The sequence below is a fragment of the Myotis yumanensis genome, unplaced genomic scaffold (assembly GCF_028538775.1).
Source record: "Myotis yumanensis isolate MYYU_CA2020_CCGP unplaced genomic scaffold, mMyoYum1.0.hap1 SCAF_15, whole genome shotgun sequence".
NCBI lineage: Eukaryota > Metazoa > Chordata > Mammalia > Chiroptera > Vespertilionidae > Myotis > Myotis yumanensis.
The window spans coordinates 19,793,678-20,082,035 of record NW_027223766.1 but is presented as its reverse complement, the minus strand read 5'-3'; the positions used below and the strand labels follow the sequence as shown (position 1 = coordinate 20,082,035).

At 40.6% G+C, this 288,358-nt stretch overlaps 3 protein-coding genes, 1 non-coding gene and 2 pseudogenes across 10 annotated transcripts; 4 read left to right on the top strand and 2 right to left on the bottom strand.

Moving 5' to 3' along the window:
- The first annotated feature begins 583 nt into the window (after positions 1–583).
- LOC138993486 (phosphatidylinositol-glycan biosynthesis class F protein pseudogene) lies at positions 584–1,233 on the top strand (annotated as a pseudogene).
- Positions 1,234–30,121: 28,888 nt separating this feature from the next.
- On the top strand, positions 30,122–30,479 carry LOC138993058 (large ribosomal subunit protein eL31-like; annotated as a pseudogene).
- An 8,230-nt stretch (positions 30,480–38,709) lies between these two features.
- On the bottom strand, positions 38,710–63,189 carry ARMC1 (armadillo repeat containing 1). 2 transcript variants are annotated; one of them, XM_070391954.1, is made up of 8 exons: positions 63,005–63,189; positions 61,683–61,774; positions 58,018–58,238; positions 56,249–56,340; positions 48,034–48,223; positions 43,369–43,485; positions 43,210–43,284; positions 38,710–40,840 (listed from the first exon to the last, which is right to left on the bottom strand). In XM_070391954.1, exons 3-8 carry the CDS (start codon positions 58,198–58,200, stop codon positions 40,649–40,651), a joined length of 849 nt encoding a protein of 282 aa, XP_070248055.1. In that variant the 5' UTR covers positions 58,201–58,238; positions 61,683–61,774; positions 63,005–63,189; the 3' UTR covers positions 38,710–40,648. The 2 variants fall into 2 exon arrangements, with proteins under 2 accessions (XP_070248055.1, XP_070248056.1); XM_070391955.1 differs by lacking the exon at positions 61,683–61,774.
- A 12,567-nt stretch (positions 63,190–75,756) lies between these two features.
- On the top strand, positions 75,757–131,922 carry MTFR1 (mitochondrial fission regulator 1). Of its 3 annotated transcripts, none has more exons than XM_070392762.1 (9): positions 75,757–75,817; positions 96,068–96,184; positions 97,855–97,997; positions 105,611–105,709; positions 115,003–115,118; positions 126,740–126,972; positions 128,593–128,833; positions 129,333–129,501; positions 130,492–131,922. In XM_070392762.1, the coding sequence occupies exons 3-9, from the start codon at positions 97,932–97,934 to the stop codon at positions 130,558–130,560; spliced, it is 993 nt and encodes a 330-aa protein (XP_070248863.1). In that variant the 5' UTR covers positions 75,757–75,817; positions 96,068–96,184; positions 97,855–97,931; the 3' UTR covers positions 130,561–131,922. The 3 variants fall into 3 exon arrangements, with proteins under 3 accessions (XP_070248863.1, XP_070248865.1, XP_070248864.1); XM_070392763.1 differs by having other exon boundaries at positions 75,765–75,817; positions 96,071–96,184; XM_070392764.1 differs by lacking the exon at positions 96,068–96,184 and having other exon boundaries at positions 75,762–75,817.
- Positions 124,603–233,345, bottom strand: PDE7A (phosphodiesterase 7A). 4 transcript variants are annotated; one of them, XR_011468276.1, is made up of 19 exons: positions 233,106–233,345; positions 186,296–186,356; positions 182,970–183,053; positions 166,343–166,494; positions 164,567–164,630; positions 155,235–155,330; positions 152,703–152,803; positions 149,628–149,759; positions 149,342–149,433; positions 146,674–146,818; positions 146,049–146,145; positions 145,132–145,212; positions 139,742–140,851; positions 137,614–137,657; positions 132,522–132,665; positions 131,020–131,112; positions 129,421–129,598; positions 126,820–126,944; positions 124,603–125,164 (listed from the first exon to the last, which is right to left on the bottom strand). XR_011468276.1 is itself a non-coding variant. In XM_070392760.1 (13 exons), exons 1-13 carry the CDS (start codon positions 233,241–233,243, stop codon positions 140,673–140,675), a joined length of 1,422 nt encoding a protein of 473 aa, XP_070248861.1. In that variant the 5' UTR covers positions 233,244–233,345; the 3' UTR covers positions 139,102–140,672. The 4 variants fall into 4 exon arrangements, 2 of the variants coding, with proteins under 2 accessions (XP_070248861.1, XP_070248862.1); XR_011468277.1 differs by lacking the exon at positions 155,235–155,330; XM_070392760.1 differs by lacking the exons at positions 124,603–125,164; positions 126,820–126,944; positions 129,421–129,598; ... (1 more) ...; positions 132,522–132,665; positions 137,614–137,657 and having other exon boundaries at positions 139,102–140,851.
- An 8,113-nt stretch (positions 233,346–241,458) lies between these two features.
- LOC138993561 (U1 spliceosomal RNA) lies at positions 241,459–241,621 on the top strand. Its single transcript, XR_011468288.1, has one exon. It is a non-coding gene; the product is annotated as a U1 spliceosomal RNA (small nuclear RNA).
- Positions 241,622–288,358: the final 46,737 nt, after the last annotated feature.

Here is a 288,358-nt window from a genome sequence, read left to right as displayed (position 1 = left end):
CTCTCTATCCACTGAGCCAAACCAGCCAGAGTCAGAATGGATTTTTTAAGGATCCAATTATGTGTTTTCTACAAGAGACTCACTTTAGATCCAAAGACACAAATAAGTAAAAAATAAAAGGATGGAAAAAGATATACCATGTGAACAGGTATCAAAAGAGAGCTGGAGTGACTATGTTAGTATCAGACAAAACAGACTTAAGACAAAAATTGTTACAAAAGAAAAATGGCATTTTATATTGTTAAAAAAAAGTCAATCCTGCTTGAGGCAGTCAAGGGCACATGCCCACGTTGCAGGCTCAGTCCCCAGTGGGGGGCGTGCAGGAGGCAGCCGATCATCATTGATGTTTCTATCTCTCTCTCCATCTCCCTTCCTCTCTGAAATCAATAAAAAAATATTTTTTTTTTTTTAAAAAAAAGTCAATCCAGTTGCCAATTTGATATTGCCACTAGATGCTTAGCTCCAAAATGAGCTCCTGATAGTTTCCCCAAAACAACTTCTAAAGTTTTCCACATCTCATTTAAAGCAACTATATCCTTCCAATCACTCTAGGCAAAAATCTTAACTCCTGCAGTTAGCCACTCAAGGAAACACCATGAAAAATACCAATAACAAGAGACTACTGTATACCCATCTTTTATGCATATTCTCAATTATCCTAAGCATCTTCATTCCATCATTCTTCTTGGAGAACTTCTCAATATTGGAAACTCACTTGACGTGGTTGTGCATCTGTTCTGTTTTTGTAACTGCCGTCAATCTAGTATTATATTTAGTGGTGAAGTTCATTATCATACAAGGTAACCAGATTTTTGAAATGCTGTTTCTACTTTCTTAATGTCTTGTTTCGTCTTTCATGTAATTTTTGTTCTAAATGGAGTACCATTAATAGAACTGGTGTTGGAAACATTTTTATTTGCAGTGATCTTGTCTACCTTTACTACTGTACCTTGTTTGTGTTTGTTAGGACCAAACGTCAAAGCATGGCTAAGAGTTTTCAGTAGAAACGGAGTTACATCTGTTTGGGAGAATAGTCTCCAGATCACCACAATTTCTAGTTTTCTAGGAACATGGCGTGGAGCCTTTCCTATTCTACTCGATTGGGAAAGGCCATGGCAGGTGCGGCCCATCTCCTGCATGCTTGGAGCGACCTTTGGCTATGCGGCTGGCCTCGTTATTTCACCACTCTGGATATACTGGAATAGAAAGCAACTTACATACAAGAACAAGTAATTGGAACAAAGGAAAATTTTTTTGTGTGCGCAGATTCCATAAAGACTGTGCAGAAATGTATATGGTCTAAGCCAGGCAGTCCCATTTACAGCACTGTTTTTTTATGTAGTTACATGATGTGATTGTAGCTTTTTAAACTATGAAACCCCTGAGAGATTGTGCCTTCTAGTTGAAATAAAGTATTTATAATAGAAAAAAAAATCTTAACTCCTTCTTTCACCTCCTACCTCTGGTGCCCCAGCAAATTCTATCAGCATTATCTTCAAAATATATCAAGAAGTTAAGCACTTATCATCATCTTTACTATCAGCACCTTCCTTTCTAGATTACTTCAGTAACCTCTTAATTAAGCTGCCTTCATTTTTTTTCAAGTTACCCCAGGATTTTAAGGGGCATAATTACTGAAAAGCACACTGTAATTAGCATCAATAATTAGATAGAAATAAGAAAATATAGAAAAAATGTAGAGCAAATTTGGCAAATAACTTTTAAAACTGTTCCAAATAAAGCTACAGATAACTTCCAATAATTATGCATCTCCAAGAAAGCTTCAGTGTAATAAAGTTTGTTTTTATCACCTAAACGTTATTTTATAACTGTGTTTTACAAGTATTTCACAACAAATAATTTTGTCCAACAAATATTCCCCCCTCATCCTTGTCCATTTAACAGTTGCCCTCCACAAGAAGTTGCCTCATTGGATGTTCCTGGTATTTGCATGCCAGAGAAGTGAAATGAGGCTGCTGAACTGCTGGAACCAAACCCTTTATATCTCCAGTGGTCTGATGGCAAGCAGCATTTTCCCTTTCATCACACTCCTATTCCTGTACCCATAATAGTTTTTAATTTTTAAAAATATTTTTAATTGATTTCAGAGAGGAAGGGAATCAACAAAAATACGTTTAAAAATAAATAAATAACTTACAAATTATTTATTAAGTCTATACACATTCATTCAGAAAAAGACACTGGGAGAGGGTGTTGTCTGCATGATACTAATGTGCAGTGCAGTGCGCCCTACTCAGCAGGTCACGTGATGCAGCCCTTCAACGCAAACACTTGGTCCGCCGGCTTAGGTCCCATTCCGGTTCCTGTGTGCATGAGCTGTGCAACTCAAGTAAGATACCAAACCTCCAAGCTTCAGCTCTACCCACTGTAAAATGAAGGGCAAGAGCAGTACTTACTTCATGTAACATTTGTAAAAATTAAATGCAATAAATGAATCTTTGACACTAAGTTCTGTGCCTGGCACAAAGTAAAATAACTAATACTTAGTATTATTTTCGTGTAACAGGAAGAAAAACAACAGCAATAAGGAAAAGTAATCATCACCCCTGAACGGAGGAAAATAAAATTTTAACTGTACTCCTTCACTAACAAGCTGTGTGTGGGAAAAACTCTGCCTGAGAATTTGATGTTTTCCACCCAAAGTCAGTTTTTACCAGTTTTTTGTATCATGTATCCTAAGGGCCAGGAAAATTCCCTTTTTGTACAGGATAACCCAATTATGGCTGCCCAGGAGCCCTGGAAACGGAAAAGAGAGGTGATGAGCTCTCAAACTATGAAGAAAAACCAGTAATATTTAAAGAGTTTAGGGCCCTTCAGTGGACTATGGCCAATAAAAGCTGGCCCTGTAATGTGAAGGAGTCATCACTATGTCTGATGTTGAATTTGAAGTTGTTTCTTGTTCTGAGCTATTAGCCCATTTATCCTTAAAACTTTCCTAAGAGTGTGGTGTTCATAGTACCTTATCAGTGGTGATTTCGGCAATAAAGGACTAAGGATTGGGCCGAAAGTAGAGTACTGTGGAATGAGGAAAGGACAGGAGCCAAAGAAGAGAAGATTGGTCAGAGGAAAATGAAACTGAAGAGCAAATCTAGATTAGAGCTAGAAAGTCAGGAGACAATGTAAGTGCTACCAGGAATCCTTGAAAATATTGGGGAGAGCACTGGGCCTCCAACATTAAATGTGATGAAGGCGTTAGTTGCTCTGTTTACTAGAATAAATGTTAAACAAGATATAAAAACTGGTGGACTTGGAGCTACTCTGGCTACATTTAGTAATTCACATATCTAATATTAAAATTTTACATAATTCTACCCTTATATATTTGGACCAATCCAAAGTTAGGAAGAAACCAAGATTAGGAAGCTAAAATTAAGCGATAGTCTATTTAAAATATGAAAAAATGGTGACTTTTTAAATCAAAGTTCTTACATTTAAATGCCAAAATATCAATCATAACTAAAAACGTGTCATATAACATACTGAAAGCAACAATGACACAGGAGTCAGCCTAAGTAAGTGCAGATTCTAGACTTGCTTCTACTGTGTGAGCAGGAACATTCACTCTCAAGTTCTCCATGTTTCATGAGCTTTGTCTGTCAGTTTGAGCTAAGGGACTCAGCTCTGTTAGACTAGATATCTACAATCCTCATGCCTCCACCTCACCATTCATTCATAAGTGGGCTTCCTCCATTCCTGATGCTATCTGTTCCTCTGGCCTTCTTGGGTTTTTTTGTTTGTTTGTTTGTTTTTTAATATATTTTATTGATTTTTTACAGAGAGGAAGGGAGAGGGATAGAGAGTTAGAAACATCAATGAGAGAGAAACATCGATCAGCTGCCTCCTGCACATCTCCCACTGGGGATGTGCCCGCAACCCAGGTACATGCCCTTGACCGGAATCGAACCTGGGACCCTTCAGTCCGCAGGTCGACGCTCTATCCACTGAGCCAAACCGTTCTTGGGTTTTGAGGACCCACTAAAGTCCCCAGTTTACTTTTCTGGACTTCAGGATACCTTAGGCATTGGACTTGATCCATTCATTCCTTCACTCTGCCCCTTCTTATTGCCTTTGATCAGACTTTCTTCTCCATCCACCAACTCTGCCACTGCTCCTATTCATGCCCCAGTCCAACCTCTAAGACAGTGGTTCTCAACCTTCCTAATGCCGCGGCCCTTTAATACAGTTCCTCATGTTGTGGTGACCCCCAATTTCATTGTTACAAATTGAACATAATTAAAGCATAGTGATTAATCACAAAAACAATATGTAATTATATATGTGTTTTCCAATGGTCTTAGGTGACCCCTGTGAAAGGGTCGTTCGACCCTCAAAGGGGTCGTGACCCACAGGTTGAGAACCACTGCTCTAAGAAGTAGTAGAGATTTGGGCAATAATAACACCCACTGCTTGGTGCCCATGATAATAAAATGACACTATCTCTACAAAAGCTCTGTATAAAAATAAGGCATTAGAACATGACTTTGTATAAATAGTCACAGAAAGATGTCTATGCGATGGTATTAAACTCTGTCCAGCTTGGATTTTTTAATCAATGTTATGCTAATCTATATACTGTGCTTCCAATAGCTATTTCTATTGTGAAAACATTGGGATTTGCCCCAAATGAGCAGGCAAAAACAATGCTTTTCTTTTTTTTTTTTTTTTTTTACAAATCTGCCTGTAGAAGCAAATAGGTGCCACTGTAAGATCAGCACACTTAAAAATGTCTCTACTAGTAGGGAGTACTACAGATGTTTAAGATTTGAAAAACCGACTCACACAGTTGAGGATCAACACCCAAAGTGCATCTATGAGTTATCTCAAATTCCTTCCATAATACACAGCAATATGTAGACTTGGCTCCACACAGCTTCCAGGGGAGCGCATGCGAATTCTCTCCCTGGAATCCCATTGGCCCTCCTTACACAGGCTGTAGTCTCCTCCTAAGGGGAAGGCAGGGCAATTCAAAGGCCCAGATGGATGACTTTGCCTCAGCTACCTTTGTCTTCCGAAGGCTGCACTGACCTATGCAGCATTCATTTCCCTGCTCTTTCTTTTTCTAACCTCCACTTCACCTTTTTTTTTTGTAGCTATTCTCAACAGAAACCTCTTTAACTAAGCTGTTAGTACCTTAGCCCAGGACATAAGTTCTGTTAGATAGTTCCAGGTGCCAACTAGTCTGGCTGTAACTGAACAAAGTTGATGTACTGAGACACTGCAAATAAGAAACAGTTCTGCCGATCATTAAAAGTTAAAATCATTATTTAAATGACAGGAAATTTAGCATTAAATTTATTACTGGAATAAAAGTCAACATAGCAATTACAGAGGGAAATTGCAAGCACTATGTTAAGTCTATTCTCTGAACTCGAGGTAGCCAGTTTCTTTAACGCTGTCTTTCATAGCCAAACGTGATCCTGTCCGTCACTTGCCGTCACTTACCGGCTCAGTCACAAAAGCTCCCTGTCATCTCTGGCTAGGAGTCTGACCGCTTCCAGAGCATCAGTTCTGTCACTAACACTTATTTCTTTTCAACCTATGTAAGATTATATTAATTGAACCAGGCTAGAGACATTCTTATTCTGTTAAGATCAACCTTGAGGCCAGACCTGTCCTCACTTGGCGTTTTTCTGCAGGGTCCATTTCGAGGGCTCTCCCTCCAGATGCCTCTCAGTTGCCTTTAGTCAGTGACTGTTTGTGGTGGCCACGCTCAAGATCAAAGAAATGTTTCCCTCAGTTGACACCCCATTAACTTTGGAGGTGAATTACCTTAGAGGTGTGCTTCTGCTAAATTATAACTGGCACATTCAGGTCAATTATCCCCCCCCCCCTCTACCCATCCCGACTTATTTCTCTCTCAGGCAATAAGAATAGCCACCTGCCTCTCAGAACACCTGCTTCTCAGAGAACGCCTCAGACAGGTGACTGCCCAGGTGAATGCTTGGACTGCCGAGGGGGGAGGAGCATTCTAAGCCATCTCTGCGAAGAAGTCCACACTCTTTGCTTTGCTTTCATGCATTTCTCACAGACATCATAAAAACTCAAACAACACTGAAAGTGTCTCATGGTTATTTTGCACACACAGGATACTATAGGGCTTTTTGTTGATTTATGAAGAAATGGCACTATCGTGTATGTGTGAGTATTTGCGGTCTGCTTTTGCTAACATGACTACAAGAGAAAAGTAAATGGGAATAAAATACAGGTGGCCAGTATAGCCATTGCTTTCCCACGCTCTCCCCTACTGTTTTTCTTCTTCTGCCTCCCAGAGTCCAACCCACTCACACTCTCAAAAGTTCTCACTAGGCTGATGTATTAGTCATACTGACGGTAAGCCACTTACCATAGAGACTCCCAAACACAGTAACATGGAAAACTAGTGGCTCGGTGCATGAATTCATGCACATGGAAAGGAAATTAATTAGAAGAAACATTTTATTATCGCTATTCGCCCTTTCTCTATAATAGAAGTGTCAACCAAATTCACAATCAACGACAGATTGAAACACACACGTGCGATTGACACCAGCAAGTGCTTTATATGTATCGCGCATGTGCGAGTCAGCTTAGTCTTTTATAGATATAGAATAAACTTGCTTAATTAGACCTGCTTTCTGATGTAGCTAAACTTTTTACAGCCCAGTGAAGCACCCCAACTTCTCTTTCAGGTAACTGTCAGCAATACAGCAGTAAATATCAACACGAAGCAGCTTATTATTATAGATCACACAGGGAGAACAAAGGGTAAAATATTTCTTTTTTTTTAAGGGTAAAATATTGCAGCAGTGTTTGACTATATTCTGCGCAGTGAGAAAACCTGAAGTCATTTTCAAGGTCCACCATTTCTTACTTCTTTTCAGTCGGGTGAAGTTTCTAAGCTTTCTAAATCTTCGTTTTCCAGATAATGTAAAGAAAAAAGGATTCCACCAAGTCTTTTATCTACCTACTCTAGGACTTCTATGAGGATCAAATGAGATGGGGCACAGGAAAACACTTCACAGACATTTGGTTAAAGTGTGAAATGTTTGCACCTGTCTATAAGGCAAGTCATGTTCCTGAGCTAAAGAAACTGCAAGGAGGTGAGTTGTCCCTAGGGAGAGGAAGCTGGACGTTGCTACGTGACATCATTACCTGGCACCCACAGCCACTTTTTCCGGGCTGGGCTGGGCTGGGCTGTGGACTGCATTTTGTGCCATGGGGTCTCGGCAGTGTCGGCTGTGATTTGGTGGGCTTTCGTTCTGGGGTTGTAGCGGGGCCTATGTCCCACTTGGGGGAAGCCAAGTGTTGCTTTGTGAGTGCCAGGTCCACAGTACCGTTTCTCTGTAAATGACCAGTGAGCGTCTGCCCTGTGGTGGTCATTGCGAATCATAACTACCAGTCAGATGGACACTTAGCATATTAGCCTTTTATATATAGAAGATAGTTTCCTCTCCCCATAGCAGCCAGAGATGATAGAGACTCCTGAAGTTGGTAGCTCTGCCCCATGAAATCATGCAGGGACCCACATTCCTTCTATATTCTTGTCTCTCTATTTCCAAGGTGTTACTCTCATTCCCATCTTCAGAGCTGATTAACTACACCACAGTCTGGAAGAAGGAGAAAGTAGAGTAGCACCTGTGATTTCTGCTCACATCCCATAGCCAGAGAAGAGGAAACTTCCCTACATCACCACCTAACTTCAAAAATAAATGTTACCAAAAATTAAAAATAAATAAATAAATAAATATTACCATTATTTAAAAAAAAAAAAAGTCAGCACTAAGGTATTTTAGGCTCTCATTGGAAATGTAATGGTTTCAACTAAAAAAGACTTAGATTCCAAATTAATATTATATAAATGCAATTATTCTCAAGATGTCCTATTTGGATCATTACATTTTGTGCAACAATGCCAGCCACGCAGTTACTGGAACCCTTTCACCACCAACAATGGCCAGGTATCAAGTATAATAGGACCAGACACAGCAAACAAATTAAAATGTGTGTCTTTGTGTAATGATACTATTTCGAAGAGTGTAAATGACATAGCAATTAATGTCTATGAACAGCTGGATTTAAAGATTAAAGAACATGATTATTTCACCCTGCCAATGGACAGATCCACCTAAATGTGCACAGATGTTGGCATTTATAGGTACATTTCTGTGAACTAGTATGGCTAAGAACATGCTGTTTAGAAATTTTTGATCCAGTCATACCACATGAGAAGGCCATTTTGAAGTATTTAATTTATTTTATTTTTTAAATTTGAATTCTTTATTGTTTAAGGTGTTATATATGTTTCCTTTTTCCCCCATTGACCTATCCTTGGCCACTCCCACCCCCCAGCACATGCCCTCACCCCCCTACTGTCTGTGTCCATTGGTTATGCTTATACGCATACATTTTGAAGTATTTTAAGAGGCAAACCAGAATTGCAATATGTAAACCAGGGATTTTTTATTGCTCTTTATATGGTCTGAGTCGAATCACAGATTTATCAAAGTAGGAAATCATGTTATTACAAAGAATGATTCAGATTCTTTCTGGATGTGCTTCTTCCTGAATAGTAGTTCCTATAATATTGGGTCTTTAAAGGAGAGAGAGAGAGAGAGAGAGAGAGAGAGAGAGAGAGAGAGAGAGAAACATTGATTTGTTGTTTCACTTACTTATGCATTCATTGGTTGTTTCCTGTATGTGTCCTGATTGGGATCAAACCTGCAACCTTAGTGTACTTGGACAATACTCTAACCAACTGAGCTACCTGGCCAGGACTATCATCAGTTTTAAACAGGAATATTCCTCAGAATGGATGTATATGATCAGGAAGTTCCAAGGTCATGAGTACAAAGTATGGCCAAAGCCCAAGTATCAATTTCTCTTTGAGTCAAAATGTCTCCATTACCAAATTGGCACGGTGAGTTCTAGTGACCAAACCCAGCACAGCCTTGACATCCCGAAGAGATGTGTCCTGTGACCTTCCAGATCTTAAGAACATTCTGGAACAGTTAAACAGAACTGGCAATGGACTGTGTTTTGAAGGATAATTTCACAAAGAAATAAAACTCATCACTCCAAGAGATTTACTCCTTGGGAAATGAGGCCAATTCATTCACATAGCAAATATTTATTGAGGTATTTTCTTTCATAGCTCACTCACCTTCAAATTACAGTTTCATAATGTCCTGGACTCTCATTCACACTTCAGCAAATCTACAAGTTGAGTTGGCCACATAATTCACATAAAAAATGTTAAATCTGCCAATGTAAATAGTATACTTTATCTTATACACACACATCTATAGAAGATTTTTTTAAAGAGGTGATGATGTACTCTAAACTTTCCTGAATCTATTTTCTTATCTGGGAAAATATGACAAATATATTGCCCTGGGGTCAATCAAGACCTAGTTTCAGACAGTGTACCTGACCTTAAACAACTCCCTTTCTTACCAGGACAGCTCCTTTATTATTTTGTTAAAATAAATAACCTTTGTTTCTCCTCTTTATACAGACGTGCTTATCCCTGTATCTTGGGGGCCCAATAATAAACCTGTTCTCACACAGAAACCTTATTTTTTTAAATCTGGCCTTTTATTTTTATTTTTCCCTTTGACTCAAATTGGCCCAACCTAGTGCCATGATTTGCCCACCCCCCTCTCCCTTGGTCAATCATCAATCCCTCAGGACAATGAGATTCTGGTCATCATCCAGCAGTCTTAGAAAAAAGGGTCTGAGTTTACTAACTATTGAGACAGTTTTCAATCAAACTAAGCACAATACCTTGGCCTTAGTTGTGTTTTAGCTCCAGACCTAGGAAAGCAGAACACTCCCACAGAACAAATCCTTGTGAAATTGGACAGAACAACTCCATGACTGACATCAGGACCAAATGCAATGATCAAGTATCCCCTACCTATCAATCAAGCACCAATCAATCAGTAGCAACCACAACTCTAACTCTATTAGTCACCACAATTAATAATTTTTCCCTGTATAACCCATCCTCTAGAAGACAGTTAGGAAGATGAAGGTGGTCATAGTGGAGGTATAAAGAGGTAAAAGTGAAGGTATCTGAAGATAGGGTTCCTGAATGGACTGAATATGGGGTAAGAATAATGGTGGAATCATGTATAACTGCTATTTTTCCCATTTAAGTAATCAGAGGCATGTGATTCCTTTTACTCTGATATGGATGTTTAAAAAGAAAACAAAGCTATTAAGGAAACCTTCTCATAAAGGTATTATTGACGGGATATGTAAATAAGAAAAGGTATGTCAAGTGTCAAATATTAGAGCTGCACCAGTCTCCAGATGGATGGATATAAACATTTGGGGCTTAATCTATTGGCTTTTTGAGCATTCAAGTGCAAGTATTAGGGGTTTAATGGGCGGGGAGAGAGTGAAGCTTACAGCTTGAAGCTGAGTAGATTCTTTGATATGCAAGACAGAAAAAAATTGCAAAATATTTACCTATCACCAAGTAGCTTATTTAGCACTGACACACCACATACCTCTGACAGTGAAGAGTCTAGGCAGGGATGTTCTTTACCACCTTAGTGCCACAGGCAAGACTCAAAGGCAAACGGAAATGGGGGGATGGAATTAAATGACTTCCCTGTAATAAGTGAGGCTGAATGGCAAAGTCAAATCTTGTTCCACAAACTCATTAAACAAAAAATCTTTATTTACAATAATGGTCTCTGTTATTATTGCATGAATTGCAATAATATACCTTAATCCTTACTTAGAAACATTCAGTTGTGAACTATATTGATGGTGCCCAGAAGTAGCTAATCTATACTGCAGGGATTCTTTCTGACGTGGAAAATCAGAACTTGGCAGATAAATGGACTTTCTGTCTTGGCTCTCAAATCAATAGGTCAATTGGTTCTAGCTCCAAGTATTCAATATCTATTTAACCTAAAAATAACAGATTCCCTTTACCCTGTTCTATAAATCTCTCTCTATTAAGAAGCTATCTATAAGTTATTAGGAAAAGACTAAAAAATAATTGACAGGATAATTCAAGAGTGAAAAGGCAGGGAATCACTTTCATACAGAATCTAGGGACATCTCTCTTCATTTTTTTCTATAAGTCTTATGGATTCTGCCCCTTTAATAGCTCTGATATCTTTCCCCTTCTCTCTTACCCATACCCACTGTCATTCTCTGACCCTTTAATGTAACAGTCCCAAACTTCCAATGCTCTTTCATTAATTCATTCACTATGTATTAATTGAACAGATATTTATGCAGCAGACACTATTCTAGGTACTTGGGACCCAAACACAGAAGCCTCTGTCCTTAAGGAGGTTACATTCTACTGGGAAAATATACAAACAAAAAACACAATTAAGTAAATTATATAGTATGGTAGCAGATGATAAGTTACACACACACACACACACACACACACACACACACAAAACAGAAAGAAAAGCTAAAGTAAGTTAAGGAGGATGGATAGGGTACAGTGGAAAGGTATGTCACAGGATTGGATAACCTGGTCAGGAATCCTCATGGAGAAGGTAAAACCTGAACAAAGACTTGGTGGAGGAAAAGGAGTTGACAGAGCACATACCTGTGGGGAAAGCATTCCAGGTAGAAGAAACAGCCAGAGCAAGAACCCAAAGCCAGGAATGCAAGGATGACCTTGGTGGCTAAATGAGTGAGTGAGGGGTAGAGTAGAAAGGAGGTCAGTTCTTGTCCTTGTCCCACAACAGGACTGAAGTCAGAAATGAAGGAGTGACCACAGACTTCTCCCACCACCACCCATTCTACCTGTATATCCTGTTGACGTTCCCTCATCAATACCCTGCTAATATCTTTTCTGACTTATTTTATACTCTGATCATTTCTTATAGAGATTGCTGAAGTAGATCTTATCTAGACCCCAATCCATTGGTTTTCAAACTGTTCCTATGAATTTCCGGAATTCTTCAGAAGTGACCCAGGAGTTAGTGACCATGAGAATTGAGGAAGACCCATTTATCACCCTGATGATAAATATATATCAAAGAATGTTTTTCAAAATGCTAATTGGGGTTGTCTATGAGTGACAGGATTTCACATGATCTTTACTTCCTTTCAGAACTTTTTGCTTACTTTTGCTTCAGAAAAGTGTGTGTTACATTTATAATAATATAATAATTTTATAATAAAAAGTTAATAATAAGCTCTTTCATTTGCAAGGGGAGCCTTCTACTACTTAGTTATTGACATTGGGAAATACATTGTTGAGTAAAAATCCATCTATAAAATGATACTGTGTCTCTGTCTTTACAGAAGAGAGACTACAAGATACACACCAACATGTTAATGATGGTTTTCTCTGGACACAGTGATATGTGAATTTCCCTTTGTGTGTCTCTATACTGTCGCATGTTTTATGCATTGAATAAATATATACACATATATTACTTTTATGATGAATATATACACATATGTTACTTTTATAATAAATATATACATATATTACTTTTATAATAAATATATACATATATATTACTTTGATAATTTTTTAAGGAGAGCAATGTTGTTTTTATATGTTCCATACATTTTAGAAAAACTAGTACTAAAAAACTTAAAAGTATCACATATTTACATAAACTGCTTTCGTTAATACTAATTAAATCTCCCATTCTCACCTCTTGATATGTACTGATACTGACTTACTGGCCACATCCGGAAAACCCAGGAAAAGAAAACATCCCTGCAATCGTTTATTTTTGTGCAGCCCTTCAAATAAGCAAAAGTGACTGACAAAACCTCATTGGGGAGACGACTGCACAGGAAAAGCCTGCCATTCTTCTAAATATAACCTTATGTGGATAAGGACTATAAACATCACGTTGAAATTCTCATCACATTTTTGTTCAGATTCCCAGTAAAAATAATATTGTCTACTTGTCTCAGCCATTTAATACTTGCCCTTTAATTTCTATTTCTCAGACCGGTAAGCGTGTTACATTGAAATAGCTGCATTATCATTTCATTCTCTCCCCTTCGGAGCTGCATTCCCTTGTTCACATCCTGATCCGAAAGGGTTAAATCATGAACCTTACCTTCCACTGTTCCTAGAAATCCTGACTAGAAAAGCTCTCCTCAGTGAGCCCTTGGTGTCTTTATTTTATATCTAAGCCATCTTCCCAGTCAATGAACCTCCCTAAAAGATTAATGTAGTTTGAACTTTTATAGAGGAATATCATTTGTGCGCTGTCATATTTAGCACAAATGGTGCTTCAGTCACAGCTCAGTAATATTCCAGCATATTATTTCCAAGGCATTTGAGAGTTTAAAGAATTATTGAAGGGCACGCTGTACTCATTTGGTAATAAGGCAGAGAGCACTGCCGTCTACATATGATTTCAACAAATGGAATCACCACTAATTTCATTGCACGTAGCAAAATAGTTGTGATAATAACCCAGGTAAAATATCCCACTGGAGGAAATAGATGACAAAGAGTCTTTTATAAGACCTCCAAGAAGTATTGAAGAGGAAGTCCTAGAAGCTGAGGGCAAGATGCTGAGAAATCATCTTCCCGCATTGAATACGTACCCTTGACACCGTGGTTTTGCCAGCTCTGTGTGTAAGACCACAGCCCTCACTTGGCCATTATTTTTCTACAGAAGCTGCCAAGCTGCACAGGCAACATGTAGCATGAGGGGGATGTGAAAGCCACTGAAGAGGAATGACAGAGTTAATGGCATTTAGGGGGAAACTGTAGCCACACCAAAGCTCAGGTATTTGGTGAGAAGATCCCAGATTATCACAGCTTTGTAGAGCATAGATGAGACTAATTTGACCTTTTATTAAAAAAAAATAATAAATTTGAGCCGAAACCGGTTTGGCTCAGTGGATAGAGCGTCAGCCTGCGGAATGAAAGGTCCCAGGTTCGATTCCGGTCAAGGGCATGTACCTGGGTTGCGGGCACATTCTCAGTGGGAGATGTGCAGGAGGCAACTGATCGATGTTTCTAACTCTCTATCTCTCTCCCTTCCTCTCTGTAAAAAATCAATAAAATATATTAAAAATAAATAAATAAAAAATAAATTTGAGTTGACAGATATTTTAGAGCAGTGGTTCTCAATCTTGGCTGCACATTAGAATCACCTGGGAATCTTTTTAAAATCCTGATTTTTGGGCCTCATCCTCCAGAAATTCTGTTTCATTGTTACTAATGTTGTGGCCTCACCCCATAACAAAGAAACAGAATTTCTGGAGGATGAGGCCCAGAAATCAGGATTTTAAAAAGATTCCCAGGTGATTCTAATGTGCAGCCAAGGTTGAGAACCACTGTTTTAGAGGAAGGAAAGGTCTTGCTCATTGTCAGGTATCACCAAACAGTAGTTAAAGGTTTCTGGATATAGGCTAATCAGAAAGACAGAGAGACACCTGCTGTCATGAACGGTCCTTTTCAAGTATATGGCTCCCACTCTATTTCAGATATTGACTTTTTTTATTGAATTATCCATTCTCAGCAATGATAGTATTTAAGCTTCAAGTTAGGAGAATCCTGAAAGCAGAGATGGGTCTCATCTTTTGTTTCTAGATTAAGAAAGGCTTGATTTTCCCACTTGGGGAACTAGCTTATTCAAAACACATGACAGTTTCTTCTGGCTGCTCACAGTTATTCTCTGCTATTGAACTGACTTAGTGAGAGATTTTGAGAATACGGCTATTTGTATTAGTTGGAAAAAATCCAACCCTTAAATGTAGACAAAAATGGCTCCACCTCCAGTTTTCTCCAATTTCTTCCCAACACTCTACCTGCTATATTTCTGTTTAGAGTGACGAGAGGAGTTTCAGCCTTTTAGGAGAATGCTCCTGGAGTACGTTGTGGGCAGTGTTTACATGTTGCCTATGAAGGAAATGTAAAATTATTTCAGCAATATTTGGTACTTCTCCATTCAGAAAAAAAATAGTCAAATGTATAGGTAGCACATAATACTCCTTAAAATTTTAGACTAGATATAAAGTTGATAAAAACCATGAAAAGTATACAAATGTCAATAAATGGTTCATTCAAATACAGCTAAAGAGATTATATGCCAAAATCCTTAAAAGTATAAAAAGATTCTTTTATAGCTTTTCTTTTTTTATTGATTTCAGAAAGTAAGGGACAGGGAGAGATAGACAGAAACATCAATGATGAGGGAGAATCAGTGATAGGCTGCTTCCTGCATGCCCCACACTGGGGATAGAGCCCGCAACCCAGGCATGTGCCCTGCCCAGGAATCAAACCGTGATCTGCAGGTTCATAGGTCGATGCTCAAGCATTGAGCCATGCCAGCCAGGCTATAGGCTTTCTTAAAATACAGGAATTGTATCGTATGGTACTTGTCATCTTGTATACACGTAATACCAAGATTTATTTTCTGATATTGCTCCTTCCCAGGTATCCCACATTGACTTCAACCCACTAACACATTGTTTCCCAGGCTACAATATTGTTCATGTGTGGCCATGGTCCTTAACAACATCCAGTAAACACGAAATTCAGAATATTGGTCTAGACATGTTCTTTCTCCCACTAAATATAAATGATAACCCCACAGGGCACTGAGAATTATTGGAAGTCACCTTGTAACCACTAGGGGGAGTCAAACTTGGGATAAAGTTGACACCTTAGAAGGCAAAGTCGGGAGAGAGGGAAACAAAATGAACAAAATAGGGCCCTTCATAGCATAATTGAGCTCTAAATCAAGCCCCAAAGCCTGGCTTAGCTTTGGGTTTTTCAGTGACATAAAAAAAATGTAAGTACCGCTTTTAATTTTAAGTCAGTTTGACATAGGTTTTCAGTTATTTGCAACAACACAAAAGTACTGATAGATGGGGGAGGATTGAATTATATCTATTTTTAAATCTAAATCAAGAAGGACCATGTCAAAGACTAAATAAGCACTTCTAACATACACTTGTATACAATGCTCATCGCCAGGCCACCCGGGTGCTGTGACAAATGAGCAGGTGTGATGTTAGAACAGGATGCTGTACCATTCCTCAGGTTCTGCCTGCCAAAGACCTTTGCTGTTTTTTATGCTTTTTTTATTTTTTTGTCTCTGAACCAAACTGGAACTGAGGATTAGATACCATTTTCTTTTTCATTCAAGGCCCAGATGGCAGGCGGCAAAAAGTTAATTTCTGGTCTCTTGGTAGAAACTGGAGGACTGTCAGCTCTTAAGATTTTAAGTAATTCAGTCGAGTGACTATAGGCACTGTAGATTTGGGAATTGTCTGTCTTCAGTTTTGTTGTTGTTTTGTTTTGTCCTTAATAATTGTAACATCTTAATATTCATCGTCAGACTCAGAGAAAATCAGCAGGGTGTCCCCCTGTGTCTGACAACATAGATTGTTTACAGGCCAAGGATCCCCAAGGATTGAGCTTTGAGCAGCTGGAGCTTCTGAGGACTGGTGTGATGGAACTCAGTCAGCATTTGGGCACATTTGGGGATTATTCCATGAGATGCTGCCTTGGGGGAAGGTTGACAATAGGAGAACAATGACACGCGAGAGAGGCAGACCGGGACGAAAAGGAATCTGTGTTGTCCACTGTATTCTACAAAAGGCGTTTAAAGCTCACAAATTTGACTCATTCTACAGTTTCAGGGAGGGGTGCAATGTAGGCAGGACTCGAAGATGGTCCCCAATATGTCCCACCTCCTCCCCTCACTCCCATAAGCGCCCAGCATAGTCCTCCCTACTGTGAATCTGCTGGCTTTTTCTCCCCTGATTAGATGATGTTAGTGGCAAGGTGACTTTCAGAAAGAAAGATTACTGAGATGTAGGTACATCCGCTAATGGCCTGACACTGTTCGAAGCTTGCAGTTATCTGCGGCTGGTAGCAAATGAGGACACCAGAGACTGGAGCAGGAGAGGATTCAACTCACCGTCGCTGGCCTGGGGTTGGAGAGGCCACGTGGCAGGGCACGCGGGGGGCATCTAGCTGCTGAGAGCAGGCCCAGGTGACAAGCAGTAAGGAGGCGCAAATCTTAGTCCTGCGGCTGCAAATACAGTCACGCTGCACATAACAATGTTTCGGTAGCCAACCGCATGTACCACGGTGGCCCCATAAGATTACAATGGATTAAAAGCAGAAAGTTTGTCTGCTATGTTGAAAGAAAAGGCCGGGCCTGACTACGAGGTCGAATGCACAGCAAGCTCCAGGGAATTTAAATATTAGGTGAGGAGGCTCAGCACTCTACCTGCTGTGGGGCTGGGGCCTCCATTGGTGAGCCAGAGGAGCAGGCTGGCGCGCAGGGGAGCCTGCCCCACGCCCTGCACGCGCACGCGCACGCACACATGCACACGTTCACGCGCGCGCACGCACACATTCATGCACACACACTTCCCGCCCTCTTCCCTCTCCCTCCTCCTCCCCTCTCCTTCTTTCCTCCCCCTTTCTCTTTTCCTTCCCTTCTTTCTCTCTCTCCCTTCTTCCCTCCTCCTGACATCTGTGCTACTTCCCAGGGCACCTCCCTCCACAGCCCTCCCCCTGCTCCTGCAATGCACATGCCCACATGCATCCACTTTATCTTTTTTAAAAAATATATATATTATTGATTTTATACAGAGAGATAGAGTTAGAAACATCGATGAGAGAGAAACATCGATCACCTGCCTCGTGCACATCTCCCACTGGGGATGTGCCCACAACCCAGGTACATGCCCTTAACCGGAATCGAACCTGGGACCCTTCAGTCCGCAGGCCGAGGCTCTATCCACTGAGCCAAACCAGTTTTGGCCACTTTATCTTTTATACCATATTATATATATATATATATATATATATATATATATATATATATATATATTAGAGAGAGGAAGGGAGAGGGATTGAGAAATAGAAACGTCAATGATGAGAGAGAAACAGTATCAATCAGCTCCTTTCTGCACACCCCCTCCTGGGGATGGAGCCTACAATCCCGGCATGTGCCTTGAGCAGGAATGGACCCAGGGACCTCTTGGTTCATGGGTCAACGCTCAACTGTTGAGCGACACCGGCTGGGCTAAAATGGTAATGATAATATGTGGAGTAGCTCTAAAATGGAAGATAAAGAAAGCCTGCAGAGTATGTGGGAAGCAGTGAGCACTCAGTGGATGAACACCCATCCTCCCACCCATGATCAATATGGAGATGACCATCTGGATAGAAGTTTTGTGATTCTGTCGCTCTTAAAGCATACACTTTTAATGGGCATACACTCCCTGGGTTATAAAATACTGTAACCTTTGTTTTTCCTGTGAATTTATGATAATTGCAGAGCTCTCCACTCTTCATCTGGTACCTTCTAAATAAGGCAAATACTATCACTACCTCCATTTTTCCAGTTCCGTGTTTTCTCAGTGTGCCCTGGGGAGCCCTCATTGCACTGCATATTTAATTAGTGTTACATGATGAGGCAGTTCAATGATCAAATACGTTTGGAGAATATGGGTTAAGCAGTAATAAACAGACTCTTTTAATCTAGAATACCTCCGAGCTTTTAACGTGTAAATGGCCATCATCAACCTCCAAAAATGTACTAGGGATTGTTTTCCAAAGTTCGTGCAACTGATGTTGGCGTGTTACCCTAGGTCAGTGATGGCAAACCTATGACACGCGTGTCAGAGGTAACATGCCAACTCATTTTTTGGTTGATTTTTCTTTGTTAAATGGCATTTAAATATATAAAATAAATATCAAAAATATAAGTCTTTGTTTTACTCTGGTTGCAAATATCAAAAAATTTCTATATGTGACATGGCACCAGAGTTAAGTTAGGGTTTTTCAAAATGCTGACACGCCGAGCTCAAAAGGTTCGCCATCACTGCCCTAGGTTCTAAAGAATACATGCTTGAAAATGCTGTTCACAGTATGAACACTAGCAAACCGTGTTATCAGTTTAGAACAAAGTAGTCTTAATTACCAACAGGTAGCATGTTTGACACTTTGGGACACCACAGATCCAAGACTCTTTCAAACATAGTATTCCGTCTGACTGGCGTGGCTCAGTGGTTGAGCATCAACCTGTGAACCAGGAGGTCACGGTTCAATTCTGTGGCCAGGACATATGCCCAGGTTGCAGGCTCAATCCCCAGTGTGGGGTGTGCAGGAGGCAGCCGATCAATTATTCTCACTCATCATTGATGTTTCTATCTCTCTCTCCCTCTCCCTTCCTCTCTGAAATCAATACAATATATATATATTTTAAAAAACACATGGATTCCCAGGCCCTATCCCAGACAAACCAAGTCAAAATCTTGAAGGGTGAGGCACTAGCATCGGTATTTTCAAAAAACTCCATCAAAGGGTTTGATGCCAAGCCAAAATTGAGAACAGTTGTGTAGAAAGTTCACATGGATCCTGAAGACATGTGGTTTGACATACCAACTCCCACTTCACAGTAAATCAAGCCACATTCAGTCGCCATGAGGCCCTACACACTTACTAGTTCATAGATGACGATAAGATCCAGTTCCCTCTAAGCAACAGGAAATCGCCATTGAGACCCATGAGGTCTGTCATGGGGACTGAATGGCCCAGCATCTGGCATACTGCCTAGCATTTATTTGACAGTCAATGTAAGTCTTTTGAATGAATGGCATTTTTAAACTTAGTGGATTAGTAGACAACTCCAATCCATCGTATATATTACTGGAATTCTGACAGCAAGGACATTATAATTAACAAGATAATCTCTATGCTTCCTTCCCACTTAATCATTTTGTACTACTAGAAGTAGTATTGTCTGGAATCTAACTGATAAATACCTCTGATTAGATATGCACTTAACAACTCCACTGGATGGTCTTTGAAACTTATTAAAAGGGGCTACCAACTCCATTAGTTTTCTATTGCTATAGTAGCAAATGACCGAAAACTAAGCTGCTTAAAACAACACCAATTTATTCTCTTTCAGTTTTGGAGGTCAGGAATCTAAAATCAAGGTGGAGCCCTAACCGGTTTGGCTCAATGGATAGAGTGTCGGCTTGCAGACTGGAAGGTTCCAGGTTCGATTCCGGTCAAGGGCATGTACCTTGGTTGCGGGCACATCCCCAGTAGGAGGTGTGCAGGAGGCAGCTGATTGATGTTTCTCTCTCATCGATGTTTCTAACTCTCTATCTCTCTCCCTTCCTCTCTGTAAAAAATCAATAAAATATATTTTAAAAAATAAATAAAATAAAATCAAGGTGAAGACAGAGCTGCATTCCTTCAGGGAAATTTTTATTGACTTTTACAGCTTCTGGAAACTCCTGAATTCCTTGGCTTGTGGCCCCTTCTTCATGTCACTCCAACATCTTTCTTCCATCATCATATCTCCTACTACTGGCTCTGATCCTCTTGCCTCCCTCTTACAAAACACCTTGAGATGACATCAGCCCACCCAGACAATGCAGGGTAAGCTCCCTCTCTCAAAATCCCGAATTTAACCACTTCTGCAAAGTCCCCTTTACTATCTGAGCCAAATGCAGGAAATTAAGTAGGACACTAAATTCAGAAAGTGCCAAAACTTAAGGTTGTCATGGTAACATGAATGCAGCAACATAACAAAACCTGTTCCTCAAAAGGATACACTAACCAGCTTTGCACAGTTATGATCTGCTTAAAGAACAGCTTCCATTCAATGATCCAGAACCCTTTACAACTACAGATTACCCCTTGTTCTGTGCCTATAAGACAAGAAATGGCTTGCCTAACCAAATTCAACTTTACAAATATTAAGGTGTCATCTACTACATGTAAGATGTGGAGCTAAGTTCTCAGAGGATACAAATATGAATAAGAACTAAGTCCTAATCCCAAAGAACTTTTCTTCCAGAGCTAAGCTTGCAAATGATGAGAAAGAAACTTCACGAAGCAAAAAGAGTGCTAAGGGAAGTCAAAGAGATGAGAAGGTTAAGACTTCTGGGAGTGACAAAAGTCTCCTGGCTCAGGTGGCATTTGAAATGGATGTGATATTTGCAAGAAGGTGGGAACACCCCAATAAAGCTCAAAGCTAGAAAGAGCTGAGTGTCAGTGTGACTGATATAAAGATTACATGAGCCCTAGTCGGTTTGGCTCAGTGGATAGAGCGTTGGCCTGTCAACTGAGGGGTTTCAGGTTCGATTCCCGTCAAGGGCACATGCCTGGGTTGCGGCTCCATCCCCAGTAGAGGGTGTGCAGGAGACAGCCGATCAATGATTCTCTCTCATCATTGATGTTTCTATCTCTTTCTCCCTCTCTCTTTCTCTCTGAAATCATTAAAGATATATTTTTTTAAAAAGATTACATGAAAGGGTCTTGTAAAGTCAGAGTCCAAAATCATAGGCAATAATGCAATTAGCAGATGTCAGTGTTTTACATAAGGATATTATACAAATTTAAAAGGTCAAAGGTCTCTTCCTATCTCTACCTTACCTGACTCTCCTACTGTAAACATGTCCTTTCAGAAAAGCCCTTATCTGATTTTTTCAAACTCATTAGGTGAGCTCATTAGGAAGTCTCCCCCTCCCTAATGAGCTCACCCATTCTGCACTTTAAGCCCCTCTTCTGCTTCTCCATTTATTTATTTATTTAGTTAGTTAGTTAGTTAGTTAGTTAATCCTCACCCGAGGATATTTTTCCATTGATTTTTAGAGACCGTGAGAGGGAGGGATGGAGAGGAGGAGAGGAGAGAGAGAGAGAGAGAGAGAGAGAGAGAGAGAGAGAGAGAGAAAGGGAGAAAGATCAATTGGTTGCCTCCCTCACGTGCCCCAACAGGGGCCATAGATCAAACCTGCAACCCAGGTACACGCCCTTGACCAGGAATCAGACCTGGAACCCTTCAATGCATGGGCCAGTGCTCTAACCACTGAACAACACAGGCCAGGGCAGCTTCTCCATTTAAATCATTTCAGAAACCCTCTCCCTTCCATGGAGTCTTATTAATTAGGTAGATCCCATACTATCTGGAAACCCTGTCAGCATGACCCTCAAAATGCATGCAGCATCTCCATGCCCACTGCTTCTGCCCAGGTGGGCCACCATCCCAAGATTGCAGCAACCACCTCTGCAAGTCTCCGTGCCTGCCACACTCCATCTGTTCTCAACACAGCAGCTCCATCGGTCCTTTAAAAGTCTAACCAACTCACTTCCCTTCTCTGCTTAAAATCCTAAATGGCTTCCAATTACTCCTAAGAAAGGCTAGTCCTGCATGGCCTACAAAGGGCCATGAAGTCCCACCTCTGTCCTCTCTGACCTCCCATCACTCTCTCCCTTGCCCAGTGCTCTCCAACCACACCCTGGCAAGGCAATGTGCTCTCTTGGAGTCCTGGCATTTGCTATCCCTCCTACTCGGAGGGATAAATCTCCCCATTTATCTACTCCTTCAAGTCACTGTTCAAAGGTCATCTTATTCATCTTAGGGGCATGGCCTACTCTGAGTGCCCCACTTAAAAATGCAACACATTCCCTTTCTCAGCTCTTCTTGCTTGGCATTGATCCCCATCTAAAAGGCTAAGATTGATTTATTTGCTTATTATTTGTCTCTACCCAGTGAAAACCCAATATCCCGAGGTCAAGAATTTGTGTCTATTCCCCCCCCGCCCCCCCCCCGCCCCCCCGCCGCCACAAAACAGTAACAAGAAGAGTGCCTGGCACAATGCAAATTGATAGAATGAATTAAAAACCAAGGTATGAATGGACTGCAAGTTTATATTTTGCTCTTGTTACTATTAAAACTTGATTGAGCCCGGCGGGTGTGGCTTAGTGGTTGAGGTCAACCCATGAACCAAGAGGTCACCGGTTTGATTCCTGGCCAGGGCACATGCCCGGGTTGTGGGCTCACTCCCCAGTAGTGGTTGTGCAGGAGGCAGCCAATAGATAGTCCTCTCTCATCAATGTTTCTACCTCTCTATCCCTCTCCCTTCCCCTCTCTCTAAAATCAATAAAAACATTTTCTAAAAAACTTCATAGAGATACAGAACACATAAAATGCAGTTTGTACTGTATAGAAGTACACATTCGATAGTTTTACCTTTTGATATTCATAAGCGATTCATATTTTGCTTGTAAAGTCACAAATAACAAAGCATTCAGTGCTTTCAGAACCTAAAAGGGGCCTCTGAGGCACAAGACATGCAGCTAGGAGTCCCAACTAGGACATAGACACAGCTCAAAGGTGGAACAAGAAGGTAAGTTACTGTGTAAGAATAATGAAAAGATACATACAGTACTCAGAAAAGGTTGTTTCTAATGGTCTCACTTACAAATCTTAGGACTTTATAAGGTGTCAGATCTTTTTCTCCAGTTCATACAATGTGTGTGTGCGGGGGGGGGGGGGGGGGGGGGGGGGGGGGGCGCACCAGATTCTCAGCTTATATAACCAGTGAGATGTAAGATTCAATAAATAACAAAATAATCATGGGCTTGAAAAAGATTTCTGAAACCCTTTGTTGTCTTGGATTTTAACTTCTGCCATTTGTATAAAATGTTTATCATCCGTCACATGGAATAAATAAGAGCCTGAGTCCTCTGGCTGGAGAGCCCTATTATAAAACCATTCTTTGCCAGCATCAGCCCCTCCATGTGAAGCGGCAAAGATGATAAGAGGATGCTGCTGCTACCCCGGCTCAGGCTCGTGGGTGAGGGGAGCCGCCATAAGGCGGCCACTCAGAAACATGCTCCAGTAAACAGATGGGTCTGCACAGTGCCCTGAAGGCAAACAGACCGGGCTCTGCAGGACCACGGGAGGGAGCGCATTCCAGGGCCCTGTGTCCCTCCTTGAGAATACCCTGCCCCTGAGTTCCCAGACTTCAAACCTCCAGCGCCTTGATCTGCGCCCCACCGTGGAAGAATCACAGAAAGCAGGCTCCCCGGGGAGAGCACGTCTCAGTGCCGCCTGGCTGTCTGATAAAGGCCTGCACCGGAACCTGCTGGGCCCCGTGCACCTGAGCCTGCACTGTCAGAGCGGCCTGGGTGTCAAGACGTGGCCAGGAAAGAGGGGGGCTTTTCCATCACTGCTCTGCTATACTGTGTCCCACTTGAGAAAGCATGTCTTCTGCCCTTTGCTGCCATGGTTCAAGGTCAGGCTTCCCCCTAATGCTTTAAAAAGAGACTGTGTCAATATGTTCTTCTGCTTAATGTACAGGCTCTGCCTACTCTGGCTACCAGGCGATTGTAGGACTTTATTAGTAATTTCACTGGTAGGTGTTCCAGTTTTGAAATGTTCTTTGGTGGAAAGTTTGGATTTTAAGTACACGGGGACAAACATACAAAATTGTTTGGAGCAGCATTGTCCTTATAGCAACAAAAAGTAACCTGGAAAACAGCATCCATCAATAGAAGTAGTTAAAGAAATTGTGGCACATACGGAGGAATAACACACAGCTTATAAAAATTAGACAGGGAAAGATGTCCATGATAGAGTAAATGTAAACCTTATGTCTGACCTCATTTCACTAAAAATGTAAATGTTTGTCTTTACATAGAGAAATAGTTAGCTAGATATTAACCAACTGCTTCAGGGAAGTATGGGGGACTTCATTTATTATTTCATATATTCCTATAAGATCTAAAAGGTTGTGATAAGCATCTACTATTCCTATAAACAAAAACCATGTCCATATGTGTGTGTGCAAGCATCCATTCTCCAGGCTCAGGGCAAAATGCAATCCAAAATAATAAATGGCACAGAGTAACAATAATTAATTTTTCATTAATTATATCTATAGAACAAATTTATGCCTTTTATCACTTCATAAGGAATATGGAATCCTGAAATTAGAAAACTGAGGTGGTTCACAGAAACACAATTTCTTTTCTTTTGACTCAAAAGCACCTGCAGCCCTGGCTGGCGTGGGGCAGCTGGTCGGAGCTTCATACTGTGCACCAAAGGGTCTCAGGTTCAGTACATGGTCGGGGCACATGCCCGGGGTTGTGGCTTTGATCCCCGGTCAGGGTGCGTATGGAAAGCAATCAACCCATGTCTTTCTCTCTCTCTCTTCCTCTCTCTCTCTCTCTCTCTCTCTCTCTCTCCCTCTCTCTTTCTCTTTCCTTTCTTCTCTTTCTACAATCAATAAAAAATATATCCTTGGGTGAGGGTTTATAAGTAAAAAAATAAAAGCAGCATCTGCAACTATCTATTGTTAAATCTAATAACAAATAAGTGAACACAAAGCCAATACTTTTAATATGATACAAGTTTAAGTGAAAACTGCAGTCTCCATGGAAATATCCCTCTTGCCCTGCACCCCCTCTCTTCTGACCCTACCCACCGTCAGTCCCCCAGATAAGCTCAGGCTTCCAGACCTGAGGACACTTTCACTTTCTTGCTTGTTCCTAGTGATGGCGAATCACCGCACAGAACACACTAAGATTCCAAAGTGTATTGTTCCCAGATTTGCTAAGATCACTTACGAGAATGCTAACTGTGACAGAAACAGGTAGACTGGCCTGCACATCGCATCACAGTTAGTCCTGACTCTCATTGCAAAATGTGGTCAGCGAGGAAAACAACTTGAAGATGGATAAAGACAATAAAATCCTCACTACCTCTCTCATAAAAGACCTGAGAAATCATTTGAAAGCTCTCGCTGACTACTCGATGCTTATAAAGGCCCAAATTACAAAGATGATACTATTTTTTGTTAAAGTGTGCTTCTAACAACCTCTCTGTGGATGATAAATTTAAATGAACATTTCTCTGCTGCCATCTCGTGGATTATCTAGGTAACGTAGTCAAAGCTCGGGAGCAGGCGAATCTAGACCTCCCCCCCAAAATTAAGCAGGATAGGAAAAGACCAGTGGGTTCCTTAAAGCCATTTATTTGACAAAACAAAATATAACTTAATGTATATGACATTCTACTTCTAACATTAAACCTCTGACTAAGAATTAGGTTTATTTTTAAGTTTAAGGTCTTAACTTTTAACTGTTACCTTGGTAAACAAAATACTTTTGCCACTGCTTAGGCAATAATTACATAAAAGATGTTATAAAATCCTATGTTAAAGCAATGGTCACTGACAAAAAACCTAGCTTTTCATGCACACTGTTGGCCTTATCTCTGCCACCAGATACTAACATTTAGAAAAGACAGTTAAAATGCCCTACCTAAACGATAATATATATGGCATTTCAGCCTAACTCCAGGCCCAGTCCCTCCAAACCCACATCCCTCTGGGAAATGACTCCAAAATACATAGCAAGAATTATTTTGTGGTCTTAGACAAGAGGGGGTCAGGGGAAAGACGGGCACCACCACCCCCTCCATAGCCTGGGCTCTGCCCAAGCACCCTTCCCCAACATCTGCGAACACTAGTCATTTCCAAAGCATGACCCCCTGGGGAGGACATGTGAACTCACCTGGTGATATGACTGCAATTGGGATCGGAACACCCACCAAAAGTATCGTGGGCAGCCTGGTTTCTGCTGGGTGAACTAGGAGTGTGATATCTTCAGACCCGTCCCCCTCCTTAAAGATTGGGAAGGGTGGGGGCAGGGAGAGCCAGCATTGTAATAGTGTGATTTATAAAAGGCACTAGCTATTTAAATCCTTGGAGTTTCCTAATGGAGAGCATAAAGCTGTCTTTTGTTATATTAATGAGGTGATTTTTTTGGAAAACACCTAGGGCGGTGGGGTAGTTGCTGAAGAGGCCAATCGTGGGATTGGAGGGTTGGAACTCTCTGTGAGAGGGGCTGGCGGTTGAATCCATCTCCAACAACCAATGGTTGAATCAGTCGTGCCTAGGTAATGAAGCCTCCTTAAAACCCCAAAAGGACAGGGTCAGAGAGCTCCCGGGTTGGTGAATGAGTGGAGGTGCGGGGAGAATGGGGGTCCTGGCGAGGGTTGGAACCTCTGCACCCTTCCCCCCATGTTGTCCTGGGCATCTCCTCCCCCTGACTCTTCCTGAGTTACATATCCTTTTATAGTAAACGGGTAAGCTAGGAAGTAAACTGTTTCTCTGAGCTCTGTCAGCAGCTCTACCAAATTAATCAGACCCAATAAAGTGGTCCTTAAAACCGCCAGGCTATAGCTAGCTAGTAGTCAGAAGCACAAGTGACAACCTGGCTTGCACTGGCATCTGAAGGCAGGGTGGGCAGTCTTTTGGGACTGAATCCTTAACCTGTGGAGCCTGATGCTAGCTCCAGATGGTATTGGAATTGAGTTGAATTGTAGGACAGCCAGCTGGTGTCAGAGAATTGCTTGGTGGTGTTGGAAAACACATCGGAATTGGTGTCAGAATCCTAAGTATCCTCATCCCTGCTCAGATGCTGAATGTGGTCCTAGTAGGCGAATGCTACTGTGAAATGCGGGGATCTGTTTAATATATGGCTGCCAAACCCACTGTCAAGTGCAATGACTAACTCTTCCTCACTTCCTATACCATTTCTGGACTTACAGGCATTCTGTGCAGTACCCAAGTTTTAGGGTCAGTAATAAACTCAGAAAGGGACGCAGGGGAAAAAATAGTAATTCTTATTAGTCATAATGTATGTATTGGAGAACTGAAGAAGAAACTGGGGCGGGGGGGTCTGCTTCCTACTCCCCTCCTATGTCCCCAGTAAATATGAGAAAGTAGAGAGTTTTCCCACTTGAGAAGGACTTCGAAGGATGTATTAGGAGAATCTTTATGAGACCCTATATTTGTTCTTCAGAATCCCATGAACAAGACTCGAATTTCCACAGTCATGGCCAGACCGGTATCTTTCAGCAGCTCCTACTGTATATAGTTAATCAGTTTTAAAGAAAGGTGGGGAAGCAGGCTACTAATACGTGATCTCAGTTGGATATATTTTGGCCTCTGGTTGTAATTTAGTTGGTTCTATGGGAAGAGAGGGGCACTGACCTCATAGATCATATCTTCTGAGTCAGATCCTGGCCTGGAAAATGCCACCTCTCCATTAGGTTCTGTAGAACCTAAGTTTGGGGCTTTTGAGATAGATTGACCAGGAGGCAGGAAAGAAAGGTGGGAGTCATCTTTTATATTAGAAAATGGACTAATATTGTCTAAATTTGATACATCAAGAAACAGATAAATGAGAATATTATTTGGTCTGGAGGTAGCCACCTTTAGAATTAAAACTAGAACAGTCAAGAAGTGACTAACTGTGGAGAGGTACTAAGAATAGAGTAGGAGATTTTTACTTTTTATTTAAAACCATTTTATATCAGCTAATTTTTAACGAAGTGTAAATATTACTTTAATAATAACTTTAAAAGTATAATTTTCTCTTCAGGACACGCATAGTTTCTAAATCACATATTCTGGGATTAACCCAAGAAGCAATATACTGAAGTCCAAAAAGCTGTTATTAATCTCGCACTGCCCCATAGCTAAGTGGTCATCTAGTAACACTCAGAGGTGCTTAACACAGCTTGAGTTGTTTAAAACAAACCATTGTTTCAAAAGTAAACTTGCCTGGACTTTTTTATGTTCTAATAATACAACTCTTACAAGGATTTATTTCAGAAGTTAAGAATTTCCTTAACTTCCCACAAATTCACACTCCCTTTCTTTGAAGAATTGTTTTTTGTATTTCACAAGCATCATCAAATGCAATTGTAAAGAAAAACTTTTAGGGAAAGATTATATTCTTAAATTTGTGGTGCTAGGAGCTATTGACCATTTTAGGACCCTAATAAGAAGCTTCCAGAAATAGAAACTAGTTTCTTGCAGAAAACTAATGAAAGTGTATCACCCCACAGACATTTCCTTGTCTGATGTGTCTTTAAAATTCACCTGGAGGGAAGATGACTGGGTGGGAGTAGACAGGATGCTTACATAGAGCAGCCTTGCTTGCTGGGCCTTGTCCTGAGAGAACCGAATTAGCACCAACAAGAAAGCAGAAGCCAGAGCAACAAGAATGCTTTCTAATAATCAGAGCTGTCTGAAAACCAAAAAGGCTGCCTCGAAAGGGCTAAGGTGATGGCCATTATAGCAATCGGGTGACAAAGCAGAACTGAATTACTACCATTCCTTTCAACTCCATTTTTATAAATGTTTCCCACTGAGTGGCTGTTGCCTCCAAAATTTATGCTGGAAAAGTAAACACGTGGGAAATACTTTTGATACAATATTTGAGCCTTGATGAATGGTGGAAATTACCCATACTGTCAGACAAAGCAGAGGAGAACCGAGTTTCCTAGCAAGTGCTTTAGGACCCTGGGATCAAGCTGCCACTAAGTCCCAAGTAGATTTAACCATCTAGAGCAGAGCTTCTCAACCTTCCTAATGCCGAGACCCTTTAATACAGTTCCTCATGTTGTGGTGACCCCCAATTTCATTGTTAAAAATTGAACATAATTAAAGCATAGTGATTAATCACAAAAACAATATGTAATTATATATGTGTTTTCCGATAGTCTTAGGCGACCCCTGTGAAAGAGTCATTCGACCCCCAAAGGGGTCGCAACCCACAGGTTGAGAAACGCTGATCTAGAGACTAGTTGCTTTTACTTGGGCTTCTTTATGGATTGTGAGCCTGTCACATTTCACTTGTTTCATGAGCATCATCTACAAGCCACACTAAAAATTAATTAGCAAGATGGAAGCATTCCTGCGATTACAGGACACAGAGAGTTGAGAATCAGGAATGCAATGCTTGCCACAGGACTACCTGGCTAGGCCAGAAAGACAGGAGCGCCTGACCATCGGGAGGATTAATGAAAGTTCCCCAGCCACTCTTCTGTGGTCAGCCCACAGTACAGGAAGTACCACACCTTAAAGCGCAGCTCCAAACAACTCGATAAAACTGTAGAAACGCACCTGACCAATTTGGCTCAGTGGCTAGAGCCTCGGCCTGTGGACTGAAGAGTCCCAGGTTCAATTCCGGTCAAGGGCATGTACCTTGGTTGCGGGCACATCCCCAGTAGGGGGTGTGCAGGAGACAGCTGATCGATGTTTCTCTCTCATGGATGTTTCTAACTTTCTATCCCTCTCCCGTCCTCTCTGTAAAAAAATCAATAAAATATATATATTTTTAAAAACTGTAGATACACGGGTAGAGAGGCCAGTCTGATACATCAATCAGAAAGAGAGCAGCTAATTTGAAACCCATGAAGATTTTATAGGCTAAGGAGCTTCATCTGCAGACATGGACAGGATCTAAAAACCCCAGGTGATTCCCAACTAAAGGACACTGAGGTAGCTTTTCCAGCTCAGGCCCTGCATAATGGCTCCCATAAAGAAGGGTAGTGAGAAGAGAGGCTGGTCTGCCATCAACGAGGTAGTGACCAGAGGATACACTATCAACATTCACAAGGGCATCCAGGGAGTGGGTTTCAAGAAGGGTGTCCCCCAAGCACTCAGAGACCCGGACATTTGCCAGGAAGGAGATGGGAACTCCGGATATGTGCACTGACACCAGGCTCGACAAAGGAATAAGGAATGTCCCATACCGTCCCCAGGTGTGGCTGTCCCGAGGACGTAATGAGGATGAAGATTCACCAAACAAGCTCCATGTGTTGGTTACCTATGTGCCTGTCACCACTTTCAAAAATCTGCAAACAGTTCATGTGGATGAGGACTGACTGCTGATTGTCAAGTAGTTATGAAAGTGCCAAAGAAAGAAAGAAAGAAAAGGGAGACTAAGGTAGTCACAACAGGGCAGCTGCCAATGATCGCCCAAGGTCTTGGTTGTGCTACTTGCTTTTCACTGCTTTAGGGTAACAGATCTTGCCTCTCCCTGGGCCCAGAAATGGCACATGGCTGGGTAACTCACTGGATGAATATCTGCTTAAGTATTTCTCTATGCACCTCTTTCACTAAATATACCATTTGGCAAAAATTTATAATAGCCCTGACTTTGTATGGGTTATCTATAACTATATGTAAACTTTTTAAATATTTGCTCAAAACCTTGCTTTATATTCAGATCATTAGTTTACCTCCTTTAATGAAAAGGTTAAAAAAAAAGATCTCCATACACCTTGGGAGATAAAGAACTGTTGCAGACATCTGTTATCTGGTAACAAAAGAAAATTGGAAGAATACAGCATTTACTTCAGTGGAGTTGCATTTCATACAGAGATGTATACACAGGAAAAAAAAAAAACCTCATGGGAGTCAAAATTATGCTTGGAAATCTAAGTCACCTTTAAAATACAGTATACAACATTTACAGACCATGTTGGAAGCAGACTCTCAATACGCCCAACACAGCCAATTTTTCCTGAGTGTTCAAACAGATGGCTCATTCTTTGGGTGAGCACCAGATGAAGTAGTTGGCTTGCATTTGAGGCCATCTTGTATATATATATTTTTAAAAGTACTTATCTTTAAACACTAGAATCACACTCCGCACAGTGAGAAGCTCACACTACACGGCACAAAGAATCTAGGATCAGTTGAAGGATTAATGTCTCCCATTTAACACCTAGTCGGGGGAATACTCAAGAGAAATGGTAGGAAGACTTAAGTTCTCTCTCTCTCCCCCAGCACACAGTGTTGGAGTCATGAAAGACTGTGCCTCTGGTGGGACTTCCCTATATTCATGAAGATATTGATATTGAAATAAAAGTCCTAAAATAGTGGTCCTATCTCACTCCTGGTACCAATTTGTTATTGCTCGGTCAGGTTACAAATAAAAAGCATGCCCAGGTAAACAAACGTAAAGGAAAAAGATTTAAAGATACATCAGATTCACTAATGGCACTAGTACTTCGGCATTATCTCTGTTTATGCCATGGCTTTCTTTTTAAAAATATATTTTTATTGATTTCAGAGCGAAAGGGAGAGGAGGAGAAATAGAAACATCAATGATGAGAGAGTATCATTGATCAGCCGTCTCCCACATGCTCCTACTGGGGGTTGAGCCCGCAACCTGGGCACGTGCCCTCACCAGGAATCGAACCATGACCTCCTGATTCAGAGGTCCACACTCAACCACTGAGCAACACTGGCCAGGCTGTCAGAGCTTTTTAACTCCAAATAATCCAAGCTGAAAGCTGGCTGGGTCATTTCATCACCACCTACCTCTGATCCCTGAAGTTATGGCCATAAAAAATGCAAACACTCCTATTCCACACAGACAACGTTGCGGTGGGCTACTTTCCTCTGACAAAGGCAACTTCATGGGCCCATCCTTATTTAGTACAGACACCTTCCAAATAATCACAAGGACAAGGTAAAACAGTCTGTGACCTGAGTAGCAGCCAGAACATACACATTTTACACCTTTAGCAACAGGCATTATAGGGTTAGTGAAAACTGGGAATGCCATCTATCCCTATCCTGCTAAAGGAAGATGGCGAAGCTTAAAAGGTTTTGTTCCTAGTAAAACTGCCTTTCCCTTCACATATTACTTCTCTAACTAAAGCAAAAAGGTCAAGTAAACAATCTGAGTTTTACTTTTCCTATTTGTGCATTAAAAAAAAAAAATCAGAACCATAAGGAAGGAAGCTTAAGGTTATTGAAAGAGCCCTAGTTGATTTGGCTCAGTGGATAGAGTGTCAGCCTGCAGACTGGAGGGTCCTGGGTTTGATTCCAGTCAAGGGCACATGCCCGGCTTGTGGGCGTGCAGGAGGCAGCCAATCAATGATTCTCTCTCATCACTGATGTTTCTATTTCTCTCTCCCTCTCCCTTCCTCTCTGAAATCAATAAAAATATTTTTTTAAAAAAAGATTGTTGAGAGAAATGGATAGTTTAAAATTTTCAAAATTTAAGGAATTGGTTATATTTACTCAAATCATTTTTTTAACTCAGTTTAATAAAATGTAATTGTTCCTTACATTTAGTGCTTGTGAGGATTTTTAGACTGACCAAGCCACCTTGCATTAGAGCATCTGCAATGATTAAAGAAGCATCTCCCCATTAGTGATTTAGGACTTCATGGTTTCCTAATGACTACCATTCTTTTCCTTTGAGATTTAATGAATATATAACACAAATACCTTCTGTCCCAATTTGTTTTAAAACCTGAGCCCAGCCCTAGCCAGTTTGGCTCAGTGGACAGTGTCAGCCCCAGGACTTAAGGGTCCCAGGTTCGATTCTGGTCAAAGGGCATGTACCTCACTTGCAGGCAAACAGTCAATGTTTCTCTCTGTCTCTCCCCCTCTCTTGAACTCTCTCTCTCTCTCTCTCTCTCTAAAAAAAAAAAAAAAAAAAATCAATGGAAAAATATCCTCAGGTGAAGATTAAGAAAAAAAAAAAAAAAAATCTGAGCCAAATTCAGCTCCAGACCATGGTTTTGCTCAAAGAACTTCTAGATAATTCTTCCATAGCCTCTGAGGCCTGTGGCAACCTAGAACAGGTGGCAGTTACCAACCCCGCTATCTGACACTCCACACCAAGGTCCCTTCAAACTCTGTGGGCACAGGCTACTCTGTAGATTTCTCACCTTTGTTCATTTAAAGAAGGGTTCTGGCCCTAGCTGGTCTGGCTCAGTGAATAGAGTGTTGGCCTATGGACTGAAGGGTCCCAGGTTCGATTACAGTCAAGGGCTCATGCCCCAGTGCAGGCTCAATCCCCAGTGCAGGCTCAATCCCCAGTGTGGGGCATGTAGAAGGCAGCAAATCAATGATTCTCTATCACCATTGATGTTTCTATCTCTCTCTCCCTCTCCCTTTCTCTCTGAAATCAATAAAAATATATGTTAAAAAAGACACCACAAATGTGAATCTGAAATTTAAAGGGTACAGAATCACTCTCCTTTAATATTTTTTCTTCAGTGGTTCATTTGCCAGAAAAGGGGGTTGGGAGGATAGTTTCATAAAAAAAACAACAACTTTCACATCTTCAGTTGAAATCAAAATGACTCCTTAGAGAGCATACAGGTACAGAATCTGCTTTATAGTGTCTATTGAAAATAAACCAAATATCCATTACATTTGTGTATTTTATACTTACAAATTGTAATATACACACTAGATCCCTGCATCTGCATACACACATAAACTGGCTATATTTAGTTTAATAATGAGATTGCCTCTCTAAACGGTACAATAAATGTTCAACTATTTTGAATGGCTGCTATTTCTATTTTATGGTCAGTGATATGTCTTCATTGTTTTAAAAATGTAGACAACTGAAATTAAATAGTCAATACCATTCCTCTACAGTAAGCACTAATAGGTATGTTAGACATAAACATAAACACTTATAAAACATCCTAGGCATTCCTTAGAAACGGGTGAATAAAAATAACAGTCATAGCCCTAGCTTGTTTGGCTCAGTGGATAGAGCGTCAGCCTGCAGGCTTAAGGGTCCCGAGTTTGATTCCAGTCAAGGGCACATGCCTGGGTTGCGGGTTTGATCCCCAGTAGGGGGCATGCAGGAAGCAGCCAATCAATGATTCTCTCTCATCATTGATATTTCTCTCTCTCTCTACCTCCCCCTTCCTCTCTAAAATCAATAAAAATATATCTTTTAAAAAAAATAAGTTATAGCTACAAAGTTGTGTAAAATAGTGTTTTACCAATGATATTTTTGCTTCTAGACTTTTGGATTAATATTTTTAATTTGGAGAATTTATAAATATACAGGAAATGTGTTACATCCATTGAACAAGACCCAGAGACAAACATAATTCCATGTTTATGTAATTGCAGGAGCTGTAATTTATAACAGATACCCAATAGAAGTGCAAGCTTATTACAACTATCAAAGGCTTCTTCATTCTAAAACATTTATGCTTAAATAGGGTTTAGCTCTAAAATTTTTATAATCATTTTAATTATTCAATTGCTTATATTTAAGCTTTTGCTCAGAGTGCCTTCAGAAAGTTTTGAACTATATTCTTGCCCTTTTGGTATCTTTTTCCTTTGATCATGGTCTATAATCTTTTTTAAAATTTTGATTGATTTTGAGAGAAACATAGATTTGTTGTTCCACTTATTTATGCAATCATTGGTGGATTCTTGTATGTGCTGTGATGGAGGATCAAACCCACACAGCCTTGGCATATCGGGACAATGTTCTAGCCAATGAACTACCCTACTAAGGAGATCATGGTCTATATTCTTGATACCTGGAGAATACAAACATTCTGGGGTATACATGTTATCAAAGTATTTTAGAATAGGTATATTATTGGGAGCTAAAATAAAGGAGAATTTCAAGGTTAATAAAGAATATCGGCCATCAAAGAGGTGGCACCATGCCCAATGCTATTTAGTTGAGACCCACTGAATTAGATGCCAAGGGTCACATGAAAGATTAGAGAAAGTAGAGGGTAATCTTGGAATCTGATAGTCACTCGTGAAAATAAACTCATCTGTGGGGAAGCACGGGACTTGGTTGGAAGGTCTGTAAGGAGGATTCTTTGAAAGGCCCAGGGCCTCTGAAGGGGACCTTGCTGAAGGCAGCAGCCCCTATCTTGACTTTTCCAAACAATTCCGATCCCCGGGGTGTTTTGCTAGAATCTCTCTGTTTAGTCTTTAAAGACTCGACCTTGTAGAACAGGGGTCCTCAAACTATGGCCCGCGGGCCACATGCAAATACAAATATTGTATTTGTTCCCGTTTTGTTTTTTTACTTCAAAATAAGATATGTGCAGTGTCCATAGGAATTTGTTCATAGTTTTTTTTTAAACTATAGTCCGGCCCTCCAACGGTCTGAGGGACAGTGAACTTGCCCCCTGTTTAAAAAGTTTGAGGACCCCTGTTGTAGAAACACATACTTTCTCAAGGATACTTACCCTGCTGATTGTATCTAGAGGTTAATTTTAGTTCAAGCTGTTGTAAGAATAAAAGCCTAAGAAGGCAGGCAAACAGGACTGCTTTTTATTTCTAAAGTAAAACAGTCCCTTAGCCCTCTCTTTCACAGAAATGTGTATCAGAGCAATCTGTTCATCTGTTGCTCAGGGTCTGCTGGTCAGCCCTGGCACTCATCCATGCTAATATAAAAAAATGTGAGTGGATAACTTACTAAGACTGTGCAAAAAAAAAAAAAAAAAGACTGCACATTCTCTGTTTAATTTTAAATAGCCTTAACATAAAACTTATTCAACTTGCCTTCTTAATCCACTAGACTTAAAGAACAGTAATATAGGAAATTCTGTAACGGGTCAATCTAACAAGTCTTCATTCAGCCTTAAGGAAGGACCCAGAAGAATTCATCTATCAAAGGTTAGTCCTTCCACCCCTATTCTGGATTCCACTTACTTCTGAACCTCATTCTATATTAAATGTTTGTTACCTTATCTCTCACCTGGATCCATCGACTAACATTTAAACATTTCTGTCTCCTCCATCTTAAAATACCCAACCCTGGACCCCACATCAACGTCCTTGCCCACAATCCTATTTTCCAATGTCCCCTAGCTCAGTGTCCAACAAGTCCTTCAGTGCAGCTGCTAAGAATCCTGGGAGTCTCCCCTCAGAACGAACCACCAAGTTCTTCTGTGATACTGCCTAAAATACCATCTCCAACATGTCACCTCTCTCCATGCCCAATGCTACTTACCCGAGTCCAAGCCACACTGCCCCTATATTACAAGCATGGTTGAGCCTAGCACATAACCTGGCATCCTCAGATCCACTTTCCTCCTCTCAAGTCCACTCTTCACATTGTAGCCTACATAATAGCACCTTAGGCAAATTACTAAACCCATGCTCCAGTATTTTATATGTAAAGTCCACCTTTTCTTTTTTACAGATTGTTGTAAAAATACTAGACAAAAGTAATTAGCAGCTGCGAAGCATAACAAATGGTAGCTATCATCAGTTTATTAATGTACAGATACTTAACAGCGATTGAACTACTTATATTAGGAGAGGATGTACTATTCAGGGACTTAAATCAAAGGACCTATGGAGTCTTATCTGGACTTCACCAACTTTCCAGTCTTCTCTTAGACTCAACACAGCCTCACTCTTACATGAGCCTTCACAAAGCTATTATTCCCTTTGCGTGGACTATTCCCCTTGTCCCACTTGGCCAACTAACTCCTGCTCATCATTCAAGTTCTAGTTTAATCTTTAATTTCTCCAAGAAGCCTACCCTGACTCCCCGAATCCCTGGTTCCCAACCAACATCAGTTCTCCCAAACCTACTGTACTATTTCCTGGTATATCACATTAGTAATTATCTGTTCCAAGATCTTCCTTCCCACTAGGCTGAGTCCCATGGAGGGTTATGTCTATAATTCCACCAATTAGCACCATGACTGGGACAACATAGTTTTTTAATTTTTAATTTATTAATTTTTTTGAGAGAGAAACATCATTTAGTAATTGACTTTAATGATGTAACTGAAAAATACCTTTAAGCACTACACTCTGATAAGAAACCTGTGACTCTCAGCATGAGTTGGTAATGTTGGCATTTCTCTATCACTTTGTCCCCCTTGAGTTTCACCAACTAGATATGGTATAACATAAAGAGTAAGGAAAATACCTTCATTTTTTAAATTTCTAATATAACTTTTCTAATATAAAAGTACTATGTCTAGCATAACTTTTGTGCAGGTGACAAAACATCTGCCTGGTGTAGTTTGCTGCTATATCACTAAATCATATACTGAAGGAAGGAGGCTGCTCTGTTTACCATCCTGGATTATAACTGACTAGAGGCCTGATGCACAAAATTCGTGCAAGAGTAGGCCCTTGCAGCCCCAGCTTTGTCCGGAAGGTCGTCCAGACGGTTGTTCCACTGTTTGATCGATTTGCATATTATGCTTTATTATATATAGCTCAGTGACTGGGATCTTAATTTAGAATATATTTTTCGTTAAGTCATTAACATATGCTAGCTTACTCTTGCTACTACCTAATCACAGGGTGAGAAAAGATTCCCAAAGATTGTCATCTCCAAGAATTTTGCTACAACCACTTCCAGAAAAAGTTAAGATTATAGTCCTTATATCAAGCACTATAAATATCTTCACCCAGAAGTGTCTTTATACATTGTTTATCATCCTTATGCTAGTTTTTTACTGAATTTAATTATTTAAACTAATCTCCCCATTTCAGTAGGACCAGAAACACTCGGTTTTGTTCCCATTCGGTTTGTCTTGCTTTATTTCCTTAAGTATCATGTGACTCTAATTTTTTAAAACAGACCTTATATTGCATGGAAGAACTTGATACATTAAAAAAGTCAAAGCTAAAAGTATAAATGCCTATGTAAATAAAGCTTGTTTTACAAAGCTTTATTTTTACATATAAATTGTCTTAAAGCAGGATACTTTTTCTCTGAATTTCTGCCTTGAAGTAATAATTCCCTATATATACTATACTATTCTATCACAATTCTATTGTAAAAATCAGGATATTATAAGTTAATCTTAACTTCATCCAATAGAGCAAGTATTATAACTCTGCCACTTTTAAAAAAATAAAAACCAAATGACAAAATAAATGAAAAGGCAATAAATTGAATAAATCAGAAATAAACATTCCCAGAAAAAAATAGTACAATCTGGCATTTTCCCCATGTGCCTGTTTTATTAATTAGTACCTTCTACTTATTTTCAGTAATTAAAAACAAATTCTTCATTCATTCTCCTAAAAATATATCTGAGTGCTTGCTACTAGCCAGGCACAGTTACAGACTCTCTTGGTTCTCAAAGAGCTAAGAAGGGGAGAGACACTAGAAAATATAAATTCAATCTAATGTGATAAATGCTATGATGAATATAGGTAAAGAGGCAACTGATCCAAAGCCAGAGGGAGGCAGGTGTGGTGCTGGGAAGAAGACAAATAGAATATGCATGGGAATTAGTCGGGTATTGCACCTGCAGGGAGCTAGGAGAAGGTGCCAGGCAGTGTGGATACAAACAAGCTTAAGAGTAATCAATAATGCTTATATCACAAAAAGGCAATATCCATTCAATTTTAATTGTTACCTTTTATTATTTTACAATATATTTCAAAAAATGCTGTTACAGTTGCCTTAACTGCTCTATATAAGACCTGGAAACAAAAGAACACTTAGAATTAGAACACAGGAACACCAAGCTATAACCACTTGTATTGAACCATTGCTACCAAAGGGATGTAGTTTTTTAAATAAGCAGATGTGTGGCAATGCAAAATAAAACACAAGCTTGTTAAAACAGAACAGTAAACTTTGTTTTAATGGCTATTGAAAGGAGGTGATTTTTTTTCAACATGTCTGGTTCTGGCAGCAAGTCGTATTATGCATTTAAAGCAATGCATGTCCTGAAAGCTTATCTTTTCATTTGTGCGTGTCACCTGACTCAGAGCCCAGACATCTGAAAACTATCTTTCTCAGCACCCTCAATACCCCTCCCTCCAGAAGGTCACAATGTTCAAGATTCTTGTTGGTGAATCATTTTACAATAATTTTTCTCTAGTAACACTGGATGCTTTTAATTTTCTCTAAAAGAGAAGCGATGAAAATGCAAGAAACCCCTCCAGGGTCCAATTTTCACTTCACATTCTCCATGCGATAAAATAGCAGCTCTACATGTAGATGAAGAAGAATTTCACTTTCTCCCTATTAGTTTTTAATCGTATTGGCATTAAAATTTATCTGGATTTAGTTAGATTTCCAAAAGGAAAATTTTAGTTGCCAAATATTTCAGAAATGCAATAAAGCATTACATATATGTAATTAGCTCTTATCTAGAAAAAATATATATGTATACATATTTTATACTTATTTTTCTTACCTTCACTGAAGTTCTTTTTTTTCTGGCTGGACATAAGAAACAAAATCAAGTGGACCAATGCTGGCTTTATTTCTTTATAAGCATTAATTTTTGAGGTTTTTTTTCATTCAATATGACTGCAAGTTCATAATAAATTCACAAAAGGCAATACAAGAAAATACCTACTGAATAGGCACCTACCAAGCATCTCACGTGTTAAGGTTAGACTCTACCAAATGGCACTGCGGCATTATAGGCATCCAATTTTTGTTTTCTTTTTCAAGTTGTCAGTTCTTTACTGTTTTATTTTTCTAGCAGGAAATAGTGTGTAATCACAAAATAAGGCCCAGAGACCATTGACAGTTGCTCCCAATACGTATTATGGTGGATATTAACTCTCAAGAGCTGATATAAACCAAACAGAATAGCAATCAACTACATTTGGTCACTTTCAATCTCAATAGCACTTTGCTGATATACACGTTTCCCTCTTCTCGAATGATTGTGTATTAATCGTATTAAAATGATAACAAGATTGCAAAGTTTTTGTAGAATTGTATTTTTAGGGGACTGCTACATTCAAATGAATACATTTTAATTCACAAAATGTCATTAGTAATGACCTTTCTATAAACATGGTTGGCAAAATTTTAAAAAGGCACAAAAGGGGAGTAATGAGAAACATTTCAACTCTCATAGAGTACCAAAACAAGTTATCTTTCCTGAAGAAAAACAGTAATTCATGCACAACTTGAGCTTAATAGTTTCTCTTCAGATAGGTACTGAGACCTGAGGAGAAAATGAGTTTTCCTAATCAGGTGTTTCATGTAAAATAAAATGTAAAGCTGCACATATAACATGTTGGTTTAATTGTGGACCCATGTTTTTTAAAATGTGAGGCAATTAAACAAAGGAAAACAAAACCAAAATACCTTCATAAACAAAGCAACTCCCCTTGTAGCCTCTGTCCTTTTTACCACTTAGTGGGGCAAAATGTCCAATAAAATGTAAAACGCAGCATACGCAATCATGTAATCTAAAAATTTTCCATGATAACTTATTGCAAATTGCACTTGACAGTTCACCACAACAATGGAAAACTGGCCCCTTGTTCATTCACACAGTCCTTGCACCCCAAATTGAAGTCACCAGTAAAATGATCTGGATAGAAAGTTTGCAGCTGTGCTCAGCCAGCTAGCCCCACCCTCCGGGTGGGAGCCCACCCGGGACACTGCTTTGTCCTGCTCCTTCGTGGGGCTCTCATCCTCGGGCAGGTAGTCGGGCAGTTCTGTGTTCTGTTCTACTTCCACAACCATGTCCTGGAATGGGACCAGCATCTGACACAGAGAACATGTGAAGAGTTATTGCAAAATCAACATAATTGATAGACATGTATCAGAAGTGAAAGGTCAACTTTCTCTTCATTCTAATCACCACAGTATTTATTTTCAGGGGCTACAATCTTTTGAAAATGTTTCTCTTACATGAAGGTAGACCCATTTGCTGAGCACTGTGTAAGCACAGAAAGGCAGAACTACACAGGAATAAATGTGTAACCTTTGTCTACTTCAAGATGACAGGGTTAGGAGGAAAAGGGGGAAGGGAAAGAAGTATAAACTTCCAGTTACAAAATAAGTCACTGGGAGATAATGTATAGCATAGGGAATAGAGTCAATAATTTCATAATAACTATGTATGGTAACAGTTATTAGACTTATTGTGAGGATCATTTTGTAAAGTATATTAATGTTGAATCACTGTGCTATACATCTAACACTAATAGAATATTGTATGTCAACTATAATTTTTAAAAAATTAAAAATAAATAAACAAGACAAAAGCAGGCTGGCAGATGTGGCTCAGTGGTTGAGCATCGACCTATGAACCAGAAGATCACAGTTCAATTCCTGGTCAGGGCACATGCTCTGGTTGGGGGTTTGATCCCCAGCAGGAGGTGTGTAGGAGGCAGCCAAACAATAATTCTTTCTCATCATTGATGTTTCTATCTCTTTCTCCCTCTCCCTTCTTCTCTGAAATCAATCCTATATAATGAAAGGGTAATATGCAAATTGACCCTAACAGCAGAATGACTGGGAATGACTGGTCACTATGACACACACTCAGATGCTCAATCCAGGACCTGCCTCCTGGTGGTCAGTGCACTCCCACAGGGGGAGCTCTCCTCAGCCACAAGCCAGGCTGACAGCTGCCAGCACAGTGGTGGTGGCAAGAGCCTCTCCCGTCTCCTTAGCAGCACTAAGGATGTCCGACTGCAGCTTAGGCCTGCTCCCTGCTGGCAAGTGGACATCCCCTGAGAGCTCCCGGGCTGCCAGAGGGATGTCTGACTGCCAGCTTAGGTCCAATCCCCCCGGGGGAGTGGGCCTAAACCAGCAGGTGGACATCCCCCGAGGGGCCTCAGACTGCGAGAGGGCAGAGGCCGGCTGAGGGACCCCCCCCCCCCCCAAGCCCAGTGCATACATTTTTGTGCACTGAGCCTCTAGTAAAAATATATTTTTAAAAAAGACAAAAGCAAGCAGCTGGCCCCCGTCAGTTTTGCTCAGTGGTTAAGAGTGTTGGCCCACAGACTAAAGGATCTCAGGTTCAATTTCTGGTCAAGGGCATGTAACTGGGTTGCAGCTTTGATCCACGCCCCAGTCAGGGCTCGTGCAGGAGGCAAACAATTGATGTGTGTCTCTCTCACATTGATGTTTCTCTCTCTCTCTCTCCCCCTCACCCCCTTCCTCTAAAAATCATTGAAAAATATCCTTAGGTGGGGATTAACAACAACAAAAAAAGCAAGCCATCTGGCTACTGTGTGGGCCTCTGGAGAGCCACTGAACCTCCTTTCTATGGCACTTCAAATGAGCTGAAGCCATATAGATTCATTTCCCTACCACACAGTTAGTGGAAAGAGCAAGAGGCAAAGCTTTTCACTATGTATATTTGCCTAAGGGTGGGACTGGAGTTTTATTTTTGGGACTGGCAAAACTAATTAAGGTTAGAAAGGTATTTAAAGACCAATGCATATTAGCATAATCAATGAACAGACACTGGGGCGGGGGGGGCGGGGGGGAAAGCTTGCCCAGGGTGGGAATGGCTTGTGGGGGGGGGGGGTCGGTCTACTGGGGAAAAAGAAGACATATGCAAAACTTTAGACAATTAAAAAAAAAAAAAAAAAAAGACCAATGCAGCCCTAAGCCAGTTTTGCTCAGTGGACAGCGTTGGCCTGCAAACTGAAGGATCCCGGGTTCGATTCCGGTCAGGGGCACATGCCCGGGTTGCAGGCTCGATCCCAGTAGGGGGCGTGCAGGAGGCAGCCGATCAGTGATTCTCTCTCATCATTGATGTTTCTATCTCTCTCCCTCTCTGAAATCAATAAAAATATATTTTAAAAATAAATAAAATAAATAAATAAAGACCAATGCAAGGAAACCACATCTCCTTTATTTCCATATAATATCAGCAAGACATCTCCACTGAAATAAAGAAGAGTCTGAAATTCACAAAATATAAGATATAAAAACAGGCTGAAATCCACAAAAGATCTTTCTATACCTCTAAAAGAGTTGTTAACCAAGAAACACTGAGATAATCTGGCCCAATCACATTGCTATATCCTTGGCAACTATTGGTTTAAAAACAATCTGCTAGCCATAGAGAACAATCGGGAGTCAGAGTTAGGTATAAAAGTCTGTGAAGCTTTTACCTCTTCTCCACTTTCACTTTTCACAACTTGCTGAGCCTTCATAACCTTGGTTGATGCTATCGCTGATGCCAAAGCCTAGGCCAAGATAAAAAAGGGACAAATTTGAACACTGATTTGTTTCCTAGGATCTTGAGCATATTCAGCATTTAAAATACTAACCTCTGCTTTCAAATCTGACCGGATTCGCACCACACATCTTTGAACAGCCATTTGAAAAGTAAAGCTAATGACACCTTTAATTTTTAACAAAGCTTCTTCACATAGATTTCTCCGAGACTGAAAAAGTAAAAGCAAATTGTTATCAAAATTGGCAAAATAATAAAAGGGAATAAATCAATTGAAACCACACTAAACTAGTCATTAGATTTGGGGGGTGGAGGGGGGAAGGAGTAGCATCATGGGGAACAAATGTCCCTATTTCAGTTCCACCATCTCCTATGTGAGGGCATGGGGAGATTGGTGCTTAGTCAAGTTTATTACATGTTATAAGATCAACAGAATAGTATTCTCTGCTAGATTTTTTTCAAGCTCATTACTAATATTTAGTTTTGATAACTTTACCAAGAAATCAGCCAATGTCAATTTAAATCTTAAAGCAAAAAGAAAAAGTGCTGCCGAACCGGTTTGGCTCAGTGGATAGAGCGTTGGCCTGCGGACTGAGGAGTCCCAAGGTTCGATTCCGGTCAAGGGCATGTACCTTGGTTGCGGGCACATCCCCAGTGGGGGGTGTGCAGGAGGCAGCTGATAGATCTCTCTCATCGATGTTTCCAACTCTCTATCCCTCTCCCTTCTTCTCTGTAAAAAATCAATAAAATTTATATTTAAAAAAAAGTACTTTGTTTATAAAAAAAAAAAAAAAAGAAAGAAAGAAAGAAAAAGTGCTGAAAAGTAGACATACCTTTTGCTCAAGGATGGGCAAACTCTAGTCTGCCAGTTGTTTTCGTAAATAAAGTTCCAGCCCTAGCCAGTTTGGCTCAGTGGATAGAGTATTGGCCTGCGGACTGAAGGGGCCCCAGTTTGATTCTAGTCAAGGGCACATGCCTGGGTTGCAGGCTCAGTCCCCACTGGGGGGCATGCAGGAGGCAGCTGATCATTCATTGATGTTTCTATCTCTCTCTCCCTTTCCCTTTCTCTCTGAAATCAATAAAAATATATTTTTAAAAATAAAGTTTTACTGGAACACACCTGCACCTATGTGTTTACAGAATGCCTGAAGCTAGTTTCATTCTACAACACAGTTAGTACTTGGAGACCATATGCCCTGAAAAACCTTAAATATTTACTATGTGGCCCTTTAAAGAAAAGGTTTGCTGACCTCTGCTGTAGCTTAAATATCTCTAGGGATAAATTATAATAAAGTTAGAATTAGTGAGCATTCATTGTTTGACTATTTTTTAAAGCACTTGGTATTTATAACCATCACTACATCCTTCATAAATGGCATTCTCAATAGGTACCCACTTCATTTTCTAGGATTATCAATATCCTCTTTTTGGTTCTCATTTTGCTCTTAAAGTACAATATCACCTCTCAATGCTTCTTCAACTCCTAATACACTACCCTGGTCTTCCACTTACACCACAATTATTCCATCTCTGTGTCATCTTATCTCCATGGTCCAGTGTCTAAAGCTAAGGGATTTTCTTTTTACTTCACCCCTCAGTAGACTATTATCATTTCCACGTAGAAACACAGACATATTCCAGTATGATTTTATTTTCATTTGTCTTCAGATATATCCACTTAGATATCAAGTAAGTAGTTATCTCAATCACAAGATCCAAAGAGAAAATGAATTAAAAAGTAGTTTCTCCTCATTCCATCTTCCTCCACATCTAAATTTTCTCATTTCTGTTCTGACTATACTGAGACTAGGTTCTAATTCCATACTTCTTTTTTTTTTTTTTTTAAGGTAGGATTTCCACCACTGTCTTATTTTTTTTTTAAATATATTTTTATCGGGGTAGGGGCATGTGCTGGGGGGTGGGAGTGGGCGGGGAGAGGTCAATGGGGGGGAAAACATATGTAAAACTTTCAACAATAAAGAATCTTAAAAATATACATATCTATATCTATCTAGGTAGATAGATAGATAGATATAGATATATATTTATTGATTTCAGAGAGAGGGAGAGAGAAATAAAACATCAATGATGAGAGAGAATCATTGATCAGCTGTCTCCTGCCCACCTCTTCCCGGGGATTGAGCCCACAACCCAGGCATGTACCCTTGACTGGAATCGAACCTGGGACCCTTCAGTCTGCAGGCCAACGCTCTATCCACTGAGCCAAAACGGCTAGTGCTGATTTGGTACTTCTGAAGGGACAGGAATCTACAACTAACTCCAAGTCTCTGGATCACACCCTGAGAAGCACTGCCTTCAAATTACCCAATTCATTCTTCTCTTTTATGAAATAAAATCAGCCTTCACATTTATTCCCACATCCTTCCAAACAACTCACATTCTTGCTATCTCCCTATTTAAACCGATTTTTCACTACTCCCTACTCCCGACTACATTTCAATACTCCCCAGGCAAGGATCTGGGATAGTGGGCGTGGCGGTGCACAGATCCGCAGGGGCTCATCGAGTGCACTGCCTGTGGACTCTGCTCTGCTGAGTCCTAAGTTCTGTCAGTCTCTTTAGAAGAGACTAACTTTTTAAAAATCATAGAGACAGAAAGTAGAGTAGTGGTGGGCTGCAGGGAAGGAAGACAAGGAAGTGATTGTTTAATGGATACAGAATTCCAGTTTTATAAGATAAAAAATTGTACATACATAGATGTATGGTGGAGATGATGGCACAACATTATGAATGTATTTAATACCACTGCAAGCTATACTTAAAAATGGTAGAAGTGGTAAATTTTATGCTATATATTTCACAATAAAAAATTGAAAAGAGCCCTGACTGGTTTGGCTCAGTGGATGGAGCATCGGCCTGCGAACTCAAGGGTCCCGGGTTCGATTCCAGTCAGGGGCATGTGCCTTGGTTGTGGGCACATCCCCAGTGGGGGGTGTGCAGGAGGCAGCTGATCGATGTTTCTCTCTCATCGATGTTTCTAGATCTCTGTCTCTCTCCCTTCCTCTCTGTAGAAAATCAATAAAATATATTAAAAAAAAAAAAATTGAAAAGAATTTTGCCCAGGCAGCTTAGTTGGTTAGAACATGGTCCCAACATGCTAAGGTTACAGGTTCAATCTCCAGTCAGGGCACATACAAAAATCAACCAGTGAATGCATAAGTATGTGGAACAACAAATCAATGTTTTTCTCTCTCTCAAATCACTAAATTTAAAAATATTTTGAAAAACATTTTTTTAAATATATTTTATTGATTTTTTACAGAGAAGAAGGGAGAGAGATAGAGAGTTAGAAACATTGATGAGAGAGATCAATCAGCTGCCTCCTGCACTCCCCCCACTGGGGATGTGCCCGCAACCAGGGTACATGCCCTTGACCGGAATCGAACCCGGGACCCTTGAGTCCGCAGGCCGACGCTCTATCCACTGAGCCAAACCGGTTTGGCTTGAAAATTTTTTAAAAAATATTTAATGTAATAGCAATGTATTTGGAGGCTTATAACATATGCAGAAATAAAACATATGATAACAATAGCACAAAGGCAGAGATAAAGGAAATGGAAGTACAGTGTTATGTCTTACACGATGCATAAAGTGATAGAGTAGCCCCCACTTATCCACAATTTTGCTTTCTGTGGTTTCAGTTACCTGCAGTCAACTGTGGTCCAAAAATATTAAATGGAAAACCCCAGAAATAAACAATCCGTAAGTTTTAAATTGCACACCATTCTGGGTAATGTGATGCAATTTCATGCAATCCCTCCTCCACACACACAAATAATTCATCCCTTTGTCCAGCGTTTCCATGCTGTAAACACTATCTGCCTCTTAGTTCCTTAGCAGTCCTCCTGGTTATCAGATCAACTGTTATGGTATCATAGCACCTGTGTTCAAGTAACTCAATAATGGCCCAAAGCACAAGAGCAACGATGCTGGCAAAATATGCCAACGATAAGCCATAAAGTGCTTCCTTCCTTTAAGTGAAAAGGCATGTATGTATAGGAAAAAACACAGCATATATAGAATTGGGTACTATCCGTGGTTTCAGACATCCACTGGGGTTCTTGGAACTTATACCCGTGGATAAGGAAGAACTACTGCAATAGTAAGTGAAGCTACACTGTGATAGTTAAAGATATATAAAATAAACCCTAGCGGGGGGTGGGGGGGGAGGGCAATGGGGGGATAAGGACACATATGTAATACCTTAATCAATAAAGAAGAAAATTAAATAAATAAAAAATAAAAATAAATAAACCCTAAATCAACAAATAAGAAGGAAAAAGGGAGGCGATCTTGGCAAATGTTCCACATGCACTTGAAAAGAATAAATATTATCTTGCTGTTGGGTGGGGTATTCTATAACTATCAATTAGGTTAAGTTGGTTATTAGAGTTGAGTCTTCCATACACTTACTGATTTTCTGTAGAGTTGTTCTATTAACTGAGAGAGTGGTATTCAGACCTCTAGCTCTAACTGTAGATGTATCTATTTCTCTTTGAATCTGTCAGTTTTTGCTTCATGTATTTTGAAGTTCTAGTTATTAGGGTATAAATGCTTACAACTGTGATGTCCTGTGATTAACTAGCCTCTTGGGCACAAAATGCTCCCCTTTATCAGTATAAAATACTAACATTGGGACTTACTCTTCAAGACTGTTAGCAGGTGACACTGAGGAAACTATTTAGTTAACATGATTTCTCTTTCCCATCTTATGAACCACGTGTTTATAAAAGTCTTACCGTATCATCAAGACCATCTATATGTAAAACCACCGTTTTGGCACGTTTGTTTGTAGTTCCCAAAAAAAATTGCGCTTTCCTTCGACGTGAATTCATTTCATTGAAACTATCACCATCTGCCATATTGGAAGATTGAAGAATGTCATAGATTTCAGAGGCCAGCAGTTTTGTTTCTCCCGGAGTTGTAGTCCTTGAAAAGAAATATATAAATTAGTACTGTCACTTCTATTGACTCTATAATTTTATTCCTCAAGTTTGCAAAGTCTTGCTTTCTTCATTCTGGTTTGTTCAATTTAAAATACCAGTGAATCCTAAACTAATCAGTAATGTAGAAAAAGCATCTAGTCCCGTGGTCGGCAAACTGCGGCTCGCGAGCCACATGCGGCTCTTTGGCCCCTTGAGTGTGGCTCTTCCTAAGCCTTAGGAGTACCCTAATTAAGTTAATAACAATGTACCTACCTATATGGTTTAAGTTTAAAAAATTTGGCTCTCAAAAGAAATTTCAATCATTGTACTGTTGATATTTGGCTCTGTTGACTAATGAGTTTGCCAACCACTGATTAAGTCTATGACAAAGTCTTTGCATTTCATTTTAAACCCATGGTTCATTGAGATTCAAAACTCATCATCACTACAATGCTATAAAAGCACATTTAATTGAAATCATTAATTAAGTAGGAAACCAACTAAAAAGATCAGAATATAACAAGTCCCTGGATTAACACTAACATTCAGCTCCCAATTTGAAAGTAACCTGACCTTCAAGAAAATACAACATAAAAATCAGAAAGGAGAAAACACATTAGAAGATCATTCATATTAGAATTATTTCAATAGAAATTTCTTAGAAAATTCAAACTAATTTTGTTTCTTAATTTGCATTTTTACATATTTTTCACAAAGCATGTATCATAAAACCACAATTCAGACAAGAGTTTTCATTCTTACACTTTAAATCCTGCTATAGCTTCCCACATAAACATCTGTGCCATGCTACCCAACAAACTTTCTACACTGAAGAAATGTTCTATACCTGCTCTGTCCACTCACATGTGGCTATTGAGCGCTTGATATGTGTCTGTCTCTCAAGTCAACTAAAGAAATGAATTTTGTTTACTTGTAATTAAATTTAAATAGCCACATGTGCCCAGCCTGTGTGGCTCAGTAGTTGAGCATCAATCCATACACCAAGAGGTCCCAGGTTCCATTCCTGGTCCGGGCACATACCCAGGTTGCAGGCTTGACCCTCAGTAGGGCGATGCAGGACGTAGGCACATTTCACCTCATTTCACCTCTAAAGTCCAAATCCTTTAACATACATTCAAGGTCTTTAAAATCTAATCTCTACCAACTGAACTCTACCAAAACCAGCTCATTGTGACCTTTTATAAATGCTTTTCCCTCAGCTTTCAAACTCTTATTTCTGCCTTAAAGGCTCAGCTCAACCGCCATTCAAAGTACTATGCTTGTACTTTTACTATTGATTTTAATTTTCTATTTCTATCTCTTCAAGAATAGGGGTGTATTCTCTCTGTACCTTCCACAAAGCCTAATACATATTTTTGCAATCCATTTGCTTATTGAATGGGCAGGAATACTACAATGTCTAATATTCAGACTGTATACGTTCTAGCCACAAAGACCTTCAATTCCAAACAACTTTCTAGAAGGGCCCTCAATTTATTATACAAGTGCTTTTTTGAGTCACTGTTGACCACAGAGGTCAATTACTTCAAATGACTTTGGCTCTGTATTGCACAAAGCTATGAAAAAGACTACTTTTTAGGAGATGTCTCAGCACTTTTCTGATAGCTGTTTTAGTTTATTGAAAAGGTCACTGCAGTTCTGAGATATTTTAAATACTGCCAATCATAAGTTGTAAAGAGTACGAGGATACTGGCATATTGCTGACCAACAAATCAATTAAAAACAATTATTTCCTTCTTTTAAAAATATTCTTTTGAAGAAAAAAAATCCAAGAGCATTTACAGAATAAAAAGCTTAATCTTTATTTTTAATAAACCAAAATTATTGTTCAAATACTATGATACAAAACATTCAAGTAGAAAAAGTCTACAGTTATATAGTACATTTGGCCATAAATGTTAGAGAGAATGTATAATTAAACAAGTATTAATTGCCCTAATCTTCCTAGGCAGTTGAAAATGAAGAGCTGATTAATGCCTGGATTTAGTTCAGTCTTTAAAATCTGACATCAGAAAATAAAAGACTACCTTGAAAGGCTCCTTCACAGAGTAATTGGAATTTTTCTTTCAGTAATTTAGTATTCCATAATGAAGTATATTGACGCCTCGCCATTTTTTCTAATTACTTATCTATATTGAAAAGGTTCAAAACGTTATTCATAAAACGCAACTAAAAAGTGAACTATGATCTTTATTATACAGCAAAAATAATTTTCATTCTGAATACAAGTATAATATTTCCTTATTGGTCATATACAGCAAGTCACTCTAATTCTAGATGCTGCTAATAACATTTTATATTGCCCATGAAGGCCAGTTAAGACGTCCATATACTTTATTGTGAGGCAGGATAGTAAGAAGCTAGGAAAATTCCTTGACAAGTGGAATGTGGAAACTGAGACAGGTAGATGAACAAACTGGCCAAGCATTTACAGCCAGATACAGATCACCAGGATGGGAAGTCGTGGGTGCCTAGCAGCAGGCAAAACTGGTGCCACCTCACCCCCAGGGTGGCCTTTCCTCCCCTAGCACATTGCTGGTCATAGGACCCTTCCCTGACCTTTCCTCCCTAGAGATAACATCTAGGCCTCAGTTGTATTTCAGCTCCAGGCCCAGAAAAGCAGTAAAACTAGGCAGGCAAGACCAGGACCAGCTGCAATGACTAATGACCCCTGCCCTGGTGCTGACCAATCAGTGGAGACCACGACCCTAAAAGGATATTCTACTGAGATCTCACCTGAGGACTCCCTTAAAATCCCCACCCTTGGAAAGTAAATAAAACTCAAGACAAAGAAGCCAGTGTGTGCCCACCTTGGGGCACCCCCACTCGAATCTCCTTTAAATAAAAATATGTTTTTTATTGCCCTAGCCAGATGCTCAGTGGATAGAGCATCAGCCCACTGACTGAAGGGTCCCGGGTTTGATTCTGGTCAAAGGCTCAATCCCGAGCTCTGTCAGGGCGCCTGCAGGAGACAACCAATGGATGTGTTTCTCTCACATCAATGTTTCTGTCTCAACCCCTGCCTTTTACTCTCTCTTAAAAAAAAAAAAAAATCAATGGGAAAATGTCCTTGGGTGAGGATTAACAACAACAAAAAAATAGTAAGTAAATATGTTTTGTTTCTTTTAAAACATATTTTTATTGATTTCAGAGAGGAAGGGACAGGGAGAGATAGAAACATCAATGATGAGAGAGAATTGTTGATTGGCTGCCTCCTGCACACCCCCCATTGGGGATCAAGCCCACAACCCATGCATGTGCCCCTGGCTGGAACTGAACCCAGGACCTTTCAATCCGCAGGCTGACACTCTATCCACTGAGCCAAATCGGTCAGGGCAATAAATATGTTTTTATTGACTTGAGGGGGGGGGGGGGGGAGGAAAAGAGGGGAAGGGAGAGAAAGATAGAAACATCAATGAGAAAATTTGTCCTGCACGCTCCCTATTTTATAAAGTATTACTCTCTGCTTTCCATGTGAAGAATAACCTCCATTTCCTCTCCATACTTCTGCTTTTTTGGTTTCCCCCTTGATTACTGTTAAATGGAAAGTTTCTCTTCAAAGTAGCAACCCTTCACAACAGATTTTCTTGGTTCTGTGGCTCTGGGATATGGGAAGACCTCTCTTTTACTTCCTTAGTTGCATAAGTCCATGGAATCACAGCTAAATCTGCCCTAATTCAGTATGCTGACAGAGATCCTGTAGGAATCCCATCCTGACTGGCTAGACATCAAGAAAAAAAAAGTATAGAACACAGATCTCTTGGCTACAGCTTGTTATATGAAAACTAGAGGCCCAGTGTACGAATTCTTGCACTGGTGGGGTCCCTCAGCCTGGCCTTGGGGATCGGGCCGAAATCAGCTCTCCGACATCCCCCGAGGGGTCCCAGATTGTGAGAGGGCTGTTCTCGAGTGACATACCCTGGAATTGGGCTCCCTCCTCTCTGGTTCCTGGTGCATCACCAGAGAACCACAGCTGCCAAGCCACTGCAGCTTGGCAGCTCCTGCGTTCAGCGTCTGCCCCCTGGTGGTCAGTGCATGTCATAGCTACCGGTCGGACAGTTGCTTAGGTTTTTATATATATAGATGGGATGCCAAAGCCCGATTCTAATACAAAGTCTTAATGTTTACAAGCCCAGCCAGCACAAGCAAAAACACATACTTTTAACATTCAAACATACAAACTTCTAAGATGGTTACTATGGTAAACAGAGGTGATGCCTTAAAAGTTTGAAAGGCAACCTTCAAATCTGAGATCTCCAACAGCCAAATGAGTTGCAAAATGTATATAAGAATCATTACATCACATCTTCTCTTTTGAGAGGGCTATAGGACCAAATTAAAATGATGGAGTATGCAACAGATGTACATCTGTTTTACTACTGAAGAAGCCAGCAACAATTGTTCTAAAAAAAAATACTATATTTAAATTAAAAGATAGGCCACTGTGGCAGCCATGGAGATACAATGCTTGGATCTTCCTTAACAAAGAAAGATATGCCTTTCAGCTGCAGGAAGTCTAGTAATAGAGCCACCAACAATGGTGGCTTTGAGATTCATCATACGCACCTCTCATTCATTCATTCCAAGGCCTGGCTCTTTCAGGGCAGGTCCCAGCCACTGACTGAATAGTGGGGGCCTGGCCATTCCTGCCTAATGAAAACTCATCTACAGGGTAATCCTTGCTTTGGAGCTCCCCGCTGTTTGGGCTGTCCAACTTGTAGTGCAACCTGAGACTCTCCTTGTCCATTTAGTTTCCTCTCCACCTTCCTTTTACAGATGTGAATCTGTGTTGTAGTCTAGTCTGTAGTCCAAAATTGCTTCATTCTCCTTTATCCTACAGACCTTACCCCACAACAAACCTCTTCCATTTCTTACTCCATATCAGCATCTCCTTCCCACATAATATGCTGAGATAATGTCCTGAACTAACACACCACTTCTCTTACAAATATACAAGTAGTTTCCCTATTTTATAGATATACTGCTCACTTACATATACACACACTCACACATACCATAGCCAACCAAGCTAAGAAATTATTTTTTAAAAAATATTTTTTATTTCAGAGAGGAAGGGAGAGGGAGAGATAGAAACATCAATGATGAGAGAGAATCATCGATTGGCTACCTCCTGCATGCCCCATACTGGGCATGTATCAGCCGTGACCTCCTGGTTCATAGGTCAATGCTCAACCACTGAGCCACACCAACTGGGCAAGCTAAGAAATTATTTTATAGGCTAAATCTTTAAAGTTCAAATATGAAGTATATTTTAATATATCAACATTAATTTTTCACCTAATTTCTTAACATTTTAAAAATGTTACCACATGCCGAAACCGGTTTGGCTCAGTGGATAGAGCGTCGGCCTGCGGACTGAAAGGTCCCAGGTTCGATTCCGGTCAAGGGCATGTACCTGGGTTGCGGGCACATCCCCAGTGGGAGATGTGCAGGAGGCAGCTGGTCGATGTTTCTCTCTCATCGATGTTTCTAACTCTCTATCTCTCTCCCTTCCTCTCCGTAAAAAATCAATAATATATATTAAAAAAAAAAAAAATGTTACCACATATTTTCAACTTCAATAACTATACCTATTAAAGCAGTGGTTCTCAACCTTCCTCATGCCGCGACCCTTTAATACAGTTCCTCATTTTGTGGTGACCCCCAACCATAAAATTATTTTCGTTGTTACTTCATAACTGTAATTTTGCTACTATTATGAATCGTAATGTAAATATCTGATATGCAGGATGTATTTTCATTGTTAGCGACCCACAGGTTGAGAACCGCTGTAAAGGAATCCATAATCGTCCAAGTTCATCATATGAATAAAATAGGCCTACAGAAGCATCCTTATTATGCTTAAACCTTTCACTGTATCCAATAGCACTAAATATGTCAGTTAAAAACTGTTAACTATAGTGCCCTGGCCAGTGTGGGTCATTTGGTTGGAGCGTAGTCCCGTATACCAAAAGGTGGCAGGTTCAATTCCCAATCAGGGAACATACCCAGTTTGTGGGTTCAATCCCCAGTTGGGGCACATGCAGAAGGCAACCAATTGATGTTTCTCTCTCACATCAATGTTTCTCGCTCGCTCTCTCTCTCTCTCTCTCTGTCTCTCCCTTTCTCTCTCTAAAATCAATGTAAAAAACAGTTAACTATAAGGCACTAAAGCATACTAGGAACAAAAATAAGATTACCTTGTATTTTACACTTTAGAATTTATAAAGCATTTCTACAGATATTATCTTGTTGGATTATCAATTACTTTGCAGGTATTACTTCAGGCTTACAGATAAAGAAACTGATGGGCAAAGAAATTAATTGTCTCAAGTCAGAACTAGATTTCCAAATTTTTACTAATGGAATTGAACTCAAACCACAGGCAATAGTTAATACAATTGATGGCAGTCCATATTTTGTTATTAATTCCTAACTGATCACCTGAATAAAAATAAGAAAACTTCAGTCTCTATCTTGTCATTATCAAAGATCTAAGCACAAAGAACTAGTCTGTCAGGTAGCTGACCCCATGAAAACAAAATATTTAAATAATGTCTAAAAAATGAGATTAATAGCCCAGACTGGTGTGGCTCAGTGGATAGAGCATTGGCCTGCGGACTGGAGGGCCCCAGGTTTGATTCTGGTCAGGGGCACGTGCCAGGGTTGCAGGCTTGATCCCCAGTCGGGGGCTTGCAGGAGGCAACCTATCAATGATTCTCTCTCATCACTGATGTTTCTATCTCTCTCTCTCCCTTCCTCTCTACAAAAAAAATGTATTTAAAAAAAATGAGATTAATAAAATTTACCCAGGAGCCAAGAACACTAATCAAAAATCACTGTCTTACAGGTGAGTTTAGATGATTCTGCACTGATATAATTTAACTTGTAGTATTTGACAATTACAAAAGAACTGTTGTGACCACTCAAACCAAAGAAACCACAATATAAGTTTTAAAAAGTCAAATTAAATTAAGTGATTATTAGTTTTAAAGGCAGTCATCTCCTATATAAGATAAAAAATGAACTAAGATAAAGCCTCAGAAAGCTTACCTTTTCCTTCCAGACACAGTGGAAATATCAAAACACTGAATCTTCAATTTCTAGCCTCTACAAAGATATCAGCAAGGCCTAAGAAAGGAGCAAACCAGACATCCCCAGAGGCAACACAGCTGAAGGACCAGAGATAAAGTAACAGCCTCAGTATTTTCCTCACCCACAAAACTGTTATCAAACCTACTTCAAAATGTTGTAAATAACAAGATGAACCATACAATTACAAACCACCCATTAGCTAAAATGCTAATTAAATAGCACTAGTCCCTGAAAGCCTTCTCAATGATACTCAGGAAAATATCACCGAAAGCCCTTTTTGTCATAATACTGATTAAGGTTCTTTTCAGTTAAGACTGGGATGAAGTAACAAAAGAATTTTGTGCTGTACTGTAACACTGCATATTTTCAAATGTGACTAGTCACCTGTATTGCTCTGCTAGCAATTCAATTTACTTTACAAAACTTCACACAAGGCAAGATTTTCTTTTTAAAAAATATCCGTAAACATGTTTATCAACATTTTAAAATAAAATTTGAATGTTTACATAAGGACTAGTATTAAAAACAAATATTTAAGCCCTAGTCGGGCTGGCTCAGTAGCTAGAGTGTTGGCCTATGGACTGAAGGGTCCCGGGTTCAATTCCAGTCAAGGGCACATGCCTGGGTTGTGGGATCAATCCCCAATGCAGGGTGTGCAGGAGGCAGCTGATCAATGATTCTCTCTCATCATTGATGTTTCTATCTCTCTCCCCCTCTCCCTTCCTCTGAAATCAATAAAAAATTAAAAAATATATATATATGTACATATATAAGAATATTGGCCATCAGAACTTTTTTGTACATATAACCATATTAGAATTAAAATTTCAGTAAAATGATATATTAACAATGAGTACACATTTAACAAGAAGATCCACGTTTCTACTGCATTGGGAGACACTATTGTACTTACTTCTGTATAACGTTTTGCAAGCTTAACATCATACCCAGTTCTCCCTTCATCTTTTCTCGGTTAGCACGGCATTCTGCCAAGTATCGAAGAGCCTACAGGAGAAACAGTAATACATTAATTCACGTGTCCAGACTATTCAAAATTAAACCCACTACTAACTTACTGCAAGAGGAAAACAGCTTTTTGTTTTTACAATCAATTGGTTTTGACATGTTTAGAAACCCTTCTTTAAATGTGATCATCAGAGCAGTCCCCTTGGGGTAAAATGATCCTTTGAGCTAAAGTAGCTGATTCTGCTCTTTGAAATGAAGGCTCCTAGCTTATCTGCAAGGTCAAAATTAGATTGTTCCCGGTTTTATTTTCATCACTTCATCTTGTCAAGGATACAAGAAACTATATTCCATTTATTAACTTCAGGGAGTAGTCCCTATAGCCATCATTTCCCTAGATGCTTTTCACTTAAGAATCAAAATAAACTGCTGAGGGGGACAAAACATACAACCACCTTCATGGAATCAACTGCTTCTAGTTTTACAATTCACCTTCAATATGTCTTTTTGTACTGAAAAGCAAAAGATGAGCTCACCTCACAATTTTCTACTTTCTAAGTTCATTTTTTCTAGGGTGCTTTTTTCTTAAAATTTAAAGTACATTTTGTAAGTATATCCTTCATATGCCAATTCTCTAGAGATCTCATTAGCTGTTCTACAGACCCCATAATCTCTCATCATTCACCAGACTTTGGTACATGATTCTCAGGAGAATACCTCTGTGACCCACCCATCCAAAACTCTGCCATCTCAGTCCGGTGACGTTCACATTTTCTACTGGTCCTCTACACCATTTTCAAAGGGCCTGATCTTTACCAAAAACGATGCCATCTATGTAACCACAAATTCAACCTCTCTCTGTCTACAATCTCCTATCCTTTCTGCAACTTGACTTTCATTTCAGTCCATAAAGGATTAACAGCCATGGGTACTGCCATCCTTCCATAAAAAAACAATAACCAGGACAAGAGGCAGCAAAGCATTGTAATCCCTGAGAAGAAAAATGACAAAGTGGGCCCTACAATTGCCCCCATCTTATTGTGTTGGAAGCAGTTTCCAGACTATAGCACAGGGAGGAGGAGCCCAGATGGAGCTCACTGTTCCTGCTGAGTTAGGGGATCAGAGATCAGAGTTGGGGAGGTTGGGGTGGTGCAGTATAATAAATATTTGATCTCTGTCTGGTTCCTGGCACAAGGCTCTTAAAACCCTTGGAACTTTCTGGGTGGCGAGATTGAGCTCTACAAAAACACTTGGACAAGGAGATTCAGAATTTCTCAGTTGTGACTACGTCCCCCGCCAGGAGGGAGGTGCACTCCAACTCCACAGGAATAGAAGTTCCTGTGCTCAGGACCCTTCCAGACCTTGCCCTATGTACCTGTTCACATGCTTCCTTTATAATAAACTAGGAAACGTAAATAAAGTGGCTTCCTGAGTTCTGTGAGCCATTCTAGTAAATTATCAAACCTGAGGAGGGCATCAGTGTAACCCCCAATTTATAGCTGCTCAGTTAGAAATATGGGTGACCTGATACTTGCAACTGGCTTTTGAAGAGAGGGCAGTCTTGTGGGACTTGGAGTTTAATAGCTCCAGCTAGTTAGTGTCAGAATTGAATTGGATTGTTGAACACACAGAATTGATTGGTGTCAGAAAGCGCTTTTTCAAATTCTCCTTAATTGTAAAATTACAACACTGAGACTGAAACTACTAAAGGCAACTTACGAGCAAAGCTGAGTGGACAACAGGGGGGTTGGGATGGTCCATAAATAAAATAAGGCCAGGCAGACATCCTTGATCCTGGACAATGGCTCTTCTATTTAATGGATCTGCCGCCAGATCCCGCAGCTGGTTAACTACTGATAGAGCATCGGGTTCTTCATTCATGGTGGAGGAGGAAGAATTCATCTTCTATGCCATACACATGAACAAAATCTTCTTAAATTCTGTAGAAATAGTTTGCAAAATTAGTTCTGGGCTGCTGAAGGACATTATGGCATTTGTTAAACAATCAGGATTACAACACCTTTAGAAAGAAACAGATGAGTCTAAATCACGAAAAAGAATTGGCAACTCCACAGTTTAGGTAAAATGAACATAGGCAGCTGACTAAAAAAAACAAACAAAAAAACAACTTATTTATGTGTATACAATGTTCAAAGAATATATGTCATCTTCAATATTACAATAAATTCCTTTTAGTAACACATATTTTAACACTAAAGTACCACAATGAGCAAAATCTTTACAGTTCAAGATTGTAACACACAAAGGATTGTAACCTTCACTACACTTCTCAAACTGTAACATTACCAGTGCTTTTTTCTCTAGAACATTTCTGGAGCCTAAGTCCCATCTCGGGGAAAATGGCTAGCTGACAGCTTTTTTCGTATTCATCTATGAACAAAACCCAGCAAACGGAGAATACAAAAGATAAAATCCATCAGGAAAAAGGAAGGAGTCAAAGAAGGCTGTGAACAAAGAAACCAAGAAGAGTACCTCACCCTGGGCCTGAGGCGAGTGGAGTTTGGGAGGTCACAGTGAATCTGATCTAAATCTAAGCACACCTGTCCATCTCTGAGCTGAGTGTGCCACGTTCAGAAGAATGAAACAGAATTTGGTTGATTCATTTGACAGATAAGTCAACAGTCATAGAGAAGTTAAATTCCCCCCAGGTGGCAAAAGTTAATATGGTATAGAACTTGGCTAAAATCTTATTTACTAGCTCCTAAACTGGTCAGCAGTCTTTCCACTTCCCATACAATTCTTTTACATTCCTATACAATTCCATAAAAGTGAACATGGTATTTTTTTTTAAATGTAACATGGTAAACATACAAAAGCCAAGATTATACAAAATAATCTTCATATAAACAGAAAGTTAAAAATATAACTTCAAATCAAGTTACACAATGTACTAGTATACTCCTTACCTAGAATATAAAGGTACAAATACTTTCCACAAATTACTAAGTTTAATGTTAATTTCAATAACATTGCCAACTGGGGAAAGATGTTGGAGACAAAATTATAACTATAGAAAAGCTATTAGTTATTTTGGCCCGGCAGGTGTGGCTCAGTGGTTCATGGCTGACTACGAACCAGGTCACAGGTTATGGGCTCGATCCCCAATAGGGGACGTGCAGGAGGCAGCTAATCAATGATTCTCTCTCATCATTGATGTTTCTATCTCTCCTTTCCTCTCTGAAATCAATAAAATAAAAATATAAACTTATTTTGTTGCCAGTGTGGCTCGGTTGGTTGGATGTTAAGCTGCATGCACCCGAGGGGTTGCCAGTTCAATTCCTTGTCAGGGCACATGCTTGGGTTTCAGGATTCACTCCCAGTAGGGGGCGTGCAGGATGCAGCCAATTTACGTATCACTCTCACATAGATGTTTCTGCTTCTCTCTCTCTCCCTCTCTCTTCCTCTCTCTCTGAAAATCAATAACAAAAATTTTTAAGTTATTGGAGGGGGGGCGGTAAGAAAGTAGAACTGGCTCTACCATATATTTAAATTTACAAACTCATTAAGAGTAAAGCAGCAGGACTGGGGTGGAGGTAGAGAGAGATAAAAATATTACTCCCAGAAAAGCTGTTTATATACTCAATAAAGGGAGTCAGACTCAGGGCCCATTACTTGGTAACCATGATTTTAGGCAAATCACTTACACTCTTTATCTGTTTCTTAATCTGTAAAATGGGGTTAGTTGTAGCAGCTACCAAATGGTGCAATGTCCAAATTAAAGTACATGTTAGAGTGGTGCCTAGCACATAGTAAATGCTCAATAAGTGATAGTTAAAAGTTACAAGGAGTCAAAAATCAATGAAAAATTATTCAATAAATTGGAATAACTTCTAAGCAATTTTTAAAACCACTGCTGAGGATCTTTAACTCATACCATGTACCAAAAAAATCATATTCTGGATAAAATACATAAAATGTATAGTTTTTAAGTCTACAAGCAAATGAAAAGTAAAGGATTCAGAGAAAACAGGGCTTTATCAAGATAGTATTTGGGAGGCAATTTCTGAAAATGAAAATATTACAGTTACTGGAGCAAGTAAAAAAAAAAGATTTAAAGAAAAGAAGTAGAAGGAATACACAGGCATAAGATGGGGCTTGGGGGCATGGTGTATCTTAGATGCTTCTATTATCAACAGCCTGAATATCCCTGCTTATAAACCAGCTTACCCATGAGCTTTATGTGCTGTCACCAACACAGATCCTAATCCACATGGAATCAGCAGAACCAATTACAGTGGGGCCTTGACTTACAAGCTTAATTCGTTCCGTGACGAAGCTCGTAACTCAAATTACTCGTATATCAAATCAAAAGTGAACGAGTGAGATGCGTGATGCTGGGCTGATGTTGTGGCGTTCATTGTGATGTTCGCTGCGCCAACTAGCGGTGGGGTATCTGAAGCTGGCTCGTAACCCGAATTTTAGCTCGCAACTCAAAGCAAAAAATTGGCCGAGAGACGGCTCGTATCTAAAAAAAACTCGTTAGTCGGGACACTCGTAAGTCAAGACCCCACGGTAGTGGCTCAAAGGCCCAAGGGCCAAGTCACAGTTAAGAACCAAATACTCAGGGTGATGGCTTTTTACATAAAACATTGGCCTTGAAACTGAAGAGCTCTATTCTCACCAAGGAAGTCCTTAGAGAACTAACTACTCAGTGGGAAGGATTCTGAAAAGCATACAGCCTTCTTGTTCCTTTGAGAGGAACCAAAGTCAAAACAGTTAAAACTTCCAATCCTCAAAGCTCAGTGATGGGGAGAGGGCTCAAATAAGGATCTACATAGGAAAAGCATCAAATACCCAAACATAAGGAGCAGAGGCCGAAGCTGTGGTCAAGTACTGCATTTCCTATGGCACTTAAACGAAGGCAAAGAAAGGCAGGCAGAAGCTGTGATTTGCTCCCCTAAATTAGATGAGTTTTTTTAAGATATATTTTTATATTTCAGAGAGAAAAGGAGAGGGAGAGAGAGATAGAAACATCAATGATGAAAGAATCATTGATGGTCTGCCTCCTGCAAGGCCCCTACTGGGATGGAGCCCCAAACCCGGGCATGTACCCTGACCAGGAATCCAACAGTAACCTCCTGGTTCATAGGTCCAGTCTCAACCACTGCGCCACACCAGCTGGGCCTGCATTTTTACTTTTAAGACCGGCACCTGATGTCTTACAAGTTAGTTTTGAATTACTATTTAAATATTCATGTATATTTTAAGATTTTTGGATGCAAAGCTAAAATTGCCAAAACAGACATAGTTAATTTTTTAAAATCATATCCTCACCAGCAAATGAGAAAAATGTAAAAACAAACAAAAAAACTTTCTGTCTTTATAATTCGTCTTATTACAACACATATGTACATACTGCATACCTTTTCTTTTCTTTTCTTTTCTTTTGTTCAATTTGGACAAATCAGTACAAGACAGTGGATACTCCTCAAACATTAACAAGCACTCTGGTCACCTAAGAGATAGATCTTGTTAAAAAGCAGATTCCGATTTAGTAGGTGGGGTGAGGCCTGAAATTCTGCATTTCCAACAAACGTCCAGGGGAGGGCTATGGTGGTCAGGGCAACCACACTTACAAGAAACTAGGAGTGAGGTGATAGATGTGAGACACCTATAAGGGTAGACGTATGAAAGATTTTTCTTTCAGCCAAGATTTATGATTCAACTCAAAGAATTATTAAGCTCGAAAATACTAAGAGCAACAGCAGGCCCACACACCTGGTCAGTGAGGAGAGTTTTATTTATTTATTTTTAAAATATATTTCTTTATTGATTTCAGCGAGGAAGGGAGAGGGGGAGAGAGAGAAACATCAATGATGAGAGAGAATCCTTGATAGGCTGCCTCCTGCACGCCCCCCACGGGGGATCGATCCCACAACCCGGGCATGTGGACTTGGCCAGAATCGAACCCAGGACCTTTCAGTCCGCAGGCCGACACTCCATCCACTGAGCCAAACCAGCTAGGGCGAGGCGAGTTTTTAAAAGACAACCATAAGCACTGAGATCACACCTGGCTTTCCCCTGACTGGCAACTCACAGCAACTCTTTGAAAAGTTGGTTCACCCACTTCGAGCCTCAGTTTCCTCACATCATACTCCTGAGTAGCTGTCCAGATCAAACCAAACGAAAACTTTAGATGATAGAGTACCGGCAGCTACCAAACAAGAACCATCCTGGATCCTGTGGGGACTTACTTCTATTCCCCCAGATTTGGGGGGGCATGTCCGGCACCGCCCTAACACATCAGCACGACACCTCGAAAGGAGTTGCTAACAGCACCAATGCATCCCCAGAAGGGTTTTCAAAATACAAGGATGTGAAGACTGGTCCCTCTTGAATGAAGTCAAACCCAACCATGTGATTGTGCTCTTAGTGTAGACATCAAGGTGCAGAAAAACTAATAGAAAGTTACCGAAGAAGCACCCGGAGAGACGAAGCGAGATGACACCCATTAGTAATACTAGGGTTCCTACAAATCGGGCGTGCGGGGGACGGAGAGGAAGCGGATACACCTGACATTTGCACAGCGCACATGGGAGCAGGGCGCTTTCAAGGGCCCGGCGGGGTCCTGATAAGAAGGCGGGCGGAGCGAGCGCCCTGCCCAGGCCGATCCGCCGACTCGGAGCAGGGTCCGCTCTCCGCGGCCTTCCCGGCCCCGCCGCTCGGTCTCCCGCCCCCTACGTACCGCTCCCGGGGCTTCAGGAGTCCGGGGCCTGCTGCACCATCGGGGCCGCACCAACGGAGGAGGCAGAGGGCCCCGGAGGCGTGGAGCGGGCCCCCGCGTCCGCAGCCGCGGCCTCGGAGACGGCGGACTGACTCCCGAAGCCAAACAGCGAGGGCGCCAGCGGAAAAAGGTTCTACGGACTCTCCCCCATGACCCTGAACCCGCCGGCGGTGCTGCCCTCTGATTGGCTGGTGCCATTGCAACGCGAAGAGAAGACACCCAATCCGCGAAGGCGTTCTTGCACGGAAGCGTTCATTGGTGACCTGGGGAAATGCACTGAGTGTTGAACGAAAGGGGCCAATGAGAACCCAAGAACCTGGGTTGGCCTGAACGCCGCTCCGTCCGCTGAACGGGATTCCTGCTGAGAAATCTTCGCCCTTTTCCAGCGCCGAGTCCCTGCGTCCCAGCGGCGTGGGGATCCCCCCGCTCCTGCGTTCAGAAATTCAAATGGACCGTGTGTGTGTGTGTGTGTGTGTGTTTCTCTAGAAACTCTTGTAGTTCTAATAAAGCAGTTTCATTCGCTTCTGTGAGTCTTAATAATCTTTAACATTTACTTGAATTTTTCCAAGAACATTGGCACCATCTGAGGCTTTCTATTTCGTTCATTCCTTGCTAACGTAGAGTCTTCCTAGCAGCTTGAAGTTCGAGTACTTTGATTCGTCCGTAAGTGACTTTAAAAGCCAAACGTTTGCCGAAACCGGTTTGGCTCAGTGGATAGAGCGTTGGCCTGTGGACTGAGGGGTCCCGGGTTCGATTCCGGTCAAGGGCATGTACCTGGGTTGCGGGCACATCCCCAGTGGGGGATGTGTAGGAGGCAGCTGATTGATGTTTCTCTCTCATCAATGTTTCTAGCTCTCTGTCTCTCTCCCTTCCTCTCTGTAAAAAATCAATAAAATATTTAAAAAAAAAAAAATAAATAAATAAATAAATAAAAGCCAAACGTTTACTTTTGCTCAAATTTACTTACCTTCCCTGATTCTTGATTACCCTCCTCCTTCTAATAAACTCAAACAGCAAATAGGAGCAAAGTGGAGTAGAAAAGGTCTCTTTTGCACTGTTTGACCTCTTGCAAAAAAGGTTGCGCATGGTTTCTGTTTCCCCAAGTCACTAGAGGGAGTGGTTATAAGTGAACACAGAGTCTAAAATACAAAGAAAAAAAGAGATGATACACGTCTAGGGCTGGAAACACCAGCCTCACTTGTTAACAATGAACCACACCAATCAATTTCCGAAATTGAGGGGAGGAAGGGAGGGAGGAGGAAATTGTAGTGTAGAAAGCAATAAAAAGTTTAAGTCCAGCACAGCTGGTGTTGCTCAGTAGTTGAACGTGGTCAGGGTTCGATTCCTGGCCAGGGCACATGCCCGGGTTTCGGGCTCGATCCCCAGTGAGGGGCATGCAGGAGGCAACCTATCCATGATTCTCTCTCAGCACTGATGTTTTTTTTTAAATATATATTTTATTGATTTTTTACAGAGAGGAAGGGAGAGAGACAGAGAGTTAGAAACATCGATGAGAGAAACATCAATCAGCTGCCTCCTGCACATCTCCCACTGGGGATGTGCCCGCAACCCAGGTACATGCCCTTGACCGGAATCGAACCTGGGACCTTTCAGTCCGCAGGCCGACGCTCAATCCACTGAGCCAAACCGGTTTCGGCAGCACTGATGTTTCTATCTCTCCCTCTCCCTTCCTCTGAAATCAATAAAAAAAATATTTTTAAAAATTAAATGTAATCACCTTTCTGACATTAAAGCATAGAGACATTTTTCCTAGTAAATTGCCATATTGAGAGTAGATGACTGGCATTAAAAAGCAGGGGATGTATTTGCAAAAAAATAATTACCAGTTTCATTAGCATCTATGAATTGTAAGTCATAGGGAAGTCTTTAAGGCTTTAAGAATTTATATTCTTGCCCTAGCCAGTTTGGCTCCGTGAATAAAGTGAGCGTTGGCCTGCAGACTGAAAGGTCCCGGCTTCAGTTCTGGTCTCGGTCATATACCTAGGTTGCGGGCTCGATCCCTGGCCCTGGTGAAGGTGTGTGCCTGCGGGAGGCAACCAATCTTACATAGATGTTTCTCTCTCCCCTCTCCCTTCCACACTTTCTAAAAATCAATGGGAAAATACCTTTGGGTGAGGAATGAATGAATGAACGAATGAATTGTTTATATTCTCATATTGAAAGTATATGAGCTTGACACCAGTGAAGTTATACTATTTGCCATTATGAGTCATTGCTTGTTCTTAGCCTCAGATAGCTTGCCACAAGACACAGCTGGAATATCAAGTTTCTCAATGGCTGTGTTGCTTAAGACACATGAATGAGATAATGGCAGTTTCATTCACTCATTTTTTGTAAACAACCATTTTTGAAACACATACAAGAGACAGTCTTAGCAATAAATTAAAAGATAAGGAAAACCATAAATACTGCCCTCAAGGAGCTCATGGTCTAGTACAATGGTTTCCAAAACATTTTTTGCTTAAAACATTTTTTGAGCCTATAGCTTTGATATATGTATTTATTTATTCATAAATTCTATACATAGACTATCATGTTAATACTTAAAAACATGTCAAGATAGAAATTTTTAAAGGATGAGAAAAAAATTTAAGTAGAAGCCCTGACTATCCACCTGGATGAAAGTAAAATTGTATCCATATCCATCATTTAGCAAAATAAATAAATTCCAGATGGATTAAAAACTCAATTGTAAAAAAAATATTTAAAAAATCCTTTCAGAAAAATCTTGGTTACTACATGCAACAAGAAGTAGGGGAGACCTTAAATAAGACTGGAAACCCAGAAGTTAAAAAAGAAAGAAATGCACATATTTGACTTGTTTTAAAGAAAATTTTTTTGTATGGCAAAAAGATGTATAAGCAATGTCAATAGAAAGTAGGTTTGAGGTAAATCTGCAACTCATTGGGCAGATAGAAGGTCAGGAAAAGAGTGAGGAATAAAATGGAGTCACTATAGTTAACCTGCTAAATTACTAAAACCAAGTAAGCTGAGGCATGAGGAAATTATTCTAATTGAAGATTATATAGGGTGTCCCAAAATTCACTCAACAAGTAATTTTGACAGAAAACACAGGTTTATAATTAAAAATTGTAAATTTTTTATTGATTCGTTAAGTATACAGTATAGGGTTATGTATGGAATAGCACATCGGGTAAATGGCCTCCACGGTTTTGCTGGCACATACGCAAAGCCATGGTCTTCATTGGTCTTCATTGTCCCTGCTCCTGGGCCATAATTGGTACTTGGTAATGCTTATCAAATTGAAGGGATTGAAATCAAAGGGCAACAGATATTAGAATCTGATTCAATAAACCAAGGAAAATTAGGCTTTTATTTGTTGTTGTTGTTAATGCTCATGCAAAATTCAAATCTTGCGTGAATTTTGGGACACCCTATATATACATCTCCTATAGATAACTCTCTGAAGAATATAGGAAAGAATGTTTACACATCTAGAGCACCTGTTATCCATTCTCCAGACCACTGGTCTTCTGGAAGGTTACCATCTCAGAACAATCCAGAGGCTAAGGATGCAGGACTGTCTTCTCAAGAATGTACTTTTTACTACAAATCAAGCCTTTATATCTAACTACCAGTTTACAGAAAATAAGAGATGAAGGAATTTGTTAAATGGCACCATAGGAATGTATTCAGTAAAATCCTGAATGTGGGAAATTTCTATAGCACAAAAATCTGTTTCTTTTTCAAAACAAAACAAAAAAGGGTGGGAAGGGGGTTATGTAAATAAAATATATATCAGAGATATTCACCAAACGTGATGTGTAGCTCTTTTTAATATTCTGATTCAAAGAAACCAACTGTAAAAAAAGTAAACAATAAAGGGAGAGGGAATGGGGACATCAGTAATAGTGTCAACAATAAAAATAAAGAAAAAAAATAAATGAGACACCCAAGTAAATCTGAACACTGAATTGATGATATTAAGAAACATTATGATCAATATTTTAGGCCTGATAATGACACTATAGTTATGTTTTTTAAAAAGACTCCTTAAAAAAACACACAAAAAAACCTTCCTTAACTTCGAGTGATACATACTGAAATATTTATGGTTGAAATGACATGCCTGAGATTCACTTCAAAAGAATCAAAAGGTTTGACTGTATGAGTCCCCTGGGGTTTATTCTCCAGCATCTCCAAAGCAAACAAACAAAATGAATGAAAGAGGCCTGGAGAGGGTATGGATAGAACCAGTAGCTATGTGTTGCTGATTGTTGAAGCTGTATGATGGACACATAAGGATTCATTGCATAGGCTTTTTACTTTTGTGTATGTTTGACATTTCCCATAATTATAATTTAAAAAATAAAACCTAATTTAAAAACATTAAAACAAAAGAGTTCTGCAGGTCAGGGTGTTATGCCCAGATTTCAAGATTCCCAAGAAACCACATCAGGGAGCCAGCCAATCCGATGCAAAAGCATAAGAATCTGTATTTCAAGCTAGCTTGAGCTCCCCATCCACCAGACTCGCCGACACAATGGCAGGCCAAGTGGCTGAGAGAGGGAACCCCCGCGTAGAGACGGGCTTTATGGGAGGGGGGGGGTTGGATTAAGGGGAGGAGAAAGGACGTAGCCCTTACCCTGAGGCAAGATGGAGTGCGTAGCCCTCGCCCTTTCATTCCCCCCTTTGTCTTGGAACTTCCGGCTCAATCATGAGACGGACTGCATTTCTATTCCACCGTTGCTAGAGGCCCGAACTGGGCACACAGAACTATCAACTGAACTGTTTAACAAATGGTCCGGTGGAAGGGGAAGAAATCATGTTAGCTTTAATAACTTCTATTGAAATAGGATTTTTCTTCTTAAAATTCCTCCATGGCTATTAAAAAGCCAAATCAAGATTAATTTATCTACTGTCCTGATGTTTGCATAAATACAACAAGAATACTAACTGACTACCTTTGAACCGGTCTTATTGAATCTATGCAAAGAAATGTATTGCCATGACTTATTTAGCGTTGCCAAATTTCGGAGGAATTACACAAGAAGAAAAATATACTGATCTACTCTAAGATTTTCTGACTTTTCTAGCCAATTCCTTTTGATAAAACAGTAACTGTTGGCATTAAATTTTCTTTCTATGCATAACCATGCCTCAGACCTTCTATTTTAAATAGGCCTTTTCCAGCTTACTACCCCTGACATGGGCATGGTCACAAAGGCCTGCAAGACAGTATTACAGGCTGCCAACTGTTAGCTGTCTCTCAACAGAGACCAAAACCTGATGGGCACTGTTCCTGCCCATTTGGACACCTGTCCTCTTGGCAGCTAGCTATTCTTTACTTTTGGGGGTCACCCCATATAGTTCCCTTCCAGGACAGCCAGCACACATTCAAACCTGCAAGAGAATTAAAGGTTAATATAACATATCAATACAATGAAACATGATATTGGCATCATGGCTGCTTCAGGCAGCCACATTCTACTAAAGTCTATTTTTGGCCTTCCTATAAATTGTCCTTATCTCTTTGGAGCCATGTTCATGAAGATGCAGGCATCATCTGAGTCGCGAGCAATGTTACCAGCATCAGGCAGGTAGCAGGTTGCGTTGATCTCAATCGACACTTCATTTGGTGACGAAGTCTTTCGGATCTTGGATGGGTCCGCTGACTGGACGTGGGTGTGATGGACCCAGGTCGCACATGCAGGGCTGCCAGGGCCTCGTCTATGGCAGACAGGTAGTCAGGCAGCAGGTCCAGGAGACAGGTGGCCAGAAACATACCCCCGGCAAAGCAGCTTACCAGGCTCAGGACTTTCTGGCGGAAGGCTGAGGCTTCGGGGCTGGCTCCCAGTCGGCGTAGCACACAGATGGGCACCAGACTGCAGATGAGCGTGAGCACCAGCAGGAGCACCAGGGTCCCCAACTTCACCTCCAGGCCCACAGGCAGTGGGGGAGCCGAGGCTACTGCCTCTGGGCACCACACCAGGAGCTCTGGTTCTCCCCAGGGCCCCATGGTGGCAGGCTGCTCCAGTGACTCTCAGACCTCGTGAGGGTCTCACTCCATGGCCCCCACCAGGTTCCATGGTTTGTTTCTACCAGTTCCCTTTGTGGCAGAGCAGCAACCAGGCCTCTTTCAAGGGAGTGCGCTAGGAGGGAGTATCAGCCCCTCCTTTGCTAGCAGTAATAGGTACCAAACCCTTTCAGTACATTAGACCAGCTTCATTCCCGCCTATCTTTACAGATTTCAAGGCCCATTGTCTTCCTTTAATCAGTACTGGCCTGTATTATCTAATTCAGCACAGGCAGGGGGAAGGGCCCATTAAATCTTTGCGTTGAGGAACTGTGAGCCCATCCTTAAAGGTCCCAATCAAACTAGAAAAGCTATAAATACCTTTTAAATTTACCCTAGAATTTCAAAATCTCAACCCAGCATAGAATATCACATAGCAAATCAAAGTTCCCAGCAAACAAACAGATAGAGATGTTTACTAGTTAGGCGGGCCAATTCCACCTCTGGCAGAGAGCAAGCGCCCTTGGGGAAAGATCCCAGCGGCCGCTCAGGGTGCTTTGCTATCGGTCAGAGCACTCAGCCTTAAGAAATCAAGCGTGTGCCCTTTTTTTTTTTTTTTCACAGACTTTCATATGTATATGAACAAACAATTATACCCAAGTAGATATACAAATATTAAATAAAATATTTACACTTACATTCTTTCAGTGAACAAGTCCTTGACCTATGTCTTACCCAGATAGAAACGGCACTCATCACAAACAAATAAACAAACAAATCCAAAACCAAAACCCAAGAAAACCAAGGCCAGAAGTACCCTCTGACGTTTCAGGGGTACCAAGGAAGGAGAAGTTAGGCTATGTCCAGCCCTTCTCACAACCACCAGTGACCAGTCCCAGCTCACTGGTCTATCATTTATTCAACATTTTATTTTATTTTTTTTTTCATCACACCAAAGCCATGCTTTCCAGTTAGAACTCTTAGCCTTAATTTTTAGGTGTCATGTAAATAATGAACATTTCTCAGATTAGTAATATATTCAAAATTTTTAAGGGACACAGAAATTTCACCAGTTATACATATTTAACACTTGGATTGCGGGAAACGAGTTAAGTCGGCTCGCGTGAATTGCGCGTACTCCGCGGGAGCCGTCTTAACTCCGTTCATATAGATTTGCGGTGGAGTGCGGGAAACGTGTAAACTCGGGCCGATTGTAACTGCGTATTACCAAATATTTGTTTGTTTGCCGTTCACAAAGATACCTACCTGCGTATGCGAACCGCCATCTTATATTTTGGCGGGAAATTCACCGGACACCGTAGTGTTAAGCAATAAAGACAGATCAATTTACAGAAACCAGTTTCTACCTGAAATAATCGTACTTTAGAAATTGGATTACTGCTATCAGTTCCTTTTAAAGACTTTGCCATAACCTTTAATTGTCATTAGTTTAAGGAAAGCAGGGTTTTCTAGATTTAAGAGATTAGCTTAAAAATAAATCCGCGAAGCAAGGACACTTGCAGCCCCATAAAACTCCGCCTTAAAGCTCCACCCCTGACTAAATCAGAGGGCGGGGCCTTTGCTGTTTCAAGATGGCGGCCCCCAGGGGAGCGGCAACCCATGCGGCCAACATGGCGGCTGCCAAGTCACGCAGCTCAACATTGTGGCTGCCTAAACTGTTCTCTGACAGAAAAGGTGATTTCTTTTTTTTTTTTTTTTTTTTTTTTTTTTTTTTTTTTTTTTTAAATATATTTTATTGATTTTTTACAGAGAGGAAGGAAGAGAGATAGAGAGTTAGAAACATCGATGAGAGAGAAACATCAATCAGCTGCCTCCTGCACATCTCCTACTGGGGATGTGCCCGCAACCCAGGTACATGCCCTTGACCGGAATCGAACCTGGGACCCTTCAGTCCGCAGGCTGACGCTCTATCCATTGAGCCAAACCGGTTTCGGCAAAAGGTGATTTCTTTATTCTCACAATAAACAAGGGAAGAGCAAACCAAAAATCCCTAAAAGATAGATGGCCAACATTACATTGTTTATATCTTTTATAATTATCTTAACAAAAACAAGTTATCCTGCATTTCTTTGTCAGGTTCTTCTCTGCCACTTTTTAAGGCCAAAACAGTCTCGGGTTTTTATTCTGTACACAGCAAAAGGTCAAGTCCAGTTTAAAACTATGCGCACTCGTTTTTAAACTGGCCCTTTCCCCTTACACATGCACAGAAATCCCGGATGCATTTTAAAACTTTTACATTTAACTTCTGTGATCTAGCTGGGGCGATCTCCATGGGAAGGGCCCAGCTCCCGTCCAGAGTCGTTGCCGCCGCCGCCCCCCGGACCCGCCTCCCGAGAGCGAAGCTCCAGCCTCGGCCTCCACATCCAGGCGCATCTTTCCTCTCCTGCGGCCCGAGGCACAGTGATCCCTGCTCACCTTCCCTGCCTGGGAGGCGCGCGCGCGGGCGGGCGGGGACCCCTCCCCTGCCTTTACACTCACATACTTTCACCAGACATTCATTCAGAGTTTAACAAGTTCCTAACTCCTGAGGGAGCTCTAAAGCCTCCTCCAATCTCCTTGAAATGATCAATCACAATACCCAAAGGAGCAGTCTGAGTCCATTCCATAACGTCCGTCCAGTAAGTTCACAGAAAGAAACATACAAACACAGAAAACTAAATGGGCCGGAAAATACAGCCTTCCAACTCCATGGAAGCAACTAGACGATGGCATTATGCCAAACCGGCGGGAGCGACCAGCCTCGTCTCAGATTCCTTAGGGGAATACACATCCCTCGTGGGGAGCAGAACGTCTTCTAATTCTCCCCCGCCTGTGGTCGTTCACGGCGCGTCCGCCTGGACCCCTCAGGCACAGATTCCAGAAGTGAGCTCACACAGGACAGATAAAGAACAAGTCCCTGAACAGAGGCAGTAGAAAACTGCCTAGGAATGCTTCTCTTCTACCTTTTTTTAAAAGATAGGCCAGATTCGAACCCTTAGCCAGTCTGAGTTTTGACAGTGAGTACCATCTAGAAGCCATTCCTCCAGATACAGGATGAGTCCCTTAGAGATAACATATATCACACAGAACAGAATACACAACACACAGACACTTACCGCGGCCAAGCGGACTCTTCGAACTGGGGGGGTCCCTGGATGGTCTTGGGAACCCCGGGCGAGCCCCCAAATGTTATGCCCAGATTTCAAGATTCCCAAGAAACCACATCAGGGAGCCAGCCAATCCGATGCAAAAGCATAAGAATCTGTATTTCAAGCTAGCTTGAGTTCCCCATCCACCAGACTCGCCGACACAATGGCAGGCCAAGTGGCTGAGAGAGGGAACCCCCGCGTAGAGACGGGCTTTATGCGGGGGGGGGGGGGTTGGATTAAGGGGAGGAGAAAGGACGTAGCCCTTACCCTGAGGCAAGATGGAGGGCGTAGCCCTCGCCCTTTCAAGGGTATATCCCAAGAACTGGTTTATAGAAAGAAATGTCACAGTCTCTGCAGTGATCTTTTCACCTATTTGGATATACATATTTTTGGATATACATCAGATCACTTTGTACACTGATCTGAGAAGAAAAAAAAATAGTTTCAAGGCTTAGAACAACCAAATATACTCAACACTGCATGATTAAATCAAATAGCTCAACAATTTTTTGCTGGGCACCATGGTAAACACATTCATCTGCACTGAGATTTTAAGTGGATTTAAAAGTTCTCTCTCTCTCTCTCTCTTTCTCTCTCTCAACATTATCTGCCTTTAATAGTGATCAGAGCTTGAAGCCAATGGATCTGAACTATTAGGCATTTAGCTGCATGTTTGAACTTTCACCTCGTGTGAGATGATATTGGCCCATCAATTAGTCCTGTAGCTGAAATTCTCTCCCAGACACATCCAGCCCCACCTTGTCTTAAAGCACCCCTCACACGGGCATTTGACTGCTCTCCCCAGTGGTCTTTTACCAGCTAGGTTTTCCTGAATTTTAACTCAGGACCATTTGAGGCCCATTCCAGTGTTTTATCTTTTCTACGGACAGGCAATCAGAGCTGGGGAAAAAGCAGAACTAGAGAGAAAGGGTCTGGGTTTCCAAGGAAGATACTGTGTACGATTTGCAGATTATTACCTACCTCACCAAATGGGATTGTCATTAAACCTAATATGAGAAGCAGGCTGATGGACACATGTGGGCATTTGTCTGTCCTCTACTTTACCACTGGATCACAATGATGTGATCTGACTGTATGTCCTTCACAGCTATTATTTATAGGGCTCTTGTGCTAAGTCAGGCATTGCCTTTAGTATTGTACATCAGTCCTCAGGGCCACCTTTGAGGTGGCTATTTTCCCCACTGAGCACATCAGAAAATTGAGACCAAGGGAGGCTGATTGGTTTGCCCAAGGCCACACAGCTGGTATGTGGCAGAGGCATAACTGAACATGGGTCTGACTTGGAAACAGAATTTCTACAACAGAATTAAGCTTCACTGTCTGCCAACATGAACAAATGGGAACCTGACCTTTTGTTAAATCTCTACAAGGAAGCTGGCCCACAATGGGCCTTGATCACCTAATATACTAGCCTAATCTACACTTAATAATGGATAAATCTCTTGCTTAAATAATGGCATTATAATTCTTTAATTTCCAGTTAGCAATCTGGAAGCATAGACAGGTCAAGGGACTTTTTCAAGGCCACAAAGTGAATGAAAGCTCTGATTCTTTTCCTCTATTCAATAAATACTCCAGCTAGCAGATGAAGTTACAGTCATTCTGGATTCTGCCAAGAAATCTGAGCCATAAAGAACTCTAGGATCAGATATACTAAAAAAAGAAAAATAAAGTCTATTTTCTTCTAAAATCCCCAAATGGGTTGCCTGTAATCTTCTATATTTGTTTCCAAAAGTTAGCTATGCATAACAATCACCTTAGATTCTAGGAAGAGGCCTGGATTTATGTATTTTTTCAAACATTTTTATTAATTTTTAGAGTGAGAGGGAGATGGAGAGAGAGAAATATCCATGTGAGAGCGAAGCATCCATCAGCTGCCTCCTGCACACTGTTCACCGGGGACTGAGCCTGCAACCCGGGCATGTGCCCCAATAGGGAATCAAACCAACAACCAACTGGGCCACACCAGGCAGGGCTGGGCTTATGTATTTTCCAACAAGCTTCAAAGTATATTTAAGAACCACGGATCTTGTGTCAGAGATGGAAATCATATCAGCTGTCCATTGTTTCCTAACAAATTACTAAGAAAAGGTAGCAGCTTGCCACAACAGTCATTTATTATCTCAAATCTTCTGTGTATGAGGAATCCACGTGCAGCTTAGCTGGATATCTCTGGCTCAGGGTCTTCCACGAGGCTGCAATCAAGGTGTCAGTTGGGCTGCAGTCATCTGAAAGCACACGTGGGGGAGGATCTTTCTCCAAATTCACTCACATGGCTGTGAGCAGGATTCAGTTTTTCACAGGCTGATGGACATAGTATCTTGTGAATACCAGAAGGAAGCGACCATTGGTGGCCCTCTCAGATGCTGCCTATCACAGGAATATAAACAGAGAATGGAAACACAAACTGGTAATATATTTCCCAGCTCTGCGTACTGACAGGCTAGCTTCAACTAGCACACCCCATGCCTGGACCTCCCACTCACCCCTTTCTGATGTGTTCCCCGAGCCCCTGGGCAGGCAGGGTTAGCTTCCAGGCTCCCTCACTCCATACCTTCATGATAACGTTTGGTTATATACGTTAAATTTGTATTTCTATCTCCCTGTTAGCCTGTAGGTTCACGGAGGGTGTGGTTCACGGCTTTAAAAAAAAAAATCTTTGTACTGTCATAGTGGGCCCCCCCAATAGCCCTTGTTGAGTAAATGAATCGGTGTTTTTTGCTGAAAGAGGAAAGCCCTCGCCAGGGGGAGACTTGGGAGCCAGTATCAGAAGGAGAGCGCGGTGCCTGCCCGGTGACCTCTGGTATCAGTTACAATGGGAGGGTGAGTGACACAGCCAATCAGCAACAGCCTTTGAAGGGCCGTACATAGGACTGATCCGTTTCTGCCCCTACACAGGGTTCTTTTATCAGGCCTTCACACTCGTTGCTATATGTTCAGGACAAAATTATTTGAAATCCAGCGTGTCCTAGAATATTATTAAAAAGCAGGTGTCCCAATGAGTCAGCGTAAGCAGATGCTGGAACTGAAGATGGTAAACTGAAATCCTCACCCACCAGGCACTTTGTAGGACTCCGCACCCTCATGCTCGCTAAACACAAACGCACCGCAGATGGGAGGTCCGTAGAGGCCAAAGATCTCCCGCGTGCACGCCAGTCTACAGCGGGGGGATGAAAGGGCTCAACATACGTTAGGACAACAAGGGCTTACATCTCACAGCTTCTTTCAAGGCATGCCACGCTCTAGGCTACATTCAGAATGTGGGTCGCCCCGCACACCTGGAGCCTGAGGTTTACAAACAAAGTACTTCCCGGGGCGGATCAGTGAGGCCACAAAGCGAGGTCCGAGAGAAAGAAAGCGCCCGCACTCAGCCGAGCCCCGCGCGCATGCGTACAATGGCTACGAGCGGCGGCCGCCGGCGCGTGGGGCGGCACCCGAGCCTTCCGCTCTGAGCCCGGGGCCCGCCTCCGGGCCGGAGGAAGCCGCTGATTGGTCAGTCCGCTTGTGGCTTGGGGAGGAGATTGGGTGATTGGCAGCAACGTCCTGGGACCGCCAAGCTGGAAGCCGGAGGAGCAGAGGAAGACGCCTGGCTGCCTCGCGGCGGAGGTAAGGGGGACTGGGGACTTGGGGGGACGGTTAGTGTCGGGGCGAGGAGGCGCCCCCGGGCCTCGCGGCGGTGGGAAGCCCTGGTAACAGGGCAGCAGCGGAAGGAGCGGGGTTCGGGCTTGCGGGGAGGCTGGCGGCTTCGGGGGCCGGTTGGGTGGCTGCGCGGCGGCTGAAGGGAAGCGGCGAGGTTGCCGGCAGCCGGGGCAGCGGAGGGCCGGGAGGGGTTGGAGCTTTGGCGGAGCGGAGGGAAGTCAGCAGACTTGCCCCGAAGGCTGGGACTCGCCCACCCGTGTACCCCATATCTGCCCCCTCCCCCGCCCTCGGAGCCCGTCTTTCGCTCGCTCGCTCACCGCCAGGCGGCGGTCCCGTCGGGTGTCGCGCCCTTTCCCGGGACGGGTCCGGGCGGGCGGCGTCGGCGGCCGCAGCGCCGGTCGGGCCTCGGGATCCCGGGAGGAGGAGCGCACCGGAGCGCTGGTCCCGGGGAGGCGTCGGCGGCCTCACCTGGCGTGGGCGGTGGTTTGATGTGTCGCCGCCCAGAACTTCCCCGCGAATCTTCCTGTGACCGGGATTTACGTTAAACCGGAAAGAAAGGGCCGACCTTTGGACGCGTCAAAACACATTTTCTGATGGGAATCTTCCCACGAAGCCGAGAGGATGGTGTGAAGCGCTGGGCGTGCCCGTCACCCCGCTCCGTCCGTGACCCGTCGGCGGCCTGACTTGGCCCTCCTCCCCGGGTTAATTGGAAGCATGTCCCCCCAGACACATCATTTCATCTCCGTTACATCTTCCTACGGCTTCGCGGGGGTCAGGGATGACGCCTCCCGAGGGTTGTGCGAAACCAGGCACACGTGAAGGTGCGGACAGCGCCAAGTTAGTTGGTGCGACAGGAATGGGGGCGAGTTCTCCCACCGGGCAGACTTGGACTATTCTCTGCTCAGATTTTGCAAAATCACGGAAAACAAAGGTACCCAGTAATCTAGTCTTGACAGTCGCATTATTGGTTTGGGGCGCCAAGAACAGTACTAATAGCCCTGACCGGTTTTGCTCAGTGGCTAGAGCGTCGGCCTGCGGGCTGAAGGGTCCCAGGTTCGATTCCGGTCCAGGGCATGTGCCTTGGTGGCAGGCACATCCCCAGCGGGGAGTGTGCAGGAGGCAGCTGATCGATGTTTCTCTCTCATCCATGTTTCTAACTCTCTATCCCTCTCCCTTCCTCTTTGTAAAAAATCAAAACATATTTTAAAAAAAAGAATACAGTGGGGCCTTGACTTACGAGTGTCCCGACTAACGAGTTTTTTGAGATACCAGCTGTGTCTCAGCCGATTTTTTGCATTGAGTTGATAGAGTAATTTGAGTTAATGAGCTCCTTAACGAGCTTGGTCTCAGAACGAATTAAACTCGTAAGTCAAGACCCCACTGTCGTACTAATAATTGGCATTTAAGGAGCTCTTGATAGGTATGAAGCACTCTGAAATGGTTTCACCTGTTCGTTTAATTTTTACCACAGCCGCATGAAGTACGCATTTCATTTTACAGAGAAGGGGAAAAGGCTTAGAGAGGTTAAGCAGTTTGCTTAAGGTCATTCCTGATGTAAGGGGGTGGGGCACACCTGGGATGTAGGATGCTAAACCTGGTCACGGCAACGTCCTGGCTCTTTTAACCATAATTGAATGACTTAAGAATTGTGGAGCAATGTAACTGTGGAAAATTATTTTCATTGAGTTACAAATCCATAATGGGGGATGTGGGGGGGGGGGGACCCTGGAAATTTACATGAGTATAATAGCAGTATAGGCATTTTGGTTTCTTTGAAACTGTAAAATGTTAATACAATTGAATTTGAAGTTATGAGCAACATATATAGGTGTAGTTCAGTAAGTACAAGTGTTTGTTTTTCCCCCTCAATTGTATATGCCAGTAAAAGGGGCATGGGAAAGGGGTAAAAATATGTACATCAGTGAATAGTCTCTACTTTCTTTTGGCACTTAGCATATATTGGCTATTTATTCTGAATACTTTCACCTGTATCCCTCATCTTTCCAATCTTCTAAGACAGAATCTTCACCCAAACAATGTCAGAGGAGTAAGGAATTAGATACAGCTGGTCTTATTCAGAGGGCTGTAGAGAAGACCTGTAGAATTGGAGTTTTGGATTCCTACTGTAGGGGAGTAATTCAGAAGTCTAGAAGTCAGATTAGAAACTTGAGCAAAGAAGTGACATGATAACAGCAATCTCCCCTGAGAAGTGAGTTTGACCTGGTGCATATAAAAGAAATTGATGTGGGTAACTGGTGAACTTATTCTAAGCAAAGGAATGGAGGGGGAAAAAAACCAGTCTGAAAAAGAGAAGAAAAGACAGCATGATACAGTGCAGGAATTTCTGAAATACTGGTAAACTTTATTTTCCATAGGTTTGCTTTCTTGGGCAGTCTTGGTGATGAGTATTATTACCATAACACTGCTCTTTGAAATGCTAACTACTGCTCTGCTATTTAAGTGTTCTTTTATATGTTTATTGTGTGCTATTGATACAAATTACACAAGTTAGGTAAGCAACAAAAATGATACTGTAATCCCATCATTTAAGGATAAACCATTAACCATGCTCTAGTCCAGGGGTCTTCAAACTACGGCCTTGGGCCACATGCAAATACAAACATTGTATTTGTTCCCGTTTTTTTTTTTTACTTCAAAATAAGATATGTGCAGTGTGCATAGGAATTTGTTCATAGTTTTTTTTTTAAACTATAGTCCGGCCCTCCAACGGTCTGAGGGACAGTGAACTGGCCCCCCGTTTAAAAAGTTTGAGGACCCCTGCTCTAGTCACAACGCTAGTGTATGCTGTAGACTAGGGTTTGGCAAACTGATCTGAGGCCTAAACTGACCAGAGGCCTGCTTTTGTATGAACTGTGAGGTAAGAGTGGGTTTTGCATTTGTAAGGGGGTGGAGAAAAAATTTTAAAGACTGTTTTGTGACATGTGAAAATTATATGAAATCAAATTTTAGTATCCATAAATGATTTTTAAAAATACAGCCACACTCATTTACATACGGCCCTTGGCTACTTTTTTTACGAGGGCAGAGTAGGTTGTGACAGAGACCCAAAAACCTAAAATGTTTATTATTTGGCCCTTTACAGAAAATGTGCCAGCTCCTGTTCTGGACCGTTTTAGTGAATGTGCCTATATACTTTTTTTTTTTTTTTAAAGAATAAAAAAGATTATAATCTGGATTATGTATTGACCTTTTTTTAGACTTAAAACTTAGGTTTTTAAGTTTGCTAAGTCTTTCATTTGCATCCCTCATCTTTCCAATTGTATGCTCCTTATAAGACAGAATCTTCATCCAACAGTGTTAGAAGATTAAGAAATATAATCAGCTGGGTTTATTCAGAGGGCAGTAGAGAAGACTTGTTAAATTGGGATTTAGGATTTCTAGCAGGGGTCCTCAAACTACGGCCAGCAGGCCACATGCAAATACAAATATTGTATTTGTTCCCGTTTTGTTTTTTTACTTCAAAATAAGATATGTGCAGTGTGCATAGGAATTTGTTCATAGTTTTTTTTTTAAACTATAGTCCGGCCCTCCAACGGTCTGAGGGACAGTGAACTGGCCCCTGTTTAAAAACTTTGAGGACCCCTGATAGTGTAGAAGAATGATTCAGAAGCCTAGAAGTAAGGTTAGATTCATTGGTATGCATGAGGTGTATTTAAACAATCCTCTTTTGTTAGATATTTTTGTTTCTTTTCTAATTTGAAACAATTATTCATAATATTTGAGAGGAGAGCTTTTTTTCTTTTTTAAAAATATATTTGTATTGATTTCAGAGAGGAAGGGAGAGGGAGAGATAAAATGAAACATCAATGATGAGAGAATCATTGATTAGCTGCCTCCTGCACGCCCCACACTGGGGATCGAGCCCACAACCCGAGCATGTGCCCTTGACTCGACTCGAACATGGGACCTTTCACTCTACCCGCTGAGCCAAACCAGCTAGAGCAGAGGACAGGTTTTTCTATTCAGATTTTTGTGTGTCAGGTTATTTATGACAAATTTCTAGAAGTAAAATTGCTTTTATGTACATACTAGAGTCCCAGTGCACGAAATTCTTGCATGGGTGGGGTCCCTAGGCCTGGCCAGCGATCAGGACCAATTGGGGCCTTCTGGCTGCCAGCCGGGGCCTTCCTTTATTTTGCGCCACCCCCTGGTGGTCAGCACATGTCATAGCGAGCGATTGAACTCCCAGTTTCCCAGTCAGACTCTCGAGGGGACACTTTGTATATTAGCCTTTTATATATACAGTAGGTCCTTGGGTTATGTTGGAGATCCGTTCCTACGGTGCGACGTAACGTGATTTTCACCATAAGTTGGAACCCAACTACATAAGCACCTACGTCACTCACATGGAACACATACATAGCAGTAATGAAGTGAAACAGTAAAAAAAATTTAAAAGAAAGATAACAATTCCTGACCTTTACTTGTGGTAAATAAATAATAAAAACATAAAGCACATAGGTACATACGTCAAAATGCCAGAAATTTTTTTTTTTTTAAAATATATTTTATTCATTTTTTACAGAGAGGAAGGGAGAGAGATTGTTAGAAACATCTATGAGAGAGAAACATCGATCAGCTGCCTCCTGCACATCTCCCACTGGGGATGTGCCCGCAACCCAGGTACATGCCCTTGACCAGAATCGAACCGGGGACCCTTCAGTCCGCAGGCCGACGCTCTATCCACTGAGCCAAACCGGTTTCAGCAATTTTTTTTTTTAAATAAATGAAGATGGCAATGTAACTACGAAATGAACATACATTGAGTCCGAAGTAACCCGAGGACCGTCTTTATAGATTGTTAGGTTGCCCACCAGAAAGGTTGTACTTTGTCCATGCCTTTACCAATATTGAGGTGTCTCCCTTATCATCTTTGCCAATTTGGTGGGGGAAAAAGAGATACATTTTAATTAACATTTCTTTGGTTAGTAGTGAGATCACTAAACATATTTATAATCTATTTGTGCTTCCACTTATAAAATGCCTGCTTGTGTCTTTTTCCTTTTCCCATTGGGTTTCTGGTCTTTTACTTTTTGATTTGCAAGTACTTTATAAACATTAGGGATAATAATTATTTGTTTTGTGCAAGCGGCAAGTGGGTTTCTCCATCGCTCACCTATTTTCTCTTAAATGCTGCATAATGGCTAATAAAATTTGTGTATCAGCTAGGAGAGCACTCAGGGCTGCAGTTTTTGGGACCAGCACATGCCATCTCTGAAACAGTTCCTTTATTTATGATACTGAAGTTGTTGCCATCCAGTCAATCTGCAAGTCACTATTACCAAACAAGTTGTATTATATAAATTGATATTATTTAATTTCTATAAGTTGGTTGTACATTAAGATATTAGAAGTCAGACAACTTAAATAGGAAGTTATATAAAATTAAATCTCCATTACTGCAAAAAATAAAAATTGTAAATCTTTAATATATAACTACCTATGCTAATAAAAGGGTAATATGTTAATTAGATTGGACATTTTCTGGATGTCCTTCTGGTCAAAGCCATGGTGGTGGGGGCTGAGGCAGAGGCGGTTAGGGGCGATCAGGCTGGCTAGGGAGGTCAGTTAGGGGCAATCAGGCCGGCAGGGGAAGGCAGTTAGGGGGCGATCAGGCCGGCAGGGGAGCAGTTAGGGGCATCAGGCCGGCAGGCAGAGGTGGTTAGGGCGATAGGCAGGCAGGCAAGCAGGCGAGCAGTTAGGAGCCAGAGGTCCCGGATTGGAGAGGGTGAAGGCCTGCCTGAGACACCGCCCCCGCCCCCCCCCCCCCCCCCGTGCACGAATTTTGTGCACCAGGCTCTAGTCTCTCTTTGTTTCTCTCTCTCTCTCTCTCTCTCTCTCTATATATATATATATATATAAATAAACAGGGAATATGCTAATTAGCCGAGCATCACGATTGCTCAGGAGAAGCTGTGCACACAGATGGGCGGGAGGGGACTGCGTGCCACCCCCACCCCAGCAGCTGCGGGGAGGCTGGGGCTGGGGGCGGGCCAGAGTGGAGACACAACACGTAGGAGTGCCTGCCCCTACCCCAGGACACAAGGCAGCGGTTGGGGGAGGGCTCAGAGCAGTCGCTGCACGGTTTGGAGCACGCCCCCACAAGGCTGCAGCTGGCTGGCGCTAAGCGGGTCAGGCGCGGGTCCCAGTCCCCCACGGCGTGCCTCCTCACACGGCAGGAGGCGGGGCGCCTCCTCGTGTGATTTCCATCGCGCGCTGGGCCTCTAGTTAGTATATAAAACACTATAACAGTTTTTTTCTTTAAGAAATTTTATTAATGACTTTTTGAAAAGAATTATTGTATATGGATAAGCATTGATATGAGATATAATGTGTACTTTCAATAGAGTGGACTAGTATCCTAGACTAGAGAGATGATTTTACATGGAATGGGAATCATTTTATGTTTGTTTTAGCCAAGATATCTCTTTTTATCCTAATCTGTTTGGGCTTAGGTAGATAGGGAGTGCAACCTATAAATAAATTTTTTAAAAGTATATTGAGGAAAATACCCTGAAATAGCAAGATTTGATTACATATTATTGCTTTGGGGTGAGGTTAAATTTATTTAATTTTTTTAGGAAATTAGTTAATTTAACTAAACTAAAGCATTAAGATATGACAAAAATCATAAATCACAAAAAAATCATAACTCATGATGTCTGAAGTTGGGAAATAATGTTTCCCCAAAGTTTATATATGTTTATATATTGTTAATTTTGTCATTTACTTCTATGGTCCAAAGTTTGAAATATATATATATATATATTTCTCACCTGAGGATATTTTTTCCATTGATTTTTAGAGAGAGTGGAAGGGATGGGGAGAGACAGAAATATTGATGTGAGAGAGATATATCGATTGGTTGCCTCCTGCACATGCCTCAGCGAGTTGGGGTTCTAGCCTACAACTGAGGTACGTGCCCCTAGACCAGAATCGAACCAGGGACCCTTCAGTCCGAGGGCCAACACTCTATCCACTGAGCCAAACTGGCTAGGGCTGAATAATTTTTAGGTCTCTACTGTATAGATTTCACTTATTTTGTTAAAAAATATAATTGGTTTCTAAATATTACATAAGTAGTATATTATTTTGTTAAAAACATATAAACAATACAGAAGTGCATAAGTGTAAAAAAAGAAAAAGGGAAGGATTTCATTACCAATCCTCAGAGCTAATGTTAAGCTTTAGTGTCTTCTCATATCTTTTTGTATGTGTATACATAAAATGTCTATTTTACCATTCTTTCTATGCTTTGCGGTGTTTTGTTTTTTTAAAAAATAGAATCACATGTATGTTAGCTCTCAACATTTTCATTTAGCATTTTATTATTTATAGCTCTTTTTGTTTTAATAGCCATAAACTTGAATGGGTAGGTATATTGAATTTAACTATTTTCTTATTGATGGACATTTAGTTTGCCTCTAGATTTTGTTTTACAACTAATGCTTTAGTAATGATAAATACCTTTACCAGCTTTTAAAAACTAAACATCTTGCCCTGGCTGGTGTTGCTCAGTTGGTTGAGTGTTGTGCCATGCACCGAGAGGTCACCAGTTTGATTCCCAATCAGGGCACATGCCCAAGTATGACTTCATCCCTAGTGTGCAGGAAGGAAGCAGCTGATTGATGTTTCTCTCTCTCTATCTCTCTCTCTCTAGTTCTCTCTCCTTTTCTCCTTCTTTCCCCCCTCCCCCCCTCTAAAATTAATAAAACATATTACAAAAAACTAACATCTTAATTTACAAAGGTATAATTTAGTGAGTCTTGCCAGTAAGGCAGTTTTACACATTGAATATTCAGGGAACAGTAATTGTTACGTAATTTATCAAAATCATGTTTGAGGTGAATTTTCATTTCTTTGTTGGGGCAAGGACAGCACTCTTATTTTTATTTATTTTTATTTTTAAATTCTTTATTGTTTGAAGTATTACATATGTCTCCTTTTTCTCCCATTGACATCTCCCTGGCCACGCCCACCCCCCCAGCACATGCCCTCACCCTCACACTGTGTCCATTGGTTATGCTTATATGCATGCATACAAGTCCTTTGGTTGATCTTTTAACCTCCGCCCCCTGCCTTCCCTCTGAGGTTTGATGGTCTGTTTGATGTTTCTGTGTCTCTGGATCTATTTTTAAAAAAATATATATATTTTATTGATTTTTTACAGAGAGGAAGGGAGAGGGATAGAGAGTTAGAAACATCGATGAGAGAGAACCATGGATCAGCTGCCTCCTGCACACCTCCCACTGGGGATGTGCCTGCAACCAAGGTACATGCCCTTAACCGGAATTGAACCTGGGAACTTTCAGTCTGCAGGCCGACGCTCTATCCACTGAGCCAAACCGGTCAGGGCTGGATCTATTTTTGTTCATCAGTTTATATTGTTCATTGTATTCCATAAATGAGTGAGATCATGTGATATTTATCTTTCTAGGGCTGGCTTATTTTGCTTAGCATAGTGCTCTCCAGGTCCATCCATGCTGTTGTGAATGGTAAGAGTTCCTTCTTTTTTACAGCAGCATAGTATTCCATTGTGTAGATGTACCACAGTTTTATAGATGTATGGCAGTTTTTTAATCCACTCATCTGCGGATGGGCACTTAGGCTGTTTCCAAATGCTAGCTATTATAAATTGTGCTGCTGTGAACATAGGGGTGCATATATCCTTTTTGATTGGTGTTTCTGATTTCTTGGGATATAGTCCTAGAAGTAGAATTACTGGGTCAAATGAGAGTTCCATTTTTAATTTTTTGAGAAAAATCCATACTGTTTTCCACAGTGGCTGCATCAGTCTGCATTCCCACCACTAGTGCACAAGGATTCCATTTTCTCCACATCCTCGCCAGCACTTGTTTGTTGGTTTGTTGATGATAGCCATTTTGATAGGTGTGAGATGGTACTTCATTGTCGTTTTTGATTTGCATCTCTCAGATGATTAGTGACTGTGAGCATGTTTTCATATGTCTCTTGGCCTTCCGTATGTCCTCTTTTGAAAAGTGTTTACTTAGGTCCTTTTTGCCCATTTTTGATTGGATTATTTATCTTCCTTTTGTTAAGTTGTATGAGTTCCCTATAAATTTTGGAGATTAGACCCTTATCGGATATAACATTGGCAAATATGTTCTCCCATGCAGTGGGCTCGTCTTGTTTTGTTGGTGGTTTCTTTTGCTGTGCAGAAGCTTTTTATTTTTATGTAGTCCCATTTGTTTATTTTCTCCTTAGTTTCCATTGTCCTAGAGATGTATCTGTAAAGGTATTGCTTCAAGAGATGTCTGAGATTTTGCTGCCTGTGGTTTCTTCTAGGATTTTTATGGTTTCCCATCTTATGTTTAAGTCCTTTATCTATTTAAAGAATAAATATATATATTTTTTTGATTTCAGAGAGGAAGGGAGAGGGAGAGAGAGAAACATCCATGATGAGAGAGAATCATGGATTGGCTGCCTCCTGCATGCCCCCCACCTTGGATCCAGCCCGCAAACTGGGCATGTACTCTTGACTAGAATCGAACCCAGGATCCTTCAGTCCATAGGCTGACACTCTATCCACTGAGCCAAATCAGCTAGGGCCCTTTATCCATTTTGAGTTTATTTTGTGTATGCTGTAAGTTGGTGGTCTAATTTAATTTTTTTGCATGTTTCTGTCCAATTTTCCCAACGCCATTTATTGAAGAGACTGTCTTGACTCCATTGTATGCTCTTGCCTCCTTTGTCAAATATTATAATGGTTGGGTGGATTTCTGGGTTCTCTGTTCTGTTCCGTTCGTCTATATGTCTGTTCTTGTGCAGTACCAGGCAGTTTTGAGAACAGTGCTTTGTAATATAGCTTGATATCTGGTATTGTGATCCCTCCAACTTTGTTGTTCTTTCCCAGGATTGCTGTGGCTATTAGTGACTTTGAGCATGTTTTCATATGTCTCTTGGCCTTCTGTATGTCCACTTTTGAAAAGTGTCTATTAGTGTCTTTTTTTATTCCATATGAATTTTTGGAGAGTTTGTTCTAGGTCTGTAAAATATGCCATTGGCATTTTAATGGGGATTGCATTGAATCTATAGATTGCTTTGGGTAGTAAGGACATTTTAATGATGTTCATTCTACCAATCCTTGAACATGGCATATTCTTCCATTTGTTTATGTCTTCCTCTATCTCTTTTTTCAATGTCCTATAGCAGGGGTGGGCAATCTTTTTGTGAGTGCGTGCCAAAACCAGCAAAATCTCTGACTCAAAATTCTTCTGCGTGCCAACCCTAATTTTTTGAGAACATGTTACGCCTACTTGCTATCTCTTAAGGTGTACATATGTGAAGAACCTTGAAGAAATAATAAAATTCATTTGAGCGACAAAAACACAGTATATGATGATGAAAAATACATTTATTTTTTAATGTATACATGTACACTGATAGTCTGACAGAAGATGTTATGACTCCATTTGATATTATCAGTGGGACTTTTGCTGCCGAGAGAAACATAGAAATTTATTCCCCCTTCGTTAATACTGGTGGGCAAAGCGAGAGAGAAGGTTTCATTTTTATAGAGTGAAATTTTGAATAAGTAGGTGAGGCAGTTGTCTTGTCAACGAAAACCCGTTGTGTCTGAGGCTGAAACCAAAACACTGGTCGGATCTAGGAAGGCAGGGAGAGTTAAGTCAGAGGCATAGAAATTGCTCTTCCCCTCTCTTGTCAATCCATGTCTATGGTCTTTAAGATAACTTGTTATGTAAAATTATTTATTTATCTAAGATGCACCTACACTGAATTTATCTGAAAAATAAAAAAGTCGATATTAAGAAAAAAAATTGTAAATGGAAGATTATAAGAGGGTTTCGCATGCCAGCAAAAGTTACTGGTGTGCCATGTTTGGCACAGGTTCCAGGGGTTGCCCACCCCTGTCCTATAGTTTTCTGGGTACAGGTCTTTTACATCTTTAGTTAAGTTTATTCCTAGGTATCTTAATTGTTTTGTTGCAATGGTAAATGGGATTTTTTTTAGTTTCTCTGAGTTCATTATAGATGTATAAAAAAGCCATAGATTTCTGAATGTTAATTTTGTATCCTGCTATATTGCCAAATTATTAAGTTTAGTAGTTTTTTGATGGAGTCTTTAGGGTTTTCTATGTACAATATCATGTCATTTGCGAATAATGACAGTTTTACTTTTCCAATTTGGATGCCTTTTATTTCTTCTTCTTGTCTGATCACTATGGTAAGCACTTCCAGTGCTGTGTCAAACAGGAATGGCGAAAATGGACATCCCTGTCTTGTTCCTGTTCTTAGGGGAAATGAGTTTAGTTTTTGCCCATTGAGTATGATGTTGGCTGTAGGTTTGTCATATAAGGCTTTTATTATGTTGAAGTATGCTCTCTCTATTCCCACTTTGCTGAGAGTTTTTATCAAGAACGGGTGTTGAATTTAGTCAAAAGCTTTTTCTGCATCAATTGATATGATTATGTGATTTTTGTCTCTAATTTGTTTATGTGATGTATCATGTTTATTGATTTGACAATATTATACCACCCTTTCATCCCTGAAATAAATCCCACTTGGCCGTGGTGTATGATCTTTTTAATATATTCCTGGATCCAATTTGCTAATATTTTGTTGAGAATTTTAGCATCTATATTCATCAGGGATATCTACACTAATAAAAGAGAAAAATGGTAATTGGTGTACGACCGCTACCCTTCCCATTGGCTAATCAGCATATCCTTATGCAAATTAACTGTCAGCCAAGATGGCGGCCGGCAGCCAGGCAGCTGGAAGCGAACATGAGGCTTGCTTGCTCCAGTGACTGCAGACTCCAACGTTCCCCGCCTGCCTTGCAGGCCTCTGAGCTGGCAGTTTGAAACTTTGTAAAAAATATAGCCGGCTGGGATCTCAGAGCTGAAGTTATTCATTGTTTCGATTATAGAACGGCAAACAAACCAGCAGTGGAAGCCTCAGAGCTAGAGCCAGAGCTAAAGCTGGCCCAGAAGAAAAAAAAAAAAAGAAAAAAAGGAGTGGTTGGGAGCTTCAGTCAAAACCGCCAGCCTGAAAGCAGTCCTCAGCCCCTCACCCAGACTGGCCAGGCACCCCAGTGGGGACCCCCACCCTGAAGGGTGTGTGACCAGCTGCAAACAGCCATCATCCCCTCATCCAGGCTGGCCAGGCACCCCAGTGGGGACCCCCACCCTGATCCAGGACACCCTTCAGGGCAAACCAGCCGGCCCCCAGGCCTCTATCCTATATAGTAAAAGGGTAATATGCCTCCCAGCACCGGGATCAGGGGAGCCGAGAGGTCTCCTGGCACCAGATCAGCATGACAGGGTGCAGCGCCCAAACCCCCTGATCGGCCCTGCTCTGTGTGTGACAGGGGGTGGCGCCCCAACCCCCGGCCCCCCCCCCCCCCCCCCCGGCTCCATGGGCCCTGCTCTGTCTGTGACGGGGTAGAGCCATAACCTCCCCATCGGCCCTGCCCTGAGTGTGACAGTGGTGGCGCCCCAACCCCCTGATCCGCCCTGCTCTGTGTGTGACAGGGGTCGGTGCCCTAACTCCCCTATCGGCCCTACTCTGTGCGTGACGGGGGAGCTCCCCAACCCCCTGATGGGCCCTGCTCTGTGCGTCACAGGGGGTGGCGCCTCAAGCTCCCCATCGACCCTGCCTTGAGTGTGATGGGGGCGGTGCCCCAACCCCCCAATCAGCCCTACCCTGAGCGTGACTGAGGGTGGCATCGCAACCTCCCAGTCCGCCCTGCTCTGTGCATGACGGGGCGGCGCCCCAACTCCCCAATCAGCCCTGCTCTGAGCCCGACCAGGGGCTGCACCTAGGGATTGGGCCTGCCCTCTGCCACCCAGGAGCAGGCCTAAGCCAGCAGGTCGTTATCTCCCGAGGGGTCCCAGACTGCGAGAGGGCACAGGCCGGGCTGAGGGACCCTCCCTTCCCCCCCGAGTGCACAAATTTTTGTGCACCGGGCCTCTAGTTGGTCTATAATTCTCTTTCTTTGTAGTGCGTTTATCTGGTTTTGTGGTTGGGGTAGTGCTGGCTTCATAGAAAGAGCTTGGAAGTGTTCCATTCTCTTCAGTTTTTTGGAATAGTCTGAGGAGGGTAGGTTTTAGTTTTTCTTTGAATGTTTGGTAAAACTGCCATGAAGCTGTCTTGCCCAGGACTTTAGTTTGCTAGAATTTTTTTGATTACTGTTTCAATTTCCTCCATAGTTATTGGCCTATTCAGATTTTTTGATTCTTCCTGATTGGGTTTTGGAAGATTATATTTTTCTAGGAATATGTCCATGTTGTCCAGTTTGTTGGAATAGAGTTGTTCATAGTATTTTTTTTTTTTTTTTTTTTTTTACAATCCTTTGTATTTCTGTGGGGTCAGTTGTTACTTCACCTCTTTCATTTCTGATTTTGTTTATATTGGGTCCTCTCTCTTTGCTTCTTGATGAGCTTGGCTATAGGTTCATCAATCTTGTTCATCCTTTCAAAGAACTTGGTTTTATTGATCTTTTGTATTGTGTTTTTTTTTGTTTTGTTTTGTGTTTTTGTTTTTTTTTCTATGAAAGGCAGCACTTTTAGTCAGTGAAAAATATTATTGACTTCCAAGTTGTGTGTGCTTGTTTCTACTGATATTCAGGTTCACTTAAGGCAGGGGTCCTCAAACTACGGCCCGCGGGCCACATGCAAATACAAATATTGTATTTGTTCCCGTTTTGTTTTTTTTCCTTCAAAATAAGATATGTGCAGTGTGCATAGGAATTTGTTCATAGTTTTTTTTTTAAACTATAGTCCGGCCCTCCAACGGTCTGAGGGACAGTGAACTGGCCCCCTGTTTAAAAAGTTTGAGGACCCCTGATTAAGGTATTTGAATAGTCTTTTCAAAAGATTATTTTAAAATTGATGCCAGAGTACTGAATTTATTTGCATGGGAATGCTTAAATAAAAATACTTTAAGAAGAAGATACTGATGTCATTTACTGTAAAATTATATTTCAGAGATCCTTACATGAAAATGGCAGGCCTTTAATTCAAGTGGAAATACAGCTATCTCTGACCTCTTTTATGTCACGAAGAGAAAGCTGACCTCTAAAAATGTTACAGAAAATGTTCTTCAGTTTAGTTTCATATCTAAAACACATTAACTTGAAAGATTTTTCATCAAATTTTAATTAGCTTGTGTTGTTAGACTTATCTAAACAGATTTTTGTTGAGAGATGTAGCATAGGTCATGACATTTATTAATTTGTGTACTGAAAAAAAAAAAGGACACATTATATGTCAGATTCAATGCTAGGTGGCAGGAGACTACTCCAGTGTACTTAATTATTGCCAGTAAATTTATCCATAGGCTCGATATTGTTTCGTAGTATGGTAAAGTGTTCTGACTTAAAGTCTCAACTAGACTGATGTAAAGTGTAGCAGCGGCCACTAGATTTGAACTTCAAGATTAATTTCCAGAAAGTAGCTTAGGTTATTTACATAGATTTGATAACTTTTCATTATATCAAGTAAGGACTTCTTAAAAAAAAAAATTTAGGAATTTTAATGACCAAGTGTAAGGGAAGGGTGAGGAGAACCCATGCTATTATAGTTAGCTCTGGGAATCACTTGGTCACTTAGATGGGGGATCTCTTTGACAATGTGTGTCTAGCAGACACACATTGAGTTCAGGGAGACATCTCTCCACACCTGGGTCATCTTCACAGATCCTAGCTGGAGCTGATGGGGAAAAGTGTAACAGTGGCGGCCTTTGACCATTACCTGGTACTTATTTTGCAGCACTAAGAAATGAAGATCAAATGGTTGGCCAACCCAGTCAGTGTGGCTCAGTGGTTGAGCATTGACCTATGCGCCAGGATGATACAGTTCCATTCCTGGTCTGGGCACATTCGAGGGTTGTGGACTCGATCCCCAGTATGGTGCATGTAGGAGGCAGCCTATCAATCATTGTCTCTTGTAATTAATGTTCCTCTCTTCTTTTCCCTTCCTCTCTGAGAGCAATAAAAATATATTTTTAAAAAATGGTTGGCCATTCACAAAGGGCATATCAGAGTATTTCAACTCTGATTTCTGGTTCCCAACCTGATGACTGTTCACCACCGCATAGCTGCCAAAGTACACTTGGAAATGGAAGGCACTGTCTGAGTTATCTTCAGTTCTAGTGTGGAGATCCATCTGCAGTTCTGTGTTTTTGCTGAAAAACGGCAGGTTCCCCTTTGATTGCCAATGAGGAACAGGACAAGTTTTTGTTTTGTTTTTGTATGGACAAGGACAAGTAAAGGACAGATGTGTTTTTTTTGTGTGTGTGTGTGTGTTTTTTTGGTACGGGACCTTTACCTCTGCTGTTGTCTTCTGCTGGGCAGCTCTTTCAAATTGTGTCTAGTTGTGTGTGATCTTTACAAGTGGAAGATTATCAGTCAGGACATTTTTTTTTTTTTTAAATCAAGTAACACTAATTTACTGTTCCCATATCCTAAAAGGAAAGGCATTTTCACATCAAAAAAGTAGGAAGGACATATTCTCAAATTAAACAGTAACTTTAAATTGAATAAATTTTTGTTTTTTATTTCATGGTCCTCATTTTTCTTTTTTGTTGTTCGACACCAGACTGCATACTGTCATTTGGGATGCACTGATAACAGTGTACCTAATCTTTTACTATTCTGAGAAGAGGAAACTTTATTCTAATAATTTAGCCAACTGAATAATTAAGAATGTTATATTAATCTTCTTGGACTCTCCTATATAATGGTCATATTCCTCTCTCATTGTGAAGATAAATAGATGACCATTTCCTTGAATAGTTCCCAAATACCTCCTAAAAATAAGCTCCAATGTAGTGTAGATTTTAAAGGTTTTGGCACTCTTATTTTATTGATTTTAGAGAGAGAGAGGGAGAAAGGGAAACATCGATCTGTTGCCTCCGATACACATGTCTTGACTGGGGATCGAACCCACAACCTGGGTATATACCCTGATTGGGAATGGAACCTGTGACCCTTTGGTGTATGGAATGACACTCAACCAACTGAGCCACACCAGCCAGGGCAAATTTTTTGGCATTTTAAATTTAAGGACAATTGTATTACTGCTAACAGAGTTATTGTGAAACTATACTGATTTAAATTATAATTACCTCAAAAAATGTTGCTTTACATGTAAGTAATATTGCAACTTAACTCCTTACCCTTATCTAGAATAATCTTATAAAAATCCTGGGTCTGCTGGAACCGGTTTGGCTCAGTGGATGGAGCGTCGGCCTGCGGACTGAGGGGTCCCAGGTTCGATTCCGGTCAAGGGCATGTACCTGGGTTGCGGGCACATCCCCAGTGGGAGATGTGCAGGAGGCAGCTGGTCGGTGTTTCTCTCTCATCGATGTTTCTGACTCTCTGTCTCTCTCCCTTCCTCTCTGTAAAAAGTCAATAGAATATATTTAAAAAAAAAAAAAAAATCCTGGGTCTTAACTACCGGTCACCACTGAGGCTCAATGAACTGGGAGTCAGTCCTGCAGTCAGCCTGGGTTGCCATGGCAACCCAGCGCTGACTGCTTCTGCTGGAGGCACTGTACCCCAGCACTGACTGCTGAGGGGTCTGGGAATCAGGGCCAGAGAGAGGTCTAAAGAGAGAAGCAGGGACTGATCCGTTGCCTTTGTGGCAGCTTTTGATCAGCACTTGCCTCGTTCTCTCCCAGTCTGGCCAGCAGCTGCACCTCCATTTTTCTCCAGGCCTCCATCAGTGCTGCTGATCAGCCCTGACTTTCTGATCAGGCCCGGTTGATAGGCCCAGAGACACTGACTGGCATAGGAACCGACCAATCAGAACCAAATGTGGGTGCTGTGGGGAGCCAGTGGCTGCCTAGGAGGCAGAGCTTTTGACACTGACTGGCATAGAAACCTACCAATCAGAACCAAATTGGCCAGCAGAGGAGGGCAGTTGGGGGCGAGGTCAGGCTGGCAGGGGAGGGCAATTGGGGGCAACCAGGCTGGGAGGGGAGGGCAGTTGGGGGTGAGATCAGGCTGGCAGAGAAGGGCCATTGGGGGTGAGATCATGTTGGCAGGGGAGGGCAGTTGGGGGTGATCAGGTTGGCAGGCAGGTGAGCAGTTAGGAGCCAGTGGTCCCAGATTGCGAGAGGGATGTCCAACTGCCGGTTTAACTCCATCCCACAGGAACGGGCCTAAACCGTCAGTTGGACACCCCCGAAGGGCTCCCCAATTGAAGAGGGTGCAGGCTGGGCTGAGGGAACCCCCTCTCCGTGCACGAATTTCATGCACCAGGCCTCTAGTAAAAGCATAATAGGCTAATTAGATCAGACAGCCGAAAGACCTTCTGAATGAAGCCGGGTCTGCGAGGGCTGGGGCAAGCCTCCATGGCTGCAAGGGCCGAGCTCCTTGCACGAATTTTGTGCATCGGGCCTTTAGTTTTCTTATACTGCTTTGTATTTCTGTGGTGCCAGTGTTACTTCTCTTTCATTTCTGATTTTATTTTATTTTTATTTTTTAATTAAATCTTTATTGTTCAGATTATTACATTGGTTCCTCTTTTTCCCCCCCATAACTCCCCTCCACCCAGTTCCCACCCCACCCTCCGCCCTCACTCCCCACCCACTGTCCTCATCCATAGGTGCACGATTATTGTCCAGTCTCTTCTCGCATCCCCCACACCCCTTTCCCCCCCAAGAATAGTCAGTCCATTCCCTTTCTATGTCCCTGATTCTATTATAATCACCAGTTCATACTGTTCATCAGATTATTTATTCACTTGATTTTTAGATTCACTTGTTGATAGATGTGTATTTGTTGTTCATAATTTGTATCTTTACCTTTTTCTTCTTCTTCCTCTACTTAAAGGATACCTTTCAGCATTTCATATAATACTGGTTTGGTGGTGATGAACTCCTTTAGCTTTTTCTTATCTGTGAAGCTCTTTATCTGACCTTCACTTCTGAATGATAGCTTTGCTGGATAAAGTAATCTTGGTTGTAGGTTCTTGGCATTCATCACTTTGAATATTTCTTGCCACTCCCTTCTGGCCTGCAAAGTTTCTGTTGAGAAATCAGCTGACAGTCGTATGGGTACTCCCTTGTAGGTAACTGAGTTTCTTTCTCTTGCTGCTTTTAGGAATCTCTCTTTGTCTTTTGCTCTCGGCATTTTAATTATGATGTGTCTTGGTGTGGTCCTCTTTGGATTCCTTTTGTTTGGGGTTCTCTGCGCTTCCTGGACTTGTAAGTCTATTTCTTTCACCAGGTAGGGGAAGTTTTCTGTCATTATTTCTTCAAATAGGTTTTCAATATCCTGCTCTCTCTCTTCTTCTGGCACCCCTATAATTCGGATGTTGGTACGCTTGTAGCTGTCCCAGAGGCTCCTTACACTATCTTCATATTTTTGGATTCTTTTTTCATTTTGCTTTTCCAGTTGGGTGTTTTTTGCTTCTTCATATTTCAAATCTTTGACTTGATTCTTGTGATCCTCTGGTCTGCTGTTGGGAGTCTGTATAATATTCTTTATTTCAGTCAGTGTATGCTTAATTTCTAGTTGGTCCTTTATCACAACATCGAGGGTCTCACTAGTCACTAGATTTCTTGAGGATCTCACTACATTTATCAGCGGTTTCTAGAAAATTCTTGAAAAACCTAAAAAGTGTGGTTTTGAACTCTATATCCAGTAGTTTGCTTTCCTCCATTTCTGTCATTTGTGTCCTGTTTCTTTGTCTCAGCATTTTTTATGCTTCACTGTGTCGATAGAGTGGCTTTCTGTGCCAAGTGTCCCAATTACCTGAGGTAGACACTCTTGGTGCACCCCCTTGTGGGCTTTGTGCACAGTCTTGTTGTAGTTAAGCCTTGATTGTTGTAGGTAACACTGGGAGGGATTGACCTCCAGGCCAATTGGCTGTGAAAATCAGCTGTGTCTGCAGTGGGAGAACTTCTGTGCTGAAGACACCCTTATGGGGCAAGACTTGCTTCAGTGGGGCTTTGGTGCTCACCGAGTCTTCCCCCTGAGTGTGTCCCTTATAGATCTGAGGAGTTGTAATTGGATAGTCCCACTCTGACCACTGGGTACACTGGCTCTTGGATCTAAGGAGGTGCTAATCTAGCCTTTTTTTTGGCTACCCAGCAGAAGCCAGCTGTAAAGCAATGCAAGTTGCCCTGGGGCCTTGGGGCAGCTGCAGTTTGTTAAGTTATTTTCAGATTACAAAGGGCCGGGCCTTTCATATGCAAAAGCCTCCGTGCATGGCTTGGGCAGGGCAGGGTCCAAGGGGATCAACAGGACGGGCGGAGCGAGCAGTATGGCTGCTCTCAGTCCTGCCTTCAGAGGTCCTGGCAATCGCTGAGAATGCCTCAGAGAGAAAGCTGCCCTCGAGTTCCGACCGATGCCAGACAGTCCCGTTTCTCCCGTATGAGTCTGGGTCCCCAGAGACTCGTCCAGAACTGGAGCTCAGAGCCTGAGACTCCCTCCCAATTAAAAAAGACAATCCTGTCCTCAGCTGCCAGCCCTCTCCGAATGCACCTCCGCACCTTTGTATTTTCCTTTAGCACTGCAGCTCCTCTGATTCTCGGTATGCTTTTCTCTTTCCTTCTAGTTGTAGAATTTCCACTCAGCCAGCCTTCCTGTGGTTCTGGATGATGTCCGTTATGTCTTTTAGTTGTATTTTTGAAGTGGTTGTGCGAGGCAGCAATCTCCGGTGTTTACCTATGCCGCCATATTGGTTTCTCTCTCATTTCTGATTTTATTTGACTCCTCTCTTTTGTCCTGTATGAGTCAATCTTGTTTATCTTTTTAAAGAGTCAGCTCTTGGTTGCATTGATCTTTTGTGTTTGTGTGTGTGTGTGTTTTTTAGATTCTGTTTTGTTTATTTCTGTTCTGATCTTTATTATTTCATTTCTTCTCACTTTGGACTTTGTTGTTCTTTTTCTAGTCCTTTAAGTTTATGGTTAGATTGTTTGAGATTTTGTTTCTTGAGGTAGGCCTGTGATGCTATGAATTTCCTTCTCAGGATTGCTTTCACTGAGTCCCACAGATTTTGGGTTGTGTTTTCATTTTCATTTGTGTCAAGTTACCTTAAATTTTTTTTTGACTTTTATTGTTATTTTTTGTTAATACTCACCCAAGGATATTTTTCCATTGATTTTTAGAGAGACAGTGGTGATGGGGGGGAAAAGAGACACACACAGATAGACAGACTTGAAAGAGACACATCAATTGATTGCCTTCTGCATGTGCTCTCAGCAGGCTGGGGGATTGAACCTGCAACCAAGGCACATGCCCTTGACCTGGAATTGAACCCGAGATCCTTTGGTGAGTGGGCTGATGCTGTAACCACTGAGCTACCGGCCACGGCTCAAGGTATCTTTTGATTTCTTCCTTGATCTTATTGTTAACCCATTCATTGTTTAGTGATGTGTTATTTAGCCTCCATGTGGCCTTAATGACACACTAGATCAGGGGTGGGCAAACTTTTTGACTCGAGAGCCACAATGGGTTTTTTTTTTTTTTTTAAAATATATTTTATTGATTTTTTACAGAGAGGAAGGGAGAGAGATAGAGAGTTAGAAACATCGATGAGAGAGAAACATCGATCAGCTGCCCCCTGGTCGAACTCCCGGTCAAGGGGATAATTTGCATACTATGCTTTTATTATATCGGATGTGGGTGGTGGCTATACAGGTTTATAAAACATATATAAAAAGTCATCAAGCTGGACATTTAAAATTTGTGCACTTTAAGTTATATCTCAACTTTTTTACGCTTGATCTTAGCCAAAAGACCAAGAAGTGATGTATCTCAATTTTTTTAAAAAATGAAGGGGTAGCTTTTCAAATTCTACATAAAGACATTCTTTTTCTCTGACCATTTTGTCAGTCATTTTCAGCTTTGACCCTTTACTCTTTTTAACCCTTTACTCTTTTTATTCCCATTAATTCTGAGAAAGTATTCATTCTTATAGGCAATAATAGATGTTTGTAATATTAAAATATATGTCATCAAAATTCTAGTAATGACTGTTTCATAATTGTCTATAAGTTATACATACCTGACAGTGCTTAGAATCTATTGCATACTATCCCCTAACATTAGGGCCTGGCTCTTTTCAGTTCATTTTACCCAGTGTCTGGTATACTGTGGCACCTTTATTTTCCCCTCCATCCTCTGTAATTGTTCATAAAGTTCTTCTCAAAGTGTAGACCACAAACTCTTTACATCACTAAGTATACTGTTTTGTTCAGCTGTTTTGTTTTGTTCAATTTAGCAAGACTGCCTTGATAGGGAAGCACTGCATTGATTTATAGTCTGGTGCAAACTTCTTGTCTCATTAGAGACCGACACTATTAGTAAACTGGTTTATACCTTATGAGTTAATTTAATTCTATCAGATATACAGTAAATTGATGGGGAGGGGTGAGTGGCTGGGGTTACAGTGTGCTAATAAGTGTGAAAGGACTTTTGTTATTTTACCTCCTAGCATCTGAATTCCTTTTCCATATTTCTGAAACTCCTTTATGATTTTTGGTGGGTGGCAGAACCTGCTTATAACTATAGCTGGGTAGATTTAGTCAAGCAAATGCCACCTGTCTGGACAGCAACTCAAGAGCTAGCGAGACAAAAGTGGGACCTGGTAGATTCTGTTCTGTCAGGGGTGGCAGTAGCAGTGGTATCTTCCCAGGACCAATTCTGCTGCAGTTTTGGATGTTTTTCCTGGCTATGTAGCCTATAAGTCAAGTTCTGGTAAGATTGTAATCTATTAGATATATTTTTATAAATATATTTCCTACTTAAATTAGCCATAAGTAGGTTTTTGTTGTTTCTAACTAAGAACCCTGACTGGGAAAAAAAATACTTTAAAAAATTGTACCATTAGTTGACTCAAAGTTGATTATAAGCAGTATTGGTTTTCTCTTAAGTAAATTTAGACACAATTTAAAATGTTTTAAACTAGATTTATTTTGTGAAACGTTGCAGACAGTAAAGATTCTAAATAATTATTTCATTTTAATATTTGCATTTTAAAATTCTAGTGTTTTTTATGGATCATGTGCTGCTATATACGCCTGAAGTACTTGAAATGCAAATTTGGAGACACTTTGCCATCTAAATGCTTGGCTGGATTAAGCGCCTAATTAGGATGGTTTTTCAACAGGTTGGAGTAAACATGCAGTCGGTGAGTGCTCAACATTCATTTTTAAAATTCAGACAAGAATTTTTTCTGAGAAAGTGAAATGAATCTATATCTGATCAACAATTCAATGTTTATGTACTATTTAATTTGCTTGCTGTTTAAATGATAGAAGAAAATCTTTACCTAGCATCTGAAGTGAGGGAGTAACTTTCTGGGTTACATTGAAAACTTACCAGTATTCATTTGATTGTTAAAAGCAACGTATTTATTATTAGGGAAGAAAATCATTAAGTATATGTAGGAATTATTGAATGAAATATGTTTGACTAACACATAATAACTCAGTGTTGTAGAATTATTAATATTTAATGCTATTATAATGTGTTTTATCACATAACTAAAGTAAAAGGTAAGTCATATTTCCTATAATATTGCATCTATGAACATGAAGAAAAAAACTAGTATAATATGGTATTCTCTGCTAAAGATGGGTTCCATTTTTTCAAGGTAAATCTCAACTTGCATGCTTTTTCTTTATTTATATCAAAATACTCTGTTCCTTCATCTGTGTGTTTAAGTTAGCTAGAGAATTCTGTTCTGCTATTTGTATTTTTTGTTCCTTAATTTAGTTAATACTTTTTTTTTTTAAATATATTTTATTGATTTTTTACAGAGAGGAAGGGAGAGAGATAGATAGTTAGAAACATCAATGGGAGAGAAACATCGACCAGCTGCCTCCTGCACATCTCCCATGGGGGATGTGCCCGCAACCCAGGTACATGCCCTTGACCGGAATCGAACGCGGGACCTTTCAGTCCACAGGCCGACGCTCTATCCACTGAGCCAAACCGGTTTTGGCTAGTTAATACTTTTATTTAAAAACTAGAGGACTGGTACACAAAATTCGTGCACTCGGCGCCAGGGTGGGGGGAGGGGAATTCCTCAGTCTGGCCTGCGCCCTCTTGCAGTCCAGGAGCCCTTGGGGGAATGTCCAACTGCTGGCTTAGTCTCGCTCCCCAGGGAGCGGGCCTAAGCCAGCAGTCGGACATCCCTAGCCCTGCTGCTAAGGAGGGAGAGGCTCCCACCACCGCTGCTGTGCTTGCCAGCTGTGAGCCCGGCTTCTGGCTGAGTGGTGCTCTCCCTGTGGGAGCGCACTGATCACCAGGGAGCAGCTCCCATGTTGAGTGCCTGCCCCTTGGTGGTCATTGCGTGTCATTTGCATATTAGCCTTTTATTATATAGGATCATGAGGTTTAAGGATTTTAAAAAATCTTTTTTCAACTTTATAACAGTATATCTCTGTATATCCATTCAAAATATTCCCAGATTTAGCACAAATTGGTCACTTGCTCTTGTCTCTGTACATTTTTTAAAATCGGATTTCTTCAGCAAAAATGATATTTAATGTTTAAATTTGAAAAATGTTCTTAATGTTTTAGGATGACCAGAGTTAGTATTATTATTTTTTTAAATTATTTGACCTATAAAATAAAAATTGATCCCAGCTGGTGTGGTTCAGTGGTTGAGCTTCGACCTATGAACCAGGAGGTCACAGTTGGATTCTCAGGCAGGGCATATGCCTGGGTTGTGGGCTTGATCCTCAATGGAGGGCTTGTGTTATTCTCTCTCATCATTAGTGTTTCTCTCTCCCTCTCTCTTCCTCTCTCCTCCTCTTTAAAGTCCATAAAAATATATTAAAAATAAAAAAAAATTATAAATCAGAGATTATCATACATTGTTAGATAACATATGATATAAATAATAGTCCCTTTCATGGGGACCTGTAATGGAAATGAAACTGCCTGTATGTTTGTAACACTAAAGCTGATGATTTTCATTTTGGTCATTAAAAAGTTACCTGACAAATAAGTGGCAGAGCTGTAATATGACCCTAATTCTTATTCTAAAATCCTTCCTCATTATAGTGTACTTTGTTACCTTGTATAATAGAAGGGGAAGAAGACTTAATATTTATGAAAGATATATTATATATAAATATCTTAAGTCACTTAATACTCATAGACTCATGAAGTGGATATTGTCACCATTTTATAGATGACGAAATGGAAGCATAGAGGGATAATTGGCCAGCTTTATACCAGCAGTAACTGATAGAGACAATTTTTTTATTGAAGTTATTGGTGTGACACCCTATATAATAAAGAGGCAATATGCAAATTAACCATCACTCCAACACACAAGATGACCACCCCCATGTGGACACAAGATGGCCAGCAGGGGAGGGCAGTTGTGGGTGATCAGGCCAGCAGGGGAGGGCAGTTGTGGGTGACCAGGCCTGCAGGGGAGGGCAGTTGGGAGGGACCAGGCCTGCAGGGGAGGGCAGTTGGGAGGGACCAGGCCTGCAGGGGAGGGCAGTTGGGGGGACCAGGCCTGCAGGGGAGGGCAGTTGGGGGGACCAGGCCTGCAGGGGAGAGCAGTTGGGGGGACCAGGCCTGCAGGGGAGAGCAGTTGGGGGGACCAGGCCTGCAGGGGAGGGCAGTTGGGGGGACCAGGCCTGCAGAGGAGGGCAGTTGTGGGGGACCAGACCTGCAGGGGAGGGCAGTTGGGGGTGACCAGGCCTGCAGAGGAGGGCAGTGGGGGCGACCAGGCTGGCAGGGGAGGGCAGTTGGGGGCAGCCAGGCCTGCAGGGGAGGGCAGTTGGGGGCGACCAGGCTGGAAAGGGAGGGAAGTTAGGGGCAGCCAGGCCTGCAGGGGAGGACAGTTAGGGGCGACCAGGCCTGCAGGGGATGGCAGTTAGGGGTGACCAGGCTGGCAAGGGAGGGCAGTTAGGGGTGACCGGGCCAGCAGAGGAGGGCAGTTGGGAGTGACCAGGTCTGCAAGGGAGGGCAGTTAGAGGTGACCAGGCCTAGGGGAGGGCAGTTATGGTGACCAGGCTGGCAGGGGAGGGCAGTTAGGGGCAATCGAGCCAGCAGGGGAGCAGTTAGGCATCGATCAGGATGGCAGGCAGAAGCAGTTAGGGGCAATCAGGCAGGCAGGCAAGTGATTGGGAGCCAGCAGTCCTGGATTGTGAGAGGGATGTTCGACTGCCTGTTCAGGGTGGGATCGAGCCTTAATTGGCAGTTGAACATCCCTCAAGGGGTCCCAGATTGGAGAGGGTGCAGGCTGGGCTGAGGGACACACACACACACACACACACACACACACACACTGCACAAATTTCATGCACCGGGCCTCTAGTTGGATAATAAAATTATATAGGTTTATTTTTCTAATAGAGCCTACTTTTAAAGCCAGGCCTATATGCTGCCAAGACCTCTTCACTGCCTTCCATTTGCCTCAACATTTTTTTGAATTTAAAATAATATATTCACATTGTTCCAAACTTTCTTCTCAGTCTATTATATTTATGTCCTTAATCAAAAATATTTTTAAAATTGAGACCTAAAGAGTAATATGAAGTTAATGTGATTCTGATTAATCTCAGTATTTTATGTTGAAAAGAGTTATAGCAAATATCTAATTTGTATTAGAAATATATTTCCAGTAATACTTATAAATTGTACCCTTGTTTTCTTTTGTTTTTTGGAAGATGAATGTGAATGTAGCTAGGAGTTCAGAATAAGGAAGAAAACTGAAGAAATTGTTACCTTCATTTGAGAATTTTGAAATTGTTAGAAGAGTTTCATTTTTATCTCTACCCCCCTCTCCTCAGCACACACTTTTAATTTTCTCTTGGCTTCCTTATAATTAAGAATTTTCACTTGTTTGGTCCTAGACTCCCTAAAAATTTTATAATGGCATTGACATTCTTCCCAGTAAAATGTTGTATATGCACACTATTTTGCATGTAATTTCAGGGATATGTGAGCCCCAGTAGTAAGAACCCTTGTATTAATATTATATATAAATGGTATGTATTGAACCCTGGCGGTGTTGCTCAGTGGTTGAGCATAGACCTAGGAACCAGGAGGTCACAGTTCGATTCCCGGTCAGGGCACATGCTTGGGTTATGGGCTCAATCCCGATCGGGGGGCATGCAGGAGGCAGCCGATCAATGATCTCTCTCTCCATTGATGTTTCTTTCTCTCTCTCCCTCTCCCTTTCTCTATGAAATCAATAAAAATATATTTTTAAAATGGTGTATATTGAGAAAAGTCTCTGTTTAGAATTAAATTTATACTTTTTCCTGCTAAATGGTGCATCTCAAATAATAGTGGAGATTAAATCAGTTTATAACAAATAAATTACCACATAAAACTTGAGTGCAGTCATTATGATGAGACACATGACAGCTTCAGATTCCAGCTTCACACTTCAACACTTCTACAGTAGCATTTCCCAATGTTAAAAAAACACCAAACTGCTTTCCTGTGCATCCTTCTCCTTGCTGTCATCACTTTCAATACTGTTGCTAAATGTTATGGACTGCCATTACTATACACAGACATGAAAACACACACACAGAGATTCATTATTAGATTATTTATCAGTTCTTATAAATTATTAATTAATTGCTTCTTAATGGGATTGAATTCTTATTAATGACATTGACTTGTCTAGTAATGACAGTTTTCTCCTTGCCCTTTCTCTTACATCTGAAAAAATAGTAATGACAGTTTATCTTTAGAGAAACTCTTTCCTTCTCCAAACAAGTATATTGACAAGACAGTTCAGCCACCGTTAGGGTAGGAGATGCACTCCCATACAGCCTCCCAGGGTACAGATGGTGACTTTTCAATACCATCTGTTCGTTATTTCTTCATAGCCATCTATAATTTCTCCCCCTCCATGAAAACTGAAAAGGAGAAAATAAAGGCCTAGTTTTAGAGTTCCTGGAAGTTAGCTGCTCACTTTTTTCCCTATAATCCAGGAAAGGTTATGGCTCTTCTCCTTTCTAAATATCCCAGTCATTAGCTTACATAGTCACTTCATATTTCTTGGTGCTAACTGCTATGCAATTCACAGGTAACAGGAGAACATTTTGTTAGTCTACTTTGTATACTTGAAAAAATAATCACATAAAGCAATCTGTTGGTTTTTTTTGAACATATATTTTATTGATTTTTTTACAGAGAGGAAGGGAGAGGGATAGAGAGTTAGAAACATCAATGAGAGAGGAACATCAATCAGCTGCCTCCTGCACACCTCCTACTGGGGATGTTCCCGCCACCAAGGTACATGCCCTTAACCAAAATCGAACCTGGGACCCTTCAGTCCGCAGGCCGGTGCTCTATCCACTGAGCCAAACTGGTCAGGGCGCAATCTGTTCTTTTACTTCCTTTAACTTTGTATAAACCTAAATAGTCTACTTATTTCTTATAAGTAGAAGCTTAGTCTTTGTTTACCTTCTCTTGTAGAAGCCGCTGGTATTTTTTTCCTTCTGATATTAAGCAGATGGGAAGGTAATACCTAGTAGTTGAAACAGTCCTGAAGCATGCCATAGCAAGCAATGCTAAAAGCTGGCAGAAATATTAGTTCCTGACCTTGGCAAATACTTTCTAAATTTTTCTTTGTTAGCTTTTGTCCTCTTCATCTCCAGTTAAGATCTTTGCTTACTGGAGGGACGAGATTTGCTTTAGACTCTATGTAGTTGTCATATTGTGATGCATAGTGTTCTACTACTCCTATATCATAGAATTTTGACTTGTGACTAAACAAAAGACTCGAGAAGAGAAATGACTGAAAGGTATTGATACTATTGCCCTATGGATTTATTTTTAAAAGATCAAGACCTATGAACAAGTATAAGGTAAAGAGTTTGCTTAAATACTGTTTTAGAATTACTTGCCCATGCTTTTATTTTTTCTTGACCTTATAAAATTGTAGTGCTTCTCATTGTTTTTTAGTGAGATATTTTTCCTTCTCTTAGTCCTTGTGTGTTATTGGTAGTATTCGTGTGATAATCCCCTATATGAACATTGGTAGGCATAAATTGAGTTCCTGAACTACAGGTAATTCCTTTCTAAGCATCAGGGTAACTTTGCTTCATATTCTTTGTTTAATATTTATATTTCAATATTGATGTCTTTCTACTGACCAACTTTTCAATCTGTACTATCTTTTAAATTTATATTTCCAAAGCAAGAGTTATAGTTTTTGTTGGTTATAGTAGCTAGTTGTAGGTTACAGGACCTCTCCCAGGTAACAGTCAAGTGAAACTTTGAACATCATCAGGAGAATCACATAACGGCTGAGGCAGATGCCAGAAGTATCATATATATTCCCCCTTGATCCTCACTTTAACTCATACTGTTATCCCTAAATTAGACTTGGTTGCTAAAATCTAAGAAATCAGATTTCTTCTATGCTCGTTTTGATTTGTGCATACTTTTAGAATGCTGTAAAGGTCTACTTTGGGTTATGTATTGGAGGTACCACTGTTTACAATAACATTTATTGCTTGGTCATACTATTTATATTAGAGTCATTTCATTCTTTAAATTAGAATTTCCATGGAGTAACTTTTTTGTGTGGTTGATTTTTTAAAATTTCTTTATTGATTAAGGTATTAAATGTGTCCTTATCTCCCCCATTGCCCCCCCCCCCCGCCCCCCCCCCCCCCGCCTACCTCCCCCACTGATGCCCTCACCCCCTTGTTTTCTGTGTCCATTGGTTAGGCATGCATACAGGTCCTTTGGTTGATCTCTCCTTCTCTTCCTCTGAGGTTTGACGGTCTGATCGATGCTTCTCTGTCTCTGGATCTGTTTTTGTCATCAGTTTATGTTGTTCATTATACATGGAGTGACTTTAAAAGGGGATTGGTGTCCATTGCTTAGAATACATTTCAGCTGATTTGGTACTGTTTAATTAATTTTAGGATATAATTGAATGTTAAAGTTTAATGAATGAAATATAATCATATCAATCTCATTCTTTTCTTTTTAAATTGCTTTTAATAGCATTCTGCCTCTCTTTACCTCCTCTTCTGTCTAGGCTTTCAAGTGTAGCACTCAAAACGGATAGTTTTTTTTTCTTTAAGGAAAGATCATATACGTGGGGAGAAGTTTCAAGGTACAATTTGTAATAATTTAACATTCTACATGTGTATGTTTTTTGTTTGCTTTTTGCTTTGGGGGTTTGTTTTTGTTCTTACTTTAAGGATAGCACAATATCCTCTGTGTATTATGATTTCGTCTGGGAAAATTATGCTCATTAGGGTTACCACTAGCCCATTTAGTACCTTTTTGTACATTAGGAAAAGGGGCCTTTCCCCTGGGAACAAGACCTCACAAGAAAATGTATTGCAACTGGATTTTGGCCCCTGCTCACCCTTGGCCAAGTGTTCTTGTGTAGCAAACAAAATGCATTACCTTGCATGGTACAAATTCAGATTCTGAACTTTGTACTGCTTTGGATTTGTTTTGAAAATTCCATTATAGTTAAAGTAGCTCATAGTTTTAAAAAATGTATGTGTATGTAAAATTATATAACTAAAAGTATAGCAGAAGAGGTAAAATAGTGTTTCCTTTGCAGAACAGTATGAAAATAGATGATGTTTTACTTCAAGTGTAGTATTATTTTACAATTTTTTAAATTGAGAAGTATTAGTTTATTTCCCATAACATTTAGACATTCTGATTCCGTAATTAATGCGTCAGCATGTTACGCAATTAATTGTTTAGTGCTTTGTGTTAATAGTATTATAAGTCATGTAATGAAATGTTTGTGTTTTTTTCTTTTTTCTGTTTACTCAGGTACTTTGGTCTGGGAAGCCATATGGTTCATCTCGGAGTATTGTACGGAAAATTGGTACTAATTTATCTCTGATCCAGTGTCCCAGAGTTCAGTTTCAGGTACTATATATTTAAAAATTTTTGTATTAGTGTTTGTATTAGGAATATAAATAGGCAAAATATCTTTACTAGTATTTGTTAAACTTTTCCTCCTATTAATGCTACTATCAGTAAAATAAAAGAGAATTTTTATCAATCATAGTAAAGTCTTTCTAATCTTAGTTCCTCTTAGAAGTGATAATTCAAGATCTTTAAGACATTTACCCTTCTTAAGAATACATATGTGAGGATTTAGAAACACATAAGAAGCCAAGCAGTTGTTACTTCCCAGGTGGCCTCGAATGTAGGCTTTATATTACTTCAGGAGATTCAGGTACCACCATTATTTTCTTTAGTTATTACACCTTCCTCTTTGGGTAGCCACTCTGTTTCTCTTGTTTATTTTTAGATGTCTCTGTGCATGCCTTATAAGTTGATTTCCCCATCCTTTGTTTAAAGCTTAGCATTAATTTTGGGAACTATTGCCTTGGCAACAACTGTGTTAAGACAGAGGTAATTGTAGTTCTCTGAATGAGGTGATAGTCAAACAGTGAATTAGGATTACTTTTGAATGCTCAGGTCTTAGTCTCTTTAGCACCAAATCAGGGGCAACTCTATTCTTTGCTTGGAGGTAAATTGCTATTTTCTTGATTTGGGCTTTTGTTCCTTATTGCTGGTATAGTGTTAGACGTGCTCTGTTCTTGTTTTTCATTAATTTAGCACAAGAGTTATACACAAAACCTTTTAGTTCAACATTTAAGAATATCAAGTTCAGCAGATATATATACCAATTTAAAATAGTAGATTGGCATATAAAATGCAGAAGATAAATTTAACTCATCATTCAAAAGTTCAAAAGTGTCCCTATGAGCTTATTTAATATTTTGTCCTACTCATAAATCACTCTTCCTGGTAGATAGAAGTAAAAAAACCCCAAACCTGTTCCTAAGTAAGTGGTAGCAATTAGTGTTTGTTCAGTTTGACTAACAGGTTGCTCATTGTTGTGCTATAGTCCTGCTTACAAATTGACTGGCAAAACTTTTGTGTATCAATCTAGAAACTGACAACTTAGAAATTTCTAATAAGTAATTTTGATCAAACAATAGGCTTTAAAAAATAATAATCAAAATGAAGAAATCTGTGGTAGTGAATCTCTCCAGCATAATTTCTGAGAATTCAGTTCACTTAACTTCCTTCAAATAACTATTGTTTTAACTAAGGCTTGTTAATTTTTTTTTTCTGATTTGCTCAGTTCCATTCAGTTTTTCTTTTTACATATTTGTCTACTTAAACTAATGGCAGAAGACCTTGCTTCAACATTTGTGTTCATGTAGCTAGAGACATGTAACAGGACATGGGGATAATCTAGCATTTTCTGATAGCAAGCAACCCAAATCTGCGTTGACAGTCAGTGGGCTGAAGTACTAGAACCAAGTACATTTCCTGGGAAGGAAGTAACAGTTTCTCAGTCACTGAAAAGAGTATGAGTAGAATAAAACTGTTAGATTTAGTACAGGACCTGCATTTGAAAAGAGATGAATTAACATAAGGAGAGGAGTAAAGTAAGAGAAATATTGGTCACTTACTTGAGAATGTAGTGGAAGACATTTGTTTATACTGAGACTTTTAATTCCAGGCAATTTTGTTGTATACTGAGTCTTTTCAAATTAAACATCAATATTAAAGTGGGTATTTTATCTGCTACTTATTATAAATAGGCTGTTTTTACTCTGTATTTTCTATTTTTTAAAAACATCTATCAGAAATATTAAAAATGTAGAGTCTTCAAAAAACAAAGGATGCAATTTAGAATAATACAATTGAAAATGCATTTTTGCTATTTTTCTGGCTCATTCGGGGGCTTGATTAATGTGGAATGTATTTGAACTGTCTAGGAGTCCAACAAGACTAAATACTACTATAGAAAGTGTGGAATTGGGGAGTCACAGTTGGACCCAGGCATACTGTTTCTTACTTCCTAGGTTATTTTGAGAGACACACACATGTTTCTCTCTCTTGTTGTTGTTCTCCCTTTTCCTGTTCACCCCAGACCCCCTCACTCCCATTCTTGGTGTGTCATGAATAGAAAGCATCAATATTCAAACATTAAGCTGAGTCTCGTCTAGAATATTTGATTGCTACGTACTTCAGATTAGTGCTCTTTATACAGGTACACCTCTTGGCCTAACTGGTGTCACTGTATGTCATCATTTTAAAATACAGAACTTCTGTTTTCAGTTTTTCTTACTATGGTAGGAATTGGTAAAAAAGAAAAAGGAATAACTGTAAGAAAAAAGCTAGAGATTATTATTTTACTGTGTTCATTTTAAGAATACATATTTTGTATTTAGCTATAAACAAATGGTGGTAAAATAGAGTGAAGCTGTTTATTAGTACATTCTTTTTGGCAAGAAACTGAGAGCATCCTCATACCAGTGTGTTTTTTTATGAAGAGTCACATGCAGACAGAATGAATTTTTAAAATATTTCATTCTAAGTATTTCAGTTTTTGAACATGTTTTGGATATTTCTTTTTTTCATTTTAAATGAATCAATTTCCTTAGTGTAGTTTTACATTGTCAGAATATTTTAAATTATCTGAAGTTACTTCAGTAAAATATTTCAAATATAATTGGATGTTAGGTTATTTAAATGGTATAAAATGTTCAACTGAATTGCTTAGAATAGTAAAAATAAAAATACAATGCTATTGCTGAGTTTTTGCTCTGAATGAAATGCTTTTCCACACTTTTTGAAAGGAATTTGTATACTTATAAATCAATAAGCACTAATTTTAATTTAAAATTTTATAATGCCTTCGATTTAAAAATAAATTCTATTCCTTTCACTGTTGTTTTTCCTCCCCTACTAACAATAGCCATGGTAGGACAGGACCTTGCTGGAGCCTTCAGTAAGTGGCCTTTTCTTTTTCAAACTTCCCATCAGTCATCCATGCATGTCAGTAGTGGCATTTAAATCATATTTCAAAAATTCCATATTATCAGTCCCCTTGCCTGCACTGACTTCATCTTAACTGGTCTTTGACTAATTGAGTTGTCCTTCCCATTCCATGCTTATGTTACTCAGTGCACATTTCAGCAACAACTGAAATGGGCTTTTTTTTTTTTTTTTTTTTTTTTTTTGTCTTTGCAAGTTATTAATCTGTTTGAAGAGAAGCCATAACCATATACTACAGGGACCAACCAGTGGATGATGGGGTTTATCAGCTCAGTAGGCTTATGAAGTATATATATGTTTAATGACATATTTTAACACAAACTCTAAAAATTGTGTGTGGCAGTATTTGTAATTATTGTTTTGGTCAGGTTATATCCATTACTAAATGTATTAAAGCCAGCCATCAGTCCTAGCTGATGTGGCTCAGTTGGTTGGAGTGTCGTCCCATACACCAAAAGATCACAGGTTCGATTCCCGGTCAGGGCACTTAACCTAGGTTGTATGTTCGGTCCTCAGTTGGGGCACATGCGAGAGGCAACCAATTGATATTTCTCTGTCTCCCTCCCTCTCGCCTTTTTGCCCCCTTCCTCCCTCCCTCCCTTCCTCTCTCTAAAATTAATAAACATGCCCTAACCGGTTTGGCTTAGTGGATAGAGCATCGGCCTGCGGACTGAAAGGTCCCGGGTTCGATTCCGGTCAAGGGCATGTAGCTTGGTTGTGGGCACATCCCCAGTGGAGGGTGTGCAGGAGGCAGCTGATCGATGTTTCTCTCTCATCAATGTTTCTAACTCTCTATCCCTCTCCCTTCCTCTCTGTAAAAAAATCAATAAAATAAAAAAAATTAAACATATCCTCAGATGAGGATTAAAAAAACAAACAAAAGTAACCTCAAAACCCAACCATCAGTGTATTTTAAAGTATAATTATATTTTACATTAGATCTCTAATGATTTCATGTTACTGCTATAATTTCATGTTACCACTCATAATAATATAACTATATGAGGAAATAACCATTTCCAACAATCTGTACACTCTTGTGTGATACCCTGATCATTTCATTAATGGAACAATGACATACTTTTCACAGTGTGAATGACCACAGAGATAGGTAATTTTGTATGATCACTTGCACTGTGACAAACATAACATTGTTCCATTCATGAAAAACTCACATCTAACAGAATATTATTTTAATAAAGTGGTTTGAAAGAAATACTTTGTTTATAAGCAATTACTTTATTATTGAGATATATCAGTAGAAAATCCTCTCAAATTGGAAAATCATACAACTGAGTGTTAGATTAACATTTAAAAAAAGCAAAAACTACTTTTATCATTTCCATGGTTCATTTTGTGAAATAGGTTTCATTATTTTAAAAAAATCAAAACCTGTTTCAATAACTATTTCAATTTAAAAAATTAAACTATTGTACATCCATATATAATTAAACTATCGGACTGAAATTATAATCTATATATATATATATAAAAGCCTAAGCGACCGTTATGACCGGAATGACTGGTCGACCAGTCACTATGACGCATACTAACTACCAGGGGGCAGACGCTCAATGCAGGAGCTGCCCCCTGGTGGTCAGTGCGCTCCCACAGCCAACCTCCCGCGGTCCCTCCCCCTGGCTGGCAAACCTCCCGCGACCCCTACCCCTGGGCCCCAATTGGGGGGGGGGGGCTGGCTAGCGAACCTCCTGTGGTCCCTCCCCCCAGTCAGCCGGGCCACTGATAGACCTCAATCACTGGCCAGGCTGAGGGTCCCCACCTGTACATGAATTTGTGCACCCACCCTCTAGTTTGATAATAGAGAATTATTCTCCTTTTCGTAATTTTTAAAAAGGTATGAAAAATCCTTTTATAAAAAGACTAGAGGCCCAGTGCATGAAAATTCATGCACGGGGGGGGGGGGGGGGGGGTGCGGTGCGGCTGGATGGTCCCTCAGCCCGGCCTGCCCCCTCTCATAGTCCAGGAGCCCTCAGGGGATGTCCTAATGATGGCAGGGAGTGGGCCTAAGCTGCAGTCTGGCCTCCCTCTGTGGGAGGCACCGCCCCCATCACCTCGCTGCCGCTGCCGGCACCACGGCTGCCTACCCTCAGCTCTCGCAGCTGCCGTGGCTTTGTCCAGAAGAAGGTCCAGAAGGACGTTTGGCTGTCTGATCTAATTAGCATATTATGCTTTTATTATTATAGATTAGTATAATTACTTTTTAGTTTTATTTTTTCTTTTGAATGATTATGGTTTCCCCACACACTTCGTTAGGCTTCTCCTTTTTTAAAAAAAAAATCTTTATTGTTGAAAGTATTACATATGCTGCTTTTTCCCCCCCATTGATCCCTTTCAGCTGTCCTCATCCCCCCCCCCCCCTTTTTTTGGTGGCATAAATCACTGTTAGAAATGACATAGATTTTACCAGTTCTGAAATTGATTTAAAAAAAAAAAAAGGTATCTTGACAGTATCATTAACTTTTTCATTTCATTGAGCACACAGTATAGACATGGTTTTATTTCAGTGATTAAATATAATCAGTGCTTAGTATGATTACAAACCAAGATGATGGAATAATTTGGCTTATTTTTTAAAGTTTGTGCAAAAACAACTTCTCATGTCTAATATATGAAGTATTACAGATATCAGTTTGGGAAACATTCAATCTTTATGCTATAAAAGACTGAAAAGCTGCCACAAAATGGGTTAACTTTTATATTTTTGAGTGCTTATTAATTTATTTTTAAATTTAAATTTCATTTTTCAATTAGGGCTTACATTTAATATTTGCATTAGTTTTAGGTGTACAGCATAGTGGTTATTATTTTATTTTATTTATTGATTTTTTAAATATATTTTATTGATTTTTTATAGAGAGGAAGGGAGAGGGATAGTTAGAAACATCAATGAGAGAGAAACATCAATCAGCTGCCTCCTGCACACTTCCTGCAACCAAGGTACATGCCCTTGACCAGAATCGAACTCAGGACCCTTCAGTCCTCAGGCTGACGCCCCATCCACTGAGCCAAACCGGCCAGGGCATATTTTAAAAGTATCATTTTGCTTCCTTTTATAAACAAATATCTGGGAAGAAAACGGCAATTTTTGTAACTTATGGGAAAGTAAGAAATCTTGAGGTCAAACTACAAAATAGTAGCTATATCGGAACAAATTTTTATTTTCTAATCAAAGAATTATAATCAGATAGGTCTTCATGAATTAGCACCTTAGGAAAGCATCATCCAGATTTTAATTTCATGATCTCTTGTTTGTACAAAATAGCCCATTAATACTCTGTCTTCTAGGAACCTCTACAGGGCCTGGGGAAACTTTATGTTCAAAGATCTCCACATAACCCATGTAGAGTCTTCCTATTATAATATTACTAGAGGCCCGGTGCACAAAAATTTGTGCACTGCGGGGGGGGGGGGGTGTGTGTCCCTCAGCCCAGCCTGTGCCCTCTCGCAGTCTGGGACCCCTCGGGGGATAACCACCTGCTGGCTTATCCATGGGAGGCCCTGATGGCAGCGGGGCGGGCAGTGGCTCTCGCTGTTCCACCCCGCCGCCCCGGGTCACACACGGGAGGCCCGGATGGCGGCTTGCGCTATCCTGCCCCACCTGCAGTATGCAAATTTGACGGTCATCTTTGTTGGGTTAATTTGCATACTATTCTGATTGGCTGATGGGCGTAGCGAAGGTACGGTCAATTAGTGTAGATAGGAATATTATTATACCAGTAGAGGCCTGATGCACGAAATTCGTGCAAGGGGCTCAGCCCTTGCAGCCCCGGCTGCCTCGGCCCTCTCAGCCCTGGCTTCATCCAGAAGGTCTTCCGGAAGGATGTCCGAAAGGTTGTTTGGCTGTCTGGTCTAATTAGCATATTATGCTTTTATTATTATAGATTCTGCTTTCAGTAATGGTTAGGAACAGAATATTACCAGTTTTCTCAGACTATTGAGATCAGATGTGATGCTACTTTCAGTAAAGTTATTTCAGTTGTATAACATACCCATTTTATTGAATATATATTTCTTTACTGACACATGGATAAATTTCTGAAACACATAAAGGAGAAGTACATTAATCTCATTTTTTATTTTTCTTTGATCATCTCCCTTGACAATGTACTTACTGATGCTGATACTGTTTTTCTCTTCTGACCACAATTATTCCACTGCATGCAAAACATTGGTAATTTGAAAGCCTTTTCATCTTAATTCCATTATTCCATTGTTTTTTGCTCAGGATTAAGTTCTTAAATGTCTACTCTTATTATATCTTGTTTTCTCTCTTGCCTGTACCCCCGTCCTCTCCAAAAGACAATTTAAGGCATTTTAAATACTTGATGTTCTTAGTATGTTATTGTTAAAATACCAGTTTTCTAATGCTACTTTATTAGGTTAATAATATTAGGTAATTACGATACATAATGGATACACATACATACCAGCAGCTAATATGTTTAGTCAACATTTTATTCATAATATTAAAGATATTTTAAACTTAAAACTAATTAGTATTATGTATTTGTATGGTATGTTTTACATTTGAGAAAGAAGCATTATTTAAGTGTAGCTTCCAAAATCTTGATCTGGCAATAATAGCATTAAGGTTCAAACAAAGTACGGGATTATGGTACAACCTTTTCTTTTTTTTTTTAAAATATATTTTATTGATTTTTTACAGAGAGGAAGGGAGAGGGATAGAGAGTTAGAAACATTGATGAGAGAGAAACATCAACCAGCTGCCTCCTGCACACCTCCTACTGGGGATGTGCCCGCAACCAAGGTACATGCCCTTGACTGGAATCGAACCTGGGACCTTTCAGTCCGAAGGGTGACGCTCTATCCACTGAGCCAAACTGGTTAGGGCATGGTACAACCTTTTTTATTTATTCTTTTAATATATTCTGATTCTTCACAGAGAGGAAGGGAGAGGGATAGAGAGTTAGAAACATCGATGAGAGAGAAACATCAACTAGCTGCCTCCTGCACACCCCCCACTGGGGATGTGCCCGCAACCAAGGTACATGCCCCTGACCAGAATCGAACCCGGGACCCTTCAGGCGGACGCTCCATCCACTGAGCCAAACCGATCAGGGCAACCTTTTTGATAAATACATTAATAAGTAAATTTCTCTGGCCTTTTAAATTATATTTTTAAATATTTTAAAAATTTATTTCAGAGAGGAAGGAAGAGGGAGAGAGAGGTAGAAACATCAATGATGAGAGAGAATCATTGATTGGCTGCTTTCTGGATGCAACATGGGCATATGCCCTGGCCGGGAAACAAACCATGACCTCTTGGTTCATAGGTCGACTCTCAATCACTGAGTCACTTTTTAAATCACTTCATATTCTTTTTCACTTAAACCTCATCCAACTTGTTGGAAGTATTATATTAATCTGATAAGTTTATTTGTAAGTTATTATCCATTGACCATGTGGCTCTGAGGCATTATAACAAAACTTTAATTCAATTAAATTATATTTCCAATTTTTCAAGGTAAATCTCAGAACTTGCATGCTTTTTCTTTGTTGTATCTATTTAAAAATACTCAGTTCCTTCCTCTATGTGTTTAAGATTAGCTAGAGAATTCTGTTCTGCTACTTGTATTTTTTGTTCCTTAATATAGTTAATACTTTTATTTAAAAATCATGAGCTTTAAGGATTTTAAAAAATCTATTTTTGACATTATAACAATATATCTATAAATATCCATTTAAACAATTCCCAGATTTAGCACAAATTGATTACTTGTTCTTGTTCCTATACTTTTTTAAAGCCAGATCTCTTCAGAAAAAATATTTAATGCTTAAATTTGAAAAATGTTCTTAATGTTTTAGGATGACCAGAGTTTGTGTTTGTTTTTTTTTAAATCATTTGACCTATAAAATAAAAATTGATCCCGGCTGACGTGGCTCAGTGTTTGAGTGTTACCTATGAACCAGGAGGTCATGGTTCGATTCCTACTTAAACTCATGGGTCAGTAGGAGGTCATGCCAGGGCACATGCATGGGTTGCAGGCTCAGTCCTCAGTGGAAGGTGTTCAGGAGGCAGCCCATCAATGATTCTCTCTTATATTGCTGTTTCTCTCTCTGTCTCCCTCTCTGAAGTCAATAAAAAATATATTTTTTTAAAAATGAAAAAGGTAAATTATAATTCAAAGATTATCATACATTATTAGGCAACATACGATGTAACTGATGGTCCCTTTCATGGGGACCTTTAATAGAAATGAAACTGCCCGTATGTTTGAAACACTAGAACTGATGATTTTCATTTAGGTCATTAAAAAGTTTTATTCTAATATTTTGGTGCCAGATGACAATCTTTCCCTATTTATGACTTACAGCTTACCAGCCCCACAACAGAATGGAGCCCCAGTCACCCAGGAGAGGGTGCAGTGGCATCTTTAGCTGATGTTGGATGGGTAGCTGAAGAAGAAGGAGAGTGCTCAACAAGACGAAGGTCAGTCTGGAAACCTATGAGAACTGAGATAGGATATTTATCATTTTAAAAGATGTTATCTTTGCGGTATTTACTTTTTTTTTTTTTTTTTTTTTTTTTTTCTGCTGGTGCTCGTCAGCCCCGGAGCAGCAGGACTCAGCCAGTGAAGCTTCCCAGCTGCCTCACCAAATTCCTAGGGGGAGAAACTTTTCCCTTCCCTTCTGGGTTCTCTGGCTGGCCTAATAATTAAATTTGTCGTGGGCGGTGGGAACAGAACCAGGTGTTTGACAGGAGGGGTCAGGCCAAACCTGGGTTCAGCAACCTCGGTACTTGGGTTCTCGCTAGGAAAGAATTCAGAGACAAGACCCAAACTGTAAGAGAACATTTATTGGGTAAATCACAGAGGTAGAAGAAGTAATTCCTAGAAGAAATGGGCTTAGGAGACAAGTTATGGAGGCAAATGAAGGGCCATAGGAGCTTAGGAGTGAGGAAACTAATGTGCCCTACAGAGGGGGAGGGGGATGGTGAGGGGAGGAGGAGGGAAAGGCTCCAGTGTGCTCCCTGGAGGGAGACAGTGCCTGCGGTATTTACTTTTAATAGCTGAATTTGGTCTCTAGTAATTAACCCAGGTTTTCTTTTTAGCAGTCATCTGTTCTGTTTATTTTAAAGACTCAGTATTTATAAATTTCCTAAAGACATATAACTATTGTGTCCGTAAGAATTACAGAATTCCCTGCCTGTTAGAAGTTCTAATATGAGAGAACTGTCATAAATATGTTTATATAAGTATAGTACTAAAATGGTATTATTGGTGTAGAAAAATCAGTGTGGGTTGTATTAGAGAATTTGTGTAATTGGAGAATAAGTCCTAAAAATTCTGAATCTGAGTTATGATTCAAAGGAAACTATATGTAAGAGTTAGACAGGGACTTCCATTAATTTGAAAGAGCCGGAATAAAGTATTACTATGGCTCAATCTAATAAACAATTATTCCACATATTCAACTCTTCATTCTTAGGCATTGAGGATACAGAGATTAAAATAAGACATAGTCCTAGTTTTCTAGGAATACTTGGTGTGCTAGAGGAGATTAAAGAAGAAATCAATAATATTAATACTGTAAAGTCGACTAAATACAGAAGGCTGCTGTGGGATGAGAGAGGTTTGGCCAGGCTTTGAGAAGGGGATGTTAGAGCTGAGGGTCAGTAGGAGCCAAAAAGATTGAGTTCCTGGGTCTGTTGCTTCTTGCTATGGTCTGGGAGTGGTAGCTCTTTAAGAATTCTTTTTCCCTTGCTTATACTCCTTTGCGACCCATGAGTGTAAGTAGTATCACTGGCCACCAGAGTCCGGTGATCTAGAAGTGTCCCCTGGTGCAGCTTAAAAATCAAGGTGCCTTACAAGGGTGTACGCATCTTTTGGGGGAGATACTAAGTAACTGGAGCGAGACAGAGGAAGAGTGCAAAGATTGCATCTACTGGCCTCTGTTCCCTGAGAGACTCTGTAGGCCTCTAGATGTGTGCCAAACCTGAAGTCTGTCCTTCAGGCCAGAGCTCCTGAAGGAGCATATAGGCCTTCTCAGAAAGACTTGGGGATGTTTCAGTCTGCTGTCTGTGCAGTGCCCTGAGGATGGTAGTTGGCCAAGACCTGTCTCTGATTTTTACAGTCCTATGGGAACCAGGAATGCAAGACTTCCTTGCCTTCAGAGCCAGGTGATCAAGGGTTGTCCCCTAGTGGCAGCCACAAAATATGGGGCATTAGACATAAAAAATCTGGGCATAGACTCTATGAAAGAGCCTCTCTGGAAGATACTGGTTCTCTGGAGCAGGGCAGAAGGGAAGGTTAAAGATGGTACCTATGGGGTACCCTCTGAAGCTATGAGCAGAAGGCCTAGGGTATTTTTTGGAGGGGGAAGGAGGGATGACACTTACAGTTGGTGCAGTTCGTGCCTGCCAGCTTCCATCCCCAGAATATATCCTAGCAGACCCCTAGGTGTGTAGGCTAGATACTGGTGGTCCATGAGGTCTGAAAGGTTGGCGACCGCTGGGTTAGATGACTGCCCCGCAGGCCCATACTTTAAGATTAGCAAATGAGCCCTCACCAGTTTGGCTCAGTGGATAGAGCGTCGACCTGCGGACTGAAAGGTCCCAGGTTCGATTTCAGTCAAGGGCATGTACCTTGGTTGCGGGCACATCCCCAGTAGGAGGTGTGTAGGAGGCGGCTGATCGATGTTTCTCTCTCATTGATGTTTCTAACTCTCTATTCCTCTCCCTTCCTCTCTGTAAAAAATCAATAAAATATATTTTTTTAAAAAGAAAATGGAAAAAAAAGATTAGCAAATGAGACTTTTACATAAAGTCCAGGCAGGATCAGCAGCTTCTGTGTTAGACCCTGGGGTGAGTCCCAGCATGAGAGCAAATTTAAGGGCCATTTCTCAGATCACTGTAGCCTTGTGGGTCTCTTGAACACTGTTGGGTAGACGTTTTGGGTGCTCATCTCTGAGATGCAGGTCTTAAAAGTTGGGGTACCCAGTGTGGTGTTCAGACTCTTTGCTCCACAGGAAGAAGCTGTGGGTTTGAGTTCTCTTCCCAGTGTGGGTCACTGCTCCTGGGGTGGGGTTTATTAAGAGATTGTGTCTCAGCCTCTCCAGCTTTAGTGCTATTTTTGTTTAGTGCTGTTTTTGTTGTTCAGCTAGATTTTACTTTTCAGAGGAAACTGTTCCATACATAGCTGTAGATTTGGTATATTCACTGGAGGAGGTGAGTTTAGGATTTTCCTATTCTTCCTGTGTTGCCGTCTTGAACCAGAACTCAATATTCCTGAGTATGGAAGGACCAGTTTATTTCACCATGCATCAGTTGATGGACATTTGGCTTGTATACAGGATTTTTGAATTAGCATAAATTTTCATTTCTCTAGATTAAATGCAATTTCTGGGTCATATAAGTCATAAGGTGGTTGCATGTTTATTTATTTATTATTTTTAATAATTCTTTATTGTTGAAAGTGTTACATATGTTCCCCCTTCCCCCCCATTGACCCCTCCAGCCCGCCCCTGCCCCCCGCCCCGGGCCTTCAGCACCCTATTGCCTGTGTCCATATGGTTATGCATATATGCATACAAGGTCTTTGGTTAATTACTTCCCACCTACCTCCCCTCCCCTGTCTTCCCTCTGAGATTCCACACTCTGTTCCATGCTTCCATGTCCCTGGATCCACTCCGTTCATCAGTTTATTTTGTTACTTAGATTCCACATATGAGTGTGATCATGTGATATTTGTCTTTCTCTGACTTATTTCACTTAGCATGATATTCTCCAGGTTCCTCCATGCTGTCTCAAAGGGTAAGAGATTCTTCTTTTTTTACTGCTACATAGTATTCTATGGTATCAATGTACCACAGTTTTTTTATCCACTCATCTACTGATGGGCACTTAGGCTGTTTCCAGATCTTAGCTATTGTAAATTGCTATGAACATAGGGGTGCATACATTCTTTCTGATTGGTATTTCAGGTTTCTTAGGATCTATTCCTAAAAGTGGGATCACTGAGTCAAATGGCAGTTCCATATTTAATTTTTTGAGCAAACTCCATACTGTTTTCCATAATGGCTGCACCATCTGCATTCCCACCAGCAGTATACGAGGGTTCCTTTTTCTCCACATCCTCGCCAGCACTTGTCATTTGTTGATTTGTTGATGGTAGCCGTTCTTACAGGTGTGAGGTGATAACTTGTTGTTTGAATTTGCATCTCTCTGTTGATCAGTGACTTTGAGCATTTTTTCGTATGTCTCTTGGCCATCTGTATGTCCTCTTTGGAAAAGTGTTTATTTAGGTCCATTGCTCATTTTTAAAATTAGGTTGTTTGTCTTCCTTTTGTTAAGTTGTATGAGTTCCTTATATATTTTGGATATTAACCCTTTATTAAATGTACCATTGCCAAATATGTTCTCCCATGCAGTGGGCTCCCTTTTTTGTTTTGTTGATAGTTTCTTTTGCTGTGCAGAAGCTTTTTATTTTGATGTGGTCCCATTTGTTTATTTTCTCCTTAGTTCTCCATTGTTGTAGGAGATGTATCTGTAACCATATTGCTGTGAGAGATGTCTGAGATTTTGCTGACTTTGGTTTCTTCTAGGATTTTTATGGCTTCACAACTTACATTTAAGTCTTTCATCCACTTTGACTTTATTCTTGTGTATGGTGCAAGTTGGTGGTCTAGTTTCATTTTTTGACATGTATCTGTCCAATTTTCCTAACACCATTTATTGAAGAGACTGTCTTGACTCCATTGTATGCTCTTGCCTCCTTTCTCAAATATTAATTGAACATAATGGCTTATATCAATTTCTGGGGTCGGTTATGGTGGCTTTGTAGTATAACTTGAAATCTGGTATTGTGATTCCTCCAACTTTGTTTTTCTTTCTCAAGAGTGCTGCAGCTATTTGGAATCTTTTTTCCTCTCATGTAAATGTTTCGAGTATTTGTTCTAGATCTGTGAAATATGCAGGTGGTATTTTAATAGGGATTTCATTGAGTCTGTAGATCGCCTTGGGTAGTATGGACATTTTAATGATGTTGATTCTACCAATCCATGAACATGGTATATTCTTCCACTTGTTTATATCTTCTCTTTTTTTCAACATCCTGTAGTTTTCCAAGTACAGGTCTTTTGCCGCCTTGGTTAAGTTTATTCCTAAGTATATTACTTTTTTGGTTAAAGTGCAATGGTAAATGGGATTGTTTATTTAGTTTCTCTTTCTGATAATTCCTTATACTATATAATAAAAGGGTAATACGCAAATCGACCAAACGGCAGAACGACCGGTCGCTATGACACACTCTGACCACCATGGGGCAGATGCTCATTGTAGGAACTGTCCCCTGGTGGACAGCTCAGCTATAAACTTGGCTGACTAAGGATGTCTGATTGACAGCTTAGGCCCATTTCCCAGCCAAAGCTGTCAGTTGAATATCCCCCAAAGGCTCCCGGACTGCTAAAGGGCACAGGCTGGGCTGAGGGGGACACCCCCTCCAGTACACAAATGTCGTGCACTGGGTCTTTAGTTGGTGTATAAAAAAGCCATAGATTTTTGGGTGTTGACTTTGTATCCTACTACATTGCCAAATTCATTTATTAAATTTAGTAGTTTTTTGGTGGAGTCTTTAGGGTTTTCTGTGTACAATATCATGCCATCTGTGAATAATGAGAGTTTTACTTCCTCCTTTCCAATTTGGATGCCTTTTATTTCTTGTCTGATCGCTATGGCCAGGACTTCCAGTACTAGCCTATATAATAAAAGGCTAATACGCAAATCGACCGAATGGCGGAATGACCGGTCGCTATGATGTGCACTGACCTCCAGGGGGCAGATGCTCAACATAGGAGCTGCCCTCTGGTGGTCAGTGTGCTCCCACAGGGGGAGCAGCACTCAGCCAGAAGCTGGGCTCATGGCTGGCGAGCGCAGCAGCGGGGTGGGAGCCTCTCCTGCCTCCGCAGCAGCGCTAAGGATGTCCAACTGCCTGACTGTGAGAAGGCGCAGGCTGGGCTGAGGGGAGCCCCCCCCCCCCCAAGTACACGAATTTTGTGCACTAGGCCTCTAGTGTTGAGTAAGAGTGAAAGGGGACATCCCTCTCTTGTTCCTATTCTTAGGCAAAATGGTTTTAGTTTTTGCCCATTGAGTATGATGTTCACTGTAGGTTTGTCATATATGGCCTTTATCATGTTGAGGTATGCTCTCTCTATTCCCACTTTGCTGAGAGTTTTTATCAAGAACGGGTGTTGGACCTTGTTGAATGCTTTTTCTGCATCTATTGATATGATCATGTGATTTTTGTCCTTCAGTTTGTTTATGTGATGTATCACGTTTATTGATTTGCAAATATTGTACCAGCATTTCGTCCCTGGGATAAATCCCACCTGGCCATGTTGTATGATCTTTTTAATATATTGCTGGTTCCGATTTGCTAATATTTTGTTGAGGATATTAGCATTTATGTTTATCAGGGATATTGGCCTGGAATTCTTTTTTTGTAGTGTCTTTATCAGGTTTTGGAATTAGGGTAACGCTGGCCTCATAAAAAGAGCTTGGAAGTGTTCCTTCCTCTTGGATTTTTTGGAATAGTTTAAAGAGTATAGGTGTTAGTTCTTCTTTGATGTTTGGTAAAACTCCCCCTGTGAAGCTGTCAGGACCTGTGCTTTTGTTTGTTGGGAGTTTTTTTTTATCGCTACTTCCATTTTATCAGTTGAATACTAGTACTCTTACCAGGCAATTTGAGTCTTTGTCACTGATTAATGTCACAGTATTGTGTCTCTGGGGAAATAGCACACGTAAGAGTCTTTCATAATTGATTAATTGTACAAATGATTGTTTTCAAATGCACTGAAGTTCAGTTTTTTAAAAATTTCTAAATTGTATTAATCTCTACCTTCTATGAAGAATTGTTAAAGATAACATGAGAAAACCCTTAGCAAAGTGGCATGCACACAGTAAGGCCTTTTTTTTTTTTCCCTTTTCTATGCACATTTTGATTTCCTTTTAAATTCATAGAATGGCCTCAGAATTAGAAATCTCATTTTTATAAGAAGCACAGAGATTCTTTGAAAGAATCTATAACTGATTATCTTGTCTAAGATAATTGATTTGTTCTCTTCTGTAATAAAACCCTAAGGGGAATGTGTAGTCTTTTGATAAATACACAGCATAATACTTGCACTATCATATAAACTCTTTAGCTTCTAGTAGACATCATAGCTATTGTCATGTATTGGAGTAACTTTTGGAGAAGATCATTATTTAAGGAATATTGAAATATTTCAGGTTGAACTCTGGTTTGGTCATTCTATGTTAATACCTTAATTCCTAATTTTATCTAATTCTTGAATCTGAGCGCCTCATACATATCAAACTGAATATTTATTTAAAGTTTATAGGTTCACAGGATTGAAGTCATTACAGGTAAACCCTTTTCTTACACCAGAATGTTTGTAATCTAATTGCCAAGATGAATATATTTACAAAAATTGGTAATATAAGAGTAGTAACTAAAGTGAGACTGAGGGCTTTGATTAAAGATATCCAGCTTTTAATTTTTCAAATTTGAATATTAAGTGTAAAATGGAATGTGCTATTTTTTAAGGAGTGTTGGAGAGCCCCAATCTCATAAAGCGTGACTATGAGTAACTAGACTCCAAAGGAAATGACTCAGCAAGCAGCCAGGCCACAGTTCAGTAGGTGCGAGTGAGTGTAGACCAGGAGACTGACCCCTCCCCGCCCCCTCATGGGTAGGAGCAGGAGTTTTCAACTCACAACAAACAGCAGGTGTTATTCGTTCCCATGTTAATCTTAATTACTTGACACTAGACATTAACTGATAATGTACATCAGTAAAATACTAGATTCAAGGGAGAAACATTTCTATTAAATATCATTTTTAGTAAGATATGACTTATAAAATACAAGAGACTTGTGTTGAGCAGAACCTACAACAGCTAATGCCACGAATCCCAGTAGTGCTCTGGGTCTGTGGCCTTGCCAACTCCCCACTATAAATCCTTTCAGGGATTACCCCCTCAGTCAAAATAATTTCCCCAGTCCAGTTGTCTTTACTCAACTACTTGCTCATTTAAAAATAATTGTTAGGCCCTAGCCGATTTGACTCAGTGGATAGAGCGTCAGCCTGTGGACTAAAGGGTCCTGGGTTCCATTCTGGTCAAGGGTACATGCCTGGGTTGCGGGCTCGATTCCCCAGGAGGGGGTGTGCAGAAGGCAGCTGATAATGATTCTCTCTCATCATTGATGTTTCTATCTCTCCCTCTCCCTTCCTCTCTGAAACCAATAAAAATATATTTAAAAAAAAAAGATGGTTAGTTTTATGCCCAATTTCATGTTTTCATGGAACTAAGCTGGATCCTGTTGACAATGTGGTGTGTTTTTATATCTTTCTAAGCTATTCTCCAAACTAAAATTCATTTTGGGAATATCACCTTTCCTAGGACACTGGACTAATTTAAAACAACCTCAGATTTTGAGTTTTCATTAACTGTGAGTTAAGGGGAAAGAACCCCAGAGGTGCATTCCATTTAATTTAGATTTTTTTAAAAATGGTCTGTGGAGCTTAAAAAGCATTTTATATTTATGTAAGTTGTACTCCAAAAGAGGCTGTCCTTGATACTAACATTGAAAAGATAAGAGAGGTAGATAAGTTGTGTGTAATGTTACTCTGGATAGGAGCCAGTACTCTTCTGCCATAAGGCATGTTGGAGCCAAAAGCAAATAATATGGGGGGGGGCGGGAGTAGAAATCTCATCAGCAGAAGTTGGTGTGAAGAAATTGTGTTAATCCTCACCAGAGGATATTTTTCCCATTGATTTTTTTAGAAAGAGTGGAAAGGTGGGGAGTAGGGAGGAGAGAGACATCGATTAGTTGCCTCCTGCATGCACCCTGACCGGGAATTGAACCCATGACCCTTTGGTGTGTGAGCCAAAGCTCTAGCCACTTAACAACACTAGCTAGGGCAAGAAAATGGTTTTTAAAAACAATCTTATTTTGGCTGTTTGTCTTCTGATTTGGGGGCGTCAGTACTTGATACCGCTTTTATATTTGTTTTTGTTTCTTTAAAATCCTCTGAATTGTACACACAAAAATCTGAACAGCATTTCTCTTAGTTTAGATTAATTGTGGCCTCTGTATTCTAGTTCTTAATAGCCCCCTATTCTGAAGGAGGACAAAACAGATTAGTCCTGAGAATGATTTATTTGTTGACTCTTTACAGATTAGATGTCTGTGGGAAGGCTGTATTTTTAAAGCAAGGAGTCTGTAAATTTTTCATAAAATTTAAAATTTTTCATATACAAGGAAGAATATTACAGAACAATTCTTATTTGTTTTTGGGCTCCAGTAGATGTCGATCTCTTGTGTCTTTTGAAGATATGATCGTTTCAGGATCACTTTAATTTTTGACTTCTAAAAATCCACATTTAAACTTATACATTTTCTATAATTGCTTTGTTTGAACTATAACCATCAACAGTAGCTCACATAGACAAATGCAGAATCTACATAATCAAAGTTAGAAAAATAGCATAGATATAAAGTATAGGTGATCTGACACTGTTGCTCAAATCATTTTGCTAACGGCTTTTTCTTACTTGGGCATATTGATATTCCAGATTGATGAGTGCTTTGTCCTTAATTCCCAGTAGATTGAAAAGCAAAAGGATAAAATCCACCTGTAAGAGGGGAGATGTAGAAGGTTCTTTTTTTTTTAATCTTTAATTTCTTTATTGGTTAAGGTATTACAAATGTGTTCTCATCCCCCCACTCATGCTCTCATCCTCCCACTCATGCTCTCATCCCCCTGTTGTCCATGTCCATTGGTTTGGCTTATATGCGTGCATACAAGTCCTTTAGTTGATCTCTTCCCCTTACCCCCACCCTCCCCTATTTTCCCTCTGGGGATTGATGTTTTTTTAACATTGCAGTTGTTGTTCAATACTCAGTATTGAAGAGAATAAGATGGTCAAACATGCCTTATAATTGATCTTAATTCATACTGTCTTGTTACCTTGTCCCAGTTTTTAGTATTTTAGAGTAAATATTCATGGGATTTGAAGATTACCTTACTTGAATAATAACAGTTAAAAATATACACTTCTAAGCATTTAATACTTTTGGCCCCTCTGTGTCTAGAATTTTAGGTGGGGAAATGTTCTCTACTAAAGTAACCACTAGTTCTTGAGTAAACAAGATTAAAACTTTTGTTTAGTAGCACGAAAGATTCTAGTATCCAAAATTTTATTTTGTTTAAAACAAACCATCACCCTCACAGGTGAATATGTTATCTTAGGTATGTGACTATGAAAGACAGGGGGCAGAGACGAGTCTTTCTGCACAGGTTCTGTGTTTCTCCTCTCTCTGTTCCACTTCCATCCAGCTGTCATCCTCCAGGAGCCCTCACCTCTGGTGCCCATGGTGGCGTGTCCATCCTCTGTCCTGAAAACACTGCTTCTGACTGGTTCCTTCCTCTGAATTCAGTCTCAGTTACCACTAGTCTTCCGTCTTTCTCGACACTGTTTTGAACAAGAATATTTTAATTCTACATTTGATATTTCTGTATTCTACCCAAGACTAGAGTTCCGTTACTTCCACTATCTGCAGTTTCCTTAGTTTTTTTCAAGAAGTTGTTTTTAAGAAATTATTGTGTTGTTTATTAAAAACAAAAAGTTATTAAGAATATAGTTGAGGAAGCATATTAAATATTTGACATACTGATTATTATTCTGTAAATATTTCCCAAAACTTCAATAGATGGATTAATTTCTGTCTACTTATAATTTAATCTATTTGTTGTATAGAGCTGTTCAACAGAATTTCTTGACCTACCCTATGAAAAATAGGTAGAAATCAGAATTAAATTAGCCTATTGCATCAACAAAGAGCCACAGTGATTTTTTTTTCAAAATTTAATCTTATTTCTTTATTGTAGGTTGATGAGAGCAAATGCATGTAACCGCTAACTTATTTATATAATCTTTCAAAGAACATATATTTAATCAGAGCATTGATACTATTCCTTATGATGTTTTTACCTTTGTTTAATCTCATGTACTTTTTAGAAGTTTCATCACCCATTCCTCCCCTTGTAGGTATAAGAAAGTGGTAATCAGCGTTGCAAGCCAAACATATTTCCCTATTCACTCATATTCTAAATAAAATTAATAAAGCTTTATTTTATTTTCCCCTCTCTAAAATCAATATGCATAAACTTGGGCGAGGATTTTAAAAAATGCAAAAGGCTTAGAGGCCAGGAAGACCTAATTGTATAAAATGGGAAGAAATTGACAGTTCAAAAGAAATCTGAATTTTATTCTCAGCCCTAAAAGACTTCCATTTGGAGCTGCAGAGCAGTGCACATTAAATTTTTTATACCCAAGTGATTACTTAGTTACCATGTAGTTACTGAATAGGTTCAATTATATTGACTTTTTTTCTTTTCAGTTTCTTTTGCTGCATTTTGCCCATATTGTTACAATATGTCTAGTAACTTGGTGTATTCTATCATACACAGAAATACTGACATTGAATTGCAGAAGCCAAGATCCTGGGGAAGGGCTAATGTATTACTGATTTGATTTTGTTGTCAAATACAACTAGTAATTAAATTTATCATTTTTAAGAGTATTAAAATGTTTCCTAGTTTAAATAAAACCAAACATGAATTAGCGAAAGCATTGTTGGAATATGTGATGCTTGTGCATATTATCTAGCGCAGTGGTTCTCAACCTTCTGGCCCTTTAAATACAGTTCCTCATGCTGTGACCCAACCATAAAATTATTTTCGTTGCTACTTCATAACTGTAATGTTGCTACTGTTATGAATCGTAATGTAAATATCTGATATGCAGGATGGTCTTAGGCGACCCCTGTGAAAGGGTCATTCAACCGCCAAAGGCGTCTCGACCCACAGGTTGAGAACCGCTTATCTAGAGATTCAGAAGAATAAATGGCAACAAGAAACACCTGAGAACCACTTTTCAGGCTGACCTTACATAAATCTCCTCCTATATGGATATTTTGTGATTAATTGGCAATTTCTTTATTTTCTTACAAAGCCTGTGACAGCCACCCTTTTCTCCTCCTTGCAGGACAGAGGTCAGGTCAAGGCAGCCCCTTCAGGATGACCTTCCTTTCTTTGAGAAGCCCCCAAGCAGGCAGCTTTCCTTACCAAACCTGTCTCCAGAAGAACCTCCACTGAAGACGCCCCTGGCGAATGAGGAAGCGCTGCAGAAGATCTGTGCTCTTGAAAATGAACTTGCTGCTCTCCGAGCGCAGATTGCCAAAATTGTGACCCTGCAAGAACAGCAAAATCTCACTGCAGGTCTGTAAGTCCTACTTTTGTCTTAACCAGCAAACTGGGAATCAGAAGCATGTCACTGTAATTTTAGAATTTATTGGCAAGTAACAGCTATAAATGGGAGTTATTCCTTTGCATAGTCCAGGCCCCAATCAGGCTTAAGTGGTTTTGTTTGTTTTGAACAATCTTGATGCTATCAAAGAGGATAAGTGGGTATATTTGGAAAACACTGAAATTCCTGCACTTGAATTACTACCTAGGTGAATGCTATGGGGAACTTAATGGCACTAATCCTCTCAGACATGAGGCCATCTCAGCCCCGACAGGGTTGAGTGCTATTTACTTACCTAGAAGTCCAGAGGCAAGTACTTTGCCTTTCTACTTCCCTTTCCTGCTCTACAATGGGACCAACAGTAGCTATGTTAGAGTTATCCTGGGAGAAAACATGGAAATGATTATAAAATGCCTTTAGCACATAGTAGCTACTTAATAGTCATTCTCTCTTGCCCAGAGTAGAAACTGAATTCAGGTCCTCTGACTCCTAGTCTAATACTGTTGCTTTTATTTGTGTGGTATTATCACTTTGAATAAGAAACCATAAACTTGAAATCCTAGTCCATTAACCTGTTGGCAAGTAGTGGTTGTTTTCCCCAGTGTTGTCCCGAGTCCTGGCTAGATTTAGGATTAAGCAACTCTGTCTAAAGGATAAAGACAGTACAGTTACTCTACCTCTGAGCCACTTGGCTTGTGCTCCTGGAGTTTAATGTAATCCAACCTTGTAAGGCCAAGGTGGACAGAGGGCAAATGCACTCAGAGGAGTAATCGTGTTAAATGGAAAACCAAACATCCTGCCCCTTCCTTCCAGCTTTAAATTGCAGTTCTCTTTTGCTTTACCTCCCTCTCCTGGCAGACTAGGTAAAGTGCCATAAGTAGTGAAATAATTTGGGGATTTATGTTTGGTGGTCTGTTTATAATAAAAATCCTTGAGTGAAACTTTTTCACATCCCCTAATCAATGTAGTTCACCCAAAAGAAAACTCTCTAACCTCTAATTGTGCAGAAAGATGAGTTTTTAGGTCATTGTTATATAACCACTTTAACTCTTACCTTAGTTAACTTTTGGTTTTGGTAATTAAGTGTAACACTTTCTTTTTCTTCCAGTTAATCTAAATCCTTTCAAACACATTCTAGTCAATGGAGGTGTATAATGCTTAGAATACTGTATATGTGAATAGTATATTTAAAATGAACCACAAATTTATCCAATAGTTTTTTAAAAGTTGTTATAGTCCTAAATTATCTAACTGAATATAATGAAGATAATTATTTATGCTGCACAGACTATATTTCATCTCAAAGGAGTTACAAACTGTGCCAGTCAGGCTTGACCATTTGATATCACAAAAACACTCCTGTTAAGTTAAATGGAACTTTTCCATCTGGAGAGTTTGGGATTAAATGATACAGTGACTGATTTAGATTTTAACCAAGTAACTGAAATTTCCTTTTTACTCCCATAACTAAGATTCTTTTTAAGGATATTGTTTTCAGGCATATAAAAGTCCTTAACATGATTTAAAAATTTTATTTGCCTGTTACCATTAGGATTAAAATTAATATTTCCTTATTTTTGTGGGTGATTTAGATTCTAGCACATCTGTTACCACAGCACCACCTTCTGTCCCACCACCTCCCCCTCCGCCACCCCTCCCTCCGCCAGTGCCCCAGCAGAACACATCTGCTGTCGATCTGATCAGAGAGCGGAGAGAGAAAAAAGCCGGTGCTGGAAAGACGTTGGATAAGCACAGCCCACAGAAACCTGCTGTGCCAAACATGCTAGAGATCCTTAAAGATATGAACAGTGTGAAACTTCGGTCAGTAAAAAGGTGAGGACACATTTTCCTTCTTTCTTGCTTCCTCCACTTTAATGTCTTGTTCAGGTACTGGGCTTCTTGAGAATTTTGCTTTATGACTACTATGAATAGTTCAAATTTTTAATTTACAAAAGATGGGCCCTTGTGGCTCCTATGCACAGTTAACTAAGAAATTAGCAAAATGAACATTTCCAGGTTACTTTTTCATTTTTCCCCCCATTGCATTTAAACCCTTTCATTTAGTAAAGTCTTCATTGTCAGCCATTCACTCAGTAAAGCCATGTTGTGTACCCACTATGGTAGTCACTAGGCTTCTGGAATAGGATGGAACCATTCCTTGCCCTAAAGAACATAATCAGTGCTCTTGAGATGAATTGAGTGGCTATTAATTGGGCCTGAAATCTCAGGTTACACCTCACTGCTAGCAGTGTCTTCACTGAGTGTCTGTGGTGCTAGAGAAGTGCTGTCAGCATACTGCCATGTCCCCTTGGTTTCTGCTCACTTCTCCAAGGTCAGAACAAGATACAAAGCCCAAACCTGTGGATGCTACTGACCCTGCTGCCCTTATAGCAGAGGCTCTGAAAAAGAAATTTGCTTACCGGTACCGAAGTGATAGCCAAGATGAGGCTGAAAAAGGAGTTCCAAAGTCTGCGTCAGAGGTCACTTCAGAAACAGTGTTGGTGAGTATCAGGTCAGGCTTCTTTCCTGGTACAACGTAGGTAGTCGTTCGAGCCATTGCTGAGCACCTACATTTTACAAGCTAGTGAGCCGTATCCTCTGCAAGATTCAGATGGACTTAGTCAGAAGAGCATAGAGGAGGAATAAAAGTTACCCCCTGGTTTCACTGCTTAACATCTCCAGTGGTAAATTTCTCATGCTGCGTTTATTTCTACTTAAGCATAATGAAGTCAAATTTATTAAAATTGATATCTTTGGACTACAGTGGGGCCTTGACTTACGAGCGTCCTGACTAATGAGTTTTTTGAGATACCAGCTGTCTCTCAGCCGATTTTTTGCATTGAGTTGATAGAGTAATTTGAGTTAACGAGCTCCTTAACAAGCTCGGTCTCGGAACGAATTAAACTTGTAAGTCAAGACCCCACTGTATGTGTTGTGATATATAGAAATTCAAAGTAAAGAAAGATCATTTTCTCTTAGGGCGGGTGCCCTGTGAAAGTCTGCTGAAGAGGCCGAGTTGACCTGGGCCTTGCAGGATGTGTCATAGGTGGAGAAAAGCTCCCATAAAATCTGCTCAATTCTTACTCTGTACATTCCTTTTATTCAAGTTACTGTCCGGGGGACACCTGCTTATCTGGTCCAGAGAGACAGGTATCTTAGAAATTCTAGCATCTTTGAAAGTCTTCATAGACATTGAAAAGAAAACATTGTGGTACTTAATTCTTTTACTCAGAAGTAGAATTGGACTGAGCTAGAGCTTGCTAAGATGATTGTACTTTTCTAGGAAGCAATTTGGTCAGCTCTTTGCCTTTCATTCTGTTGATATGTTTTTAACGACCAGTCAATTCATAAAAGTTTTAATATTATCTGACTGCTTGGTGTTTTTTTTTTATTTAGAACATACCAGCCCTTTGATTTATGTTTGGGAAGGGGTATATCATTATTGTTATATGAACCAATATATTTATTTATACTTTTTGTTTGTTTTCCAGTTTGGGCCACACATGTTGAAGTCTACAGGAAAAATGAAGGCTTTAATTGAAAATGTTTCAAATTCCTGAGAAACCTGTTCAGCTGTTGGTTTGTTAGGACCATTTGGCTAATAGAAATCAACACTGCTTAGTAAATACCTGAATTTAACATTCAGTAGTCTCCTTTTAACTCTACCTAGAGGATTAAGCACTAGCAAAGGCACTCTGTCAGGCCAGTTCTGAAGTTTTCCAGAACATACTTATATTCTGATGTAATATGTTTTTAGTGTATAGTCAGGATGTTTAGGTTTCCAGTTTTGAAAACATCATATGGATTTCAGAATGAAGAAAGGACATTTGTAGATGGACGTTTTCAACTCTTAACACTAATTTATCTGTACAAATGTTCCATGTGCATATATGTGGATATAGGCAGTCTATGTACAATTATATAATGAGGGTGCTGCTATTTGTTTTCATTGACGGAAGAGCTGGCGTGACAGTTTGTTGGAATGAAATATTGTTAGAACGAGATTGGAATCTTCTTACCTCAAACAGAACTTTTATCTTAGATTTCCTCTCACATTTTCTTGGAGATGGGGTTCGAGTAGGAACTCTAGATAATGCTCACTGCCATCCATTCTGAGGAAGAAAAGGTAGTTTGCAAATAGGGAGGAATCAAAGCATTGAATTAAATTAAATCTCTTTTCAAATAAATCCCAGAATATTCCATCTTTTTATTTCAGTTTAATAAATGGCATCATAAAAATGACTTGTTACTAAGTTAGTACTTCTGGAAATTGTTGGCATAATGGAATTTAAAACTTTTAACATTGGTAAAATAAGTAGCTTTAAAATGGAACACTGAATAGGCAAAAACATGTCTTATAAGGTGTTCATCATCAGTCAGAATGCTGTTCTGTTGAATTACATTATGTGTCATAAACCTTAGCTATTATTAGAAAGTGGAGAACTGTCTTTCTTACCTAGTGTTTCTAATGAATTGCTACAAGTGATCATTTTTAAATACTTGATAAATCTTCATGATTATTTCTGTTAAACTCAGCTATAGTTAATGCCAGAATCTCCTACCATGAGTAAATAGTACTTAAAATTGTATTTCCTCTATGGGGTGGGAGATGAAAAGAGCAGATAAGACCCTAACTTTTAAGTTATTGAAAATATGTGCAATGTTTTAGATGTTAGCAAATATTAGTTGAGATAATTTACATGGTTTGGTTATTCAGCTTAAATTTGAACTGCTGTTGATGTACATTGTTTCTAATTGTTTCATATGCTTTAAAAATTCTGCCCTTAAACGAAATTCATAAAGTTCACCTGACACACATATTTTGACCTAAGAAATTTACATTTGTATCAGTATTGAATTTTTGCCAGTGCTCCAATAGAAGGAAGTTACTGTTTTGAAATAAAGAAAACTTTTTCCATGGACTATATATATATATTTTTTTCTTTTTTATGATAGGTAAGATTCTTTTATATTACACATGGAGCTTATGAGTCATTTGCTTTCTACGTTTTTCAAGTGGTAATGTAGTTCTTAGAATAAATTATGTTGTCCCTCATTCACTTTTCTCCCAAAGGGATTTCAGCATTAAAACAGGGCAGTCACTGGGGTGACTTTCCTCAGCATTCCACCCATCAACTTGGGGGTTGCTGTAATCTTTTTTGCCTGCGCTCACCGCCTTCAGTTTCTGGTTCTCTCTTCCAACACAATACAGAAGTGAATGATCTTAAAAATAGTTTAATTCTGCATCTTATAGCTGAGGCTTTAAAGTTAAGTAACTGATATAATAATGTTTTGTCTATTATAATTCTGACTAGTCCAGGGCTCACTACACACACACACACACACAGTCTGAGTCAGAGAAGACTGGACTTGGATTATACATGATCTGTGGTATGTGATCCCAGCCAAGTCACACCTCTGTTTTTAAAATGGGAATAATGCTCAGTTCAAAAAATTGAGATTAAATGAAATAATGATTTTGAACACACTCTAGTAGAATGCTAAATAAGTTGTAACTTACATCATTTTATACGAGGTCACTGGTTTCCAGTAGACTGAATTCTGGCACCTGCACAGGCTTAGGGTGGAGGACTTGGTCTTAAGTTCTAGTTGTCTCCCAGGTCACAGGCTCTTCTGTAGAGAAAGCCTGTCCTCTTGTGAATTCCTGTGAGTAAGTGATAAATGAAACATCAAAAGGTAACAAATACCAAGAACAAGTACTTTGGAAAAACCATTCTCCTGGTAACTTACCTAAAAATAGATAATCTCTGGGTTAGAATCTGGCTGATGGAAGTTTAAACTTCAGGCTTTAACCCAATAAAGTCAGCTCTGGCATGGCCAGGCAGAGCGAGATGCTTGGTTTAATGACTGTTGTCACAATTATTTCTCATGGGCTTTCAGCCATTCATGTGTCCTTTCCCCTTCTCGTCTTAGAGATTCAACATTCTGAGCTACTCCACTAAACCTCTTTCTTAAAATTCTTTTTAGTTCTTCCTTGTCAATCTTGTAAGCAGGCTAGTTCTTTATTGGTACCAGTGCAGTCACTTGAGAACCGATAATAAAAATAGCATCACCAAAGGATCCAGAAATGGTGTATTTCCCTGTGAGACCGTCGTCCTTAACCCACTTCCTGTGTGCTAGATGCCTGAATGTTCCCACAGTGGGAACTTCTCAGACTTCTCCTCTGGCAGGTGCTCCGGCCCCTTCTGAAGTCACAGAAGGTTGGAGGAGAACATGAGTGTCATGTAGACATTCTCAGGAAGGTAAAAAACAAGGAAACCAAATGGTGCCTCCCATTCCATACCAAGCAGCTACCACAGGACAGTCCCTCATAACTGCTCTCTTCCTAATGGGAGAAGCCTTAATTTGGGGAGCAAGGCCAAACTCTTCCTAACAGGATTTTTACTGGAGCTATGAAAAGTCTGCTGTTATTGTTGTCTAATGGCCAGGTTTGCTTTTTATTAAAGGGTGAGAACTACTCTGGTTGGGAAGTCATCTGAAATGTTGGTGTTAGCAACATGGGTAGGGGAACACATGAGACTGATCTTGGGGGTCAGGTTATCTGAATACTCCTTAACCCACTCGAAGGCAAACTGCCCAGCATCCGAACCTCTGCCTTCCCTTCCCTTCTGGAAAGGAATACCTGTTAACCTTCAGACTGGTCGGTGACCAAGAACACAGCTTTGATAAGCTGGTCTAATCAGAGTCTCCTTAGGCATTTGAACAGGAAACTTGGACAAAGGGCTGTTGGTACCTGGAGCTCAAATTAGGATGTCATGTAGGACAGCTATGTCCCTGAGCCATTTTTACAAAATATTACGAGTAAATGAATTAGGCCATTCGTTTGGCACTTAACTATGTATCAATACATTACTCTTAAGAAACAAATTCTACAGGTTAGGAAGCCACTTAAAAGATTAGGTAACTTGCCTAAGGAGCTCCAGCTAATAAATGACAAAAACCCAAACCCAGGTCTGTCTAGCTATAAAAACTTTTCAAAACTACTTTATGCTGCCTTTTTAAGCAGAAATGCAAGGTGAAGAGACAAGAAAAGCCAGATGAGTGGGAGGAATGAGCAGCTGCACCTTAGAATGGCCAGACCGTAGGGCTGGCTCCCAGCAGCCCTCAGGTTTGTCTCCATTCCCACGAACATGGATCCTTAGGACAAAGCCCCGGGAAGCCTGAAGAAATCTGAATGTGTCTCTGTTCCCCACAATGGAAAACTAACCCCCTATCTTGTGATGATTCTTAGGTGAAAATTCAAATGTTTGACTAAGAACTTTAAACATTCCTTTAAGGGCACTTCCTTCGGAAAGTCAGATATATAAATTTCAGCTAAAATAAAGAACTTGGGATATCATGCAGCCTCCTGATTCTTTATAGGATATGGCTCAGTAACAAACACTTAGCCCGACCAGTGTCGCTCAGTGGTTGAGCACTGACCTATGAACCAGGAGGTCAGAGTTTGAACCCAGGTCAGGGCAGATGCCTGGGTTGTGGGCTCAATCTCCAGCAGGAGGCAGCCAATCAATAATTCTCATCATAAATATTTCTCTCGCACTCCCTTCCTCTCTGAAATCAATAAAAATATATTTTAAATAAACGTAAAATTTATGCTCAAGAATCTCAGCCGTGGCCAGGTGGCTAGGTTGGTAGGAATGTTGTGGGTTCAATTCCCAGTCAATGCACATACCTAGATTGAAGGTTCAATCTCCAGTTGGGGCTGGAGGCAACTGATTGATGTTTCTCACACTGGTGTTTCTCTTTTTAAAAAAAAAAAAATCAATAAAAACATATCCTCATCCTCAGGTAAAGATTTTTAAAAAATCATAGTGCCCTAGCCGGTTTGGCTTAGTGGCTCGAGTGACAGCCTGCGGACTGAAGGGTCCCGGGTTTGATTCCAGTCAGAGGCACATACCTCGGTTGCAGGCTCCTCCCTGGCTCAGGCCCTGGTTGGGTTGCTTGCAGGAGGCAATCAATCGATGTGTTTCTCTCATGGATGTTTCTGTCTTTCCCTCTCTCTTACACTCTAAAAATTAATGGGAACATATCCTTGGGTGAGGATTAAAAAAAATACAGCCAGCACCACAGTGGAGACCTCCCCTTTGTAGTTCCTCTGAAATCTACACCTGCTTGGACATCTGTAACCCAACAAAGGTTTCTCTGCTCCACACACTAGCACACCCATGAGACCCACACATCAGTTTACAGGGGAGGCAGGATGGGGAGAAGGGCAGGGACAGTGCCTGTAGACTCGGTTCCCTGCCACTGGGGCTAAGCCAGTAGCTCCAGCTAATGTAGAGGTGGAGGAGATGGGGTTCAGCCCCCAGGGAGGATAAGAGGCAGAAGCAGCATTGGTGCCCGAAAACCTGGCTCCCTCCCTTGATTGTGGTGGAGCCCAGTAGCAGCAGCAGAGATGCATCCATGGCTTCTGACCATAGGGAACCAGAGAACAGTGCCACGGTTCTCAAACCTGCCCCCCCCCCCCAAGCCATGTCCCTCCACAGGTGACCCAGACACAGCAGGGACACCCCATCACCACCACCACCACTGCAGGGGTGTAAGCACAGGTAAGAGACAAAGTTGCCCTACAAACAGCCATCTCCTGAAACGAAAGAAAGACCTCTTAAGTATCATCCTGAAATAAGGTGCTCACTACTTCAGATGCACCACACATTAATCACATGAACAACCAGGTAACACAGTAACATAAAGAAAATGACAATTCTTCAGCAATCAAACTCAAAAGTCATGGGAGACTGTGATCTAAATGCCAGAGGATTCAAAATCGCAGTCATGACAAAAACCAAGAAGATCCAAGAAACCTCAGAAAGGCAGTTTAAGGAACTCAGGAATAAAATTAGTGAACAGAAGTACTTTACCAAAGTGATTGAGACAATAACCAAATTCTGGAGCTGAAGAATTCAATAAATGAGATGGAAAATGATTAGAAAGCATTGGAAACAAAGCAGACAATAGGGAAGAAAATTAATGAACTAAACCATTCATTCTAAACACTCTGACACCTTGCATTCATTTGTACAATGTGGAAACCTGCCATATTGAATAACAAACACTTCACACACCAGTTTGTCACCCAAAACACTTTGATAACAGAGACCATGTTCTGGAACTTTTAATACCTTTATTTCATCCAGCGCAGTGCTCTGCACACAACAGGAACTTGGGTATTGCTTACCACATAACTTCAGCATAAACAGACTAGTTTTCAGTATAATTTCTCTTGATAGCTAAAAAGTTAACATAATTAAACCACCAAGTTATTTATCCAACAACCACTTACTGATGGCCCAATTTACGCGAGCCCTATGCTGAGCACCAGACAAGATGGAGAAGAACTTCTCTCCCGCCCCCTGCCCTAGACACTCCAGTCAGCTCACCCCTGTCATTCCACTGGGGACCTCTGGGGCCTTCCAGAAGACAGGCTGTCTGCAGATCCACAGCAAGCAAGGAGTGGCTCAGACTCCATCTTGCACATATCTGTACAAACTTTTGCTTCCAATGTCTGCTGATCCAATGGCGTTTAATATGCACATTTATTTAAAAATATTACTAAATGCACAGTAACTATCAGTCATTATATATTTTCCCAAGCAAAGAGGTACTGATTAGGAGGGGATTTAAACAAAATATTCATACATTTAAAAAAGTGCACATGAAAACATTGTAAATTTCTGATGTGAAAGTTTTAAAGTTTTAAGAAAAGTGGAAGGTTTGAGACAAGAAAGCATTTTGGAAAAAGAGACTGTTACAGGAATCTTCAAAGAACTATTAGCACCTCTAAACCTGTATGTTAGGTACAAATATATTTCCCAGGTTTGCAAAGGACATAAAATAGTTATTTTATACAGAGAATCGTTATGAACCATCACATTTACAGAGTATAAATACTGACAGGAACCAGATCTTTGCTCATTCAGCTGAGGCTCACCAAAATTCTCTCTCCAAGGGCCTTTACCCCGAAGCATAGCAGATGCCCCCACAAATGGAGAATTGGGCCTGGAACCCCAATGGGCGGCTACATTATGCTCAACAATTCTTTGAAGTCTCCTGTTTTATCTTTAACATTTTGCATTCCATCCCATAATATAGCTAATTATTTCAAATGTGATCTTCTAAATTATTGCACTGTTTTCTCAAATTTTTCTAGAAAATTAATGCTCAAGGAACATAGGTCATATGTTAAAAAGCAGTATAGACAGTGATTCCCACATATACGTAATGTAACAAAAAAAGTTTATTATGTGTTAGGCAGGAAATGAGAGCAATACTGAGAAGTCTCCCCCTGAGAGTGGAAATAAGACAATCCTTTGAACATCAGTAAGAAACAGTGGATCAGAGCAAAAGCAATTGACCAGACACAGGCAGATGGAGCCCAGGCCAGTTCAAAGGAGACAAGGCTGAAGGTACTGACATATCTACTGCAAGTGCCAATCAGAAGCTGATGTGAAGCAGCGAATGGCAGAGAACCTCTAGCATCGTCCACAGGAAGAGGGAACCCTGTTCCGTAAACACGGCATCAGCAGGGATGGCCCCACAGGGAGACGGATGCATGAGGCAACTTGCTTCCCTTGCTCAGAATCCATGCTCACCAAGTAACTGGCTGATCACAATCTGGCTTCCCACGAAGATCTGCCTAAAGGGAGAGAATGATTGACAGTTACATATCCCATTGTAAATTTAAATATTAACACTTTTTAAACACATCAGTTACTGTGCGCTTTGTCCATGTGAGTTTGCTATGAGATAGTTTCACTCTCCATGTGCTGACACACCAGGAATATGAAGCTTAAAAGATCTTGGATGCAGCCCTAGCCTGTTTGGCCCAACGGATAGAGCATTGGACTGCGAACAGAAGGGTCCTGGGCTCGATTCTGGTCAAGGGCACATGCCCGGGTTGTGGGCTCGATCCTCAGTAGGGGGTGTGCAGAAGGCAGCTAATCAGTGATTCTCTCTCATCATTGATGTTTCTCTCTCCCTCCCTTCTTTTCTGAAATCAATAATAAAAAAAAATCTTGGATGCATCCAATTTACCAAGGTGATGCCATCTCATGACTGGCCAGTTGACTTTTCTCAGAAACATCCAGCTTTGCCACCATCAGATTTCTGTGCCCACACTGTCCGATATGGTAGCCACTACCCCACGTGGATACTGGGCATTTGAAATGTGGCTAGTATGAACTGAGATGCACTGTAAGTGTAAAATACCACATTTCAAAGACTGTACCAAAAAAAAAAATTTAAACATCCAATTGCTTTTGATAATTACATATTGAAATAATTACATATATATATCATATTGGAATAAATGATATTTTTTCTTTTTTAGATGTGGCTACTAGTAAGTTGAAAATTAGCCGAACTGGTTTGGCTCAGTAGATAGAGCGTCGGCCTGCGGACTGAAGGGTCCCAGGTTCGATTCCAGTCAAGGGCATGTACCTTGGTTGCGGGCACATCCCCAGTAGGGGGTGTGCAGGAGGCAGCTGATCGATCTCTCTCATCGATGTTTCTAACTCTCTATCCCTCTCCTTTCTTCTCTGTAAAAAATCAATATATTAAAAAAAAAATCACTTATGTGGCTCACATTATATTTCTATTGGGTGTCACTCTTCTATGCCAATAATGACAATGGGATTTTAGAGTCAGCACTGCATCCCTTCTACGGAACTGGACTTGGGAAGATACAGAAGAGGCTCATTGGTACCCTTCTTATGTTGATATCAATCAAGTAGAATTAAGTGGCCATTTCTTATTACTATAAAAAGGCCAATATAAGTAGTACTGCAGTACTTGCAAGAGGTGCTGAGTCTTATGCAATTTCCAACTGTGGGAACAAAAGGCTGTGTGGGGTGGAGAGGTCTGGGCTCAAAAGCTGGCTTCTGAGCAGACGTGGTAACCAGGGCCTCCGCCTGCTCAGCGGTGAGGTGCAGATCACCCCAGAGGATTGTGCCTGCACCCAGCTCTGCCTGAATACACATCTGATGTGTGAATGCTACAGCCAAGAAGCTACAGCTCTGATTTCCTAGAAATTTAGCATTATGATTTCCAAAGGATTGATTATAAGGTAAATATCAAAGATAAAATGTGAAAAGGTAGCTTTTTATTTATCAAAAGTTAACAGCAACAGGCACATATTAAAATGAGTATGGCAAAGCCTTTTACAAATGGCTTCACACTCAAGCTTTCTCCCAAGAAAATGGCTGTTGCAACAAACTGTAAACATAATTGATAAACAGTCTTTTACAGTAACAAGGGAAATACAATTGAACTAAAAGAAAGCACTGGTTTTTCTTAAAACTAGATTACAGTTGTGCTTACTATACATAAAACAATTTAAAACAAATTACAAAAGTGGAATGTTTTAAGTTTAAAATTAGTCCTTAGGTTTTTGTCCTAGGAAACATCTGTTCACATCAAAAGGCCCATCAAAGGGTCACGTTTCATCAAAAAGGGAAGAGAGGGGGAGACAAGAAAACAATGCACTTTTTTCAAATCACAAGAAGTTTGGTCACTTAGCTTTGTGCATAGTTTAAGGCAACTGGAGCAATCTGTTACAGCTCCCTCCCCCCGCCCCCAGGTGTGGCTGCTCACGTCACATTCTAAAATAAATAAAAGCGTCCATGTCCAATCCTCTCCCACAAGGATAAATAGAACACATGCACAGTCACACATGCACAACATGCACACAGACACACATCCGCCCGTCCACACACAACATACCTCTCACTGCAGCGAAAGGGGCTTTAGGACCCTTGCTCTGAAGGACACACTTCCCCATCCCACTTTATTTCAGACTGGCAATACCCTGAGCTGATTATGGTGTTTTACACATTCCACCTTTTCTTGCATGTGCAGGTCAAGTGCACAGGAGTGAAAACAACATGCAATGTCTCCACTGCGGAATCGTAATACAGCGAGGACACCGGTGCTCTCCCCTCCCGCCCCAAATCAAAACCGAGCGTTACAAAGAGTGCACTGCCAAACAGCACTGGCGGGAAAGCGTGGCGCACGCTATGGTAGTGCACATTTTTCAGTGCACAAATAAAACCAGGGCAAACGGGAGGCTTGGTGGCATCCAAAGGAGAAGAAAGGCAAACCAGGGGGAAGGAGCTGCAGTTGAAAGTTTGATCTTTAAAATTCTTAGTGGTTCCTTAGCAATTATGCTCCAAGGCAAATGTAGAACCAGTATTTCAGAGTGGATTTGTAAACATCAAGTCTGGCCAGAGGCAGCAGAGCTGGGCACTTCACATTTCCATTTTTCAGAGACCTTAGTGGGAGGTACAGACACACGAGGCTGCATGAGACTGGTTAGATTCCAAGAGGTTTCTGCTGAAAGGTTCAGTTCAAGTTTCACGTTCGCAGAGTAGATGCACCTGGCACTCCGCAGAACTTCCTTTGCGTCTCCTTTGGAGTCACTCCTGCAGGCTTTGAAGATCAGGTTTCACACGAGGGCCACATCCATATTGCTGTGTTCAGGCCTCATAATTAAAAAGTGGGTTCAAGTGGCCGGCAGAGGAAATCCTGGCATCGTCCACCCGGAAACCTGCAGCCGAGTCGGTTCCCGCAACTCCAGCCCCCATGCCACCTTCTAACCTCCAGGAGGCAGCCTGCCCCGGTTCTGGGTTATGACAACCGGTTTCCTGAGGTAATACTATGAGTTCAGCTCCTCGAGTGCAGCTTCGCTGTCCTCACTGCTGGGCTGTTCTCTCTGCAGTCCCTTCCAACTGGCTTTGTTCAGCCCCACGTGTCCGAGCATCGTCTGGGACAGCCTGGTATTGGAAAACCTGGCCCATTCCGTGAACAAAGGCTCCACTAGGTATGTCATAAAACCTTAAGAAAAAAAGAGAAAAAGGTATCAACGCATGTTCTGAAACTTTATTTTTTTAAAATATACTCTGATTGATTTCAGAGAGGAAAGGAGGGAGAGATAGGAACGTCAATGATGAGAGAGAATCACTGATGAGCTGTCTCCTGCACGCCCCACAATGGGGATGGAGCCGGCCAACCTGGGCAAGTGCCCTGACTGGGAATCGAACTGTGACCTCCTGAGTCATAGGTCGACGCTCAATCACTGAGCTACGCTGGCTGGGCTGAAACTTTATCTTTAAAACGTCTCTACAGTGTTTACTCTCAAGTCCTATTCCAATGTTACCTAAACCTTACTTTTCAAAAGGTTTTTTGTGCATAAATTTACAAGTCTTTTCTGAAGAATCTTTTTCTTAAGCTAACTAAGGGTGAACTGACAAATATATCAAATCGTTCTGATGACTCCTCTCAGCTGCACAACCGCGTCCTTTTATTGAAGCAAACACAGAGGCCATGCTGGCTGAGGACGGGGAAGCGCCATGCAGGGACATCCCCAGGAGGCAGCTGGAGGCCAAGAGGGGGCTACTCTAGCACTGCAGGGACGAGGCTAGACTGCAGGGGAGCTGGGGTGACCCCTCTTTATACCCGCAGGGATGGTAATCTTCACACCTAGTCATGATTAAAATAAGCCATTTTATTTTTTATTTATTTTTATTTTTTTAATCCTCACCCGAGGATATTTTCCCATTGATTTTTTAGAGAGAGTGCAAGAGAGAGGGAAAGATAGAAACATCGATGTGAGAGAAACACATCGATTGGTTGCCTCCTGCATGCACCCCGACCAGGGCCCATTCTGGGGAGGAACCTGAAACCAAGGTATGTGTCCTTGACTGGAATCAAACCTGGGACCCATCAGTCCCCAGGCCGATGCTCTATCCACTGAGGCAAACCGGTTAGGACTATAAGCCCTTTTATTTAATTTAGAATTCACATAAGCCCAAATTTCTGACAAAAATTATGAGTCTAAAAAGAACAGAGGAGATTAAAGCAATTATTAAAGTGGACATCAAAAGTGTACCAGGGTCCTACTTTATAAATAACTCCTATACTGATCGCCTTAATTCAGAGTCAGAAAAGGAGTGATTTCAGGGCTGTCTGCATCTCCAGTGTGCTTTATGTCTGATTTAATGCTACAGAGTATCTTACACTGGGGGGAGGGGGCGGGGGAGGGGAAGCCTTCCAGAAAATGCCTCATCAATGAAATAATATATATTAGGAGAAACAAATAACATTATCTTCCTAACATTTTTAAAAAAATATATTTTATTGACTTTTTGCACAGAGGAAGGGAAAGGGATAGAGAGTTAGAAACATCGATGAGAGAGAAACATCGATCAGCTGCCTCCTGCACACTCCCCATTGGGGATGTGCATGCAACCAAGGTACATGCCCTTGACTGGAATCGAACCTGGACCCGTTCAGTCCGCAGGCCGATGCTCTATCCACTGAGCCAAACCGGTTAGGGCTATCTTCCTAACTTTTGATCTGTTAAGGACAGGGAACATGTACATCCAAATTCTATCACTGCTTGTGTAAGCCAGCTTTTAATTTTTCTTCTCTAAAACCTTGTCTTTGCAGCAAAAGACCATAGAAAATACAGGTTCCATTCAGCCAACAAATCTCACTACAGCAGGCAGCACCCACTACTGTTAATTAGAAAAGTCAGGTATGGTCTGATGGTTGACTTTCCTTAAGTGTACAAGTGCTGGAATCTAAAATAGCACCCGGGTCAGAAATAAGGCTTTCTTCCATTTCTTTTGTTTCCCTCACACACAGCAGCTGAGAACCTACTATGTGCCAGCACTGTCTTGGGTGGCCAGGGTAGAGCAGTGAATAAGGCCACAGATCTGCCCTCAAGGAGCTGCGTTCTGTGAGAAGGAGAAACACAAAAAGATGCCCCCACAGCACCGAACGGCAGCTTTGGGTGCCGTCCTCACACCAGGGCCAGGCAGGGCCAGCCACCCAGCGCCGTCTCTTCCAGGGGCCACGCTCAGGCACGAGCAGCTGGAGTTTTGCACCAAACGCGGAGCCTCATGATCACGGGCTTCCCGTGACTCCTCCTTCCAAATGGTTGCCTCTAATATCAAACACATTAACTACCACTTCTGGCTCTGTGTTAACCTAAAATGTATTTTAGGTCTTAAGTAGCTGATCAAAATGAACAGGCTGGGGCCATGGACACAGCCATGCAGCACCTGCGCGAGGGCAGGACTCCGCCAGCTGCTCAGCCGCCTGTGAATCCGCTGACCTGCACTAGCCACGCGCTCGAGCATCCGCACAGGCCCTATGGACGCCCGGCCAAATGCCTTGCTCTTACCAGCACGTGATATTCTCGGTCAAGGAAACTAGTATTCCCACCACAGAAGGAAACGCTATTAATGAAACATGACTTCTATGTACTGACTGTGCCGGCCCCCAGTAATCACTGCTTAGCACAGAATCTGTTCGGACAGTCACATGACTTACCGCAGAAATAGAATCTTCCGAAGCCCCCTTTACCTGGGGATTGACATCAGAAAGCCCAACCCCCGTTAACTGTATAAACCGGGCAAACAAACTATCTGAACAAGAGAATTCCAGCATCACTTGTCCTGTGGTGGTTGTGGAGTCAGGAGATGTGAACTATTACTATCACTTACCTATCCCTGCCCCTCTGATAATCCATTCCAGAATTTTCCAACACTGACAAGACCTACAGAACAGTTTAAGGCAGCAGTTCTCAACCTGTGGGTCGCGACCCCTTTGGGGGTCGAACGACCCTTTCACAGGGGTCGCCTAAGACCATCGGGAAACACGTATATAATTACATATTGTTTTTGTGATTAATCACTATGCTTTAATTATGTTCAATTTGTAACAATGAAATTGGGGGTCACCACAACATGAGGAACTGTATTAAAGGGTCTCGGCATTAGGAAGGCTGAGAACCACTGGTTTAAGGCATCTGGCTCCTTTTCCCTTTTAAATACTGCAGCTTTTAGAAACCTCATTTGCAAGTTCTCCCATTAGGCAAAGCCATTCAAAGTAGCTAGAGCGAGCTGGCGACCGTTCCCCGGCCTCCGTTCCCTCTGCCTGCATGCCACCTACTTCACATGTGAAGACAAGTCCCCTTGAGAGCCAGAGCAGATCTACGTCCTGTCTTACCCTCTGAAAACCTCAGCTTTCCTGGCTGAGCCGCATTCCGCCCGACCCTCCACCCCCGTCTGTGCCACACCCCCTTCCCACAGACTCATCTCCACCGCCCTCCGCAGGCAAGTCAGGTACTGCCCACTGTCTTCCACACGGGACCCTTTGCCATGACACAGGAATGACATTTCTGAATCTGAGCCTAACGCAGTCCTCTTTTCAGTCTTATGCCACAGTATTATGCTATCTTCTGACTTTCTAGAAACTTTATCTTTCTAAAATCTGTGTACACATTTCACTATGTTCAGTCTAATTCTCAAAGGCCCTACTGCATACCAGCGACCAAAATTAGTCACTCCTCCAAACCTTGCTGGGTCACCCCACACGCCCGGCCCACGCCCGTCTTTCCTGCCACCACTGCACAGTGTCCATCACAGCAGCCTCCTCATGCTTCTTCCTCCAGCGACGGTCCCTCATGGCTCTCAGTGCCTCAGCCCCGCTGCAGCGCTGGCTCAGGGGCACATCACCAAGGCCAGGAGGGCCCTGAGAGCCCGGGAGAGGACGCTGCCTGCCCGGAGGACAGGACAAGGAAAAGGAGCCCATGAGGCTGAAGGCACAGCGTGGACTTGGGGGCCCCTGGAGGGTCCTAGGCTGCTCTGGGTAAATGAGGGCAAGTTGTTGGGGCGAAGACTGGAGGGACAAATCGAGACAAGATCTCAAGAGGCCCGTGCGAGAGGTGGAGGAGGTACTGTGACCACCCGGCCGTGATAACCAAGAGGAGGAAGCAGTGCCAACTGCTCTCACATCACACTCAGCACAGGGGTCCCCTTTTCATGCCCCAGAATTATGCAAAAAGCTTCCACAAGGCAAAAGCGTATTTCCACTTTAGAACACACAAAAAAGGAGCTGTTACATGTTCTGCAAAAATTATGTTTTACAACCTATAGTCAAATGAGAGTAATTATAAGAGCAAAATAAGACAAGAGTAAAATTTTAGATTGTTTAAATGAGCATAATTGTAATATCCTATATTTCAAGTGTATCTCTTTTTCTTGACAAAGTTACAATCAGTGGCACTTTTCTAACTGGCCCGTATCTACGTATCTACGTATAGTTACCAATCTGGATGTTGGCAATAGATTCAGTCTGACGATCACAAAATGGACTCACACCCAGCTGATACTTCTTCTCTATGTCTCCTAGAAATTAATGAGACAGAACTGTTAATATGGAGCACACCTACCGCATGTCAGTGAAGTCTACAGCTTACCTGTCCACTCCTTAGAAAGAAGGCAACGTATTTAATCCCCGAGAGGACAGCCTCTCAGGCGGTTCTCTACGCCATTCACACATAGCAAAGCCTATCGCAAATGGAGGAGGAAGACTTCTACCAGGTGTTTTACCCCAACACTGTAGTTCTGCCAGCATTTTCATTTAAATCCTAGATTTCTAAAAGGAAGGTGCATGAAATGAAGACCCTTGGTTCCTGGGTTTAAATCACAAAAACGTCTTATATGTTCATATGGCCACGCCCTCCACACAGGACAGGAGGGGTAAGGTCAGCAAAATCTTCCCATTCAGCAAAATTTCCAACCTGATTGATGCTGATTCATAAATGCATGCACACACATCTGACGATTTGAAGAGAACTGCTAATTTTCAAAACATGCTCAGTCTGTTCATTATTGGTTATATGTGCATCTACTGTAAATTGTCACTAAAAATATCAAGTATCTACCACTAGCCTCCTATAAATGTCCGAGTTATTTTATTCATATGATCTAAGAAAATGAGCTGAGTAGATTTATTAGCATTCAATACTGTAACTTGCCTTTTTTTAAATTTTTTTTTATTTTTCGCTTAAAGTATTACAAAGGGTATTACATAAGTGTCCTTTTTCCCCCCCCGCCCTTGACAAGCCCCTGCCCTCCCTTACCCCCCAGTGTCTTATATCCATTAGTTATGGTTATATGGGTGCATACAAGTCCTTCGGTTGATCTCTTACTCCCCTCCCTCCTGTCCCCCTGTAACTTGCCTTGATGGAAGAATTCCTCTGTTACTTTTTCACTCCACTGCTTGCTTAATTCCCAGGTCCGACACGGGTTACAAATATCAGCACATTTCAAAGCCATCTAGCAAGCAAAACAGTAATGTCGTTTTAAGAAAAAAGTAAAATTCCAAATGTAATAAGTTTAAATCTACTCTAATAGTGGCAAAACAACACCTTTAAAAAAGGAGAAAATACTGCAACAGAAAATTCATTTTTTATGTTACTTTTATGACCCTATTAGGTCTACCAACCATTTCTCCAGAAATGCTGCAAGACTGCAAACCTAACTGTACAGCCAAGCACATGGCCTGGAGTAACCAGAAAGTTACAAATAATTACCCAATTCCTGTCAATTTTTTTCTTAAACTTTAGTAAGTGAGAACTTATTAAAATAAAATGCTCTTGCAAAACCTGTTTTTGTTAGGAATCCCGAGTGTGAACAATGCCAATCGATGGTGCTCTCCGGAGAGGGGGCTCTCCCTGGGGAAGGAAACCCCACAGCTCTCTCTCAGACGTAACCACTCTGAACACGACACTAGAATATTTCCTCTTTAGTCTAACAGTCACATGATTTACCCCAGAAACAGAATCTTTCCAAGCCCCATTTTACCTGTAAAACCAAATGCCTATGTCTGGCATCTTCCAGGCATAAGTCACCTCTATCCAAATGGGACCTAAACAACGACAGATACTCGTTTTGGCGACTGATGTCTGTGGCTAGTATCAAAGCACCTATCTGAGTCTCCATTTGTTTCCTGGAATTAGAAAAATATAAAAAGAAAATACAAGACTTTCAATTAAATAGTTACTTATTAATTTTTTCCTTAAACTTAATATTCAGAAAACTTTATAGAGCCCTAATATATTCTAATTGTCACACAACTTTTAACCTATCACAAAAAATGAATTTTAAATAATGCATAAAAAAACTACTAAAATAATCAAAACTAAAACCAAGAGTTTGTAGAAAATACTAATATGCAAACATCCTCAAAAGAGTGCCTTTTATTTTTCCAGCCAAGGTGGAATTATTTGCCTATAAAAAACAATAAGATTGGTATATTTTCTGTGAAAATTCTTTGCTGGGATGTGCTGAGGGTAAACAACTCTGGGTTTCTTTCCTGGTGCCTGAGATCTGGAAAGCAGAAGGAAGTTTCAAAAAGAGGGAAAGGAGTCCATTCAACAACCAACTCCTATAGATATTTTGACTAAAATGTCCAATTAAATCCTGATGAAATCCCACCAAAATGTTTGAGAAAGTTTAGATTCAATTATATGTATAGTTCAGCAGTTGTATATAGCCGTATATGTATACTCAAGAGTCAATCATCTAAATGACTACCCAAATTTTCTGGAAGGTAAAAGGTAACATGTTAATATAAATTAAAAATATATGATATTCTAGCCCTGGCAGGTGTGGGTCAGTGGTTAGAGCACTGGCCCGAGTACTGAAGGGTCCCAGGTTTGATTACCTGGTAAAGGGCTCGTTGGGTTGCAGGTTCGATCCCTGGCCCTGGTTGGGGCTCACATGGGAGGCAACCAATCGATGTGCCTTTCTCACATCGATGTCAGTCTGTCTGTCTCTCTCCCCCTCCCTTCCACTGTCTAAAAATCAATGGAAAAAAATATCTTTCATGAGGAATAACAACAACAAAACAAACAAAAAAACCATGATATTAAAAAAAAAACTGTCTCAAATCAAATAACAGGAGAAATAAACTTAAAAAAAAAATTCCTGCTTTTTGACTGGCTGGGTGGCTCAGTTGGTTGGAGCGTCATCTTGTAAACCCAAAAAGATTATGGGTCCATCCCCAGTTGGGGCATGTGCCAGAGCAACCTATCAGTGTTTCACATAGATGTTTCTTTCTTTCTTTCTCTATCTCTTCCTTTCTTTCTTTCCCTTCCCTCCCTCCCTCTCTCTTCTTTCTCTCCCCCCCTCCCCCCACTGCATTCCTTCCGCTCTCTCTAAAATCAATAAACATATCCTTGGGTGAGGATTAAAACAAAATAAAATAAAGTAAAACAAAAACCTGCCTTTTATTTCAATGGGCCATAGCAAACATTATCTTTGTATAATGATCAGAGCTGTCAATAAATTAAAAGGCTCACAATATTGAAATACAAAAAAAAAACAACATCCAAAGAATGCTGTTGTGTAGAGTTCCTCAGTTTCAGTTTTTACTTGTATTAAATCTGAGAATTTAATAAGGGGTTCATTATCAAATGCAAAACATGATTAAAAGGCAAAACAAAGCACACATTTTAATCTACCTTAGTCAAGGAAAAGATACTTTCTATATACAAAGACTGTATGGTTAAGCAACTTTTATATTTGTACTCAGCAAGAAACAATTTTACTTACCGGAAGTACTGTCATAACTCCAAATGGTATCCATGAATAAAGAGTTTAAAAAAATAAAAAATAAAGTCCAGCTTTTTTCTTATGGTCATTACACAAAACACTCAAGTTTTTAAATCATGAAAGGGAAAAAGGAAAGGACTGTGATAGTAACTTAAATTTTAATACCCAGTTTCATGCCTCACCTTTTTGCTAGAATCACTTGGTTTACATAACCATTGACGTGGTTTTCCTAAGGCACCTTCTCTGTGAGGCGGTCACTATTGAACCTTTGCTTATGGACAATGACACGAGAGTTTGTTAGCAACCTCCGTCATGTTGGGCTCATTCACATTAATGCTCTTTATTAGGCTTTCAAATGGCCTGCTTAACATTAAATGATCTATTCTAAAAAATTAGTATTTTCTGTTCTTTCCAGTCATTATTTTATCCTATAGCTCCAGAATTGACCTATAGCTGCAGGATTTTTACTTCTTATCAATTTTGAAGCTTTACTTTTAATAAACCTATTTATTATACAGAATGTTTACTTTCTATTTATTTCTAGAACTTAAGGTTTTGTTTAAATTAGCACAAAATGGAAATATGTTATACTATTTATATAAATAAGCAGTAAACTGTGATTGAGCCATTGTGCATTTGGAGTGAGTTTTACATAGTACTCAAATCCATGGGATAATCTTTCATAATAATTCACTAAAAATATCCTATTAACTGTACTGTAGAACAGGTTTAAATTACTAAAATTTTTATATAAATTTGTAAAATAAAATAATTTACCCATTAAATTTAACCCCCCCAAACCTGAAAATTATGGAACATTTGAACATAATAATGTAATTTTAAACCTTATAAAATTGTTTTGCCAGGTTAATTTTCATAGTTCACAGCAAATTAAATTTGTCTGAATCCAGCCTACCTGTTCTCTAATGGCATATGTGAGAATAAACCGGATTCTCTCAATAACCCCACGGCAGATCTCCAGTGGTGGTTTTCCAGGACTGAGGTATTCTACAGAGAAAAAAAAAAAAAGCATATCTGAGTTATTTAATGGTAATAAATCTCTTTCTGAACATAAAGAATTATTTGGGAGTAATATTAATCTGGTTAAAATCCTAACATTTGTTAACCATTCACTTCTTGAAAACATGAAACATTTTCAGGAATGCAGAAATATTAAATGTTGATGATAAAACAGCACTAACCTTGTATAAAGTTGCCAAGTAATGGTTAGTTTTAATAAGGAAAGGTTGATTAACACCTGGATGATCCAGATCATGCGTGGCAGCTGCAATTAAGCTCAGCAAGACATCCCAAGGAGTTACGGAGTTGGCAAGCTGAAGTTGACAAAAGAAGATTAATTACAGTCATATTTGAAATCACCTCTGTCCCACTGCAACGGGTTTCAATTAGCCCCAAAATGGCAGTGTTGCCAGTGCCCTCCCGTCCTGGTTTTCAGACTGTTCACTAAGGCCGCCGGTGCCTGCTGGGCTGGCCTCCTCAGACACTGAGAGGGCAGATCGGACAGCTCGGCCTTCCACAGCTTCGTTTTAAACAAGCTTAATCACAATGGCAAAGTACAAGCCATCTCAAAAAAGATGGCTTTTTCAAATATTTTAAAAAAAGAATAGTTCTGAAGCAATAAACACAGGTTTGTATATTTTTATTACCACAGCCATTACAGCAAACAGAAAAGACCTATGAGGTTAAATATTTTTTATTATAAGAACACTTAACATGAGATCTACACTGTTAACAGATTTTTATCAACAAACTAGAGGCCCCATGCACCAAATTCGTGCAAGAGTAGGCCTTCCTCCCCTGGCTGCCGGCTCCGGCTTCCATCTGGCACCCGGGACCCGGGCTTCTCTCGCAGTCCCGGCTTCATCTGGAAGGTTGTCCGGAAGGATGTCTGGTCTAATTAGCATATTATGCTTTTATTATTATAGAAGACTGTTTGTGGGGAAACCCAAGACTTGGTCGGAATGTCTGTAAGGAGGATTCTCCGAAAGGTCAGGGGCCTCTGAGGGGAGCCTGACTTTTCCAAACAAGTCCCACCCCCGGGGTGTTTTGCTAGAATCTCTGTTTAGTCTTTTACACCCGACCGTGTAGAAGCATATACTTTCTCAAGGATATTTACCCTGCTGATTGTAGCTAGAGGTTAATTTTAGATCAAGCTGTTCTGACAATAAAAGCCAAAGGAGGCAGGAGAACAGGGCTACTTGGCAGTGATAGCCAAGCAGTCCCTTAGTCCTCTCTTTCACAGAAACGTGTGTTAGAGTAATCATTCATCCATCATTCAGGGCCTGCCGGTCCGCCCCAGCGAAGTGGTGCCCCGTGTGAGGCTGACCAGCAATTGTTTACTGGGTCTCAATTAAGAATCTAAACATGAGGTTATTTCTGAGGCCCCACTGTCTAAGGATGCTACTGGGTCATCAGAGAGCAGAGTCCTTGTCCAGTCTGAACTCGAGCCTCTCCCAGTGGATGGCACAATGTGCACACATCAGAAAAGGCAATCTTGTAAGCTAACAATTACACTGCTGCTCCCAATCATCATTATTAATCTTACTCGATACAATAAAATAATCACAGAAAAAAGTTTGTTACCTGACTGAAAATTTCAGTGATAAAAAACAACCACCTAGCTACATGTATCGTCTGCTTTTCATGAATCCCTTCTCATTACTGGGCCACTGCTCCTCATCTCAGGCCCAACTCCCCTGACCACCCCATCACCCCTCTTCTTTGCCTGCAGCCCCTCCCTGGCAATGGCTGATTTGTGTTCCTACAGCACTTCACATGCCCGGCCATGATAGCACTCAGCAGGACATGCTTTTCCTTAGGTAACGTTAGGTCAATGCTCTCTAAACTTGTATGACCCTGTGCCCTGGCAGTAAAACAATGTGATCATACACCACCAATATCGGTACACTTACTTACAGATTATGACACTGAACTAACATATATTACACATGATAAAGATGAAAATGGAAAATTTTTAATTTAGATAAATTTTGATTCGAATTTTAATAGTCTCTTTCAATGCCAGAATGAATCTTTTTCCATCCCTTGTGTCAAGTTCATCTCAGTCTGAAAAAGAAAACTAAAACTCAACATCTAAGGGCTTGAATCCCCTGGAAAACTGTAAGCTGTCAGAAGGCCAAGAATATTTATTATTTATTTTTGTATTGCTTATCATTGGTATGTGGAGGAGTTCAAAGAATGGGGAGAAGTTGTTGAAGAAAATTATTTCCTCTTCAGGATTTGTGACAGCATTTTAAAAATGTAGATTTTTAAAGCATGGCACACTCTCCGAGCACCCTGCACACAGAGCAACCTCCCCTCCCAACCCAGAACATGTGGGCAAGGCTGTGGATAAGCAATATGCAAATGTTATATTCTTATGGTAACCACAACAGAAGGAAGTGGCAGAAGAATAGGTATGTACTATCCTGGGAGAATCCAGTAATTCAGAATTAAACTAAAAAAAATTCATGTATGATTACACATAACATCAAACAATCTCAGGTAGATGAAAGAGTGAATCATTAACATGAGAAACATGAAAAGAAAAAAACAATCTTTAAAAGTTCTGTTTGACTTCTCTCCTAAATGTCAGACTCTTACCCGTCTATCAGGCACCCATTTGGATATCGCACAAATACATTTGTCTCCAGATTCAAACCGGAAGTCCCCATCTCTACCCACCCCGCCCCAGACAAGCTCCTTCTCCTGCCTTCTTCTCACGAGCCTCCAGCTCTACCGCCTGCCCAGCCTGCACACGCAGCCTCCATCGCTCCCCTCCCTGCGCGGCTTCCCAAACGCACTGGACACCAGACCCCAGTCCTTCTAATTCTAAGCGCCCCCCCCCGCCCTCCCCCCGCCCCGTCCCGCCCAGGACTGTGTGCCCACCCCCTCGAGGAGCCCTGAAGCAGCTCCTGAGCGGCCAGGCGTTCATGTTCACACAGCGGCCAGCTCCCTACTCCCTCAGGGACACGGCGTCAATGCGGATGTCGGACAGCCCCGGGGATCTGGCCCTCGCTGGGCCTCCTGCAGCTGCTCCCTCAGCACCCCCCCCGCCCCCCCCCCCCCCCCCCCCCCCAAATCTCCAGTAGCTGCGCCTACAGATACAGCCGTTTTTGGAAACTTGATCCTGCTAGATCTCAGTCCTGTGAAGGAAACTTCTGATTCTGAGTCAAGTCACTAACTTAGGGAAAGGTATTTGAAATAAAGCAGAGATACTCTGAGGATTTTCACCTGCTGTCATGTCAGCGCCTCACCTTGGGTTCTCGTAGGTAACAGTGCATGGCCTGAGTGACGTCCGCAGCGTGGACGGCGTTGTGGTACGGGTTCTGACTGTGGTAATCTTCTTGAATCATAACTGCAATGAAGGAAAGCCCGCCCCCCCCCAATTGTAAATGGGCGGCATGGACAAGTAAAAAACTGTGATAATCACAAGTTCCCACCAACACTGTCCATGTGGCTATCAGTTAACTGTTCAGGTTCAGAGAGATGATAATCACCCACACTCACATGGATACCTAAAGAATCAATACCATTTTGACTCATAACTTGTTTGAAACTTTTACAAAATGTATGTTTTTATTGATTTTTAGAGAGAGAAAGGAAGAGGGAGATAGAAACATCAATGATGAGAGACAATCATCCATCAACCGGCTGCCTCCTGCATGCTGCCTACCGGGAATCGAGCCCTGACCTGGGATCAAACTGGTGACCTCTTGGTTTATGGGCTGATGCTCAACCACTGAGCCACACTGGCAAGGCTTGTTTGAAACTTAAATGAGAAAGTATTCATGTCAAAATTATAAAATACTTTCTCTTTGAAAATGTGAATGAGAGACCAAAAGAATCTCAGTTTAGTAAAAAAGCACCATTCAACAAATGTTTACTGTGCCAGATACTGTTCTAAGTGGTACTAGAAATTCATCAGTGAACAAAAATCTTTATGACACTGAAACAGTGCAAATACTGGGTCTATGAAAGTGACCCTGTGGGCACTTCATCACACGGTGGGTTTTGGACCTGGAATTTGTTTTTCAGTTTGTAGGGATAGACCTGATGCTAATCTTTTCTTTCTCCCTCTGTGTCTGTTATGCTATCACGAAAAGGTGGGCCAGGATTAGCGGGAGAGCTACCCGTGGTGCCAGCAAACCTGCACGGGGGTGGGGGGTGGGGGGCCAACAGCAAGACATGCTAAAACCTAGAGGTCTCTGAGGAACACGCCAGCACCAAGGTGGTGACTGCAATCCATCCGTGAGCGGGAAAAAGACTTAGAATTCTGTATTAACTTTGACCCCATCATTTAAAATAGCCTTTTAAGTACTTTTGTACCATCTATTTTTGTATGTGTTTTATAATTTATATACTAGTACAGTATTACAGGCATACCATTTATAAATAAATGTGCATTAAAAGTTTCTCAAGCCCTGGCTGGTTCAGCCTGCAGACTGAAGGGTCCCGGGTTCGATTCCAGTCAAGGGCATATTGCCTGTGTTTCCAGCTCAATCCCCAGTAAAGGGCGTGCAGGAGGCAGCCGATCAATGATTCTCTCTCATCATTGATGTTTCTCTCTCTCTCCCTTCTTCTCTGAAATCAGTAAAAATGTATTTTTAAAAAGTTGCCAGGTAATAAATTTATCTTAGTTTAGAACTTAAGAGGAAAGAAAACATTGTCTTCTTCCTTAAAAAAAAAAAAAAAAAGAATCCGCATGCTATGCTACCAATTTTTTCCTAACATGTTTTTTTATTTGGTGAAAAGCTTCAACTTTCCCCTAAAGCAGAGTAGTCTTAGGTAAATGCCACCCTGCACGTTTAAACATATTCCAAATAATCTTTCAAGTTTACTGTCAAATTAAGAGACTTAAGTGCAATGTACCCCATCTTTAAAGTTTTACCCTTCAAACACTTAGAAAAGGGCAGAGACGTGGCATCTTTGTCAGGAAATCGTGGCTGATGTAGACCTGACTGCAAAGTCATCCCCAATTCCTCCCCAGGCCCCGACCCTGGGCCCCGAGGCTCCGCAGCTCTCACCCCCAGGTGCAGTCCATTTCCACCTGCCCTGCCCAGCTGCTGGCACAGGTGGGAAGTGAAGGGGGCCAGGGTCACCAGCTCTCTCTTGGAAACTGAACACCACTTTGGACAAGCTCAGCTTATCCTATCCTATATAATAAAACCCTAAGATGTAAATCGACTGAATGGCAGAACGATCAGTCGCTATGACACACACTGACCACCAGGGGCAGACGCTCAACACAGGAGCTGCCCCCTGGTGGTCAGTGCACTCCCACAGAAGAAGCGCCGTTCAGCCAGGAGCCGGGCTCACGGCTGGCAAGCACAGTGGCGGTGGTGGGAGCCTCTCCTGCCTCTGTGGGGAGTGGGCCTAAGACGGCAGTCAGACCTCCCCAGAGGGGTCCTGCACTGTGAGAGGGAGCAGGCCAGTCTGAGGGACTCCCTCCACCTAATTTTAAAATAAAGATTACTTTCTTTTTTGTTCTTAATGTGAATCTATTATGGTGCCAAAGTCCTCTGCATTCTTTTTAACTTAATAGGAAACCACTCAGAGCTGTGGCAGGTCAGTCCCAGTTCTTGGGCTGCTAGCTGCAGATGCACAGAGAGCAGCAGGACCGGAAGCAGCATGCACAGCCCACAGACCCAGGAGCTCAATAATACATGTTGTTTTAAGCCATTAAATTTGGAGTGGTTTGTTTTAGATCAATAGTTACTTAATACCAAAATTTTAAAAGTTCTTGTATACATCTTATTACCACTGCTAAATGAATTAGAATCACTTACCTAAAAATCTACGAAGTTTCACCATATCTAAATGGAAGTACTCAATTAATCCATGAAGACTAAATAAATGACAGGTTAAACTTACTAGACTATTTCCTAAAAAAAAAAAAAAGACAGAGAAAGGAGATATTAGTAGCTAACATAATTGCATATAGGTTTTGAATACACAACATGAAGTACTAATTCCTTTTTGTCTGTCTAAAATTTACAAATTCTTAGACCAGTTATGAACTTCAAATATCACATCTTTTTTTCCATTCTAAGAAAAAACTTTTTTGTTGTTTCATTTTGCACAACCAGGTAAACTGGAAGATAAACTTTTAATAGACTGATTTAAAAAAAAAATACACCAAAATAATTAGAATCAATAGAAACTTTGAAAATTGTCCCACACTAAGTTTAAGTTAACTTCCCAAAGCACCTAAACATGGCTGCACTTAACCACTTCCTACATGTCCCCTCAACCACCTGCTTTAGCTGAACAGGGATGTCCCAGAGCAAGGAGCCTTGGCTGCACCTCGTTAGGTGGAGGCTGTGTTTATTCTAACAAAACGGGACAGAATTCTATACCTATTCATTCATAGACAATATGATATCTAGCAATCTTATGTTTTTCTAGTGAAATGGTTCTTTGACTTTTCAAAATGCCTATTTGCAAGCTTTCTCTACTTTTCTCAAACTACTGACATAACCACATCCTATTCACCCCCTCATCCTCAACAGCCTCATACTTCACAGAAAAAAAAACACAAGCCCTCAAATTTCCCTTTCTTTCAAAAGCCAGTAATACCTCTACCTCTCCATAGCTTCTCAGGAACCTTCCTTGGTCCATCACATACATCTACCATGTCCCCCGCTCCCCCATCCCCAGTTCCACTGAATCAAAACATCCCTCCCTCCTCCCCCATCTCATATTGGTCAGTATGATGGGCACTCAGACATGCTCTAGATTCTCTTATCTTTGAAACAATGAAGAATCCCTGGCTCTCTTGGCCCCTCCAGTTGTCACCCTCTCTGCTCCTCCACAGAGTTTTCTGGGAGTGTTGTCACATGCAACGGGGTTATCTTCATCCTCAACTCACTCCTTTGTCACTGACAACTGGAGCCACACCATGTGTACAAATTAAATTTGGAAAAACTACCGTTTTATAATGTTTTTCCTTCCAAGATTCACCTCTCTCTCCATTTCTTATACCTTCCATTATATTTCTCAATGTTTTGAAGATTTCCTCTATAGGACTGATATGCTGTATTAACAATTAAATAGACTGTGTTTTAAAAGGAGTATAAGCTTGCTGAAACCGGTTTGGCTCAGTGGATAGAGCGTAGGCCTGCGGACTGAAAGGTCCCAGGTTCGATTCCGGTCAAGGGCGTGTACCTGGGTTGCGGACACATCCCCGGTGGGAGATGTGCAGGAGGCAGCTGATCGATGTTTCTAACTCTCTATCCCTCTCCCTTCCTCTCTGTAAGAAATCAATAAAATATAAAATAAATAAATAAATAAATAAATAAATAAATAAAAGGAGTATAAGCTCATAATTATTGTCAACATTTGGATAAGAACAATAACATAGACACTATTCTAGTATTCTCTAAAAAAAAAAAAATCGATGATTCTTACAAAAAATGAATGAAAGACATAACTAGCCCTGCATTGAAAATTTCTAGTAATATTTATGAAGGATTATAAAGAACTACTGGGCTAAATTCATTATCTAAAACTGCCTAAACAATTGTCAACAGAAGCTCATGGCTGAGGAAAAAAGTTAATTAATTGGAATAATATTTGCATGGGCAACATTGTAAATAATGTGGCAGCCCAAAAGAGATTCTTTTTCAAAACTACCTGGCATATCATCTTCAAAAGGGGGGAAAAAACCACTTTAAATCTTTTATTGAAATTAAAATCTTTTTATGAAATTAAAAGTTAAAATGCATTCAAATCCTGATAACACTCTACTGGTACAAACATGAGCCTATGTGGTTTGGAAGTATTTGAGAAAAAAGTGAGCTATATTTCTGCTACTGCTGTTGTAACAACCAATTTTCTTGGGGGGGGGGGGTATATTCATAGATATTTTAGAATGTATGTTCAAACAAACTATCCAATTAAAAAGTGACCAGAGGATCTGAACATTTTTCCACCTGACATACAGTTGGTCAACAGACACATGAAAAGATGCTTGACATCACTAATCATCAACTAAATGCAAATCAAAACAACAATGTCACCTCACACCAGTAAAAATGGGGATTATAAAAAAGGCAAGAAGTGTTGATGAGAATGTGGAAAAAGGTGAACCCTTGGGCACTCTTTGTGGGAATGTAAATTGGTGCAGACACCATGAAAAACTGTACAGAGGTGTCCCAAAATAATTAAAAATAGAACTACCATATGATTCAGCAACCCCACTTCTGATTATTTATATGAAGAAATCCAAAATACTAAATTCCAAAAGATATAGGCACCTCTGTGTTCACTGTGGCATTATTTGCAATGGCCAATACTTAGGAAGCAACCTAAGTACCTATAGCTAGAAGAATGGATAAAGAAAATGTGATATATGTGTGTATAGAATTTTATTGAAGTAATATAAAAGAAGGAATGTTATTTAGCCATAAACAAAGAAGGAAATCTTGATTTAATGTTGATAGCCATTGTGACAGGTGTGAGGTGGTATTTCATTGTGGTTTTCATTTGCATTTCTCTGATGATTAGTGACATTGAGCATCTTTCCATGTCTGTTGGCCATCTATATGTTCTCTTTGGAGAAGTGTCTATTCAGGTCCTTTGCCCATTTTTTTAAAATTAGATTTTTTGTGTGATTAGTTTTATAAGTACTTAATAAATTTTGGATATTAAGCCCTTTTCAGGTGTATCATTGGTGAATATGTTCTCCCATTCAGTGGATTGTCTTTTCATTTTGTTGATGATCTCCTTTGCTGTGCAAAAACTTTTTAGTTTGATGTAGTCCCTTTTATTTATTTTTCTTTTGTTTCCCTTACCCACGGAGATAGAAAAAGATATTGCTAAGAGGAATGTCTGAGATTTTACTGTTTTCTTCTACGATTTTTTTTGGTTTAGAGTCTAACATTTAAGTCTTTAATCCATTTATTCTCGTGCATTGTGTAAGAAGGTGGTCTGGTTTCATTTTTTTGCACATTATCTATCCAATTTTCCCAACACTATTTATTGAATAGCACTATTTATTGAATAGACCAGTGATGGCGAACCTATGACATGCGTGTCAGAGGTGACACGTGAACTCATTTTTTTGGTTGATTTTTCTTTGTTAAATGGCATTTAAATATATAAAATAAATATCAAAAATATAAATCTTTGTTTACTATGGCTGCAAATATCAAACAATTTCTATATGTGACACAGCACCAGAGTTAAGTTAGGATTTTTCAAAATGTTGACACGCCGAGCTCAAAAGGTTCGCCATCACTGGAATAGACTGTCTTTACCCCACTGTATGTTCTTGCTTAATTGTCAAATATTAATTGACCATAAGGTATGGGTTTATTTCTGGGTCTCTATTCTGTTCCAATGATTTATATGCCAACAACAACAAGTGTTGAAGAGGATGTGGAGAAAAGGGAACCCTCCTGCACTGTTGGTGGGAATGCAGACTCTGCAGCCACTGTGGAAAGTAGTATAGAGAAAAAAAAATTAAAAATGGAACTACTTTATGACCCAGCAATTCTACTTTCTGACAATATATCTGAAGAAACCCAAAATATGGATTCAAAAAGATGTATGTACCCTATATTCACTGCTGTGTATTTACAATAGCCAAGATTTGGAAGCAGCCTTACTACCCATCAGTAGATGAGTAGATAAAAGAGCTGTGGTACATTAATAAAATGAAATACTACTTGGTTGTTAAAAAAAAGAAAATCTTACCTTTTGTGATAGCATGGATGGACCTGGAGAGTATTATGCTAAGTGAAATAAGCCAGTCAAAGACAAGTACCATATGATTTCACTCATATGTGGAATCTAATGAACAAAATAAACTAAAAAACAAAATAGAAACGCTCACAGAAACAGAGGACAGACAGATAGCTGTCAGAGGGGAGAGGGGTTGGGTGAAAAAGGTGAAGGAATTAAGCAAAAACAAAACAAAACACCCCCAAAACAACCTCACAGACACAGAGAACATTGTATGGTGATTACCAGAGGGCAAGGGGGGTGGAGGGAAGTAGAAGAGGATAAAGGGGGGATAAATGTGATGGGAGGAGACTTCACTTGGGGTGGTGAACACACAATAAAATACACAGATGCTGTGTTATAAAATTGTACACCTGAAACCTATATAATTTTATTAACCAACTAGAGGCCCGGTGCACAAAAATTTGTGCACTGGGGGGGGGGGGAGGGGGTCCCTCAGCCCGGCCTGTGCCCTCTCGCAGTCTGGGACCCCTCAGGAGATAACGACCTGCTGGCTTAGGCCTGCTCCTGGGTGGCAGAGGGCAGGCCAAATCCCTAGGTGCAGCCCCTGGTCAGGCTCAGAGCAGGGTCGATTGGGGGGTTGGGGCGCTGCCCCGTCACACTCAAGGCAGGGTCGATGGGGAGGTTGGGGCGCTGCCCCCTGTCACACACAGAGCAGGGCCTATCAGGGGGTTGAGGAGCTCCCCCCTGTCACGCACAGAGTAGGGCCAATAGGGGAGTTGGGGCACCGCCCCCTGTCACACACAGAGCAGGGTCCGAGGGGGGGGGGGAGTTGGGGCGCCACACCCTGTCACACACAGAGCAGGGCCGATCAGGAGGTTGGGGCGCTGCCACTGTCACACTCAGGGCAGGGCCAATGGGGAGGTATGGCTCTACCCCGTCTCACATAGAGCAGGGCCCGTGAGGGGGGGTTTGGGCGCTGCCCCCTGTCACGCTGATCCCGGTGCCGAGAAGCCTCGAGGCTCCGCTGATCCCGCCCGGCAGGGTCACAGATCCGGGTCCCAGACCGCGGACAGCCTTGCCTGCTGCCGCCTGCCTTCAATATGCAAATTAGCCGCCATCTTGTTGTTTCAGGGTGGGGGTCCCCACTGGGGTGCCTGGCCAGTCTGGCTGAGGGGCTAAGGGCTGTTTTCAGGCTGGCGGGCGACTGGAGCTCCAAACCTCTCCTTTTTTTCTTTTTTTTTTTTTTATTCTGGCATTTATTTACCTTCTATGGCTGTCACTGGAGCTGAGAGCCGGCTTTCTCTCTGAGGCTCAGCTGAAAGCAGGTTTCTGGCCTTTGTTTTCTGTATTCGAAACAATGTTGCGACTCCAGCTCTGAGATCCCGGCTGACTGGCAGGAGCTTTCTGGGCTTTTGTTTATCTTCTATAAATGTTACTATGTTTCCAACTGAAGCTCAGAGGCCGGCGGGGGAACGTTGGAGTCCTCCGTCACTGAAGGAAGCAAGCCTCCCTGTTCACATCAGCTGCCTGGCTGCTGGCCGCCATCTTGGCTGACAGTTACTTTGTATATACTCACTGATTAGCCAATGAAAAGGGTAGCGGTCGTACGCTAATTACCATGTTTCTCTTTTATTAGTGTAGATGCCCCCCAATAAATTCAATCAATCAATATATATAAAAGCCTAATATGCTAATTGTCCCTCTGACTGTTCGACCAGTTGCTATGACACACACTGACCACCGGGGGCAGATGCTCCAACTGGTAGGTTAGCTTGCTGCTGGGGTCCAGCCAATTGGGACTGGGGGAGATGGGCTGGACACACCCTGGAGCCCTCCCGCAGCCCTCCCTGGCCCTGATTATGCACCGGTGGGGTCCCTCAGCCTGGCTTGCGCCCTCTTACAATCAGGAACCCCTCAGGGGATATCAGAGAGCCAGTTTCGGCCTGATCCCCGCAGGCCAGGCCGAGGGACCCCACCAGAGCACTGGGCCTCAAGTAAATAAACAAAATTTTGCCATTTGCAACAACATGGATGGACTTTGAGAGCATGCTAAGTGAAATAAGTCAGAGAAAGACAAATGCGGTATAACCCCACTTATACATGGAATCTCAAACCAAAACCAAAAGCTGAGCGCACAGATAGAACAGATTGTGCATGTCAGAGGCAGGGCTGGGGGTGGACAAAATGGGGGAAAGGGTCAAAAGGTAAAAATTTCCAATTGTAAAATAAAATATAAGTAAGTCTTGGGATGTAATACACAGCGTGGTAACTATAGTTAATGATTCTGTACTGCACATTTGAAAGTTGCTAAGAGAATAGATCTTAAAAGTTCTTGTCACAAGAAAAAAAATTGTAACAATGTGGTGACAGATGTTTACTAGATTTACTGTGATTATTTTGAGACATATATATATATATATATATATACACACACACACACACACATATATATCTCATATTATTACACTGTGCACCTAAAGGTAACATGTTATATGTCAATTATAACCTCAATATAAAAAATGTATATACAGTCTGTATATTTAGGTTTTGATAGGGTTCTCCCAAAATCGTTTTCCTAACCTAATGAAACAAATGACCAATTTCTAGGGTCTAGAGCAGTGATGGCCAACCTATGACACGCTTGTCAGAGGTGACACGCGAACTCATTTTTTTGGTTGATTTTTCTTTGTTAAATGGCATTTAAATATATAAAATAAATATCAAAAATGTAAGTCTTTGTTTTACTATGGTTGCAAATATCAAAAAATTTCTACATGTGACACGGCACCAGAGTTAAGTTAGGGTTTTTCAAAATGCTGACACGCCGAGCTCAAAAGGTTCGCCATCACTGGTCTAGAGTAGGTTTCAGGAAAGCTGAAATCTATTGGTAAAATACCCTCATCTGCAATCTGAACACACTGCAGAGAGCAACACATGTAACGTCTCGCACCAAGAACTTCCCAGGAATCTGACAAGAATCAGTCAGGTCAGAGCATGCCATCCACATTAGAGCAGGCCACCCACATTGAATGGAAAAGCTGCATGTAGCATTTTTCCCCCATTTTCAGTTTATAAGACACTAATGGACTATTTAATACCAGTGGATAAGAACACAAGTCAATGAAACATTTCAAAACAAGCGATGTGTTAAACAAGGAACAGGCACAAAAGGACTTATATGAAAATGGAAACAAAAAAGGTTGGAAAAAACTGTACTGCTAAAAAAACTACCCTCATAAAAATATATCAAAGGACAGAACTGCCAAAGGTACAGTGGCCCTGACAGCTTTCAGAATGTGACTCAGATGGGAGCCAACAGGGTTAGGCTACCTCCAGGACACAGGCCTGGTGACCAGGGTCCTCACGCGCCAGGTAGCCTTCAGGGGTGACAGGCATATCTTGTCATCTCCTATCACCTCACACTCACTCCCGTGGAAGGAACGTCAGATGTATCTGACCAGCAATAACTGCTTTCCTCCTGCCACGGACAGGCTGCGGCCATGTGTCTTGGCGAATCACTGAGCTTGCCTTCTCCCTGCCTTCCTTACAACAGCATTTGGAAATTACCAGAGTAAGAAATACAGGAAGCATGGGATCAAACGCAGGAAGGGAAAACTATACATCCAGAATTCATGTCAGGATAAGCAGTTTTGAAAGGAAAGCAGTGCTAATTAAGCAATGCAAGTAAAGGAATTTCCTCTGATTTGTTTCCCAAGTATCTCTCTTCACGTATAGAATTCCTGTAACATTTGGGTAGCTGTAGTTTATGGAATGAATGAATACATATACACATATATATCACCACCTGTAAAATCATAGGTGGGTAGCTAACCATGGGCGGCTTCTACTAAACCCTAACAATCAACCCTAAGAAGAAACCATTCAGCCCTCTTCTCCACAAAAGGATTGAGGAGATTACACAGAGCACAGTGCTAACTGGCTAATGTGGCCCCGTGGGCTTGCACTTCTGCCACCTTACACTTGTTCATCACCAAGCCCCGACTAGCACTGTGAAAAAACGCAATTTAGAGACATTTCAATGAGTGACAAATGTCCAGTGACTAATCATAGGCTCTCAACTGTTAGACATACAGAGTTTTATAAGGCTAAACCGTAAAGGTCTTAAGTGTGCACTGTTTTCCATATTATCCTGAGATAAGTAAGACTCGTGCTGAGTTAGGAAAGGGCGTTCTCCGGACCTAGAAGCTGACACCTGTCACCTCACTATCTGTATTTTCACAGAGGCTGGAAGGGAGGGCTGCTGTGCAAAGGATGTGAGCCTTTCCTGTGTGGGCAGCCCACCGGGGGCCAGGGAGAGGGACACCACACTTGGTCACCAAAGGGCCAAGGAGAGGTGGGAGAGAAACAGAAAGGAGGCAAAACAAAAGGGCGGCGGAGGGAGGCTTTGCAGACGAGGCAAACTTCACTGTTTACCATTTTGCCTATTTCCTATCATTAGTCACTGGACAAACAGTGAACACAAAGGTATTTTCACTCAGAGGGAACGATGTTGCATCCTAAAAAGCTAGACCACTGCCCCTCAAGATGAAAAAAGCTGTATTTGCTTGTCCTTTTCCCATATTTGGCTTCCTTACGAAAGGAGCTTCCTTCCAAAGGGAAATAAAAAAGGAGGGTGCTTTCAGAGCACATCATTTCCTTCTGAGCAGCCAGGACTGGCCTCCTCAGTGTGCTCTCCACGCTGATGTATGTATGTATGCATGTATGTATGTATGTATTAAAGACAGACATAAGGGACAAAGTCTAGTTGAACTGCATGTAGCACCCATTTTTTTATGCCAAAAATTTTCCCTAAGTAAAACTGATCCCCAAAGAGAATAAGGAAACGTGAACCTCCCCCCAACAACAAAATGGGGGGGGGGGGTATGAACAGAGCAGAATCACCTGTTTTTTTAAACCACACACACTGCAGATTCTGACACGCCCCCTAGGAAGCTGCAGCTCTTCCCCAGCCGGCCAAGGAGGGGAGCGCAGCACCCGGTCTTTCCTAGGGCCACAGACCTAGAGGGAAGGATGTCTCTCGGAAGGCCGGCATCTACCCACAGCCGTACTATCCAAGCTGGAACACAGGTCATAAGGTGTCCTTGTAAATGGCCACAACCCAAAAGAAAATTCAAGAACACGAGATAACATTCATGGGGGTTATTAGTAACAGCAGCCTAAGGAGGGATGGCCAAGTGATGGTGGTTGGCTTTTTGATTACTGCTAAGAGTAATAATCAAAAACTCAATGTACGAGACTGGCTCTAGGCTTATCAATCAGTCATACAGAAGAGACAAAATGACCCCCCCCCCCCCGCCCCCCGCCAGCAGAGGCTCCTAAGTCAGAGGAAGCAACGACCCGCCAGAGGCTGTACCAGCAACACAGCAGCCAGAGAACACAGTGATTCGAGTAAGTCGAATTCTTCACTTACCATTTGTTAGTCTATCAAATAGAAAGATATCAAAATTCCAATTTCCAACTTTTCCCAGCATACACTGAAATGAAAACCAAACATTCCTACTGTAATTTAATTTCAATAACACTATCTTTAGTAGATGGTTCATAGAAAAGTTAATGAAAATGGAAAGTGATTGATTTACTCTAAGAAATGCTATGTATCATTATCCTTTTAATCATTACCTTTCCAACTGGTTCCAAAAAAATGTATAAAGAGATAAACTCAATTTGAAAAAACAAATATTATTGTTTTCCAATGAATAAATGTATAAGTAAGGTTAGTGATTTTTAAAACTTATTCTATTCTGCTACACACTTTTAAAAATTCTACCATAACTTACATCACAGAAGTATGGTTCATATGTTGCATGGTCTAGAAACTAGATTTTAAAAGTTTAGTAAAACTAAATTATAATAACTGAGTACTTACTCTATTCCAGGTATTGTTAAAGTACTTTATACTCTTACTATTCACACCAACACTATCGAGTAGGCACTGTTCTCAATCCTCATTTATAGATGGGGAAACAAGCAAAAAGTAACTAACTTGTTCATAGAGCTGGGGTCTTAAATCAGGTGGCCTGATTCTGGAACCTGGGCACCTGACATCTATACTATGCTATGCTTAAATTTTTATTCGTTTTTTTAGAAAACACTCCCAATTATGGGTATTTATATTCTTTAAATATCCTTATAAAACAATAGCATTTACTACATTAGTTTTCAGCCAAACAAATAAATACCACAATGACTTTAAAAACCAAGTAGATTCTATTTTTACACGATATATTTGTAACATGAAAGTTCTGCAAACTTTATTTTTAAGAAAAAAATTTTGTTTCCAAAAGTTCATTGTTGTATACATTTATAAATAGATCAACATAAGCAATACTAAGACACCACTAGTAGAGATTATAATAGTACCAACAACTAATCATACACAAATCAACATTCTCATTCCAAAAAGACGACCTTGTGAACTTTTTAAAGTTTAAACAAAGCATGAACACTTTCCACTGATTTCTTTTATCAAAGAGAGAAGTTTTTTCACTTTAATGTTATCATAAAGGTACTCCAGCCCTATCTACACAAACTTACAAAATCTTGTGTGTGTGTGTATATATATAAACTCTACAAATATAGAAACATAAGATTAAAAATCCTCATTTGTTAAAAAAAAGGTTCATCTAACTTCCACCTTCATTAAGACATTTCTTTTAAAACATGTACAAAAAATAATGCTCAAAATCACTGGGTTTAATTAAGAAACATCTAAGTCCTCAAAATAATCCACTGATTCAAGCGACTATGTATGAAAATCATTTGACTGAAAGTCACGAGACTAACTTTCTGTGCTGATTTACCTCTAATCAGAGCTCAAATAAGTTCCTTTTGCTCCATAGGCCATAGTTCACTTATCTATTGAATACAGAAATTAGGTCAGATAATGCATAACATTCTTCCCAGCAATAAGAATATTGTGATCTTATAGTTTAATGTTCTACTGCTCTACTTGTTAATGTTATAATAAATAAAAAGCATTTTCACTTGTTTAGTTTAGAAATTTCCCTTGCTCTGTAATACCTAATCATAAAATGAACGAACAACTGCTCTAAAGGAAAAACCTGAAAAATGGGCTCAACTGATTTTCACATACAAAAAAAGGCTCTATAAATCAGTATCAGATGAGAAAAGAAGGCTTCATTAAACTTATCAAAAGGGTAATGTTTCTTGAAAAAGCTATACATACCTTGGCTTGTCCATTATAATCATCATCTAAAATGTTTAGAGAGTTTGAAACAGTAGTACCACGAAAAAAGCGTGATGATCTAAGATACCGCTGGAAACTTAGTAACCTTCTGATATTCCTTGCAGACACTGAAACTTCAATTTCAGATTGAGCTGAAATAAAAGAAGTAAAAGGTGAGTACAGCAAGTCAAAACTGTGCATGTACTATCTTGTAATACCTCTTTTCTAGCTATATACAAATAAAGATTTGAAATGTTAGCCATTATGCCACACTTCTAGGAGAGAAGAGGTACTTTACTTGTATTCCTATTAAAGAACTAAAAATGAAGGGGTAAATGGCCAATTTTGACAGCATTTAGAAAGTTAATAATGAGGAGTGAGGCTCCACTAATAATCAGCTTTTTTTTTAAACTTCCAAGAATTATCATTTCTCACTCTATTGCCTCAATATACTAAATACACATGGAACAGAAACACAAAACCTAGTTTGAAACTATGCTTCATACTAAGAAGCCAGGTCCCAAGATATATCAGAGACTTTAGCAATTAAAACATCTTAAATCCCAAGGAGGTATCATTTTAAATATTTCCTTGAGGTAATTTTATTCAGAGGAAAAGGAAATGGAATGGAGAATAAAGCAGTTTACATCCTGTGAGAGAGAGTTCTAAAACGTAGGGATAAAAATTCTGTAAGATGAAAACCCAGAAAAAACGTGGTTCCATGCTGGAGACTGACATGTTCTCTGTTAGTGAGTCTAGCAGCCATTTTAGAATAAACCAAACTTTGAGTAACCATAACAGACTTGTGTTAAAACCTCTATTTTCTTTTACATTAAAAAAACTTTACTGATGAGAGAGAGAGAGAGAGAGAGAGAGAGAGAGAGAGAGAGGAGAGATGGATTTGTTGTCCCACTTATTGATGCATTCATCGGTTGATTCTTGTATGTGCCCTGACCAGCGATCAGATTCACAACCTTGGCTTATCGGGACAACACTCGAACCAACTGAGCTACCCAGTCAAGGCCTAAAAGTGATCTTGTAGGGAATATATGTTATTTTTAAATTCTAAATTGAGTGAAATGTTCACAATATAAAACACATGAAAATGAAGAGTAAGGATAAGCAAATCATAATCTCTCATCTTAACTTCCATGAACTTAGAATCACCAGGTGGAAAATCAGGTAATCAAATATATCCTCTTCTTGTGGGTCCAGTCACTAACTCCTCTATTACCCTGCGTTTTCTTTCTTTTTTTTATTTTTTATTTGTTTTTTATTTTTATTGCTAAAAGTATTACAAAGGGTATTACAAATGTGTCCTTCCCCCCCCAACCCCCACCCCGCGTTTTCTTTTCTACAAAATATGGCGATAATATCGAACTCAGAGGGTGCTGGATTAAATGAGATAACGTGTACACAAGTCACCTACAGGCAGTACTAAATAAACAGTGGCAATGTAGATGATGATAAAATCGATGCTGATGTCACTACTTACAGTTATGCTTCTAGGTATTATCCTAAGCTCCAAATCTGTTCATGTTGCTCTAAATAAAAGTATTCACTGGCTCCCAATTATATTAAAATGAACTCCATCTCTTAGCCTGGAAGAAAAGGGGCCAGGGCCCAGGTCTGGCTTGCTCCAGATGTGACTCGGGCATCACCTTCCCTGGGAAGCACACCTGAACTCCCACCTCCACACGCACTCCCTCCTGAGAGCGAGGGGAAGCACCTCCTCTGGGATCTCCAAGGTTCCTGTGCGCACACACCTGTCAGACACTCTTCATCTCGTATTGTAACTGCTCACTGACCTGTCTCCTTTGACAAACCACGACCTCCAATACAGGCACAAACTATTTTTTTCATCTCTGTATTCCAAAGCTACATAATAGTGCCAAGTAGGTATAGGTGAAATACATTGAATAAGTGTGGAATAAATGCATACTGTGTTTGAAACATTCCGTCCACTCACATAAGCCAGAATTAAATAATGCACACTGTTCTGTGGTTCATTTCCCTTATTTTTTATTCCAGTGAGTTTAAAATCCAAAGAACCTAGAACAGTAGTAGAGTTAAATCTTGGTCTTTAACAATGTAACATATTAAAAGGACTGGAACCAAAACGTAAAACTATTACTATCAAGTGATTATGTTTGAACTAGAAGTAGCACCTTTGAGGAAATGGGGGCAGACAAGTTCAGTGAAAGCAATGATCCAGGGGCTTCACAACCAGTATCTCATTTAGCTCTCAATAATCTCAAAATATTACTATCTTCCACTTTACACACGAGAACACTAACTCTGATGCTGGGGGCCAGCCCCAGCGGTCCAGGGGTTCCCAAAGGTGTGGACGGAGTCGGCAAAGAATGTTTTACACGGAGACAGTGTTCAGAACTCTCTAGCTCTCTTTAGTCTCCGTGGATCTTCCTGTGCCTGGCTGAGGCCACAGAGAAAGATCGCAAGGCAAGCTGAGCCTTTATTTTATCGTGAGCGGTAAACAAGGTAGTGGTTTCCATAGTTACACAGTTCTTGTGAGTTTCACTTGTTCACACTGTTCTTGTGAGTTTCACTTGTTTTTGTTCTTGTTGCACTTCCCTCGCCCATTAGCTTCCCAAGTAAGATCTAGGGAGCGTTATAAGGTCAAGCCTAATTATGCTAAGAGGACTGTGCCCTCTAAGCTGGGAATTGTTTGTGGCTTTGCTCACAGGTCAGTCTGAGGCTTAACCCTATATCAGCTCCCCACACTCTGAGAGAGATTGAGTAATCTGCCCAAGGTCACACAGCCAATTCAGGATGACAACTGGATTTTAAAATACAGATCTGTCTGTTTAAAACGACTGTGTCCACAGTAGTACTCATACGTTTTTTAAATCTTAAAAAGTATTGTTTGTTAACTGTTTATTATAAAAATCCTATGTACACCATCATTCAAAATTGTCCTTATTTAGATGACAGTATGTGCAAAAAAAGAAGCAGAGAGGAAAAAGATGATGTATGAAATGCACGTCTTTAATGTGACCCTACCTGGAAGGGTCAGAGAGGAAGGAAATGAGTATGTGGGGAGCAGACTAGATCTAATTCATACAATACCAGCACCATCATCCCTGACTTATAAGGTACTTCACAGTTTTACAAAATGTTGCAGAAGACACGTATTCTATTCATTATGGAAAAGTAACCTATAAGAGTTCAAGGTCATGAGCATCCCTTCAATTTATCTTACACACAAAAGATAACAATTTTATCATTAGCAATTTATCACATCATGTGCACACGCAGATATACACTAACAGTAGAATCACTGCTTTCAAATGATTGGTCCAAACTAATACATCTTCAAGTAAATTTGAGAATCTCTTTGAGAGGACAATTGCATAAGATCCAAAACAATGAATGAGCCTCATTTGAGGGGTAAACCCCAACCACTCAACACACCATGCTAAGTCCCCGTAGCAACATGGCAGGATTCACACGTCCGAGGTGAAGACAGCTGGCATTGTCTGGAAGTTGGGACTCTTCCCACAAGATCATAGTTGTATCCTCCCCCTGCCTTACTCCTATTTTCGGGGTGACTTCTGACAAGTCACAACTTCCAGATGTTTCATTTTCCTTAACTGAAAAAAACTAACCATAACTCATGTCCTTTTCCTATTTCACAGAACCCTGAGGTTGGCACTAATTATCAAGAGTTCTGTTTTGACCATATTAAGTTGAGAATGAATATCAGACATTAACTTAAGGGAAGTGCTCTCTCATCACAGGAGCCTAATGCCTTTCAGCAAGAATAACTCAAAAAACAGCCTACACCACAGGATAAACAGACGTTCACTTAATGATAGAAGCACCCAAACAATAAGCGGTTACTTCAGAGACAATCTAAGGAAGGGCAGAGAACTGTCCAGGTGAAACGGCAAATCATCCAGGGAAGTGTTTTCTTCACCTGAGGCCTGGGGAGCCTGTCCCTGAAAATATCACGTTCTGCAAAGAACCCAAAGTCCCATGGGACCTGGCAATTAACACTACCACAAAGTACCGCCTAAGGCTTAACACAGGGCCGGAACCCAGGGGGGAGAGAGGCATATTTGATTTTTTTCACCAATCTAATTTTTGAACATATAATCCACATGTTTCAAAAAATAAGCAAGAAAGGAAGAGGGAGGAAGAAAAGAACACAGTAAAAAACCTCTCTTATCAGGTCCCCCATCCAACTGACTGTAAGCCCTTCTGTAAAATGATAATCTTTTTTTTTTCCCCAAAGCTTCTTGTGTATCCTGAGTTTTTTGATCAAACATATGGAAACATCATTATATAATACTAGTGGCCCAGAGCATGAAATTCATGCACATTAAAAGGAAATTAATTAGAGGAAATATTTTAGTATTGCTATTTGCCCTTTCTCTATAATAGAAGTGTCAGAGAGGAAAGAAAATTAGTAAAATGTATATGAAAATCTCCCTCCTGTCAGAGTCTGAGGCGCACGGTGGGACCCAGAGTTAAGTCCCTGCCCATCCGCAAGCACCTCGAAATCGCTCGAGACACAGACCTGGCCAGCCCCACCCCGTCAAGCCCCGCCAGGTGTAGGGGTGTGTGGTCTCAGGTCCCCCGGCCCTGGCACGAGGGCACGAGGGCGTGATGACCATTTGCATATTAGCTCTTTATTATATAGGATTTTTCTACTACTTTTACATAAATGATAGCATAGTATACAACCTATTCTGCGCCTTGCTTTTTAATTTATCTTGAAGCTATTTCCCGGAATGCCTTCTTCTTTTTTTTTAAGACTATAAAGTATTCCATCAAATGAATGAACCATAATCTAATCAACCAGTCCTCTACTGAAGGGCACTGGTACAACATTACAATTTGCAAAAATACCTTCATTTTGTTAAATAAGCGTACAGTTCTACTACTTGTTTAACAGCTTTAGATATCATTCTTTAATGTGAGGAAATCACCTTATCACCTTCTTTCCCTCTTCCTCTTCCAATGTTTGTTAGTTATCAGAGCACTTTTGTTTTCTTCCACTCTAAAGCCCACTTTAATTTTAGGTTCAGCTCTAGAACTAAATACATTCAATATTCAAATCCTTTTGCCATGGCTTCCCCAGTTATCTTTTGTTTGGTTAAGTTCATCCTTTAGTAGTTTCTTCAAGAAGGGCTCATGAAAACAACATATCTCATAAACAATATATTCTTGAATGCTCAAAGCTTTTCTTGGTAGCCTTCGTACTGGAAGAACAGACTGAATATAAATATTCAATATAAAATTCATGGTTCTCATTTTTCTCCTTTGAGTTTATTTGAAGGTATTGGTTCATTGTCTTCTTGTATTGAGATGCAAAATCAGAGGCAGGCCCATTACATTCCCCTCATAAGTGACTTGGTCTTTTTGCATGGCCACCCACAGCATCTCTCTGTATCTTTCAAGTCCAATGACTTTGCTAGGCTAGACCTCACGTTAACTATTCTTGGTCATTATCCCACGGTACACAGTGTGCTTTTTCAACGTGCAAATTTAAGTGTTATTTCTAAAAAGTTTTCTTGAATTATATCTCTAAACATTTATTTAGTTCCACTATTTTAGCTTATTATTCAGAGACTCTAAACTGTTATCTTGAACCACCTTTGCCTGTCTGCTATCTCATGGGTGTTCTCTCCACATCTTTTAAAACGATTTGTTCCTTTTGTTTTCCCGTTTCTATCTGCTCTGCTCATTATCTTATTTAGTGCTTATTTCACCTGGTATGCCTACCAAATACCCTCATATCTGAGCTTTATTGAAACAATTGCTCCTTTTATTTCCTGATTCTGAATGTACATGTTTCAATTATTTTTGTTGTCTTATTATCTTTTTCTCTGAATTCTTGAAGTTGTTCATTACAACGAAGTTATTGCTTCCTTTAGTTAAGTGAGCGGTAGAAAATTTGGTCACAATGGTCATCAGTTTGATGGCAACCTTTTTCTGTGAAGTGCTTTTTAATCACTGTTAAGTTTTGCTGCTCTCTTGCACCGTTTTGCTTAATTATCTATCTGCTGTGCCAGTTTCTTCATTTTAAAGAGTCATTATTGAATGGGCTGAATTTTCCTGAACTCACCCTTTACACCAAGTTCTAAACGCAAATGAAAGTCAAGTCTTAGGAGAGCAGAGATGTCCTCCAAGCTTCACTACCTGAAGGGCTGTCTTCTCTGCCAAAGGGACAGACTGCTTCTTACAAACATGCCTCTGATATTTCTCTAACTGGGGCCCAGGGGGACTGCACCTGCCTTTCCCCTCAGCCCAGATCATAGGCCAAGTGTGGCACATAAAATAGTTAACTTTGTACTTTAGGGTGGGTCTCCTTTACATAATTCTTGTTTGTTTGTTTTTTTAATACTTTATTGATTTTTTACAGAGAGGAAGGGAGAGAGAGGGATAGAGAGTTAGAAACATCGATGTGAGAGAAACATCAATTCAGCTGCCTCCTGCACACTCCCTACTGGGGATGTGCTCGCAACCAAGGTACATGCCCCTGACCAGAATCGAACCTGGGACCCTTCAGTCTGCAGTCCGACACTCTATCCACTGAGCCAAACCAGTTAGGGCTACATAATTCTTGCTGTTAGGCTGTTTCTAACCTTCAGTCTTCTTACAAACAATTCTGAAATAGACATTCTTATAACTAAATCTTTGAGCACATTCTGATTGATTTCCTTAAAATAAACCCTCAGCAGAACAAGCACATAGGAGCATATGTCAATGACTGCTAAAACACAATGCCAAACTGGAGACTAAGTTTTGTAAAAGAAACTTAGAGAGAACTGTTCTAGATGAGCTTCCAAAATATCATCTAAGGAAAGAATCAACTATAAATCAAGGATGAAGTGTGATAAGTTCATTTAAGATGGAAATTTTGTTTCTTCAGGTTTGGTCTTTCCTGCCCCAAATTCTTCCCCTCTCCACACATACACACACACTCCTTATGATGATTAAAAATAAAATTCTTATATTGAAACAAGCAAGTAGAGGCCACTATAGAGAAAGTATCAAGTTGAGTAATTAGGAATATATAAAAGAGGGAACTGGGAACAGAAAATGGTAACTATACCATTAATTAGTGCTTTCATTTAATTACTAAAAACCTCACCCTCTGACCATAATACACAAAATCTGACCCTATTACCAATATTCTCATGAGCTCATGCTGTAACATGCGATGCGCCATTATTTATTTCATAGCATAATACACCAGTAGATAAACGTTGCCTAGAGTCCAGCTTTTGCCAGGCTAGGACTATTTAAGTCCCAGGCTTGTTCTAGTTTGCATGGTTACCCACATTCCAATCCAGCTTAGAAACCCAACAGGCTCCGTGAATTAATCAAGTTACTTTTAAAGAGCTGTTGGCTCTGGTGGTTCTCGTCTAAAATATCACATTACCTCCCTATGTGACCGTGAACAAACTCATCAGCTGCAGCCTCTACCAATACTTAATGAGCGGTGTTACTTAATGATCATGGGAATTACTTCCACCCACCCATACATACATACATACATACATAAGAAAGAAATGAAATGTGGGCTAGCAGACACAGTCAGAAGCAATACTTCTCTCTTGCTTTTCCCTCATGTTAGAGTGTGGACAAGATATACAGGTTAAGGAAACATAAGGGCTGGGGAATCAACACATCTTGGCAGTATTCCTCCCAACTCTCTCCCAGAGGCTCTTTTCTCTACCACCCAAATGGCACGGCAGGAAATGACACTGATATTTACTTACTAGACAAAAGAGGGTTTTAATAAGAAAAACCTTTGGTTCTTGAGACTCTACTACTACTTGCTTTAATGGTCCACAAGAGGGAGCCACAGAGTCACTGTATCTGCCACCTTAAAGCCATAAAAATCATTTAGATGCATATAATCATGAATTACCCTTGGAGATTGTTTAAAATGTTTTTTAAAAATTCAGTGCTGTTAAGGTTTTAACTCTAGTCTAGGGCAAGGTCATGATGAATAATAATTGAATAAAAAAAAATTGAAGACCTTCTATATTCTAACTTTCCCTTTAATTTTCCTCAAAAAGAACAGGAGCCATATCTGAAAGCCTATTGTTAATACGGAGTAAGTACATTCACCTCCACCTATGAGATAAGTTTTCTTAGAAGAGTTTTCACATTTATTTATTTATTTATTTTTAAATATATTTTATTGATTTTTTACAGAGAGGAAGGGAGAGGGATAGAGCGTTAGAAACATCGATGAGAGAGAAACATTGATCAGCTGCCTCCTGCACACTCCCTACTGGGGATGTGCTCACAACCAAGGTACATGCCCCTGACCGGAATCGAACCTGGGACCCTTGAGTTCGCAGGCTAACGCTCTATCCACTGAGCCAAACCGGCTAGGGCGAGTTTTCACACTTAGCATGTGCGAGTGGGTGGGGGTGGGGGTGAGGGAAGCTAGGTGCTTGGAGCAATGGCTTGCACTCGAGTAGCACATGCTGAAATGGACAGGCAGCCCAGCAGAGTGGATACAGACATGAGCTTTGGAGTCACACACCTGAGTTTGAATCCCAGCTCTGCCATTTTTACTTGTGATGTGACACTGGGAAACTTATTTAAAGTTTCTGATCCTCAGTGTCCTCACTATAAGCCTCACAGGACTGTTGCAAAAATTAAATGAGATAATATATGTAATATGTCTTTGGGGTCAAAAAATAAACACTTAACTTTAATGCTATAGTTATTATAGATATCAAATATTTTTATTGACGTATAACTGACATATTAATTTCAGGTTCAAATATTTTTAAACATATAACTTCACACTATTTAACAAAACCATTTTTATTCTTCATGACAGCATAATTCCAACCCAAAGACCACTGCATATTTTACATACTACAGAAATAAATGTACACATTTGAAGATTTCAAATATGCATAATCTTATTTCTTTAAAATGAATATATAGACAATCCAAGCTTTATTACAAATCAAAGAAATGACTTATTCACAATCTAAAATTAAATCAATGTTAACATGAGAATAAACCCTGTAACCAATATTCGCTCCCTTAAGCAATTCTAATAACCTTAGTTTGCAGGATTCAATGTTCATTTTGACAGGATTTGATAAAACAGTCAATATAAAACATTTTTTTCTTCAAAATATAAAATCCTTTAAAAAGATTAGTCTTATTATGGTATGGATTGGGCATTTCCACTCTTCAGTTATGGGTTATGCTTTATGTTGGGTCCCTCTTATGCTTAAACTCAGGTATTGAACACAGCCCCTTATTAGTGAGCTGAGAAAGAAAGGAGAAAAAGCAAGTACACAAGGCCTTAATGGGTAACATACAAAATAAAGCCTAAAGTTAAATCTCCAATTTCCCCAATTCTCCAAAATAGGATTAAACTGCCATTAAATTGTATTACAATTAAGGTACAGTCCATATCCTTTTCTAATTTGTGCTAGGAAGTTAAAGAAGATATCCAGAGATAAAAAATCGGTGATTTTCGATACAAGCACCTCACAGTCACCTGGAAACTAGGTAAGTTTTTAAAACAACACACACGGGGCACAATGCTCTGTTTCTTAGTTCCATTCGATACAGCAGTGCTCGTCTCGTCTCTACAAGCACCGCTTGGCGAGGAAAGTGTTACGGGAAGGAGGTAGGAACACTTGTGGTGAAAAGGCAGAGGAAGAGGACGTAGATGATTGCTTCCTGTTACATCTCCACAAACTTTCTCAGAAATGTTGTTTTTGAAAACAACCAGATGTGATTTCAAGACAAATGAGTGACTGGGAACAAACTAAAATTTTAAAATATGACCGTAGTCTACAATGCCACAGCTATAAGAGGCTGGCATGCCCACATTTGAAGGGGAGACTAAATTACAAATGATAGACAAGCCACTTAATATACTTGGAAATAGGGAAGCAAGGACCAGGCAGTACAGCAGGAAAGATAAGAAAACACTGTAAGAAAGAAAGTCAAGGCAAAGGGAAATGCCAAGCAACGAGTTTTATGCTCAAAGTGAGAAGCTGTAAAAGTTTCTGAATAGAATAGAATAGGATGTACCCTTGTGTGAGAATTACTATATATTAAAGACTGAGATAATAATCTAAGACAATAAAATCAGCACGGCATAAGCTTTTAAACCCAAAATACACATAGAAACAGATGTTCTTTCTGATCATATAAACAAACACGAAACGAGTAGCATATCTAACACAGCTCTGTTAGGAAGGCAGGAAACAACCCAAAAGCAAACACACATGAAGATCAAGAGAAAATTTAGGGAGAGTTCTATATGTTTTCATAGTGGGCAGCAACAGACAGGCAGCAACCAGACTGAATTTGGTTAAGTTAATACAGATTACACTTAGAGAAATACAAATGGGGTCGTATAAAATCTGATAGAAGATAAGCAGTTTTGGTCAATTTGATGCAGCAAGAATATTAAATCTCTATGAGCCAGAGAACAGGACAAAAGATGAATAAGAAAAAAATTTAAAGTTTAGATTTTTTTAGGCCACAATGTAAATATCCTGAAAAATTCTCTTGCTGCCCTAGTATGGGGTGGAATAAAGTGCTAAAATGGATAAAAAGCTCAAGATAATGGGCAAAATACATTTACATGAAATGGAACATTACCATGTGCCAGGAGAAATAGAAAATGGAAAATAAATGCACTTGTGTGGAATGAAAAAAGAACTGTAAAGAAATATATTCCATGTATTGTTTGACATTGGCAGAGAGACCAGGCCTTCCAGTCTATGACGTCAATGAGCTTGGGTGAATTCCATGAACAGAAGTAACTGTCAGGCTAGTAGCTGCCATTACTATTTAATAAATCATGCCAGAATCTTTCAAAACAACACACCAGATTTTTTAGTGTACACGTGGACTAGAATTATAATAATTCTTTTATATTTAACTAGAGGCCCGGTGCACAAAATTCGTGCAGTGTGTGTGTGTGTGTGTGTGTGTGTGTCCCTCAGCCCAGCCTGCACCCTCTCTCAGTCCGGGATCCCTTGGGGGCTCTCCATCTACCAGCAATTGGACATCTCTCTCACAGTCCAGGACCTCTTGTTCCTTACCGCCCGCCTGTTTGCCCCTTATTGCTTGGCGTGCTACTGCACTCACCAGCCATGAGGCTGGCTTCTGGCTGAGCGGTGCTTCCCCTGTAGGAGTGCACTGACCACAAGGGGGCAGCTCCTACATTGAGTGTCTGCACCCTGGTGGTCAGTACGCATCATAGTGACTGGTCGCTCTGCTGTAACGGTCGCTTAGGCTTTTATTATATGGACTAGAGCAGGGGTCCTCAAACTTTTTAAACAGGGGGCCAGTTCACTGTCCCTCAGACCGTTGGAGGGCCGGACTATAGTTTAAAAAAAAACTACGAACAAATTCCTATGCACACTGCACATATCTTATTTTGAAGTAAAAAAACAAAACGGGAACAAATACAATATTTGTATTTGCATGTGGCCTGCTGGCCGTAGTTTGAGGACCCCTGGACTAGAGGCTCAATGCATGAAATTCGTGCAATAGTAGGCCTTCCTTCCCCCGGATGCCGGCACTGGCTTCCCTCTAGCACCTGGGACCTGGGCTTCCCTTGCAGCCCCGGCTTCGTCCGGAAGGATGTCTGGTCTAATTAGCATATTACGCTTTTATTATTATAGATGGAACTACCTGACAGTCAATGTGCCCCCCTGAGGGGTCCCAGATTGAGAGAGGGCGCAGGCCAGGCTTAGGGACCCCACCAGTGCACGATCAGGGCCAGGGAGGGACGTGGGAGGTTGGCCAGCTGGGGAGGGGCCACAGTAGGGCTCCAGGGCATGTCGGCCTATTTCGCTCAGTCCCGATTAGCTGGACCCCAGCAGCAAGTTAACCTACTGGTCGGAGCATCTGCCCCCTGGTGGTCAGTGCACATCATAGCAACTGGTCGACTGTCTGCCCCCTGGTGGTCAGTGCATGTCATAGCAAGCGGTTGAGCAGCCTTAGCATATCATTAGCATATTACACTTTAATTGGTTGAATAGACGACCAGATGACTGGACACTTAGCATATTAGGCTTTTATTATATAGGAAGCTATTAGCACTTATCTATCTATATATATAAAAGCCTAAGAGACCGGAATGACTGGCTGGTAGCTATGATGCGTACTGACCCAGACCTTGCTGCTGGGGCCCTGACAGCCCTGAATCTGGTTCACCTCCACCCCGGACCCAGACAGGAGGGAGGAGGGAGCCCGATTCCTCACAGAATTGGCCATTGGCTAGCTTGCTGCTGGGGACCTGACAGCTCTGAATCTGGTTCACCCGCATTTCGGACCCAGACAGGAGGGAGGAAGGAGCCCGATTCCTCGCGGAATTGGCTGTTGGTTAGCTTGTTGCTGGGGCCAACCTTCCGTTTGTCCCCCTCCCCGCTGCAGGGCACTCCTCCCCCTCCCCCCCAACCCTCTGATCAAACCCAATCACCGGACAGGCTGAGGGACCCCACCCATGCACAAATTTGTGCACCGGGCCTCTAGTTATTATATAAGTAAGCTCAAAATAATGTGTAACTAAAAGAATGACAAATTTAGGGACCTATAAATTTAGAGCAAACAAGGTAAGTTTTGACAAAAAGTCAATATGGAATTCATTTCATCAAGTCTAATAGATTTAAGACTCAAATATTATGTTTCAAGACACCAGGTATATGGCCAATTGAACATAGAAAAATATGTGCAGGAATTTTGGGAGCTCTTAATCCAATCCTGCCCACTTACTTAGTCAGCCAATTTATTCAAATGAGAAAAGGAAAATGAGGAAGTTGCCTGGTTACCTCTCATAGTGTTGAGTGAAAGCAGACATTTGAGAAAGGCTGTAGGTCCTGAAAAAACCCTTTTCAGATTAAATCAGTTTTTCTGCATTCCTAGTTTGCTCAAAACTTTGTCAAGAAGTGCCTGTTGAATTTTATCAAATGCTTTTGTGGTATATATAGTCTATCCATGACATTTCTCCTTTATTCTATTAATGTGATGAATTACAATGACTGATTTTTTAATGTTAAAACAATCTTACTTTTTTGGAAAAATATAAATTGAGTCAAAATATATTAGTCTTCCTATGAATTGCAGACTTAATTTAATAACATGTTATCTAGGATGTTTCATCTATATCTGTGAGTGATAATGGCTGTAATTTTCTGTTCTTGTCTTATCCTTGTCAGGTTTTAGTATCAAGATTCTGTTACTCTTACATAAGTGGTGAAGTGTACTCTTTTTCTCTTATCCTCAAGAGTTTGTGGATAAAATTTTAGTTTTATGGTTATTTATTTTTTTTCCCATCACTTCGAAGTAATCTTCTCGTTTCTTGATTTCTGCTGAAAATGAAATAACCTGTTTCTGGCAATGTCATAGTTGCTTCTTTTAAGGTAATAATTTTTTTTCTCTCTTTTGAATATTTTCTGATTTTGGTTGTAAGTTATTCTTTGCTACATCTAGGTGTGGTTATCTTGTAATGTTTCTGTACTTGAGATTCATAATGCTTCTTGAATCTGTACCTTAATGTCTTTTATCAAGCCATAGAGATTTCTCAGGCATTATCCTTCCAAAGACTGCTTCTGCTATCTTCTCCCCTTCCTTACCTGGGACCCTAATCACCTTTCAATACATTTTGTATCAGATTGGAGATAGAAGACTGAAACTTTTTTAAACCACACTCCATTGACAAGCAGGGTCTATGTCCTCTCTGCATGAATCTGAAAAGTGGTGTGATAAGCTGATCAAAAGAAGATAAAAACATGATGTTGTACTAGTGTCCAGGCCCAGATCAGCAAAGACTAGAAACTCCTACACTTCCTCTCTCTTGTAATGCTTTCTCTGGGGGAAGGCAACTGTCAAGAGGACTAACTACTCTGGACTGCCATTAACAGAAAGAGAATGCCTGGCCAGCCCCAGAAATTCCAGCCATCCCAGCCCTGGTAGCAGATATGAATGTGCAGAAGCCATTGTGGATGTTCTAGCCCCAGGAGACAGCAGGTAGAGAAGGACCAAGGCCCCAGACACATGGACCTAGTGGAGCCACCACAGCCATCTCTAGCTGTTTGAACCACCCCAGCTGAAGATGAAGACATTATGAAGCACAAACCTAACCCAGACTGAATTTTTAACCCTTGGATTCATGATCATAAAAAAAAAGTTGTTTTTATGCCAGTACATTTTGGGGTCATTTGTTACTACTGGGAGAGGTAATCCTACAAAAAGGCCCCAGGGTCAGTTCTCTTTCTTATTGCACGTGCCAAGAATGCCAACCCTGACCAATCATTGCCTGGGCCATTTCTCAGGGCTGTGTTTACAGCTAGCATCCTTAAGGGATAAGTAAGATCTTTCCCTGGGACAAAGAGTATTCTTACTATAAAAAGGTAAATCCCCCAAGCTCATTATTCCTTAGAGGTGATGCAGACTCATTGTTGGTAAAATATTCACATAACCCCCTCCATGTTGCCACTGTAGGATATAGGGGAGGCAGGGTACTGGAGGAACTGACACAATATGATATTCATGATGCTGGGTCATGAATAATAAAGTCCTTTGTCTCTGACCCAGAAGTTTTGTGCCTTCTGCCAACATCCATGAAGCAGTAATAGGCAAACTTGTTAGCTTAGAAGGTAAAATCCCAGATGCTTCACAAATTCTTGACAGGTATAGAGCAATATGTAACTGGAACATATTCCGTATCTTTTCTGCCTTTCTACCCTTTGCCTCATTGTGTTTCATTTTAAATATTTTCTTCTGGCTTATATTCCAATCACTAATTATCTCTTCATTCTGGTCATATTTGCTGTTAAAACCATCTCAAATTAGTTCATATTTAAGGTATGGTATTTTTCAGTCTCAGAATTTCCAGCTGGTTCTTCTATAATTTCCAGTTCTCCAATGAAGTTCTCAATCCTGTCTCTTTATTTTTATCAATGTAATTACATTTAGTTACTTTAAAAAATGTTTTTATTGATATTAGAGAGAGAGGAAGGAGAGGGATAGAGAGACAGAAACATCAATGAGAGAGAGAAACATCCATTGGCTGCCTCCTGTGTGCCCCTTACTGGGGATCAAGCTGGCAACACAGGCATGTGTCTTGACAGGGAATTGATCTGCTGACCTCTTGTTTACGGGTCAATGCTCAGTGAACCCATGAACAATATGTACAATAATTAGTTATTTTAAAGCCCGTGTATAATTCCATATAGATATTTCTATTGTCTGTTGTTTCCTCTTCACTTTGGTCACACTGTCTTGTCTCATTATGCCTTTTTATTTTTAAGTCAGTGTTTGATATTGCATATGAGAAATGTACAGGTAAATTGAGACTAAGAGGATTAATATTTACTCCTAGCAGGTGACTAGAGGCATTAAAGCCACAGATAATCTTAATCTAATCACTGGATATGTTTCAAAGCTGGGATTTATTTCTATGGTTTACTTCAGGGTTTCTAATTTAAACATCGAGGTTTTACCAGAACCAATCGCCAAGTGTTGGTGAGCTCTAAACACCTGTTTTTGTTTTTCTACCCTTAAGTGTCCACCAAAATCTCTGCTCAGCTTACCCACCTTTTTCAGAATCAACAGAAGCTACCAAGGGGAAAGCAGCCTGAATAAGGAGCTCATGTGTCTGCCTTAGTAGCATTCTGATATACTCAAATACATTTTCTGTTTTGCCAATCTTTCTAATATTCTTAACTAGAGTATTAATCCAAATAATTTAACCAACATTACCAAAAGTGGAACTTCTCCAAAAATAGGATTAATGTGTTTCATACTTAAAGGTTTTAGAAGTTTTGTTTTTTCCCTTTTCTCCATTGTGGGCCAGACCCACACAATGTTTGTTTCAAAATATGCATTTTACCAAACATTTTAAAGGTGATGTGTATTTTCAAATAAACCAAAGAACATACCTTGTTAATTATGCAATACCTTTACAAAATGTCATTTGCACAGAAACATCTGGAGTAGTGAAGACAAAACATGCAGAGCAAAAAATTTTTTAAAGAAAATATATTTTTAGAAATAGACTCATAAATATAGAGAACAGACAGATGGTTGCCAGAGGGGAGGGAAGTCAGGAGGTTGGATGAAAAAAGTGAGGGGTTTAAGAAGTACAAATTGATAGCCACAAAACAGTCACAGGAGTGTAAAGTACAGCATAGGAAATATAGTCAATAACACTGTAATAACTATGTACGGTGCCAGGTAGAGTAAATATTGAGAGTATCACTTTGTAAAGTATATGACTGTCTAACCACTATGCTATACACTTGAAACTAATACAAATAATATTAAATGTTAACTGTAATTGAAAAATAAAATTTAAAAATCAAGGAAAAACAATTTTTTCAAAGAAAAATGTACCAAAATAATTTCACATTTCAATTAAAAAGAAGGAAAAGTACATCAGCTTTCATACTTCTAATTATCTCTAAACATTTTACTAACATCATCTAGGAATAAAGTGTCATTTACCATGACCCAGTGTTTTTAAAACATTCCAAACATAATACAGTTTTCTCTTATATTCCTTTTTCCCTTGGAAAATTATGTAATTTTATAAAGATCTGAAGTTTGCTCAATGTCTGAGATAAATATTGTGTTTGCCAACACTTACCGTGAAAAATACGAAAATCAATATACGGATGAGAACCTCTTCTTTCTGATTCAAATCCTGCTCGACTCCTTACGCGCACATCTCCTGGTGGGTCAAGGATGAAACACAGCTGAGAAGGCTGCCGTCTGGGAAGAAGCTCCCATATGCAACAAAGGCCTATGTGCATGACAGTCATAAACAGTGCTTGGCCCACTAGTAATACATATGGAATAAGTAGTTAAGAGCTGCTTTATATAAATTTTCAATACTGAGTTGTAAGGCTAAATGGATATGTTTTTTAAATTTACTCCTACAATAATTATTGTAATAATCTATATTTTAAAGTTAGCTTTCTGAAAGATGATTCAAGTGTATGATAATTCAACCTAATACCTTATTACTCACAAGTAGTTAAAAAAAAATCCTCAGCACAAAATGTTAAAAAGCCACACGGAGAAATAAGTATTTATGAACCGTTTACTTGATACCTAGCACTAAACTAGAGGTTATAGGGGATATGAAGAAATAGAAAACACATTACCTATTCTCAAGCAGCCTACAATTTTTTTGAATGTACAGAAAAGTACAATGTTAAAGATTCTGCCTTGTTTAATCTGATCAATCTCTCTATTCTCATTGACAGTGGGTATACCCAAGGCCTTTAGCTGGTTCTTACATTTTGTTCTTTACAAGCTCACACTGTTTCTACATGTATCCATATGATAATCAGATATTCTTCTCCATATAGCACCATTGCAAACCATGGACCAGGCACTCTTTTTTTGTGCTTTATAGGCATTATTTTATTTAATTCTCTAGCCAATTCTGACAGAGAGGACCTTTATCCCATTTTATAGATGTGGAAACTGAGATTTTGAGAAGTAGCATGCCCATGCCACAAAGCTAGTGTAAAGGGTGAGTGAGGATTTAAACCTCACTCCGCAGGCTCCACTATACTTCCACAGTTCCCAGGTTCATACACTTTAAGTCTCCAGTCCCTTCCCTGTGTTCTTGCTATTACTCTTTGTTTCTCTAAGTAAGGCCATCATTTCTACCATGAGTCCATCCCACAAAGACTAACCACTTCTCTCAAGTGCTGATCCCTTCACCCTGTAGTGAATGTTTACTGTGCACCCAACCACACTTCAGACTCAGGAAATACAGCAGCAAGCAAAATACAAGTTCCTGTCTTCATGAAGCTTATCCTTTCATGGAATGAGGCAAATAGTAAAATAAATAGTTTCGTTCTATAGATGATGGCAGCTGGTAACATGGAGAAAATGAAAGCAAGGTAGAGGAGGAGCGACTCATTAGTGTGGTCAGAGAAGGCCTCGCTGAAAAGGAGGCATCCAAGCAGAGACCTGAAGGAAGTGAGGCTGGGAGCCATATGGTATCTGGTGGAAGAGGTTTCCTGGCATAAGAGCGAGCAAGTATAATAAGTAAATACTCTTAGATGGGAGTATGCTTGGCATGTTCAAGGTCAAGCAAAGAGGGCAGCATGGCTGGAGTGAGGTGAGTTTCAGAGAACTGGTGGGAGGTAGTAGGGCCATATCATATTGGACCTTCGTGGGACATTAGCTTTGGCTGTTACTCTATAACAGAAAACTATTAAAGAATTCTGAACATGCGAGTAAGAGCAATTTAACTTATGTCTGCAAAGACTGACTCTGGTTGGGCACACTAGAGTTGCATAGAGTCATATAGGTAAACTAGTTAAGAAGCGCAATAAACACAGAAATAACTATGGCTTGTAGGGAGGGGACATGGGGAGATGTTGATCAAGGGGTACAACACTTCAGTTATGCAAGATGAGCTCTGGAGCTCTAATGTACAACAATGCGACTAAAGTTAAGAATCTGCTATGTCTGAGAACAGATGGTAACAGCATGGGGGGGGGGGGGGGGGAGAATTCTGGTTGTATTTTGCAGGTACCAGCCAAGAAGATTTGCTGATAAAGCAGACATAGAGTACAGAAGAAATAAGAGTCAAGAATAACTCCAGAAGAATGGAGTTACATTTTCTGGGATGGCAAGACTGCAAAATGAACAACCTTGGGAACACAAATCTTTTGTCTAATAGACATTTTAAATGTGAAGTATCCATTATATGCCCATGTGGAGAAGTTCAACAGAGTTTTAAAAAATATGAGTCTAAAAAGCTGTTTCAAGGAGAGCAAAATCCTGAATAGGTTTGGAGAGAGATGGAGACAGTGAAGAGGAAAGGGCTGAACATTCGTGGGGAGACAATATGTACCAGAGTAGAATGAAACTGAGGCAGATAAGATACACAAGCTAAATTAAAGAGGGGAAAAAGTGAAAAAGAGCAAAAACAGGACACTGGAGAACATTTAGGCTTAAGAGTATCTAAAGGAATTAGTGAAAAAGGAAAAACAGCAACAACAAAAAGTAGGTGAAGAGTAAGAAATGCTCATATCATAGAATTGAGAGAAGAATTCAGAGCATGAGGAGAGTTGTCATGGAAGATGCCTTTAAGAAAAGATGAGCAAATTTGCCTATTGGAATCTTAATAGGTAAATTTTTAACAGTATGAATTAAAGTACAAGGAATGTAGAGTGTGGGGGTAAAGAGTGAAATCTGGTAAAGAGAGAGAGAGAAAGAAAATTATGGACATATATGTGAAAATTCATGTTACTTTGTGGACTTAAGCAATATATTAAAAACTTAAGAACTAAGATTAGAAGACACATGGTCCTCTCCTCGCCAGCCAACTGAGAACAAAATACACCCAGTGACAGGACTCTGGTCAGGAATTTCATGGCTGCATCTTTGTCTATGCTAGCACAGACATCTGTTTAGTACTTAGCAACTCTACAAATCTAAGATTCTTTTTATAAAGAACTAGAGGCCCGATGCATGAAATTCGTGCAAGAGTAGGCCTTCCTCCCCCCGGCTGCTGGCACCGGCTTCCCTCTGGCACCCAGGACCCAGGCTTCCCTCGCAGGAGGCCGCCCAGCCCACCCACTGGTGGCAGTCATGGCAGCTTGCCTCGGCCCTCGCAGCCCCGGCTTGTCTGAAGTCATCTGGAAGGACACCCAGTCTAATTCGCATATTATACTTTATTATTATAGATACTCAGGATGCAATTTAAAATTGGGCACGAGTGACAGAGTCCCAGTTATTACGCCAGATTTCTCAATTACCTAAAACTTAAATGCCACTTTATTCACATCACATTCAATATTGGTTTCTAGACTGAATTTCAAAGTAATAGATTATTTCTGCTGTAAACAGGGATGAAAAGCTACCTAATTAAATATATCTCAATTTCAAATAATAGTAGGTGATAATAAAATTAACTGATATTGGTACAAAATAAAAAATGCTTACCTAGCATACGAATGTACAATGCAGTCTGGTCAGAGCTGTCATAGGAAATAGCTCCACGCCTCTAAAAAAAAACAACCATACACACATTTTAAATGCCTGACAATTAAATATGATATACAATTCAATTCAACAAACATGTATTTATTATTAATGAAGCACAATGAAAGAAAAGTTGGATATACAAAATGAAATTAGTTACGTATGGCATCTGCTCTTGAAATCTAGAGTTATAAGGAAGACAAACAGTCATAACCGAATAAGGTTAAGCACTACCAAAAACAAGGATTCAGAGTGAGAAGCATGCAGTCTGTGGAATTCAATGTTGGAGTATGTCAAACAAGCCCACTTGGGGAAGACCTTCTGTAGAGGTAAACAGAACTAAAAAAAGATATGGCTCAACTGCTTTATTATTCTCTTACTATAAACATGAATGAGGAAGCAGACAAACAAGAATCATCAGACACCTGAAGAAACCCATTAGCTAAAAATAAATGGAATGAAATAAAAAACCAAATGGCCCACAGGCTAGCAAGAAATAAGAGGGGAGGGAGAAACCAAGATGGCGGCATAGGTAAACACCGGAAATTGCTGCCTCCCACAACAACTTCAAAAATACAACGAAAAGACAAAACGGACATCATCCAGAACCACAGGAAGGCTGGCTGAGTGGAAATTCTACAACTAGAAGGAAAGAGAAAAGCACACTGAGACTCACAGGAGCTGCGGAAGTAAAGTGCAGAGGTACGGAGGCTCGAGCGCGTGCGGAAAGGGGCTGGCACCAGAGGACGCGGCTGTCTTTTTGAATCGGGAGGGAGTCACAAGCCCCCGACTGCTCTGAACTCCAGTTCCGGGAAGTCTCTGGGGACCCAGACTCATACGGGGAGAAACTGGACTGTCTGGCAGCAGGCAGAACTCGGAACTTGAGGGCGGCTTTCCCTCAGAGGAGCTTGCAGCAATTACCAGCACACTGAGACTCGCGGCCCCTTAGGGCAGGGCTGAGGATCAACCATAGCTGCTTGCTCCACCCTGTTGATTCCCTGAGACCCCGCCCCACCCAGGCTGCAGCAGAAGCTTTTGCATATGAATGCCCTGGCCCTTTGTAATCTGAAAATTACCTAATAAACCCCAGCTGGGCCAGACAGACCCAGAACTTCCAAGAGAAGGCCCAAGGCCCCACAGCAGCTTGCATTGCTTCACAGCTGGGCCTCATCTGGGCACCTCCAAACCCCCAAAAAGGAAGGGGAATCTGCAGATCTCTTTGTAGCTCCTGCTGGGTAGCCTCAGGCAGAGCTAAATTAGCACCTCCTTAAATCCAAGAGCCAGTGTACCCAGTGGTCAGAGTGGGACCATCCAGATTACAACTCCTCAGATCCATAAGCGACACACTCAGGAGGCAGACTCAGTGAGCACCAAAGCCCCTCTGAAGCAAGTCTTGCCCCAGAAGGGTGTCTTCAGCACAGAAGTTCTCCCACTACAGACACAGCTGATTCTCACAGCCAACTGGCCTGGAGGTCAATTCCTCCCAGTGATAACTACAACAATCAAGGCTTAACTACAACAAGACTACAACAAGACTGTGCACAAAGCCCACAAAGGGGTGCACCAAGAGTGTCCACCTCAGGTAATTGGGGAGGCTGAACCACTGGGCCCTATAGGACACCTAGCACACAAAGCCACTCTACCAACACAGGGAAGCATAAAAAATGTGGAGACAAAGAAACAGGTCACAAATGACAGAAATGGAGGAAAGCAAATGACTGGATATAGAGTTCAAAACCATGGTTATAAGGTTTTTCAAGAATTTTCTGGAAACCGCCGATAAATTTAGTGAGACCCTGGAGGATATGAAAAAACACCAACTAGAAATTAAGCATACACTGACTGAAATAAAGAATAACATACAGAGATCCAACAGCAGACAAGAGGATCCCAAGAATCAAGTCAAAGATTTGAAATACGAAGAAACAAAAAATACCCAACCGGAAAAGCAAAAAGAAAAAAGAATCCAAAAATATGAAAATAGTGTAAGGAGCCTCTGGGACAACTTCAAGCGTACCAACATCCGAATTATAGGGTTGCCAGAAGAAGAGAGAGGGCAAGATATTGAAAACCTATTTGAAGAAATAATGACAGAAAACTTCCCCTACCTGGTGAAAGAAATAGACTTACAACTCCAGGAAGCGCAGAGAACCCCAAACAAAAGGAATCCAAAGAGGACCACACCAAGACACATCATAATTAAAATACCAAGAGCAAAAGACAAAGAGATAATCTTAAAAGCAGCAAGAGAAAAAAAGTCAGTTACCTACAAGGGAGTACCCATACGACTGTCTGCTGATTTCTCAACAGAAACTATGCAGGCCAAAAGGGAGTGGCAAGAAATATTCAAAGTGATGAATGCCAAGAACCTACAACCGAGATTACTTTATCCAGCAAAGCTATCATTCAGAATTGAAGGTCAGATAAAGAGCTTCACAGATAAGAAAAAGCTAAAGGAGTTCATCACCACCAAACCAGCATTATATGAAATGCTGAAAGGTATTCTTTAAGAAGAGGAAGAAGAAAAAGGTAAAAATAAAAATTATGAACAGCAAATACATATCTATCAACAAGTGAATCTAAAAATCAAGTGAATAAAAAATCTGATGAACAGAGTAAACTGGTGAATATAATAGAACCAGGGGCATGGAAAGGGAGTGGACTGACAATTCTTGGGGGGAAAGGGGTGTGGGGGTGCAGGAAGAGACTGGACAAAAATCGTACACCTATGGATGAGGACAGTGGGAGGGGTAAGGGCAGAGGGCGGGGTGGGAACTGGGTGGAGGAGAGCTGGGGGGCGGGGGGAGAGGAACAACTGTAATAATCTGAACAATAAAGATTTAATTAAAAAAAAGAAATAAGAGGGGAAAAAAAGGGAAGGAGTGTACTTCAAGATATCTGAGAAGACACTGAATTTATGAAACAACAAACAAACAAACAAACAAAAACCCACAGGCTGCCACTGAAAGAGTGCAGATTTGTAAAGATATTTTATGTTTAAAAATAAACAGATATAAAAATGTATCTTGCAACATTATTCACACTAGCCCCAAATTAGAAAAATGGATAAAATGTAGTATAGCTGTACAATGGAGTATTATTCAGACAATAAAAAGGAAGAAAGTACAGACACAGGATACAACACTGACGAACCTGAGAACAGTATGTTGAGTAAAAGGAGCCAGTCACAAAGTACCACATAGTATATGATCCCATTTACATGTAATGTCCAAAATAGACAAATCCATAGAGACAGAAAGTAGACTGGTGGTTGTCTAGAGTTAGGCGAGTTGGCAGGAAATGGGGAGTGAATGCTAATGGGTGCAGGTTTCTATCTGCAGTGATGAAAATGTCCTCAAATTAATTGTAGTCATGATGGCACAACTCTGAATACACTCAGAAACACTGAATTGAACACTTTAGATGGGTGAATTATATGGTATGTGAATTATATATATTAATGAAGCTATTATATAAAAGCAAATGTTGCAGCCTTTAAAATATAATTACTAAAACAAAAAAATTAAAAGAGTTGAAACACCCTCAGCAAGTTCTGCCCACTCTACCTTCACAGTCATCTCCTTTCCTCTAGCTTCACTTCTTCATTCTGTCTCAGGCAATAGCATCTCTCACCTGGACAACTGCAATGGGCTGGTTTTCCTGATGCATATCTTGGCCCCTCGTCCACTCTTCCCACAGAAGCAAGAGTGAACATTTCAACTCACTGCTCGAAACCCTCCAAATGGCTCCCACCACACTTTAAATAAAGTCCAAACACCAAGCTCTGATTTCCAAAGGCACCCAAAGTCTGCGTACCTCTTTCTGTCTCCTCACCACGATGACCCAGCCAACATAGCCTCCTTTCTCTTCCTCAATCTCACCAAACATACAGCCTGTATAATACTTATTTCCCTGTCAGGGTCACTGCATCACTCTTCCCTCCCATTTTTCAGGTTCAACGTGAAATGTCATCTCTTCCGAGAGGCATTCCCGGACTCCCAAATCTGAAGTCACCTAAAACCACCCTCTTCCATAGCTCCCTGCCTTTGTGCTCTGAACAGCATTAGCAGATGTTACTTTGTTTGCTTGTTCTACAATAAAAGCTCCACACGAGCAGGAACTGTACTCCTGGCCCCCAAAACAATAGCTATTATTTAATAGATTCTAAATAAATATTTGGTAAATAAATTATTAAATGATCTATTGCAAATAAGCTAATGAATAGCACTGATATAAAGACAGCTTAAAAATCTAGAAGATAAAATTAACAGAATCTAAGCTCTGTGGAGGCAGAGACTGTTCACTGCTGTATCTTCAGATCTAGAATAAACCCCAACATTTAGAATACTGTCTAGCACATCAAAAGTGATAAATAATATTGGTTGAATAAACAGGTAAGCAAATTGTTTTTATTTTTTAACTAGAGGCCCGATGCACGAAATTCGTGCAAGAGTAGGCCTCCCCCTCACCCCCCCCCCACCCCCCCCCCCCCCCCGGCCGGCTGCCAGCATCGGCTTCCCTCCGCGGGACCCGGGCTTCCCTCATAGCCCCGGCTTTGTCCGGAAGGTAATCTGGTCTAATTAGCATATTACGCTTTTATTATTATAGATCCTCACTCAAGGATATGTTTATTGATTTTAGAGAGAGGGAGAAACATTGATGTGAGAAACATGGATCCGTATATGGCCCCACCAGAAATTGAATTCACAATCTAGGTGTGTGCCCTTACCAGAAATCGAACCCTCAACCGTTTGGAGTATGGGACAACACTCCAAATTTTTAAAAAAACATTAAAAAAGAAAATATGACCACATTAAAGTATTTTTAAATAGGAAAGGTCTTTCTACCTGTCCAATAAAATCCCAAAGTCATGAAAATGGATCATTTTGGGCACTAAAGTTATATTTTATATGGTAAAATATATGATAAACAAAGGCAAAAGACAAATCTGAAATCAAGAAAAATGAGTTCAACAGATATAACAAAAGGCTAATTTCCCTAGCTCAGTATAGCCTAAAAATGAAAGAGAAAAAAAAAGTCTCACAAATCAATTAGAAAATGATGAATAATGTAGAAAACAGGTAGAACATAAGCATATGACTCACAAGAAAAGAAATAAACCAATAAACACAAGAAAAAATGTTCAATTTAATTAACAAAAGTTAATTAAGAGTGAGATTGCATTTACCTATCAGATTAATGATGTTCTTTCCTCACAAAACTCTCAAGGAAAAATAATCTTTTTTTTTACTATGATTATAAAGAAAACTTATTTAAAGCTTTCGTTTGAATTTAGTATGCAAAACAACTCCCAAATCATTGTTATCTCTTTAATGCTTATCAATTAAGAGAAAATTATCAATTAAATTCTTACATGATTTTATACATCCTTCAGAAACAACAAAAAACAGTTCATGAAATGTGAAAGAAACAAAGTTTCAAAAAAAAAATTCTAATTTTCAACATTGGTTGTCTCCAAGGAGGCAGAGGGACACACAGGTAGAGAAGGACTTTTCAATGTATAGCTTTTGAATTTTGTAGCATGTATAGCTATATATTCACTAAATAAAAGAAATTTAAAAGTATAATAAGAATCTACTTTAAAAAAAAAAACTACGAAGAAAAGCATACAGAACACACTCCTGGCAGCATCATGCTTAAAGAGTCTTCCCCAACACAATATCCTAAGGAAGCCACCTGCACTGTTTCATGGTGAACTATTTATTCTAGAGCAAACAGCCACTTTAATCATACTGATGAGACTACAGATAACATTAAGTAATACCTTGTCCTGGTCAACACCTATCAACTTGCTAGTGCCCAATAATAACCTGAATAATAGTTTGTTAAAACAAATTTTAACCTATCTCTAACAGTTCCTCCTTAAAAGTGGTTGGCTTTTTTTTTTTTTTTTTTAAATGTAGGAAGCATATTTACTAAAACAGCCACTAATTACAAAGGTAAAATTTCATTTATCACTTCACATATTAAAGATTGAAAAAGACTAATATCAACTCTGTTAAACAAAATAGTTTAAGTAAAAAAAATTAGTAATGAACATAATCTAGATTATAACTGACATACTATATAATCACTTTAGACTTACTTATAGAGGCACTTTAGATATTAAAATGACAGGGTTTGTAGTAATCATAATAAAAACTTGGCAAAAGGAGTAGAATTTAATTTTAAATATATATTAACAAGTTAATAGGAATGTGCAATATGTTCAAATTATTCTACTCTTTACTAATTTAAGTAATTCTGGTCCACAAACTTAGCCTAAATGCTATAGTAAACCAAGACATAACTCTTATAAAATAAATTCAAATGAGACAAAAATATTTTTAAGAATAGACTTTAGCCCTAACTGGTTTGGCTCAGTGGATAGAGCATCAGCCTGCGGACTGAAGGATCCCGGGTTCGATTCCGGTCAAGGGCATATACCTTGGTTGTGGGCACATCCCCAGTAGGGGTTGTGCAGGAGGCAGCTGATTGAGGTTGTCCTCTCTTTGATGTTTCTAATTCTCTATCCCTCTTCCTTCCACTCTGTAAAAAAAATCAATTAAAAAAAAAAAAAGAATAGACTTTAAATGTATGTATCTGAACACATCAATGATATTCAATTCATTCATTCATCACCTCAAGATTAAAATGAGTATTAAATTCTCTCACTAAGCAATTTAGGTAGAATAAGGTAAAGTAACTCATTTTGGAAAATACACTATCTATATATATAAAAGCCTAAGTGACTGTTATGACTAGACGACCAGATGACCCTCCTGTAGCTATGACATGCACTGACCACCATGGGGCAGACACTCAATGATGTCCCCTGGTGGTTAGTGCGCTCTCACAGCCAACCTCCCGTGGCCGGCCAACCTCCCATAGTCCCTCCCCCTGACAAGCCAGCCCTGATCGGCCCCGATCGTCGGCCAAGCCGAGGTATTCCACCTGTGCACAAATTTGTGCACCGGGCCTCTAGTCCTATATAATAAAAGTCTAATATGCTAAGTATCCGATCATCCGTTCAACCAATCAAAGTGTAATATGCTAATGATTTGCTAAGGCCACTCAACTGCTTGCTATGACATGCACTGACCACCAGGGGGTAGATGCTCTGACCAATAGGTTAGCTTGCTGCTGGGGTCCGGCAGATTGGGACTGAGTGAGATGGGCCCTGGAGCCCTCCCATGGTCCCTCCCTGGCCCCAAATGTGCACCAGTGGGGTTCCTCGGCCTGGCCTGTGCCCTCTCATAATTCAGGACCCCTAGAGGAATGTTGGAGAATTGGTTTTGGCTTGATCCCACAGGTCAGGCCGAGGGACCCCACTGGTGCACGAATTCGTGCACCGGACCTCTAGTTAGTTATAAATTATAACAGTAAGTTTGACTTCCATATTAGAATCATGGTATTTTATTCTTTTATTTTTACTATTATAATTATTTTTAATCCTCATCCATATGTTTATTGACTTTTAGAGAGAGAGGAAGGGGAGTGAGAGAGAGAGAAATATTGAAGTGACAAACATCAATTGGTTGTCTCCTGTATGCACCCTGACTGTGGATCCAACCTGCAACCTAGGTAGGTGCCCTGACTGGAAATAGAACCCACAGGATGATGCTCCAACAAACTAAGACACCAGGACAGATTGGAATCATGGTACTTAAAAAATTCTTTATATGTGCTTTATACACCAACACTGCAGCACAGACTTAACATATGTATTTTTAATGTTACCATTTTAAAAGCCATATACCAGTAAAACTCTATTTTTAATAAAAATAGTAAAACAAATTTAACCAAATTCTTGTGTCACACATCAGTCAGAAAACCCTCAGCTATCATTCACATTCCCACTTCACCTCACCAGTGAATGGAAACAGCACAGAAATTTCTACTCATGACTTTTCTAATTTAGCCATCCTGGGAACTTGTAAAGCACAGTATAGGTCAAAACATGGGTGAGGCTGAGCTAATCAGAAACTGACAGCCTCAGCACAAACAAGTTAAATTGTAAGGTTCCAAAGGATCTGCTGCCACTAACAGGAGCTTGGAGTGGCCCTGGTAAGACACTCACTACCTTAAATCAGGGTTGATCACTCTTCCTCAAAACTTGACTTACAAGATAAATGACAAAAGTCATAAAAGTTGTTCCTGAGGTTAATACATAACTTTTAAAGACAAACATGTTTCAGAACTGATCAAAGATATTTTAAGTGCTATTGTTTTTTATCTTGTTCAAGTTTCCACTGAAATGACCTATTGTGAAAAAGCATGTGTATTTCTCTTACATGGTAAAAGTAATGACACATTAACTAACACTGCTGAGCTCCTTCCTACTCCGTGCCAGAAAATATGCCAGGTGCTTCCATACAAAATCTCACAACCCACATAGTAAACTGATGGTCAAAGGGCTTAGACACAGTAGCACTAAATTAATTTTTTGTAGTATTACCAAAAAAACAATAACACAGTATAACAGATGAAGCCCAGGCAAAGTTCTGAAAGCAATTTTCTCTGATATAGTAAAATATATTCTTAAATATGCAAGAAAAACATGCTCGTGTTTGTGTGCCTAGTTAAAAACTGCATTGGTCCACTGAATAGTATCCTTCCTATTCTTACTTCCTAAACAAACAACATATTTTTAAAAATCACAAACAAAATATTAGCATTCTTTTTGCTTAAGAACTTAAATTTTTGGTGGATATGTAAAAAGTAAAGTCTCTGAAAAATCCACAATTCAACTGATGATTGGTATTAACTTGACCTTCATTCAATAACTTGCACGCTAATCCTTTAAAAATAATGAGTAAACAGAACTGTCAATGCAACAAAATTAATTCTTAACTTACAAAATATAAGGACTTAAAAAATTTGAGTACACTGTTCTTTGAGAGTTCTTCATATCACTAAGAAAGCAGAACTGTTTCAAGTAAGAGAAAATTATGCTTAAAACATTATGCTGAAATGTGAGAAAATTACACATCAGGGATTAAAACCCTGCTTGAAAATGAAATGTAAGTATATAGGAAGACGCTTTGCAAATTTTAAGTGAATGCTCTTTAATTTCTTAATACAGGAAGACAGAAGCTGCATGGTGGATGGAAGATATAATTATTTTTACATGAGTATAGAAAAGTAATTTCAAATACCATAATCTTAAATATATCCTACTTTAGACTCATCCAGATGGTATCTGGCTAGCGTTCTAACAAGCATTTCTCAAGCCTGATATTTAGAATTCAAATAAAAACATAATGGATATATAATAATTTTAAATATGTTCAATATACTATAAGGCATGCATTTTAGTAGCAGGAAGATCTTAAGAGAAACCATGATAGAGGGTGGTAGTTTTTAAAAAGTTTATACACTATGATTTTATTTGTGTACTATACTTTAAATTTACATTAGTAAATTCTTTATCTCCAGAAGAAAATGTTTATAATATGTACACCAAAAGTCTAAATTGTTTAATAATTTTATAATCTTAAAAGTTGAACTGCTTTCATCATAAAAACTTCTTTAAAGGAATGACACCATAAAAAGTCCTTGGCAAGGAATAAGGTGGGAGAAGGAGAAACACTACACACAGTACATTTAAGCTTTTCAGCTGACAGGTAAAACTCATAGCTCTCTTAATCAGAGAAATAAAAACAGAAGAAGAAACTTGTCTAGTAATTTCATTCCTATCAAGTATAAAAGCTAATAATTAAGGTCACAATCCTAACAATAAAGATGGCCTACCTTAGAGGCAATCCACTTGATAACAACCAAGGCCAGACACCAGATCAATGTAATTCCCATTGGATCAATCAAAAGCTGGCAACATAATCTCCCTTCTCCCCCAGCGAGCAATGAGCAAGAAAGGCTGGTTAGGAGTTTGAGAGGAACCAGCTGTCCCTAGAGAAGGGACACTGACTGCCTGGAACCTTAAGCAGCTGCCTTCAAACAAGGATCACCTGACTCCTCCGAGAATGTGCTGCCAGCCAGCCTTCTTACCAGTACGTGCTTAATGCCACCACCCAGGGTTGGGGTAGAGCAGCGTCAGTAACGTTGGAAGAGGAAAGGGAAAAACCTTGGCGAGGACTGACCTAACAGTCTCACAAAACAGACCAGAGGGGTCTCAGGCTTGTCCCAAGCCCTTCTACAGTGTTCATAGTTACAGAGGGCTTTGAAATAACTTTCAAAAGAATGTGTGGCAGTACTAAAAACTCCCTCCTTTCTTACACATAGACTAGCTTCACAGGTATAATGTCCTGGCATTTAAAGATATTAATGCATTTTATTCTATCTTTTCAACTTTTAATACTGACTTTGTTCAACTTTTTATTTCCTTTCTTTTAGTTTAAAAGAAAAGGATTGATCAGAAGAAGAGGGAAAGAATCAGAATTGAGACATGGAGGGGAAAATAGTAAGAAAGGCCATCCGAAAAGTTCTCTTTTAAATGAATTTCTGTTGAGATGATTTCCCCAGTCAAGAGCCTGCGTTTATTTCCTAGCTTTACTGCCCAGAGCCGAGTGACCCTGGGCAAGTCACCACCTCTCTGGGCCTTATTGTCGTCCCCTTCACAGGAGTTAAATGACAATTATAAAAGAATCCTCTGCTCCTGGTAGGCTCTCAATAAACTGTAACTGATTCAGAATTAAATATTGAAGACCTACGGATAATGGCCTAATTCACTCTAGCTCAGTGGTTCTCAACCTGGGCTGCACCTTAGAATCACCTGGGAATCTTTTTAAAATCCTGATTTCTGGGCCCCATCCTCCGGAAATTGTTTCTTATGGGGTGAGGCCACAACATTAGTAACAAAGAAACAGAATTTCCTGAGGAAGAGGCCCAGAAATTAGGATTTAAAAGAGACTCCCAGGTGATTCTAATGTGCAGCCAAGGTTGAGAGCCACTGCTCCAGCTCCACCCCAGCACAAGGCTTACTTATAACTTCGCTTGCCCAGGGCCCTGACAAACCTTTCCGCAGCCCTGGGAGGGCGAGGGTCTTGGTTTCCATTTTTCACACTGGGGAACAGGTTGGCTCCCTAAAAATGGTTCCCTCAGCATCCTCTTCATAAGTTTCTACTACATTTCTAACACTGAAATACAGAGATAATCAAGACAAAATCCTCCCAGATCATAAAATTTCCTATTTGAATGGAAATAGATATTGAGTTTATACCTAAAATCAGAGATCCTTCGCTGCGAATGGCACATTTACATCACTCAAGTTTTATAAAAATTTCAGGCAATACAATATACTTAACTTTCTTAATGACAACCTAGTTGCTTTAAAATTTTTTCTTATTTTGAGATATGAAATACTACTAATTTATCTTGATAAGTTACAAGGCTTCTTTGAATAACAAAAAAATTTCATGAAGATGAAATAAAAACAAAAGCTTTTTAATTAGTATGAACACTCCTTTACAATATTATGTATATTAAAAAATTCTCCTAAAAATTAATCTTTCTAGATTGAATCATGTAATTTATTACTCTATAAAAAATTGTTGACTCTTTTATACCAGTAACAAATGTATTCTTTTACATTAACTTTTCTCATCTCTCAAAAGCCTTACTGAAATATGACAGGGTAACAACAACAAAAAAGCACTTAACTATACCAAAAAAGTTAATGTACAGGATACAGCTAAACTTTCCAAAAAAGAATCTGATACTCTAAGAAGAACATATAAAATGTTTACCTTTCTGGGGCTTATAAAACTAATACATAAAAAATTAAGGCATTAAAAGCAGACCTCACTATTTTAGGAGTGTGTGTGATCAATAAAAAGATATGACTTTGATCATTGTGTCTTAGAGAAGTCATCCAAGTGCAAATTTTATCCCTGGGGCTTTCTGTTATCCACAGGACACCTGTCAATCTTGGCAATAGCCCTTAGCTGTCCATATAGAGACACGGGCATGCCCCTCTCTTGACCAAATTAGGCCATGCTCATCTGCATTGACATCAGTGTCTATAATTTTGGAATCTTGTTGACGGAAATAGCCTATCCCAGAGTTCTTTATACAAAGTAGTGTCTGTAGAAAACTATAATCAAATTTATAATAGAAAAAAGTGAACACTATAGTCAACCCCCTCCAACTGAGCTTTTATCATTTTAAATTCCACTAATTTTAACAACAAATAATAAACCAGGGTGGCTTTGTTTCTTTTACTAAAAATCACATATAAGGGCTTTTTATTTTTCATATGGTATGAATTTCAAGATATATAAAACTGACAAAAAACTGTGGTAACTAACTTTGATAATAAAAAATATTTTAAAACTAAAGTAACATGGGATTTTTACAAGTTAATTAAGACTTTTGTGTCATACTGATTTTGAGTCCTGAATTAAGTTTTCTGTTATACAGTATCCCAGTATTTGATGGCAACAGATATGTGATTAGTCCTAGTATGAAGTAATTTTAAAAAAAACACCCTTAACATTTTACAAACATTCAAGTCTTCTGGTCCAGAAAACTACATCTGATGATAATAAAAAGGACTTAGAGACTTGCTATCAAACCACTGTTCATAATATTTTTTAAATTATGGAAAAGTGGAGATGGTCACAATTTTCAGAAGGAAAAAAAAGCAGTATAGATTCCACAACTGTAGAATTTAGAGTTAGAAAAGGGGCGTATGTATATAATGCAAGCGTAAGGCCTCTAGTATATTAAGCCAGGAGAATGTCCAAGAAATGGGGTGCCTTAATTTCAGCAAGGCTGTACACAGTCTCTGGTGACATCCTTAAGAACAAAACAGAGCAAAGTGAGCCCCACACTACAGTTAGGCAGACTCCTAGCTGACTGAACAAACATATTCAGAAATTAAGTACTTGATATCAAACTAGTGGAAGAATTCTAGCAGTAAATCAGAGAATTCTACATTTGACCTTGTCTTATTCCACAATTTACTGGGGTGTGGATGCTTATCAAGTCTGCACATCAAACACAAAGGGTAAACCAGCATGCTTAATTACAAAATGACTTAAACACACACACACACACACACACACACACACACACACAAAAGGCCAGAATGGTTATATTTTAAGTTACTAAGAGACAATGAGTAATGGCAATCTTAGGAGGCACTGAGTCAGAGAAGTATCCAGATCACTATTTTCAATACAGGCAATATTTATAAAACTGGGTTCATTTCTGAATATTACACTGGAAGATTCATACAAACGTGACATTTTAAAATGCAGATAAAGACAATATATAAGAAATAGTTTTATGAACTGAGATGCTTTAGGCAAAGATATAAAAAGAGGGACAGAATAGATATTAAAATGCTGTAAGATTTTAAAAAAACAAAACCTAAGGAGTTTAGCTTTATTCTGTGAAATTACAGATTGAAAGTAGGACCAATGGGAAAAAGTCTGTGAAAAATAGGATTCGACACAATATTATTTTCTAAGAACTTTCTACAATCAAAACCATGTAAATTAAAAGGAGCAGCCCCAATCTAGTCTCTGTCTAGAAGGTTGTGGGGCAAGCTAGAACAAATTACCTTTAAGGTCTCTACCAATTCTAATAACCAATACTATAACTTAATATTCAAAGAAGCCTTTCTAAGAAAGCTATTGTCATTAAAGGCTTTCAATGGGAAATGCTTCCACCACCACTCCCCACAGACCTAGCATATCAACTTCCTCAAATCTACTAGAACAACGAAGTGGTTACTGACATTTACCTTAAAAGGCACTTAAAATTTTTTTTTTTAAATTAAATTTAGTGGGGGTGACATTGGTAAAGGGTACTTTTTAAATGAGAACTATTTATAGGTGAGGAAAACAAACGTCACCTCTAACATGAACAGACCACTACTTGTGGGTAAAATATGTAAAAATATTTATAACATAGATACTAAAGAGGAAAAATACTACTATCTACAGAGATTCAACAAACTTAGGAAGAAAATTATGAATAAGCATGGCAAGAGTCAATAACTGCTTCCTCCTCAAACCAATCAGAGTAGAAGCACAATATAATTCTGAAGTGTATTGGATGCACACTGATTGAACAGTACTATTTCATCTCCACATATAGTAAGAGAGACAGACAGATTTTGACATCTCCAGTGTGTTAGGCAAAAGGGATATAATGTAAATGAGACATAGTCCTTGCCCTCACATATCTCAAGTTTTTGTGAGGATTACAAAAAATTACAATTGCAAGCAAATGTAAGATGCTATGAGCACCAAGTATGACACCTAACCCAGGACTTGGTAGCATCAAGAAGACATACATGGTCAATTGATGTTTGACAAAGGTACCAAAGTAATCCAAGGGGAAGTATAGTCTTTTCAACAAATGGCACCAGAAAAACTATATAAAAATATGGGGAAGAAAAGGAAACTCAACATGCAATCTGTTGCTATACAAAAAAAATGAACACAGAGCATATATCTAAACATAAAGGCTAAAATAATACGGATTTCTAAGAAAGTATATGAGAATATACTCATGATCTTGGGTTAAAGATTTCTAGATACAAAAACACTAATCATAACAAAAAAATGTTAATTGAACTTCATTAAAATTCAAAACTTCTGCTTTTTCAAAGACAGCACTAAAATGAAAAATAAAAATTACAGACTCAAAGAAAATATTTGCAATACATAAATCTGACAAAGGACTTGTATCCAGAATCTATTATACATATATTAAAAACATATAACTTAGTAAGACAAATAATTCAATTAAAATACAGTCTAAAGAGTTGAATACGCAAGTCACAATAGAAGATATATAAATAGCTAATATATATGAAAAGATGTCCATAACCACAAGATACCAGTACTCACCCACAAGAATGGCTAAAATTTAAAAGACTGGCAATATCTAGTGTTACCAAGGATGTGGAGCAATCAGAACTCTCTGTAAACGAAACAGTTCCAAAAAGTGACCTGAACTTGAATGTACATAGCAACTTTATTCACAATAATCAAAACTGGTAAGAACACAAGTATCCATCAACTGATAAATTGTGCTATATCCATACAATGAAATACTAATCAGCAATAAAAACAAACTACTGACAAATGCAACAACATGGATAATCTCAAGAAATACTGTGCTAAGTGAAAAAAATCAGGAAAAAAACCCCACAATACTTTCTGTATGAATCCATTTCTAGGAAGCTCTAAAAGAGACAAAACTAACAGTGGTTGTCTGGGCAGGCTGGGGGAAACGACCACAAAGGGGTACAAGAGAACTTTCTGGGATAACTTCAGAGTGCAATATCTTGATTGCGGTATCAGTTACATGGTGTACACATTTGATAAAAGTCATCAAACTGTGTATAAATTATAGCTCAATAAAATTGGATTATAGATTAACTCCATAAAAGAAACCATAGGCATCAGTCTCCAAGAGCTGAGCAGATCTGTTGAGGACAGGCTATGATGGATATCACTCATTCATAGGGCTGCCAGGAGCTGGAGGTGACTCAACAACACATAACACGCTCACAAAGTTGAATTTCAAAAAGAGGAGCAGTATCTATCCTCTTCCATCCACAAAGGAACTTTAATATAGTTAGAGTGTAAAGTGAAGTTGGGAGTGGTGAGGGGGTTGAGACTTGAGATGTAATCAAGACTTTATCAATAGTTTTAAGGAGTTTGAATTGTACACAAAGAACAAAAGGAAACCACTGAAAAGTTTTATTTAGAAAAGTGATTCATAAATTATACTTGGGAAGAAATACTTTGAGCCCCTGTGTGTGAAATAGATAAATAAAGTGGAGACTGAAACTTCAGTCTTCAGATCTGGCCTAGATTAGGGTAGTGGTCACAGATGGAATTCAAGAGATGATTTTCTTTAATATTTCAGGAGAGGGTTAAGTGCTTCAAGGATGGCTATACAGAGGTGTTTATTCAGTAGATGGGCTTGTGCTCTAAAGGCCTTGAAGGATAGGTGGGCTGGAGAGAGGGATTTGGGAGTAATCCTCTACTTATCAAGATTCTAAAATGAGTAAGATTACCCAAAGACAGAAGATGTTAAAACTAAAATCTTTAGGCTCACAAAGAGGAAAAGATAGGGAGGTCAAAAGGCCAAAACTCACAATTGTTAACTATTCAAATTAAATACACACCTTCCATACTATCTTTTTTTCTCTCACATACACATATACAAATAACATTCCTTTTCCTCTTAGACCAATAGTAATCTTAAAGCCAGTGGAAAACAGCTTTGAATACAATGCAAAAAGCAAGTGATTAAAAAAAAGGTCATTGCTCAACAACTCTCAAACTGACTCTCCCTTTAGGCCTAAAGTTCCTTCCAGACCTAGGCTAGAAAAGTTTTGGTTAAGCCTCTCCTCCCCATCCCTCCCTCTAATGCAGTGGTTCTCAACCTTCCTAATGCCGCGACCCTTTAATACAGTTCCTCATGTGGTGGTGACCCCCAACCATAAAATTATTTTCGTTGCTACTTCATAACTGTAATTTTGCTACTGTTCTGAATCGTAATGTAAATATCTGATATGCAGGATGTATTTTCATTGTTACAAATTGAACATAAAGCATAGTGATTAAGCACAAAAACAATATGTAATTATATATGTGTTTTCCCATGGTCTTAGGCAACCCCTGTGAAGGGGTGGTTCGACCCCCAAAGGGGTTGCAACCCACAGGTTGAGAACCGCTGCTCTAATGTAAGCTCCTTTAGAAGATGAAAGCAAGATATAGCAGATAATATTAAAGTTTCTTTCATCCAGTTCTGTAACAGACGCTGACTTGGAAGGAGCTAAGAATAAATTGTAACTCACAAGACAAAACCCATGTTCCTATTTCTATTATTATTATTACTAGAGGCTCAGCACACACGAAATCCTGCGCAAGTAGCTCGCTTCTGCATGCCTCAGCTGGTTGCCCCACCCTACGCCACTCCTAGCTCTCTGCTGCTAGCTGCTAGTAGCTCGTGCCCCACCCCGCCCGCTGCTGCTCGTTTGATTGTGATGGCGTGAGGGACACGGGCCTTTATGATATAGACTAGTGGCCTGGTGCATGAAATTTGTGCATATTAAAAGGGAATTATAAGAAATATTTTAATATTGCTATTTGCCCTTTCTCTATAATAGAAGTGTCAGAGACGAAAGAAAATTAGTAAAATGTATATGAAAGTCTCCCTCCTGTCAGAGTCTGGGGCACACCTCGGGACCCAGAGTCAAGTCCCCGCCTGCACGTGCTTCAAAATCGCAGGAGACCCAGACCCAGCCGGCCCCACCCCCCGTCAATCCCCGCAGGGTGGGGGGCGAGCCTCAGGTCCTCTGGCCTGGCGCTGGGCGGGGGGTGCAGCCTCAGGTCTGAGGGGTGTGTGGTCTGAGGTCCCCTGCCCCAGCCAGGTGCCACGCAGCCTCAGGTCCCTGCTGATTGGTCGATACCCATCATGGCGTGATGACCATTTGCATATTAGCCTTTTATTATGATTACTAGAGGCCCATCCTGTGCCCTCTCCCAGTCTGGGACCCCTCGGGGGATGTCCACCTGCTGGCTTAGACCCGCTCCCCGGGGGATTGGGCCTAAGCTGGCAGTCAGGCATCCCTCTGGCAGCCTGGGATATCCACTTACCAGCAGGGAGCAGGCCTAAGCTGCAGTCGGACATCCTTAGCGCTGCTGAGGAGGTGAGAGAAGCTCCTGCCACCACCACTGTGCTGGTAGCCGTCAGCCTGGCTTGTGGCTGAGCAGTGCTCCCCCTGTGGGAGCACACTGACCACCAGAGGGCAGCTCCTGCATTGAGCGTCTGCCCCCTGGTGGTCAGTGTGTGTCAGAGTGACCAGTCATTCCCAGTCGTTCTGCTGTTAAGGTCAATTTGCATATTACCCTTTTATTATATAGGATAGAGGCCTGGTGCATGGGTGGGGGCCAGCTGGTTTGCCCTGAAAGGTGTCCCAGATCAGAGTGGGGGTCCCGCTGGGGTGCCTGGCCAGCCTGGGTGAGGGGCTGATGGCTGTTTGCAGGCTGGCCAAGCCCCCCAGCGGGGACCCTCACCCCATGGGGGTGTGGCCAGCCTGGGGAAGGGGCTGATGGCTATTTGCAGGTTGGCCACAACCCCTTCGGGGTGGGGGACCCTGCTGGGGGGCCTGGCCAGCCTGGGTGAGGGGCTGAGGGCCATTTTCAGGCTGGCCACGCCCCTTGGCGACCCAAGCTCCCAGACTCTCCTTTTTTTAATTTTTCTTTTTTTTTCCTGGGATTTATTTATCTTCTGTAATTGAAACTTTGTAGCACTGAGCAGAGCCCAGTGCCGGCCAGGGCAGGTGGGAAGCTTGGCTTCCTCCATCTCCGGGGCGACCCAAGCCTCCTGCTCGCTCCAGCTCCGTGGCCCGCAGCCATCTTTGTGACAGAGTGATGGTTAATTTGCATATCACTCTTTTATTAGATAGGATTATTTGCTAGGTTGTATGAAGGATTCTGTTTGGTTAAGACCACTTGCATTTCCAACAGTGGACTAGTGTAGGGAACTAACCCTACCAGAAAAGAACCAAAATGCTGGACAGTCTCTACTGAAATGACTCCATGAGCTGGTAAGAAAATAAGGAACACCCAGGCAAAAACTAAGTCAAGGCAGGAATGCACAAAGAAGCAGAGTGCTGAAGCTGGCTTTCTCTTCAAGGTCAAAGTAAAGTGAGCTTTGAGCTTTTCACAACCTCATGGTTATACAGAATAAAAAAAGACCAAAGCCAGGGTCTGGCCAAAGTGTAGAGCACCTCCCAGTAATTATGACTAATGGAATACAATGAGCAATAATAATTATATTCCATGCTCATTTAAAAAAATAGCTTGAATCTGGCTGGCGTGGTTCAGTGGTTGAGCATCGATCTATGAACTTGGAGGACTGGGTTCGATTCCCAATCAGGGCACATGCCGGGGGTTTTGGGCTCGATCCCCAGTAGGGGGCATGCAGGAGGCAGCCGATCAATGATTCTCTCTCATCACTGATGTTTTTATCTTTCTCTCCTTCTCCCTTCTGCTCTGAAATCGATAAAAATATATTTTAAAAAATACCTTGAATCATATTGTGTGCAATTTGACAACCATCAGCTAGAACAGTTCTCAACCTGTGGGTCGCAACCCCTTTGGCGGTCGAACGACCCTTTCACAGGGGTCGCCTAAGACCATCCTGCATATCAGATATTTACATTATGATTCAAAACAGTAGCAACATTACAGTTATGAAGTAGCAACGAAAAAAATTTTAGGGTTGGGTCACAACATGAGGAACTGTATTTAAAGGGCCAGAAGGTTGAGAGCCACTGAGCTAGAAGAACATGATACAAATTTATGTAGGCTGGCAAAAAGATAGTCATCTTTTGGGCTTGCTAGCATTTTGATTGACTGCAAAGGCAATTAAGACTAATGCTACTTTAAGGAGCTCTAACTAAGACAGGGTATAAAAATCAGTTTAGTACGGTTCAGGAAGAAAAGAACCATTTTCTTTTAAATCAACACCATTTGTTTATATTTAATAAAACGAAGAGAACACAAAGAATTCTGTACTTAGCATATATAATTATAATGCTTTGTTTAAAATATAATAGACAAAGAATTAAAAAGACAAAAATAACTTTTAATTTGCATTGAGGTACATGGTACTTCTTGTTCAAAAGAAATTCATTTATAATCAATACTCTACAAAGAAATGTGAAATTTATTTTATATCATCGTACGTCAACAAAACTCTCTCACTAACCGCTGCCCCCCCCCCCCCCCAAAAAAAACAACAACAAAAACAAACACACAACATATATTTTCTTCATGGACACAGAAAGTAGAATAGAGGACTGGGGGAGGCGGGTGGCTGGGGAAAGATGGGTACACAGCTTCCTTGTGACACCGTAAAAAAGTTTGGGAAACGGTCAGTGGTGGTGATGGTTGCACAACAATGTAAATGCACTTAGTGCACTGAATTGTACATTTAACAATGGTAAAGCCCTGGCCGGTGTGGCTCAGTTGGCTGAGCATCATTCCATGCACCAGTTCACAAGTTCATTTCCTGATCAGGGCACCTGCCTGGGTTGCAGGCTCAATCCCTAGTAGGGGGTATGCAGGAGGCAGCTGATTAATGTTTCTCTCTCTAAAATCAATTAAAAAATTTTAAAAATGGTAAATCTTATGTTAGATTTATTTTAGTACAATGAAAGGTTACATAGGAAAAATATTTCATCTAATTTTTCTTAAAGTCTAAAATTCATACAAAACAGATATTCTCTTAAAACTGGATCATGGGAGCACAGGCTTTGGGTCATGTAATCTTGGAGTCAAATCTAAGGTCTACTCTTTCTTTCTAATTATGGAGTCGTTATACAATTACATTCTAAAAGCTTTCGTTTCCTCCACCTCGATGGTGAGAAAGTACTTGGACACAAAGATGTAGTAAGAATTAAAACACAGTTATGGTTCCCACAAAGATAATTCAGGATCTTCACCAAGGTGTCCTTACCAATTCTCCAACACAGTCCAAATGAAGAGTCATTAACTAAAAGTCACAAACTTTTAAAAATCATCTAACTCCTTTTAACCAGCACTTTGGTAATATATTCAGGCATATCAAAGACTTGATTCAAATTCCTTAAAACGGCTTTCTCCTCTCTACAGAGCAGGCACTAATAATCAACCTAGCTCCTATTTAAATGGCCAGTTTCTATTACTTCCATGACTGTGCATGATACAGTCATGGAACTTAAAAACAAACTCATTAACTTATCATTAAGTTTGACCAGAATGCTCCCCTTCTCAAATTTTTGTCAGCTATTACACAATTTCTTGAGCACAGCCTGAACATTACCACTGCCACAGTTGTACTAACTCATTTCCTCACCCTGAAATTAATTCCCTACCTACCACTTGAGAAAGTCATGCCAGTTTTAACACCTCCAGCATGTGGCTGTATAAAGAGAAAAATAAAGTTCAATCATTTTGGCCATCAGAATGGCTTACTTATTTCAGCATCTACTAGGCAGCTTTAGAAAACCACACTAAAATAGAGGATTTGATGCAGATATAAGTTTTAATTCATTCTCTGGACAAGAACAACTTAGATTACGTACAGGCCATTTTCAACTGATGAAGAAGATATTTAAAGTTTCTATTTAGAATCTGGAATACAAATTGTGGCCACAGTGGCTATGTTCCAAGTACAGTTGATTTTGAAATTATGACTCCTGTTCACTGAAAAGTTTTTGAAGTGTTGGACAGAAAACAATATTCAAAATTAGACAAGTAAACATTTAATTGGGAGGCAGATATCACTCTATATATTTTTAAAAATTGTTTTCATTGTACTATTATACTTTAAAACTTATATGAATCTTCCTATGTTGCCAATAAAGATCTGAGGCTATAAAACACATTAAGAGTTTATTTGGGGTCTTAAAGGATTCTAATCCAGGAGACCCAGATTCAGGGTAAAACCTGAAATGTGCTCCAGGAAGATAAAAAAAACCCCTGGAGCTTATAAAGGCAAAAACCACAAACTGAGCCCTAACTGGTTTGGCTCAGTGGACAGAGCGTCGGCCTGCAGACTCAAGGGTCCCAGGTTTGATTCCGGTCAAGGGCATGTACCTTGGTTGCGGGCACATCCCCAGTAGGGAGTGTGCAGGAGGCAGCTGATCAATGATTCTCTCTCATCATTGTTGTTTTTATCTCTTTCTCCCTCTCCATTCCTCTTTAAAATCAATAAAAATATATTTAAAAACAAACAAACAAACAACAAACTGGAACAAAGAAACTTTCCTACTGGCTATGTAAGATAGTGTGATGGCCAGTTCAGAAGGACTGGTCAGATCCAGGTGATGAAGCTCTGAGGTAAGTGTAGGCATGGGGGGATGGAGAGTACTTCCAGGATGTATTTCTAGAGCGAGCACAGAAGTCCAAAGAGCCAAACCTCACCTGGGTGCGGACTTGGGAAGTCTGACTTCCCTACGAGCTCCCAACTTCATTGTAGGGCCCCTGATAGTAGTACTTCATTTGATTTTATTTAGTAACTAGAGGCCCTGTGCACAAAAATTTGTGCACTTGGGGGGGGGGGGGGGGATGTCCACCCGTTGACTTAGGCCCACTCCCCGGGGGATCAGGCCTAAGCTTGCAGTTAGACATCCTTCTGGCAGCCAGGGAGCCCTCGGGGGATGTCTGACTAAAGGCTTAGGCCCCCAAGGGATTGGGCCTAAACCGTTAGTTGGACATTCTTAGTGCTGCCACGGAGGTGGGAGAGGCTCCTGTCACCACCTCTGTGCTGGCCAGCCATGAGCCAGGTTCTGGCTAAGTGGCACTCCCCATATGGAAGTGCACTGACCACTAGGGGTCAGCTCCTGCATTGAGCATCTGCCCCCTGGTGGCCAGTGCACATCATAGCAACCGGCCATTCTGCTGTTCAGTCAATTTACATATTAGCCTTTTATTATTATTATATAGGATGTCCCTATTTCCCCCCTTTTGCCCCCTCTACCCAGCTCTTGCCCCCCACTTCTCTCTGGCCATCACCATACTGTTGTCTGTGTCCATGGGTTGTGCATATATTTTCTTTGGCTGATCCCTTCTTTAAATTTACTTCTTTAAATTTTTATTTTCAGATAAGTGCTTATAATTGCACTATTATGTATTTTCTATAATATCATTTAGAATTAAGATATTTTTTAATTGAACTCTTGTAAATTTTAGCACAATTTAATAAATTATGCTAGAAGCAATTAGATTTTTCATGTAATGCAGATACATTTCAATTAATATTTTATTAATTTTTAATTTTTTAATATTTTAATTTGAAATAATCTCATACATGTAAAAAAAAAACTATAAAATACTACAGCACCCAATTTCTTAGGTGTTAATAATTTAAACATAACCATTATACAACTAACAAAATTTGGAATATATTTTTCTTATAATCTCTTTAATGTTACTTAATCCATTTACTTTGTTTTTGTTAATCTTCACCCAAGGATATTTTTCCATTGAATTTTATAGAGAGCGAAGGGAAAGGGAGAGACACATTGATTGGTTGCCTCCTGCACATGCTCTGATAGGGACTAGGGATCAAGCCAGCAACTGAGGTACATGCCCTTGACTGGAATTGAACCTGGGACCCTTCAGTCCACAGGCTAATGCTCTATCCACTGAGCAAAACAGGCTGCAGCTTAATTCATTTACTTTTAATCTATATGTGTCTTTATATTTAAAGTGGGTTTTGTTTTTGATTCACCCTCATAATCTGTCTTTTAATTGGTGTATTTATGCCACTGACTTTCAGAGTGCTTACTGATAGAGTTACTGCCATATCAGGCGGCTTCTGGGGCTTCTGGGGCTGGCCTGCAGCCCAGGACTGGATCCAATCATGGGCAGCAGGCAGGCAGCTTCTGGGGCTTCCGGGGCCGGCCTGCGGCCCAGGACCGGATCCGATCACGGGCGGCAGGCAGGCAGGCAGGCAGGCAGCTTCTGGGGTTTCTGGGGTCGCACACAGGGGCCTGGATGGCAGCTGGCGCTGGCAGCTTGTGCTGTCCCGCCCTGCCTGCAGTATGCAAATTAGCCATCTTTGTTGGCGGCTAATTTGCATATCACACTGATTAGCCAATGGGAGGCATAGCGAAGGTATGGTCAATTACCATGTTTGTCTATTATTAGGCTTACTTTTCAACTAGGGTTGATATACAATATTGCATTTGTTTCAGGTGTCCAACATAGTGATTAGGTACTTAAATGTCTTATGAAGTGATCACTTGGATAAATCTAGTATCCGACACCACTTAGATACTACAGTATTATTGACTATATTTCCTATGCTGGGCTTTACATCCCCATGACTATTCTGTAACTAACAATTTGATCAGTACTCTGTTTTAGATATTTTGGTCCACAGTTAAATTACTGTTTGAGTGCAAACTGATATAAAATTTCTGGAAGGTAATTTGGCAATGTTTAACAAAAAGCTTAAAACCACACCTAACATTTTTTTTTTTTTTTTTTTTTTTTTTAAATATATTTTATTGATTTTTTACAGAGAGGAAGAGAGAGAGATAGAGAGTTAGAAACATCGATGAGAGAGAAACATCGATCAGCTGCCTCCTGCACACCCCCTACTGGGGATGTGCCCGCAACCCAGGTACATGCCCTTGACCGGAATCGAACCTGGGACCCTTCAGTCCACAGGCCGACGCTCTATCCACTGAGCCAAACCGGTTTCGGCGACACACCTAACATTTTAACTAGCAATACCACTTCTAGGAATTAATCTTAAGGAAATTATCATAAGGAACTAGTTTGTTATAGAAATATTAAATACCTACAATCATTAAAAGTGAATGCTATAAAACAAATGCTCAAACTTTTCAAACGGATTATAATTTAATTCTTGGATACTTTTAACTATTCATTTATCTATGTATTTATTTAAAGTGAGACCAAACTTTATGGTGCTCACTTTTAAAAATTTTTTTAAAATAAATTTTTATTGATTTGAGAGAAGGGAGAGGGAGAGAGAGAGAAACATCAATGATGAGAGAGAATCCTTGATCGGCTGTCTCCTGCACACCCACTACTGGGGATTGAGCCCACAACCCCAGGCATGTGCCTTGACTGGAACTGAACACGGGACCCTTCAGTCTGTGGGCTGATGCTCTATCCACTGAGCAATCCAGCTAGGGCTACTTTTAACTATTCAAAATTTGTAGTAAAAACAATGCAAGTATGTTAGCAAAAAGAAAAAAGTGAGAGCGAGAGAGAAAGAGAGGGAGAGAGGGAGAGAGCAAGTGAGCACTCAAGTATATGACAACAGTGTGGTGACTGCAGGGGTGAGGAGGATGGGTGGAGATGGTAGAGGGCATGGAGGGGATAAAAAGTGATGGAAACCATAAAATAAAATTTAAAAATTGGAAAACAAAATAATGCATATATGTAAATACACAGAGATGAAACTAGATGACTAGTTTTAGGGGCTGGGGGATGAGGGAGTGGAGTGTGACTGCTAATTAGTAGAGTTTCATTTCTAGGTGATAAAAGTGTCCTAAAATTAGTAGTGAAGGTGTGCCAACACTGGACTTTATGAATATACTAAAAATCACACTGTACATTTAAAAAGGGTGAATTTTATGGCGTGTAAATCATTTCTTGAAAAAATGCACATACTCAGACATTTAAAAAATATAACTTTTGGGAACTCCTCCCAAAATATTAATTTACACTGCTAGTTTAACATCTTTTACTCAAATCATATATTAGTCCATCCTCTAGCATCTCTGTGCATGTTATCTGAATGATTTATATATGTGAATTGATTTCCAAAGTTTGGGTTCTAAAATGAGCTACTTTTTCATTTGGATCTGTGCACAATTCAAGCTCCATAAACAAATGCAAGGCAAAGCTTAGAGGCATCTGTTCAGCATATATTTTAATTTAAGCAGTTTTATACTAACAAATGAACATCTAAGAATGCATTGGGATATTCTAATTTTTTTTTTTAAATATATTTTATTGATTTTTTACAGAGAGGAAGGGAGAGAGATAGTTAGAAACATCGATGAGAGAGAAACATCGATCAGCTGCCTCCTGCACATCTCCCACTGGGGATGTGCCCGCAACCCAGGTACATGCCCTTGACCGGAATCGAACCTGGGACCTTTCAGTCCACAGGCCGACGCTCTATCCACCGAGCCAAACCGGTTTTGGCAAGATATTCTAATTTTAACTAGAGGCCCGGTACACGACATTTGTGCCCTGGAAGCAGGCCTAAGCCGGCAGGTGGACATCCCCCGAGGGGTCCTTAGCGCTACTGCGGAGACGGAGACGGGAGAGGCTCCCACCACTGCCACTGTGCTTGCCAGCCATGAGCCCGGCTTCTGGCTGAGCAGCGCTCCCCCTGTAGGAGCACAATGACCACCAGGGGGCAGCTCCTGTGTTGAGCGTCTGCCCTCCAGGTGGTCAGTGCGCATCATAGTGACTGGTTGTTCTGCTGTCAATTTGTATATTAGGGTTTTATTATATAGGATGCTTAGTAACTTTGGAGTACTTTTCTGACTTTCATATTTATAACAACATAGACAGAATTTCAGATATTATTACTGACTATACATTGAAAGAAACTCTTTTAACTATGTGTCCTTCTAACTTATGGCTCACTAATTTTAAAGTATTATGAAATTTCAAGAAAGGCTTAAATACTGATAACATTTTTTAAACAGCTTTCTTTTAAAAATATTTTTATTGATTTTAGAGAGGAAGTGAGAGAGGGAGAGAGAGAAACATCAATATGAGAGAGAAATATCAATCAGTTGCCTCCAGTATGTGCCCTGACTAGAATCAACCAGTGACCTTTTGGTCAGGGCTAAATAGCTTTCTTAAGATACAGTTCCCAAACCATACAATTCACCCATTTAAATAATCATACATTTTTTTAGTATATTCACAGATATATGGGGTTCAACCATCATCACTCTTAATTTTATATTTCTATCACCTCCAAGTAAACTCCATACCCATAGCAGTTACTCCCCATTCTTCTCCCCCACAATCTCTAGCAGCCACCAATCTGCTTTTTGTCCTGTTGGAAATATATTTTCTGGATAGCTCATAAAAATGGAATCATACACAATGTGACCTTTTGTGTCTAGCTTATTTCACTTAATATATTTCAAGGTTCATCCAAGTTGTAGCATGTATCAGGGTAGTACTGGCCTTTTAGAATGAGTTCAGAAGAATACTGTTAACACTTGCAATTTTTCCAGATTTATGATGAATTTTACCAATCAAAATAAAAATGAATTAAATTAAATATTGAAGCTGATAATATGATTGGAAGTGCCATCTACAACCTGTGTGTGGTGGACATTACTAGTTAGATTAGTTGCATAATCAGCATCCACCCCTCCTTCTCTTCTTCCTAAAAGAAACAAAATTTTGTTTACATGCCTGGGCAGCTATGTGCTTCATGGTGTGTGGTTGCAGTCTCACACCTGAGGAGTAGGCCCTGACAGTCCAAACCAATCATAATAGTTCCATCTTTCTTGTTAGAGACTGGTTTAGAAATGGTCACATGAAACAATCAGGTGTGGTGGGAAGTCCACTGGAAGAGCATCATGGGATGGGTTTCTTTAAACATAAAATGACACAGAAGGAAGAGACAGCCCTTCTCTTCCACTGGAAGTTGTTATGTTTGGATACACAGAACTATTAAAGCCACTCTGCAACCATGATGGAAGCTAGTGTGAGGACAACTCTAACACCCTGAAGACAGCAAAAAAGAAAGAGAGAACGTTGGTTAGTGATGATGGATAACAGTGAGCTGCCGAATTAACCAAATCTATGGCCACCCAACCTTGAGTCCTTTTGGTAAATCTTTTGTTTGAGGAAATCAGCGTAAAATTTTTAAAAAAATATATTTTATTGATTTTTTACAGAGAGGAAGGGAGAGAGAGAGAGTTAGAAACATTGATTAGAGAGAAACATCGATCAGCTGCCTCCTGCACGCCCCCTACTGGGGATGTGCCCGCAACCAAGGTACATGCCCTTGACCAGAATCGAACCCTGGACCCTTCAGTCCACAGGCCAACGCTCTATCCACTGAGCCAAACCGGTTAGGGCAGCCTAAAATTTTTGCTACCTACAACTAAAAAGTCCAGTTGTATAACCAGTGGTGTGCTAGAGCCTGCTAACACTGGCTCAGGACAGACAATTCTGCACAGTTCTTCCCAACAACTCCTTCAGTGACAGTGCATTAACAGTTTCATAGCAAGAGTAAGTATATTACAGAAATTGGCAATCACCACAAATCTGGGATATTTTTCCTTCAGGGATCCAGCTGCTATAAGCATTTACCAGCACCCTACTGGATACCCTATTTCAATTTTTTTCTGTTCATCAAACAAATCTTTTAATTCCATAATAATGTTATAAATTAGTAATATAAAATTTTTACCAATAAAAAATTGCATATGTTTGGGTTTCTGATAAGACTTTATAAAGTCTCTAGTATCTGAAATATAGCTATAAAATATTTCCTAATATGGAAACCACTAATAAATTATAAATTTAAAAAATGATTATAAAACATTATGCACAGGAAGAGAAAGAGACAATGTATTTTGATAGATATTAGAATTGTTGAGCTACACACCAATATGTTCACATTGTTATCTCTAGGTGGTAGGATTACGGATGATTCTTATATTTTTTTCTATAGATTTTCCATCATGAATATGTATCACCTTAGTAATAAAAAATACAATTCATGTTTTTAAAAGAAAGACATTTAGTGTTTTTTTTTGTTCATGAGCATAAGGTGACAGTGTTTCTTCCATTTGTGTCTAGGAAGAGCCTATACACTCCTTGCAGGTAGGAAGATAGCTCTAGCTTTTAAACCCTGCTACTATTTAGAACACAAAGTTATAACCCTGTTCTGTCTGACTACCTCAAGATGTTTAGGCATTAAATGAATTATAATATGCATTACGTGAAGAGTGCTGAATTCTTCACACATGATCACTTGGAGGGGAAAAATATTGAGCCTATTTTGCAATACCCATGTGACCCAATTCTTGAATCTGCATTAACTCTATTGTAAAGATAATGAAGTAAAGGACCATTGACTATCAGTCCGAAGATCTGGGTTAGCCATGTGACCTCTGGCAAGCAGCAATCCCTCTGAACCTAAACCTTTTCATTTGTTAAATGGGGCTAATACCTACTCATTTCTCTTCACATGATGAGATCAAGTAGATGAAAGGACTATCAAATGTAAGATAGTATTATATGTCCCACTTCCTATCTTACATATACATCTTGATTACATACGTATCTTAATTCTTGTAATAACTGTACTTTGTTAAACTTTGATATAAAACACAGCCTTATAAAACCAGCAATGTATGATGCCAGTTTCCCAGGTAATACGTTAACTTCCTCACTATTTTAAAGATCTTTGTATTATTTTTAAAAAAACCCATTTTCTTTGCTGCTTTACTGTTTTAAATACAAGGATGATATCAACAGAATATAACACTGGATGGAGGAGAGAAAGCTACAGATCATTTTCAGGAAGGAATATTGCTGCAAAAGTCCTCAACAAAAGACCAGTGGATAGAATCATTAAAAGAACAGTGTATCTACTAAGGTCTGGGCAGGGTGAAGCTCCCAGGGGCTAGTAACAGCAGGAAGCTATTATTACCAATTCTACTAGATCAGCGGTTCTCAACCTGTGGGTCGAGACCCTTTTGGGGGTTGAACGACCCTTTCACAGGGGTCGCCTAAGACCATCGGAAAACACATATATAATTACATATTGTTTTTGTGATTAATCACTATGCTTTAATTATGTTCAATTTGTAACAATGAAATTGGGGGTCACCACAATGAGGAACTGTATTAAAGGGCTGCGGCATTAGGAAGGTTGAGAACCCCTATACTAGATGCTAGTGAAGACTCTCACTATGGGAGAACCACCTGGCAGAAGGTATGGCCTTGACAAACACAGCCTTACAGGGCTACAGGCTGGGAAATATGCCCTAACCCAGGGGTGGGCAAACTTTTTGACTCGAGAGCCACAATGGGTTCTTAAACTGGACCGGAGGGCTGTGTGAACTAATATAAATTCAAAGTAAACATCATTACATAAAAGGGTATGGTCTTTTTTTTTTTAGTTTTATTCATTTCAAACGGGCCGGATCCGGCCAGTGGGCCGTAGTTTGCCCACGGCTGCGCCTAACCTCTCATTACTCCTACTTTTCTATCTCCTACCAGATCTCCAACAAGAAGGCAGAGGCAAGATGCTGGAGGCTAAGTCCAGCTGGTCATAATAAATGCGAGAAGTCCTCAAAAGGCTGAATGGACTCTTTCAGCAGGGCTGAAAATCTCCATGTTATTACCTGCTGCTGGAGAGGCTGAAGGCAGTTTCCGCAACCTGATGGTCTTTATTGTTTACCAGGCCTTACCTTTGATATGTGTATCTGCTTTGCTAGAGAGTCAATGTGTTTTCCAGCAAATAAAAAGCCGTGGGTGGGTCTGGACATTCAGAGAGCCCACTTCACTAGAAAGTGGAGCCTCCCACATTTATATTTCTTGTCTAGTGTCTAGGTATTCATTTATGTTGCAGCCCCTTTTCCAGATTCCTGAACCCTTAATGCGGAAAGACCCTAGCAGCAAGAGAGCCCAGATGATACCCTCCACAAAGAGCAAGACAGAGAGAGTGAAGAATATATTTGATGGGGCAAAAAGAACATCCAGCTGGTCTCTTCTGTTTGCTCTGTGCCAGGCACTGCTCTATTTTATTTGGATTCATTCTAATAATGCCAATTTGCCCAAACTACAAATTCAAACAATTCCAGTATAAATACCAGTAAGATATTTTATGGGCAATGAGAGGGAAGAGGGAAGTCTTTGACAATAAATTCTTCTAGAATAATAAACATGCATGTAAGATCAGGTAGCAGGGAAAGGATCTAGTAGTCATCACCCTTGATAATTTTCTCTTCTTCAATTGTCAGTCCAACTGTCAACAGTTTTGAGTTCTCTAATATTACACCCATGAGCTTCACCAAACCCAGCATACTTGGCAATATTCAATTTTGGTTTGCAACTGATTTTATTGTATTTGACCAATAGGAGTGTTAACAAAGGATCAGGAGCAATATTTCAGGGGAAACTAATTTAAAAGTGGGACTTTATTACTAAACTAGAGGTCTAGTGCACAGATTCATGCACTGGTGGAGGCGTGGCCTGCAGGGATTGGCCCGCTCTGGGAGCGCCGCTCATCTCAGTCAGCCAAGTGGTGCTCCCACTGTGGGAGTACAATGACCACCATGGGGCAGAGTTGAGCGCCTGCCCCCTGGTGGTCAGTTAGCATCATAGCGAATGGTCGTTCTGGTCATTAGGTTGCTGGGCTTTTACATATATATAGATTTTGTTTCCGCTGATAAGCAAACTAGTTAACATAAAGAATTAAAAGAGAATGACATATCTACTATACAGTAATGTTCAAAATGTATGTATTTACAGAATATGTATGATTCCATTTGCTTAAAAAAGATTATCATATGTTGACATACTATATCCAGATATCTATCTGTGAACAAATTTCCAGGAAAAGCATTTAAAGAACTATAAACATTGCTTATCTATAAGGAATTAATAAGGAGAGGTTGCCTTTAATTATTCAATTTATATCCTGAATTATTTTATTTCATCATGTGGAGGTATGACTTTTATAATAATAATGATAATGATATCACTTAGTTTTAAATTAAGTACATACTAATGATAGATAATCTGTGATTCTAGCTTCCAGGAGTTCAAACTAAGCCTAATTTATAGAAGGCATTAAATTTAGAAATCTCAAATACTAATAATTAAAAACCACATCAAAAGACCTTTTTATACAACACTCAATCACTGTTTTTTTCAAATGTAATTACTTCAGACAGAACATTTCTGTTTATCCCACTATTCTGCAGAAATAAGCAGAAACAATAGGTATTAATGTAAGAAAGTACATTGCTTAACATAACAATGAATTTAAAAATGTATTGATATGTTTCAGATTCCACACTGACACTAACCCATTATGAAAATCTCACTTCTTGATTTTTGCATCAAAGAAAAATAGTCCTATTATAAGAAAAGGCTACTAAAATACACTTCCCTTTTCCAACTACATCTGAGTGGGGTCTGATTTTCTTCATATACTTTAGCCAAAACAACATTTGGCACCAAGTTCAATGTGGAAGCCTTTATGAGAATCCAGCTGTCTCCTACTAAGCAATACGCTAATGAGATTTGAAAAGGGTAAAACTAAACCAAGCCACTCTCTTTGTTACTTTGTTGTTTTGGAAAATATACTTACTTTTTCACTAAACAAAAATAAAACATTATTTATGTTAACATGTACTTGGTATTATTTTTAATGAATAGTATTTGAATTTTTCTGTTTTACTTTCTAATACAAAATAAAAATATCAATACATAAAACCCATATAAGCGAAAGTTCTTTGGAGTCTTCAATAAATTTTGAGTGGAAAAAAGTCCTAAAAACAAAAATTTTGAGATGCTACCGACCTAAAAGGCAAACAGCCCGGAACAATTTGTTTCCAACTAGGGCAAGCCGTGGGCAAACTACGGCCCGTTTGAAATGAATAAAACTAAAAAAAGAAAAGACCGTACCCTTTTATGTAATGATGTTTACTTTGAATTTATATTAGTTCACACAAACACTCCATCCATGCTTTTGTTCCGGCCCTCCGGTCCAGTTTAAGAACCCATTGTGGCCCTCGAGTCAAAAAGTTTGCCCACCCCTGATCTAGGATGAACTGTGACATGGTGAGGGTGGGGAGGGAATGAAATGCTACCGATACTAAAATTGTTTTTAGATTGAATTCCATGCTTTTAAAAAAGTTAATAATTGAGAAAAATATAAAGTTTTTAAATTAACCTACATATTTACATTTCCAATGTCTTAATTTCTTCCTGTGAAGCTGAATTACCGTCTGCTGTCATTTCCTGACAACCTTAAGAATTTCTTTTGGTATTTCTTGTAAGGCAGGTCTGCTTGCTACAAATTCTGTTTTTGCATAGGAATGTATTTATTTCAGCTTCATTTTTGAATGATAGTTTTGCTAACCACAGAATTATTCATAGACAGTTGTTTTTCTTTCAGTATTTTGGATATGTCATCCCACTACCTTCTGGCTTCCAGTGTTTCTGATGAGAAGGCAGCCATTGATCACATTGATGCTCCCCTGTATGTAAGGAGTTATGCTTCTCTTGCTACCTTCAAGATTTTCTCTTTGTCTTTCAACAGACTGACTAGGCTGCATCTAGGCATGGCTTTCTTTGTATTTATCCTACTGAGGTTCACCGAGTTTCTGGATGTGTAAAATTTTTTCATCAAATTTAGTTACGATTCTCAACAGGCTATTTTCTGCACTCTTCTCCTTGGAACTCCCATTACATGTATGTGTATTCCTGATGTTTTTCACAGATGTCTGAGGTTCTGCTTGGTTTTCTTCAATAATTTTTCTATATTTTTCAAATGGAATCACATCTATTGGTCTGTCTTTAAATGTACTGATTCTTTTTATTAGCATCTCAGAACTGCTGTTGAGTCCTAGTGAATTTTTCTTTTTAAAAAAAGTTTTTACCGATTTCACAAAGGAAGGGAGAGAGAGATAGAAACATCAATGATGAGAGAGAATCACTGATTGGCTGCCTCCTGCATGCCCCACACCGGGGATCAAGCCCGCAACCCAAGCATGTGCCCTGACTGGGAATTGAACTGTGACTTCTTTGTTCATAGGTCGATGCTCAATCACTGAGCCATGCCAGCCGGGCCTTCTAGTGAATTTTTCATCTCAGGTATTGTATTCAAGTCCAGAATTTCCATTTGATGTTTTTATAAACATTTTTACTTTGGATTTACAGAAAAGTTGCAAAAAAAAGTACAGACAATTGCTGTATATGTTTCACCCAGTTTCCCCTAATGTTAATATCTTAGATAACCATGGTACATTTGTCAAAAGTAAGAAATTAACACTGGTACAAAATTATAAACTAGTGATTTTATTCAAATTTCATCCGTTTCTCCACAAATGACCTTTCTCTGTCCCAGGATCCAATTCAGAATACCACTTGGTTATCACTTTTCTTTGGTCTCCTCTGATCCATAATAATCTCACAGTTTTTCCTTGTTTTTCATGACCTTGAAGTTTTCAAAAGTACTGGCCAGGTGCTCTTGTAGAATAAGTCTGGGTTTCACTTTGTTGTTTTCTCATGATCAGACTCTGGTTGTAAGTTTTGGGAAAGAATACTAAGAAAGTGAAGCACCCTCTCTTAACCTCAAGGTGTGGCTCTTTTTCATTGTTACTGTTTTTAATAATTTCTATACCCTTGAGAATCCCCATTTGTTGACTTACTATTGTTATACTTTCCTTTAGTTATTTAAACACGCTTTCCTGCTGAAACTGGTTTGGCTCAGTGGATAGAGCGTCGGCCTTCGGACTGAAGGGTCCCGGGTTCAATTCCAGTCAAGGGCATGTACCTGGGTTGCGGGCACATCCCCAGTGGGGGATGTGCAGGAGGCAGCTGATCGATGTTTCTCTCTCATCGATGTTTCTAACTCTCTCTCTCTCTCCCTTCCTCTCTGTAAAAAATCAATAAAATATATTTTTTAAAAAAAATTAAAAAAAAAAAAAAGCTTTCCTTTAGATCTTTTAACATTATTTATAGTAGTTGATTTGAAGTCTTTACCAAATCCAACATTTGGAAACATTCAGAGACAACTTTTTTGACTGCTTTTTTCCCCCTGTGCACAAATCACACTTTCCTAATTCCTTACTGGCTTGTAATTTTGTTGTTAAATCTAGAGATTTTATATAATCCTATCAAATAAAGGGGGATATGCTAATTGACCCTCACACCATCGCAAAAGATAGCAGTGCCCACAGCCAATAAGGAGGGAATATGCTAATTGACTGCCCCGCCCTCAAAGATGGCAGCGCCCACAGCTAGTAAGGAGAGAATATGTTAACTGACTGCCATGGCTTCAAAGATGGCAGTGCCCACAGCCACAAGATGGCAGTGCCCAGTCCCCCCAGCCGCCCAGGGCCTCCCGAGGCTCAGGTAACCAGGGGCGGCCGAGGCTTGCGCTGCCAGCAGTGGCAGCAGCAGAGATGTGATGGGGGCGTCGCCTTCCCCTGAACGTCGGGTCGCCTCCCGCCCGAGGGCTCTTGGACTGTGTAAGGGGGCAGGCTGGGCTGAGGAACCCCCCCTCCAGTGCATGAATTTTCATGCACTGGGCTTCTAGTATTTATATAAATATTGAAGCAACTCTGGATTCTTACCCTTTTCCCCTTTATTTTATTTATTTCTGTTTTTGTTTTATTCTACTGTTTAAAATGTGGCCACAAAAAAAAAATCTAAGTTAATATGTGGTTTCACAATATTTCAATTGGGTATCATTAGTGTTATACTTGAACAAGCCAGCCCAGTTTCTAACAAATAAAATTGTATAATCATTTTCTTTTGGTTGAGTACTCTTTAGTTTCACACTTTCATGTTTAGAGAGAGAGAGAGAGAGAGAGAGAATATGTTGACCTAGGAATATGGCCCATGGAGTACTGAAGATAAGGGCTGTCTACAGTCATCTGGTTCCTCAACATCAGGGTCTAAACCTATCATGACAACCACGGCCCCAGGAGAAATCCTGAGACCTGTTATAAAGTCCTTCAAAGTTGGAAACCTGTCCTCATTCTGACCATGTTATTTACCAGCTTCACATGAGAGGATCTGAATGCAAATACCACTTGGGAGAGGCTCTCCAGAAACCCTTCAGTCATCAAGGAATTAACAGTGGCCATCCTGAGATGGCCAAAGATCCTCTAAGACAGAAGGGCCTGGATGCCACGCAGAGTATGAGGTGGCACTGTGGAAGAAGAGGCGGGATTGTGAGTAGAGCAGAAAGCTGGACAGAGGACTGGGTCACAGACAGGACTTCATAAAGGTCTGATGCATTTTTTATACTTGCTGATTATCTACTTTATGTGAAGCACTGGGCTGAAGAGAGCTAAATAAAATGTCCACTTTTTAAAAAGCTCATACTCTTATTAAACTGAAGTCAGGACAGATCAGTGTACAAGGTGAGCTGTTCTAAGAGTTAGTCCTGGGCTATAACTTTAAGGACTGATATCAGAGTTAGTTAAAAAAGTCAAATCAGTAGACAAAATGCTGCAGCTAAGTGGACTCAGGAGGCAAGAAAGGTTAAATGGGATGCCAGGTATCCTAATGATACTGATATTCTAATCATATTCATCAGTATGATGAATGTACTCCAAGAACCTTTTGAAATGTATCAGTTCTGCATGGTGTGTGTGAAAAGAATTCATAGCAATCAATATATTTTAAGGCTGTGGTCTCAACACTTGTAATGCATTTATTTATGAAAGAAGCCCGGTGCACAAATTTCATGCACGTGGGGGGGGGGGGGGCCCTCAGCCGGCCTGCATCCTCTCCAATCCGGGACCCCTCGGGGGATGTCAGACTGCTGGTTTAGGCCCGATCCCGCACCGGCAGTCAGACATCCCTCTCACAATTCAGGACCACTGGCTCCTAACCGCGCACCTGCCTGCCTGCCTGATCGCTCCTAACCACTCTGCCTGCCAAGTCTGATTGCCCCCAATTTCTCCCCCCCCCCCCCCCCCGCCTGATTGCCCCCAAATGCCCTCCTTGCAGGCCTGATTGGGGTTGGGGGAATGATTGGGGGTGGGGCTGGCCATGGGGAGGGGCTGTGGTCGGTGGGCTGGCTGGCCACGCCCCTGAATGGGGTGGGGGGTGCCAATCAGGGGCCAGCAGCTTGGGGAAGGAGCCATGGGTGGTTGGCTGGCCAGCCCCGCCCCTGATAGGGGTAGGGGGGCCAATCTGTGGTGGGGCCGGGCAGGAGGAGGGGCTACAAGAGATTGGCTGGCCGGCCCTGCCCCCTATTGGGGTGAGGGGATCAGGGGCGGGGCCAGCCTGGGGAGGGGCTGCAGGAGGTTGGCTGCCCAGCCCTGCCTCCTATTGGGGTGGGGGGTGCGATCAGGGGCAGGCAGCTGCAGGGAAGGGCTGCAGGCCTATTGTGGCGGGGCAGGCTGATCAAGGGCGGGGCTGGGGGAGGGGGGGGGGAAGGGGTGTTTGGCTGGCCATCCCGCCTTGTTTTTTTGGAAGCTTCACGGACTTTTATTTATGGTGCCTGTGCTATGTCTCAAAAATACCTTCTCCCCCTGCCCAGGACAGTGCTGGGGAGGGGGCAGCAAAAAATAGCAGACGTCCCTCCCTATTGCACATGGACGCTAAATGCAGGCCCACCTGGCCCAGGACGGTGGGATGCTTGGCACATTCTCAGATCCCTGCTCAGGGGCTGGAGAGGTGACTGGTGGCAGCACACGTGAGAGGGGACCTCTGGGTGACCACTCTGGTCCTGGCTACTGGTCCTGGCACTTCCTGGTCCTCAGTTCCTTTCTGGTCCTGCCTGCAGCCCTGGTCCCCCTACCTGGCTCAGCCTCCCATCTCCATCCTCGCCTCAGATGGCCCCCTTGGCTCCTGGAGGCTCTGTCCTCCCCTCCCAGCCTGTAAGTCCCAAGGGGAGGTTATGGCTTCTCAGAGACTCTCCCGCAGCCCTGTCACTCGTGTTCACATAGGGGAAGGGGTGCGTGTGGCAGAGCAGCTGTATAAATGCGGGTGCAGGGGCAAGTCCTCCGGGGTCACTTGGACAGTTTGCTGATGAAGATGCGGATGAGGGCCGTGCTCAACCTCCTTGAGGTGCTGGTTGTCAGCCGGGAGGTTGGACAGGCCCTTCAGCTCCTCTTCCAGCCTTGCGCTCCAGGGCCCTGTGCTCAAATATCTCCAGCTCCAGGAGGACCAGCCCCTCTGCAAAGCTGCTCGTGCCTCTGCGTGGTGCGCTCTAGCTCCACCTTGAGCTGCGCCAGCCGCGGCGTGGTCTGGGTCAGGGCCTCACTAAGTCTCTAGTTCTCAACACGCAGCTTTGCATAGAGCTTCCTGAAGCTTCCCTAGGGCTCTTCTGATTCGGGCTGGGGTTCTGGGTTTAGGTCCTGCTGCCTCTGGAGGGGAAGGGCTGGATTCCGGGCTGATGTCGGCTGGCTTCGCCTCCTCCCTCTTCGCAGGCCCTCTCCTCTCATTGCCAACTCTGAGGTGCTCCCTGGAGGCCTGTGGTCCCTGTCCCTGACCGTCAGGTGCCTCTACTCTCTGGGCAGGGCCATCAGAATTCTCAGCCCCATGGACTCGGGGCTGCCAGGGAAGGGTCCAGGCTCTGTGTGCCCTGCTCTTGATTGGGTTGGGAGAGTCCGATCAGGGGCAGGCCGGCAGGGGGGAGGGGCTGCGAGGTTGGTCGCAGGCCCCAACCCCTGATCAGCCGGTTTGCTGGCTACAGTGGGCGTCATAGGGACCGGCCCATTCAGGGCCATCCTCTGCGGGTTTGTGTCTCCGCTGGCTCTGGCCTCAGCAAGCCCAGCACCATGGGGCTGGAGCTGGGGTCCGGACCCCCCGTGGGCTTATGTCTCCTCTGGCTCCGGCCCCAGCAGCCCAGCAACGCCGTCACAGGGCTGGGGCTGGGGCTGGGGTCTGGGCCCCCCTCGGGCTGTCTCCCTGCTGGCTCTGGCCCCAGCAGCCCAGCATCATGGCCGCAGGGCTAGGGCCTGGATCCCCCTGTGGGGTTGTTCTCTCCAGCTCTCGGGGCCGAGCCCAGCCCCTCCAACTGAGCTGGTCATGACCATTACAGCGTGCTGACTTAATCTGCATATTATTTCTTTATATAGAGATTATAGCAGATCCTCAAAAAATGTCATTTCATTGTAACATTAATGCGATGCTGTATTTTATCTCAATAAGCTTATAGTAAAACTGGTTTCGTTATGTGATGTTTCACCACAGTTCCAAGAACCCATCAACACAACATAGATAAAATTAGGATTTAAGACAAGGTTAAAAATATAAATAAAAATCTAAAATTTTATTTTCATATCTTCAATGGCTTTTCTGAATTAGCCCACTTGAATCCTGCTCTAACATATCCTAACAGTTAAAAAGACAATAAGAACACTGGTTTTGGGAAAATGAAAGTGGAAAGCCTTGTCAAAGTTATTAAAACTGCACCTTAAATGGAAATGAGCTGAGGCCAGCCACAAAAATCCTTGAAGTCACGTCCAGAAAGTTTTTCTGAAAATAGATTTGGAGTATTCTCAGTGTGAATAAAATAAAAGTGCAAGTGTTGGTTCTATGCAGTTCAGGTAAACTACCTCTTTTATCTTCAAACTGACCTATTTATGTTAATACTAGTGACCTGGTGCACAAATTCATGCACATTGAAAGAAATTAATTAGAAGGTGGCTGGCGGGACGCGACTGGGTGAGATGGGCTGGACATGTCCTGGAGCCAATCTCCCGCGGCCCCTCTCTGGCCAGCCGTACCTGGGGTGGCGCCGTGGCTGGAGGGTATCTGCAGAGTGAGTGGGATCCCTCTGGCAGGTGGGGTCCCTAGGCCTGGCCTGCAGGGCTCGGGCAAAAACGGGCTCTCTGACATCCCCCGAGGGGTCCTGGAGTGCAAGAGGGCACTCTGCAAAGTTGCTGTCATACAAGGTATGGAACACAAACGCAAGTATGCAGTAAACCAGATTTGGGGCCAAAAGTGCCCCAGCAACAACATAACCCATGGCCGAAGGTGGAATCGTGCGGCCCTGTGAGGAATTGGGCTCCCTCCTCTCTGGTTTCGGGATGAGTCACTGCAGCTCGGCAGCTCCTGCATTGAGTGTCTGCCCCCTGGTGGTCAGTGCGTGTCATAGCTACCAGTCGGATGGACACTTAGCATATTAGCCATATATATATGGGGGGGGGGGGCCCGGTGCACGAAATTTGTGCACTGGGGGGTGGTGTCCCTCAGCCCAGCCAGCACCCTCTCCAATCTGGGACCCCTCAGGGGATGTCCTACTGCCCGTTTATGCCTGATCCCAACCGGCAGTCAGACATCCCTCTCACAATCTGGGAGTGTTGGCTCCCAACTGCTCGCCTGCCTGATTACCCCTAACCGCTTCTGCCTGCCAGCCTGATCACCCCCTAACCCAGTGATGGTGAACCTTTTGAGCTCGGCATGTCAGCATTTTGAAAAACCCTAACTTAACTCTGGTGCCGTGTCACATATAGAAGTTTTTTGATATTTGCAACCATAGTAAAACAAAGATTTATATTTTTGATATTTATTTTATATATTTAAATGCCATTTAACAAAGCAAAATCAACCAAAAAAATGAGTTTGCGTGTCAACTCTGACACGCGTGTCATAGGTTCACCATCACTGCCCTAACCACTCCCCTGCCAGCCTGATTGACACCTAACTGCTCCCCTGCCGGCCCGGTCGTCCCCAACTGCCCTCCCCTGCCAGCCCGGTCGCCCCATCTGCCCTCCCCTGCTGGCCTGGTCGCCCCTAACTGCTCTCCCCTGCCAACCTGGTTGCCCCTAACTGCCCTCCCCTGCCGGCCTGGTCCCTCCCAACTGCCTTCCCCTGCAGGCCTGATGGCTCCGAGCTGCCCTCCCCTGCTGGCCTGGTCTCCCCTAACTGCCCTCCCCTGCTGGCCTGATTGCCCACAACTGCCCTCCCCTGCCGGCCATCTTGTGGCTGTGGGCACCGCCATCTTTGAGGGTGTGGCATCAATTAGCATATTCCCTTATTGGCTGTGGGCGCCGCCATCTTTGCAACTGTGTGAGGATCAATTAGCATAGTCCCTCTTTATTAGATAGGATAAAGATTATAAACCACCAAAAAAAATCCTTTTAAATCTTTGTAAGATATAAATTCTCTTTAACAATGTAAAGATTTTAGAAAAGCTATCTAAAATGGGTCCTATTTTCCATTGCTCTTACTATAAAATTTGAGGTATTATTACATAATTAAAAATATTTTAAATAATTTGCTTGAGAGAGACTGTGCCAATTGCTTTCTCAGTGACAGTACTTTTGCCACGTACTTTATATGGTCCTGAGCTAGAGTTTGGTCAACTCAAAACTTCAAGGAATAGAGTAGGCTTTGCTAAAACTTAGTTATCCAGATAATTTCTTTTTCCCCAAATGCTACCCTGTACTACTTTTGTCCTCTCCTCCCTCTAGCTATCATTTTCCAAAAACACAGCCATCCCTACCAGCAGGTGGAGGCATGGAGCAGTAATTCAAAATTCCTACTCAAAACTATAAGCAGGAAACGTTTCTAATGTCAACCACAAGATCAGTGACATAGGCCCCTTAGAAAGGGTACCTGCCAGCAGCCAAAATGAAGCCCTGGAAGCTTTGAAGGCTCATCTACAAGTGTAGTTTTTGTTCCTTTCCTCGTATATGATCATATATATTAACACACTGAATGCAAAAGTATCATTTAACTGTGAATAACTTTTTGAAAGGCACATTTGGTAACAATATAAAAATCAACATTCTATGTTACCTTTAGGCAAAAACAGGTCATTTAAATGTGAAAGAGAACACTCAATTTTCTACCAATTCAAATTAATCATAAAATTGAACAATATATAGGCAGAGTAAAAATTCTGAGTTTTTATATTGGGAGTTAATTGTTGCAGTTTTCTGGAGTGGCCAAAGGGATCGTAAGAATGTCCAACTATGAAAAGAAAGGAAATCACTTCTCCTCTGACCCTTTTTGAAAAGTAAAAGGGCGGAGAGGAGGGGTGATATTTACACTAAAATATTAACAGAAGTCTTATCAAATTGCCTCAAAGAGAATGGATGGTACCTCTCCCGCTTTCTACCCAAAGTGAGCCCCTTAATCCTCTAACTCCTGCATGAAAGGGCTTACTTAATATCTTACCTCCTGCAGGACCATTATGTTTACAAAAGAATTCTTGCATAAACAGTATGTGCAACTGATGGAACTCTAGGCACAGCAACAAGGCAGCAAAATCTGGGCAAATTACATCCTATAGACTGTATTCATGATAACTTACAAACTAGCAATCTGAGTACCCTACTTCTCAAACAGAACTATACCCCAAATACACTATACATTTACATTTTTTGTTTGAGCATATAATTTGTAATATAAACATATATTAGTTCAGAAATAAAAGCCAAAATACGGTAGTATTAAGTTTAAATCAAAGTATGAAGTATTTCTGAAAACGGAAAAATGAAAGCAAGGTCCCAAAAGAACAAGTCTTTGGGAGTGGGCAGGGAGGAAAGTCTCTGAACAGAATCACTCCCCTGGCAGTATCCCACCACTTCCCAGATTGTATTCCACTCTGGCTCACACTATGCCCTGCACTGGCTTCTGAATGTAGACTTGTGAAGAGGCAACTACTAGGGTAACAGTAATTTGGAATAGCGCACATTTACACACTGATATCAGATATATAAGAGCCCTTATAAATGAGCTCAGGATATGCAAATGATATTTCACAAAGAGGAAATGCAAATGCAAAAAACACTTCAGGATGTGTACGGGCTTGCTGACTGCAAGTTAAAACTAACTCCGTGTATCACAGTGCATCTATTAACGCAGTAAAACATTTATATAAATGCTCATAAAATACAAAATAATGTTTGTTAAATAATTATATAGTATTATAATCTAATAACATATTGGAGATGAAAGAGAGATGATCATTTATCTTGGTACTGTAGAAGGATAGAGCGTTCCAGAAAGCCAAAAAATATTACTAGGTATTGACCCAACCTAGTGATTCCATTCTAAAGACTTTGTCATACATGTTTTGTGTACAACAGCAAGAGCCTGAAAGTAACTTTAATGGTCAACCTTCAGAGCATGTTTTACTGATAGATCAACATTAGGTCACTCCTAATGATCATTAAGTAACATTATACACCTGCTCTGCCAATACAATAGCCACTATTCATGTGCAGCTAGTTGAGTAAAATTGAATTTAAAATTCAGTTCCTCAAACTAGCCACATTTCAAGTGCTCACCTAGCTATACGGGGTGGGCAAAAGTAGGTTTGCGGGTGTTTGTATGGAAAATAATAACCAATATAAGAATAAACTTTGTCTCTTGAACTCATAACTATAAAAAACCTACTTTTGCCCACCCTGTATATGGCTAATGACTATTATATTGGATACTACAGCAAACATTTCCATTATCCCTAAAAGTTCTGTTGGATAGTGCTGAACTGCCTCTCCTCCTGCCACATACACCCATTTATCTAGAAACACCTCCTTAACCGTCAGGCCGTGGACTGAGCCTCGGCTAGTATTTGAAGCTTCCTCTGATTTACCCAGGAAATTTAGGTATACTTTCCCAGCGTTTCATCAACACCCTGATAACGCCAATACAAAAACTGCATCACATATAATCATACCCTTTTCCCCATTACAATCCTGTAACCTTTTTGAAAGAGGAACCAATTTTTATCCGGGTTTTGAACTGTTCTGGAACATACATATAGGACCTTCATAACCTGTCATATACTAAGAACATTGCTAAAGACAACACAGACGTACACTATGACGACACGTGGAAAGAAAAACTTGGGTAGGCTGGCAGGCTCACAAGTGATTTTTAAAAAACTACTAATTCTTTACCTCTCTCAGTACTTAACACAAGGAGCCTCCTTCACAGAAGGTGTTCAGTAAATATTTGTGGAATAGTTTCTGTATTTTAAAAAAAGACACCAAGAGTGAACCTAATGTACACTATGGACTCTGGGTGATAACGATGTGTTAATGTAGGTTCAGCAATTGTAACAAATGTATCGCTCTGGTGGGGGATGCTGGTAACAGGGGGAGGTTATACATGTTTGGGGTCAGGGGGTACATGAAAAACCTTTGTGCCTTCCACTCAATTGTGCCGTGAACTTTGAACTGCTCTAAAAAAAAAGCCCAGCCTATGAAAAAAAAATGATAAATTAGTAATCAAATTTAGCTTATTATATTAAAAGCATGTTTACGTGTGAGACCCAAATATTTTATTCAATAATAATACATATCATATAGATTTATAATAAATTTTGAAAATGAAATCTCAAATTTCTAACCCAAAAAGACTTGTTTCCAGTGCATAGAAATTTTGACTGAAATAATCCCAGGTGCAGTGCTTTGGTTGCCATCAATATACTAACCCAACTTCCACACTTTACTAATTAAGCACTTACCTATGCAAAGCACTGTGGCCACAATGGTAAACAAGACAGTTTCTGCCCTAGCAATATTTTTTTCCAAGTAAGAACTTTGTCTGCAAGGTAAGTCTTCAAATCCATCTATCAACAATAGATATCCCAAAATGGCAAAAACAAGCTTCTTTCATTATCCCTATTTTCCAAATAATTTTTTAAAAATCCTATTAACCATTTGAGAAAGTAGTACATGACCTGGTTTAAAACAAAAAGTTAATGCCTCATTTACTTGGCATCCTAGGGAAAGCTGGTGTTCCACATAAATGAATTTTCCAGATAACTGACACTTGTCCATTTAATATCAACACTTAAATTGTTTGGCATGGAGAGCATTTTTAAAAAACAGCACAAATCTTTAAACTTCAAAAAATAGGCTCTATTTATATTGTTCTAATAACTGTGCTGTACAACAGGCAAGCCCCTAAACTATAAGTCCCCAGGGTGCCTTTGTAAAAGGTGAGGCTATGAAGAGTTTTTCTTCAGATCCCACTGCCTTCTGGTGTGTCAGCTGTCAACTCTGTCCTATCAGTGTGAACCTGCCTCAGCCTCCCAGCCCCCTTTCAAATGTGCTGCTACTTAGAAAACAAGTTTGTCAAAATGTTGCCTAAAACACAGCCTTTGAGAAGTTCGACAAATCTATTTTGGTTGCTCAGAGTCTTTTATGTCCTGAATCTGCTAAAATCTAGTTACAAGTTCCAAACCAAGTTTTGGATAAATAAGTCACTCCTATATCTTGATTACAGTCCTTATATTGTTTTTATATTTAAAATTGATGTCAGAAACAACTTCATTACCTATTCACTCATTCAACAAATATTTAAGTATCACTATGAGCTAGGCTCCAATATTATGGTGAAGAATTGAAAAGATCATTAGTTTTGAAAATATTTTAAGATAGAAAAACCCTACTACAAAAAACTCCTACTTAGTCCTAAACACACACACACACCCCACAGATTTTTTTTTTAAGTCTTTTAAGTGAAACTACACACCACCTAAATTTTTTAAATATCTGCGGGTTCTTTAGACTTAGAAACTGAAGATTCCAGGGTAAAGAAAGCTTTTAATTTAACTAAATATTTATTTTATAGAGCTCTGAATAAGATCCCAACATTTTTTTTTTTCTATTACAAATTCCATCTAGCTAAAGACATCACCACCAATATATGCTTTTAGTATTAAGTGATACTCAGTCTTGGAAATGATAAGCATACCCATTTCAGCATCATAGTAAGTTTACCATCATCATTTTAACGTTGAGCAACATTAGGAAAGTGTTAATTCAGGAAAATTTCTGTCCAAATTTTCAGAAGTTCCAAGGGTATAGAAATTTTTCTTCAAGTTTTAAGAGTGGGTAAAATATGGTGTGACTCTACATAATCTGCTTTATCTGCCACAATCATATTTTTTACATTCCATTACCCATGAAAACCTAAGGCTGGGAAATGAATCAAGGAGTGCAACTTAAAACTGGTCTCTACGGATTAATTAAGACATCAGGTAAAACCCCTGGCATCAGCCTTACTTGTTTTAATTCCCATGAAATCTCTCTTCTCATTCACATTCTCCTCAGGGAGCATAAGTTAACTACTCATATTTTAGATTTTATAATTGATTAATTATTGCCTTTATTATTTAGATCGAACCGGAAATGGGTATTTGTCATGTGCCTGCTGATCTGAGAAAGTAAAATATTTAGAAGTGAAAAAAAGTTACTAACACTTAAAATCTTCAATTACTGCCATCAAAAACCTTTTTCAACAGTGCATTAACATCTCCAACATTCATTTTGCAACCTAAAAATGCTTTAAACAGTGCTATAAAGGGAAATCCTGACCCAACTCTCAAAATAACAATGTGGTGGTATCTAAAAGGTCACTTAATATCATCGTAGTTTTTACAAGTTGGCTCTGACCTCATGAGTATATCACCTTGACCTATGAAATAAAAACAATTCAGAGAAAAACCCAAATATAGGCTCTTGCTCTCTCTAAAAGCCATTTAGGCAAAGAAACGAATGACAAATATTTACTGAGCACACCTGTTATAAGCAATATCTCTACCAGGTGCTCCCCACTACCAGTTTAAACACACACACACACACACATCCCGCTCGAAATATATACAATATAATTAGAGGGAGAAAAAATATTAAAATATATTAATATGAACCAATAGAAAAGTAAATATTTTTTTATTAAAAAGTGATCATGAATATGTAACGTTCTGGCAGCAGAAATGCAGGGCACTAAAATCAAATTTCAAGAAAATTCTTTTGGCTTCCCTCTTGGAAATCTGGCAATCAAAATTAAAAATCGGCAAGAACTAAGAAGTGGGCCAACAGCATCACCACAGCAAAAAACAACAACAACAAAACCCGAAATCCTCAGGAGCAACTGGTTTTGGACCATTCAAAACAAAGTTTTTCTGTGAGTGCTCATCAATAGCCTCTCTCCTAAAATCTCCTTATTAAATTAAAAACAACGCTGATTCCTGGCTCTCAACTTTGCGGTAACCGAAGCTTCATGGAAACGCTCTCGCTTCTCCGATCCCGCTTAGGGGTGCAGCTACACTCGGGAGCCTGGAGAGCAGAGCAGGGAGCCGGTCTATTGTTCTGAGCACCGCAGGTTCATCTGCGCACCACGGGGCGCGCGGGAGCGGGGCAGGCGAGGCGCGAACCCGGCACAGGTGTGTGTGTTTGCGTGTGAAAGGGGGGCACAGGTGTGCAGGGGGGCACAGGTGTGCAGGGCCACAACTAAGGAAGACAGGCCCAACTTCCAGACCGAGACCTCGAGCAAGGGAGGGACCCAAAGTCATTTCTCTAACCCTCTGATCAGGGGTGTGGAAGTGGGGACCGGGGAGGGGCTAAAGGGCTCCCGGAGCCCACCTGCCTGGAGGCCGGGCACTGAGAGTGGACAGTCCCGAGGATCAAAGAAAGGGCTCCCCCATCGAAGGACCAGCCTGGAAAGCCCCAAACAATGAGCAACGCTGGGTCTGGGGGATCGGCGAGGGCTGCGGGTGTCGCGGAGGTGAAGCCGGGTGGGAAGAGAGAAACAAAGAGAGGAAGAAGCCCCCCGAGAGTGCGCCCCCCACAGCGACGGCAGTTTACCTGGGAGAGCTGCCGCGGATTGGGGCAGCCGAAGAGCGCGGAGCTGGAGCTGAAGCTGATGGCTCCTCGGCGGCTGAGGACGTGCTGGGGGACCGGTCTGTCCAGGGGCAGCACCGGCAGCTGGTAACATACTTCCATTGAACACGCCCGCCCTGCCCCGGCCGCCGGCCCCTGCGCTCGGAAGGGGCCGCGGCTGCGGGGCACCGGGCCGCGGCGGGGGAGGGCGGGCGGTGGCGGACCCCGGGCCGGGAAGCCGCGCTCACGCCTCCGCCACCCGAACGCTGCGCCCGGGCCACCAGCGGAAAAGCGCCTCGGCGGCCGCGGCGACAGTTACCAGGACCCGCGCGCGCCCGGCTCCGCGGTGCCGGCGGGGGCAGCCCGGGCCAAGTCGGAGGGGGAACCCCGCCGCCCCGGGGGTCTGACGCCCGCAGGAGCGGAGCAGCGGCGGCGCCGGGGCAGAGCCAGGCGAAGCCAGAAGGGACGGCTGGAGCCAGCGTCGGGACCCGGGTGCGCCGGGCTCGGGAGCAGCACCAGCTCCGGCCCCGCCGCCGGCCCCTCCCCGCCCCTCCCCCGGAGCCTGACTTCACTCCTCCCGCGGCGCGAGCCGGCGTAATTCACACTTTGCAGCCGCGGCCCCTGCGCCAACCACGGCCGCCGCCTCCGTGACGTCACGACGCCGCGCCGCGGGCCCGCGCCGCCGCAGCGCCGGGAGACGGGCTAGCGGCCGCGGGTGCGAGCCGCCTGCCTCCGGCTCGGCGCCCCGCGCTCTGTCGCTGCCCCTCGCGGCGCGCACCGCCGTCCTCCCCGGCCGACCTCCGCCCGCAGCCCCCTCGGCCTCTCCCCCGGCTGCTCCCCACCCCAGGCGCGTGCGCACGAGGCCCCGCCGCGCGGGGACATTCCCCGATCGCTCAGCTCTGGCGATCGAGGGCGAAGGTGCCGGGCGGGTTCAGCCTGCGCGGGAGGCGCAGCTCGGGCCTGGCGACCCCAGAAACCCGAAGCCCGTGGCGCCGCCGCAGCGCTCAGCCCTGGCCGCGGGGTCCCTGCGGTGTTTCCCTCCTTGAATTCCCATTCTTGGGCTTTGCTGGGACCGCTGCGGCAGTGACGTCAGCGTCCCGCGCGGGCACCGTGCTCCCGGCTACGTCACTGCCAGCCCCTGGGGAGGGGGGGTGGTTGCGGGGCAGGCTGGGGCTCCCGCGCTTCCCTGGCAGGTGCGGGTGCCGGGCCACGCGGAGAGCTGGGGAGCCGATAATGCGGGGGTGAGGAGGGGGCGTAGGGGTGGAGGGAAGACACCGAGACTGAGAAAAGAGTACACGGGAAAAATGAGAAAGGATGCTATGGAGAAGACAAAGGAGAGAAGGAGATAGCTGGCCCTTTTACCAACAGTGTTGTTTGTTGGCGTTGATTTGTAGAAAGCAGGAGAATGTAAAGAACTCTTGACCTGGTTTGTAAGCTGGATATGTAAGTTGCAGGTTCGTTTCTTCACAGGTTCTCCTTGAACTGTCAAAGCTTTTCAGCTGCAACACATTGTTCCAAATGCATTCCAACCTCAGGACGTCAGCAGGAACCAGCTCTCCCCTGCTGGCAAAATTGTTAATTTGGCTCTGTGCTCAGGGCACCCACCCTTCCACTTATCTGCTGTGACTAGCCACTGGCAAGGTGGAAAGTACTGCATAGCCATTACCATGCGAGCTGCACTAAATGCTCATGGTCCCATAAATCAACCAATGTCTGCAAGGCGTTTTATCATCTTTCCGTGGCATCTGTTTCCTTTATATCACTTTAAACTTTCTATCTCCGCCGTGGGTATTTTTCTACTTTGTTTGCTCTCTACTGTTAAAAGAAATATAACTTACACTGTAGTTTCATGGATTTGACTTCACTAAATGCTAAGCTCCCAACTCATCTTTGACACCCTAATACTCCCACAATATTTAGTAGATGTACTGAGCACCTACTGTATGCTTAATATTAAGCTAAACACTTTCTCCTATTATAGCAAAAAGGAGGAGGAGGAGAAGAAGAAGAAAAACAACCCTGAGGTAATAGTATTAAATTGAAATTAGTCTCAGGGAAACATAAGTTACCCTAGATTTTACACAGATAAATGGCAGAACTGACCTCAAATACAGCTAACCATCCAGAAGCTGGTATTGGTGTGATACCAGGCAGTATATGCCAAATAACTACATCACATTTAATATCAAAGAGACTCAGTTCAATTAAATCGTTTAATAAGACTCCGGGCACTAACTAAACACATCTCCCCTCAGCAGAGTGGGAAGCTAACATTTGCTATGCACCTACTGTGAGCCATAATAGGTATTCTACATACAATGTTGAACTTAACCCTTACATAGCCACATACGTAAACATTTGATCTCAATTCCACAGATGAGGACTCAGGTTCCAAGACCATAAATCATTTATGCCACCGAACTCTGTTCTGTGTGATCTCAGAGCCATGCATTTCCACTGCACCATGGGTATCTCAAGACCAGAACTTCAATTGTGTTCAGCATTTTTTTACTGTATAGGGGAGTGTACTAGCATTCACCAGAAAAACAGAACCAATAGGATATATCTCTATCCATCTGTCCCCCCAAAAATGTATACACACACTTTGAATAATTATAAAGGCAGTGTTTATTAAAATACATTTCAATTTCAAAATTAAGCTAGCAGCTGTTAAAGTGTGTATACATTTTGGGGGGATATATATATATATATATATATATATAGAGAGAGAGAGAGAGAGAGAGAGAGAGAATGAGATTTGCTACACATGTGCCTCATCCAGGACATGAGCTGGAGGAGCTGCAGGCCCTGCTGCTGCCTCTTGCAATGAGGTGAATCAGCAGATCATGTGCAAAATTGCAATGGTGCCTGGGACCCTGCATGGACCTTCCAAGTATAATGGCTGGTGCTTCACTTCCACTTAAATCTGCAAATTTCTATCATGGCCAAGCAAACCAAAATCATAAAAGAGAATTATGGGAAATGTAGTTCCTGCTTAGGAACAAAATCACTCCAGTCCAACTCTTGTCAACTTGACATCCATGCACACTTTTAAAAAAATCTTCACCCGAGAATATTTTCCTATTGATTTTTAGAGAGAGGGGAAGGGAGGGAGAGAGACACGGTGAGAGAAACATCAATGTAAGAGAAACACATCGATTGGTTGCCTCCAGATCGAGACTTGCAGCTAAGGTACATGCCCTTGATCAGAATTGAACCTGGGACCCTTCATTCTGTGGGGCAACGCCCTATTCATTGAGCCAAACTGGGTAGGGCACCCCTGAACTTCTTTAGATTAGAAACTGGTAGGAATAATTGAATAAGTCAGTTAATATCCATTTGAACATTGTATTCACAGCCCAAAACCTTAACTCTAAAGTTGAGGGGTAAATATAAAATTACTATTGAAGAATCCAAGATTAAATTTTTAGGTAAACCACATAATAACCATATAATTAAATTTTTACAAAGTGCAGCAAAATAACATATATATGTATATATATATGTATATATATATGCAGTAGCAAATCAATTTTTTAAATGCAACTAAAACGATTATTCTATTTATAGTATTTAATTAGTAAAAATTTACAATTCTTAGAGTGGAAGAAGTCAGTACTCAAAATTCAGTTAAATTTAATGTGAAATTTGTTCATTTGGGAATAAGTGAATATAATTAGTAATAAGGGTCACCGACTTTAGAAATGATTGAATATCCAAGATTGAAGCTTTTCAAAAATTTCGAGGAAAAACAACTCAGTTCAAAAATGGGTAAAACAGCCCTAGCCGGATTTGCTCAGTGGATAGAGCAGGGGTCCTCAAATTACGGCCGGCGGGCCACATGCAAATACAAATATTATATTTGTTCCCGTTTTGTTTTTTTACTTCAAAATAAGATATGTGCAGTGCGCATAGGAATTTGTTCATAGTTTTTTTTTAAACTATAGTCCGGCCCTCCAACGGTCTGAGGGACAGTGAACTGGCCCTCTGTTTAAAAAGTTTGAGGACCCCTGGGATAGAGTGTCGGCCTGTGACCCAAAGGGGCATGGGTTCGATTCCAGTCAAGGGCACATAGCTCAGTTGCAAGCTCCTCCCTGGCCTGGGCCCTGGTCCAGGCTTGTGAAGGAGGCAGCTAATCAATGTGTTTCTTTCACATTGTTGTTTCTGTCTTTCCCTCTCTCTTCCACTCTCCCTAAAAAATCAACAGAAAAATACCCTCGAGTGAGGATTTAAAAAAAAAAGGGTAAAATAGCCAGGCTGGTGTGGCTGAGGTCACAGTTTGATTCCCAGTCAGGGCTCATGCCCAGGTTGCCAGCTTGATCCCCAGTGTGAGATGTGCAGGAGGCAGCCAATCCATGATTCTCATCAGTGATCTCTCTCTCTCTCCCGCCCCCCCCCACCTCTCCCTTCCTCTCTGAAATCAATCTACACTAATAAAAGAGAAACATGGTAATTAGCGTACGACCGCTACCCTTTTCATTGGCTAATCAGTGAGTATATGCAAATTAACTGTCAGCCAAGATGGCGGCCGGCAGCCAGGCACTGAAGCGAGCATGAGGCTTGCTTGCTGCGGACTCCAACATTCCCTGCCTCACTTGCCAGCCTCTCAGCTCCAAGTCTAAGCAACTATGTACTATGTTGCAAATAAGAAGCTAAACAAAAGCCCAGAAACCAGCCAGACTGAAACCCAGCTGGACCACAACATTGTATCGATGTTTTCAGCAGCGAGGCCTCAGAGCTAAAGCTGGCCCAGAATAAAAAAAGAAAAAAAAAAGAAAACAAGGTGCGGTTGGAAGCTTCAGTCACTCGCCACCCGGAAAACAGCCCTCAGCCCCTCACCCAGATTGGCCAGGCACCCCAGTGGGGACCCCCACCCTGATCCAGGACACCCTTCAGGGCAAACCAGCCAGCCCCTACCCGTGCACCAGGCCTCTATTCTATATAGTAAAAGGGTAATATGCCTCCCAGCACCGGGATCAGCGGAGCAGCGAGGCTCCCGGCACCGGGATCAGCGTGACAGGGGGCAGCGCCCAAACCCCCTGATTGCCCTGCGGCTCTGTGTGTGACAGGGGGCGGGGCCACAACCTCCCTATCCGCCCTGCTCTGTTTGTGACAGGGGAAGGCACCCCAACCCCCTGATCAGCCCTGCTCTGTGCCTGATAGGGGGGAGCTCCCCAATCCCTTGATTGCCCTGCAGCTCTGTGTTTGACAGGGTGCAGCACACCAACCCCCTGATCGGCCCTGCTCTGTGTGTGTCAGGGTGCGGCGCCCCAACCCCCCGCCCCCCACGGGCCCTGCTCTGTGTGTGACAGGGTAGAGCCATAACCTCTTCATCGGCCCTGCCCTGAGTATGACAGTGGTGGCGCCCCAACCCCCTGATCGGCCCTACTCTGTGGGTGATAGAGGGTGGCGCCCCAGCCCCCCTCCACGGGCCTTGCTGTGTGACAGGATAGAGCCATAACCTCCCCATTGGCCCTGCCCTGAGTGTGACAGGGTGCAGCGCCCCAACCCCCTGATCTGCCCTGCTCTGTGTGTGACAGGGGGCGGTGCCCCAACTCCCCTATCGGCCCTACTCTGTGAGGGACAGGGGGGAGCTCCTCAACCCCCTGATCAGCCCTGCTCTGTGCGTGACAGGGGGGAGCTCCCCAACCCCGTGATTGACCCTGCTCTGTGTGTGACAGGGTATGGAGCCCCAACCCCCCTGATGGGCCCTGCTCTGTGAGTGACAGGGGGCAGCGCCCCCACCCTCTGATTGGCCCTGCTCTGTGTGTGACAGGGGGCAGCGCCCCAACCCCCTGATCGGCCCTGCTCTGTGCGTGACAGGGGGTGGCACCGCAACCTCCCCATCGACCCTGCCTTGAGTGTGACAGGGGGTGGTGCCCCAACCCCCCAATCGGCCCTACCCTGAGCGTGACTGAGGGTGGCATCACAACCTCCTGATCCACCCTGCTCTGTGCATGATGGGGCAGCACCCCAACTCCCCAATCGGCCCTGCTCTGAGCCTGACCAGGGGCTGCACTTAGGGATTGGGCCTGCCCTCTGCCACCCGGGAGCAGGCCTAAGCCAGCAGGTCGTTATCTCCCGAGGGGTCCCAGACTGAGAGAGGGCACAGGCTGGGCTGGGGGACCCCTCCTCCCCCCGCTCCCCGAGTGCACAAATTTTTGTGCACTGGGCCGCTAGTAAAAATATATTTTAAAAAATAGGTAAAACACTTGAGTAGACATTTCTCCAGAGAAGATATACAGGTGGCCAATAAGCACCTACAAAAGATGCTCCACATCATTAGTCATTAGGGCAATGCAGATCAAAACTGCAATAAGATGTCACTTCATACCCATTAGGACAGCTATCATCAAAGAAATGGAAAATAACAAGTGTTGGTGAGGATGTGGAGACATTGGAACCCTTGTACACTGTTGATGGGAATGTAAAACGGTGCAGTGATGTAGAAAACACTTTGATGTTTTCTCAAAAAATTAAACATAGAATTACTATATGACCCAGAAATTTCACTCCATGGTGTATTCCCAAAATAACAAAACAGGGATCAACATTCATAGCAGCATTATTAACAATAGCCAATAGGTGGAAACAACCTAAATGTCCACCAATGGATGAATGAATACAAAAATGTAGTATCTATACTAATAAAAGGGTAATATGCTAATTAGACCAGATAGACTGGATGTCTTCCGGACGTCCTTCTGGATAAAGCCACAGTGGCGGAGGCCGAGGTAGAGGCGGTTAGGGGTGATCAGGCCAGCAGGGGAGAGCAGTTAGGGGCGATCAGGAAGGCAGGCAGAGGTCATTAAGGGTGATCAGGCAGGCAGGGGAGCAGTTAGGGGCGATCAGGCTGGCAGGGGAGAGCAGTTAGGGGTGATTAGGCAGGCAGGCAGAGGTGGTTAGGGGTGATTAGGCAGGCAGGCAGGGGAGCAGTTAGGGGCCAGTGGTCCTGGGTTGCGAGATGGATGTCTAACTGCAAGCCAGGCTGAGGAGCCCCCCTCCCCCCCGTGCACAAATTTCATGCACTGGGCCTCTAGTATAACATATAACAGAATTTATTCAGCTTCAAAAAAGAATGAAGTTCTGAAAATAGTACAATGTAGATAAACCTGATGACATTATGCTAAATGAAATAAGCCAGACACAAAAGGACAAACATTATATGATTCCACTTATCTGAGGTACCTAGAATAGTCAAATTCATAGAGTCAGAAACTGTAATAAGATACCACTTCCTACCCATACCCAAAATAGAGGTTATCAGGGGCTAGAGCAGCTGTGGGCAAACTACGGCCCGCGGGCCGGATCCGGCCCGTTTGAAATGAATAAAACTAAAAAAAAAAAAAGACCGTACCCTTTTATGTAATGATGTTTACTTTGAATTTATATTAGTTCACACAAACACTCCATCCATGCTTTTGTTCCGGCCCTCCGGTCCAGTTTAAGAACCCATTGTGGCACTCGAGTCAAAAAGTTTGCCCACCCCTAGGCTAGAGGAAGGGAGGATTGGGGAGTTATTATTTAATGGTTATGGGTATAAATTTTCTATTTGATGATGAAGGTGTTCTAGAAATAGATAGTGGTGATGTTATACAGCACTGGGACTGTACTTAATGCCACTGAATTGTAGATGTAAAAATTGTTAAAGTACTAAATTTTATGTTAGGCATATTTCACCCACAATAGAAAGGGACAAGAAATGTGCTATGATAGTTTACTGCTCTAGCCAAACTCTCTGAATTCTATAATAAAACTCCTGTGGAGGAGGTCACCACCCTTGCTCGGAAGGCATACCCAACCCACTTTAATGCTCACAGTGGTTCTCCATCCAGAAACAGATTGATAGAGCCTGACTGTGGCCTCCCTGTGATATCATTAGAGTTCCTATTACATGTTTTTTTCTTCTACTGGTTTTTCTGGAAAGCCTTGAAAAAACTTCAGAGATTACTTTCTCTTTTCATTTCAAATATTCTCACAGTTAACAGAAAAAGATGGAGTCGTTTACTAAGTTGAGGTTTGCACATTTATTATTTACCTTAAAACTTTTCATATATTGATTTCTAAATTCAGATTGGGCCTATTGAAGGCTACATGAAGGTTGTCAACAGGACCTAAATACTTCGTGGGCAACAGTATGCCTTGACAGGTTAGCTCCTATGTACATTTTCCTGGTTTGAGCAATCTATCCATCCCCAACAGGCAAAATACTCTAATTGCAGAGTATCTGCTAGCAATTATGCTAAACTATACAGCCTACAAGTCAGAACTACAGGCAAAATTGTAGCACACACATGGGAAGACAAAGGAACAGATAAACTGTAAGGCAAACAAAAATATACTTACCTGGCAGGGGAGATACCATGATCATGAAGGTGGTTCTCCCAGGGCGAGGCTTATCCGTTGCACTCGGATGTGCTGACCCCTGCGATTTCCCCAAGTTTGGGAAGCTTGACTGCATAATTTGTGGCAGTGGGGGACTGTGTTCGCGCTCTCCCTTAAAAAATAAATAAATAAAAAGTCTGAAACCAAAGAAGTGCTTTATTAAAAAAAAAAAAAAAAAAAAAAAAAAAAAGGCCCTACGAAACAAACAAAACCAACCAAATGTTTCAAAAAACAAACCTGGAAGAAAGCCACAAGAAACAAGTTGGTTTTATTTTAGACAAAGTTTGGTCACATGAAAGAGATAACTGGAAGAAATGTTCTTAATCTGCCCAATAATCTCAGAGGGCACAACCCTCCCTCAAGCCATCATGTTCAAGTGAACTCACAAACACTGTTCAGACTTCTAATAAATGCAGCAACGATGAAAGTTCACAAAGAAGTAGATATAAAAATTTTTGCACGAGCCTGAATAAAAGTTATCAATGAGAAAACATACCAATCATTCTGGAAAATAAGTGACCAGAGTGGCAGTGAGGGGGAGAGAATGCTCTGTCTCCTGTGCAGCTCACATAACAGTCTCCAAAGTCACTCGTATCCACAGAGCCCTTACTATAGACTTTGAAATCCTATTCCCACACGTACCTTGCCTTCATCTCCCTGTCTCTGCTCATTCCACTCCTCTGAATTGAGTACCCACTTCTTCCCACCAAGGCCCCAGGTCCCCCAAGTCCAAATCCCACACATCATATGACCCAGTTTAAAGGTCCTCAGTGAAACATTTCCTGAACTCCTCAGCAGGAAGCAATCTCTCTCTCATAAAGTCCTCAAGACCGCCTGTACTTCTCTCAAGGCATACCCCTTTCTGCAAGGCACTGTATATATATATATATATATATATATATATATATATATATATATATATGTCTCTCTGGACCTCTAAATACCAATTTCTTCAAAGATCTCTTGTCAGTCTACACCACATCCACGCAAACACAGGTAGACACGTGTCCCTCTACCCAGCTCCCCACTGCTTCACAATCTCTTTTCACGAACTCCAAAACCTCTTTCCAATCTTCAGTCCTATGGTTCTCTCAAGTTTCAGTCCCCCATTTCAGACTGCCTGCTGGATTTCTGCACCAAGTTGCCCCTTTAAACCTCAAACTCACTAAGTCTACAATAGAAATGATCATCTCCCCTGCCCGACTTACTTCCTCTGTTTCCCTTGTGTTAATGACTGCCTTCCTGTTCACTTGGGTGCAAAACCCCTTTGCCCATCAGCACTGCCCACATCCAGTCAGTTTCAAATCTAACCAATTTCAGTTCTGTAATATTACTGTCATTTCAACCCTTTCCCCTCACCCTTTTTCCTTTACCCCAATCTCCAACTACTATCTTACCTTGCCCACCCTTGTATACACAGTATGTAGAAATGCATATTGAAAGAATGAATAAGTAAATCTCCCACACAATGCCTTTGCTCATTTATGCAATTTTATTCTTTTGAAATGTTCTTGTATCACATTGCCAATATTCTTCATGATACAACTCAAGTGCTCCATCCTCCATGAAGTTTTCCCAAAAATATAAATTTCATATTTCTGAGTCAGTCAGGATCCTTGGTTGCAAACACAGTAGCCAACTTTGGCTATTTTAATTTTTAAAAAATTTCTTTATTGATTTCAGAGAGGAAGGGAGAAGGAGAGAAAGATAGAAACATCAATGATGAGAGAGAATCACTCATTGGCTGCCTCCTGCATGCTCCCCCACTGGGGATCGAGCCTGCAACCCAGGCATGTGCCCTTGGCCGGAATTGAACCCGGGACCCCTCAGTCTGCAGGCTGATGCCCTATCCACTGAACCAAGTTAGCTGGGGCCAACTTTGGTTATTTTAAAGAAAAAGAACAACAAGAACAATTTATTGAATGGCAGAGTCTCTGTATTTATGAGGATTCAGATACTGAGCAGCAAAATAAAGTGGTAAATGCCTACTACTCTGTCCAGTGGCCATGTCTTACCTCTTCTACAGACTGTACTAGTAAGTCCCATGAAGGCAGAATTAATGTCTGGTTCCTTTTTGTATCCGCTGTAGCTCCTAGAAAAAGCCCCTTGCACTCCTGGTTGAGAGAGCACCTTTCTAATTACTTTATCATATCTATCTTGATTTAAAGTTTTTTATGTAAGTTATTTCATACCACTTTAAAATTTCAGATTTTAAAAATGTCTAATGTTCTGAACAATATGTTTACACAATCTATATATATAAAAGGCTGATATGCCAAGTGTCCCCCCAGGAGCTCGACTGGGAGACTGGGAGTTTGATCGCTCGCTATGATGTGCACTGACCACCAGGGGGGCGGCAAGGAACGAAGAAAGGCCTTGGCCGGCAGCCCGAAGGCCCTGTTTGGCCCTGATGGTGGGCCAGGCCTAGGGACCCTACCCGTGCATGAATTTCATGCACTGGGTCTCTAGTGTGTCCATAAAGGACTATATATATATTTACAGTCCTTCATGGGACTTAGAGTCTTGTAGAAGATCTTTTGCTTTCCCAGCAATATCCTGGGTCTGCTCTCTTGAATTCCTCTCCTGACTTAGAGCAGTCATCTGCTCAAAAAATATTCTCAGAGAGCAGCCTCTGCAAAACAGGTTCAGTCAAGTTGGATTATCCATGTAATATAGTTACCCATTTATTCAAGTCATTTCTACGTGCTGAGTACTTTGTTAAGTGCTTTGTAAACATTATCTCATTTATTTCTCACAACCTCCGAAAGAGTTAGATATTTTTATTCACATTTTACAGATGAGAAAACAAGCCTCAAACAGGTTTAGTAAATTGCCAAGACCATGGAGGACTATTTTCTTTAACATTAATTATTTAAATTAGACTTAAAAGACTCTAACATAACTGACCATCTTTCTAAGCTAGGCTGCTTAGAAACACATGTCTGGCTGGCTACCATATTTTGACCTTCCACTGTCCAATTCTGACCAGAAGATAATCATAAGACCCACATTACAAACCAAATTGGCTTCCTTTTTGCTTCAAGAAAAGAGCTGCAGTATTGCTGATAATGGTCATTAAGATTACAATGGCAGATAGGAGCTGTTCTTATCAGACTGCCTTTAACTCTAAATTCCAGTAAAGCAATAAAGATTGGTATACTTTGTCTTTCAAAATGGAACCGTCTAGAAATGAGACAGCCAACTTCTCAAAAGTAATCTCCAAAAATGAATTCTTGGGAATTCATTCCAAGTGCTGATTTTCCACACGCATGTTTTGGAGGCCTTAAACATAAAGTTTCTTTCAAAATGAATTTTGTTTTGTTTTGGATGGTAAAGGACATTGTTTCTATTCTTTACTTCCACATGTACCTTTTTGTGTGTGTGTGAGTTTTATTTCTTGATTTAATTTATATTTTGGCCAGTTAAGATATTTTTGTTTTTCCATTAAATCCAAATTTATTCTGAAATTATGTAATAGTAATATAAACAACGTATAGAAGAACCTGAACTATAATTCATATTTTGATAGTAAACTCTGGATATAACTTTTTTTTTTGGATATAACTTTTTTAATAGCAAAAACAGTATGAAAAATGAAAACCTATAGAGTTTCAAAATGTTATTTTTAAAGAAGTAGATCATTCATTATGCTTTTGAGCCTACAGAGGCTAAAATTTAAATGAAAAGCTTGTTGAAAGTATTGCTGTAGATTATGCATCATTTCTGTAAATAAAAAATTTTGAGACTTGCCTAAGCAAGAGCCATAGTTCCTTTTACAAAACAAGTTATTGAATAATATTTTTTTCTGAAAAAATTTTTTGCAGTGCACATTTTATTGAAGGTGAGTACCTATTGCAATTGTGAAGTATGATACCTGAAATATCAATCAAATTGCTGACAATACAATTTCACTATATTTTTCATGTCAAACTTCTAAAATCTGATGACCAAAACTGTAATAAAATAGTTACATTTAAGAAATAAAATTTCAGACTGAAGAAGATGGCGGCGTAGGTAAACACCGGAGACCGCTGCCGCAAACAACCATTTCAAAAATACAACTAAAAGACGGAACGGACATCACCCAGAACCACAGGAAAGCTGGCTGAAGAGAGACTCTACAACTAGAAGGAAAGAGAACAGCAAACTGAGGCTCAGAGGCGGCGCAGTGTGGAAAATACAAAGGTACCGAGGTGCGCGCGCAAAGCGGGCTGGTGGCTGAGGGCGCGGTTGTCGTTTTCGGTCGGGAGTGAGTCTCAGACTCTGGGCTCCAGATCCGGGCGAGTCTCTAGGGACCCAGACTCAAACGGGAGAAGTGGGATTATCCGGCATCAGTTGGAACCTGAGGGCAGCTTTCTCTCCGAGGTTTGCAGCGGCTGCCGGGGTTCTGAGAAGCAGAGCCTCTGGGAACGGGACTGAGAGCGGCCATAACTGCTCCCTCCGCCCCCGCCTTGTTGATCCCGCCCCGCCCAAACCCTGTGCACAGCCATTTGCCGATCGCCTCAGGCAAAGGCTGGATTACTGCCTCCCCAGAAGACAGACGTTTTCCACACAGCTGATTCCTACAGCCAGTCGGCCTGGTGGTCAAATCCCTCTAGTGTTAACTACAACAATTAAGGCTTGGCTAGAACAAGACTGCGCACAAAGACCACAAGGGGGTGCACCAAGAAAGCATAAAAGATACGGAGACAAAAAAACATGACAGAAATGGAGGATATGGAGCTAAGAATCGCAATTTTGAGGGCTTGCTATAAACTTGAGCAGAGCCTCACGAAAACTAATGAGACCCTCGATGCTACGATAAAGAAATTAGAAAGTAAGCATACACGGACTGAAATAAAGAATATTATACCAAATAGCAGACCAGAGGAGCACAAGAATCAAACCAAAGATTCGACAAAAAACACCCAACTGGAAAAGCAAAATGAAAAAAGAATCCGAAAGTGTGAAGATAGTGTAAGGAGCCTCTGGGACACCTTCAAGCACACTAATATCAGAATATTAGGGGTGCCAGAAGATGAGAGACAGCAAGATATTGAAAACCTATTTGAAGAAATAATGGCAGAAAACTTCCCCCACCTGGTGAAAGAAATGGACTTACAGGTCCAAGAAGCGAAGAGAACCCCAAACAAAAGGAATCCAAAGAGGACCACACCAAGACACATCATCATTAAAATGCCAAGAGCAAAAGACAAAGAGAGAATCTTAAAAGCAGTAAGAGAAAGAGACTCAATTACCTACAAGGGAATACCCATACGACTGTCAGCTGATTTCTCAACAGAAACTTTGCAGGCCAGAAGGGAATGGCAAGAAATATTCAAAGTGCTGAATACCAAGAACCTACAACCAAGATTACTTTATCCAGCAAAGCTATCATTCAGAATTGAAGGTCAGATAAAGAGCTTCACAGATAAGGAAAAGCTAAAGGACTTCATCACCACTAAACCAGTATTATATGAAATGCTGAAAGGTTTCCTTTAAGAAGAGGAAGAAGAAAAAGGTAAAGATACAAATTGTGAACAACAAACATGCATCTATCAACAAGTGAAGCTAAGAATCAAGTGAATAAATAATCTGATGTACAGAATGAACTGGTGATTACAATGAATCAGGGACATAGAAGGGGAATGGACTGACTATTCTTGGGGGGGGGGGGGAAGGGGAATGGGAGATGCGGGAAGAGAATGGACAAAAATCGTGCACCTATGGATGAGGACAGTGGGTGGGGAGTGACGGCGGAGGGTGGGGCGGGAACTGGGAGAAGGGGAGTTATGGGAAAAAAAGAGGAACAAATGTAATCAGAACAATAAAGATTTAATTAAAAAAAAAAAAGAAATAAAATTTCAGATTTACTTTTGTGACACAATTATACTCATCTAAAATGTGTATTCGGTGTACTTCTAATGGTCTCATTTCATCATTAACCTAATTTCCCATCTTATTCTTTTCCCCTAATTTCCCAACATCTGTCTCATTCTTTTCTACATTTTCCTTATACTCAAATATTTTGTTGCAAGTTTTCTAGAGACCTACTTCCTGAAAACCCCATCCTACTTCTTATTTTATTTTATTGTAAACACTATTACAAATGTCCCCCATTTTTCCACCTTTTACCCATCACCCATCCTACTTTTTTGACACAGTAGTCATCCTGGGACTCTCCTTCATTGCATTGCTTTGTGAGATCTTGCTTTCAGGATCCCATCCTTCTGACTTAGATTACTCCTTTGTTTTGGTGAAGCACATCCTCCAGTTGCCTCCTAAGAAAGCATACATGGTAAGGTAAAATTTTTAGACATTGCAAGTGTACACTTTATTTTAGCCCCATATTTGGCTGGATTGTCTGAATACAGAATTCTAGATTAGAATTAATTTTTCCCCTTAAATTTGAAGACGTTGCTTTCATAGTCTTCTAACATCTAGTGTTGCTAACAAGAAGTCTAAATGACATTCTGAAAACATGCTTTTATGTAAATCTTGTTTTGCCCCTTTGGAAACCTTTAGAATCTTCTTTAACCTTGGCATCCTGAAATATCATGATATGCTTTTGTGTTTAAAAACTTTTTAAAAATATATTTTTATTGATTTCTGAGAGGGAAGGAGAGGGAGAGAGAGCAATAGAAAAATCACTAAGGAGAAACAATCATTGATCAGCTTCTGCATGCCCTCTATTGGGGATCAGCCCACAACCTGGGCATGTGCCCTGACCGGGAACCAAACCTGGTTCATAGGTTGATGCACAACCACTGAGCAACACCAGCTGGGCTACTTTTGTGTTTAATTCATTGTGCTGGGCACTCAGTGGATCCTTTTAATTTAGGAGGCTCATGTCCTACATTTTTGGGAAATATTAAGATATTTTTGACAGAAGCTCAATTTTTTAAAAGAATTATTATGCATTGGAAGTGGCTTGCAAAGTTTCTGCTGGAAAATCAGTTTATGGTCTTATGGGGGTTCTCTCATAAGTAATTTGTTGCTTTCCTCTTGATGCTTTTTAAAATATATATATATATATTTTATTGATTTTTTACAGAGAGGAAGGGAGAGGGATAGAGAGTTAGAAACATCGATGAGAGAGAAACATCGATCAGCTGCCTCATGCACACCCCAAACTGGGGATGTGCCCACAACCAAGGTACATGCCCTTGACCGGAATCGAACCTGGGACCTTTCAGTCTGCAGGCCGATGCTCTATCCACTGAGCCAAACCAGTTAGGCCTCTTGATGCTTTTAAGATTCTCTGTTTATCTTTAATTTTTGACAATTTCGTAATATGTCTTGGTATGGATCTTCTTGGGTCAATCTTGTTTGGGACTCTGTGCTTCCTGGACTCAAGGTCTCTTCTCTTCCCTGGATTAGGAAAGTCTGCAGTTATTATTTATTCAAATAAGTTTTCTTTCCTTTTATCTTTCTCTCCTCCTTCTGGGACATCTATAATGAGAATTCAGTAGACCTGATGTCCCAAAGGTCCTTTAAACTATCCTGTTTTTAAAATTATTTTTTTGCCCGGCCCGCATGGCTCAGTGGTTGATTGTCAACCTATGAACCAGGAGGTCACGGTTCAATTTCCTGTCAGGACCTGCCCGGCTTGTGGGCTCAATCCCCAGTGTGGGGGTGTGCAGGAGGCAGCCAATCAATAATTATCTCTCATCATTGATGTTTATATCTCTCTCTCCCTCTCCCTCTCCCTTACTCTCTGAAATCAATAAAAATATATTTAAAAAAATAAAATAAAATTCTTTTTGCTGTTCAGCTTCCACTACTCAAACTTCCAGGTTGTCAATTCATTCTTCTCTATTATCTAATCTCCCTTTGATTCCCTCTACATATCTTTTCTTTTTGCTTATTGTATTCTTCAACTGTGACTAGTACTTTTTCATATTCTCTATATCTTCATTGAAGTTCTCACTGTGTTCATCCATTCTTCTCCCGAGTTCAGTGGGCATCTTTATGACCATTACTTTAAAGTCCTTATCAGTTAGATTGCTTATATCTCCATTTCATTGAGTTCTTTTTCTAAGGTTTCATCTTGTTCTTTCATTTGAAACATGTTCCTTTATCTAATTCTCTGGGTTTGTTTCTCTGTGTTAGGGAGATCAGCTACGTCTGGTCTTGAGGAAGTGGCCTTATGTAGGAGACGTCCTGTGGAGCCCAGCAGCACAATCCTCTCTGGCCACCAGAGCCAGGCGCTCCAGGTTTTTCCCTCAGCTGCATGCACCCTTCTGTTGTGGTGGGACCATGGTTGTTGCAGACATGCTGTTGCATGCGACTGACCCCCAGGATGGCTGCTGAGAGGCCCGGCCTGTGGCTGCTGTGATTGGGCTCCTGGGCTGATGCCTCCATTTTCAAATCATTGTTATTAAAATCTATTTTGGGGGGAAAAAATTATTCTCTCACCTTTGAAGCACTCAATTTTAATTTATGCATGTTGCTTTCCAGTCCTGTTGATAGGTAAATATTTCCATATAGTTGCAATTTCAGATTCTTTTTCTTAAAATAATAACATTATTTGAAAGGCTCTTTTTCAAAAGCCGTTGTTGCCATTTACCTCTGTAGGTGACTTTTAACTAAGTCGTGTTCCCAAACATCAAGTGCAAAGTGCTGAAAAGGAGAGCGCTGTCATTACATAATCTTAGCTCTGATTACTCAAGTCTCTAGTCGTTATTTGACCTTCCCAGTTTGACCTAAATTTCATGTTATGCTCATGTTTTAAAATATCCCACCCCCAATATTTTATTCATTTTTGTGGGAAAGTAGATAAAATATCTGATGTTTTAAGGAACTATGTAACAATTTTTTTTTTAAAGCAACCAGGACTTGTTTAGCTTATGTATAATAGACTGGCTACATGTTGCCATGAAAGATGAAACATCACCAGGACAAGGAACATGAGAAAATTATCGGGGGCATCACCTTTACAAAGGAGAAATAGATAGAAAAGGAAAGCTTTACCTCGCCACGAAGTCAAATCTCCTAGGAAATAAAGTATTAGATGCAGTTGAACTTCCATGATTTTTCTAATTCAGTATTTTAAGGATCATTAAAGCTGTAATTTTTGTCTAGAGAGACTGCTGCAAAAGAAGTGTTGGTTTTCTTAGTTTAACTGCCTGTTAAGAATTCGGATTTCATATATTACTTAGACATACTTGCAAAATTCTGTTATATTCTGATTCAAATAGAAATAGGAAAATTAAGCAGAACCTAAAGAAAAGATATTTGAGAATAATATTTGGGTGATTTTTCTATGGTTTTTCAAAGCACGTTTAAAATGGTCTTACTGCTTCTTTTCTGTTTTCTTCAGTGAGAAAATTATAACATCTTAAATACGGAAAGGCTTTAAATAGCCTAGATGATTTATAGAAAGCACTAAAAGAATAGTCCTCAGATCTACAATATACGTCATTCATCTTTCTCCGAGAATAAATTTTCATTCATATATCATAGATGGATGATGAATGATTTAAGAAGTCACATAATCACTCCTGCCTTCAGATGCAAATAAATCTTGATCTAATTTGAAGGATACATTTTATGTAGGGAGTTAAAACACTTTTGTAATACTGCCTGTTTTCCTGCTGGTTGTGTAAATCCAACCTGCTGGGCTGACCTCAGAGTCTACATCTAGATTTATTTTAGGGCACCTGGTAAGCTCAGTCCCAGGCATTAACTGTCAAGATAGCATCGTTCATTTTTTATGTCTTCCATCTCCCCTTCTGGGGCCTTTTTTCTTTCAGGCCACACCTGCGGCCTTGCCTGCCACACACCTGTGACAACAGCCCTGGGCTAGCATTCAAGGTGGGCTGGCACTCAGAACATTCTCACTGATTGAACCCAAGTTTCATTTCCATGGTATTCTTCCTTGTTTTCTCAACTAGGCTATTTCCCTTCATTTACCCCAGACAATTCTATTAGAGATTTCTGAACACTCAGAGGAATATGGCTCCAACTGTAAAGTTTATTCACTATAATAGTGAACGTTTTTTTTTCTTCTGGAGAAGCAGACTAACTACTTTTACAACACATGATTTATTTCTGCGTGGCCATGTCTATGCTTCACCGTGTGTTGCTCACAGAATGAGCATTCAATAACAAAGACAAAATGAGAGCAGGAGCAGACTGAAGTTGGGGATGCTGAAGCTCTACATCCCCTTTTTTTGCGCAGGCATTTTTGAGGCTTTGGAAAAGGCCTTAGCAATGTGTTCACGTGTCATATGTTTTTGCAAAATTTGCAAAATAAAGACATTCACCCTCAGTTAACAGTAGTCTCTTGCCCCTTTGACGTCCTTTCTGTAGCACCTGCTCTCGTGTTAGGTATGTTACAGTGGCTGTAGGCATTAAAGCATCCTGGTAAGGGAAGTTCAATTGGTGATGCATTCAGTTTAGGTTTCATAAAATATATTTATGTGGTTTGCAGTCATTTCTGAAATTAGTTAAATTTTAGCTATGTGTCCTGGGAAGGAATAGCTTCTGGGAATACTTCAACCTCCCACTCTGCTGACCCACCCAGCATGATGACATAAAGGTGCAAAGCCAAGATTTCTACCACACAAGTGGGTCCTATTGCACCTCTTCCCAGGACTATGTAGGTAAGTGGTGGAGAAAGGTGTCTTAAATAGTCTAAGCTAGTCTCTGGCAAATTCTCCCAATCATCAGATGTATAAAATTGTAAGCAGAAGATTCAGTTTGCATTGAAGCTTAGGTATAACTATAGCTTTCCAGTTGGAATATATGTGATGATACAACATCTACAATGATCAAGACAGCATATATGTCTTTCTTTTTGATAGGAATTGTGTGAAACTGAATTGATCAAAATTGTTTTGATTTTAGGGTACAAACCTGTAGCAGTACTCAAAACAGCAAGTATGCCTATACATGAGGTTGGGATGATTTATACACCCTAAACTTCAATATCTAAAATAAATTTTGCCCTGGCTGGGTTGCTCAGTTGGTTGGAGCATTGTCCTGTACACCAAAAGGTTGTGGGTTTAGTTCCTGGTCAGGGCACATAACTAGGTTGCAGGTTCGATTCCCATTTGGGGCCGGTATAGGAGGCAACCGATCAATGTTTCTCTCTCTTTCTCCCTTCCTCTCTCTCTCTAAAATCAATAAAAAACATATCCTGGGTGAGAATAAAACAAACAAACAAACAAATAAACAAATTTTGATGAACTATGCTGGAGGAAAAACTGAATTGCTTTTCCATTATCTTTATAAAAGACGGTATTACAAAATAGCTTTTGTCTAAAAAAGCTACTAAAGAGTATTAAACCAAAAAAATCTGGAAGTATTATAATGGTATGTCAGGCAGTTAATTAACAAAAACGTGATTTTCCTCGAGTTTGTATTATTTGTGGTATTTCTCAGCATTTAGAAATTTTAAAACTTATTGTGATTTCTATTATTCTAATTCTTACCTAACTTTGCATTTGTAATTTTGTACTGTTTTCTTTTAAGACGGCCCTCAAATTATGTAAACTTCTGTTTGTACAAAACCTGGACCTTCAGTTGATCTCTTACCCTCCTCCCTCCTGCCCCCCAACCCTCCCCGGCCTTCCTGCTGCAGTTTGACAATCTGTTTGAGGCAGCACTGCCTCTGTATCTATTATTGTTCATAAGTTTATAATGGTCTTTATTATCCATGAATGAGTGAGATCATGTGGTGTTTTTCCTTCATTGACTGGCTTATTTCACTTAGCATATAAAACAATAAAAAAAAAAATGTAAAAAAAAAAAAAAGTCCTCCTGCTTTCCATTAAAAACAACAACAACAACAACAACAAAAAACCCTGGACCTGCCTCTGAATGAGACGAGATGAACTAAGTCAAGGTGAGCCCTCGCATCTGACACAATGTGCTAATCAAATAAGGAATGAAGTTAGTAAGAAAAGGTAAAAAGTCAAGGTACTATAAGCTAGGCAAGGAGCAGAATGAATATTTAAAAAAATACATTTTCTGTTGGTGAATATAATGGGAACAGGTTTAGATGACATTACTTAGGGGAGAGTATGTGACTTGAATATGTAATTAAATTTTTACTGAATTTATTGAGCTCCACTACCTTTCTTCAATTCTAAAATATCTTATTAGTTGCTTAGCACTGAAGGAACATTAATGTTAAACATTTTTTAAAGCCTAGTTTGTTTGTTTTTTTGCCACCTAGATTTTTTAAATGGATTCTTCCATTTACCTTAGGGGAATTTTATCTAAACTACACAACCCAAAACATAGAGTAAGATACTTAATGGATTATTGAATTGAATTGTCTTCGTTACCTACGCCTCTAAGGCTCTGACCAGGGGAGCCCACTTTTCATCGTAAGTATATTTACAAATTCAGCTCCTTAGAAATTGTAACTACCATGTAAAGCGATAGATTACTATGCATTCTAGAACCAGTTTTCTTGGTTCTGCCTCTATAAATCCTTGTTATGATGATTAGTTAATTCTTACTCTTCATTCCAAAGGTCTGAAGTTCTGGGGCAAGCAAAGGCACATTGTTGGTGGTAGATTCTTGTCTTTGGAATTTGCATTCTTTGTTATCCTTTTAAAATTGGGTCATTTCTGATCCTATCTACCCCAAGCACATACCTAGAGCCTCATAAAGTCTCATAAAGTGCTATTCACTCTTATGGTTTCCTATGGACTGACTTTCATAATGAAGGGTAATGGTATTGCAGGAAAAGCAGAGTAACTCTTTTATTTCCAATATTGTTTGAATTTTTATCTTTTTATTCTTAAGTTAGACCCCCCCCCCTTTTTTGAGAGTATTTATTATCAGGCTTTCATTCTCCAATATAAATTTTACAGGTAATATATATAGTTGATTAATAGTAAGTAATTAATAGTAAGTAATGTTAAGATCCTGCCCAGTCTGCTTCTCTCTCTCTCTCTCTCTCTCTCTCTCTCCTAAAAAAGCACTAGACAGTTTTGCTCAAACTGAAAAGGAGTACAATATAGTACTTTAAAAAATAAAATTATGGAAAGCATATTAAATCTGTCATGTTTTCTGCATATCCTGATGCAACATGGATGTATAAAAATATTATATCAAAAAAGCTTTGAGAAGATCCACTGGGCTTCATGTTTAAAAAATCATAAATTTTATCCACTTAAGCTCTATTTAATCCACATGGTTTTACTGCCATTAAGCATTGGAAATTACTTAAATTTATTGTGTGTTTTAATGTTGGAATAATGTATGAATGATTTTCTATGGATTATGTGTCACTCTAGATTGGAAAAAACAGTCCTCAGACACAAGGCAGCAAATCGTCCAAATGGCACAACCTGGTGCTTACTTGAGCTTATCAAGTCATAAGCCTTTCTATTTATTAAACTATGTTCAAGGATAGCAAGGAGAATATGACCTATCTTATCTCTATTGCATTTTAATCATAAGAAAAAATTTCTTCCAGTCAACTGCTACATAACCTGAAAACACTGAAAGTGTAACACTTTTATTCAAACATTCCAGCAAATCATTAGCCATTGTGTAACTCTTGCCACAGAACACTCAGATTCTATTTGGCCAAGTTTGACCTTGCTAGTATATATGTATAATATTATAAGTGTATTATCTAATATCAATATTATATATACATATGTATATAATTTTTATGCAAAAAAGACTTTAGCCCAAACCTCCAAAGGATTGAGAACTAGAAATTAGGAGACATGGATTTTATTTTGGTTATTTTTTTAATATTTTCATTTTAATTATTAGAGCAATACAAATACATACAATGCTCATTTTAGCAATAGGTGAGTATAAAGAAACAAGTTAATAGCATCTCCCTGCTTCCTTTCCTAATTCTGTACCTTCTAGTAACCAAGAGTAACAGTTACGTATTTTCCCATATCTTTCTCTAAGATAACACAGCTTGTAGGTCAGATTTTTCCTATGACTAGTTGGGACACAAGATATAAGATTCAGGCTTCAGTTTCCTCTTGCTAAAAATAAGGATGATTCAAAACTACAATGAAATGTTACTTTATACCCACTAGGATGGTTAAAATAAAAAAGACAGACAATAACAAGTGTTGGCAAGAATGTTGAGGAATCGGAATGTAAAATGGCACAGTCCCTTCAGAAGACTGGCAGTTCCTAAAAATATTAAGAATAGAGTTGATATTGTTTAACATATTGTTAGAAAATGACCTAGCAATTCTACAACTACATATACATATATATGAAATAAATACATATGTTCACCTTAAAACAAATGCTCTTAAGAGCATTAGTAATTATTGCCAAGAAGTAGAAACAACTGAAATATTTATCAACTGATGAATGGATAAACTGATGAGGCATAGCCACACAATGAAGTATCATGCAGCCATAAAAAGGAATGAGGTACTGCTATATGCTACAATATGGATGAGAATTGAAAACATTATGCTAAATGAAAGAATCCAGGCACAAAAGAACCACATATTTTATGATTCCATGTATGTAAAATGACCAGAATAGGCAAATCAGATACTGAAAGTAGATTAGTAATTGCTAGGGGCTATGTTTTCAGATTTCTTTTTAGCCCAGAAAATGTTTTATAAAAAGATTTGATAATGTTTACCCAACTCTGTGAATATACTAAAACACACTGAACTATAATCTTTAAATGGGTAGATTTTATGGAATGTGAAATCTATCCAATAAAACTGTAAAAAAAGAATAATAAGGATGTTTAACTTAGTTGCTCTCCAATTTCTCTTTAGATTATAGAATTTCTCTCTCTTACACAATGTGAAGACACTTCCACATTCTTTCCTTACTTTTGTTGACAAATTCGTTTCAATGTCAAGTTCTTAACCTGCTTATTAGAACCACAATATTTCCCCCATTCTCTTAAAATGATTCTTCATCTTAATGCTAAAGTTAAATATTTATTCTATGACATGAACATCAACTTTTAGTTAGGACAATATAGAATCCAAAATATCTTGGTAAAGACAAAATAAGTGAGTTAACAGTTGTCATATCCAGTGTCTTTCTGGCTTCTTATACACTGTAGGGCCTGTCATTCATCCTAATAATTGAAAAGAGAGTCAAGAAAGCAAAATATTGGATCAATCCTATACCCATGGGATATCAAATTTGGGGTTCTAATATTTTCAGTATAAATATCATATTTTGTAGCCTCATAAATATTCAAATAAACAAACTTAAATCAGTTGTCATTTTGGCCTTAGCAAATATCCAATAAGTGTGCTATCCTGTATAGACCTTGAGGGGCTGGTGGGAGAGTAGGGGTTGGTGAGGAAGGGGGGAGGGTATGGTCAGCAGTCTATCTGGATGGAGGAGGAGACTAGAGATTATATTTGCACAAGATTGAGGAAACTTCAAATGTCCATGCGCATTAAAGAAAGATGGAGGTTAATTAGGATAGGTCGGGGAAAGGAGGCTGAAGCCTCTTCACCACCCTTTTCTTGGTGCTAGCACTGACTTAGTATTTTCTTTGTACTAGAAATAGTTTTCTTCTTGCCTGTATTGCGAATGTAGAAAACTCCTCTCTCCGTACTCAGAAAAGACAAACCTGAGCATGAGCATGACTCCTAGATGGTGGCCAACTGGACAGAGTTGGTCCTTTGATTCAAAATGAGTTTATAACACTCTCTCTTCTTGGAACGCTCACTTCTTGGAACTTGGACAAGAGATTAAGTCAGTATATTTGACTAAAGTAAGTTACAACTTAAAGTAAAAAAGACTTAGAACATAAGTCTGGAAAAGTAACTTGAAGTCCGATTGTGGAAGACTAGACATGCCAGATTAAGGAGTGTGAACTGTATTTTAGAGGTGGAAGGGAGGAATGAAAGGTTTTTAATAGGAGATTGACAAAGTTAAAGTAATGGTACACAGAAAAAGCTGAAGGAAGACAGACACAGGAGACAAAGGCTACTGCATAGTGCTGCTAAAGGGCCTCGATTAGAATGTTAGAGAAGTGAAGTAGGAGGAAGAGATTTCAGAGGCCTTAAAGCAGTGGTTCTCAACCTTCCTAATGCCGAGACCCTTTAATACAGTTCCTCATGTTGTGGTGACCCCCAACCATAAAATTATTTTCGTTGCTACTTCATAACTGTAATTTTGCTACTGATATCCAGAATGTATTTTCATTGTTACAAATTGAACATAATTAAAGCATAGTGATTAATCACAAAAACAATATGTAATTATATATGTGTTTTCCAATGGTCTTAGATGATCCCTGTGAAAGGGTCGTTTGACCCCCAAAGGGGTCGCGACCCACAGGTTGAGAACCGCTGCCCTAGAGTGAAAGAATCAATAGCAATTTGTGATTAATCAGATGTGGGGATAGAGAGATGAGAACAAGGGATTAGACAAGTCTGAGGGCATCTCAGTACAAATTTCAGTACAGATGCCATAACATAAACAGGAAGTCTGGAGGGGGCGGTATTTTGGACTAGGTTAATGATTTCAATTATCGGTATCACCAAATGCCAAATGAAATGAAATGTCCAGCCGGCGACTGAAGCCAGGGGACTAGAGCCCAGGAGAGGTACTTGTTTCTTCACAGCGTGACAGCTGATGTGAGGCTGGACAAGATTTCTGAGGAAGGGATAGAGGGGAAAGGAGCAGATGGCTCAGAACTGATCTTTGAAGACCCAGCACTATCCTGGGACGGGAGGAGTCAAGGAGGAAACAGCTGCCATTGAAGGAGGAGCTACGCAGCAATTTCTCCGAACACCAGGAAGAAGAGGGTTTTGAGGAAGAAAGTGGGGAGGAAACAGTTTCAAAAGCTGCTGAGAGAATGGGAACGGAATTTAGTGAGTTGGTTTTAAGTGCATAGTTGCAATGGAGTCCCTGGGTCAGGATTCAGGTAATAAGAGACTAAAAGGAGAGCAGAGAGTGGGGCTGCTTCTTATAGGAATTTAGCAGTGAAAGGAAAAAAAAAAAGTGAATTGTCTCCGAGGCCGGAGGGGTTAAGAGAAGAGTTGCCTTGTTTCCACTTTCTACTCCATTAGAAAGATCTCTATGTATGACCCAAGGAGGGAGCAAAAAAAGGTTGGAAATACAGAGAAAGAAATGAGAGAGGAAGCAGGGTCCATATATTTCAGCAGTTTTCAATTTCTGCTAGCCATTGAGCTGTTTCTTCAAACCAATCTTACAGGGAAACCTAATATGTGAAACAAATAAAAGCGGTATTGATCTATTATAGGTGACTGTGTGTGTGCGTGCATGTGTGTGTGCGTTGGTGGTGTTTGGGAGGTGTTGCCTTGGGGTTTCAGTTTCCTCTATGAAAATCATTGATAAGCCTTATCTCATTGGGTCTCCATATCAGTGGGGAAGGCATTTCTACTATTCCTAGTTTACACTTGAAGAAACTGATTTAGAGTGGCTTGGTGGCTTATTCAAAGTCATACAACTGTTGTAGCGTACCCCTCGAATCACAGAAGGACGCCTCAAGAAGTCGAATTAAAGAGTCACATTTATTGCAATCTGGGACTATGAGGGGCCATTCCCCAAATCTCATAGTAACAAGATGGTTGAAAAACCAGGTTTATATAGGCAAAAATCACAAAGGTATTGATTACATCCCAGGGTTTGGAATGAGGAACCTGGTTCGCAAAAAAAGCAGTTTACAGAAGCAGAATTAAGCATGGTAATTACAGTTTCGGGTCTCAGGGTCACTGAGTTGACAGAAACACATCATCTGGGACCGCTGGGTTGACAGGAACACATTATCTAGAGCCTTTGGATCTCGAAACACTGAGTTGTCAGGAATTCATTATCTAGAGCCATCGAGGCAATTTAGAGTAATTGCACTGTCCTGGTCTTGGGACCACTGAGTCAAATGGAACGCATTATCTGTGGCCACTAAGACAATTAGGATAATTGTGCTGTCCTGTTTCCCAGGTACAGAAGAATGTGCTTTCTAAAACCAGTAAGATAACAATCAATGGGATAGTCATTCAATTGAATGGGATGATGTATACAATTCAGAAAATCAAAATAACTTTTCTATTGTTAAGCCAAACAGCAGGGTTAGAGTTAAACTACAGTTTCTACCTGAGATGGTTGCTACCATACTTCACAACTAGTATGAGCTGAGTCAGGACTAGAACCCAGATCTTATGAACTCAAATCCCTGTTCTTTCTGATATACCACCCAAACGCTTTGTTCTTTCTGCTATAGCACACTAATATTTTCCTTGTCTAAAGAAGTTTCTTAACAGGCCTAGCCTTTTTCTGGGATAATCAGCAACCCCCGAGGCAGCAGAAGACAGTAGCCCAGATCTGACTAATGATTACAAGGTCTGGACTTCCGCGGGCTAAAGACAACATCTTGACATAAGTTATGTTTCAGCTCCCGAGCCCTAAGATGGAATGACCCCCTGGCTACTTTCCCTTGAGACCAGACAGATGGACACTGGAACAGACCCCAGAACTGTCCACAAGACCTAAGGAAATGATTTATTACCCTTACCTCACCTCTGACCAATCAGCTCCCAGCACAACCTGGAACCCTCACCCACAGTTCTTGTGATTTTGCCCTATATCATCTGTAACCTACATGCCATTGAGAAGTTCAGGCTTCTGAGCAATGGCTTTCCGTTCTTCTGGATGGTGCCATCGATCAATAAAATAGCCAATATTCCCGATGTTTCTGTTTAACTTTGCTAGTGCCGGGTGGATGAACTCTTTCTGTTCTATAACTGAACCAGCAGCAGCAAAAAGAAAATAATGTTTTTTGGGAAAATATGTGATCAGAAAATATTTATCTGATCAGAGGCTCCAAAAGGAGTTGCAATCCCATTTCGTCTTTTAAAATGTGATTCCTACCCAGCCAGCATGGCTCAGTGGTTCAGGGTCAACCTAAGAACCAGGAAGTCACGGTTTGATTCCTGGTCAGGACACATGCCTGGGTTGCGGGCTCAATCCTCAGTGTGGGGCATGCAGGAGGTAGCCAATCAGTAATTCTCTCTCATCACTGATATTTCTCTCTCTCTGCCCCTCTCCCTTCCTTTCTGAAATCAATAAAAATATATTTAAAACCAAACCAAACCATGATTTCTTGTTGAGAAACATTATTTTTCTTCTTTTCACAGAGCCAGGTATTCCTGGTTGGAATGTAAAATGGTGCAGCTAATATGGAAAAGGTGATTCCCAAAAAACAAAAAAAACTAAACACAGAATTATATGATCCAGCAATTTCATTATGGGTAGATAATAGGCTAATGGTATTTGTAAACTACCAGATCATCTAGACCAGTGGTTCTCAACCTTCCTAATGCCGAGACCCTTTAATATAGTTTCTCATGTTGTGGTGACCCCCAATTTCATTGTTACAAATTGAACATAATTAAAGCATAGTGATTAATCACAAAAACAATATGTAATTATATATGTGTTTTCCGATGGTCTTAGGCGACCCCTGTGAAAGGGTGGTTCGATCCACAGATTGAGAACCACTGATCTAGACCCTTGCTACTTATAGTGTGGTCTTCAGACAAAGAGAAGAGTATCAATGAGGAGCTTTTAAGAAATGCTTAATCTTGGGGTGTCATCCCAGACCTACCGAAATAGAATCTGCATTTTAAATTAAATCCTCAAATGTTTCCCATGCAGGTTTGAAATCTGTGAACCACTGGTTTACACTATTTTCTTAAATGCAACACAGAAATATTTTTCTCCTTGGATAAAGAGCTAAAAGTAGGGAACATTTACTGCTGATCTATTACATAATAGTTTGAGTCTCACCAATGTTATTTCATTTAATACTTAAAATAACAACTGGGGTGTGTAATTTATTGCCTCCAATTAGCAGATGAAAAATCTGAGTCTCAGTGAATTCCACTGTCACCCAGCCAGGAAATACCAGGACTAACATTTGACCTCAGGTGTGTCCAACTCTAAAGCTTTTTCTATTACACCAAGGTACTTTAAATTTTTATTTCAATTTTTATTGATTGATTTTATTTTTTAAAATTCTTTATTGTTTAAAGTATTAACATATAGTATTATATGATTGATTTCAGAGAGAGACAGAGAAAGAGAGAGAAAAACATCAATTTGTTGTTCCACTTATTTATGTATTCATTGGTTGATTCTTGTATGTGCCCTGACCAGGGGATCAAATCCACCTCCTTGGCCTATAGGGACAACCCTCTACATAACTAAGCTACCTGGTCAGGGCCTCACCAAGCTACCTTTTAATCATATACAAGAAGGCATTCCAAAACCTTTTAGAACTTAAGAATTTCACTAAGGAGAACATTGCATGACTCAGAATCATAAAACTATCAACACTGAGCGTTTTTTGTCTCATTGCAAAGTGCTTTTCTTTTTTAATCCTCACAATAACCAGGTAAGGCAAAGATTATCTTCACTTTGTAAATAAAAATGCTGAAGCTCAGAGCCGCTAAAGATTTTCTCACAGTCATGAAGAAGTTAGAATTAGGCTCAGAATTAGAATTAAGGTAAGAAATCCTGACTGTGAACTACCAATACCCCGACAGTCTAGTCTTTGAAGTAATTTCGATGCCTAGAGAGCCAAGGTAGCCCTTTTACAGTTGTTGGTTGTTGTAGTTTGACACTAGCGGGCTTGATATTTAACTTTCTTTAATGTGACTAAATGAAACCATGTGTTATTGCTGGTGTTGCCCTTCACTATCCACCAATATGTACTAATTTATAAAGTCCTATGATTCAGTCCTTAAAAGATTATAGTTTTCAAGGCTCAGCATGATGTGACCCTTGGCCTCCCTGCCTATTCTCTCTAATCTCATGTGAGTTGTCTCTTGGCTCTGGAGGCCCAGCCACCCTGGTGTTCTCTCATCACTTCCTGGAAGAGTCTGACCTTCCCACCTCTGGGCTTCTGCACAGGCTATTTCCTTGGTTTTGAATGCTGCCTCTCTTCTTTGCTTGGCTAACATTTATCCACTTACTCCTCAGGTCCCGACCTTCATTTCACTTCCTCAGGGAAGCTTTCCCTAGCCTTCCGGTCTAGGTCAGGCTCCCCTATTGGGCACTCTTATAATCCCCTGTATTTCTTCATCATGGCACTTATCAGGTGTCATTTATTAATTATTTGATTAATAATTTCTTCAAGGTATAACTTCCTCCACTAAACTGTGAGACTGAGAAGGCAAGAACAATACTATATTTTATACTATTCTCTCCTGGCTTATATATCTAGCACATAATCAATGTCCAATAAATATTTGTTGAATTAATTAATCAAATTCAATAATGTCTGTATAAATATTTTTGTATACTAAATACATGGTATTGCTATTTTCATTATTAGTACTCTGATTACTTGAAATTTATCTTATGGTTTAATGATAATGATGGAAAATAATGCTTTGTACACATTAAATTAATTGCAATACAATTTCTTTTATTTTAATAGCTGAGCCTAACTTTGGCTGACCTTATGGTTTTATGTGATGCACATAGGAAGGGCACAAGTTAACCAGGCAAAGGCGGGCAGGTTCTCATTTTGACGGGGGCAGAAATCCTAACTAGATGGGAAGGCTCTACATTCCTCACCTGACCTCTTGTCCATAAGACAATAAGTCAATCCTAAGAGATTCATACTTTAACCAGAAGAATTTTGGCAATGTTTCTGGTGCTACTTGTTCACAGGAGAAAGTATGTATTTGCAGACAATGTTTGCTTTTTTTGGGTCAGAAAATATAGACCATGTTACGCAAAATGCTTCCAACTTCTGCCATAGTTGCCAAGGTATTAGAATAAATCCAGTGCCCAACTTTCACTCTTTAAAGTCTGATATTCTCTACTTCTCTGTTCTTTTTAAATGGTTTCTGTTCTGTTTTTATTCCCAGCTGTCCTGTTTTATATTTTATTAAGAAGTCCCGAAGCCTCTGGGGCAGTAGGTATTACATATATCTTTAAAAAAATATTGCATGCCTTTAGCTTGAGCTGTCAGCAGTTAGAGAGGTAATCACATTTTAAAGGAAGAGCTGGCAAAAATAAAGCTATTATCTTTACAACAGTATTAGAAGTCAGACACTGTGGCATCTGGGTTGGAGAAATCTATTATGTATTAAGTTTTTTGTAGTGTTCCTCCAATTAAAATAATCTATAACTCCCCTTTTGACTAAGATGAGTTATCTTTACCACAGAATCTCTAAGACTAGCCACTACTTTTTAGTTCATTGTATAAATTCAATAACATGTGAGAAAGCACTTTGTAAACATGTTAAGATTCTATCCAAGTATAATTGCTATGGTTATAATTATTCTTACTCTAATTACATAAAAAATAATCTTAGATTTTAAATATATTGAACTTGGCATTTTGAGCATCTTAAATAGCTATGCACGGACTTCTTTCATTTTAAGCAAATTAATAATAGCTAACATTAAGAGTTTATTAGATGCCAGGCACTGTGTTAAGAACCTTATGCAAATGTTTTAATATAATCAACAAGTCCTATGAATAGAACCATTATTATTCTTGCCCTCATTTTTTTTTTTAAATTGGTGCCATATGTCTGAAGGGCCCCTTGGCAGTAAGCATTATCTTAAACATGCATGTACTTCTTTTTTTATATTTTATTGATTTCAGAGAGGAATGGAGAGAGAGGGAGAGAGAGAGACTGGAACATCAATAATGAGAGAGAATCATTGATTGGCTGCCTCTAGCACAGCCCCTCCTGGGGATCAAGCCATAACCAAGGTACATGCCCTTGACTGGAATTGAACCCAGGACCCTTCAGTCTGCAGGCCCATGCTCTATACACTGAGCCAAACCGGCTAGGCCCTGCATGTACTTGTTTATTTTATTTTATTTTTTAAATATGTTTTTATTGATTTCAGAGGAGGAAGGGAGAGGGAGAAAGTGATAGAAATACCAATGATGAGAGAGAATCATTGATTGGCTACCTCCTGCACACCCCCTACTGGGGATCAAGCCCGTAACCTGGGCATGTGCTCTGGCAGGGAATCGAACTGAGATCTCCTGGTTCACAGGTCGACACTCAACCAGTGTGCCACACTGGCTAAGCTCGCCTCATTTTGTGATGAAAGGAGAGGTAACTTAAAGTCCAGTCTGAAGTTTGTTAGATATAAATCAGGGTGATGTTCACAGCCTTTAGCAGTAACTATGGCAAGAACACCAGACAATCAGAATGGACATGAACCACAGACCTATAGCAGGACCAGGAGGCCAGTAAATTCCCTTTAGTTCCTGGTTATGGCTGGTCCAGAGGTTGTGCGAGTTGAAATCAGATAGACTGGGAATTTAGCTGGGTATCAGCTTTGAGCATAAAGCAAGACATTTGCAAGAGCATGATGAGTAGCTAGAGTATTAGACTGATCATTCAAGTCAGCAGACACCTTACTCTGTGCCCTCAGGGTAGAACAGAAATGAAGAATGTGTGATCTCTCATCTTAAGGATCTTGGAATTGGGAGGTGTGAGATTTGTTCTTAGTTCTGATTTCAGGAGCTAGGTGACCTTGAAAAAGTCACTAGCTTCTTGGATTTTCTTGGAGTAATTTTCTAACCAGTAAAACTCAGGGGAGGCAGCAGGGTGATTGATTTTTATAGAGCCTAAAATCATTAGTGACCACTTCTAAAAAATGCACGACTTCCTTCATACACATCATATTGTGTTTAGCTGATGTTTTCTTTTTAGTGCAACTGTGATAGTCTGAATTTAAAACTCTATAAGGCAGTAATATTGATTCAAACTGTTAAATAATTTAGACCAAGAAAGCCCTTTACACAAATATGTAATTATGTGAACTGCTGATATTGATGTTGGAATGTAACTGTTTACCCAAATAAAAGCTAAAGGTGTCCTCTAATTAAAGTCTTTTAAATTCATGCTGATATTTATACATTTGAGGTGCCATAATTATATTAAAATGAATCCTTGGTGCTTCAGGGAACATGTGGCCCTAGAAAATAATGTTGCTGTAATTATTTTTAGTGTTTATTTAATGATGTAATGGTTTATGCAATGTTAATGTTCAGATGCCACGGGTTTCTAATGATGTGATTATTGAAAACAGTAAACTATGTTATCATTAGAAATATCTTCTGTGACTGAATAATCTACTTTTTGTTATATATGCTAAAAAGCAGTATTTTTTCCCCCCACATGTTGGATGATAAATATCATGGGTTGCTTTCCATCATCTATGTAAATATGCTGGGGCAGGACTTTCCAAGGTTTACACGTCGTGCATACTTGGAAAGCAAACACTCCGGTATTTATCCATCCTCACAGGCAACACATATTTCTGAACATTGTCAGCAACTGACATTCTGGTAAGTGGAATAACAGAAACTAGGGAGCTGGGTAAGTAGAAGCAAAAGATTAATGCTGACATTTCATCTCTGAGGACCAATTCCTTTACTACCTGTAGCTCTGAGAGAGCGTGGCCCTCCACACATTTGGGTTTGTTTGACTATTATTACTCTAAGGCCTGAGTGAACTGTGTTCAATGAAAAGGTCCATGAAATTACTACACCTGCTTCCACTACTGAACAAGACTGCTTTGTCTCAATCATTAAAGCATTTGGAGCTGGACGTTGGCATCTTCAGAATAAAGAAACTAAAGAAGTCCTCATTTCATTGTGTCTGAGTACATCCACAGAGGGGGACACTCAGTTTTGCCTGTCACAGGACAATTCATGGTATAGTGCTGCATGTGGCAAAGTTGGAAAGGGCCTATGATCCAAAGTCAGGTGGTCCTGGGTTCAGATCATAGCTTTGAGACTTAGTAGCTATGAGGGTAGTCAAGATACTCATCCTTTCCAAGTCTCAATTTCTTTAGACCAGGGTTTTTCAAAAGTGGCACTATCGAGAGTTTGATAATTCTGTTGTAGGGGAATGTCCTGTGCATTGTAGGATGCTTGGTATCTCCACCCACTAGATGCCAGTAGCCCTTCTCCCGAGTTGTGACAACCAAAACTGTCTCCAGATGTTGCACATTTTACTGGAGTAAATCACCCATAGTTGGGAACCACTGCTTCAAATGTTAACTTATAGATTTTAGAACCCACTTCCTAGGTGTGGTAGGCAGCATAACAGCCCTTGAAACGTCCACATTCTAATGCTTAACCTATAAACATTACAAGGTTAGGGGGATTAAGGATCCAAATAGAACTAAGGTCGATAATCAGCTGACCTTAAAATGGGGAGGTTATTATGGATGATCTGGGTGGACTCAGTGTAATCACACAGTCCTTAAAAGTAAAAAGATGAGGCAAAAAAGGTCAGAGTAATGTGATGTGAGAAAGACTTGAATTACCTTTGCTAACTACAAAGATAAAGGGGTCCAGAAGCCAAGGAATGTGGGCAGCTAGAAGCTGGAAAAGGCCAAGAAACAGATCCTATCAAGAATGTACAGGAGGGGCCCTAGCCGGTTTGGCTCAGTGGATAGAGCGTTGGCCTGTGGACTGAAGGGTCCCGGGTTTGATTCCAGTCAAGGACACATGCCTGCGTGGTGGGCTCGATCCCCAGTGGGGAGCGTGCAGGAGGCAGCCAATCAATGATTCTCATCATTGATGTTTCTATCTCTCTCCCCTTCTTCCTTCCTCTCTGAAACCAATAAAGATATATTTTAAAAAAAGAATGTACGGGAAGGAACACAGACCTGCAATGCCTGAAGTTTATTTCAGTGAGACCCATGTAAGACTTCTGACCTATAAAATTGTAACATAATAAATCTGTGATGTTGCAAGCCACCAACGTTATGTCAACTTGCTACAGCAGCAACAGAAAGCTAATATAATAGGGCTATTGTGAAAATGATTAGATAATGCATATATGTCGCTATTGTCTGACAAATAGGAAGTGCTCAATATTTGTACTTTTTTATTATTTTTGGAAAGAGCTTATGCATTCATCTGCAAGTTTTAATGATATTGTAGCCCTTTAAAAAAGATCCCTGGATATCACACAACATGGTATCTGGACATGCCACTTGTTCCGCTGTAGCAAGAAACCCCTCACTCTGCGGTGGTATTCCTGCTGCTGTTTGTTTCATGCTACAGTTCTGTGCTCTATAGGTCTAGCTCTGAGTCCTTGACTGTATTCTCCTCTAAGGTCTTCCTTCCTATGGCCACTACTCTAGGCATGTGCCTTTGGCTTTGGTCCTTGGAGCTCTCTCTTGAGCGTGAGGTTTTTCCTGTCTTTTGGCTCCCTGCACAGCAGCTGTGTAAGGCATGTAAGCATTTGTCCCAAATCCATTGTATCTACACAAGTTGTCTTAGCCCATCAGCCAGCCCCTTTGCTGGGGTGGGGATGGCACAACTGTTTGGTGTATTCTGATGCTCTGTTGTTTGGTGCCATTACATTTAGATCCCTTTATATAGTTTTCTTAGTACTTGTTCTAGGTGTGACAACATACACACACAACTGATCACAATCGACTGGTATCACTTTGAATGAAGTTCAGAAAAGTTACTTCTATTTAGACCTTTTACCCTCTCTACTTTTTCTCAATCCTCACCCAAGGATATGTTTTATTATTATAACCTCCCCCAAAACCCTGTATCAGTGGTTCTCAACCTTCCTAATGCCGCGGCCCTTTAATACGGTTCCTCATGTTATTGGTGACCCCCAATTTCATTGTTACAAATTGAACATAATTAAAGCATAGTGATTAATCACAAAAACAATATGTAATCATATATGTGTTTTCCGACGGTCTTAGGCAACCCCTGTGAAAGGGTCGTTCGACCCCCAAAGGGGTCGCGACCCACAAGTTGAGAACCGCTGCCCTATACCTATTGGAAGTCACTCCCAATTTCCCTACCACTTCCCCAGCACTGGGCAAATATTATTCCTCCCCCAAAACCCTGTACCTATTAGGAGTCACTCCCAACTTCCCTACCACTTCCCCAGAGCTGGGCAAACCACTAATCTATTTTTTGTCTCTATTCTGAACATTTCATGTGATTGGAATCATACAATATGTGGCCCTTTGCGACTGGCTTCTTTCACTGAACATTACATTTTCTGGTTTTATCCATCTTGTACCAAGTATCAGTATTTCATTTCTTTTTATTGCTGAATAATACTTCATTGTATGGATATGCCAGATTTTTTAAATTCAATTCATTAATTGATGAACATTTGGGTTATTTTCACTTTTGGCTATTATGAACAATGCTGCTGTAAACATCTGTGTACCAGTTTTGGGTACTAGCAATGTACATGGTTCCAGTTTCTCCACATCCTTACCAACACCTATTATTATCTGTCTTTTTTATTGTTGTAGTCATCCTTTTTGATTATAGGGTGTGAAGTGGTAGCTCATTGTGGTTTGGACTGCATTCCCTATGGTTAATGATGTTGAGCATCTTTTCCTATGTTTTGTTGGCCATGTGACTATCTTCTGTGGAAAGATGTCTATTGAGATCCTTTCCCATTTTTCACTGAGTTGCTTGTCTTTGCATTATTGAATTGTAAGCGTTCTTAATATATTCCTGATACATGTCCTTATCAAACATGATTTGCAAGTTTTTTTCTCCCATTTTGAGGGTTGTCTTTTCACTTTCTTCATGGTGTCTTTTGAAGCACAAAAATTTTAATGTGAATGATGTCCAGTTTATCTATTATTTATATTGTTACTTATGCTGGTGTCATCATCTTTTAACTGAAATTCTGAACATTAACATTTCACAACACCCTCACTGGTAGTTGAATAACTTAAAAACAAAACAAAATTTGCAGTTTTCATAAAATTGGTATATTAGTAGGAAGAAAGGAATAGAGAGGCTATGGTACAGTTGAGGGGGATACCCTCAACTACCCTATCATAGCTACACTTAGGTCAGATGAACTGAGGCACCATAAATATGTTACAGTCTAACCCTTATACCACTGATAACTGGTGTGCTTTACTGATAACTGACTCTTCAAGATGGGATATATATATATGATTTCTAAAATAAACCAGCCATAGTCCATATTCCTACAGCTGTTCCCAAGACCATAACTGATATTCTTCATTCCCCACCTCCACAACCAAGTTTATATTTTCTTCATCCTTGGCCAGTATTTCAACCTCTCAGGATTCCTTGCCTGGTGGAATGAGACTTCCATCTCTTAGGGACTGGGGCCTTACTGTGTCAGACCATAGTTATTGCATTTGCCTGTTCATTGTTATTCACTGGGAATGGAAGCACCTAAGGATGTTCTGAGTCCTTACAGTTGCAAGCTCTTCCCTGACCCACAATATGTCAGTAACCTTATCTCTTCATCATAATCAAAGTCAGTTATCCCTGCCAGTAGAGTAACTACTTCCTTTGCCCGTTGGCTCATGAACATGAGAAGTCCAAAGTGGTCAGGCATTTGTTGTATGTAGTTCTGATTTCAGTGTAACATTGCTATGTACCCGGCGAAAGTATTCCCTCCTCCCTAGGAAACAGGGCCTGTAATCCAGCAGAGCCCAGAGTTGTAGGGATGGGAAGCATATATTCTGCAAGTGGGTCCAAGAGAGTAGTGCTGAGAGGAGCCAGTTCCTAAGCTCCTGGATCTGTGAAGCACACTTGTGAGGAACAGGCATCATACATCATGCAGTTGTTAAGTGTGTATCACACCCTGAAGGATTGTGAGGCAACCCCATTGTATACTGTCTCCATGTTGGCACCATAGCCAAACCTTTCCAAAGATCTATCAGGTTGTATGTAATAGGATCAGTGCATACCATGGTCTTGTGCTCACTGTCTCATACTCTTTCGCTGTAAATGGCTCCTTTTTGGTTTGTGGTAGTGTACATGGGATCCCATGTTGGTGAAGTACATTCTGTAAGCACTTCAAGAGTGGTGCTGTCAAAAGTTCTGCAGGCAGAGAAGTCAGACCCTTATTCAAAGTAAGTGTCAAAGACTAATTAGTGCCCCTCCAGGATTAAAAGGATCTGAAATAATCATTTTCTCCAAGAAGCTAGTGGGTCTTTTAAAGGGTTCCTATAGTGAGAACATAGCTTTGGTCTCTGCTGCTTCCCAGGTCGGTTTCAGCAATAGTAAGGTCAGCCACAGCGAGAGAGAACCTGTGATGTTGGGCCCGTGCATAACTTCTACCCTGCCAACATGACTACTCTGTATGTGAGCACATTGAGTAAGCACTGGGCCATCTAAGAGGAGTTATTTGTTCCACCTGGTTGTTGAGTATTTCCTTGGTGGTGGGTATTTTCTGGTAGGTATTAGAGCAAAACACCAACACCCACACTCTCTGTGCCCACTCCCAGAAATCCATCCACATGCATCTTCCCCAGACCTCCTTTTCCCTGATTTTACATTTTTGCTGTCCCAGGACATGATTAATCAGTCAAGCCATTTGACCCTGCCCATTCTCCTATTGGGGCTGGAAGCAGCCAAGTAGAAAACATTTGGAGGGATTCTCTGTAAAGGGGAGCAGAGACTTGGGGTGATAGCTGGAGAGAGAAAAGAGATCAAATAACTTTATTAAGAAAAGAGGAAATCAGAGTGTATCAGTATGATGATGGAGATAATCCAATAGACACAAAAAACGATGATGCAGTATGCAGAGAATTACTGGAGATAGATTCCAGGAGCCTTAAAATTCACTGCAAATGGCAGTTATTATTGGAAAATAAATTATGATATAGTTTAATCATTTCTATTTCAATTCAATGGGATGGTACAAATTAGTTATTTGAGAAACATGTATTAAACATCTACTAGGAGCTAAGAACATGCTCTTCTAAGGACATGGAGATAACTTATTAAGATACTCAAGAGAGATGATTGTGGGAAAAGTTCATTGCAATTGAATGTAAGAAATGCTATAACAGAAGCATAGCCCAGTCGACATGGCTCAGTGGTTGAGTGTCGACCTATGAACCAGGAGGTCACGGTTCGATTCCCCATCAGGACATATGCCTAGGTTGCAGGCTTGATCCCAAGTATGGGGCATGCAGGAGGCACCCGATCAATGATTTTCTCACATCATTGATGTTTCTCTCTCTCTCCCTCTCCCTTCCTCTCTGAAATAAATAAAAATATACTTAAAAAATAAAAAGAAGTATAGATAGAAGGATTTTCATTTTGATATCATAGGCCCCAAATACTCAAATGACTGCTTAGACATGGGTCTAACTAAGTGTAAAAGGTATGCAACTAACTCTGGACTTTAAAATATCTTTATTGGCTGTTCTTGTACTTATAAGGGAGAATAAAAAGAGAAACTAATTCTTTTTCATTTGTCCTCTTTTTCTCACTGAAAAATGAATAGAGAGGTGACGTAAATGTAAATGTGGTTATAAAAAGTTACAATTATGAGTAATTGGTACTGTCAATTACAGATCCTGGTAAATTGCTGGTATGTAGAATCATTAAGATAATTGGCAGACAAATGTTATAAAATCAGATACTGCTTCCCTAGGAGATGATTAAGAGGAAATAGTACCAGAACAGAGAAAATGAAGCTGACTTTATTTGGGCTTTACTGTCTTTCACTGAGCATGCATTATGCATAAAGCAGCATAGTATGGGCCAATTTCTAGAAGGTTTACTTTGAGGGGGGGAAGAAGAGCATAGCTCTGGGAAGAAGAAACTAAGTCCAAAGCCAGAAAACAGTTTCACATTTTAAAGACTTGTTTTGTAGTTCTGAGAGCTATACCACTGTCAAGCGTCTTCAGAGGAGAACAGGATGAGGGCCAAATGGAGCTGACGCTGGGCAGTACAACAAGGGGCATCTGGGGGTAACCAGAGCTGAGAGACAAATGAAGGCCCATATTCTTCCCTGTATCCAATCCACCTGATTACACCGCCCCCATGTCCCACACGAAGCATCCTCTCTTAAAGTTTTGAAAAACGGCAGTAATTTCCATAGTCTCCCAAAATTATGAAGTGTAAAATATTCTTTTTGTTCTCCTGATATAAATTGTATTACATTTATAATATAATATGATCATTGAAAGAAGTTAGACTTGTCCAGTTGACATATTATATTTTGTGAACATTTAATTAAATGTTTTAAATTTTTCTTTTCATGTCTATAATGTATCAGAAGCAATTAAAAATGCCATAATTCTAGGTAATTTGCCAATGATGCCTAGTGGATAAAATTTAGATGTTGCATGACAAAACACATGGATTCTTCCCCCAACCCCCCTCAATCAAGAATGCTTCTCCCATCTCAGGATTATAAAGTTATTCTATATGCCCATTTAATTAATCTGGAATTTATTTGTGTATGGCCTAGGAATGAAACCTCATTTTTGTGTGTAGGTACATCAAATTGCTTCATCTGTTTGATTGTTAGTGGAATATTTGTTACTGAGACTGTTTGTGTCTAAAAAGGCAATTGGCTATCAGGAGCTTTGAACTGAAGGTATCCATCCAAAATTCCTATGTTTGAAATAATAATCTCCAATGCAATGATATTTGAAAATGGGATCTGTGGGAGGTAATTAGGTCATGTGGTGGAGCCCTCATGATGGGATTAGTGCCATCATAAGAAGAGACTTGAGAAAGCTTGCTTCTTCCCTCCGGACTCTCCTCCATTCGAGGACACAGCAAGATGGCCATCTGCAAACCAGGTAGATCTCCCTCTCCCCTCCCCCACAAGGAATTATCTGGGCCCTGGCTGGGTGGCTCAGATGATTGGAGCATCATCCGTACACCAATAGGTTGTGGGGCTGATTCCCAGTTAGGGCACATACGTAGGCTGCAGGTTCCATCCCTGGATGGGGCAAGTATGGGAGGCAACTGATTGATTTTTCTCTCTCACATGGATGTTTCTCTCCCTTCCTCTCTCTCTAAAAATCAATAAAAACATATCTTTGGATGAGGATTTTAAAAAAAGAGCCCTGCCCTGACAAGTTTGGCTCAGTGGCTAGAGCGTCAGCCTGTGGACTGAAAAGTCCCAGGTTCGATTCCGGTCAAGGGCATGTACCTTGGTTTTGGGCACATCCCCAGTGGGGGGTGTGCAGGGGGCAGCTGATGGATGTTTCTCTCTCATGGATGTTTCTAACTCTCTATCCCTCTCCCTTCCTCTCTGTAAAAAATCAATAAAATATATTAAAAAAAAAAAAAAGAGCCCTGGCCGCTGTGGCTCAGTTCAGTTTGTTGGGCATGGTCTCAGGTACCAAAAGGTTGCCGTCACATTCCTAGCCAGGGAAATTCCCGAGTTGTGGGTTTGATCCCGGTAGGGAGAGTGCAGGAGGCAGCTGATTGATGTTTCGCTCTCTCTTTCTTTCCCCTCTCTAAAAATCAATACAAAAAAAAAATTAAAAACAAAACAAACAAAAATGAATTATCTGGTCCAAAATGTCAACAGTACTTAAGTTAGGAAACCCTGGTGTAGGGGCCTGGCCAGCCTGCTCTCTGATTATGAACCTCATATGTCAATAGCCAAAGGACTTTTCTCTACTGTGTGTGGTCGCTTTCTCCAGGCAAGAATCTCCCAGCCCCCTAGTGGAAGGTATAAACGGGATGCTTGAGTTCAGAGTGGCAAAGGAGGGGAGCTGGCAAGGCTCTTGAGTTTTAATATGTAGACTTTTATTTAAAATCCTGTTTTCATTCTTGCACTTCATTTTACCGTTCACTTTGTTAGTATCCTCTCTAATTTCAAATTTCTCCAGAGGGATGGTCACCAGGCTGAGAAAGGTGGGAATGAAGATGTGCGGACCCAATTTTTCCTTTTACAGACTTTCCAACAATCTTATTATTAACACTCATCCTTACCTTTCAAGGTACTGGCATCTCCACTTTTTGAACCATACTGAGATCCAGTGAGTCAAATTGGTTGACTTCTGGCCAGTATCGCCTCTGCAGGCACTTAGATTTGACCTCCTTGTGTTCTGCTAACTCATTTATCACTCTTCCACCCATTTCCCCTCCTAGAATAATGTGGTTTGGGGTTACAGATGTTTCCTAGGTTAAAGGATGAAGTGTAAGTTTCTGTTTCTTGTTCTCCATGTCAGACGAAGGGGTTGGAAATGTCTTTAAGAAGGAAGTAATCGGGACTTTTCTGCCATGTTGCAGAAAATTATTATTCCCTCCATCTATAGTTGCTTCAAGTTCACAATTTAAGAATATAGTGTGTGTTCCTTTGCAATATGCTGACAGAAGCTTTTTGAGCTTCTCTTCTGAACAATCATGTCTCCATCGTATCTACATTATAGTCATTCTTTTTTATGCAAAGAGCGCAAAAGTAATGAATAAATGCTTTGGAAGTCCAGAGAAGAAATGAATACTTGATAGAATGAAGAAGAAAGTTTGAAAGAGGTGAGTCCTTGGCTGAAATTTAAAGGCTGACTGGCATTTGGCTGTCAGAATGGAAATAGAGGGAGGAAACAAGGTCGAATAAATTCTAGACAGAGCAAACAAGTTTAAAAAGTGTGGAGATGTGAAAGCACTGTTAGGAAGAATACTAATGCCTAGCTATTATTGGTGCTTAATTTGTAAACTCATCTAATTCTCATGCTAATCCTGTAAGGAGCATACAGTAATTATCATGTTCTTCATTACACAGAAGAGGAAACTAAGACTTAAAAGAGGGTTAGCAACCTGCCCACGTTCCCTCAGGTAGCAAGTGACAGAGCAGGGATTCAGGTCAGACTAGACTGCACCTCGGTGAGAAACGTCACTACTGAGATAGATTGTAAAGTATACGAGTAAGTAGTCATAGGGATAATCTATTGTATTTATTAAACTGTACTGCGGAAGAGAATCTAACAGATTACCTGTGTGCTTTTAGCTTTATTGATTTCAGACTTGTAATTTTAAATTAATAATCATAAGAATTTAGCTAATTTTACAAATAGTTCTTATATTTTTGGTATAACTTGAGATTCACTCTAATTTTGCATTCAGTTTATTAGCTTATGGAATTATTTTGCTTGTAAAGATTGTTTAGTTTACCTTGTCAAGCACTTGAAGTCTTAAGAGAGAAGAGAAAATATGTAAATATGTAGAATACGGATAAAATATTTAAGAAAGTGACTACATAACTTGAGAAATTAACTAAGTTTATAAATGGGAATTATATTAAGAAGAATTTAGCCTGTTTAGCTTGAGTTAATAAATATTAGTAAAAGAATAAGTAAAAAATGATTCATACTTTATTAGAATATTTAATAGAATAACACGACTGGCAAATTGCACTTAAAATGTAAGGAAATTAGGTTTTAAATTTTGTAATGTTAATAAGTAAATATTAATTTAAAACCAAGGTTATTGTAAATTGTTCTTTCTCTGCACAAAGGCCCCTCTTGGATCTTAAAACTCTGCACAGTTTTATTCTGAATGAATAGAGGCTTTATGCAGCACTTCACTGTTTACCCAGCCTATAGCTTTGTCTGGACGAGGACAAAAAACTGGTTAATGCCAAATATGAAGGGAGGAACAGGTTCCAAGAACTTGCGGTGTACTCTGGTTACTGGAAGGGATCTTTCTAAGGTTCTCGCCACTCTGTTCCGTGTACAGCATTCTTATATTTTTTCTAACTATAATGAGAAATCTGTCCTTGGATTAAGGCAAACAAAGGATGTCCCATATCACAGGTTTGGTTACTCTGACAAAGGAGCTGAGCTTAGCACAGCTTGGAAGAATCTTGGCCACATGGTGTTCTCCTGGTGAGAAGCTCCAAGACCCTCCAGAAAAGGGAGGGTTTTATGTTTTCTGTAGAAAAAATCATTTTAGGTGGTATGGATAAACTTACTTGTCCAATAGAACTTCAGTGTGTTCATTTTGGCTATGTCAAAATTGCTGGACTGAGAATTTATCTGCTGAAGTTTCATTCAAGTCACTGACCTCTATAAAGTATTCCCTTTGTAGGTGTTATCAGTAGAATGATGTCCAGTTTTGTCGGGGCAGGAGGGGGCTTGCTTGTTTGTTCTTATTGACATCTTTCTTACATGGGGCTGCTGGAGAGGGCAGAAAAATTAATGGGTTTTCCTGAGTTTGAGGTTGTTTGTAGACGTGTCCCTCAGAGTAAATAAGCAGTGTCTTCATCTTCGGTAATTCTTTGGTGACAACCTGCTTCCCAAGTAGTCAAGGAGGGCGAATGCACTCCTTTCTAAATTCTCTCTTACTTCAGCAAAACTTCATTTGTCAACTGGCTTTATTTTAATTTAAAAAATGTTGTCTGATGCTTTCAGGAGCCATCTCAGTTCTAAAGCCCTACAGTGTGAGAGGATCAAAATTCACAACAAAATAGCTCCCGTGAGAGCCAGACAGACACACCGGAACTGTATCCCTCAGCCCTTTGGCTTCCAGAGGTGATTTCTAACCGCACAGAATCCTCACAGTGGCAGGGATTTGGGATTCATTTCCAGCCACGTTGGGGCACAAGCCCGGGTGCCATGGTCTCTGCCTTTCACATAGTACAGACAGGGTGCATCCTGTGCCCTGGGCACGGGCCTCCTGAGCTGGCACCTAGCCTGGCTGTCTCCTCTTTCTCTAGCTGGGGCACCAGATCCCAGTGTGAAGGAGAGTGTGGCTGAGGCCCTGCCACTGTCCGGTCTGGCAGGGTTCTGGACCACAGTGCTGCTTGCTCTACAAACCATCTGGAGGATCTTATGAAAAAGCAGATTCTGATTTGTAAATTGAGGTGGGGTGGGGAGGAGAGAGCCAAGAATCTGCATTTCCATCAAGTCCCCAGCTGAGGCTAACTTTGCAGCTCTTAAACCACAATTTAAATAACAAGGACTGAAAAAAACATTAAAGTCGGTCTCTCTTTTTTCCTCTCTCTCTTCCTCTCCCTCCCTCCCTCCTTTCCTTTCTCCTTTCCTCTTGCCTGTAAGAATCCTATGCCTAATTTTATATGATTTCTGCTTTTTCTCCAAACTTGAGTTACACTTCAAAATGTTTCCTTCTACTTTTATGCCAGGATCCAGGAAAAAAGACGTGGTGTGGTGGTGGTGGTGATAGTTAGCAGTGGTACTGAAAACTTATTTTGTCATTTCAATGGCAGCCTTTTTAAATGTCCTTCAATTCAAAAACTTCTGCCTAGATTCACTATGGATACTTGTTTATGGTGCATCAAATAAGACTCTCAAATAGTTTTCATTATATCACTTGTGTTTATTTCCTTAGAAAAAATAGTGCTTAGAATTTTTTTATTCACTCTTTAGAAAAAAAAATTTCCTACTTAATTCTGATTAAATCACTGCTATTGCACCTCAGAATCCCCATCAGTAGTTGTCATTTTTAACAAAACAGGTTTGAAATAGCCAGCCTACTTTGCTGGGATGGGGAAAATTCGTTTTTCATAATTAATAAAAACAATAAAATCAGAAGTATAATAAGTTCTAATCCTTAATTTTAGAACTGAAAACACTGCAGTAATTATTTTGCGTGGTAGGTACTCTGTATGATATACTGGCTTTTCTATTTTCACTCTCTCTTTTCTTTTAAACTCTTGTAACAGCAGCTGGTCTCATATTCATAGCAAAGGCACCCGGCTTCCTCCCTGTGCTGTCATGTCAGATGTGGTCAGTGATATCCTGTTTCTGCAGGAAGAAGAACAACTTCCGTCATGCTGCAGAAGCAGAAGCTGCCTCTGAGAATTAATACATTCCATAAAGGAAAGCATTCTAAAAATTATCATTATAACTTTATAAGAAAGGAAGCCCTAATGACAGCTAAACATTATTGCTATCACTCAGTGTTCTCTTCTAATTTCCCAACTGTTGCCGGGAGAGCTGTAAGCGGATCAAGAAGAAGCTGATAATGTTGCTGGGGCTGGTGCCTCAGTTTACCCTTCAGGTGCTGTTTAGCCGAAGGGAGCACCTTATACCTGTTAGGTTGACTCTTACTCATTTCAAGGATGGGCAGGATGCTTGCTTAGGGTTAGTGGGCAGTAGAGGCAGTGAAATGGGTCTAGACCAGTGTTGGCAAACCTTTTGAGCTCGGCGTGCCAGCATTTTGAAAAACCCTAACTCTGGTGCTGTGTCACAGACAGACATTTTTTGATATTTGCAACCATAGTAAAACAAAGACTTACATTTTTGATATTTATTTTATATATTTAAATGCCATTTAACAAAGAAAAATCAACCCAAAAAATGAGTTCGCGTGTCACCTCTGACACGCGTGTCATAGGTTCGCCATCACTGGTCTAGATCCTCATTGGAACTCATCTTCACCAAAGTGAAACTGTAGATCAAATCTGCACACTGCACTTTCTTCCCTAGTCACAATTCTCTCCTGATAAACGACCCACTTATCATGCGCCAGTATCTAGTTCTGCCAACACTATCTCTATCGCTTTCCGGGCTTAATTAATGTCCTGGCACCTAAAATCATTTAACTATGAATATAAAAATAGCCCTGCTAAGCAATTAAGTTATTTAATTCTTTCAAAAACTGCTTGAAGAAATTATCTTTATTTGCAAATAAGGAAACTGAGACTCCAAGTAGTTAAGTAACTTTCCCAAAGTCCAGGAGACACCAAGGAGTGGGTGTGTGTATGCTCTGCCCCGAGTTCAGGCAATAAGAAGGTGCGCTGTCTGCAGAGAATTTAAAAATAATAATAAAACCGACTAAAAGTCAAACTTCCTTGTTTGTCTTATTTTTAGCATTTAAAAAATTTGTGGTAAAATATACATAACAAGTTTACCATCTTAACCATTTTCAAGGGTACAGCTCAGTGACATTAAACACATTCACACTATTGTGCAACCATCACCACCATCCATCCACTCTTCATCTTCCAAAATTGAAAATTTGAATCCATTAAACAAAAACTCCTCATTCCCCCTTCCCTCCAGTCCCTGGCCACCACTATTCTATTCTGTGTAATTTGACTACTCTAAGTATCTCAGGTAAGTGGAATCATACAGTGTTTGTCCTTCGGTGACTAGCTTATTTCAGTTTGCATAATATCTTCTAGGTGTTTGCATATTATAGCATATGTCAGAACTTCCTTCATTTTTCAAAAGTCTGAATAATACTCCATTGTACTTATGGAACACATTTTCTTTATATATTCATCTGTCAGTGGACACCTGGGCTGCTTCCACTTTTTGGCTACTGTAAATATGTTCCTATGAAAGAGTGTGTGTGTGGGTGTGTGTGTGGGTGTGCGCGCGCGCGCGCACACCTGGGGGACAGGGAGTGGAGGTTTCCCTACATGTAAATGAAAGTACTAAGTTTGAGGGGTTGCTGTATGTGGTGGGGTATATACAGTGGGGTGAGTGTCTGCCTTATTGAGGAGTCAGTCTGGACTGGTCAGTCCATGCTGAGGCTTTGAGTGGCTGTGAGGTCTGTGCCCTCCTGCAGCTGGTGGAGAGGGCTGCTGGGGTGGGAGCTGTCCTTGAGTCACCAGACAACCAGTACCCAGCAGGGCAGCAGGCACTGCAGCTTCATGCAGCTGGAGAAGCAGTGTTTTGCTATTACATGAACTCACAATTCTGGGGTCATCTCACGGGAGTGTGGGGCGGGGAGGAAGCCCAAAGATAGAATTCTTATGATTCAAGAGGATGAGAATGAGGAGCACATTTATTTTTAATTTTGGAAATAATGGAATGTGACATTGCTTGCATCTGAGTAGTGAAGAGCAAAATTCCTGTTTGTTACACACACAAGCAAGTGTAACACAGAGGGGTGAGTAATGTTGGGCGAAGCATAGAGTGCACCGAGAGCTCTTAGGAGGGAGAGGGAAGGCCTCCTAGGAAGAGATGGCCAAGCCGGGAATGTGGAGCATTACATTCACGGTTCTGGAGGCTAAATGTCTGAGATTAAGGTTGTGGCAGAGCCCTGCTCTCTCCAGGGCCTCAGCGGAGAATCTGTCCCTGCCTAGCTTCTGGTATTGCCAGCAATCTTGGCGTTCCTTGGTTTGTAGATGCATCATTCCAGCCTCTACCTCTGTCACCATGCGGTGTTCTCCCTGTGTATCTGTATCTATGTCTTCACATGACCTTCCCTCTGTGTGTGTGTGTTTGTGTCTCTTCTTATATGAACATGTTAGGTTGGATTTAGAGCCCACCCTACTTCAATATCTTAACTACTTATATCCGTAAGGATGCTTTTTCCAGATAAGGTCACATTCTGAGTTCTGGGAAAGCCAAGGATGTTAGGGGAACAGAAGTCCACCCAGTAGAGGTTTTGTGTGAACACGTCAAATCTTATCACCACCAGCACTGAACAATGAGGCACTAAGTGGCTACCCCAATGTGAGGTGAATCCCCAATGCGAGGGACTAACGCATTCCAGAAGTACGCTCCTGTTGCCTGGTTATGCATAGATCATTGCACAGATTCTCCTGGCTTTTTCACATCTGGAAAGGCTGTTATTCAGGTTCCAAGGAGTAGAAAGATTGTAACAAGCACCTGCCCCACCTAAGCATATGCTATATTCTCTATTGAGACAACATATTTTAAAACATCTTTATTGTTGAAAGTATTACATATGTTCCCTTTTCTCCCCCTGAGACAACACGTTTTCAACTCGACATAACCTATAAGGCTCCCTGAAAATAGAAGCCAAATGAATTGTGTTTTAAGGCATAATGCTATGCAAACACCCATGGCAATGTTATTAAACACTAAAAGGAAAGTTTGAGTAATCAAGTGCTTTAGAGGAAATACTTTTATTTTAATCACAAAGCCAAGATCTGTGTATAATTTGGAAGCTTATCAGAAAATTCAGAGAGAAAGCTTATATTTTGTCACCAAAAGTTTCAGCTATCTACCAGAATGATAAAACTGGGACATCAAGAAACTGAATTATGCCCTGACTGGTTTGGCTCGGTGGCTAGAGCGTCAGCCTGTGGACTGGAGAGTCCTGGGTTTGATTCCAGTCAAGGGCATGTGCCTTGGTTGCGGGCGCATCCCCAGTGAGTGGTGTGTGGGAGGCAGCTGATCGGTGTTTCTCTCTCATCGATGTTTCCGACTCTCTATCCCTCTCCCTTCTTCTCTGTGAAGAATCAATAAAATATATTTTTTTTAAAAAAAAGAAACTGAATTACATTCTTATTGTATCATAACATATTTAGTATAGCAGTGACATACTATATGATTTAAAGCACAATGTCTCTCTTTCTATAGAAGGAATACATCTCTAATATACTGTTAAATGGATAATTTAATATTTTCCCTGCTTTTAGTCTGGAGCAGAGCACTTAAGATTTACTGTTTTCTTTGTGAATTCAGAACATGTAGCCTATAATACTCACAACTATTTTGTAGAGAAAAAATTCAAGGAGCCTTGACCTGTTTTTCTGGTCTGTGGAGAGAGCTCATTTGGGATCCTGAATCCATCATGAAAAGTCATATCTTATGAGACTAACCTTAAAGCTTTTTTCTAACTTGTTTATAAATTTTTTTTTAATTAGCAGCGCAAAACAATGGCCCTATATACCTCTCTTCACATTAACATCACCCTTTGGTAAAAGCCACCAACCATGTGCAAACCCACCTAGCTGTACCATCACCTGGCCTAACCCAGTTTCCCCAAACTCTTAATGGAGTGGCATAGAAGACTTCGCTGGCCACCTTGCTAAAACCCACTAACAGTGCTTTTTAACTATTAGTAACTATGTGTGGTAGTAACCATGTCAAAAAAGAAATGCACTTAATTGTAGCTAACTTGTTAATGAATCCATTACAATATGATCCAGTGGTCATATCTTTCCTTTTTAGGAGAAACATTATTTGACAGTTTTCAAATTTTGCCCAGGAGTAACACTACTAATAGATAGTTTATAGATATAACATTAACCCCAATTGTTAATTACCATGTTATTGAGTGTATGCTCTGTTCCAAATTGTATCAAATTCTTTACTTACATTATTTCATTTAATTTCTAAAACAAGCCTATGAGGTAGATTTTACACCCAGATGGAGAATGAGGTTCAGGTGGTTTAATCGCTTTCCCAGATCCACATGACCTTAGATAGCCAGTATCAACCTCAAGTCTGTCTAATTTGTACCACATTCAGAACTACAGCTCTGGTCACCTGATGATATCCTATGCAAATCAACACCACTGCACTTTGTTTATTATGTTATGTGTTAAGGTGTCTCCTTTCTTTAGGAACCATGTGTTGTTGTTTTATGTGCTTTTTATTTATTATTTTTTTTTTTTACTAAACCTCAAGGCTTAGCACAGTACTTTTAAATGGACAGATATCTATTTTGGTTTTGGTTAACATCTACCAATTCTTACCTCCTTGCCTATTCTGCCTATGAAACACACACACCCAACACTGGAATACATGCTCGATATGGTCTGGTAGTTATCTCTTCCCAGCCAAGAATTCTATGTTTTGGTCAATCATTTGGAATGGGCTTAACGTTCAATTCAATGTGGCCTCTAATTTATTAGTCCTCAGGGAGGGAAATACATGGCAGAAATCAAGATCTTCACCTACTCAAGTCTGAGTGCATCAAACAGATGGACTTAGCAAATGCCAGAAACAAGGTTGAACTCAGGATAGCCGATTGCTGCGATCTCCAATTAGGAAGGAATATGGCCGGAGCAAGTCATACAGGTGCCAGATGAAAGCCACATGTGAATCTGGGTTAAAGAGGATACCACAGCACACAAATGGAAAGACAAGTTTCTAGACAGATCTCATCAGGAAGTTTGGCCCATTTTTAAATCTCCTTTTTGTCCATGCTGAGTGTCTCATTGAGTGGCGGAAGTTCATTGTCTCCTTTCAGTTCTATTTACACACCTATCCAATTCATTTAGTTCATTCATTAACCATCATTATTAGACATTAGTAGATGTTAAGGATGCAGAAATGAGTTAAATCGAAATGCTTTCAGGATAGCAAGTGAACCAGTCATGCCAATCAGCACACCTGTTCTACATCATAATATAAAACAAAGCATTTAGAAGACTGTTGGTCGGAGCATCATCCTATAAAGGTTGTGAGTTCAATTTCCAGTCAGGGCACATACCTAGGTTGTGGGTTTCATCCCTGGTTAAGGAACATACAGGAGGAACTGATCAATGTTTCTCTCTCTCTTTCTCCCTCCTTCTCTCTATAAAATCAATAAACATATCCCTGGGTGAGGATTAAAAACAAAGAAAAAAAGAAGGCTCTATTCAAATCACTATTATAGGATATAGGAAAAGAGATACATTATTATGTGGTATGCATACTTTCCAGTGCTTATGAATATAGCATTAAGTATTATAAACATATGGTGTGTATATCTCAGGCCTTACCAAGATATCTATAATAATAAAAGGGTAATATGCTAATTAGACCAGACATCCTTCCAGACGAAGCTGGGGCTGGAGGGAAGCCGGTGCCGGCGGCCGGGGGAAGGAAAGCCTACTCTTGCACAAATTTTCATCGGGCCTCTAGTTACCAAATAAAGTCATCTGTATGTCCCAGGCCTTACTAAGATGCACTATTTGACACATCTAAGTACAGCCACACTTTTGATAATAAATTATTATGCACTGAGTCCTCACTCATGAAATTACTGCTCTTCAGTGTCACATTTTTTTTCTCTCTCTCCTCCTTGCTACACACACACACACACACATATTATTACTATTATTAATTTTTGGTTAAGCCATTTGAGAATACGTTGCAGACATCATGCCCTTTCATTTCTAAATACCTGATTGTATCTCCTAAAGACCTAAATACCTCCTAAGAACAAGAACATGTTCTTATATAACCACAATCAATAATCAAATTGAGAAAATTTAAGTGATGTATTATTATTATCCAACATAATCCCATATTCAAATGTCACCAATTATCCCTCTAATGAAATGTCCTCTATGGCACTTATTTCTTTAATCCAGGATCATACATTTCCTTTACTTGCCGTGTTTCTTGTCTCTTTTCCTCGAGAATGGATTCTCAACCTCTCTGTGACTTTTATGAAAGTCACATTCTTGAGTGCAGACTAGTTGTTTATGGAATGTCCTTCAGTTGGGTTTCTCTCATTATTTCTCAAGGTTATTTTTCAAAGTTCCCCAGGGCACTGCTTCATGTGTGATCTGGCTGGCTGCCTTCTCCGCCCTCCGTGTAGCTCCTGCACGTCAAGAGAAGCCCCAGCTGTTTCCTCTGCTGAGGGCTGCCTCTCAGGTCCTCTCAGGACTCAGAGAAAGTGCCCATCAGGCCTGTGACCTCTCACTCCAAACCCTGGAGGGGCACATCAGAGGCCAGGTGGGAGCTTTTGAATGAAACTTCATTCAAAGCTTGAGGGTAACACAAGCATAGCACAGAGAATAATGTCAAAACTGCTACTAAAAATTGCTATTCTTAGAGCCCACAGGTTAAAACATGACCTCAGAGTCTTGAAATAAGTGGTTCCTGCCTCCATGTGAATCAGTTCACGCTACCACAAATTCTCCTATAAAGTCCATGCTAGGGAGTGCAGACCCAGCAGGGTAGCCAGGCCTGGAGAGAGAGAAACACTGTCCTCAAAGTCCTCATTTTCTGATGTTGGATTGTCTTCCCAGGATGAGTGGTACTAAGGACAGCCAGGCCCTTGCCATCACTTTGAAGTATCAGTCAGGCTCCCTTGCTCAGCAGGTCCAGTCCTCCCAGACCACATTTACTAATGCTAGGCTGTCTAGTTCTATGCAATAGCACACGTGCCTCCAGGAATCCAGCCTGCAAGCACTGCCACGAGCCAAATGCAATTCCTTTACAGCCGTTTCCTCAGCATGCTGTGAGGAGTAGAATGGTTTTCATTCCTGACCTCCTGTAAACAAATGCTTGAGAAAGAACCCATCAACACATATCCCAACAACCGGCAATTTTCAGACATAAGAAATTCTAAATCTAGACTGAGGAAAAAATTATAACTCTGCAGGATCATAATAGAGCTTAAGATACACCCAATTTACATTAATAAATAGACTGTTTGAAGCATCTGCATTTGGGTGACTTCATCGCATTTTGGCCTTCTTTAAGAAAAACACTTGAGTACTTACTTGCCTTTTTACCCACACAATTAAAAGGTCCACTGAAGTGATGTTTACAAAAACTGATTTAGCAGTTTGGCTCCAAAGGTAAATTCCAGTTTCTACCCCAGAGGGTGAAACTGCTTATAACTTCAAGACTGGATGGTTTTCCAGCCTCTGCTATTTTTACTATTTTAAGGCAGGTTTTCAGCTTCTTGAAACATGCCCTTCCTTTCCAACCTTGTCACCCAAAGTCCTCTCTCAACACCTTGTGCTCCTGCCAAACAAGAGCACTCTGCTAGCCCTCACTTCCATATAATTGCTTCTGTGGGCCTCCCACCTCTCCCCATCATTCTGATCTCTCAAAATTCTATTTAGTCTTCAAAGACCTAGTCCAAAGCCATCTTCTGATCTTCCCCACTGTATGTGATCAATCTTTCCTCCAAACAACCTATAGAAAAATAGTTACACCTTTTTCTTTCTCATGGCAGTTGTGTGCTACCTTATATTACATTTATTAGGTTCGTCTTATCTGTCCTTCTAGGCTTTCTCGAGGTCAGTGACAGCCATCATCTTGGTACCTCTCCCATCATATGGCATAGTGCCTTGCAAATAACAGGCATTCAAAATATTTGTAGAGTTGAATTGAACTAAAAACTAGTTAATACATGATCTCACAGGAAACTGATAGCTCCAATCTAAATTACATCACATGGCAAGTATGAAAATATTAGTTCAAGAATGAGATGATGAGTGAGAGATAAAATATTTCAATCTGTTGTTAATATGCCAACCACAGCTTTGGCTGAACATTAACAAAGAGAGGCATTGTAAATAAAGACCCCTTTAAGTCAAAACTAATGGACATTTGATGACACAGAGTAGACCAAGCATGTCAAACTCAAAGGCTAACACGTGCCACATAAACGAGGCATGCGTCCCAAGGGCCACGAGTTTGACATGCTTGGAGTAGACCAACTGGATAAAATAATTCCTAGGTTGTAGAACTTGCAGTTTATAAGAAATGTGAAATCCCAGCTAAATGAGAAATAAGAAATTACTACTGTTCTCTCTACCATTTGGTTGGCTATACTGAAAGGAAAATTAAAAGTGGAAAGCAAGAATGTAGTACACTGAACAAAGATCTTTAATGACACATTTCTGGTAATGTTTTGATCATTTATTCACTGTTATCAAATATGGTCTAGTCACTGAAGGCGTATTAGAATGGGCTGCTGATCAGCTATCACACTATAATGAGATAGAAAAATATACTATATAACAAATGGTACACGAGTTCCTTTTGGGGAAAACTCACCTTTTTGTGGAAAAAACCTTGAGGAGCCTGTGAAGAGTGAAAACTTCCCCACAGGGTATAGGTGTTAGATGGTTTGAAGCCTTCTGAGAAGGGAAGAGAGACAAAAAGAGAAAGCTACGTGTAATCGGGGTGGGGCAGGAGGACAGAGAGATAGAAAAAGGAGAACGGAGGATAGGAACAGATGCCATGTTTGGTGGAATATTATGAAATAAGCAAGGTGACTCCTCTCCATGACATCATGCACATTCAGGAAATTTTACAAAATCACAAAAAAGCTTGAGGTGACTGGGTTTCTTGTGAAAACCAGTAAGGTGGCCAAGTCATGCATCATGGTTTTTGTGGGAAGTAAAATAGAGACAGTAAGCTCTGTACAGTGGTCTGAGTCAGAAAAGATCTGGAGACCTTGAGTTGGTGAGAGTCCCCAGAAATCCTGGGGACTTCCCCACCCCCTGGGAATTAGAGACTTTGAAAAATTTCCCCCAAAGCACAGAAATAGAGAGGCTCTTAGATAAAATCAGCATTACAGCAAGTTTAGTGGTCACAGGCTTATAACCAATATTCTAGAAATATTAACTCAGGACCTATTTACATAAATAATACCTCCATTTATAGGAAAAACAAATAATGTTTGAGGCATATAAGGTAGCATTTACACACACAGACTCTGGAGCTGGATTCTGTGTTTGAGTCTTGGCTCTACTTTTTCTCGGTACGTGATCTGGCGTAAGTTACTTGACCCTCCGTGCCTCAGTTTCTTCATTTGGAAAATGAGATAAATGAAAGTACCTATCTGTGAGCAAAGGGTTTATCAAAACCCACTATTCTTCTGTGATGTGTAAACACTGGTTGACTACCCAGCTTTGTTCTCCTGGTAACTTGGGAAAAGTAGAAATATCACCTCTGTTACTAGACATTGTTGTTTATGGTCAAAATGAATCCTGAGTGGTAAACTGAACCTGGACTGGGTGGAATTAGGAAAGGACTATGTATACCCGATCGGGACGCATGCTTTGGGCTTCCCCGATATGGTGACCCTCACAACAGGCTTCTACCTTTCAGGATCCCTGTAGCTACAACTATAAAAATCTTACAGGAGATATTAACATACGATCCAGCAATTGTGCTCCTTGGTATGTACCCAAATGAGTTGAAAACTTATGTCTACACACACAAAACATGAATGTTTATAGCAGCTTTATTCATAACTGCCAGAACTTGGAAGTAACCAAGATGTCCTTCAATAGGTGAATGGATAAACAAACTGTGATATATTATCCTATGGAATATATAGTATTATTCAACAATAAAGAGAAATGAGCTATCAAACCAGGAAGAGACATGGAGGGATATTAAAGCATATTGCTGTGTAACCTAAAAATAAAAGGCTGAATTGAGAAGCAACAAGTTTACTTGAGATTACAAAGAGTAGCTATTTGGGAAGCACTGATTCAGGCAGGAACCCAAATAATGTTCCTTTTATGAGGTGAAGGCAAAGGGTTTTTACGAGAAAGGGAAGGGCAATAAGTACATGAATAGAAGGAAGGAATTTCTATTGGTGCTAATAAACTGAGTGATTCTTCAGCCATATGTGATGGTGCTAATTCCAAAGAATGTCCTTAATTTTCAGTCCTATAGTTAGGAGGTATGCTTTCCTCTTAGCTTTACAAACAGTTGTTTGGGAGACAGTACTGCTCTGACCTAGTCCGAAGGTTACTTTGCCCAGTTCCAACATCCCA

What these genes read in the sequence shown, in the direction of transcription:
- ARMC1 (XM_070391954.1), bottom strand. Translation starts at nt 58,200, where the DNA reads ATGAATTCTTCCTCCTCCACCATGAATGAAGAACCCGATGCTCTATCA. An exon ending in TTGTCCACTCAGCTTTGCTC is followed by an intron (nt 56,341 to 58,017) that starts GTAAGTTGCCTT and finishes TTTCTCCTGTAG; the next exon opens with GCTCTTCGATACTTGGCAGA. An exon ending in TAGATGGTCTTGATGATACG is followed by an intron (nt 43,486 to 48,033) that starts GTAAGACTTTTA and finishes TTACTTTTTCAG; the next exon opens with TCTCGGAGAAATCTATGTGA.
- MTFR1 (XM_070392762.1), top strand. Translation starts at nt 97,932, where the DNA reads ATGCTTGGCTGGATTAAGCGCCTAATTAGGATGGTTTTTCAACAGGTT. An exon ending in ACAGCAAAATCTCACTGCAG is followed by an intron (nt 126,973 to 128,592) that starts GTCTGTAAGTCC and finishes TGGGTGATTTAG; the next exon opens with ATTCTAGCACATCTGTTACC. An exon ending in TCACTTCAGAAACAGTGTTG is followed by an intron (nt 129,502 to 130,491) that starts GTGAGTATCAGG and finishes TTTGTTTTCCAG; the next exon opens with TTTGGGCCACACATGTTGAA.
- PDE7A (XM_070392760.1), bottom strand. Translation starts at nt 233,243, where the DNA reads ATGGAAGTATGTTACCAGCTGCCGGTGCTGCCCCTGGACAGACCGGTC. An exon ending in ATTGTACATTCGTATGCTAG is followed by an intron (nt 183,054 to 186,295) that starts GTAAGCATTTTT and finishes TTGACCCACCAG; the next exon opens with GAGATGTGCGCGTAAGGAGT. An exon ending in ATTATAATGGACAAGCCAAG is followed by an intron (nt 164,631 to 166,342) that starts GTATGTATAGCT and finishes TTTTCATTTCAG; the next exon opens with TGTATGCTGGGAAAAGTTGG.